General features: G+C 45.7%; 2 protein-coding genes across 5 annotated transcripts; both read left to right on the top strand.

Annotated features, from left to right (window-relative positions):
- The first annotated feature begins 69,409 nt into the window (after window positions 1–69,409).
- CYP8B1 (cytochrome P450 family 8 subfamily B member 1) lies at window positions 69,410–84,132 on the top strand. The gene is made up of 2 exons (XM_077490640.1): window positions 69,410–69,483; window positions 82,194–84,132. Exon 2 carries the CDS (start codon window positions 82,202–82,204, stop codon window positions 83,732–83,734), a length of 1,533 nt encoding a protein of 510 aa, XP_077346766.1. The 5' UTR covers window positions 69,410–69,483; window positions 82,194–82,201; the 3' UTR covers window positions 83,735–84,132.
- A 14,520-nt stretch (window positions 84,133–98,652) lies between these two features.
- On the top strand, window positions 98,653–248,025 carry GJC2 (gap junction protein gamma 2). 4 transcript variants are annotated; one of them, XM_077490637.1, is made up of 3 exons: window positions 98,653–98,854; window positions 134,785–134,896; window positions 245,619–248,025. In XM_077490637.1, exon 3 carries the CDS (start codon window positions 245,639–245,641, stop codon window positions 246,872–246,874), a length of 1,236 nt encoding a protein of 411 aa, XP_077346763.1. In that variant the 5' UTR covers window positions 98,653–98,854; window positions 134,785–134,896; window positions 245,619–245,638; the 3' UTR covers window positions 246,875–248,025. The 4 variants fall into 4 exon arrangements, with proteins under 4 accessions (XP_077346763.1, XP_077346764.1, XP_077346762.1 ...); XM_077490638.1 differs by lacking the exon at window positions 98,653–98,854 and adding an exon at window positions 106,481–106,513; XM_077490636.1 differs by lacking the exons at window positions 98,653–98,854; window positions 134,785–134,896 and adding an exon at window positions 153,472–153,760.
- The last annotated feature ends 40,333 nt before the right edge of the window (window positions 248,026–288,358 follow it).

Genomic DNA, 288,358 nt, shown 5'->3' with positions numbered 1-288,358 from the left:
AGCTGCGGGAGTTGGTCGGCGTGCGGAAAGTGCAACTGCGGAAATTGCAGTCGGTCCTGGGTAAGTTAAATTTTGCCTGCCGGATCATTCCGATGGGGCGGATATTTTGCCGCCGGCTGTCGGGGGCTACGGCGGGTGTCCTGGTTCCAACCCACTTCATTCGGTTGACACGGGATCTTAGGGAGGACTTGCGGATTTGGCAGACTTTTTTGGAAGACTTCAATGGACGGTCGGTGTGGATGAAAGGGCCGGTGAGTAATTTTGACGTGGAGTTGGTGACGGATGCGGCGGGGTCCGCGGGCTATGGGGCCTTTTTTCGGGGACAGTGGAGCGCAGAGGCGTGGCCCAGGTCGTGGGTGGAGGCGGGGTATGCGAAGAACCTGGTGCTGCTGGAATTGTTTCCGGTGGTGCTGGCGATGGAGCTTTGGGGGGGGTCGTGCAGGGATCTGAAGATCAGGTTGCACTGTGACAACATGGGAGTGGTGCAGGTGATCAATCGGATGTCGGCTTCCTCGCAGCCGGTGATCCGGCTGCTGCGCCACCTGGTGCTGCGATGTTTGCAGGCTAACATATTTTTGTATGCCGTTCATGTGCCTGGGGTGGACAATAACGTGGCTGATGCCTTATCTCGATTCCAGTGGGAGAGGTTTCGGGCGTTGGCTCCGGAGGCGGCGAGAGATGGGATCCCCTGCCCGGGGTGGCTCTGGGAGGTTGCGTTGGACTCGCCACGGACTGGATCAGGAGGTCGGTGAGCAAGGCGACCTGGGCGGCGTACTGTAAAGTATGGAAGGAATGGTTGGATTTTACACGGCTAGCGGACGCTGAGCTGGGTGGGAGTGGTGAGCAGGGGCTTTTGGTGTTGTGCTTTGTGGCTAGGGTGATGGAACGCGCGGGGTCGGTGTCCTTGATTGAGCGCAAGCTTGCGGCACTGGCGTTTTGGTTTAAGTTGCGTGGGGAAGTTGATCACACGAAGGATTTTTGGGTCAAGCAGGCGGTTAAGGGGTACAAGAAGGGCAATCCGCGGAGGGATATGCGGAGGCCGGTGACCTTCCAGGTTCTACAGGTTGTCTGCGGGCGCTTGGGGGAACAGTGCACTTCGGGTTACGAGGTGCGGTTGTTCCGAGCGGCTTTTTCGTTGGCCTTCTTTGGGGCTTTTCGGGTTGGGGAGTTGGTCAGTCCTGCTAAGACTGTTGGGGGGGGTTTGTTGGGTCAGGATGTGACCTTGGGGGCTGATAGGGTGCGTTTGCGGCTGCGTAGGTCCAAGACAGATCAGACTGGGATTGGGGTGGATGTATGGTTGTTTGAGTTACCGGGGTCGGGGTTATGCCCAGTGAGGGTGGTTTCGGAGTTCCTGGGGGTTCGGCCGCAAGGGGCGGGCCCGTTGCTGGTGCATCAAGACGGCACCTTTTTGTCCCGTTTTCAATTTGTGGCGGTGTTTCGGAGGTGTCTGCGGGCTGGGGGTTTGGATTGCACTCAGTTCGCCTCCCACTCCTTCCGCATCGGGGCAGCCACTGAGGCGGCCAGGTGCGGGTTGGACGAGGCGGTGGTCAAGCGGATTGGGCGCTGGGAATCTCGGCGTTTTCGGTCGTACGTGCGACCACATCTGACGTAAGGGGTGTTCAGGGTTTGGGTTCATGTTTTGGAGCAGGCGGGGGGGGGTGGATGTTTTGGTGGGGTCGTGGTTGGGATTGGTATAGTTGCTCTAGTGTTTTTGTTTTTCCTTTCAGATGGAGGTCGCGAACGCCTCGTCTGGATATTGGGGCACTCCTATGTTTTTTGGGGTGCCAGGAGAGCAGATGTCAGGCCGGAGGGACGGCAGCTGGGGATTTCCCGGGGGGAGGCGAGTGTACGTTGGTTGGGGATTCCTGGGCTTAAGTGGAACAGGGTGGTGCCGGAATTTCTTCGGTACGCCAGGCTTGATAGGCCCCCGGATGTGTTGGTGCTGCATGTGGGGGGTAACGATTTGGGGGCCCGGTCTACCAGGGACATTGTGTCAGATGTAAAACGGGATTTTCTCATGCTTCGGAGAGATTTTCCGAGCATGGTGGTGATCTGGTCGGACATCGTTGCACGGACCGCGTGGCGTATGGCTCGCTCTGTGGTTCGAATTAATAAGGCTAGAATTAAGGTTAATAAGGCCCTGGGGAGGTTTGTGTCCCGGAATGGGGGGTTGGTGATACGGCACACGGAGTTGGAGGTAAATGTGGGTATGTACCTCAGGGGGGATGGTGTGCATCTCACGGCGGTGGGTACTGACCTGTGGACTCTGGGGGTGCAGGAGGGGATTGAGCGGGCTCTTCGGGTGTGGAGGGGCCCTTAAGGCTAAGGGGTCATCCTTGCGGGCTGTGGCGGTGTCTTTGGTCTTTGACGGGGTAAAACAAATTAGGTGATGGAACGGTGTGGGGGGCTCATAGGTCGTATGTGCCCCTTTTGGTGTATCCCAGCGGAAGGGTAGGCTGGGATACGGGTTTGGTTACACTGCGGGAAGGTGGGGTTGTCTCCGGGCTGTTAAACGACCGGAGGCCTTGTATGGTACAAATTTGGTCCCGCAGTGGGTTTTTGGTTTTGGAAAATAGTAACGTTAAATGGAACCGAGGTACCGTCAAAGACCAAACGACTGGGAGTTGTAATTGCTGTTGCAATATGTATATAAGTATGTTTCTATTATAACATTAAAGTTATTTATTTTATTTTGGTTAAAGTTCTGGTTAAATAAAAGGCTGCTATGGCCAATTTATACTCCAAAACTCCGGTGTGGTCTATTTATTGGGAATGGGAAAAGGTAAAATGGTATTGATACAGTTATGGGTAAGAAAACTTACGGAAGGGGTAATTACCGAATGCATAGGTCAAGGGAAGCCCGGAAACGCAGGCTAGACGTAGGTGCAGGGCTGGCATGACAAATGCTAGGTAGCCCCTTATAGGGTTAAACTGCAGAGTAGAAAGAGGGAGGGGTGGAGCGGCAGGAGAGAGAGAGGAGAGGGCGGAGCGCCATATAAGGAGGGGGAGGAGCTGAAACAGGAAGCGTGGGTCACAAGTGTGGAAGTTGCCCACCCACCCGCCCCTTTATTTTGAGTTATTGTACTGTTGTTTTCCGATTGCTGTCGGGTTTCTCATTTTTCTTGCAGGTTCGGTGGTGGAGGTCGTCATAGCAGTGGAAGGCGGTGTCTTTGGTCTTTGACGGGGTAAAACAAATTAGGTGATGGAACGGTGTGGGGGGCTCATAGGTCGTATGTGCCCCTTTTGGTGTATCCCAGCGGAAGGGTAGGCTGGGATACGGGTTTGGTTACACTGCGGGAAGGTGGGGTTGTCTCCGGGCTGTTAAACGACCGGAGGCCTTGTATGGTACAAATTTGGTCCCGCAGTGGGTTTTTGGTTTTGGAAAATAGTAACGTTAAATGGAACCGAGGTACCGTCAAAGACCAAACGACTGGGAGTTGTAATTGCTGTTGCAATATGTATATAAGTATGTTTCTATTATAACATTAAAGTTATTTATTTTATTTTGGTTAAAGTTCTGGTTAAATAAAAGGCTGCTATGGCCAATTTATACTCCAAAACTCCGGTGTGGTCTATTTATTGGGAATGGGAAAAGGTAAAATGGTATTGATACAGTTATGGGTAAGAAAACTTACGGAAGGGGTAATTACCGAATGCATAGGTCAGGACTATTTCTTCAGTTTCCGGCACATGCCCATTCAGCCTCCTCTCACATGTTCTTCTGCCTTGGCTCAAATCCCAGCCAGCCGCCTGCCTGCTTATCTCCTTCAGCGGATCCGGAGGACTCACCTAGTGGTCTGCCTATGTAAACAAGGCAGTTCGACATTCTGTCAGTGTGGAAGACATTGATCCTGTGTTCCTGCAAAGCAGCTACAGGGATCTTTGTCTTCCCTTAGTAAAAGCACCTCCCCCACAGTGAGAAAACACTTGTTAGACACACATTTAACCCATTGATTTCCAGCCAGTGTCATTAGTACAGTGACAGTACATATTTTTAGCACTGATCATGGTATTAAAGCGGGAGTCCGCCGTTTTTTTTTTTTAAAAGCCAGCAGCTACAAATACTGCAGCTGCTGACTTTTAAAATAATGACACTTACCCGCCCAGCGCGATGTCGGCACCCAAAGCCGATCTCTCAATCGTCTCTCGGGTGCTGCCGCCGCCATCTTGGGTATGGGATTCAGGAAGTGGAGCCTTTCGGCTTCATTTCCCGGTTCCCTACTGCGCATGCGCGAGTCGCGCTGCGCAATAAGGATGGTCCCCGCTGTCTCTGGGATCCGTGTGTTTCCCAGCAGACAGCGGGGGACCTTCGGAAAGGGGCGTAGATTCTGCGGAAAGGGGCGTAGCTTCTGCAGATATCTATGCCGGAAGTGGGTGCAGATACCTGTACTGTACAGGTACCTGCACCCCCCTCCCCCCTGAAAGGTGCCACTTGTGGCGCCGGAGGGGGGGAGGGTTCTAATGAGCTAGAAGCTCCACTTTAGGGTGGACCTCCGCTTTATTGTCACTGGTTTCCGCAAAGTGTCAAAAGTGTCACTTAGTGTCTGATTTGTCCACCGCAATATCGCAGTCTATGAGTCGCTGACTGCTGCCATTACTAGTAAAAAAAAAAAAAAATGTCCCCAGATTTCATTTTAAAAATCTGGTCACCTTATTGTACACTCACATCAGTCCCTACTCCCTACCCTCAAGGAGCTTACAACCTATGGTCCCTAACTCACATTCATATACTAGGGCTAATTTTGACAGAATGCAATTAACCTACCAGCATGTCTTTAGAGTGTTGCACAATTCTTTTTTTGTCACTTTTATTGCTACATGTAATGTAAACATCCCTTGTGACAATAATAGTCAGTGACAGGTACTCTTTATGGAAGTATCGGGGGGCTATAGTGGTGGTGTTCTGTGGCCTTTGTTTCCTTTGCTGTCTCCTCTAGTGGTTGGCGTTTTTTTTGTATGGCATGGGAGCTGCGATTTGCTAAGGGAGATTTTTGTCTCCTGCTGTCCCCTCCCCCTCGTCCTATGGACTTTGTGGGGGGGGGGGGGGGGGGCACCAGCATATCGGCGCCATGCTCCTGCACCCATTGGGGGGCTTCTGTGGATGCGCTGTCACCCAGTGGTAGTGCAGTTTGTCATCTTGGATGGACAGGAGTCCATTGTGCATGCGCACTCCCATTGGCAGCTGACACCCTGGTGTTGGCTTACCAATCCATCCTGGCATGGCGTTGGGGGTGGATAAGTCAGGGGTTTGACATGGCTGAGATCACTTCCTTCACCCGCCAATACTATGCACATCACAGATTTCCATTGCTGTTCAGCTGTTTGTATATCAAGGTAAATATGCTCTCCCCACCCTAGCACTCACCTGGTGCTTCATCTGCATTCCCTGCACTTTTTGTTTCATTTAAACACTGCTTTGCACGCAACCTTTTTACTCTTTTCTTACTATAGGGGTTGATTTCCCAAACAAACACATTTTTTTCAGGATTCACTTCCTTATTCATGTTCTCTATGTCTGCTCCATTATTGGATCAGGTTAGTTCACATATGTTTCTCTACAAAGAATTGTATAACTTGTTTACTCTGCTTATTTACTAAGGTTTGACATATACACTAATGCCGCGTACACACGATCGGAATTCCGGCCAGAAAAAGACAGATGAGAGTTTTTCATCGGAAAATGCGACCGTGTGTATACTCCATCGGAATTTAGCTGTCCGAATTTCCACCAGCCAAAAATTGATAGCAAGTCCTCAATTTTCCCGATGGAAAAACTTTCTATCGGTAATTCCGATCATGTGTATGCAATTCCAACACGCCAAAAATCCGCATGCTCAGATTCATCTACGAGACGGAAGCTATTGGCTACTGGCTATTGAACTTCCTTTTTCTAGTCCCGTCGTACGCGTTGTACGTCACCGTGTTCTAAACGATCGGAATTTGGTGTGACCGTGTGTAGGCAAGACAGCTTGAGCCGAATTCCATCGGAATTCCATTGGGAAAACCATCAGAGCTTTTTCCGACCAGAATTCCGATCGTGTGTACACAGCATATGAGTATACATGCTCTTATACAAACATTTTTTACTACATTATATGACTTGTTGTTCATCTTACTAAATTTGGCAAACCATTGAGGCATATACATCTATGTTTACAGCTGATATCTATCAAGTTACATACTGAGACAATTAGGACCATTCATCTTCACCCATGCCATGTCTGCCACCTGGCATCCCCCTTGGGGGCACCTGTGCTTGTTTTCTCCCCCTCAGCTCCCGTGCCATACGCTGGCTGCTGCCGTCCATTTGGGGGTTCAGCGATGGAAACTCTGGTTTCGTTCATTGATATACTTGTAGTTACGGTACTCCGGAAGAGTACGCGCTATGTTGTAAATTTAGTTTTTTTCCTAAGACTATAGTTGAGTCTTGGGGTTAATTGCACAAAATTGTGGTTTTGGCATCAGTTTGGCTGGGCTGTACTATGTTCTGCCTGGTCATAGGTGTAGGTAGCACCTTTGACAGGCATTAGAATGCAGTCTGGTTGGACGCATTGGGTACCAATCTCTCTCTTGGAGCCAATCAGTGGGTGCGTTGTCTCGTTGTGTATTCCGGGAGAGGGTACTTAAAGTGCTGAAGTCACTTGGTTCTGGGTTCCGGTCCAGAAGTATGTTCTGACTCCATGGTCCTGGTCCTCCTGACCAGCCCCCAGGGGCCCTCATGGCCTGGGGTGCAGATCCATCCGTTTCCGAGTCTCGGAACTGGCTTGTCCGAGGGACAGTAACTGGAAGGAGGATTCTAAAGTGGTCCGGTGCTGTCTCGGGTTTTGGAGAGGCCCAGCAACTCGTCATGCAACCAGGGGAGGACTCTTCGGAAGAGGGTCAGGCATGAGGCTGGCTGCTCGGTAAGAGCCTCGAAGCTGAGCTGTATGAATACTAATTGAATCCGCATTTCTTACGGTATCGCCGGACCAGCTGCAAGATACTGGTACTGTAAGAAAGTTCCTAATTTCATCCTTTGGTTACAACTAAGTTCCTGTGAGAGACTTTCTGTGTTCATCTAAAGTTTTACAACCAAGTCTGTGGAAGAGACTTTGCTAAATTTGAGTTATTAGTCGGCTGATAAATCCATAAACCAGGATTTATCCGACAGTTGAAATATTCAGTTGCGAGTGGCTATTCCATGGATTACCTAGAGAGAGACATTTATCAAGTGTCAGCAGCTTCCAAAGTGCCTGAGCTTCCATACCCATACCCTCTACTCCCAACTGAGAGACTGTGTTTCTGTTCAACGTTTTATGCAAATAAAAATTCCTAAAGGAATTCAAGTATCGGTCTCTGCAGTTATTGGGCCATCAAACTCGGGGAAACCCCTAGACAAGAACGACAAGCTACAAGGTGGAGAAGGTAAACGGCAAGCCCAAGAAAACCAGCCGCTCTTTCGGGGGTCAGTGCTACACACTTCATCCGCATCCACCCCTGATGAGCGAGCAATGATCTCGCGAAACGCGCGTCGGGTTTTCTGATGCGTGCATTGCTATATACTGCATTGTATAATGTTTGTATCAACTTGATTTATTCTTTTTACTATGTGCAAATCCATTGGCTGAGCTAGTATGCTATATTATCCATGTATGTACAATTATTTTAATAAACATTTATACTACTATTACTTGTGTTACTCAGTGGCTAACTGTGACCACCTCATTTAAAGTCCCAGGGCAACTCTTCTTTTTTTGTATATGTATATAGGGATGGAGGTGTGTCACTGGTGACTGCAGACCTTTCATTTTGTCACAATTCTTTTTTTTGTCACTTTTATTGCTGTCACAAGGAATGTAAACATCCCTTGTGACAATAATAGTCAGCGACAGGTACTGGAAGTATGGGGGGGCTATAAGACCCCAAACCCCACCTCTGCACTTGAAAGGATATTTTTTTAAACTGGTGCCTTTAAGATGCCAGTAATCCGGAAGTGATGTCATGATGTCGCTTCCGGGTTACTAGATCAGAGCTGATGCTTCGTTCGGGTCTTCGGCCAGCCGGCGGACATGCTGGATGGTGGCTCGGGTCTCCCGGTGGAACGGGAGAGCCCGAGCGAGCGATGTAAGGTAGCGGGAGGGGGACGGGGACGCCCCCTCCCGCTACTTGTAATAACAGCTGATCAGCTGCTGAGCCATATCAGTTATTACTAGAAGGCCGACCGTCTGCTCTAAGGGACGGTACCGGGGGGATGCCTACAGCTGCATGCATCAACCCGGTACAACCACTTGAAGCAATATCGGTAAGTTTTGTGACCTATACCAATGCTTCAAAAAAGCGAATATCGGCCGCACCGATAATCGGTCGACCCCTAGCTCCTACTACGTGTATACTGCCATAGATTGGTTCCCGGAAAAGAGAAATTATGTTATTTGATACAATTTTCCATTTTTTTTCAATTTGGATAGAGTAATGCCGCGTACACACGATCAGAATTTTGGTTAGAAAAAGCTCTGATGGTTTTCCCGAAGGAATTACGAAGGGATTTCGCTCAAGCTGTCTTGCATACACGCAGTCACACCAAATTCCGACCGTCAAGAACGGGGTGGCGTACAGCACGTACGACGGGACTAGAAAAGGGTAGTTTAATAGCCAGTAGCCAATAGCTTCCATCTCCTAGACCTAGTTGAATCTGAGCATGCGTGAGTTTTTGTGCATCGGAATTGCATACACACGATCGGAATTTCCGATAGAAAGTTTTTCTGTCGGAAAAATTGAGAACATCAAATTTTTGCTGGCGGGAATTCAGCCAGCTAAATTCCGATGGAGCATACACACGGTCGCATTTTCTGATGAAAAGCTCTCATCTGTCTTTTGCTAGCCAAAATTCCGATCGTGTGTACGCGGCAAGGGTCTGTCCTCACAGTATGGTCACCTGCCAATATGACAACCAACCACAAGCACAAGCAGCCTGAGCTCACCTCTTCGTTGACATTGGGCCTTTTGGGCTCTTTGGCAGCATTAGCAACTTTGTGTGTTTGGGTGCCATTAATTTTCAATGGCACCAAAATGCGTTTATGTTTTTTGCCATGAATGTCAAACCGCAACGTGTGAAGCTTGTCACCCAAAACAAGCAGGAGCTCCATTTGGGCAGCATGATGATCACGGCAAAACCGTGCCGTGTTTAGGTGTCATTGAAAATGAATGCCGTCCGAAGGCGTGCAGTGTGTTTTCCCGTTATTGCAGTGCAATTTGGGATCGCGGGCAAAGATCGATGCTATTCTGCCCGAGATCCCAAAACACCAGATGTGAGCGCGGCCTCGATAAGACACAGAAGTTGAAGCTAAAACTATTTTATTTCCGCTAATTGCAGTACAGAAGATGTTTTTCCGGTGTTTTGAAGTGTAAGATGACAATGTCTTTCCTAAGCCCTGTCTCTGTATATTAACAGTGACAGAGGGAAGATGGAAGAAATTGGAAGAGTCTAAGGCAGAGCTCTTAGACTGGTGGACCTCCAGCTGTTGTAAAACTACAAGTCCCATAAGCCATTGCAAGGTTGACCTTTACAAGCATGATTCCCATAGGCAGAGGCATGATGGGACTGTGGTTTTGCAACAGCTTGAGGGCCACCAGTTTTAGACCCATGATCTAAGGGTATAGCTAAAGCTGAACTAACTAGCACTAAACCGGAAAAGGGTGGGGGGATAACGGAGAACGATACCAATTCACATAAGTAAACATATTGTAATGGCTCAAAATCACCACTTCCCGTAAATGGTAAACAGGACAAATAGAGAGGGTGAATCTCCCTTAGGCTGGATTCACACCTATGGCAGTTTTAGTGCTTTTTGCATTTTGCAGATTTGCACTACAGAACATGTTCCATAGGAAACCATGGTAGATGGACTGTAGTGCAAATCTGCAAAATGCAAAAAGCACTAAAAATGCCATATGTGTGAATCCAGCCTAAGGCTCGATTCACATCTATGCATGTTGCTTTTGAGCGTTTTTGCGGTGCTTGTCGCGTTTTTGGACATGCGTTTTTGCTGCGATTTTTGCCGCGCTTTGCTTTTTTTTTTTTACACTGTGAAAAAAATGAAAAAAAAATCGCGGTAAAACGCAGTACTTGCGTTTTTGATGCAGGTCCATTGACTTCTATTACTTGCAAAATGCTGCATTTTGCATGAAAAAAGTCCCCGACCCTTTCCAAAAACGCAGAGGCACAAAAATACATTGATGTGAACATGTTCCATAGGAACCCATGTTAAAAAATTTCCCTGCATTTCTACATAATGCATCAAAAAACGCGTTCGTGTGAATCAAGCCTTAGGGGGAAACAAACCGCAATAAAAAACTGGCAGGTGTTCTAATCCCTCTCCACTGTATCCAAAACTTGAAAAAAAGAAAAGAATAAACAATCCCATTAGTTATACCTTTACCCACGTTAAGCTTTTTGTAGACATTTGTTGCACCTATAAAGTCAATTTAATGGTCAATAAATAAGATATGATAGATAAGAAATTTTTTTATAAATAAATGTAGCGCCCTGCTCCTAATGGGCAGACGCTATTATTTTTTCAAATTTAGTTGTCCGAAGCTGCAGTTGGGCTCAGGCTAATTTTTCCTAAAAGTTCTGGTTTCTGTACCAGTCCAGTTGGGTTGCACTGGTTCCCATTTGACCGTAGGTGTCGCTGTCACCGCCGGTAGGTGTGGAAATGCAGCAGGCTGGATGTATTGAATACTACCTCTTGCTCGGAAATAGCTCAGTGGGAGTGGCTTCCCTGCTGTGCGTTCTGCGAGAGGGTATTTTAAGGTACCAACGCCATTTTTGGTGGTTCTATTTCCAGGGTCCGCTATCCGGACCTCATGGCCCTCCTAGCCTGGGGTCCGTGACGCCTGGTCCTGTGTCTTGGGGCCAGCTGGCCCGAGGCTCTGCAACTGAGAGGGTAGGCCCAGAAAAGTATTGGGGCCTACTGATCCCGGGGTGGTCCTGTGCTGTCTCGTCTGCGGGGAGAAGCCAAGAAAACGGGAGGATTCAGGGGAGGACTTTTCTAGTAGAGGACCGAGCGCAAGGCTGGTGTCTCTGGAGGAGCCTGGAAACTCAGTTTGAGGACGCAACCCGGATCAACACCCATACAGTATCGGGGGGTCGGCTGAAAGAAACTGGTTCTGTATGGTAGTTCTTCTAAACTCTCAAGATTTCTTAGTTTAATTGGCAAGTCTGTGGCAGAGACTTTGTTGAGCATCTCATCGGCTGCTAGGTCAAGTGAGAGGGGCCTGTCCGATGGTTGCTGGATCCAGTCTGTGGAGCCGTTTGTCCTCTGGATCTGACCAATACCTCTACCCGCAATTACCAGGTGCCTGAACTACCCCTTTATCCTCTGACCCTCTATTGAAGGACTTTTATGCTTATCCTGAATAAATGTAAAAAAAAAGGACTAAGTGTCGGATTAAACATCATTTGGGCTACTTTCCAATGGGACCCCTGTGACGAAGAAGCGAGCGGGTGAGGTAACGGTAAGCCCAAATAAAACAAGCAGCTCCTTCGGGGGTTTCTGCTACATAAGTTGTCTTCGGCACTGATGGGCACCAATGAGGTGGAAATGATGGGCACTGATAGGCGGCACTGATAGGTGGCACTGATGGGCACTCATAGGCGGCACTGGGCACTTATGGGTGGCACTGATAGGTGGCACTGATGGGTGGTACTGATGACACTGGTGGCACTGATGACACTGATGGGTGGCATTGCTGGGCATCAGGTTATATAATGGTGGGCACTGATTGGCACAGATTGGGCATCATTTGCACATGTGGAGGGCCATAGGGTACATACCTGGCAATCCATATGTTGTCCCCTTCCCTGGTGATCCTGGCGGCTCTCCTGGTGGTCTAGTGTGGGCATCCGAGGGGAGGCTGCGCTGATAAATAATCGGTGCAGACCCCCCCCCCCCCCCCCCATCAGGAGAGCCACCGATCGACGCATGTGAGGAAAAGCTGATCAACGGCTTTTCCTGTTGACATTGTGATCATCCGTGATTGGACATGGCTGATCACGTGGTAAAGAGCCTCCGCCGGAGGCTCTTTACCAAGATCGGTGGAGCGGTGTGTAACCTCCAGGGACACGCAGCGGCTGTTATCCTGAAGGACGCCATATGACGCCCAGTCAGGATAACTGAACCACCGCCCAGCCTTCATTTTTGCTATAGGCTGGGCTGGAAGTGGTTAAAGGCGATACATGGTAGACACCGCCCCCCTCCTCCCCCCTCCATGTTGTCACAGGAAGATCTCAACCCTTAATAGGTTGCCTACCCCTGGTTTAGACCCTTCATATTTCACAGAAGCCCCATAACAGGGCTCCTAAAAAAATTGTAAAAAAGATTAACCACTTCCCGACCGGCGCACAACGATGTACGTCGGCAGAATGGCACGGGCAGGCAAACTGGCGTACAGGTACGTCCATTTGAAATTGCTGCCCTGCCATCGCGTGCGCGCCGGTCGGGACCCTCGTGAGTGCAGTCGCGTGTCCCATGGACTCGATCGCCACGGGATACCCGCAATCGTCTCACGGGGAGGCTAAACGGGGAGATGCCGATGTAAACAGCTTCTCCCCATTCTGCCTAGCAACAAGTGGCACTGAACTCTGCTCCCTGTGATTGGAGCAGAGATCAGCGTTCACTAACACACAGCCCAGCCTCCCACAGTTGGTACCACGCCCCTAGGACACACTTAACCCCTACACTGCCACCCTCTAGTTAACCCCTTCACTGCCAGTGTCATTTACACAGGAATCAGTGCGTTTGTAAAGCACTGATTGCTGTATAAATGACAATGGTCCCAAAAATGTGTCAAAAATGTCTGATGTGTCCGCCATAATGTCGCAGTCACAATAAAAATCGCTGATCGCTGCCATTACTAGTAAAAAAAAAAAAAATAATAAAAATGCCATTAAACTATCCCCTATTTTGTAAACGCTATAAATTTTGCGCAAACCAATCAATAATCGCTTATTGCGATTTATTTATTTATTTTTTACCAAAAATATGTAGAAGAATACGTATTGGTCTAAACTGAGGAAAAAAAAAGTTTTTTTTATATATTTTTGGGGGATATTTATTATAGCAAAAAGTTAAAAAATAATGTGTTTATAGCGCAAAAAATAAAAACCGCAGGGGTGATCAAATACCACCAAAAGAAATCTCTATTTGTGGGAAAAAAACGACGTCAATTTGGTTTGGGAGCAACGCTGCACGACCGCGCAATTGTCAGTTAAAGCGACGCAGTGCCGAATCGCAAAAAGTGCTCTGGTCTTAAGCCAGCAAAATGGTCCGGTCTGAAAGTGGTTAATAACAAATAATAATGTAAAAAAAAAAAAATATATATACATATATATATATTATAATAAAAATAAAAACAACTACTGACACTGCCTTACTGACACCAATCTTGATACACATGCATGTGTGTTTGTGCTCTGGGGTGCACACCCTAATGCAATAGGTGGCGCATACCAATGATCCAGGGTCTCTGCTTTCAGAAAAGATATTTTTGGGTGGGGTTACAGTATCATCTAGCAAAAAATTCAGATTTTTTCATGTGTGTGTGTGGCACAGCCCCCTTGGGGACTGCTTGGATTTACCTGCTCATCTGCATCACCATGACCCTGTGAACCTTCCAACCCACCTGACACTCTGGGTTCAGACATCATTGCAACACCTTTAAGTAATAAGACAACACTCAATGCGTTTATATTCTATTAACGTTTACTCTAATACTTCAGTTAAGGTCTGGTTGTACAAAGAGGTAATGGTTCAACTAAGTTTGGTATAACGGCACACACTCACCTGAATGACTGCTTAAAGAGGAGTTCCCCTTAAAAAAAATAAAAAATTTAAAGTCAGCAGCTACAAATACTGCAGCTGCTGACTTTTAATAATCGGACACTTACCTTTAATCTTCTTTTTTTTTTTTTTGTGGAACACCACTTTAAGAAATGTCAGTTGAGACAGACGGCAACAACAGAATATTATATACACCTACCGTATGTACACTAGAATACCCCTTGGACATAACCTGAAAGGATAAACAAGTTAAGCAGCATGTTTAACCGTTAATCCTAATGATAGATGACAGCTTTACCTTTTTATTTCGTTTATCTTTTGCTACAATTTTATTTATTTATTTTTTTACAAATTTTCTAGATGCCCCATTGGGGAGATATCAGGAGTCTAAACGGACCTCTGATGTTCCACCTTTGTGGCAGAAAGTAGACTGAGCACACAGTCCTCAATCTCCATCTCTGCAGCCTCAGCTGCACTGAATGAATGTACAAGAATAGCACTTGACATTTGTATTGTCTGACACTTCCACCCCTCCTTTCCTCCAAACCCATACCCCCAATTAAACCAGACCAGACTGTGTTTGGAGTAAATGGCCAAAGGCCTTGATTTATTAACCAAAATATATAAATAAAAAATATAAACTTTTATAAATAACTTTTAATAATAATAACTTGTAAACTTTCCCTTTAACACTGGAACATGGGTCATTAGCATATCAAAGACCCTACTGGTCACTGCACCATCTATTTTACCTCTTGACCTCCAGACGGCATCCCCTGTCTCGGAGGCTAAACCCAAACCAATGCAGTGACCTACCCCTTTTCTCCTCCGGTTACCCCCTTGTAACCAGGAAGTACATCAACAACCATCCCCATCCCCATGGATGGGTACAACCTAATTACCACCGGCACCACTTACCCTTCTAAACTGACCCCCCAAACAACCAGCCACAGCTCGAAAGGTGGTAAAGCCTTACCCTTTCGAGCACCGCCACACGCACAGTCCCCTCTGGATCCCCTCCTGCAGGCCTAACGCCCACAAGTCCGTACCCACCTCATTTAAATGAACCCCGTCACTTCTCAAGTATCGCCAGGTCTCAAACTCCAATTCCCGATGCCTAATTGCCAATCCCCCATTCCTACCAAAAAACCTGCTCACCTCCTTGTTGACCTTGACCCGGGCCCTGTCCACCTTCTTGTCTGACTGCGCCCACCTCCATGACATCCTGCCCACCATATCCGACCATATCAAGACCATGCCCGGGTAGGCAGCCTTCAACCGAAGGCTGTCGCACTTAATATCACGTATGAGGTCCCTCATGGACCTGACCCCCATGTCATTGCCCCCCACATGTAGGATCAATACATCAGGCGGCCGGTCCAGGCGAGCAAACCTATGGACCTCACCCAGCACCCTATTCCATCGCATGCCAGGGACCCCTATCCATCGAACCTGGGCTTCATGTCTGGGAATCCCAAGCTGTCTCCCGTTAGGACGAACATAAGCTCTCTTCGAACCCCAGAACACATATGAATGGCCCAGAATCCAGACCAAAGCCACTTCCGAACCTGTAAATAAAAACCAGTAAATACATAAAAACCAACAACAGATGTCCTATACCAATGCATGTCCCCCCTCCCCCCCCCCCCACTCAGGCCTAACCCAACAAATGAGGCCGAACGTACAGTTTAAACCTCCCCGATTCCCACCGTCCAATTCTCTTCACCGCCTCCGCACTTAGCCCGGCCCTAGACGCTTCAGTAGCCGCCCCTATTCGAAAAGAGTGCGACGAAAAATGGCCCCGGTCAAACCCTGCTGCCGTGACGCACTTCTGCAAAATGGCATTGAACTGAAACTTAGACAAAAAGGAACCATCCTCATGTATAAAAAAGGGGCCCGCCACCCGTGGCCGTACTCCCAGGAAAGCCGCCACCGCCCCCACCGGACATATGTCCCTCTCCGCAATGGGGGCCACTTCCACCAATACCCCACTCCCCCCCTGATCCGTCTTAGACTTGCGCAAACCAAATTCTAACCCCATCCTGACCCCATTCCACATCGCACACCTCCAACCCCCCGACCCGATACTTGGCCGGGCAGAACAGCTCCCCAATCCGGAAAGCCCCAAAAAACATCAAAGAAAAAGCCACCCTAAAGAGGCACTGTTCGTAAGAGGACCCGCACACCGTCTCCACCGCCGTGCACAGACCCCGGAGCATCTGAAAGGAAACCGGACGCCGCCCATCCCTCTGTCTAGGCGCCCTCCGATACCCTTTCACCGCTTGTCGCAGCCAAAACTCCTTGGTAAAATCCGGACTCCCTTCCCATTTAAACAAGAAGGCCAACCCAGCCAGCTTCCTGTCTATGGAGGCCGCCGAAACCCCCCTGTCCATCTCCCTGCAAAGAAAGTAAAATACAGCCTGAGCCATGCCCGCCTCACCCGGGGCCATGCCGATCGCCGCAAGACATTCCGACCACTCCTGCCAGACCTTTGAATATGCCCTCCATGTTGCCTTACACACCGACATCTCAATCAACCGCGCTGCAACTCCACCGCTATGTTCCACATCCAAGCCGGACATGCGACCCCGTGACGCTCTGCCTCCGGTGCCAGCCCCCGAAACCTGTCCCACTGAAAACGAGACAGAGCGTCAGCCAAATTGTTCTCCACCCCCGGCAGATGCACAGCATAGATAAACGCATTAACCTGCAAACAACGCAACACCAAGTGGCGTACTAGCCTGACCACCGGCCCAGAGGCCGCCGTCAGCCGATTAACCACGTGCACCACCCCCAAGTTGTCGCAATTAAAGCGTACCTTCAAATTCCTAAAAGACTCCCCCCAAATCTCCAAGGCCACCACAATGGGAAACAGTTCCAGCAACACCAGGTTCTTCAGGAGCCCGACATCGGCCCACTCCGCAGGCCACGGTGCTGCGCACCACTGGCCCTTAAAGTAAGCGCCGAAACCCGACGACCCAGCCGCGTCAGTGAACAACTCCAGATCCCAATTGCTAATGGGACCCGACATCCACAGTGCGCGCCCGTTGAAGGAGGCCAAAAAGGCCTGCCACACCACAAGATCGTCCTTGTGCTCCTGTTTTAGAGTCACGAAATGAGTCGGTGACCGGACCCCCACCGTGGCCGAGGCCAACCGGCGGCTAAAAACACGCCCCATCGGAATAATCCGACACGCGAAGTTGAGCTTGCCCAATAAAGATTGCAACTGCCGCAATTGCAGCTTGCGAACCCCAATTGTCGCCCGCACTTCCTCCTGCAAAGACTCCAATTTGTCCTGGGGCAACCTGCATTCCATCTTTTCGGAGTCGATCACGATCCCTAAAAACGTAATGCAGACTGTGGGCCCTTCCGTCTTCCCCGGCGCTAGCGGGACCCCAAAGCGGCCTGCCAAGTGCTGTAACGTCCCCAAGAGGACGGCGCAAACATTCGAGCCGGCCGGGCCTACACACAAGAAATCATCTAAATAGTGAATGACCGAGTTGATGCCCGACACGTCCCGCACGACCCACTCTAAGAAAGAACTGAACTGTTCGAACAAGGCACATGAAATGGAGCAACCCATGGGCAGGCAACGGTCGACGTAGACCCCCCCCTTCCAACAGCACCCGAGAAGCCAAAAGCTATCAGGATGCACTGGCAAGAGCCGGAAAGCCGATTCGACATCCGACTTAGCCATTAAGGCCCCCCGTCCATACCTCCTCACCCAGGACACCGCCGCGTCGAAGGATGTGTACGTCACCGCACAATCCTCCGGCGATATGGCGTCGTTAACAGAGCCCCCTTTAGGAAAGGACAGGTGATGAATCAAACGAAACTTGTTGGGCTCCTTCTTGGGGACTACCCCCAGCGGCGATACCACTAAATGGGGGAGGGGCGAATCCGTAAATGGGCCGGCCATGCGGCCCAATGCCACTTCTTTGTTCAACTTGTCCGTCACCACCTCCGGGTGTTGCATTGCGGACTTCAAATTGTTGGCCACGGGAGGAGGGGCAGCCAACGAACTGGGGATCCTAAAACCAACCGTAAAACCCTCCTCCAGCACCCGCGCCCCCTCCCGGTCCGGATATCTATTGAGGAAAGGCCGCATCCTTTCCACCCGTACCGGGGTCGTCCCTCTTCGGGACAGCATCTCCCGCGCGCCCCTTTCCTTTTTTAAAACATCTGGTGAGGGGGTGGCCTCGTTGAACTGCCAGCAATAACCCCAGCGCTTCTCGGTCGGCTGTCCGGGGGTAGTTGAACCTCCGACCCCGTGCTGAAAAAACTGGTTGGGAGCCCTCGCAGCCGTCATCAACTTCATCCACAGGCTGATGTCCTTATGGTCCCAGCGAAGCGAGGGTCTAACCGCCATCCGTTGCCGAAACTGTTCGTCATACCTGAGCCACGCTACCCCACCGTACGTCCTATGCGCCTCACTGATGGCCTCCAGGTACACGAACAACGCTGAGCAATGTTCCGGTGCCTTCTCCCCTACAACGCTCGCCAGAATGGCAAACGCCTGGAGCCAATTTGAAAAAGTACGCGGAATCAACCTATACCTCCGCTTCTCCTCGTCCTCCTTCTTCCGCTCCTCCGGCTTCAACCGGTCCAGGTTGAACTTTTCCAGCGGAAGCAGGGTAAAGATCTCGATGTACTCACCCTTCCAAATCTTCTCCTTCACCTCCTGCTTCAAGTGCGCCCCCAAGGGTCCCTCGAAGCAAACGTACACCTCACTCTTAGCCGTGTCCGCCAGCCTGACCAAGTCTGCGCTCCGTTCCCCCGACTTCGTCGAAACCCCGTCAGCTGCGGGGGCCGCCAAGCCCGCCGGCGCTGCCCCCCCAGCTGCTGGGACCCCCAGGGCCACCGCCGGAGCGGATTCCACGCCAGGCGGGACCGCTCCGGCGGTCGCCGAGGCGGCCGCCGGCGCCCACGCCTGGGCCGGCCCGCCCGCCAAGCCCCCCTCAAATTTCTGAACCAGCTCCTTCAGGCCCGCCAACAACCCCCCTAGGCCCTCCTGCCTCCCACCCGCTGCCGGCTCCGCAGGTTTGGACGCGCCCGCCAATCCCGCAGACCCACCGCCGGCCGCCGGCGCACCCCGTCCGCTACCCTGCCCCAACAAGTCAAGCAACAGTGTAGATATGGAAAAAGAAGTGTCACACTCACCGGGCTGCCCAGGACTGGGCCTTGCAGCCGCCGCACAGGGACCCATCGCCGACTCCGCGTCACGGACATCTCCGCCATCAGACTCCGACAGCTCACCTTCCGATCGGTCGCTGGCCACGGCCGTCACCGGTCCGGAAGAAGGACGCCCAGACGGGCCCGCTCCGCCATCCGGGGTTCTGCGATGAACATCTCTGGGGGCCCGGCCCACCCGACCGCCCGCTCCTCCCACATTGCTCGGTGAAGGGCTCCTGCACCTCACAGCTCGCCGGCTCCTCGTCCCCCGCCCCTCGGCCAGGCTGCGTCCATTGTCCCGGCTGCCACCGGAAACCCCGCCATCTCCCCTGGGACTGGGGGCCGCCACGCCGGGCCGTGCCCCCACCCGCCGTCCAGCCGACCGCTGCGGACCGACCTCTCCATCCTCCCCGGCCTGGCCCATGCATCTACGCCGAGCAGGGGGCGCTGAATCCAGGGGCGATCCCCCTTGCCTCCCAGCCACGCTCCCCAGTCCCCTCCTCCTGGCCCTGCTCCTGGCCGAGTACCTGCTACTCCCTTCCCCCGATGGGGTGGAGGTCGGTGGCCCAGTCCTCCGCTGTGGATCCCGCTCGATGTCGCCCTTGCTCGCTGCAGGCGTGGGCGCCCCCCGCGGGGGCCCCACGCGGCCCGCTCCAGGACTGTACCGCTCGGGCGGCCTGGAACGCCGCGCCCGAGGTGTCACCGGCGTCCCCCCGTCCGTCGCCGCCTCCCGTTCTGCCGCCAAGGCCGCCACTTGCCCCTGTAGCCATGCGGCGCCCTCCTGTGCGATCACGGCCCTGAGCTGAGCCATCAAGTCCGCGGACGCCATCTTGGATAGTCGGAGGAGCGGCGAGGGTACGTCCAATCTCTTCCTCCTCCGCTCTACGAGTGACCTGGCTTCCGCTCAGCTTCCCGCTGAACGTGTTGGCTCCGCCCCCCCTTTGGCCCCGCCTCCCGGCTTCTTAAAGCGGCCCGTGCAATACACATTAAAGCGGCGACAGTGCATGCAAACAATTGTCATGCTGTCCCTCCGCTTAGCAGCCTTCGGCTGCTGCTCCGTGGCCTCTCTGTACAGAGCTTCCCATTCATTCACAAACTGAAGCATAGTAAACACAGTTGCTACACAGGAGGCCCAATCACAGCAGGAGATGGATAGGAGGGTCTGCAGGAGGAAAATGGGGGGGGGGGGGGTTTGTTTCCTTTATATGCCGCCCCTCCTATCCAGGTGTACCTGGCCTCCTGAAGCATGAAGCTGGGTCTCAAATGCGGCCCCCTGTACGTACGCCCCTGGTCGGACTCTTCAGCATTTGACACTTCTGGGAAGGTCCACATGCTTTGGCTCCATCCTTTTATCCCCTATGTCACTCAGGACTCAACAGGAATGTTGGAGGGTGGAACCGCAGAGCATGGCGAGGCAGCCAACACTCCTGGAAGTGTAATTTGCTCAAGAGCTTAAAAGAAGCTTCAGAGCCAGAATTAAGAAAAAGTAATAGACTAGACAGACTACCACCAGGGAGGTGAGTATAACCCTCTTTTATTGTAGGGACTTTTCTCATCTGGAATTCTTTTCACCTGATAGGTAAGTTTCTTTGGCGTTTTTAGACTCTGAGTGGAATCTGGAGCGCCTGGAGGAGGCCTACACAAACGAGGGGTGAACACTCTCTGCAGATAGTGGCCAGGTGAGACTCTGGATGTAGGTGGAACTCTGGACATGGACCTGAAAGGCAAAGAAAAGCAAACCACCTAGTCACCTCCTGGACGGGGCAGCACTTTGTAAAGCAGAAAGTTCTATTTCAGCCATCTAGTTTCCATCACCCCGGTACCCCTTCTACACATCTTCCACTGCTCCTGGTAGTGTAGAAAGAATAAGACCCTATCTAAGTGACTACAGATGATCAAGTAACAGGAAATTTGCTACACTAACAGTGTTGGACCTCTCAATATTCACTATTGGTCACAACCAGTAGAAATAGGCGGTGCTGGGACAAGATAATACAGTTTCCAGGGCAAAGAGGCCAAATCACCCCCCCCCCCCCCATTATGTGTATCAGGGAAGTAACCTGGATCAGTTCCGTCAGCTGCGCCGTGTCCCTGCACCCATGCGCGGTGGAACGGCGCTTTGGCGTACACATATTCCCAATAGAGTGGCGCTTCAGCGCACGCGCGTTCACGGCTCCGCTGAGCGGCGCGAATGCGTGCGCACATGCGCACGCATAGCGTGAATACTCTGACCGGCCTATAAAAGGAGATCTAGTACCCAGACAAGTTGCTAGTTCATTTCAGCTCTCCTGTGAGCCTTGCATCCTGTTCCTGTGTAATGTCTACCTGTTGTGATCCGGATTGTTTCAAGACCACGCTGTCTCTCTCCTGTGCCTGACCTCTGGCTTGTTTTACAGACTTCCTGCTCTCTCCTGTGTGTTGACCCTCAGCCTGTACTCGGATTGTCTCCTGTCTCCTGGGATTGACCCTCAGCCTGCCCCTGGATTGCTTTCTGTCTTCAGCGCTTCGGACTCTTGCTTGTTCCCGGACTTCTTGCCTGTGTTTGACCCCCGGCCTGCCTTTGGACTTTTGCTTATGTCTTTATGGACTTGTTTACTGCTGGCTTCCTGGACCTGCCCTGGGCTACTACTTACCTGTCCTGCACAGCTATCTCCTTGACCTTCACACAAGTCGGGTGTCCTACTGGTAGCTTGTGCCTCTTGTGCCATCTTCAGGGATGGTGTGCGCTGAGTCACAACAGCGACTGCTCTCTGCACCTTGGCCTCGGTGAGTACTCCTTTTGCTGATAGTGTGCAAGCTTATGAGGAGGATGGAGAGAGAGAGCACATCCTGCACCTCCTCCTGGCTCTCCCCTCCTCAACGCTTCCAGCGATGGGCTGATAGAAGTACTGGTGCAACTGTCACTACTCCCGTCAGCCTTATAGTAGAAAGAACTTATGGTACCCCCAACCCTACAATACACATTGTGCCCAGGGCAGCCTTCCCTTCTGCCCACCCCTTGTCCTGGCTCTGGAAACGGGCTCTAACGTGTATCCTGTTTGTAGGTGGGGTGCAGCGCAGTGCGGCAAAATATAACACTCAGTCCCAGTGCAATTAAAGAACTTGTATTGAAATAATGCAAACAAAGTTCACAAGCAACCCAGTGAGAAGGCAACCCAGCCAGGAATACTCACAGTTCCAACGATTTGTAGAGGGAAAGGAATGCAGCCAAACTGTGTGTCTGTAGAGATGGGAAGAATGTGGCCTGCCCGCCTTGTGCTCAACAGGTAGATGTCCAGAGAAGTGGCAAGGACTAAGCTTTCCCTCCTTAATCAGGAACTTTTCTGTGGTGCTAGTTCTGTCCCTATCAGATGGGGTATCTATCCCTACTCTTTCAACTCACAAATGCGTGCCAAACCTGGGAGCCAGGGGCTTAAATAGGTTTTGCCTGATCCAAGATGGCTGCCAGAGTCAAATAAGGTGGCAGCATCCAATTGGATGCTTCCCAGGAGATCATAGAGTAACTATATTCCTCTTCCTCTCCAACTCTGGTGCCGCTGCAGAAGAGTGCCACCTGCAGTAGAGAAGGTAGACTACACCTGCCTATATGTTTATACCAGCTCAGGTGATTATAGGGCCAGAATCTCTTCCCCCTTTGTATTACTTTTCTAATAATGAAGCACTATGAACCTCCTTAGAACCTACATTAAGCAGTGAAGTCTCAAAGATCGAAGATTCTTAACCTTATATCTCGTTGATAAAACATAAGCGGGATCCCCATTTGATCTAACTTGTGGGTGACTGAACTCATGCTCTAGATCAGTGGTCTCCAAACTGTGGCCCTTTGCTTGCCATTATCCGGCCCTTGAGGGACAATTCCTCCCACTGATACAAGACACTACTCTGACAACTGACAACAATGGGGCACTATTCCCTTCCAATGATACCAACGAGGGGGCACTATTCCCTTCCAATGATACCAACGGGGGGGGCACTATTCCCTTCCAATGATACCAACGGGGGGGGGCACTATTCTCCCTGCTAATACCATATGTGGGGATGTTTACTCCAACTGAGGACAATTTCCACTCCCGCTGATCACAGTCCGGCCCCCCTAAAGTCTGAAGTCCAATAAACCGGCCCTTTGTTTAAAAAGTTTGGAGACCCCTGCTCTAGACCTCTAGCAAAATGAACAGGGGTGTTTTGAATGACCTCAGAGACCTGGACCACTTTATACAAGTCAGAACTAATTATGGAATGGGTTGTCTCACCCTAGCCATAAGTCTGGGTAAAGTAAGTGAATAATCTTCGCTTCACCTAACCTTAAGTTGGTGGTGAACTGTTCTAATCGGCAACAGGTTTTGACATGTGCAAGCCAATGGCTCATCTCTAAAAATTAGAACAGAAGAGTAGACCATAGTGTGTAATGACCAGCCTAAGGTAGATCCCACCACCAGCCTCATCTAATGGACAATGTGCACCCCTTCCTTGCCTAAGCAGGAACTTTGAAGGATTTGTTACGGTTTTGATGGTCTTCGAGAAATTGGAATATTGGCTTCTCTCTTTAATTGAAGATTCTCTTTTAGCCCGGTTATATTAACCTACATAAAAAAATAAAAAAAAACACTTTTCCCGATAAGCCTCATCTATACAGTGTATTTAAGTTTAGTGTAGAACAGAGGTAGAATGGTAGAGGTTGGCTTTTAGAAGGCTATATTCTCTATTTCCAGCTATAAGTAGGTTTTGGTCACTTCAAATTGCTCAGATCCATATAGAACAGAGAAAATGGGATAACTACCTATAGCCATATCTAAATCAAGATCAAGGTTCAGCGGTATTGATTCAGATTCAAGGACGCAGCCTTGTAATCTCTATTCTAGGGTAGTTAAAGATTAACGCCATGCTTGATGTCCCTACCGGCTAAAAACACAGGTAACTGCAGAGCAAATTATATGTATTTGTATTGGTAGCCAGCAGCTTTCAGATGTCCTTCTCTTGGACCTGAATCTGGCAATAATTACATGTAAAACCTGGCAGACTGGTTGTACCCAAGTTGATTGATTGAACTTGGTACATTCAGCCTGCCCAGACATGGTTTGAATCTTGGCCAGTCCCTGCTGGACAGGCCGAGATTTGAACCATCTATGGCTGGCTCAATTTTTCCATCACTGTCCCTCCAAGTTCTGATGTACACATTTGTGTAGAGGTACCCCCGTAGGGGCTACTAAGTGATGTGGCCCACCTGTCACCCCTGCCCAGCCCCGCATTCATTTCCCAGTCACTTTTGAGACAATGAACAGTCCATGTGATTGTTTTGTATTTTTACTGAGGGATTTGAACTTGGATAGGGATAGGAATATATGGGATGCCCAGTTGAACAAGCAATTGGCTGATTGTACGTCAATCAGTTGGGACAACTATACACACTTAGCTACTCCAGTCTCCTCCGGCATATCTCTTGCTTGCAGACTGTTGCTCTCTCTCCCTCCTACACAACACTTAAAGTGGTTGTAAACCCTTACAAACCACTTTGACCTACAGGTACGCCTAGATTAAGGCTTACCTGTAGGTCCAAAAATATCTCCTAAACCTACACAGTTTAGGAGATATTTGCCAAAAGACAGGCACCGCTGTCTACGGCGCATGTGCCGTAGACAGCGGCGCGCAGGCGCACTGAGCACGGCGCTGTTAACGGCGATATGCTGCGAGTGGCGGCTCCCGTACGGGAGTGACGTCATCGCGGCTCCGTCGAATGACAGCGCCGGAGCAGCGAGACCCACCAAGAAGATGGACGCTCCGTACGCAAGGGGACAGCGGTGACTTCACTGGCTCCTGTGTCAGGTAAGTGACACATAATGGACTACTATGCGATGCATAGTAGTCCATTATGCTTTACCTTTGCAGGGAATCAAAGAGGAAGTAAACCCATCAGGGTTTACTTCCTCTTTAACTACAGGCCCAGCTAGCACATGTAGAGCACTACTCCCTTGGGAGCTGCTGGGTGTGTTCATACCTTTCTATTAACTTCCTCTGCTGTTCCAACCCTGCACAAATTCCATAAACAGCAGACAGTCCATGATAACTTTAGAAAACTTTTATTACTTGCTTGAAGAATGTTACAGCAGTTAGAGAATATGAGTTGCCTCAACACCCTGGTTCCTATTTCTGTCCCCATGTCCTTTCCTGTAGTGAACTGACCAATGCCCCTCTGAAAGACATTGTGGTATGTGTATGTTATGCTGCGTACACACGATCAAACAACAGGGTGGAAAAGTCCGGCAAACTCAAGTCCGCTGGACAATCCCCCCGTGTGTAGCCTCCGGCGGACTTTTTTTTACCCGAAAGTACGGCGGACTTAGAAAGTAGTTTTGCACTCCAATCTTCCCGCTGGACTTGCATTTCGGCGGACAATCCAGCCGTTGGTATGCCAGTCCGCCGTACTTTTGAAATGAGCGGACTTTTCCCGCGCATAGAAAAGTCCGCTCATTTTGAGCGCGTCTTCAGGTAGGCGGGGCCAGTGAAGGAGGTGTCGCTGGCCCTGTCACCTGGTATGGACATAAAGGGGAACCCCAACGCCGAAAAAATCGGCGTGGGGGTCCCCCCAGGTCCACATCAGACCCTTGTCCAAGCACGCTACCCGGCCGGCCAGGAAAGGGGGGACGAGCGAGCGCCCCCCCTCCTGAGCCGTACCAGGCCGCGTGCCCTCAACATGGGGGTGCGTTGGGGAAGGGGGGCCACGAGGCCCCCACCCCAGAGCACCTTGTCCCCATGTTGATGAGGACAAGGGCCTCTTCCCGACAACCCTGGCCGTTGGTTGTCGGGGTCTGCGGGCAGGGGGGGTTATCGGAATCCGGGAGCCCCCTTTAATAAGGGGGCCCCCGGATACCGGCCCCCACCCTATGTGAATGAGTATGGGGTACAATGTACCCCTACCCATTCACCTGTGGAAAAAAGTAAAAATAAAACACAACACACAAGGGTTAAAATAGTTTATTGCACAGCTCCGGGGGTCTTCCGTCTTCGGGGTCTTCTCGCCGGACTCCTCCGCTATCTTCTTCTAGCTCTTTTGCTAGCGGAGGAGCCCGGCTTTCTTCCTCGCCGCCGCCCTCTTCTTCCGACTTCGGGGGTCTTGTTGCCGGGCCACCACGCCTTCTTCTAGCTCTTTTACAGGCGGTGGCCCGGTCTTCTGTCGCCGCCTTCTGTTCTTCTGTTCTTCTCTTCTGATGTTGCCTCGTCGCATCCTCCGCTCACAATGGTACGGACCCGACGCACGCCGACTTATATAGGGACATCACCAGATGATGTCCCCGCCCATTATGGTGTCACAGTCCCAGAGGATGCTGGGACTGTGACATCATGATAGGCGGGGACATCATCCGGTGATGTCCCTATATAAGTCGCCGCACATCGCGTCCGTACGGCTCAGGAGGGGGAGCCGTTCGCTCGTCCCCCCCTTTCCTGGCCGGCCGGGTAGCGTGCTCAGACAAGGGTCTGATGTGGACCTGGGGGGGACCCCCACGCCGTTTTTTTTCAGCGTTGGGGTTCCCCTTTAAGTCCATACCAGGTGGCGGGGCCAGCAACGTCTCCTTCGCGGGCCCCGCCGACCTGGAGACGTGCTCAAAATGAGCGGACTTTCCTCCGCGTGTGTGGGCAAGTAGCCCGTTCGGAAAGTCCGGCGGGAAGTCTGCCGGACTAAGTCCGCCGGATAGTCGGCTACGTGTGTACGCGGCAATAAAAGCCCCAGGCTTCACCTGCCTATCTTGACTCCTGCAATCCTCCCGGCATCAGTTCAGGAAAGTGTCCTTGACGGATAAGCACCGCTGGGTTGCACTCCCTTTGCTCTCTCCCATCGACAGTCCATGATTGCCACAGAAGGTCGATTCCAGTTTACTCCGTCCTCTTTTCAGTTACTTCTTCCTCCGCATGGTCAGGTACATCCCAAGCTGGGATGCCCGGTCCACCTCTCTGGATTACATTATGGCTGCTAGGACCATCCAGCACTGAGGTCTCTGAACTCTCAGGCCTTCCAGCCCACTCCTGCTATCAAGCGCTGGGGTCTCTGAACCCCCAGGCCTTCAAGCCTGCTCCATGTTCGCTACATCTTTCCTCCTTCTCTGATTCCGACTCCTCCCATGAACTCTCTGGAAGCATGTGACCCCCAGCTTATATGCAAGTCCTGCCCCTGCCAATGCAATTTAATGATTGGTCCAGGGCGCTCCATACAAGCTGCCTGAACCCCAGTCCTAAGACCGCCTCCCTTCCAGAACATTTCCAATGGAAGGTAAAGGGGAATCTTTCTGGGTCAGAGTGTAAGTTGCCACACCCCCCTCTACTCTGTCTCTCTCCTCTCCCAAAACAAACAACCAGGCCTAAAAGTGTAAGGCCCTGGTTAAATTTACCTAACACTTACCTTATCTAAACCTATTTAGCACCCACCTAAGTGTGGTGGGCGTTACACATCGTTAGGCCCAACTCTGACTCAGTCAGGCCTCACCAACTGCCTTTTGCAGGCAGGGACCGTGGGTCCTTTTTTTTGTAGCAAAAATAGAATAGGAAGTCTTTAGTGCTAGCTGTCCTAAGGTAGACTACTGCTCCCAGTCCTCTTCAGGCCCTGCCATCCCTCCTGGGTGCAGCTGCCCAACTTCACTGCCCGTGACATCGCAATCCTCACTGGCTCCACATCCAGCTCTGACTGTTTCCTCTCAGTCCTCTCTGGCATGCCTCTCCCAGTCCTCCTGACTTACCATGTCACGCACCAGCCCTCCTGGCTGCAAACCGGTGGTTCCCTCCTGAAGACTTGCCCAGCAGTACTAGCTCCTGCTGTCCTCTCCGAGTCCTCTCTGTTCCTCCTGTTTAGATCCTGCATGAGTTCTTCAAGGGATCCGTCCTGCACCCGAGTCCCAGGCCCATGGTCAACCCCCCCCCCCCCAGACTGAGGAGCTCCTTCAAAGGCCCCAACAGTCTAGTACTCCATTGTCAGTTCTTCCACCCAACAACTCCTCCCCAGCTGGGATGACTCTAGGTATTTCAAAGAGGGCTGCCCCCTGCCAATCCTAGTAACTAGTAATCCTAGTTGGGGATTGGTCTGGGCTCCACCTCTCTTCCCCGCCTCTCTTCTAGAATCCTCTAGTAAGAAAAGGGAGGTGTCAGTGGAGTGATGCTGTCTGTGCTGCTACTCTGAGCCACTCCCCGCCCACACAGATCAAAACAAAGAGGCCTAGATTTAAGCTAAGACTGCCTAAATTTACCTGCACTCACCAAAAATCTCACCTCTAGCGCCTACCTAAGTAGAAGGTGCTACATTTGTATAGGTTTGGCTACAAGATTGTGGTTTGATGATCTGAAGTATGCACAACAATTGCATATCTCCCAACTGTCCCCGATTTTGAGGGACTGTCCCCGATTTGGACCATTGTCCCTCTTTCCTCCTCATTTGTCCCTCATTTTAGTCTGGTCTATATAGTTATAAATAAAATGCGCTTTCATCTGATTTCTAAATTGCTACATTTGTAAATGTCAATAGCCAATATAAAGGATTAATAGTGGTAAAAAAAACTAAAACTGGAGGGTTTAAAATAATAATAACCGTCGTTATACGTTGGTACTTTGAAGAGGGACATCGTTGTTATGGCAGCAGCTAGCTACCACAACCCCGGTATCCTCTTCTTCAGTTAGCGGTCTGGTTTAAGATGAAAGTGGTCTCTGCGGCGGATTCGCTGCAAGATCACTATTACCGGCGGCGAGAGAGGGCCCCCCTCCCACCGTGTTGCGGTGCCCTCCTCCACTTACCGGAGCCTTCGGGAACGGCGGCGGCGATCGGATCCTTCTCATGACCTGACATGGAGACAAGTGAGGGGAAGATGGCCCCCACCCGTCTCCATACCATTGCAGGGCGGAAGCGACGTCAAAACGTCACTTCCACCCATGGCTCTTTAGGCTGGGTTCACACTGCTGCGACTAGGAGACCCGGATGTGATTCGCACCGCACTGCAGTGCAAATCACATGCGATCTCTGTGCGATGCGAGTTCAGCCATACAGATAGTATGGCTGAATTCGCATCGCACCCGCTCCAAACTCGCACAGGACCCTTTTTTTGGTCCGCAGCAGAATCGGATCGCATGGGTGTTCACACCATGCGATCCGATTCCTGTCTGAGTTTGCAGATCGCACTGCGATATGCGAACTGATCTGGGGGTGTCATTAAGGTTTCACTGACACTCCCAGCAGTCCACATAGGGCAGTGTGAACTGCCGGCGGGAGGCATGCGATGCGGGAAACCGCCGGGGATTCGCGGCGTTTCCGCATCGCTTCAGTGTGAACCCAGCCTAAAGGGCCATTTTTTTTTTTTTTTATTACAACATTTTTTTTTTTATTATTATTGCATTTTAATGTACATATGAGATGTAAGGTCTTTTTGACCCCCACATCTCATATTTAAGAGGACCTGTCATGCTTTTTTTTATTACAAGGGGATGTTTACATTCCTTGTAATAGGAATAAAAGTGACACAAGTGGCACAAGACCTCCTCTGTAACTTAAAACATGCAACCTGTAGAATTTTTCAAAATGTCGCCTAGAGATTTTTAAGGGTAAAAGTTTGTCGCCATTCCACGAGCAGGCGCAATTTTGAAGCGCGACATGTTGGGTATCAATTTACTCAGCGGAACATTATCTTTCACAATATAAAAAAAAAAAAAATCTGGCCTTACTGTTATCTTATTTTTTAATTAAAAAAAGTGCATTTTTTCCAAAAACGTGCGCTTGTAAGAACGCTGTGCAAATACTGTGTGACAGAAAGTATTGCCGCCATTTTATTCTCTAGGGTGTTAGGAAAATGTATAACGTCTGGGGGTTCTAAGTAATTTTCTAGCAAAAAAAAAATGTTTTTAACTTGTAAACAACACATCTCAGAACGAGGCTCGGTTCTTAACCACTACAATACAGGGCACTTTCACCCCCTTCCTTCCCAGCCCAATTTTCAGCTTTCATCGCTCTAGCGCTTTCAGTGACAATTGCGCGGTCATGCTACACTGTACCCAAATGAAATTGTTATCATTTTGTTCGCACAAATAGAGCTTTATTTTGGTGTTATTTATTCACGACTCCGTTTTTTATTTTTTGCGATATAAGCGCAAAAAAAGCGGAAATTTGGAAAAAAAACAATATTTTCTTTTTTCTATTTGAAAAGAAATCCAATAAAATCAAATTTTGTCATAAATTTAAGCCAAAATGTATTCCGCTACATGTTTTTGGTAAAAAAAATTCCGTTAACTGTATAATAATTGGTTTGTGTGATCACGGACATATGTACGCAAATGATCATGTACATATGTGTGCAGGTGATCACGTACATATGTGTGCAGATAATCATTGGGACATGTGATTTTAGTGGGACATATGTGGGGGACATGTTTTTATTATTAGGGACATGTGTTTTTATTATTTGGGGACATGTATATTTTGGGGACATGTGTGGTTTGGGGACATATGTGGGGACTGTGTTTGTACTGTGTGGTGTGTTGTGTGTTGACACTAGACTGATGATCAGTGAGTAAAAAGCTGTAAAAAGCAGCCCATACTCACTGATCATCAGCCGGCTGCAGCGTTCTGCTCTCCTCTCCTCAGCGATGACTTCCGTGTGAGGAGAGGAGAGCCGATTGCCTAGCAACCGGCTGTTTGTTTACATCACATGACGGCCGTGATTGGACACGGCCGTCATGTGATCAGGAGGGCCAATCACAGAGCCCTCCTGCCGATCTCAGATGTGCCGTGTCCGGGTGACACGAGCACATCGGGATCGCGCTGCTGCGCGGGCACGCGCGCGCGCGATCCCGCTACTTCTGAATGACGTTCAGGAACGTCCTATCAGGAGTAGACGGCTCCCACCCGGCCGTATATATGCATTGGCCGGGTGGGAAGTGGTTAACCACTACAATACAGGGCACTTTCGCCCCCTTCCTTCCCAGCCCAATTTTCAACTTTCATCGCTCTCACAATTTCAACGACAATTTCAAGGTCATGCTACGCTGTACCCAAATCAAATTTTTATCATTTTGTTTTCACAAATAGAGCTTTATTTTGGTGGTATTTATTCACAACTCCGTTTTTTATTTTTTGCAATATAAGCAAAAAAATTGCGGAAATATTTTAAAAGAAATCCAATAAAATCGAATTTTGTCAAAATGTATTCTGCTACATGTTTTTTGTTAAAAAAAATTCCGTTAAGTGTCTAATAATTGGTTTGTGTGATCACGGACATATGTACGCAAATGATGATGTACAGATGTGTGCAGGTGATCACGGACATATGTGTGCAGATAATCATTGGGACATGTGATTTTAGTGGGACACATGTTTTTATTTTTTGGGGACATGTGTGTTTACACTAGACTGGTAATCAGTGAGTAAAAAGCTGTAAAAAAAACAGCTCATACTCACTGATCACCAGCCGAATGCAGCGATCCGCTCTCCTCTCCTCAGTGGCGATTTCCGTGTGAGGAGAGGAGAGCCGATTACCTAGCAACCGGCTATTTGTTTACATCACATGGCGGCTGTGATTGGGCATCATGTGATCAGGAGGGGAGAACATACAAATTTATGTATGAAGTATACCCTGTGGCTTGGGGAAAAAACGCAATTGTTAACCTAGTTCAGTTTCAGATGACTGCGATTCCTGAAGCTGGTAGGCCGGGGGCGGGGCAGGACTTACCATTGGGCTTGACTGGGCTCAAGCCCATAGGCCCCACCAAATAGGGGGCCCCGCCGAGATATATAGCCAAGTGTACTTGGCTCGGCTTTGCTCACAGTCACGCCCAGTCCCGCCCTATGATGGACATAACACAGGGACATGGGCGTGACCGTGAGCTAAGCCGAGTACACTCAGCTACTCTCTGCTCCGCTCGGGACTGCAACAGGACCTGAGAGCCGCCGAGAGGACTCGAGAGACACCAAGATACACAGGACTGTATCTCGGCAGCGCCATTTTTAAACTTCAAGACTGCAATGACAAGGCTACAAATGAAAAGGGTGCAAATGACACTGGGGCAAGGCTGCAAATGACAAGGCTACACTGACAAGGCTGCAAATGACACTGGACAAGGCTGCAGATGGACACTGATAAGGCTGCATTGATGGGCATTTAAATGTAAATTTTTTTCCTTAAAATCCCCTCCTAAACTTCGGGGGCGTGTTATATGCCGGTGCGTGTTATACGCCGATAAATCCAATAATGTATAAAAGGTAGGGCCCGAAAGTGACTCAAGCCCAGGGGCCCCCACCACCCTAAGTCCTGCCCTGGCCGGGGGTCATCTCAAGTCTGTGGAAAGTCTTGAATGAAAGTTTTTTTTTTTTTTTTTAATCAACCAGCTTCCTTTTGTTGACCATAGATGGCTACTGCTTAGGGTTGCCACCTTTTCTTCAAGTCAAATCCGAACACTTAAGCGGCGCACAGCAATCTTTTTTCATAGTATAAACTTTACATATATTTTTCAATTAAATAAAATTTCTAATCAAATGAAGTTAATCACAAGAATCCCCCTTTACATCAGAGTCCACAGAGTTCCTATTTTATATCTGAACTCAGGCAGTTCCCTTACACTGTAAAGGGGGGCTCTGCAGACTCTGATGTAAGGGAGAACTCTGGGGACTCTAACATAAGGGATGCTCTGGGAAACCTGATTTAAGGGGGGGGGGGGGGGCAGTGAGAACTGTGGCCTCTGGTGTAAAGGGGAACTCTGATGTAAGGGGTGCATTGAGAACCCTGATTTACCTCAGTTTACTCACTCAGAGGCAGGAGAGAGAAGGGTGGAAGACTTCAGTCATGGACAGGGATGGATGGTGAGCTCACTCACCCCTTGGCAGTCAGCACCTCTAATACAGATGTAGCTGAGGCTGCTGGACTTCAAATTTCTGGCCCCCATTTTCCTTTTCTGAGGCACAGCGCCAGGGATTGAAGTGTGGGCAGACAAGAGGGGTAGGGGTGGGAGGCAGAAGAGCAGATCAAGCCCTCTCTCCTTTCCTGTCTATATCAGGGGGGGGGGGGGGGGTAATTGGTAATGCTGGCTTTGGGCAATGTGAAAGAGAGTGTAACAGACACTCGGCTTACACAACTGCAGCCAGCAACTCTGCTGTGAAACCATAGCCTGGTCTGAATAATGTGTCCGGGTTGCAGGTGGTCTGAAACCCGAACGCATGATTCCAAACCCAAACTGTACGGGTGAATCTCGGACAGGTGGCAACCCTACTACTGCTGCCATTCATAGTACACCTTTTATTATTTTCAGTGAGCTCAAGGTGCTCCTTGATTGGTCAAAATAGAGAGATAGGGCAGTGACATTCCAATTTCCACCACGTTCGATCAGAGGATGCCGTATTTGTTTAAAAAAAATACAAGGCATTCTATGAATATGAATTGACAAAGTGGAGACATCACTGCATTTTTTCCCAATGTAAGTATGCAATACAGATCAGTCTTGGGGTTCAGCTTTAAACACCTCTTATTGGTGTTACTGTTGCCCTATCATCTCAAACCAGTCTTCCCATTCTCCTCTGACCTCTGACATCAACAAGGAATTTTCCTCCACACAACCGGTTGTTGGTGAAAATCCCAGAAATATTCAGACCAGCCCGTCTGGCGCCAACAACCACGCCACGTTCAAAGTCACTTAAACCCCCTTTCTACCCCATTCTGATGCTCGGTTTGAATTGAACAAGTTGTCTTCACCACATCTAGATGCCTAAATGCATTGAGTTGCTGCCATGTGATTGGCTGATTAGCAATTTGTGTTACCAAGCAATTGAACAGGTGTACCTAATAAAGTGGCCAGTAAGCAGAGGTGATCCAGCACGTGATCCAGCGCAGAGGTGCCACCCCGTAGCAGTAAAATTGCTATAGGGCAGATCTTAAGTGATTAACCAGTCTCACACTACACAAACAAACCAGTTCAGAGTGCCCCCTTGAATGAGTGACTTGTATAGCGCTACCTATGTGAACTGAATCGCCTCAGGGTGCTTTCTTGCCACCAGAGTCCATCTGCGGTGTTGTGGTCCTTTACCCCGCAAGGTCCTGACACGCTTACAAAGACATACAAGATTGACATACACATACACACATATTAAGGCCAATTTTTTTTTAGACAAGGTCTAATTAACCTACCAGCATGTTTTTGGAGTGTGGGAGGAAACCGGAGTACCCGGAGGAAACCCACGCAGGCACGGGGAGAACATGCAAACTCCAGGCAGATAGTGTCGTGGTCGGAATTTGAACCAGCGACCCTATTGCTGCTAGGTGAAAGTGTTAACCACTACACCACTGTGCTGCCCCTTAGTATATTTTGGGAAGCGGTCCCACCTCTATGGTGCTCTGGGGGAGGAATCGAAGTGTAGAGGGAAGATTAAAGGGGTTGTAAACTCTTGGCGTTTTTCACCTTAATGCATTCCATGCATTAAGGTGAAATTTTTTTTTTTAATGCAGCAGCGCCTCCACCCCGCCCGCCCCCCCTATACATACCTGAGCCCCAAAATGTATGCGGCAGGAACAAGCACACCAGCTCCGGCCGGTGTCTCATTTCCTGATTGGATAGATTGATAACAGTGCAGCCATTGGCTTCCACTCCTGTCAATGAAATCCAACGACATGAGTGCCAGTGGGGCGGGGCCAAGTCCGGCATTCATGTCTACGGATGCAAATGCTGGACTTGGAAGCACGTCCGCATGGTAACGCCCCTTGGGAGAGCGCTTACCCTAGGGGGTTATCTGATGTGGGGAGGAGCCACGAGGGCCACTGGCAGTGGCAGCTGGTGCTCAAATTTTTTTTTGGGGGGCACAAACAAATGAAAAAAATTCTGAAAAAACCCCAACACAGCCACTGTGCCCATCAATTGCTGTCACTGTGCCATCAAACGCAGCCACTGTGCCCCATAAAATGCAGCCACTGTGCCCCATAAAATGCAGCCACTGTGCTCATCATACGCAGATACTGTGCCCCATCAATTGCCGCCACTGTGCCCCATCAATTGCCGCCACTGTGCCCCTCAATTGCTGCCACTGTGCCATCAAACGCAGCCACTGTGCCATCAAACGCAGCCACTATGCCCATCAATTGCAGCCACTGTGCCCCATCAATTGCCGCCACTATGCCCATTAATTGCTTCCACTGTGCCCCAAACGCAGCCACTGTGCCATATCAAAAGCTGCCAGTGTGCCCCCCCCCCCCCCCCCCCACGACACTTACCTGTCTCAGTGGGACAGCTCCTCGATGTCTTCTCCCGTCCTCTATTATGATTGGATGCGTGGTGTCCAACCACAGTGCCTGTCATTTCAGCCAATCAGGTGAGTGAGTAACAGATCCGAGCACCGAGGCAGTTTAGTGTTAGGAAAGCGAAGAAGAGGATGTTTGGAGCCACTCTGTGCAAACCGAGCTGCACAGTGGAGATAACTATGATATGTTTGTTATTTTAAGCTTTAAGCTTAAAGTGGTGTTGCCACCAAAAAAAAAAAATAATTGCTTAAAATTCATTAAAAAAGAATAAATAAATAGTAAATTGGAAAAAAAGATTTTTTATTTACCTCTAACACGCCTGTTGCTAGGGGGTCCCTCGTAGTCTGCCTCCTTCATTGCCCGGGCTGGTGACATCACTTCCCCTTTGCGCCGAACAGTCATCTGGGACCTGTCACATGTCCCAGATGACTGTGCGGCGTATCACGCCACGCGCGGCACCGCTCGCACATGCGCAGTGGATGCCCGGCTGTGAAGCCACAGCCGGGTGCCCACAGTAACAATGCCGGCACCGCGAGCGGAGCGGGGAACGAGGGGGGGCTTCGTTCTCCAGCATCGCTGGACCCTGGGACAGGTAAGTGTCTGATTATTAAAAGTCAGCAGCTGCAGTATTTGTAGCTGCTGACTTTTAAATTTTTTATTTTAGGGGGTACCCCACTTTAACTAAAAAACGTGTCCTTGTGCTCTGTGCTGAAATGTCTGCTACAGAACGTCAAACATTGCATATGCCGTTCTGCGCCAAAGATTCTGCTACTATACAGTGCATCCGGAAAGTATTCACAGCACTTCACTTTTTCCACATTTTGTTATGTTACAGCCTTATTCCAAAACGGATTAAATGAATTATTTTCCCCAAAATTCTACAAATAATACCCCATAATGACAACGTGAAAGAAGTTTGGGGGAAGAAAAATTCCGCTGCAGATGAGTGATAGATTCCAGGTGAGCTGGGGGGACGGACTCCTCCCGCGGGTACAAGCCTCGGCTCGCCAGCCGTGCAACAGATACCAGGAAGAAATGGATGGCTGCACACCAAAGTGACTGGAAAGTCCCTTTATTGTAGTTTCAATAAAACATGAAGTAACATCACAGGATGGTAGCAATGGCAGGTACAGGTAGACGCGTTTCACACAGTAACACTGAGCTTATTCATTGAATGCACTTCGGATGCACTGTATCAATGTGATATGTCATGGAAAGGTTTACAGGAAAGGGCAGAAAATGCATTCATGTGGCCATTTATAAAACATTATGTGGAGGTGCCCCATCTACACAGATTCATTTCTCAGTCGCCACCATCCCTAATTGTGTAGGCACACTCACACCCAAAAATTGGGGTAAATACTGTATGTTTTTTTTTCTTTTTTTTTTATGCATTAACCAATTTTACCCCATCAGAAACCATGAAATCAGACCGAGACAGAAGTACAGTTAAATCACACTTGTTTAGCCACTTACAGACCGGACCATTTTGCTGGTCAAAGACCAGACCACTTTTTGCGATTCGGCACTGCTTCGCTTTAACTGACAATTGCGCGGTTGTGCGAAGTGGCTCCCAAACAAAATTGACGTCCCTTTTTTTCCCACAAATAGAGCTTTCTTTTGGTGGTATTTGATCACCCCTGCGGTTTTTATTTTTTGCGCTATAAACAAAAATAGAGCGACAATTTTGAAAAAAACTCATTATTTTTTACTTTTTGTTATAATAAATATCCCCCAAAAATATATAAAAAAACATTTTTTTCCCTCAGTTTAGGCCGATACGTATTCTTCTACATATTTTTGATAAAAAAAATCGCAATAAGGGATTATTGATTGGTTTGCGCAAAAGTTATAGCGTTTACAAAATAGGGATAGTTTTATAGCATTTTTATTAATAATTTTTTATTATTTTTTTTTTACTAGTAATGGCGGCGATCAGCGATTTTTATTGTGACTGCGACATTGTGGCGGACACATCGGACATTTTTGACACATTTTTTGGACCATTGTCATTTATACATTAATCACTGCTATATAAATGCAGTGATTCCTGTGTAAATGACACTGGCAGTGAAGGGGTTAACCAGGGGGTGGCAGTGTAGGGGTTAAGTGTTCCTAGGGGTGTGTTACTAACTGTGGGGGGGTTGGGCTTTCATTTAGTGAACACTGATCTCTGCTCCAATCACATGGAGCAGAGATCAGCGTCACTAGTTGCTAGGCAGAATGGAGAAATGCTGTTTACACGGCATTTCCTCCATTCAGCCGTCCCGTGAGATGATCGCAGGTATGCCCCCGGCGATCGAGTTCGCATGTCCTGCGACCGGACTCACGGGGGTCCCGACCAGCGCGGGAGCGCGCCGCCGCCGGCGCGCTCCCGATGGCAGGGCGGCATTCAAGATTGGACGTACCTGTACGCCAATATGCCTGCCCGTGTCTACAAACTATGGGATATAGACTGGAATTTTTCATTTTTTTACTAGTAATAATCAGTGATTTTTAGCAGGACTGCGACTTTGAGGTAGACAAATCGGACACCTGACACTTTTTTGACACCAATACAGTGATCAGTGCTAAAAATATGCACGATCACTGTACTAATGACACTGGCAAGGAAGGGGTTAACACCAGGGGCGATCAAGGGGTTAAGTTTGTCCCTTTGGGTTGCTTGCTAACTGTGTGGGGGATTGTTTGACTGAGCAGAGAAAGAGATCCGTGTCCCTGCTTAGCAGCAACACAAGATCTCTCTATTTCCCTCTAACAGAGCAGGGATCTGCCTTGTTTACATAGACAGATCGCCGTTCTGCCTCTTTCGGGAATGATCGCTGGTGGCCGGCGGACATCGGATCCGCCGGACCCGCTGATTGGCTCCCCCTCTGGCCAATCAGCGTGCGATCGCGCCTCTGGTGGAGTGGGGCGCAAGCCCCCCCGAGCTGCTGCATGGAAAAATGCCATTTCTTGCAGCCAGGCCGCCTTGCCACAGTAAATGTGGCAAGGCGGTGTGGAACCGGTTAAAGTGAAAGATCGCTGTGCAAATACAGTGTCACATAAAAAATTGCAACGCCCATCATTTTATTCTCTAGGGCCTCTGCTAAAAAAAAATTAATAATAATAATAATAATACACACATTTTTGTAAATCTTTTCTTCTATCTTTTCATGTGACAACACTGAAGAAATGACACTTGTCTACAATGTAAAGTAGTGAGTGTACAGCTTGTATAACAGTGTACATTTGCCGTCCCCTCAAAATAACTCAACACACAGCCATTAATGTCTAAACCGCTGGCAACAAAAGTGAGTACACCCCTAAGTGAAAATGTCCAAATTGGGCCCAAAGTGTCAATATTTTGTGTGGCCACCATTATTTTCCAGCACTGCCTTAACCCTCTTGGGCATGGAGGTCACCAGAGCTTCACAGGTTGCCACTGGAGTCCTCTTCCCCCTCCTCCATGATGACATCACAGAGCTGGTGGATGTTGGAGACCTTGCGCTCCTCCACCTTCCGTTTGAGGATGCCCCACAGATACTCAATAGGGTTTAGGTCTGGAGACATGCTTAGCCAGTCCATCACCTTTACCCTCAGCTTCTTTAGCAAGGCAGTGGTCTTCTTGGAGGTGTGTTTGGGGTAGTTATGTTGGAATACTGCCCTGCGGCCCAGTCTCTGAAGGGGGGGGATCATGCTCTGCTTCAGTATGTCACAGTACATGTTGGCATTCATGGTTCCCTCAATGATCAAAGTTGAATGAGCCTCGGGAGCGTGTGGGGATTTGTGACCTAATATCATATTAAGTGCGCATGCGCTATGTAGAGCTAATGGTCAGCTGTTGATTTTCAACTATTTTTGGAGAATCCTATGTGATCCGTTTCACTGCGTAGTGTGCAGGTGCTGCGCTTGCGCAGTAAAGGGCGGACACTATCCGATGGGGGGCTATTTTTGATAGAACACCGCCACACCGCCACAAGCGCTTGACACCATTGGCACCATCTGAACCAAATAAGTTTATCTTGGTCTCATCAGACCACAGAACATGGTTTCAGTAATCCATGTCCTTAGTCTGCTTGTCTTCAGCAAACTGTTTGCAGGCTTTCCCTTTAACCTCTGCAGCAATGCTGGCAGCACTCATACGTCTATTTCCCAAAGACAACCTCTGGATATGACGCTGAGCAGGCGCACCCAACTTCTTTGGTCGAGCATGGCGAGGCCTGTTCTGAGCGGGACCTGTCCTGTTAAACCGCTGTATGGTCTTGGCCACCGTGCTGCAGCTCAGTTTCGGGGTCTTGGCAATCTTCTTATAGCCTGGGCCATCTTTATTTAGAGCCAAACTTATTTTTTTCAGAACCTCAGAGAGTTCTTTGTCGTTGAACTTCCAGTGACCAGTATGAGAGAGTGAGAGCGATAACACCAAATTTAACACACCTGCTCCCCATTCACACCTGAGACCTTGTAACACTAACGAGTCACATGACACCGGGGAGGGAAAATGGCTAATTGGGCCCAATTTGGACATTTCCACTTAGGGGTGTACTCACTTTTGTTGCCGTTTTTTTTAGACATTAATGGCTGTGTGTTGAGTTATTTTGAGGGGACAGAAAATTGACACTGTTATAGAAGCTGTACACTCACTACTTTACATTGTAGCAAAGTGTAATTTCTTCTTGAGATACTGTGTAAATATATATATATATAAATAACTTTTCAAAGTAGAGGAAAGCCGCACCCAGTCTTCAGTTAGTGCAATGCGATTAGGTCATCCCACTGACCAAAATATAAGAAAAAGTCCAGAGGATCGCTGCACTTAAAACTTCTTTATTGAACCAAAGTTCAAACAAACATTACATGATGTATAAGTTCATTAACCACTTTCAGACCGGACCAATTTGCTGGTCAAAGACCAGACCACTTTTTGCGATTCGGCACTGCGTCGCTTTAACTGACAATTGCGCGGTCGTGCGACGTGGCTCCCAAACAAAATTAACGTCCTTTTTTTTCCCACAAATAGAGCTTTCTTTTGGTGGTATTTGATCACCCCTGCGGTTTTTATTTTTTGCGCTATAAACAAAAATAGAGTGATAATTTTGAAAAAAACACATTATTTTTTACTTTTTGTAATAATAAATATCCCCCAAAAATATATAAAAAAACATTTTTTTCCCTCAGTTTAGGCCGATACGTATTCTTCTACATATTTTTGGTAAAAAAAATCGCAATAAGCGATTATTGATTGGTTTGTGCAAAAGTTATAGCGTTTACAAAATAGGGATAGTTTTATAGCATTTTTATTAATAATTTTTTATTATTTTTTTTTTTACTAGTAATGGCGGCGATCTGCGATTTTTATTGTGACTGCGACATTGTGGGGGACCCATCGGACATTTTTGACACATTTTTGGGACCATTGTCATTTATACAGTAATCACTGCTATATAAATGCAGTGATTCCTGTGTAAATGACACTGGCAGTGAAAGGGTTAACCAGTGGGTGGCAGTGTAGGGGTTAAGTGTTCCTAGGGGTGTGTTACTAACTGTGGGGGGGTTGGGCTTTCATTTAGTGTACACTGATCTCTGCTCCAATCACATGGAGCAGAGATCAGCATCACTAGTTGCTAGGCAGAATGGAAAAATGTTGTTTATACAGCATTTCCTCCATTCGTCCGCTCCGTGAGACGATCGCGGGAATGCCCGCGGCGATCGAGTCCGCGGGTCCCGCGACCGGACTCACGGGGGTCCCGACCAGCGCGGGAGCGCGCCGCCGGCGGCGCGCTCCCGATGGCACGGCGGCAACGAATATTGGACGTACATGTACGCCAATATGCCTGCCCGTGCCATTCTGTCGACGTACATCGTCGTGCGCTGGTCGGGAAGTGGTTAAGTTTCAGGCTCACAAGCTTACGCCCTTCTTCAGACATTCCTTCTGGCTTCCTGATGTTTTGGCTTGTCTGACTATCCGTTCCTGAACTCTGGCTGTTGATATTTTGACTATGTTTATTCTGTTTACCTTTTTTTTTTATTATCATTAAACAAGTGTGATTTAAGACTCCTTTCACACTGAGGGCGTATTGCAGGCTCTATAACGTTAGAAATAGCGCCTGCAATCCACCCTCAAACTGCTGCTCCATTGTCTCCAGTGTGAAAGCCCTGCGGTGCGCTGGCAGGAAGTCAGGAAAAGTCCTGCCAGCAGCTTCTTTGGAGCGGTGAAGGAGCGGTGTGTTTACCTCTCCTGCCCATTGAAATCAATGGGGCAGCGCAGCTATACCGCCGGCAAAACCCGGCTATTGCGGCACATTGCGGGTGGTTTTAACCCTTTCTCGGCCGCTAGCGCCGCAAATCCGACGGTAAAACGCTTCTAATATTAGCGGCGTTTTACTGCCGACGCTCCTAGCGGCTCAGTGTGAAAGCCGTCTAACTGTACTTCTATCTCGCTCTGATTTCATGGTTTCTGACACAACCAGACTCCAGAACCGTCGGAGGCATTAGAGGACAATGTGGTATATAATATCTCTTCTATACCATTAACAGAGACTGAAGTACAGGTATTAAATAGAGGTTTGGGCCTTTGCCCTAAAGAAAAAAAATGAACGAATTTGTGTTGAGACAGGATTTATATATCGCTTTTATAGCCAAACTTAGATGGAAAGCTTATTTTTCTTTGACACAAGGTTTACCAGATCTAAGCCCTTGTACACACGGTCGGACATTCTGACAACCAAATCCGTTGGATTTTGTCCGACGGATTTTGTCTGACGGATTTTGTCCGAAACTGTTGCATACACACGGTCGGACAAAGTTGTCGGACAACCCGATCATTCAGAACGTGATGACGATAAACATCACTAGTACCCTAAAAAACAACTCCCGGTACAGCCATCAACTGGAGATCTACCGTGGTGTATCCACCCCCACTACAGGATACTTTCAAGGCTCGTTATACTTCTAATGGAGGTACGCGCTCTGTGAGCATTCATCTTTTGCGAAAATTTATATTTAGAAGAATCTGGTATCACTTTTCAGAAGAGCAACTTTACTTTCACCTGTTTGGACACTTTGCTTGTGTTTTACCTTATTGGAGTATATTATTGTATTCACTGGAATTCTAGATTTTATCACCTTAGGAATTTGCGCAGATCACTTCCCCCTTTGTTATATTTTGTGCAGTGTGTTCACTTTAGATCTAGTAGCATTTTCACACCATTAAGGGCCCATTCACACCTGAGCATAGCGTTTTCAGGCAGAAAATTGCTCAATTTTACCGCAACTATATACACACACATAGGGATGAGCCGAACACCCCCCTGTTCGGTTCGCACCAGAACCTGCGAACAGACCTAAACTTCGTGTGAACTTTAGAACCCTATTAAAGTCTATGGGACTCCAACGTTCACAATCTAAAGTGCTAATTTTAAAGGCTAATATGCAAGTTACTGTCCTAAAAAAAGTGTTTGGGGACCCGGGTCCTGCCCCAGGGGACATGGATCAATGCAAAAAGAAGTTTTAAAAACGGCCGTTTTTTCAGGAGCAGTGATTTTAATAATGATTAAAGTGAAACAATAAAAGTGTAATATTCCTTTAAATTTCGTAGCTGGGGGGTATCTATAGTATGCCTGTGAAGGGGCGCATGTTTCCCGTGCTTAGAACTGTCCCTGCACAAAGTGTCATTTGTGCAGGAAAAAAAGTATTTTAAAATCACTTGCGGCTAAATTGTCGGCTCCCGTAATACAGAGAACACTCAATGAGTGTTCTCTGTATTAGCCGACAATTCATTCATTCATTGATATAAAAAAAAAAAAAAAAAAAGCGTGGGGGTTCCCCTAAATTCAATTACCAGGCCCTTCAGGTCTGACATGGATATTAAGGGGAACCCCTGTCAAATTTAAAAAAAAAAATTGACGTGGGGGTCCCCCTAAATATCCATACCAGACCCTTCAGGTCTGATATGGATATTAAGGGGAACCCCGCATCAAATTTAAAAAAAAATTGACGTGGGGGGTCCCCCTAAAAATCCATACCAGACCCTTTATCCGAGCACGCAACCTGGCAGGCCGCAGGAAAAGCGGGGGGGGGGGGGCGAGAGAACGGCCCCCCCTCCCTCCTGAACCGTACCAGGCCACATACCCTCAACATTGGGAGGATGCTTTGGGGGTCTGTGACCCCTCAAAGTACCTTGTCCCCATGTTGATGAGGACAAGGGCCTCATCCTCACAACCCTGGCCGGTGGTTGTGAGGGTCTGCGGGCAGGGGGCTTATCAGAATCTGGAAGCCCCCTTTAACAAGGGGACCCCCAGATCCCGGCCCCCCCCTGTTTGAAATGGTAAGGGGGTACAAAAGTACCCCTACCATTTCACAAAGAAAGTGTAAAAATGGTTAAATAAGACAAACACACTTTTGAAAAATTCCTTTATTAAAAATAAAAAAAAATAAAAAAAAGATTCCAGCGGTGCTAATCCACTCTTGCTATCCAGCGATGGATCTCCGGGGTCCAGCGATGTATGATCATATCCAGCGATGGGGGATCTCTCAGTCCAGCGCTGTCCATACATCCGTCTTCTGTCTCCACTCCGGAGACACTGCAGAGATCCCAGCGCTGACGTTTCTTATATTAGGAGGGCGGGGCCACCCGTCACCTGACCCCGCCCCTCTGAGGCTGGAGTGGGAAGCCAGGGGTTCCCCAGTGACGTGTGGGTGACCCCGCCCCCTCTGATGTAACGCAGGTTTCCGTTACATCAGAGGGGGCGGGGTCACCCATACGTCACTGGGGAACCCCTGGCTCCCTTCACCAGCGTCAGAGGGGGCGGGGTCAGGGACGGGTGGCCCCGCCCTCCTAATATAAGAAACGGCAGTGCTGGGATCTCTGCAGTGTCTCCGGAGTGGAGACAGAAGACGGATGTATGGACAGCGCTGGACTGAGAGATCCCCCGTCGCTGGATATGATCATCCATCGCTGGACCCCAGAGATTCGTCGCTGGATAGCAAGAGTGGATTAGCACCGCTGGAATCTTTTTTTTTTTTTTTTTTTAATAAAGGAATTTTTCAAAAGTGTGTTTGTCTTATTTAACCATTTTTACACTTTCTTTGTGAAATGGTAGGGGTACTTTTGTACCCCCTTACCATTTCAAACAGGGGGGGGCCGGGATCTGGGGGTCCCCTTGTTAAAGGGGGCTTCCAGATTCTGATAAGCCCCCCGCCAGCAGACCCTCACAACCACCGGCCAGGGTTGTGAGGATGAGGCCCTTGTCCTCATCAACATGGGGACAAGGTGCTTTGAGGGGGTCACAGACCCCCAAAGCATCCTCCCAATGTTGAGGGTATGTGGCCTGGTACGGTTCAGGAGGGAGGGGGGGCGCTCTCTCGTCCCCCCTCTTTTCCTGCGGCCTGCCAGGTTGCGTGCTCGGATAAAGGGTCTGGTATGGATTTTTAGGGGGGACCCCCACGTCAATTTTTTTTTAAATTTGATGCGGGGTTCCCCTTAATATCCATATCAGACCTGAAGGGTCTGGTATGGATATTTAGGGGGACCCCCACGTCAATTTTTTTTTAAATTTGACACGGGGTTCCCCTTAATATCCATGTCAGACCTGAAGGGCCTGGTAATTGAATTTAGGGGAACCCCCACGCTTTTTTTTATTTTATTTTTTATCAATGAATGAATGAATTGTCGGCTAATACAGAGAACACTCATTGAGTGTTCTCTGTATTACGGGGACCCGACAATTTAGCCGCAAGTGATTTTAAAATACTTTTTTTCCTGCACAAATGACACTTTCTGTAGGGACAGTTCTAAGCACCAGAAACATGCGCCCCTTCACAGGCATACTATAGATACCCCCCAGCTACGAAATTTAAAGGAATATTTACTACTATTTAATACTTTTATTGTTTCACTTTAATCATTATTAAAATCACTGCTCCTGAAAAAACGGCCGTTTTTAAAACTTTTTTTTGCATTGATCCATGTCCCCTGGGGCAGGACCCGGGTCCCCAAACACTTTTTAGGACAGTAACTTGCATATTACCCTTTAAAATGAGCACTTTAGATTTCTCCCATAGACTTGTATAGGGTGTTCCGGCTTTTCGAATTTGCTGCGAACAGCCCAAATTGTTCACTGTTCGCTGAACAGGCGAACAGGCAATGTTCGAGTAGAACATGAGTTCGACTCGAACTCGAAGCTCATCCCTACACACACGTGGGGAACGTATTCAGACCCCCTTAAATTTTTCACTCTTTGTTATATTGCAGCCATTTGCTAAAATCATTTTTAAGTTTATTTTTTTCTCATTAATGTACTCACAGCACCCCATATGGACAGAAAAACACAGAATTGACAATTTTGCAAATTTATTAAAAAAGAAAAACTGAAATGTGGCGCACTACTCCCTTGGGTGCTGCTAGTATAGTTCATTACAGTACAGCTGGTTTAACCCCCGCTTCTTCCACCCCTGCTGTATTAATCACACAGTTCAACATTTGAAACAATATCTTTTATTCCCGATGCTGCAGTCCATGTTGTGTGTTTAGTGCAGGAAAAGTATAAGTTGCTTCTTGAATATGCTGCACGACTAGATAGAACCTTTTCCCATAACGAACTGGCCAATGCCCCTCTGAAAGACATTTGGTACTGATGAAATGCTGGAAGCCCCAGGCCTCACCTGCCTCTCTCGCCTCCCATTTCTTCCCAGGCCAGCTCAGTAAAGTCCAGGCGACCCCGGTCTACTCAGATCGGTTAGCAGCTACTTCCCGCTTCTTGAATGGTGAACTTTCCAGCTTTGGAGTCTCTGAACCTCCAGGCTTTCCGGCAGAGTTCCGTTGCTTTCCAGCGCTGGAGTCTATGCACTCCCAGGCCTTCCAGCCCTGCTCCTGTGGGTCGCATCTTGCAGTCTTTCTGGATCTTCTCTAGTCCCATCTCCCCCAGGGAACATGTGACCCCAGTGTATATGTGTAGCGGGTGACATTTGGGATCAAATGTCACACGCATTGTAAATTTAGTTTTTTGCCTCAGAACCTTACAGTACTGAGGATTAATTGTGTAGGTTGGCCTTAACACCAGTCTGGCCAGGCCATGATTGATGTTCTGCCTGGTCATGTGAGCGGTGAGGTGCACATGACAGGCTAGAACCAGGTCTGGTTGGATGTTTTGGTATCAGCCTTCTCGGAGCCATTCAGTGGGAGTGCCGGTGCCCACTGAGGAGTCTGGGAAGGGGTACTTAAATAGGTGTGGGTCACGTGTTCGGGGTTCCGGAGTTGTTCGAGAGACCCGTGTGGTCTGTTCTGGTTCCAGGACTGGGGTAGCTCCGTGAGGGGTCCCGGTCACGGGGTGTTCGACATCCTGCAACATGTTCCTGTCAGTGGCCCCTGACAGACCCGACTGGTCTGGGGTAGGGATCCGTCTGTTCCCGAGTCTCGGAACCGGCTGGTCCGAGGTGCAGTAACTGAGGGAGGATTCAGAGTGTCCGGGTGCGCTCTCGGCTTGGAGGGGCACCGCAGGTCGTGGAAGTGACCGGGGGAGGACTCTTCAGAGGAGGGCCGGCAAGTGGCATCCTGAGAAGTGCCTGGTTACTGAGTTGGGAAGGATATTGACGAGTCCATGCTTTTCCAGTACCTCAAAGGAAGCGGGAAACGTTCCAGGTACAGTTGGAAAAAGGTTCCTTTTCATCTTCAGTTGCTTGTTCAAGTTTGAGTCAACGTGCTGACTGCCATGATCTCTGGCTAGAGGTCTGTTCAGCCTTGAAGCACCCAGCTGCCAGTGGCTACTCTCTGGGTGGAAATAGAGACTTTGTTAAACCTGCAGTTCAAGGTGCCTGAGTTCTTCATCCATGCCCTCTGCTCCCAAAGAGACTGTGTTGTGAAACTTCTACTGCAAAATAAAACCTTTTGAAAGGACTTTATCTGTGTCAGTGTACAAGTCGTTGGGTATCAACCCTGGGAACCCCTAGATGAGGAGGAGCAGGCCAGGAGAAGGTAACCGGCAAGCCCATTAAATCAAGGCCGCGCAGCAAAGGTTGTGGCCGCTACATATGTATGAACCCGCCCCTGTCCAAATCAATGATTGGGCGAGGGCCACACACACTGCCTGTCCCTCAGTCACTGCACCCGCCTTCCTTCCGGAACATTACTCGAGAGAAGCAAGGGAGGGTTTTCCAGGGTGATGAACAGGTGGTCACACCCTCCTCTAATCTACAACTCCAGGCCTAAACAAAAAGAATAGTAAGGCACTGGTAATTTCTCCTATTGTTACCCACTAGCACCCACCTAAAGGTGGTGGGCGCTACATAAATATCACATGGTCCAAAGTATTCAGACCCTTTGCTGTGACACTCATATATTTAACTCAGGTGCTGTCCATTACTTTTGATCATCCTTGAGATGGTTCTGCACCTTTATTTGAGTCCAGTTGCGTTTGATTATACTGATTGGACTTGATTAGGAAAGCCACACCCCTCTATATCAAAACCTTACAGCTCACAGTGCATGTCAGAGCAAATGAGAATCATGACGTCAAAAGGAACTTCCTGAAGAGCTCAGAGGCAGAATTGTGGCAAGACACAGATCTGACCAAGGTTACAAACAAATTTCTGCTGCACTTAGGGTTCCTAAGAGCACAGTGGCCTCCATAATCCTTAAATGGAAGACATTTGGGATGACCAGAACCCTTCCTAGAGCTGGCCGTCTGGCCAAACTGAGCTATCGGGGGAGAAGAGCCGTGGTGAGAGAGGTAAAGAAGAACCCAAAGATCACTGTGGCTGAGCTCCAGAGATGCGGTCGGGAGATGGGAGAAAGTTGTAGAAAGTCAACCATCACTGCAGCCCTCCACCAGTCGGGGCTTTATGGCAGAGTGGCCCAATGGAAGCCTCTCCTCAGTGCAAGACTGTCATGGTTATGCAATAGAGTTCATCTGCTTACCTGTTTCCATGTGTTCATTTCTAGAGACCAGCCGACCCTCACCTGCCTGCTTTTATATCCATCCTCTGGCATGGCTCCACCCTAGCTCCTATCGGAGAACTCTATATTAACCTGTGCACTGCAGGCCAGCCCTGCTGATCAACCTTTGTGTGTTAGCTTCCTGTTACCTGCCGTGTGCTCTGCTGTTATTCCGTTACCGACTTTGGCGTGTCCTTGACTATCCCTGTTTGCCTGTGATCCTGACCTTTGGGCGTGACCCCGACTATTCTTGTCTGCTTGTGGCCCCGACCTTGGCTTTGTCCCTCACCATCCCTATCCTCCTGTTGCCTACTGTGGGTGGGAGCTGGGGGACCCTGGGGGTCGCGACCTGGAGCCAGTTGCAGCCAAGTCCATCCTCACCACTCGAGGCTCTGGTGAACACCTGCTGGCTCTTAGACTCCACGCCCCAGGGAATCTTACGCTCTATCCCCGGTGGGATCCATCTTGGTGTTCTGGCGGCCCTGCCTTCCTATCACCTTGACCTCTGTCAGCAGCAGTCAGCCGTAGGGTCCACAACCTTGCGGTGCACTCCTAATCCCTACGGTGTGCATCTGTCACCTGGCCTCAAGGTGACCTGACAAAGACACATGAAAGCCTGCAGGGAGTTTGCTAAAAAAAACACCTGAAGGACGCCAAGATGGTGAGAAATAAGATTCTCTAGTCTGATGAGACCAAGATAGAACCTTAGTTCTAAGTGGTTTGTGTGGAGAAAACCAGGCACTGCTCATCACCTGTCCAATACAGTCCCAACAGTGAAGCATGGTGGTGGCAGCATCATTCTGTGGGGGAGGGGGGTGTTTTTCAGCTGCAGGGACAGGACGACTGGTTGCAATCGAGGGAAAGATGAATGCGGCCAAGTACAGGGATATCCTGGGCGAAAACCTTCTCCAGAGTGCTCATGACCTCAGACTTGGCCGAAGGTTTACCTTCCAACAAGACAATGACTCTAAGCACACAGCTAAAATAACGAAGGAGTGGCTTCATAACAACTCCGTGACTGTTCTTGAATGACCCAGCCATAGCCCTGACTTAAACCCAATTGGGCATCTCTGGAGAGACCTAAAAATGGCCGTCCACCAACGTTTACCATCCAACCTGACAGAGCTGGAAGAATGGCAGAGGATCCCCAAATCCAGGTGTGAAAAACTTGTTGCATCTTTCCCAAAAAGACTCATGGCTGTATTGGATCAAAAGGCGGCTTATACTAAATACTGAGCAAAGGGTCTGAAGACTGAGGACCATGTGATATTTCAGTTTTTCTTTTTTAATAAATCTTCAAAAATGTCAACAATTCTGTGTTTTTCTTTTTTCTGGGGTGCTGTGTGTACATTAATGAGGAAAAAATGAACTTTAATAATTTTAGAAAATAGTTGCAATATAACAAAGAGTGAAAAATTTAAGGGGGTCTGAATACTTTCTGTCCCAACTGTATATATACAGTATTTTTTTTTTGTGGGTGAACTGGATGGACTTGTGTCTTTTTTCAACCTGACTAACTATGTAACTATATATGGCACCTCATGGCAAAGAGATCTGAAAAAAAGAATTGTTGTTCTACATAAAGATGGCCTAGGCTATAAGAAGATTGCCAAGACCCTGAAACTGAGCTGCAGCACGGTGGCCAAGACCATACAGCGGTATAACAGGACAGGTTCCACTCAGAACAGGCCTCGCCATGGTCCACCAAAGAAGCTGAATGCACGTGCTCAGCGTCATATCCAGAGGTTGTCTTTGGGAAATAGACGTATGAGTGCTGCCAGCATTGCTGCAAAGGTTGAAGGGGTGGGGGGTCAGCCTGTCAGTGCTCAGACCATACGCCGCACACTGCATCAAATTGGTCTGCATGGCTGTCATCCCAGAAGAAAGCCTCTTCTAAAGATGATGCACAGGAAAGCCTGCAAACGGTTTGCTGAAGACAAGCAGACTAAGGACATGGATTACTGGAACCATGTCCTGTGGTCTGATGAGACCAAGATAAACTTATTTGGTTCAGATGGTGACAAATATGTGTGGCAGCAACCAGGTGAGGAGTACAAAGACAAGTGTGTCTTGCCTACAGTCAAGCATGGTGGTGGGAGTGTCATGGTCTGGGGCTGCATGAGTGCTGCCGGTGTTCTGGCAGATAGTGTCCTGCCATCATATAGCGTCCGCCCTGTACTGCGCATGCGCAGTACGGAGCAGAAGAAGCTTCGGAAAATTTCCGAAGATGAACGGTGCCTGCGCAGTGAGTGGAGGTGGTAGCCCCACCATCCAAGCGGACATAGGATTGTGAATATTAGAGGGCCCCTCGTGGGCGAGCTTCACTCGCCACGCTTCGGGCTCGGCCTCGCTGCGCTCTGCTCTTTTATATTCCTACTCTATGTCCACCCGGATGGTGGGGATAGAACCCGGACTCACGGCGCAGGCGCCGTTCATCCTCGGCAATTTTCGGAATCTGTGTTGCTGTGTACTGCGCATGCGCAGTACACAGCGGACACTATCGGATGGGGGGCCTTATATGATAGGACACCGGCACTGGGAAGCTACAGATCATTGAGGGAACCATGAATGCCAACATGTACTGTGACATACTGAAGCAGAGCATGATCCCCTCCCTTTGAAGACTGGACCGCAGGGCAGTATTCCAACATGATAACCACCCCAAACACACCTCCAAGACAACCACTGCCTTGCTAAAGAAGCTGAGGGTAAAGGTGATGGACTGGCCAAGCATGTCTCCAGACCTAAACCCTATTGAGAATCTGTGGGGCATCCTCAAACAGAAGGTGGAGGAGCGCAAGATCTCTAACATCCCCCAGCTCTGTGATGTCATCATGGAGGAGGGGAAGAGGACTCCAGTGGCAACCTGTGAAGCTCTGGTGACCTCCATGCCCAAGAGAGTTAAGGCAGTGCTGGAAAATAATGGTGGCCACACAAAATATTGACACTTTGGGCCCAATTTGGACACTTAGGGGTGTACTCACTTTTGTTGCCAGCGGTTTAGACATTAGTGAAGTGTCATTTCTTCAGTGTTGTCACATGAAAAGATAGAAGAAAATATTTACAAAACATGTGAGGGGTGTACTCACTAAGTACTTTTCTAGCAAAAGAAAAAATAAAAGTAGTTTTTACATGTAGGAGCGAAGTGTCAGAATTGAGCGCTTGTGGTGCAAAAACTAAAAATAAAAATGCAGCTTGCTGTACTTTTTGTTATCACTGCTCTGTAACGGTGTTGCACTCGGCCCATAGGATAACCTGAACTTTGAACAGCCTATGCAGAGGGAATACATTCAAAAACGCATTCCCACTGCCTCTGCTGTGAACGGGCCCTTAGGCTCGGGACGCGGGACGTGTGTCGCCCCAAAAGCAGTTTTGGAAGTTCCACTTGCGATTCAGAACACCCAGGTGTTTGCCCTTATGCAGTTTGCTGTTGAACATTTTTGCAGTGCTTTTTTTGTTTTTTTTACTGTGATTCTATTTATTTTTGGACAAATTAGTTGCTGGGCCGATTAACCACTTAACAACTTAAGCCCCGGATCATTTTGCTGGCCAAAGACCAGACCACTTTTTTACGATTCGGCACTGCGTCGCTTTAACTGACAATTGCGCGGTCGTACGACATGGCTCCCAAACAAAATTGACGTCCTTTTTTTTCCCCACAAATAGAGCTTTCTTTTGGTGGTATTTGATCACCTCTGCGTTTTTTCTTTTTTTGCGCTATAAACCAAAAAAGAGTAACATTTTTGAAAAAAAAAACGCATTATTTTTTTACTTTTTGCTATAATAAATATCCCCCAAAAATGTATAAAACATTTTTTTTCCTCAGTTTAGGCCGATACATATTATCTACATATTTTTGGGTAAAAAGTTGCAATATGCGATTGGTTTGCGCAAAAGTTATAGCGTTTACAAAATAGGGGATAGTTTTATGGAATTTTTATTAATAATTTTTTTTTTAGTAATGGCGGCGATCTGCGATTTTTATTGTGACTGTGGCATTATGGCGGACACATCGGACGCTTTTGACACATTTTTGGGACCCTTGTCATTTATACAACAATCAGTGCTATACAAATGCACTGATTCCAAATGACACTGGCAGTGAAGGGGTTAACCACTAGGGGGCAGTGTAGGGGTTAAGTGTGTTCTGGGGCGTGTTGCTAACTGTGGGGGGTGTGGCTGTGTTTTACACATCACTGATCTCTGCTCCAATCACAGGGAGCAGAGCTAAAAATTGTCCCCAATACTAGTAAAATAAATAAAGTCCCTTATACGGCATACACACAACCGGTTTTCCGGTCGCAATAAACTCCAAAGGTTTTTCCAATGGAATTCCACTGAAGAAATCCGATCGTCTAGAACGCGGTGACGTACAACACTTACGACGGGACTAGAAAAGGGAAGTTCAATAGCTGCCAGTGTAGTGTCATATTTTGCTCCCTATCATAGAATGCTCCGGTAGTGACATTGCGGACAGAAATTTCGCACTGCGTACGCACGATGCGTTCCAAACACTTGCGCCATGCGTTCCAAAGGATTTGCGACAATGCAGACCAGTGAAACCGTCACATAATGTCACGGAAGTGAGAAGAGGTAATCCCCTCCCCGAGCCACAGTTACCCGCTCTCTCTCCGTCTAAAGTTAATGTCACGATTACCTCCCCTCACTTCCGTGACATTATCTGACAGTTTCACTGAACGGCATTGCCGCAAATCCTCTGGAACGCATTGCGCAAGTGTTTGGAACGCATCGCGCATGCGCAGTGCGAAATTTCTGGCCGCAGCATCACTTCCAGAGCATTCTACGACGGGGAGCAAAATGTGACACTTCACCGACTCGCACTTGCTTCAGAGCATGCGTAGTTTTTGCAACGGCATACAGACGAGCGGTTTTCCCCGATAGGAATTGGTTCCGTCGGAAAGATTTAGAACATGTTCTATTTCTAGGTCCGTCAGAATTTTCAACGTAAAAAGTCCGGTGAGGCCCACACACGATCGGAATATACGATGAAAAGCTCCCGTCTGACTTTTTCTTTTGGAAATTCCGTGTGTACGTGGCATAAATCTATCCCATAGTTTTTAGACGCAATAACTTTTGCGCAAACCATTCAATATACACTACCGTTCAAAAGTTTGGGGTCACATTGAAATGTCCTTATTTTTGAAGGAAAAGCACTGTACTTTTCAATGAAGCTAACTTTAAACTAGTCCTAACTTTAAACAAATATACTCTATACATTGCTAATGTGGTAAATGACTATTCTAACTGCAAATGTCTAGTTTTTGGTGCAATATCTACATAGGTGTTGTGGCAGCAAGCAGGTAAGTCACCTGGTTGTATCCAGGATGGGAAATATGTGTGCCCTAGATTCAGGCTTTATGCAGACCTTTACAATTAGAGGGGAAGAGTTAATGAGCCCAGCTGAAGTAAGTGGGCTCCTTAAGACCTCTACAAAAAACCCCAGCATGCTTAGGGAGATGCTCCATCCTGGAACCAGTTTTTGTGTTGTATAGACTGGGGAGTCTGAGATCTGTTCTGTGCGGTGAGTTAACGCCTGTGTGGCAAACCTCTACGACAGGGACAGGGACTGGGGCAGCACAAGGCTGCTCTCAGTTGTTAGACAGGGAAATCTAAGTGTGTAGTTAGAGGTCAAGCTGACCAGGATTTATTTTCATGTTTTATTTTGTTTGGCTGTTATATGTATCACTGCATGTAGCAGAAATAAACCGCATCTTTTGTTTTTTTTGCACCTATAACGCTGTCTGCTGTGCCTGATTTTGTGTTGTGAACCCATCCAGGGGGTCACACACACCCGCTGCCGAGCTAACCCCTCACAGTGTATAGAGGCCCATTTCCAGCAACTATCACTCCAGTGTTCTAATGGTACAATGTGTTTGCTCATTGGCTCAGAAGGCTAATTGATGATTAGCAAACCCTTGTGCAATCATGTTCACACATCTAAAAACAGTCTAGCTCCTTCCAGAAGCTACAAAACTGACCTTCCTGTGAGCAGATTGAGTTTCTGGAGCATCACATTTGTGGGGTCAATTAAACGCTCAAAATGGCCAGAAAAAGAGAACTTTCATCTGAAACTCGACAGTCTATTCTTGTTCTTAGAAATGAAGGCTATTCCATGCGAGAAATTGCAAAGAAATTGAAGATTTCCTACAACGGTGTGTACTACTCCCTTCAGAGGACAGCACAAACAGGCTCTAACCAGAGTAGAAAAAGAAGTGGGAGGCCGCGCTGCACAACTAAGCAAGAAGATAAGCACATTAGAGTCTCTAGTTTGAGAAACAGACGCCTCACAGGTCCCCAACTGGCATCTTCATTAAATAAATGAACAAGGAAGGCTATCACTCCATTTTGCAAGGCCATGCCATACCCAGTGGACAGCGCTTGATTGGAGCCAATTTCATCCTACAACAGGACAATGACCCTAAACACACCTCCAAATTGTGCAAGAACTATTTACAGCAGAAGCAGGCAGCTGGTATTCTATCGGTAATGGAGTGGCCAGCACAGTCACCAGATCTGAACCCCATTGAGCTGTTGTGGGAGCAGCTTGACCGTATGGTACGCCAGAAGTGCCCATCCAACCAATCCAACTTGTGGGAGCTGCTTCCTAGAAGCGTGGGGTGCAATTTCTCCAGCTTACCTCAATAAATTAACAGCTAGAATGCCAAAGGTGTGCAATGCTGTAATTGCTGCAAAAGGAGGATTCTTTGACGAAAGCAAAGTTTGATGTAAAAACAATGTTATTTCAAATACAAATCATTATTTCTAACCTTGTCAATTAGTGATGGCCGAACGGTTCGCCCGGCGGTCGTTTCGCGGCGAATTTCCGACTTTCGCCGTCCGCGGGTTCGAACGCCTTTTTCCGTCGTTCGCCCCGGCGGACTTACGTGTTTAATGTATACAAGAACTTTAACCTTTCGTGACACGTTTATCATGTGTTACAGGACAACCAATTGAGACATGACAGCTCATGGACACTTGGACATTCCCCCTAACCTATAAATACACCCGATCCGGTGGCCATTTTACATTCTTTCTTCTGTCACTGTAGGGAAAGGATCCTGTGTGGAGTAGGGACAGAGAAAACGCTAGCTATTTGGTACACAAAAGTTCTTTTCAGGACTGGTATAGGTGTTAGGTCAGCAGCCTGAGTTTCTTTTGTCAGTTTAGATAAAGGGACAGAGCGCTGTATGCTGCTATTTTAGGGACAGCTCAGCCAGATTAGTCTTTCTTCATCATCATCATCATCATCATCATTAGCTGTTACTATCAGGTCCACAAAAGAGCTGTTCCAGCTAATCGTTCCAGCCTACTCTTTTTTGCCAATTTGTATAGGGACAGGCAGGAAGCAGTGTGTCAGGCAGTGAGGATAATTTTAAAGACTTGCTGTTACTATTAGTTCCACAAAGGTTCTTTTCAGGACTGGTATCAGTGGTACGGTAATAGGCTTGTACACGTATAATATTCTTTCTTCCAAATATAGAAAGAATATTATACTTGACTGCTGCCCTTCTGCTGCAGTCTGCTAATCATTCACAACTCACTTGTTCCACAAAAGTTCTTATAAGGACTGGTAACTTGGTCTGTCTAGGGTGCTACGGTACATAGGCTTGGGTGCGGTACAGTCTGCTGTTCTGTAAGGACCGCTATCGGTCCACAATAGATAGGGTTGCCGTGCACTACTGCTGACCGCTGCCCTATACTGCAGCAGTCCTTCAGCGGTATAGGGACTGACGCACAGTCTGCTAAACACTAATACACAACCTGCTTGGTCCACAAAAGTTCTTATAAGGACTGGTAACTTGGTATAGGGTGCTACGGTACATAGGCCTGAGTGCGTTACAGTCTGCTGTTCTGTAAGGACCGCTATCGGTCCACAATACATAGGGTTGACGTGCACTACTGCTGACCGCTGCCCTATACTGCAGCAGTCCTTCAGCGGTATAGGGACTGACGCACAGTCTGCTAAACACTAACACACAACCTGCTTGGTCCACAAAAGTTCTTATAAGGACTGGTAACTTGGTATAGGGTGCTACGGTACATAGGCCTGAGTGCGTTACAGTCTGCTGTTCTGTAAGGACCGCTATCGGTCCACAATACATAGGGTTGCCGTGCACTACTGCTGACCGCTGCCCTATACTGCAGCAGTCCTTCATTGGTATAGGGACTGACGTACAGTCTGCTAATCACTAACACACAACCTGCTTGGTCCACAAAAGTTCTTATAAGGACTGGTAACTTGGTATAGGGTGCTACGGTACATAGGCCTGAGTGCGTTACAGTCTGCTGTTCTGTAAGGACCGCTATCGGTCCACAATACATAGGGTTGCCGTGCACTACTGCTGACCGCTGCCCTATACTGCAGCAGTCCTTCAGCGGTATAGGGACTGACGCACAGTCTGCTAAACACTAACACACAACCTGCTTGGTCCACAAAAGTTCTTATAAGGACTGGTAACTTGGTATAGGGTGCTACGGTACATAGGCCTGAGTGCAGTACAGTCTGCTGTTCTGTAAGGACCGCTATCGGTCCACAATACATAGGGTTGCCGTGCACTACTGCTGACCGCTGCCCTATACTGCAGCAGTCCTTCATTGGTATAGGGACTGACGTACAGTCTGCTAATCACTAACACACAACCTGCTTGGTCCACAAAAGTTCTTATAAGGACTGGTAACTTGGTATAGGGTGCTACGGTACATAGGCCTGAGTGCGTTACAGTCTGCTGTTCTGTAAGGACCGCTATCGGTCCACAATACATAGGGTTGCCGTGCACTACTGCTGACCGCTGCCCTATACTGCAGCAGTCCTTCATTGGTATAGGGACTGACGTACAGTCTGCTAATCACTAACACACAACCTGCTTGGTCCACAAAAGTTCTTATAAGGACTGGTAACTTGGTATAGGGTGCTACGGTACATAGGCCTGAGTGCGTTACAGTCTGCTGTTCTGTAAGGACCGCTATCGGTCCACAATACATAGGGTTGCCGTGCACTACTGCTGACCGCTGCCCTATACTGCAGCAGTCCTTCAGCGGTATAGGGACTGACGCACAGTCTGCTAAACACTAACACACAACCTGCTTGGTCCACAAAAGTTCTTATAAGGACTGGTAACTTGGTATAGGGTGCTACGGTACATAGGCCTGAGTGCAGTACAGTCTGCTGTTCTGTAAGGACCGCTATCGGTCCACAATACATAGGGTTGCCGTGCACTACTGCTGACCGCTGCCCTATACTGCAGCAGTCCTTCATTGGTATAGGGACTGACGTACAGTCTGCTAATCACTAACACACAACCTGCTTGGTCCACAAAAGTTCTTATAAGGACTGGTAACTTGGTATAGGGTGCTACGGTACATAGGCCTGAGTGCGTTACAGTCTGCTGTTCTGTAAGGACCGCTATCGGTCCACAATACATAGGGTTGCCGTGCACTACTGCTGACCGCTGCCCTATACTGCAGCAGTCCTTCAGCGGTATAGGGACTGACGCACAGTCTGCTAAACACTAACACACAACCTGCTTGGTCCACAAAAGTTCTTATAAGGACTGGTAACTTGGTATAGGGTGCTACGGTACATAGGCCTGAGTGCAGTACAGTCTGCTGTTCTGTAAGGACCGCTATCGGTCCACAATACATAGGGTTGCCGTGCACTACTGCTGACCGCTGCCCTATACTGCAGCAGTCCTTCATTGGTATAGGGACTGACGTACAGTCTGCTAATCACTAACACACAACCTGCTTGGTCCACAAAAGTTCTTATAAGGACTGGTAACTTGGTATAGGGTGCTACGGTACATAGGCCTGAGTGCGTTACAGTCTGCTGTTCTGTAAGGACCGCTATCGGTCCACAATACATAGGGTTGCCGTGCACTACTGCTGACCGCTGCCCTATACTGCAGCAGTCCTTCATTGGTATAGGGACTGACGTACAGTCTGCTAATCACTAACACACAACCTGCTTGGTCCACAAAAGTTCTTATAAGGACTGGTAACTTGGTATAGGGTGCTACGGTACATAGGCCTGAGTGCGTTACAGTCTGCTGTTCTGTAAGGACCGCTATCGGTCCACAATACATAGGGTTGCCGTGCACTACTGCTGACCGCTGCCCTATACTGCAGCAGTCCTTCAGCGGTATAGGGACTGACGCACAGTCTGCTAAACACTAACACACAACCTGCTTGGTCCACAAAAGTTCTTATAAGGACTGGTAACTTGGTATAGGGTGCTACGGTACATAGGCCTGAGTGCAGTACAGTCTGCTGTTCTGTAAGGACCGCTATCGGTCCACAATACATAGGGTTGCCGTGCACTACTGCTGACCGCTGCCCTATACTGCAGCAGTCCTTCATTGGTATAGGGACTGACGTACAGTCTGCTAATCACTAACACACAACCTGCTTGGTCCACAAAAGTTCTTATAAGGACTGGTAACTTGGTATAGGGTGCTACGGTACATAGGCCTGAGTGCGTTACAGTCTGCTGTTCTGTAAGGACCGCTATCGGTCCACAATACATAGGGTTGCCGTGCACTACTGCTGACCGCTGCCCTATACTGCAGCAGTCCTTCATTGGTATAGGGACTGACGTACAGTCTGCTAATCACTAACACACAACCTGCTTGGTCCACAAAAGTTCTTATAAGGACTGGTAACTTGGTATAGGGTGCTACGGTACATAGGCCTGAGTGCGTTACAGTCTGCTGTTCTGTAAGGACCGCTATCGGTCCACAATACATAGGGTTGCCGTGCACTACTGCTGACCGCTGCCCTATACTGCAGCAGTCCTTCAGCGGTATAGGGACTGACGCACAGTCTGCTAAACACTAACACACAACCTGCTTGGTCCACAAAAGTTCTTATAAGGACTGGTAACTTGGTATAGGGTGCTACGGTACATAGGCCTGAGTGCAGTACAGTCTGCTGTTCTGTAAGGACCGCTATCGGTCCACAATACATAGGGTTGCCGTGCACTACTGCTGACCGCTGCCCTATACTGCAGCAGTCCTTCATTGGTATAGGGACTGACGTACAGTCTGCTAATCACTAACACACAACCTGCTTGGTCCACAAAAGTTCTTATAAGGACTGGTAACTTGGTATAGGGTGCTACGGTACATAGGCCTGAGTGCGTTACAGTCTGCTGTTCTGTAAGGACCGCTATCGGTCCACAATACATAGGGTTGCCGTGCACTACTGCTGACCGCTGCCCTATACTGCAGCAGTCCTTCAGCGGTATAGGGACTGACGCACAGTCTGCTAAACACTAACACACAACCTGCTTGGTCCACAAAAGTTCTTATAAGGACTGGTAACTTGGTATAGGGTGCTACGGTACATAGGCCTGAGTGCAGTACAGTCTGCTGTTCTGTAAGGAGCGCTATCGGTCCACAATACATAGGGTTGCCGTGCACTACTGCTGACCGCTGCCCTATACTGCAGCAGTCCTTCATTGGTATAGGGACTGACGTACAGTCTGCTAATCACTAACACACAACCTGCTTGGTCCACAAAAGTTCTTATAAGGACTGGTAACTTGGTATAGGGTGCTACGGTACATAGGCCTGAGTGCGTTACAGTCTGCTGTTCTGTAAGGACCGCTATCGGTCCACAATACATAGGGTTGCCGTGCACTACTGCTGACCGCTGCCCTATACTGCAGCAGTCCTTCATTGGTATAGGGACTGACGTACAGTCTGCTAATCACTAACACACAACCTGCTTGGTCCACAAAAGTTCTTATAAGGACTGGTAACTTGGTATAGGGTGCTACGGTACATAGGCCTGAGTGCGTTACAGTCTGCTGTTCTGTAAGGACCGCTATCGGTCCACAATACATAGGGTTGCCGTGCACTACTGCTGACCGCTGCCCTATACTGCAGCAGTCCTTCAGCGGTATAGGGACTGACGCACAGTCTGCTAAACACTAACACACAACCTGCTTGGTCCACAAAAGTTCTTATAAGGACTGGTAACTTGGTATAGGGTGCTACGGTACATAGGCCTGAGTGCAGTACAGTCTGCTGTTCTGTAAGGACCGCTATCGGTCCACAATACATAGGGTTGCCGTGCACTACTGCTGACCGCTGCCCTATACTGCAGCAGTCCTTCATTGGTATAGGGACTGACGTACAGTCTGCTAATCACTAACACACAACCTGCTTGGTCCACAAAAGTTCTTATAAGGACTGGTAACTTGGTATAGGGTGCTACGGTACATAGGCCTGAGTGCGTTACAGTCTGCTGTTCTGTAAGGACCGCTATCGGTCCACAATACATAGGGTTGCCGTGCACTACTGCTGACCGCTGCCCTATACTGCAGCAGTCCTTCAGCGGTATAGGGACTGACGCACAGTCTGCTAAACACTAACACACAACCTGCTTGGTCCACAAAAGTTCTTATAAGGACTGGTAACTTGGTATAGGGTGCTACGGTACATAGGCCTGAGTGCAGTACAGTCTGCTGTTCTGTAAGGACCGCTATCGGTCCACAATACATAGGGTTGCCGTGCACTACTGCTGACCGCTGCCCTATACTGCAGCAGTCCTTCATTGGTATAGGGACTGACGTACAGTCTGCTAATCACTAACACACAACCTGCTTGGTCCACAAAAGTTCTTATAAGGACTGGTAACTTGGTATAGGGTGCTACGGTACATAGGCCTGAGTGCGTTACAGTCTGCTGTTCTGTAAGGACCGCTATCGGTCCACAATACATAGGGTTGCCGTGCACTACTGCTGACCGCTGCCCTATACTGCAGCAGTCCTTCAGCGGTATAGGGACTGACGCACAGTCTGCTAAACACTAACACACAACCTGCTTGGTCCACAAAAGTTCTTATAAGGACTGGTAACTTGGTATAGGGTGCTACGGTACATAGGCCTGAGTGCAGTACAGTCTGCTGTTCTGTAAGGACCGCTATCGGTCCACAATACATAGGGTTGCCGTGCACTACTGCTGACCGCTGCCCTATACTGCAGCAGTCCTTCATTGGTATAGGGACTGACGTACAGTCTGCTAATCACTAACACACAACCTGCTTGGTCCACAAAAGTTCTTATAAGGACTGGTAACTTGGTATAGGGTGCTACGGTACATAGGCCTGAGTGCGTTACAGTCTGCTGTTCTGTAAGGACCGCTATCGGTCCACAATACATAGGGTTGCCGTGCACTACTGCTGACCGCTGCCCTATACTGCAGCAGTCCTTCAGCGGTATAGGGACTGACGCACAGTCTGCTAAACACTAACACACAACCTGCTTGGTCCACAAAAGTTCTTATAAGGACTGGTAACTTGGTATAGGGTGCTACGGTACATAGGCCTGAGTGCAGTACAGTCTGCTGTTCTGTAAGGACCGCTATCGGTCCACAATACATAGGGTTGCCGTGCACTACTGCTGACCGCTGCCCTATACTGCAGCAGTCCTTCATTGGTATAGGGACTGACGTACAGTCTGCTAATCACTAACACACAACCTGCTTGGTCCACAAAAGTTCTTATAAGGACTGGTAACTTGGTATAGGGTGCTACGGTACATAGGCCTGAGTGCGTTACAGTCTGCTGTTCTGTAAGGACCGCTATCGGTCCACAATACATAGGGTTGCCGTGCACTACTGCTGACCGCTGCCCTATACTGCAGCAGTCCTTCAGCGGTATAGGGACTGACGCACAGTCTGCTAAACACTAACACACAACCTGCTTGGTCCACAAAAGTTCTTATAAGGACTGGTAACTTGGTATAGGGTGCTACGGTACATAGGCCTGAGTGCAGTACAGTCTGCTGTTCTGTAAGGACCGCTATCGGTCCACAATACATAGGGTTGCCGTGCACTACTGCTGACCGCTGCCCTATACTGCAGCAGTCCTTCATTGGTATAGGGACTGACGTACAGTCTGCTAATCACTAACACACAACCTGCTTGGTCCACAAAAGTTCTTATAAGGACTGGTAACTTGGTATAGGGTGCTACGGTACATAGGCCTGAGTGCGTTACAGTCTGCTGTTCTGTAAGGACCGCTATCGGTCCACAATACATAGGGTTGCCGTGCACTACTGCTGACCGCTGCCCTATACTGCAGCAGTCCTTCAGCGGTATAGGGACTGACGCACAGTCTGCTAAACACTAACACACAACCTGCTTGGTCCACAAAAGTTCTTATAAGGACTGGTAACTTGGTATAGGGTGCTACGGTACATAGGCCTGAGTGCAGTACAGTCTGCTGTTCTGTAAGGACCGCTATCGGTCCACAATACATAGGGTTGCCGTGCACTACTGCTGACCGCTGCCCTATACTGCAGCAGTCCTTCATTGGTATAGGGACTGACGTACAGTCTGCTAATCACTAACACACAACCTGCTTGGTCCACAAAAGTTCTTATAAGGACTGGTAACTTGGTATAGGGTGCTACGGTACATAGGCCTGAGTGCGTTACAGTCTGCTGTTCTGTAAGGACCGCTATCGGTCCACAATACATAGGGTTGCCGTGCACTACTGCTGACCGCTGCCCTATACTGCAGCAGTCCTTCATTGGTATAGGGACTGACGTACAGTCTGCTAATCACTAACACACAACCTGCTTGGTCCACAAAAGTTCTTATAAGGACTGGTAACTTGGTATAGGGTGCTACGGTACATAGGCCTGAGTGCGTTACAGTCTGCTGTTCTGTAAGGACCGCTATCGGTCCACAATACATAGGGTTGCCGTGCACTACTGCTGACCGCTGCCCTATACTGCAGCAGTCCTTCATTGGTATAGGGACTGACGCACAGTCTGCTAAACACTAACACACAACCTGCTTGGTCCACAAAAGTTCTTATAAGGACTGGTAACTTGGTATAGGGTGCTACGGTACATAGGCCTGAGTGCAGTACAGTCTGCTGTTCTGTAAGGACCGCTATCGGTCCACAATACATAGGGTTGCCGTGCACTACTGCTGACCGCTGCCCTATACTGCAGCAGTCCTTCATTGGTATAGGGACTGACGTACAGTCTGCTAATCACTAACACACAACCTGCTTGGTCCACAAAAGTTCTTATAAGGACTGGTAACTTGGTATAGGGTGCTACGGTACATAGGCCTGAGTGCGTTACAGTCTGCTGTTCTGTAAGGACCGCTATCGGTCCACAATACATAGGGTTGCCGTGCACTACTGCTGACCGCTGCCCTATACTGCAGCAGTCCTTCATTGGTATAGGGACTGACGTACAGTCTGCTAATCACTAACACACAACCTGCTTGGTCCACAAAAGTTTTTATAAGGACTGGTAACTTGGTATAGGGTGCTACGGTACATAGGCCTGAGTGCAGTACAGTCTGCTGTTCTGTAAGGACCGCTATCGGTCCACAATACATAGGGTTGACGTGCACTACTGCTGACCGCTGCCCTATACTGCAGCAGTCCTTCAGCGGTATAGGGACTAAGAGTTTTGTCACAGGGTGATTTAAAAAATGACAGGCAGAGGAAGAGGCAGGCCCTTCCGCAGGGGTGGTAGGGGTAGGGCAGGAGCAACAGCCTTGAGCCAAAGTGGGAAGTTGCAGAAGGTGCGTTCAATTACTTTAAAGGACGCACCAGACTTGGTTGAGTGGCTCACTCAGCCTTATTCTTCTGCACCCTCCTCATCCTCTCGATCTGCACCCTCTTCTTCACTCTCTGCTATGTGCACCCCCAAAGACACTACCACCAACAACACGACCACCACCACCACCACCACATACCTTCCGCTTGAGTCACTGGAATTATTTTCCGATCCATATCAAGAGGACATTTCTGATGCGCAGCCACTCTTGGTATTGGATCAGGAAGAGGAGGCAGCAACAAGCGCTACTCAGCAGTCTGACGCCAGTACCCAGATCAGCCCAAGGAGGAGGTTGGTCCCCGGTGTTGCTGCCTACTCTACTTATAGCGGTGGGGAAGGTGACGTTGATGATGACGTGTCTAGTGATGTCACGTGGGTGCCCACAAGAGAGGAAGAGGAGGGGAGTTCAGAGGGAGATATGGACCAGCAGATAGGGAGGAGAAGCAGCAATGACTTACATTGCACAGCAGGGACAAAGCAGACTGCAAATGTATCAGGAGCGAGTCATCGACCATGTACGGTCACATCTGGCGCTCCCAGGACACCGGCACATGGCTCCGCAGTGTGGGCTTTTTTTAACGTGTCCGCTGCTGACAATAGCGTTGCCATCTGCAATCTTTGCAGTCAACGCGTTAGTCGCGGTAAGCCCAATACTCACCTAGGGACGACCGCCTTAAGAAGGCACATGAGCAGCCATCACCGAGCCCAGTGGGAGCAACGGAACACACAAAGCCACACTGCAGGCTCTCACCGTCCAGCCTCGTCTTCTACTTCTCCTTCTCCTCTCTCCTCACAATTGTCCTCCACTCCACCTTCCATCACGCCAAGCTCACATTTTTCTGCAAAAAGGCAGGCTTCCGTGGGCCTAATGTTTGAGCGTAAAAAAATGATGACGCCGGATAACCCTCTTGCCCAACGGTTGGCGGCTGGCTTGTCAGAACTCATAGCCCGCCAACTACTGCCATATAAACTGGTGGACTCGGAGGCCTTTCGCAAATTTGTGGCCATTGGAACACCACAATGGAAGGTCCCAGGAAGGAAGTATTTCTCAGAGAAGGGCATCCCAGAGCTATATGGCCATGTTCAGCGGCAAGTGAATGTATCTCTGGCACACAGTGTCGGTGCCAAGATACATCTGACCACAGACACGTGGTCTAGCAAACACGGGCAGGGAAGGTATATCAGTTTTACTGCCCACTGGGTGAACCTTCTGACGGCCGTCAAGCATGTAACCCGTGGCACCCGTGTAGATTTGGTTTTACCGCCACGGATTGCATGCAGGCCTGACTCTTCTTCTCCTCCTCCTACTCCATCCTCCTCCCTCTCCTCCTCAGCTGCCTCCTCCTTTTCCGCTGCTAGCGTCTCTTCCACTGCACCGCCCAAGCTCCCCAGAACCTATTCCACATGCCAGGTGAGACGTTGCCATGCCGTGCTGCGTCTGTTGTGCCTGGAAGCAAAGAGCCACACTGGCCCGGCACTCCTTTCAGCTTTGCGTTCACAGGCAGATGAGTGGCTAACACCGCTCAATTTGACAGTTGGTAAAGTGGTGTGTGACAACGGTGCCAATCTGCTTAGCGCATTGAAACAGGGCAAAATCACGCACGTGCCGTGCATGGCACACGTCTTAAACTTGGTCGTGCAGCGATTCCTTGTCAAATACCCTGGGGTCCAGGACATCTTGCGGCAGGCAAGGAAAATCTCGGCCCATTTCAGAAGATCTTACACGGCCATGGCTCGCCTTGCTGACATTCAGCGGCGACACCATCTGCCGGTCAGACGTCTTATTTGCGATTGCCCGACGCGATGGAACTCAACCTTCTATATGCTTGATAGGCTGCTCCAGCAGAAACGTGCAGTTAACGTCTACCTGTATGAACTCTGCGAAAGAAACGGTTCTGGGGAGCTGGGTTTTTTTTCACCGCGCCAGTGGCTGCTCATGCGCGACACATGCAGACTTCTGCGGCCATTTGAGGAGATCACCAAACTGGTCAGTCGCAGCCATGGCGCCATCAGTGACATGGTACCTTATGCCTTCTTTCTGGAGCGTGCATTGCGTCGTGTCATTGATCAGGCTGTGGAGGAGCAGGAGCGGGAAGATGAGGAAGTCGCAATGCTGGATGAATTCCCAGGGGGGGCTACTCTATCTGAGACAAGTCAACAACAGGAGTCTGATGAGGAGTCAGAGGAGGATGGTGCCGGGGCGGATGAGCAGGAGCAAGAAGAGCATGCTTTAAACCTTTCTGGGATCCCTGTTGTGCGAGGATGGGGAGAGGAGAATGAAGAGGACGACATTATCCTGGATGATGAGCAGGAGCCAGGCCACCACACCGCTTCCACTTTAGTGCAAATGGGGGCCTTCATGCTCCAGTGTTTTAATAGGGACCCCCGTATAAAAAGCATGAGGGTCAAGGACCAGTACTGGGTGGCAACGTACTTAGACCCCCGGTACAAACACAAAATGGCGGAAATGTTACCGCCGTCGCAGAGGGCTGTCAGAATGCAGCACTTCCAGGCCTTGCTTCGAGAAATGCTGCATTCTGCTTTTGCGTGCGCTGGCAGAGGAGCAATTCCCACTCCCAGAGAAGGATTTGCGGGTACCAATCCAACAGCGCCTGCAAGAAGAGGCCGGTTTGAAGATGTGTTGGTGACTTCGGATATGAGGTCATTCTTTCAGCCGACCCATCGACAGGTGTCATCCGGATCCAGCATCAGGGAACGCCTAGACCGTCAGGTGTCCGACTACATTGGGTTAACGGCCGATGTGGACGCTCTGAGGAGTGATGAACCCCTAGACTACTGGGTGGGCAGGCTTGACCTCTGGCCAGAGCTTGCCCAATTTGCAATCGAACTGTTGGCTTGCCCCTCATCCAGTGTCCTGTCCGAAAGGACGTTCAGCGCAGCAGGGGGGATTGTGACCGATAAGCGTACTCGCCTAGCTCACCACAGTGTTAACTACCTCACATTTCTAAAAATGAATGAGGCATGGATCTCGGAGGAATTCAACACATGTGATCAGTAGACCATGTATATGTCTATAAACAATTTTTGGAATCAAGCACACAGACCTTCTTAATTCATTTGGCTCACTTCCCTGACCCAAAAAAGCACACCGTACTATATGCCCCTACCCTCCTCTTTGAAGAGGTTGAGCGGTGTCATATTTCTACTGGGGCTGCTTATTATGAGGGGTTCCCACCATCCCTGTGCTGTGCTGACTTCCTCCTGGGTGTTCTTATTATGAGGGGCTCCCACCATCCCTGTGCTGTGCTGACTTCCTCCTGGGGGTTCTTATTATGAGGGGATCACACCATCCCTGTGCTGTGCTGACTTCCTCCTGGGGGTTCTTATTATGAGGGGATCACACCATCCCTGTGCTGTGCTGACTTCCTCCTGGGGCTGCTTACGGTGCTGCTGTCAGCGCTGTATGTCACGGAGCTGCTGTCAGCGCTGTATGTCACGGAGCTGCTGTCAGCGCTGTATGTCACGGAGCTGCTGTCAGCGCTGTATGTCACGGAGCTGCTGTCAGCGCTGTATGTCACGGAGCTGCTGTCAGCGCTGTATGTCACGGAGCTGCTGTCAGCGCTGTATGTCACGGAGCTGCTGTCAGCGCTGTATGTCACGGTGCTGCTGTCAGCGCTGTATGTCACGGAGCTGCTGTCAGCGCTGTATGTCACGGAGCTGCTGTCAGTGCTGTATGTCACGGAGCTGCTGTCAGCGCTGTATGTCACGGAGCTGCTGTCAGCGCTGTATGTCACGGAGCTGCTGTCAGCGCTGTATGTCACGGTGCTGCTGTCAGCGCTGTATGTCACGGAGCTGCTGTCAGCGCTGTATGTCACGGAGCTGCTGTCAGCGCTGTATGTCACGGAGCTGCTGTCAGCGCTGTATGTCACGGAGCTGCTGTCAGCGCTGTATGTCACGGAGCTGCTGTCAGCGCTGTATGTCACGGAGCTGCTGTCAGCGCTGTATGTCACGGAGCTGCTGTCAGCGCTGTATGTCACGGTGCTGCTGTCAGCGCTGTATGTCACGGAGCTGCTGTCAGCGCTGTATGTCACGGAGCTGCTGTCAGTGCTGTATGTCACGGAGCTGCTGTCAGCGCTGTATGTCACGGAGCTGCTGTCAGCGCTGTATGTCACGGAGCTGCTGTCAGCGCTGTATGTCACGGTGCTGCTGTCAGCGCTGTATGTCACGGAGCTGCTGTCAGCGCTGTATGTCACGGAGCTGCTGTCAGTGCTGTATGTCACGGAGCTGCTGTCAGCGCTGTATGTCACGGAGCTGCTGTCAGCGCTGTATGTCACGGAGCTGCTGTCAGCGCTGTATGTCACGGTGCTGCTGTCAGCGCTGTATGTCACGGAGCTGCTGTCAGCGCTGTATGTCACGGAGCTGCTGTCAGCGCTGTATGTCACGGTGCTGCTGTCAGCGCTGTATGTCACGGAGCTGCTGTCAGCGCTGTATGTCACGGAGCTGCTGTCAGCGCTGTATGTCACGGAGCTGCTGTCAGCGCTGTATGTCACGGAGCTGCTGTCAGCGCTGTATGTCACGGAGCTGCTGTCAGCGCTGTATGTCACGGAGCTGCTGTCAGCGCTGTATGTCACGGAGCTGCTGTCAGCGCTGTATGTCACGGTGCTGCTGTCAGCGCTGTATGTCACGGAGCTGCTGTCAGCGCTGTATGTCACGGAGCTGCTGTCAGTGCTGTATGTCACGGAGCTGCTGTCAGCGCTGTATGTCACGGAGCTGCTGTCAGCGCTGTATGTCACGGAGCTGCTGTCAGCGCTGTATGTCACGGAGCTGCTGTCAGCGCTGTATGTCACGGAGCTGCTGTCAGCGCTGTATGTCACGGAGCTGCTGTCAGCGCTGTATGTCACGGTGCTGATGTCAGTGCTCTGTATTACGGTGCTGCTGTCAGTGCTCTGTATCTCCTGCACCCTCTTGTTTGCCTACCCTGGTCCCTGACCTTCCCTCTCCTCCATTGCCTTCATTAGCTCCATAGTCCTGAATTGTCAGAACAATTTCCCAAATAAAAAAAAAATGCTTGTAGTTATCGATCCCAAATTCACCTCATACATGTATTATGCTATTGTCCAGGTGGTGGGACTACGTGCTACCCCCTAATAATTACCACGTGGCCGCAAATTCGACCTAAAGGTTTGCGAAATTCGCCTCCCATTGAAGTCAATGGAGCCCGCGGCGAACGGTCGTTTTCGCGAACGTTTGTGCCCGTTCGCGTTTCGCGTTCGCGAAACGTCCCGTCGGAAGTTCGTCCATCACTATTGTCAATGTCTTGACTCTATTTTCTATTCATTTCACAACGTATGGTGGTGAATAAGTGTGACTTTTCATGGAAAACACAAAATTGTTTGGGTGACCCCAAACTTTTGAACGGTGGTGTATATGCGCTTATTGGGATTTTTGTTTTACAGAAAATATGTAGCAGAATACATATTGGCCTAAATTAATGAAGAAATTTAAATTTTTTTTTTTATTACATTTTTTTTTTTTATTACATTTTTTTTTGACATACGTCGCTCCTTCCATGTGCTGCAAAGACTGGTTGTAGCTGGGGGCAGGGGGCATTTGCACTGTTGGAATGTTTTGCATTCCTGTCCGGAGTGGATAAGGAAGGGGTTAAGCAGTCTGCAGCTGAGATAAGACTGGGAGGGGGGCGGGGCTTGTGCAGAATAACAAGAAGCTGTCATTGTGTCAGGCTCAGAGTAGCTGGGACTTCGCTGGCAGCCGCAGGTAACCCTCCAATCCCCTCTGCTTGCTTGCTCTTGTTCTTGTTCTTGTGAGTGTAGGAGCTGCAGCTCCACCATCGATTCATTGCAGGTGGTTCGTTTGCGTCTTTGCAAAAACAGATATTGGGCTCGTCCAGTCAATTTATAACAATCGCCTCCTGTACTTTGTGGCGCAGTTCGCGCGTCCACGCCATCGCAATGCAGGATTACAGCTCGCTAGGCGCGCATGAAAACGAACGACTATTATAATCTACGATGTGCTTCCCATCAGCGCGTTGGGTCAGCGTTTTCTCAAGGCACCCCCCCCCCCCCCCCCTCCCCGGCAGGTCATGTTTTCAGGCTTTACCATTATTTTGCACAGGTGATTTGATCAGGTTTTTCACCGCCGTTAGCAATTACCACCGCTGTTTCATCATTTTACAAGGGAAATCCTGAAGGGTTGGTTCACACTGGGGCGACTTGTCAGGCGACTTGGCCGGCTGATTAGTAGCGTCCCGTACTGTACTATGGAACCATTCTTGGAAAAAGGTTCCTAGGGAGTGCTGTGTGTGTGTGTGTGTGTGTGTGTGTGTGTGTGTGTGTGTGTGTGTGTGTGTGTGTGTGACGCTCGCTCAACTGGAGGAAGACAGAGATTCATGTTTTCTGCTTAGCAGAAACACAAGATCTCCATCCATGCTCTCTGACAGAACGGTGATCTGCCCTGTTTACATAGGCAGGCTGCTGTTCTGCCTCTCCTGTCAACAATCAGCAGCTCCCCGGTGGACCCGCTGATGGGGCTCCGGCTGAGCCCAATCGCGCGCGCCCCCAGACCCAGAGGAACCCACAGCGCACAGGTACAGGGGGTCCCATTAGGGACTTTCCTCCTGTTTTTGTAATCTGGAAATGTTCGTAAGTCGGCTGCACACGCGCAGAACCTCAATCACTGATATTTCCATGTGCCACCGAATGCCGTTCTGTGCATGCGTGGCAAATTACGGACATTTCTGACATTTTCTGAGGCTCCATCTGGCCGCGCATGCGCAAAACAGCAGATGGTCCACGCAGAACGGCAGAGGATCCCCGCAGCGCCCTGTTCGTAAGTCGGGGACCCTCTGTACATTGTTTCGTGCGGCCGGACTGCCCTGCCACAGTGAGGGGGCGGGTCCTGGTTAAAAATCATTCTGCACCAAATCGCATGGTACCACCCTGTATTGACTTGTCTGGTGACTGTACTGTCTGCCCTCGTGTTGTGCAAACTGCTGGCGCCATATAAATCCTGAATAATAATAATAATACTGCAGTGGTGGCCACATTTGCTAGTTGAGTTTTTGGGGTGCCATTAACAATGAATATATTGAGGGCGCTGTGTTCCTGTGCGGTGAACGGACGTGGAGATGCATTTTTCTCGCACCGTGTTCTGCATAGCTGCCAACCTGTCCCTGATTTGGGGAAAAAAGTCCTTCCTTTGCTCCTTTATTTTGGTCTGACCTATATAGTTGTATATAAAATTCACTTTAAGGGCCGATTCACACCATAGAAACATATATAATGTCTGGGGGTTCTAATTTTCTGGGGGGGGGGATTGTTACATGTGAACAAAAAGTGGCAGAAAAAGCAGTGTTTACACGTCTCCGTTGCAATGGTTTGTGTCTGCGGCAAATGCTATCGCTCCTGGCTTCCTGCCTGGTTTAGACGTAAAGGGGAGAGGTTTACTAAAGCTGGTGCGCACAGAATCTGGTAGTAACCAATCGGCTTATACAATTAAGCTTTGAGAATAAAACCTGGAAGCTGATTGGTTGCTATGCAGAGCTGCACCAGATTTTGTGTGCATCAGTTTTAGTAAATCCCCCCCCCCCCAAAAAGTCTAAATAACAATTGTGATGCAATTCCACACACTTTTTCCACATATTGATTGGATGTAAAATTCATATATATATATATATATATATATATATATATATATATATATATATATATATATATATATATATATATATTGTGAGGGGTTTGCTCGGTAGCGGGTGTGTGTGACCCCCTGGATGGGTTCACAACACAGAGTCAGGCACAGCAGACAGCGGTGTAGGTTCAAAAAACAAAAGATCCGGTTTATTTATGCTCCATGCAGTGATACATATAACAGCCAAACAAAATAAAACAAGAAAATAAATCCTGGTCAGCTTGACCTCTAACTACACACGTAGACTCCCTGTCTAACAACTGGGTGCAGCCTTGTGCTGCCCCAGTCCCTGTCTCTATTGTAGGGGTTTGCCACACAGGCGTTAACTCACCGCACAGAACAGATCTCAGACTCCCCAGTCTATACACAAAACTGGTTCCAGGATGGAGCATCTCCCTATGCATGCTGGGGTTTTTTGTAGAGGTCTTAATGAGCCCACTTACTTCAGCTGGGCTCATTAACTCTTCCCCTCTAATTGTAAAATTCTGCATAAAGCCTGAATCTAGGACACACATATTTCCCATCCTGGATACAACCAGGTGATTTTACCTGCGTGCTGCCACAATATATATATATATATATATATTATATATACATGCAAAGCTCTTTTTTTTTTTTTCTCACAGAAAAGGTAGTGGAACGCACCACGCCCCTTTAGAGAACAGAGATGCAAAATTTGGGGGGGGCTATAAAAGTAATTGTATGGAATTAAACAAAAAGCAATGCAGTAAAATGTGCAAAAAAATTGGGCTACTTGCCAAAAGTAAGCTCAGACATTTCCAGATGTGCAGCAAAGAGACATTCCCAGTGCAAAAGAGACTGTCCAGCCCGGCCCAGCAAAGAGACTACCCAGCAAACAGTGCTCAAGGAAAGAGACTGCTCAGATTAGTCCAGCAAAGAGACTGCCCAGGAAAGAGAGTGCCCAACCCATTTAAAAGACCACACAGAACAACCCCATTGAGCATGATTTTTTTTTTTTTTTTTTTTTTAACACAACTGGGGCTAGTGAGGAGGAGTAGGAAGACCGCCTGACAGGCTACTTACCGCCACTATCCACATCCGACACACAGCACCAAACCGATCACAGCAGAGCCACGGAGTACAGATCACTCCGCCTTCCGCTCTCACGCACTCCGTTGGATCCCTCAGGGCAGTGACAGCACAGAACTACACAACATTTTATCTGTGTTCCCTCCGCGGGAGGCAGGGCGCAGGCTATACAGATTAGCAATTTTACGGACAGAATGCCTGACATAGGTGGCGGAACGCAATTCCGCTGCGTTCCGCCAGAAAAAAAAACTATATATAATTATTTTAACCAAAATCACGTTTTGCACACCTGTGGCAATGCACATAATTGGACATCAATGCAAATAAAATAAATAGGATACAATGTAACACAAATGTTTTCCGAGGAAGAGTATTCTTGTGTGAGCCATTCAGACCTTGGCACACTGGTGGGTTGTGATAATCTGCGGTGGCTGGTGTGTGGTTTTTTTTATTTTTTGCTTTTGTTATTTGAGGGGTGGGGGGGGGGGCAGTGTAGTTGTGACATCCCCAGTTCCCCGCTGTCAATCAGGGGTCAGCTGGTCATCCAGCCCCCGCACTTACCCCATCCAGGCGGCGGATGGGCAAAGGCTTGCGGCTTCCATCAGGTCTTCCTCCTAGGCATCCAATCCAATCGCCTGTACTTTCAGCTACTCAAGTGACGGCTCTCAGACCTGCTTCCTGATTGGCCAGGAGGAGGATCAGTGTTTCAATGGCGAATATGAATTCTCTAGTGTAACATATCTGGGTGGGCTCACTGCACCCCGAGCGCCCACCCAATTTCGAAGGCCTATTAGAGACCCTGGCTCTAATCATGTGTTTCAACCCCCCCCCCCAATTGAAACCATGCATTCAGCGTCCTGCATGGGGCCGGATGCATGGATGGGGGTGGTGGATGTCCTTAATGGACGGGCCACCCCTGGTGATGTCCACTTTGCAATGGAAATTTTGTCCTAGCGCATATTAAAGGTAATGCAATTTCATCAATTTCACCTTGCAAAGTATACCCAATCACACACGAGGCAAAAAAAAAAAAAAAATTTACTTCTTCCCTTTTTTTTTTTTTTTTTCTTTAAATTATATTATTTATTTTATTTGAGAAGGAGTGGAATTGAGAGATGAAGGGCATTCTGTGACCAGATATAGGGGTATTGATATTATCATATGATATCTGGTCACAGAATGCCCTTCATCTCTCAATTCCACCCCTTCTCAAATAAAAAAAAAATGGCATAAAAAAAAAACACTGGTGCATTTTCAATAGTAGCTACCCTTCAGTTCCAGGATTTTACCCCCCCGCTGGCACCTTATCAGGGTAAGAGTATCTATGATAGAGTGGTAAAATCTGACCAATATTCTACCCCCCCCCCCCCTCGTATTACTTTTTGGGGTCCTAAGAATAAGGGATCTGTTCCCTGCCTTTCTTGCATACAATGTACTATTATCATGAAAAGCAAATGTTTTTCATCCCCCCGAAAGGCTTATTATGATATATCCATTAAAGATTATTACACCTGCCAATCTACCTGTGTCATTTATTTTATATTATCAAATATCCGTGTGGTCTCTATGTGGGGGAGACCACACAGAAAATAAAGGACCGTATACTGAGACATAAGTATTCTGTTAGGGGCAAGTTGGAAAATTTGCCACTAGCAAGACACTTTACGGAAAAAGGTCATACAATCTCCCAGCTTAGATTTATGGTGGTACGGGGTACCAAGAAACAGACAGGGTGGCAATAGAGAATTGGCGTTGAAAAAGAGGGAAGTTAATTGGATACACCGACTGGATACCCTTCAACCAAAAGGGTTAAACTCAGATTTTGATTTGTATTTATTTCTTTAATGGTTTTCTTTTGAGAGTATATTTATTATTGTTTATTTTGTATTTTATTTTTTGTGTCTATCTATCGCACAATTATTCCACTACCGTGTTTGTCTGTGCATATCTGGACACACACTCTATTTTTTTTTTTTTTTTTTTTTTAAGTTTTCATTTCCTATAGGATTCCCGATCGATTGATAAAATCTGTGGTGTGTGGGATTATTGTTACACCTGTAGATTTTTTTTTTTTTTTTTTGTTCCGGGGTCATTTCATGTCATATTATGTATTTCACTATAAGGTTTTTGTTAACTGTGATCCAGTGATTAATTAATTGATTCCAGACAGGCTGGTTGGTTGATGGAGTGCACATGAGCTCTCTATATATAAACTGTATCATGGATGTGATCATTCATAGGCATGAAGTTTTGAAGAAGGGCGTGATCTGTGTTTTTTTTTTTTTTTTTTTTTAAGCAATCCCTCTCATGTTCTTTATATTATAAGCCATTGGGAAGGCTTGATTATATATATATATATATATATATATATATATATATATATATATATATATATATATATATATATATATGTATATATATATTTATTATTATTATTTTTTTACCAGTGGTTTGCTATGGATATGTAAGGGTTAATTTGATTTGATTAAACCTGTTTGGTATCCTGTGTGTGATTTCAAAAAAAAATATATATATATAAATATATATATAAAAAAAAAAATATATATATATATATATATATATATATATATATATATATATATATATATATAATTTATTATGGAAATCAGCTAGGAGCTGAGCAAAGACAGATCTCCCTTTCTACATAATGAAGGTCGATAATTAAAGGACAAGGATGGCTCAAGATTAAAAAGGAGAAAATAATGATACTCTCTTCTGCTGTGTCCCCCTTTATTAGGGTGACCAGGGGAGGTTAAAATGAAATTCAAGGAGGTTAGATCAATACATTTTCTGCCAGCCGAGGTCCGATGCTCATGTTGGACTCTCCTAGTCTATATTAGGATTTAGGATAATCGAGTCAATTTTTATCAAAAAACAGGTGATGTACAATTTCTGTTGCATTTCAATAACCTTTTTATTCTCAATTTTCAGAGTTCCCTTTTTATATGCCCCCACTAATGTGTCCCCTTATGGGGTGTACCCCTATCAGGGTTCCCCTATTTTACATCTGGTGTACCACCTCTATCACAGTGCTCCTTTACATTGCATGCTCTCTATCACAGTATCCCTTTACATTAGGGGCCCCCTTGCATCACAGTGCACCCTTGCTTTGGCTGCTCTCCCATCAGAGCGCCCCTTTACACCAGGTGCTCTCACACTTTGGGTGCTCCCATAAGTGCCAGCTCCGATCAATGTGGACCATCGCTTTGGGTGCCTACCATGCCGGTGCCACCTACCATGACATTGCCCCCTTACCTTAGCTGCTCTGGCATCAGGTGCTTGCTCACAATGGGTGTCCTCCCTTGCATCGGGTGCCCCCTTACTTTGGGGGCCTCCCATCACAGTGCCCCCTTACATTGGCTGCTCTCCCATCATAGTGCCCCTTTACATCAGGTGCTTGCTCACAATGGGTGTCCTCCCTTGCATCAGGTGCACCCTTACATTGGGTGCCCCCTCCGATCAATGCAGCCCTTTACATCGGTTGTTCCCCCCCTTGCATCGGGTGCCTCCCATGCCAGTGTCCCCTACCATGACATTGCCACCTTACATTGGCTGCTCTTGCATCAAAATGCCCTCTTACATGGGGTGACCCTTTACATCATGTGCCTGCTCACATTGGGTGCCCCCAATCAGAGTGCCCTCCCTTGCATCAAGTGCCCCCCTTATAATGTCCAGCAGGCAGAGGGCAGGTGCAGGCTGCAGGTCTGAGCCGAGGAAGTTCCACTTTGGTCCTTCTGTGGTGCTGGAGGTGGGGCCAAACACCTGATATCAGGAAAGGAAAAAATCTGCTAAAAATGCATTAGAACTTTATTAAATGCTAGAGAAAAATATCCAACGCGTTTCAGCCGTTAGCCCTTAAACATGATATTGTTGGTTGTTCGTTTTGCCAGCGGTTATAACCAACGATCACTGCAGAGGAAGGGGGGACCTGTATTTGGGACTGGATGGCCTGCATGCCGGATTGAACTGTCGCTCAGTTCAGGCCATGTCCTCGGATTTAGTGATGCCTAAGCTAGAGGAGTTTTTGTTTTATAAAAATGTATTAGAGTTGCACCGGTAACTTCTTCCCTTTTTTTATATATTTTTTTTTTTAATAGTACGAGTATCAATACTTTTCAGTGTGATTTGCGGCAATACCAAAAATATTGGCGCAAATTGCACTGCAAAAAATCTCATGCGGTTTTTTTTTGTTCGTTTGTTTTGTTTTTTCCCCCACTGCTCTTGTGTGAATATAGAAAGAAAGGGAAAAGCGCCATCTAGTGGGCATTTTAATAAATGTTAGAACTCACAGTACATATCTGGCCATGTGCAAAATAATCTATAAAGGTGTCCCATTCTGCCAATAATGGTAAATCGCAGCCGCTGGAGGAGAAGTTTCTGGGAGCCAATGGGTATAGTGCAGAAGTGATGTCAACTTGGGGGTGGAGCGCCTCCTACATCTCCCAATAATTTTTAATTTTCTTTCCCCAATTAGCTGCCTTTGCATCAAAATGCCACATGGGGTGACCCTTTACATCAGGTGCCTGCTCATATTGGGTGCCCCATCACAGTACTCCCCCCCCCCCCCCTCACATTACAGTGCTCTCTTACGTTGACTGGTGCCCCTTCTGATCATTGCAGCCTCTTGCATCAGGTGCCTCCATACGTTGGGTGTGCCCCCTACCATGACATTGCCCCCTTACATTGGCTTCAGAATGCCCCCCTTACATGAGGTGACCCTTCACATCAAGTGCCTGCTCACATTGGATGCCCCCCCCCCCCATCACAGAGCCCCCTTCCATCTTCCCTCCCTTGCATCGGGGTGCCCCCTTATAATGCCCAACAGGCAGAGGGCAGGCTGCAGGTCCAGACTGAAGAAGTTCCACTTTTGGTCCTCCTCTTCTGCTGGGGGCGGGGCCACGCGCACGCTATCAGGAAAGCAAAAAGGCGAGTGCCACAAAAATCAACTAAAAATGCACTAGACCTTTATTAAATACTGGTGAAAAATGGCCAACACATTTCAGCCTTTAGGCCTTAATCATGATATCGATGGTGGTTTGTTCGCCAGCGGAGTTTTTTTTTTTTTTTTCTTGCGCGTGATTGGGTATTTTTTTGCAAAGTGAAGCTTCACCTCATCTACTATGCTCTGGAGCAACTGCACTTGCAGAATACACAGTCTATTTGTCTTTAGTAAATCAACACCTAAGAGCTCTCTTTGACAGCTTGGTCACTCTGCTGGGAGCATGCAGTGAGCACGCTCTCAGCATAGAAATTGCCCCCTGTGGGCGCATGTGTGGCACATTTGTAAAGCTTTAAAAAAAACAAAAAAACAAAACAATGCAACTTTGTATTCAATAATACGTTATTACATATTTTATTTATTTTTTATGTGTTAGCACCTACATTTTGTCATGGTATCGGCCTCCTGCAATCCCTATACAGCAGAGCTCAAAGGGGGAGCTGGGCAAGCAGCACAAAGAGCCAATCACGTGTGTCTCAATGCAAGAAGCATGCTGATAGGAGAGAGAGCAGAGTAGCAGAGAGATGGGCATAATAGACTGCTGCATGGGCGTAGCATAAGGGGTTGCAGGGGCCACAATCGCAACCCTGCCCCTAGCTCCAGGGGGCCCCTGCAGCCTGCCTGTCATATTATATTATCATATCCTCCACAAAGTCTAGCTCCAATCTGCCCTAGGGCCCCACAGCCATGCTCCAGTACTGGGCTTCTACTTTGCCTTCCACAGTTCATACCCCTCTGTTCTCATTGGCTGGGGAGAAGCTGTGAGCTGGTAACCGAGCTCAGCGATTTAAAGCGGAGGTCCACCCTAAAGTGGACCTTACGCTCATTGGAATCCTCCCCCCCCCTCCGGCGCCACAATTGGCACCTTTCAGGGGGGAGGGGGGTGCAGGTACCTGTACAGTACAGGTATCTGCACCCACTTCCTGCATAGCTATCTGCGGAAAGGGGCGTAGATAACGCCCCTTTCCGAAAGTCCCCCGCTGCCTGCTGGGAAACACACAGATCCCAGAGGCAGCGGGTCCATCCTTATTGCGCAGGGCGACTCGCGAATGCGCAGTAGGGAACCGGGAAATGAAGCCGAAAGGCTCCACTTTCTGATTCCCATACCCAAGATGGCGGCGGCAGCACCCGAGAGACGATCGAGAGATCGGCTTCGGGTGCCGACATCGCGGGCGCGCTGGGCGAGTAAGTGTCCTTATTTTAAAAGTCAGCAGCTGCAGTATTTGTAGCTGCTGGCTTTAAAAAAAAAAAAACAAAAAAAAAAAAAAAAACGGCGGACTCCCGCTTTAAGAGGAGGAGAGTGCCATTCTGTAGCCAGGATGAGACCGATGTTACTGGTGAGGTAAGACACCACTCAGTGTCTTCTAGTCACCAGTTGGGATTCTCTGTACCCCCCCCCACCCAGAGATGTCTGCTGACCCCACTTTTCGGGAACTGGGGGAAAGACGCGCACCTCCAGGAGGTGACCTCCCCCCCCCCCCCCCAACACCAGCCAACACCGACAAAGAAACCTTCAGAAATTGCTAAAACAAATCCCTTAACATCTCCTGAGGGGCCCCTAGGGGTGAAATCACATTCCTTTACAACACAGCCAGTCAGCCATGATCTGCACAGGGTGTATTTGCCTACTGCAACTACACTGCCATTCTGAGGAGCTCTAGGGGTCTCTGTCCTCTGATTCTCCAGCGGTGATCCCTGTCCTCCTGATGTAAAGAGGAACTCTGGGCACTAAAAACTCTAAGACCCCTTTCACACCACACCACCCATAGCGTGGGTGGTAAAACGCCGCTATTTCTAGCGGCGTTTTACCGCCGGATTTGCGGTGCATTTTGGCCGCTAGCGGGGCGCTTTTACCCCCCCCGCTAGTGGCCAAGAAAGGGTTAAAACCGCCGGCAATACGCCGCAATAGTGGCGTTTTGCCGGTGGTATTACAGCGCTGCCCCATTGATTTCAATGGGGAGCAGCGGTGGAGGAGCGGTAAACGCACCGCTCCAAAGAAGCTGCTGGCAGGACTTTTCCCTGACGTCCTGCCAGCGCACCGCTGTAGTGTGAAAGCCCTCGGGCTTTCACACTACAAACAATGGTGCAGCTTTTTTAGGGCGGATTGCAGGCGCTATTTCTAATGCTATAGCGCCTGCAAAACGTCCTGGTATGAAAGGGGACTTAGCCCTTGTACACACGGTCGGAGATTCTGACAACCAAATCCGTCGGATTTTGTCTGACGGATTTTGTCCGAAACTGTTGCATACACACGGTCGGATAAAGTTGTCGGAAAATCCGACGTGATTACATTATTTCGTTACGACGGGACTATGTTCAGGCTAGTAGCCAATAGCTTTGGTGTAGGAATTTGATCTGAGCATGCGTGACACTTTGTCCAATTGGAATTCTCTACACATGATCGGAGTATGTCCGATCAGAGCATTTTGTCGGAAAATTTTACTGGCAAGTTGGAAAAGTTGGTCCGTTGGAGTATCAGTAAACAGTCCAATGCAAACCACACACAGTCGGAATATCCGACAAAACAGTCCGATCGGAACACATTCCGTCGGAATCTCCGACCGTGTGTACAAGGGCTAAAGCCACTTTGAGTATCTTGGCGTGTGGTGGATGTATCTGCACACACGGTGGAAGTGGTAGGTGGTAGTGTGGGGGCCCCATGTCAACTTTTGCATCGGTGCCCACAAGCTTCAAGCTACGCCCCTGGACTGCTGCTAATCCTTTTTTACTGTCCAGTCACAGGGTGGGGAGGAGACCTATAAGCATACAGTACCTGTCCGCGAGAATGTGTTTCCAGCACAATTCCCATCAAGCTGGTTCTCGGCGACAGGGTACTGTACATATCGCACTGGCTGCAATAGGGGAAAAACACATTTTGCCTATCGCAGGGAGAGCATGAGGGAATTCCCCTCCAAGAGCATACCAGGGCCTTAAGTCTGGTATGGATTTAAAGGGGAACCCCTTATGCCGAAAAAGCCGCGTGGGGGATTCCCCCCTCCCCCCCCCCTAAAATCCATACCAGACCCTTATCCGAACACGCAGCCCAGCCGGTCAGGAAAGGGGGATGGGGAAGAGCGAGCGCCCCCTCCTGAACCGTACTAGGCCGCATGCTCTCAACATGGGGGGGGGGGTACTTCGGGGAAGGGGGGTGCCCTGCGACCCCCCCCCCCACAGTACCTTGTCCCCATGTTGGTGAGGACAAGGGCCTCTTCCCGACAACCCTGGCCGTTTGGTTGTCGGGGTCTGCGGGAGGAGGGCTTATCGAAATGAGGGGGCCCCTGGATCCTGGCCCCCCACCCTATGTGAATGAGTATGGGGTATATCGTACCCCTACCCATTCACCTGGGGGGGAAAAGTGTCAATAAAAAACAAAAACAAAAAAAAAACACACTAGACAGGTTTTTAAAGTAATTTTATTAGGCAGCTCTGGGGGTCTTCTTCTGACTTCTCTGGCGTCTTCTCCCACTCTCTGGTTCTTCTGCCGGGCTCCTCCGCTATCTTCTGCTCTTTTGCTAGCGGTGGCCCGGTCTTCTCCGTCGTCTTGATCCCTCTTCTCTTCTTTTTCCGATGTTGACACAATGCTCTCTCCCGCTGTAATGCCGTGTGCGAGGTGCACAACGACTTATATAGGCATGGGGCGTGGTCATCGGGTGATGTCACACCTTATGACGTCACAGTCCCATTGTGTCCCGGGACTGCGACGTCATAAGGGGCGGGGTCACCGGGTGACATCACCCGGTGACCATGCCCCTTGCCTATATAAGTCTTTGTGCACCTCGCACACAGCATTACAGCAGGAGAGAGCGTTGTGTCAACATCGGAAGAAGAGAAGAGGGATGAAGACGACTCTTCTCTAGCAAAAGAGCAGAAGAACCGGAGAGCGGGTGCAGAACCGGAGACCTGGAGAAGAGGCCGGAGAGAGTGGGGAAGTCAGAAGAGACTCCCGGAGCTGCCTAATTACTTTAAAAACCTGCCTCGTGTGTTTTACACTTTTTATTTTTATTTTTTTTATTTTTTCTCCTTCAGGTGAATGGGTAGGGGTACGATGTACCCCATACTCATTCACATAGGGTGGGGGGCCAGGATCCAGGGGCCCCTCATTAAAGGGGGCTCCTGGATTTCGATAAGCCGTCCTCCCACAGACCCCGACAACCAATGGCCAGGGTTGTCGGGAAGAGGCCCTTGTCCTCATCAACATGCGGAAAAAGTGCTTTAGGGTGGGGGGGCCGCAGGGCGCCCCCCTTCCCCAAAGAACCCACCCCCCCATGTTGAGGGCATGTGGCCTGGTATGGTTGGGGGGGGCGCTCGCTCGTCCCCACCCCCTTCCTGACCGGCTGGGCTGTGTGCTCGGGAAACACCTTCTGAAAGATAAAAATGTGCATTTTATATACCACTATATAGATCGAACCAGTAAGGGGGATAAATGAGGAGGTTAAAGGGACTCTGTTCCGAATCAGGGACAGTTGGGAGCTATGCTAGAAGTAAAGGTAAAATTACAGTGGAGAATACAGTAGGGCTGTGATGTGTAAATCTCAGGACTGGATAGACGGAAATACTAATTCTTTGGCAGGTAGAACCGCTCTCATATATGTATTGCATCCATGTTCTTGGAGTTCAGCTTTAACATATCGCTTTTATTTGCAAACCTCCATACAATGTCCTATTTCTAATTGGAAGAATATATAATATATTGTGTTCTCTTTTTCAGCCTCCAAGATGGCTCTGTTCCTCCCAATCCTCCTGGCTTTACTAGCCTCTGTCCTTGGAGGCCTCTACATGTTGGGAGCGTTCCGGAAGAGAAAACCCAATGAGCCGCCATTAGACAAAGGATCCATCCCATGGTTGGGATACGCTCTTGAGTTCCGTAACAACACAGCTACCTTCTTACAGAGGATGCAGAAGAAACATGGAGACATCTTCACAGTTCAGATTGCCGGCTATTACTTCACATTTGTGACCGATCCACTCTCTTTTGGTCCCATCATTAAGGAAGCCAAAAAGCTTGACTTTGAGCAGTTTGCCGCAGAGTTGGTGGCCAGGGTGTTTGGCTACCATCCCATAGCCAATGACCACAAGATGCTGGAGAAAGCCAGCACAAAGCACCTAATGGGCGATGGCCTTGTGCTCATGACTCAAGCTATGATGGACAACCTACAAAACTTGATGCTTCATAATGTTGGTGCCGGAAATGGTGAAAAAAAGTGGCATCAAGACGGGCTTTTCAATTACAGTTACAACATCGTCTTCCGAGCTGGCTACCTGGCTTTATTTGGAAATGAGCCACCTAAAAGTAAGAGCGATGTAGAAATGGCCAAGAAACTTGACCGTGACCTCTCCAATGAACTGTTTTATGAGTTCAGAAAGTACGACCAGCTGTTCCCGCGCCTGGCTTATGCTGTCCTGACACCGAAAGGCAAGATGGAAGCCGAACGGCTGAAGAGGCTGTTCTGGAACATGCTTTCCATCAAAAAGACCCTACAGAAGGAAAATATCAGCGGGTGGGTCACTGATCAGTTCCAGTTTAGGGCTGAGAATGGGATGCCAGAAAATATGCAAGACCGGTTCATGTTTCTTCTTCTTTGGGCCTCTCAGGGTAACACCGGACCTGCGTCTTTCTGGCTCCTCCTCTTCCTCTTGAAAAACCCGGAAGCTATGCAGGCTGTAAGTGAAGAAGTTCAAAACGTTCTGAAAGAAACCGGGCAACAAGTCAAAGCAGGTGGACTGCTCATCAACCTCACCAGAGACATGCTGCTGAAGACACCCATTCTGGACAGCGCCGTGGAAGAAAGCTTGCGTATTACAGCTGCCCCTGTGTTAGTAAGAGCTGTCAAAGAGAACCTGAACCTCAAGATGTCCAATGGAAGAGAGTATGCCATCCGTAAAGGAGACCGCGTAGGCGTGTTTCCGTACACCGCGGTGCAAATGGATCCAGAGGTCCATCCCGAACCTGAGAAGTTCAAGTACAACCGCTTCCTCAATGAGGATGGTAGCAAAAAGACTGAATTCTACAAAAACGGGAAACGGGTGAAATATTACACCATGCCGTGGGGCGCCGGCACCACAATCTGCCCCGGGCGTTTTTTCGCCATCAATGAACTCAAACAATTTGTGTTTTTGATGCTGTTGTATTTTGAGTTTGAGCTTGTGAATCCTAAGGAGGAGATTCCACCCGTTGATGTGAGTCGTTGGGGTTTTGGAACGATGCAACCCACCAAAGATGTCCAATTCCGGTACAGGTTGCGCTATTAGACCAAGAAGACAACATCTTCCACAAGAATAATTTTAACTTTTTTGTACAAAAAGTATAGGAACTTATTTTATCATTTTGGGGAAGTGAATGACAAAGGGACTATTTTTGACCGATGTGTACTATTCATATTCATTCAGGTCCAGAGGAAGTGGAAATTCTTTAACATTATAGGAAGTGAACAAAGGCCACTCTAAAATCTCAAACATCCCCAAAAAGTGCAAAATAAAAAGACATCAAAGTATTGTAAGCATACGATAGATTGTATAACTGAATTTTTTTTTTGTAAAAAAAAAATAAAAATAAAAAAATTCTTTGAGTTAAAAAGTATTTTGATCCACAAAAGCTAAAAAAAAAATTATATATACATTGTGTGAAATAAAATACAAATTATTACACATTTTGCATACTGTATTTATTATTAGTTAATGGGAAGGTAAGTGGGGTGGATTGCCACATCCCATATATTTGTAGAACAAAAATAGGAAGATGATTGGGACTTTTAGCGTGCTATTACATCACAATGACTCTGAGTATGATAAAAAATATTCATTTATTTTAAACATCATTAAAAAATATATTAATATTAAAGAGCAAAAAAAAGTACATAGGTTTACAGCTTAAAATGTCGACTCCTGTTGGGCATGATTGGTGAAATCCAACATGTTTCGCCCAGTTGGGCTTCCTAAGGGGATGTATTTGTCCACTATAGGTCATGCCATTCTAACAAATAAACATATGACACAAATATACATGCATGTTTAACAAAAAAATGTTGCGTTCAGTATATTTCATTCACATGCTTAAACCCAAATCCCCCCCCCCCCCCATTGCTCGATATACTACTTAAAGAAAATGTGTCTTGAGGAAGCCCAACTAGGCGAAAAATTCACCAATCATGCCCAACAGGAAATGTATGAGTCGACATTTTAAGCTGTACTTTTTTGCTATTTGCTATTTATTTTTTATATATATATATATTTATCATACTTAGGGTCGTTGTGATAGCACCTTTTAAAAGTCCCAGTTATCTTCCTGTTTTTGTACTTCATCTTTCTTAAAAGTGATTCTAAAGAGGAAAGGGGGGGGGGGGAAGTTATACTTGCCTGCTCTGTGTAATGTTTCCTCCTCCTATCTGCCTCTTTTTGGGTCCCCTGCTGGCGGTCCTGGCTCCTCCGCAGGCACTCAAGCAGGCTTGCTCCTAAGCCGAACTCTGTGTGGCCATTCACACATGGAGTTTGGCGCCGTCCCCACTTTCTCATCGTTGACTGTAGTTGACGACAGCAGGAGCCAATGGCTTCTGCTGCTGTGTGAGCCAAGGAGGAAGAGAGCATCTGCTCTCACACACATTGCTGGATCAAGAAGGTGTTTTTTTTGTTTGTTTTTTCCCTTTTAATGCATAGATGGCATTAAGGTAAATAACATTAAATAGGTTGTAAATCCTCCTGGGTTTTTCGCATTCTATGCATTGAGGTGAAAAACCTATTGTAGTGCACCAGCCCCCCCAGCGTTTTACTCATCTGAGCCCATTCCTTCCCACAGCGGAGACGCGCACACCCTCTCTGGCTGGTGTCTCAGCTCTTGATTGCTGTTGACTGCTGTCAATCAAATACAATGACCTGGGGGCGTGGCGGAGTCCTACTGTCTGTGTCTATGGGCACAGCAGCAGGACACAGGAGCGTGCCTACACAGGTGACCTGAAGGATACGAGGAGGAGCCAGGAGCGCTGAGGAGGGACCCCCAGAAGAGGATTGGGGCCACTCTGTGCAAAACCAAATGCACAGTGTAGGTAAGTATGACATGATTGTTATTTTAAAATTAGAGGAAAAAAAGAGAACCTTTAGAACCACTTTAGGTTGACTGGCGTTATGACCTACTACCTGTACTCGCTTGTTTCACAAATGCCAACATCTTTGGCTACAGTTTATTGGCCATTGCTGATGTTGAGATTGACACCCCTGGCAGATAACGCAGGCTCCCCCAAGGAGAAAGTCTAAGTGACAACTTGGTCTTCACTAGGGATGAGCTTTATGTTCGGGTCGAACATGAGTTCGACTTGAACATTGGTTGTTTGAGCGTTCGTCAAAATACGAATATTATGGGGCTTTCATGCCAAATTCGAGTGGCATGTCACGCCCCATAATGCACTACGACATCACAGTGCATTGCTGTCTGATTGGCCAAGCATGCACTATGACCCTCATGCTTTGGTCACTCACAGCGCCGTCAGCAAAGAGAGCTATAATTGGCCAAAGTCAGGGTGCCTTTGGCCAGTTATGGCTCAGGGGGTTAAGTCCACGCCCCACACTATATAAGGCCACCTGCACATTGGCACTGTGTAGTGTGTTGCTGGCGATGACCGAGACAGAGTGTCATTTCATGTAGATTGAGCAGGCAGGCGATTCGGTTAGCTGCAGGGTATTTAATAAATATATATATATATATATGTGTATCCAGTTTAGCTAGATCTCATTGCAGTCTGTTCCTGGTGTACTCTTTCTAATATACTGTACTTCAGACAGGCAGGTGATTCAGTTATCTACAGTGTATTTAATATATATATACCGTATATACTCGAGTATAAGCCGAGATTTTCAGCCTCTTTTTTGAGGCTGAAAGTGCCCCCCTCGGCTTATACTCGAGTCATCGCCGTCTGCCTGCCCGATCAGCGTATCGAGCAGACAGACGGCGGCCATTCTACTATTCAAAAGCCGCGCCTCCCTGTCTGTGATAGGCGGAACACTCAATTTCCCAGCAGCCAGTGTTCCGCCTATCACGGACATCCGCTCATTCTCATACTACGGACGAGGATGAGAGGATGTCCGTGATAGGCGGAACACTGACTGCTGGGAAATTTGAGTGTTCCGCCTATCGCAGACAGGGAGGCGCGGCTTTTGAACAGAGGAATGGCCGCCGTCTGTCAGACGAGGAGAGCATGGCACACAGAGGCTGCAGATTGGCACAGGTAGGCAGGGATGGACGGGACACAGGGACGGACGGGACACAGGAATGGACACAGGGATGGACGGGACACAGGGATGTCTCACCCTCGGCTTATACACGAGTCAATAAGTTTCCCAGTTTTTTTGTGGTAAATTGGGGGTCTCGGCTTATATTCAGGTCGACCTATACTCGAGTATATACGGTATACACAATCAGTCTTGTGTGTGTATATATATATATATATAGCAACTGTATCCAATTTAGCTGGATCTCACTGCAGTCCGTTCCTGGTGTGCTCTTTCTAATATACTTCAGGCAGGCATGTGATTCTGCTAGCTGCAGTGCATTTAATATAGATATACACACATCCACTGTATCCAGTGTAGCTAGATCTGAGTGCAGGCTGTTCCTGGTGTACTTTTTCTAATATACCGGCAGGCAAGTGATTCAGTGATCTTCAGTGCATAAAACATATATACAGTCTCCTACATACATATATCCACTGCATTCTAGTCTAGCCAAGCCTATATCTGACTGCAGGCCATTCCTGTTGTACGTTTTCAAATACACTTGCAGACAGGTAGGTGCTTCAGTGATCTGCAGTGCATTATATATATATATATATATATATATATATATATATGTCTCCTACATGTATATCTATATATATCCACTGCATTCTAGTCTAGCCAAGCCTATATCTGACTGCAGGCCATTCCTGGTGTACCTTTTCTAGTAAACTTCAGGCAGTGTTTTGTTAATAAGATTTTACAGCATGTCTGGAAGGCCATAAAAGGCGAGGCAGACACTCGCAGGCCACTAAATAAGGGCAAGCAGGCACTGTGTCTGCAGCCAACGGTGCTGGTCGTGGACACGGTGCATCCTCAGCATGTGGCCATGGGGCACGCTTGTCCTTTTTTTCCCAGCAGCTGGTGGTGTTGATCCACAACATGCAGAAGAGTTGGTAGAGTGGATAATTAAGCCATCCTCATCCTCCTCATCCTCTGTCACCCAGGCTCAGAATAGTTTGCCTGCCAATGCAGCTACCAAAGAGGCCTATTCCATCGGCTCAATGTCATCAGTCTCTCCTTCCCTAGCCCCACCATCATGCATGAAGGAGTCTCCCAAACTGTTCGACCACAGTGTTGGGTACATGCTGCAGTGTTTTGAAGGCTCCAATGATGGTACCCAGGTTGAGGAAGGCAGTAACGTGAGCCCAGAGAGAGGGGGTGCCCAAGAAGGACAAGAAATTGGCAGTCATGTTCCCCCAGCACCAGCATACTGCCAGGTTTGCTCCAGTAATGAGGAGGGAGGGGATGATGAGGTCACTGACTCTACGTGGGTGCCTGATAGAAGCTCATCTCCAACGAGGCAGGATACCCTGTAGGGGCCATCTTAAGGGCAGCCACCTGACTGCATCACACTGCAGAGCTCTGCATGTGCATGGCGCTGCTGACTCCCTGCGTATTTTGAGAAGTTCTTTGGTGTGGGCCTTTTTTGATACATGTGCAGCAAATCGCACCATTGCTGTTTGCAACATACGTCTGAAGCGTATCAATCATGGCCAAACAGCAGCTGCTTGGGCACCACATGCTTGACCAGACATATGTCAACCTCCCATGTAGTCCGTTGGCAACAGTACTTAAAAGACCCATACCAAAGAACAAGGCGGACCTCTCCTTGCTCCTCATCAGCTGGGATCTCCAACCCCATTATACCTTCAGTCCTCTCATAAACCTTCACTGAGAGGAATGAAGGTGTAGAATTAGGTATGCCAAGTACTTGCAAGCAATCTGCTATCGATACAACAAAATCCGATTGTAGCAGGCAAATTTCCCTACCCCAGTTGCTAAACGGTCGAAAAAAATGTGGTCCCAACCATCCACATGCTCAGCGGCTGAATGCTAGTTTGGCTAAATTGCTAGCACTCCAACTGATGCCTTTTCAGCTGGTAGACCCTGTCCCCTTTCGTGAATTTGTGCGGTACCTCAGTGGCAGGTTCCCAAATGCCATTTCTTTTCATTGAAGGCCATTCCGGCTCTACCGGCACGTGGAAGGCAATGTCTTGGCCTCGTTGGACAGGGCGGTCAGTGGTAAGGTACATATTACCGCTGACTCATGGTCCAGCAGGCATGGACAGGGATGTTGCCTTTCTTTCATGGCACACTGGGTAACTCTGCTGGCAGCTGGGAAGGATGCAAGACAGGGTGCAGTATTGTTGGGGCTTGTTTCTCCACCACACCTCCAAAATGCTAGTAGTGGTGATTCTCCCACAACTCTCTCCTCTTCTTCTTCCTCTATAGCCTCTTCCTCTGCAGGTTTCTCCTCTGAACCAGCAGTGCTCCGTAGGCATTCAAGGGGCTACGCAAGTGTGACGGACTGGGGTTTATATGGTCACAAAACAGACACCCCAAAGCAAAGTACATATTCATTTTTTTTTTTTATATTTCTAAACATCTCCCTTCTATTCTATTAATAACCAGTAGATGGCAGAGAAGGTACACAAACAGAGTCTATATAAGGCCACACACCATGTGACTGGAAATTAAACTACTTCCAGCCATAAAGTCAGTGGTCATATCTCATGCTGTTTGTGTGATTCTTTGCAGGTATGTACTCTAAATTGTTCCTAATCTGTATTAACCTGTGATAGAAAGTTTCCTAAACATCTTGAGCAGATGCAGAAAAAGTCTCAGCAGATTTTATGCTATAGTTTTGCTGTAATTAGAAGTTTAGAACAGCATGTGTCAGAAACAAGTGAAAAGTGCATAAGAACATGAAAATACTGCATTAGTCAGAACAAATGTCTATGATAAACACTAAACCTTTCTAAATAGGTATATTTAAACCTGATTTATTGGAAATTGCATAGATTTATAGAAGCACATGTTTTCTGTTATTTAATATAGAAAAAAACCTATTGTATGTAAAGCTTATGTATTGCATCATACAGACATGCAATGTGCACCATCTAGTGGTTAAAAAAGAGTACTACCATGAAAATATTTGTATTAAAGCAATGCATTGCTAGTATGATTATTGCACACTTAAAGTGTACCAGAGAGATAAAGATAATTATCTATAACACCGAATAACAGGGATATATATGTTATTAAATTTAGTAATGTTCATTGTTATAACTACGTTTTAAAATACTTTAGTTAAAATCTGTATTATATATATATTGTTAATGTTTATAAACATGTGACTATAAAAATGTAAAAGATGTATTGTTATGTAAAAATTAAACTACTTCCAGCCATAAAGTCAGTGGTCATATCTCATGCTGTTTGTGTAATTCTTTGCAGTCCACGCCAAGCTGATCACCTTATCTCATCGCGTCTACAATCATCGGCTCTCTTAATTCACATTTTGAGGCCGGTAACACAAGCACTCCGGCAAATAGATGCTATGCGGTGCTTGAGTTGGTCTGCTTAGGGGACAGGAGCCACACCGGGGCAGAGATTCTGTCAGCTCTGCAGGGGCAGACTCAGGGGTGGTTAATGCCACGCCAGCTTCAGCCAGGAATGGTGGTTTGCAACAATAGCACCAACCTCCTCTCTGCCCTCCAACAGGGACACTTGACCCATGTTCCCTGTTTGGCTCATGTCCTTAATTTGGTGGTGCAGCAGTTCTTGTGCAGGTACTCAGGCTTACAGGATCTCCTGAGGCAGACCAGGAAAGTCTGTGGGCATTTCCGCTGGCCATATAATGCCAGTGCTCGGCTGGCTGATCTTCAAAAGCAATGCAACCTTCCCAAGAACCGCCTCATTTGTGGCATGCCCACCAGGTGGAACTCAACGTTGGAAATGCTGCAGTGGCTGCACATGCAGCAAAGGGCCATCAATGAGTACATGTGTGAGTATGGCACCAGGACAGGGTCAAGGGAGCTTGGCTTTTTTCGCCACGCCAGTGGCTACTGATCAAGGATGTATGCACTGTCCTGTCACCATTTGAGGAGGCCACAAGGATGGTGAGCAGTGACAGTGCATGTATCAATGATATTGTCCCTCTTGTCTTCCTGTTGGAGCACACGCTTAGTGGAATAATGGACAGGGCACTTGAAGCAGAACAGAGGGGAAGAGGAGGACTTCCTTACCTCTGAATGCACCCTTTATCCAGACAGTATTCCAGCGCACCTGCCGAACACACAGGAAGAGGAGGATGACGATGTGGATTGTGTCAGCATGGAGTTGGAGCCTGGCACTGAGCATCAGCAGCAGTCTTCAAGCGATCATTTTCAGTCCCCAGAAACCCATGGACTTGTACGTGGCTGGGAGGAAGTGGCTGTGGATCATGTCATCCTTAGTGACCCAGATGACTCCGGATCGAATGCCTCAGCAAGCCTTCACTGCATGGCCTTCCTGATCCTGCAAAGCCTGCAAAAGGACCCTCGGATTTGTGGTATTAAGGAGAGGGATCATTACTGTCTGGCAACCCTTCTTTATCCACGTTACAAGGGTAAGGTTGCAGAACTTATCCAGCCTTCGCAGAGGGAGCAGAGCATGAAAAATCTTCGGGAGGCCTTGCAGAAAGGTTTGTGCAATGCGTTGCCAGAGCCTGGGAGTTTACAATTTCCTGGTCCTCCTGGGCAACGTGTTGCTGAGGCTCACGTTCAGGTCAGTCACAGTGGAGAAGGTGGCGATCTGGCTGATGCATTCAGACAATTCTTTAGTCCGCAGCCCCAAGGTCAGATGGGTTCCAGCAACCATTGCTAGTGTCTGATTTACATGGTACAGGAATACCTAGGGCAGTGATGGCGAACCTTGGCACCCCAGATGTTTTGGAACTACATTTCCCATGATGCTCATGCACTCTCCAGTGTAGTGGTGCATCATGGGAAATGTAGTTCCAAAACATCTGGGGTGCCAAGGTTCGCCATCACTGACCTAGGGGCAAGATCAGACTTGGAGACCTTTCCAACCAAAAATTCACTGGGTTACTGGGTCTTGAGGATGGATTAATAGCCAGAGCTTGCACAATATGCAATTGAGCTACTGGCCTGTTCTGCATACAGCGTTCTTTCTGAACACACATTCAGTGCTGCTGGAGGCTTTGTAACCGATCACAGAGTGCGCCTGTCCACAGGCTCAGTTGATCGGCTCACCTTCATAAAAATGAATCAGTCTTGGATCACCAGCTACCAAGCACCTGATGCTGATGTAACAAACACATTTTTATATGAATGTGAGATCCCTTGAAGACTGCCTATGCTGAGTGACTATCCTGTTCCTCCTCAATGTTTATGATGATAGCTTTTAAGAAAATTTTTGTTTCAAGGTACTACCACCAATGCCTAAGGCCCAATTTTTCTGCCCCTTATAATTACAATTTTTGCTGTAATATTTCACAGCAGGGCTTGTTCCTGCGCTCAAATAGAGTATCTGTGAGGGGTTGCAGTGTTGTGGCACCACCACCAGTGACTAAGACCCAGTTTTTCTGCCCCTGTTTAACAGGGGCATGTTATTACAATTCATAATATAATATTTCAGAGCAAGGCCCATTCCAGTGCCCACCAAGAGTAACTGTGAGGGCTTACGGTGTTCTGGTACCACCAACACCTAAGGCCCAATTTTCTGCAGAGTATATAGGGTAGGCCGTATAGTATATACAGGTGGTACCCTACTTTCAAACATCCAACTTACAAACGACTCCTACTTACAAATGGAGGGAGACAACAGGAAGTGAGAGGGAATCTACCCCTAGGAAGGGAAATTCTCTCCTGTAAGAGTTAATATTGGGAAAAGGTGTCTCCACTGATGCTTTACCACCAATCCTTGTTTCCAAACCTTGTTTCCCTAATAACCCCAAATTTTCAAAATCCAATTGTCATTGGGACAGAAAGTGAGGTGAAATCTTCTGAACAGGGGCACAGACAGCAAAACCAATATTGCAGGCTGTTCCAAATTACAAACAGATTCAACAAACCTACAGTCCCTATCTTGTTTGTAACCCGGGGACTGCCTGTATACTGTTGTTTGGAGTATATAGGGCCTGGGGGCCCCATGCCTTTTATTTTTTTAGTAACATCCATACAAGACCCAAAGGGCCTGGTAATGGGCTGGGGGGGGGGGGGGGTCCCATGCCGTTTTTCTCAATAATTTTCATCCATATTGCCGGGACCAGACATTACATTACAACCGCAAGCAGTTTTAAATGACTTTTATTCCTTTAGAAATGTAATTTTGTGCAGGGACTGTTCTAAACACTGGAAACATGCGCCACTTTACAGGCATACTATAGACACCCCCCAGGTACGATATTTAAAAGAATATTTCACTTTTATTTTTATTTTACTCATGTAAGCACTGATTCCAGTGCGAAACACGTCAGTATTTGCACCCTTTTCCTTTGCTGTGGACCATTTCATGTGATGTGACCTACGATTTTCAATAAAATACAGGATTTTAAGTCTTTTTCCGGTGTGCGGCCATCCAGAGTTTTGTCCTGCCTATTGTGTATGTATCAGCCAGCACCTGGGGCTCACTGATAGGAGGAAGAGCATTTGCCCTGGAGGGCTATCTTGGAGCGGTGGTTTCCCTTTCTTTATCTACCGGTATTGAAGTGGTTGGAGGTTGTGCAGTTAGAATGAACGTCGGGGACATTTAAAGCGGAGTTCCACCCAAAAGTGGAACATCCACTCATTCGTCTCCTCTCCCCCTCCAGGTGCCACAATTGGCATCTTTCGTGGCGGAGGGGGGACAGGATAACTGTCTTTGACAGGTATCCTGTTCCCACTTCTGGGAGTCCGGGCCGTGGCCCGTGACATCACCGCAGGTTTTCCTCCCTCTCCCTCCTTCTTCCCCTGTCGCCGGGCCAGGGGCCTCGTGCATGCGCAGTAGGGTTCCCGGCCGTGAAGCCGTAAGGCTACACGGCCGGGTACCCTTACCCGCAATGGAGGTGGCAGCACCCGACAGCTGATGGAAACATCAGCCGCGGTGCCGACATCGCTAGACTTCAGGACAGGTAAGTGTCCTATTGTTAAAAGCCAGCAGCTGCAGTATGTGTAGCTGCTGGCTTTTATTTATTTTGTTTGGCTTTGGGGCAGAACACCGCTTTAAGAAAATAAGATCTGGAGACACGTTGTAATAAAAAATAACCACAAGATGGCGCAAAAAGCTTTGTGTAATCATAAGCAATCATGAAGCCTTGTATGTGAAAATGATGTTTCCTAGCCGCTGTATACACCAACCAGCAAGATGGACATCAGAAGGCCAACGTGTGATAACAGTAGAAAGAGACCGACACCAACAATGTGCTCTGTCTCCAGACTATTCAACACCTCCACTCTACAGGCCGAGCTTTCCAAGGTGTTTGTGAAGATTTTGGAATTTCAGCACGAGTCCGAGATCACAGAGGAAACGCATGAGGATACAGATGATGACACAAATGAGGATATAGATGAGGATATACAGTGCATCCGGAAAGTATTCACTTTTTCCACATTGTGTTATGTTGCAGCCATATTCCAAAATTGATTAAATTCATTATTTTCCTCCAAATTCTACAAACAATCCCCCATAATGACAACGTGGAAGAAGTTTGTTTGAAATCTTTGTGTAGCAAGGTCTCCGGCCTTTTCCAGCCTAATGAGGACCTCCAAAAGCCAAAGATAGCTGACATCCTTCAATATGTGGTGGGTTGTGAGGCATAGTGGGTGCAAAGATGGTGAAAGTCATTGGGCACCAGACAGGGCCGTCTTTAATATTGAATGGGCCCTGGGCAAAAATTTGCTTAGGGCCCCCCTCCCCCCATGCAATTTCGCTCTCCACCTTCTCTGAGACATACAATAAATAGCAGCTAGACTTAAAATCAGTTTACTGTATCAGATCAGGCAGCGATTGCGATTGGTTGCCAGAGGTTACAGCATATCATTACTGCTTACTGACTGGTTGCTAGAGGTTACAGCACTCCTTAACGCTCACTGATTAGTTGCTAGAGGTTACAGCACATGATTTCGGCTTGTTGATTGGCTGCTAGAGATTACTGTACAGTAATACTGCTCACTGGTTGCTGTAGGTTACAGCACATCATCTCCTCACTGCAGGGGGCATGATATACATATCAATGCTGCCTTATTTACATATCAATGCCGTTGGCCTCAGCTATTTACACATGCATGTCACTGCTATTTACATATGAATGCTGGTTATTTACATGTAAACACAGGGTCTGCAGGTGAGTCGTCTGTACACAACAACAGGACTAAAACCTCAAGGGACAAGGGAATGTAAACTGGGATAGTTGGCAAGTATGAGGCAGCTGCTTTGGGCCCCACAACAATGACAGGGCCCAGGGCAGCTGCCCCTTTTGCCCTGCCTTAAAGACGGCCCTGGCGCCAGACACTTCTTGGATGTAAAAGAGGATTTCTTTCTTTTAACAGTCCTTTTTGTATTAGGGTTAGGGCCAGGACACCCTTTAAGTAGTTGTAGATTCAATTGGCAGACTCCGAGACTTCAATAGGAGGACAGCCGTGCAGGGAAAGGCCCCAGCAAAGGGCCACATCTACATGTGTAGGATTGCTGTCTTCTATGGTAACAGTCCTTTAACAGTTCCTAACTCAAACGTATCAGTTCCTTCAGCTCTACTACAATCGCTCCTTGTAGTTCTTCAACATTGAGCTCCAAGTCTCTCACTAGACCCTCTGATTCACTGACTCTGAATCCCTTGAGCTCCCCCAAGGTTGGCGGTGATATCTCCCTTAAGCGTCACCCACACTTCCCTGCTGGGTCCCTATCTTGGCACTCCAGATACTTCTCAAGCTTCACCCCTGCCAACCGACGAGGTCCCTGGCTTGACACACAAAGGCTGCTCTGCAAGCTTCACCTCCGCTGGTTGGGTCCCTGGCTTGAACACCACCTGAAGTTTACTGATTCTCCACCGTGCCCATTCGGTGAGAATGCTGCTCCGGTACTTGCTTCAGTTTCTCACCATGGTCCCTGGTAAAGGCGGTTGGTCCCTTAGTGGCGACAGCTTCCCTTCTACGTCTGACCACGGCAAGGTTCTCCAGCCAGCAGAACCAGCACTGCAAGCCACAATCCCAACCCTGCGCTGCCCTCTTACTTCTGGATAGGCCCTCACACAGCCTGGAAGCTAGATGCCCCCGGGATAGGCCCAATCTCCGGCCTAGCAGCCTGGGGCAAACGACACATGTCCACCCAGACAGTTGTCCGGGTGGCAAAGAACACAGATCGCCTGACTCCGCCCGAATATATAGGCTCCGCCAGCAGGCCAAGGGTTTAAAAAAAAAACCCTGCCCATTGGCTGAGATACCCATAACCTGACCTTAAGTTGCCCGTCTCATATCCAGTACCACCAAGTACCCCGCCACCTAGTGGTAGAAGAGAAAAGTGCAGCAAGGCCAAACGTAGGGAGAAATCAATAGATCCCTATCAATCGACCAAGATAACTACTCTTGGCAAGTACATTTGTGAGGAGCTCCCTGACTAAACCCCAGGGTGCTACATCTGCAAATTTATTCAAAATTCAAAAATCCCATGTACATAAGTACATAAGCCTTTGCCATGACACTCAAAATCGAGCTCAGGTGCCTCCTGTTTCATCCTTGAGATGTTTCTACAACTTGATTGGAGTCCACCTGTGGTAAAACTTTTTGGCCTAAAGGCAAAACACTATGTGTGGCAAAAAAATAACACTGCACATCACCTTAAACACACCGTCCCCACTGTGAAACATGGTGGCGGCATCATCATGGTATGGGGATGATTTTCTTCAGCAAGGGACAGGGAAGCTCGTCAGAGTTGATGGGAAGATGGATGGAGCCAAATACAGGGAAATCTTAGAAGAAAACCTGTTGTAAAAATAAAAAATAAAAGGTAAAATAAATAAGAAAAAAAAAACGTTTTAAACACGCCCCGTCCCGACGAGCGCGCGCGCAGAAGCGAATGCATTACGTGAGCAGCACCCACCTATGAAAACAACGTTCAAACCACACATGTGAGGTATCGCCGTGATCGGTAGAGTGAGAGCAATAATTCTAGCCCCAGACCTCCTCTGTAACTCAAAACATGCAACCTTAAACATCGCCTATGAAGATTTTTAAGGGTAAAAGTTTATCGCCAATCGACGAGCGGGCGCAGTTTTGAATAAGCGTATATTGATTGGTCAGCGCCTAGGGGCGATTCAGTTAGCATTGTGCGCTATACAAGTATTTCATTCATTCATTCATTCAAAAATGATAGCATCTACAAAACAGGAGATAGATTTATGGCACTTTTATTATTTTAATTTTTTTTATTACTAGTAATGGCGGTGATCTGCAATTTTTATCGGGACTGTGACATTGCGGCGGACAGATAAGATACTTTTGACACATTTTTGGGACTATTGGCATTAATACAGCGATCAGTGCTATAAAAATGCACTGATTACTGTATAAATGTGACTGGCAGGGAAGGGGTTAACACTAGCGGGCGATCGAGGGGTTAACTGTGTTCCCTAGGTGTGTTCTAACTGTAGGGGGAGGGGACTGACGAGGAGGTGAGAGAGATCGGTGTTCGTACTTAGTATGAACACACAATCTGCCTCCTCTCCCCTGTGAGAACTGGGATCTGTGTGTTTACACACGCAGATCCCAGTTCTCGCTCTGTCACGAGCGATCGCGGGTGCCGGCAGTCATTGTGCCCGCCGGGCATCCTCTGGCAACAAGCTATGCGCGCACACACACCCTAGTGGTCAATAGGCGAAGCGACGCAAGATAACATTGTTTCGCCCAGGGGAGCTAACCTGCGGCAGTACAACTGCGGCGGCTGGTTCGGAAAGGGGAAAAAAAAAATTACAATTAAATTGCAGGCAATACAAAAATGTGAAAAAAAAATTGGCGCGGGGCCCTTATGCCAGCGTGCAGACCGGCAGGTCAGAAAAGGGGGGACAAACGAGCGAGCACCCCCTCCTCCTGAATCATACCAGGCCACATACCCTCAACATGGGGGGTGGGTGCTTTTTGGTGGAGGACTTTGTCCCCCCCACCCCAAAGCACTTTGTCCCCCTGAAGACGGAGACAAGGGCCTCTTCCCAATAAACCTGGGCTGTGGTTGTGGTTGTGGGGGGGGGGGGGGGGGTCTGCAGGCAGGGGGCTTATCGGAATCTGGAAGCCCCCTTTAACAAAAAAAAAAAATGTTCGACCTGCAACAAAGTCTAACCGCCATCTGACAGTTCTTGTATAGGTAAGGGGCAGAGCCACCTGGCGACGTCTCCCGGTGGCACTGCCCCCTTGTGACGTACCGAACCCAGCACCAACCGATCGGTGATGTCACAAGGGGGGGCGGTGCCACCAGGTGACATTACCATATGGCCCTGCCCCTTACCTATATAAAAACTGTAAAATGGAGGAGCAGGCAAGATGGCAGTTAGCCTTCGTCGTGGGCAGAGCATTTTTATTTTTTATTTTTTTGGTTTCAACGGCATCATGATTGCATTGTGGGGCGAACGTCCCACCGAGCTCCCCGAACGGGCGAACAGGCGATGAGTTTTTGCTCAGCCCGAACCAATCGCCCAACCCTATACAGCAATAAAAACTTGAGTGTAACCCTTCCCCACTTTATCCAAAACAAAAAACAAAAATGAATTATAAAAACTAAACAAAGAAAAAAATAAAAAAAAATAAAAAGGTTTTGCCTTGACATACATACATGTGTTGTCACCTGTTACAGGAAGTAAAAAATGGATCTACTGGCAGGATCAACAGATAATAAAATATGTTAAGTGAAACAAAAGCAAACAAAAAATAGTTTTTTTTTTTTACTGCCAATGATGGACTGTATCATATAGGTCATTCTTTTATTTATTTTGCCTGTAGTTATGGAGCGCTCGCCGTCCTCGTCTGGTGACGCTACAAAAGGAACGCAGCTGCAGAACAATCCGCCGGGGGCTCTTGCGTGCGATGTCTTCCATCCCAGCCCCAGGAGCGAGCTGTCATCCTGCTCAGTGTATTCCGTGTCCATGTTTATCTGCAGCTCCGTCCCAGCGCCCCGCCGCCGCCGCCCCGGACTTCACTGCCCGGACCAGCCGCCGACTCCTGCTCGCTCCGCAGTACCTGCCGCCGCCCGCCCTCTGCCAGCACAACCCGATGCCAGGCTCATTATTAATCTCTACAGCTGCCTCCTGGCCAGAGGGAAACTTACTCCGAGAATTTACAACTCAGGATCTCAGAGCCGAAGGTATGTCAGCTATTCCATGCATGGAAAATTCTGTGTTCTTCCTATGGGCTGGAGTTGGGCTTTGCGAGAGCGAAGCTAAAAGTCATCGCAGATTTTACATAGTTAGGTTGAAAAAAAAAATGAACAAATAAAATAAAATGAAAAAAAAAAAAAAAACACAAGTCCATCTAGTTCAACTAATAGAAAAAAAAAGATGTGTGTCTGATATAAAACATCGATCTGTTTTTTTTTTATTACTTGCATTCGGTTGTTTAGAAGCCCAGAGAGATTTCCATAAGCCTTGTGCAATCTGTAGACGGTTGCCGGATCGGGTATAACGATCATATGATTGTGTATGAGGCTCATCCTGAGGCCACCGCAGACCTTCCCAGCCCAAGGAGATTGTTAGGGATCAGCAGAGTCTTTTCAGACAGATTGATGTTTACATTTTTCATATTTACATTTTTTTTTTAATTTATGTATATATAAAACAAATGTAGCAAAATATTTTTAAAAAGGGTTGAGTGGAGTCGTTTTTGGACAAAAAGAGTCGTTTCAGAGAAATTGATGTCTGAATTTTTGTATTTATTTATAAAAACTTTGCAAAATATTACAGAAATTGGCAATTTTGCCTTTTAAGCTGTGAAATTAGTTTGAAAAAAAAAAAAAAAACTACTTTTTTTTTTTTAATCTACTGTTTTCTTTTTTTTTTTTTCTTTTTTGGTGGATAGTTGTATTTAGGCTGGAGAATTCCATAAGCCTTGTCCAATGGGTTCTCAACCTGCGGCCCTTCAGCTGTTGCAGAACTACAAGTCCCATCATGCATCTGCCTTTGGGAGCCATGCTTGTTTAACCGACAGCCTTGCAATGCATCATGGGACTTGTAGTTCTGCAACAGCTGGAGGGCCACAGGTTGAGCACCCATTCTGTAGATGGTTGCCGGTGTTCTGCCATATAGTGTCCTGGCATCGGATACTGTCCGCCCTGTACTGCGCATGCGCAGCACGGAGCAGAGGAAGCTTCGGAAAATCTCCGAAGATGAACGGCGCCTGTGCCATGAGTCGAGGTGGTAGCCCCACCATCCAAGTGGACATAGGGCTGGCGATATTAGAGGGCCCCCCGCGGGCTCGCTTTTCTCGCCACGCTTCGCTCGCCACGCTTCGCTCGCCACGCTTCGCTCGCCACGCTTCGGGCTCGGCCTCGCTGCACTCGGCTCTTTTATATTCCAACTCTATGTCCACTTGGATGGTGGGGATAGAACCTGGACTCACGGCGCAGGCGCCGCTCATCTTTGGCTATTTTCGGAATCTGTGTGTGCTGTGTACTGCGCATGCGCAGTACACAGCGGACACTATCCGATGGGGGACCATATATGATAGGACAAACGGATTGGGTATAACGATCATATGATTGTGTATGAGCGTCCTGAGTCCACCGCAGACCTTCCCAGCCCAAGGAGATTATTAGGGATGACCAGAGTCGTTTCAGACTGATTGATGTTTGCATTTTTCATATTTACATTTTTTTTTTTTTTATTAATTCATAAAAATTTAGCAAAATATTTTTAAAAAGGGATGCGTGGAATAGTTCTTGGATAAAAAAAGTCATTTTGGAGAGATTGATGTTTGCATTTTTTTTTATTTATTTATAAAAGTTTTGCAAAATATTACAGAAATTGGCAATTTTGCCTTTTGAGTTGTAAAATTAGTTTGAAAAAAAAAACTCAACTACTTTTTTTTTTTTAATCTAGTGTTTTATTTTTTATTTTTTTATTTTTTGGAGGATAGTTGTATACTGTATTTAGGCTGGAGAATTCCATAAGCCTTGTCCAATGGGTGCTCAACCTGCGGCCCTCCAGCTGTTGCAGAACTACAAGTCCCATCATGCATCTGCCTTTGGGAGCCATGCTTGTTTAACCGACAGCCTTGCAATGCATCATGGGACTTGTAGTCCTGCAAAAGCTGGAGGGTCGCAGGTTGAGCACCCATTCTGTAGATGTTTGCCGGATTGGGTATAACGATCATATGATTGTGTATGAGCGTCCTGAGGCCACCGCAGACCTTCCCAGCCCAAGGAGATTATTCGGGATGAGCAGAGTCGTTTCAGACAGATTGATGTCTGCATTTTTCATATTTACATTTTTTTTAATTTTATTTATAAACATTTTGCAAAATATTACAGAAATTGGCAATTTTGCCTTTTTGAGCTGTGAAATTAGTTTGAAAAAAACATCTACTTTTTTTTTTTTAATCTAGTGTTTTATTTTATTTATTTTTTATTTTGTGGAGGATAGTTGTATACTGTATTTTGGCTGGAGAATTCCATAAACCTTGTCCAGTCCATTCTGTGGACGGTTGCCGGATTGGGTATAACGATCATATGATTGTGTATGAGGCGCATCCTGAGGCCACCGCAGACCTTCCCAGCCCAAGGAGATTATTAGGGATGAGAAGAGTCGTTTCAGACTGATTGATGTTTGCATTTTTCATATTTACATTTTTTTTTAAATTTATTCATAAAAATGTAGCAAAATATTTTTAAAAAGGGATGCGTGGAATAGTTCTTGGACAAAAAGAGTCATTTTGGAGAGATTGATGTTTGCATTTTCTTTTATTTATTTATAAACATTTTGCAAAATATTACAGAAATTGGCAATTTTGCCTTTTGTGCTGTGAAATTAGTTTGAAAATAAAAACATCTAAATTTTTTTTAAATCTGGTGTTTTATTTTTTCTCATTTTTATTTTGTGGAGGGTAGTCCACCTTACCAACCGCTCAGTGTCTGCCAACCCTCTCCTCCAATCCCTACACTGGCTCCCAATCACCCAGCGAATTAAATTCAAAATACTAACCACCACATACAAAGCCATTCACAACTCTGCCCCGAGCTACATCACCAATCTTGTCTCCAAATATCACCCAAACCGTCCCCTCCATTCTTCTCAAGACCTCCTACTCTCAAGCTCTCTCGTCTCCTCCTCCCACGCTCGTCTCCAGGATTTCTCCAGAACCTCTCCAATCCTCTGGAACTCGCTACCTCCACCGGTCCGGCTATCCCCTACTCTTGCTACCTTCAGACGATCCCTGAAAACTCATCTATTCAGGGAAGCCTATCACGTCTCAAACTAATCTCCTACCACTTCCATCAACTCATTCCCAACAATTATAACCTTCTGTACCACCTGCCCCACCCTTTTAGATTGTAAGCTCTTCTGAGCAGGGTCCTCTTAATCCTCTTGTATTTAATTGTATTGTAACTGTATTGTCTCCCTTTTATATTGTAAAGCGCTGCGTAAATTGCTGGCGCTATATAAATCCTGAATAATAATAATAATAATAATAGTTGTATACTGTATTTAGGCATGTCTGCGTGTGACATGCAGAGCCGGTGTTCTGGCATATTCAGTCCGGCCATCATATAGCGTCCGCCCCGTACTGCGCACAGAAGAAGCTGAACGGCGCCTGTGCTGTGAGTGGAGGTGGTAGCCCCACCATCCAAGCGGACATAGGGTTGTGAAAATTAGACGGCCCCTCGCGGGCAAGCTTCGCTCGCCACGCTTCGGGCTCGGCCTCGCTGCGCTCGGCTCTTTTTTTATTCCTACTCTATGTCCACTTGGATGGTGGGGCTAGAACCTGGACTCAGTGCGCAGGCGCCGTTCATCCTTGGCTATTTTCGGAATCTGCGTTGCTGTGTACTGCGCATGCGCAGTACACAGCGGACACTATCTGATGGGGGACCTTATATGATAAGACACCGGTCGCGGGTTCCGACATGCCGGGCAGGCCGCTGATGTTTCGCATATGCTGGGTGGCGGTGGGAGGAGTGGAATGAGTCTCCTCATTCCCTGCCTACCAAGCCAATCCATGGCAACCCAGACTGCCGGTGAACAGGAAGTCCATGTTCGCACCCGCGCCCCGCAGCCGATCCCCTCATGAGTCACGCCGGGATATGTGATTTCGGCTCTGTGAATTCAAGGAACATTCCGAGCCGTGTAGAGGAGGCCGGGATTACAGGGATCAGGATGATTCTGTTCTGAGTCACCCCAGAGGTGAAAGTATGTGACTCCTCCAATAATAGATCCTTCTACTACACAGGTCACTTCCACTTTACAGGATAGATAGATAGATAGATAGATAGATAGATAGATAGATAGATAGATAGATAGATAGATAGATAGATAGATAGATAGATAGATAGATATGAAATGGATGGATAGATAGATAGATAGATAGATAGATAGATAGATAGATAGATAGATAGATAGATACATAGAATAAGAAAGTAGATAGATAGATAGATAGATATGAAATAGATAGATAGATAGATAGATAGATAGATAGATATGAGATACATAGAATAAGAAAGTAGATAGATAGATAGATAGATAGATAGATAGATAGATAGATAGATAGATAGATAGATAGATAGATAGATAGATATGAAATAGATGGATGGATAGATAGATAGATAGATAGATAGATAGATAGATAGATAGATAGATAGATAGATAGATAGATAGATAGATACATAGAATAAGAAAGTAGATAGATAGATAGATAGATAGATAGATAGATAGATATGAGATAGATATGAAATAGATGGATGGATAGATAGATAGATAGATAGATAGATAGATAGATAGATAGATAGATAGATAGATAGATAGATATAAAATAGATAGATAGATAGATAGATAGATAGATAGATAGATAGATAGATAGATATAAAATAGATAGATAGATAGATAGATAGATAGATAGATAGATAGATAGATAGATAGATAGATAGATATGAGATAGATATGAAATAGATATGAAATAGATGGATAGATAGATAGATAGATAGATAGATAGATAGATAGATAGATAGATAGATCAATAGATAGATATGAGATACATAGAATAAGAAAGTAGATAGATAGATATGAAATAGATAGATAGATAGATAGATAGATAGATAGATAGATAGATAGATAGATAGATAGATAGATATGAGATAGATATGAAATAGATGGATGGATAGATAGATAGATAGATAGATAGATAGATAGATAGATAGATAGATAGATAGATAGATAGATAGATATGAGATACATAGAATATGAAATAGATAGATAGATAGATAGATAGATAGATAGATAGATAGATAGATAGATAGATAGATAGATAGATATAAAATAGATAGATAGATAGATATGAAATAGATAGATAGATAGATAGATAGATAGATAGATAGATAGATTGATAGATAGATAGATAGATAGATATGAAATAGATAGATAGATAGAATAAGAAAGTAGACAGATATGGAGGTCAGGGATCTGTGCAGGAAGCTCAAGTTCCTCTGCACCAAACTGGTCAAACCGTGACTGTGCCCCTGTGTACAAAGCCAGCTCCATAAACACGACCTCAACCCTACTGAACACCTTTGAGATGAATTGGAACAAGCCAGGCCTTCTCAACCAACATTTTCATGAAGACACGGCTTCACCAGTTGGGTGCGGAGGAACTCAATTGGCCTGCACAGAGCCCTGAACCCTTCCTTACTGAACACCTTTGGGATGAATTGGATTGCGACCAAGGTCTTCTCATCCAACATCGGTACCCGGCCACACAAATGGGCACAAATTCCCACCGAAATCCTCCAAAATCTGGTGGAAAGTCTTCCAGTAAAAGTTGTGACAGCTAGAGAGGGAGGCCAACTCCATAATAAGCCCATTGCACAGGCATATTAGCTGCCATCATGAATCTGGCTGGGAGCTGCGTCCATTCCCATGTCTGCCATTTAGCTCAAAGGAATTCTCCAACATAGAAGCTCAAAAATGGAGCCTGTACATCACCAAAAACAGTATACTGACTGTCTCTGAGCCCCTCTGTACTTTGAGTGTCCCAGGTGGTTTATCTTCTGTGTCCCGTGGGGCATGTACCTTTCTATGGCCTTCTCCAGCGGATGGGTAAAGGGATCCTTTGGACCCAGTGCTGGGACAAGGTCTGTTAGCACCCAAGGTGAAAAAGCCAAGGTGCACCCCTCCCCCATGAGCTGTGAACCCCTTCAGCAGCATAGATTTCAGGTCCTGCCCTTTTTGTGCCCCTATTCCTGCTCAAGCGCCCAAGGCCACTTGCACTGTGCCCAAATGACGCAGGTCATAAGGCCCCACTAGGGTTGCCGCCCGTCCGGGATTCACCCGGACAGTTCGGGTTTTGAATCATGTGTCCGGGTTTCATACCACCTGAAACCCGGACACAATATTCAGAATAGACTGTGGCTCCCCAAGTAAGTACCACAACTGCAGAGTGCATAGTTGTACACATGGGCCCATACGCGGACAGGAGAGGAGGGCTTGATCTGCTCCTCCTCCTCCTCCCACCCTACCCCTCTGTCTGCCCCCGTACACTCCAATCCCCAGCGTTCTGTGCCTCAGGAAAGGGATGCGTGGGCTGCAATTTTGAAGCTCAGCAACCGGCAGATACATCGAGGATGAAATGTGTTGATGCCTGAGCCTCCATCCTTGGGAGAGTGAGCTCACCATCAAATGTCTTGGTCTGAAGTCTCCCCCCTCCCTCCCTTCTCTCTCCTGCCTCCAAGCGAGTGAGTACACTAAGGTGGAGGACTCAGATGTATGGGGGGCCCTGTGGACTCTGATGAAAGAGGGGCTTTGGGAACCTTAATTTAGGTGGGTGCTGGGAACTCTGATGTAAGTGGGAAGTTTGGTGAGCAGAAACCCCCTTGCATCGGAGTTCCCCTTTACACCAGAGTCCACAGCGTACCCCCTTAACAATAAAAATTTGCCATGTGCGGCTAAAGTGTTCGGGTTTGGCTTCCTTAGGTCCCACACAATGAAGGCCACCAAAGGTTTCAGCATTCAATTAGGCAGCTGGTTCCTCTGAGACACCAATGGAGTCCACGAGGGGGCATATCCCTTAACAGACTCCACTCCATCTGTATAATGGCACAGTGCCACCTACTGGATGGAGGGGAGATCTGCACCCGTCTACGTACTTACCTCTTGGCCTGTCCCTGACTGGACACCTTTACTTATTATTAATCCTGCACATGGATAAGATATAAAGAACAGTCTTTGTCCTGCACTGGGTCCCCATGTCCCCCGAAAAAATGTATTAATGAAACGCAAAATGGGAAATGTCCTTATAAAGACCCCCATAAAAGATGAAATCTGCACACCCCAAGCGATTCATAATTGCGGTTAGTGATTCTGTCTTGTTGCACCGAGGTCCTGGGTTCAGCTACTGTCAAGGTGGTGCCTGCATGGAGTTATTATATCATGTCTCCTCCTGTATATAGATCATTTAATTCCCTTCCAACCCATAGGGGGCGACCTTACATGACCTTAGGGGGGGGTGTGTGTGTGTGTTGGTATGCTTACAGTGAGGACATTAAAGCGTAAGCTCCCGTGGGGTCCAGACTGCTGTGAATACTTCTACGCCCGCAATCAGAGCTGATGCTGATGCAATATAAGTTAATGGGGTCATCCGGGTCTTCCGGCAGCCCAATGCGATCCGTGTTTGTCCTGCTGGCGTCCTGCCGCTTCGCATCTATGAACAGGATGACAGGGGAGGGTGTGCTGGGTGGCTGGTGGCCAGGACTGGCCCCCCGTTTTTATACCCTCTCTAGGATGCTGACGGTTCACACATCCCGGGGACTTCTGTCTGACATAGTACAGTAAGTACCACTTCTCATCCCTCTCCTCGGGGGGGGGGGGGCAGATTATGATGAGCCGCAGGGGAGATTTATTCCTTAGTAATATTGCAACTTTCTAGAATTAGAATGGGTGGGGTCATGTGACCAGCGTGGGCAGTTGGATGGTACTTTTTTTTTTTTAATTTATAATGAAAAATCACTGCGTCTTTTTCCGCTGTGGAGCTGGAGAGATGTCCCGTGGAGGCTGAAATGCCAGTTGCCTGGCTGCCATGCTGATGCTTTGTCTTCTGTACTTTTCTCAGGCTTTCACTTGCTGCATGCTTGTACCAGATTCATTATAGGATACATATTGTGCACTCGCCCCCGTCTCTGAGAATCTTACAATCGAAGCTCCTAAAAAAGAAGCACCTTAGACGGCTCATCCACGCTATCCAAAACGTGGACACAATGGGCCCACGTTACATTGACTGTGAGATACCAGACTTTTCTTACAAATTTGTTGATGTAGCAAAAGCAGATACTGTACAGTGGTACATAAAAACAGCGTATTAAAGGTTTCTTTCTTTTTTTTTTTTTTTTCTCATCCTTTCGGTTTTTTACCTATTTTTCTTTTTTTTTTTTTTTTCTCGTCCCTTCATTTTTTTCCTATTTTTTTTTCTTTTTTTGTTTTCTCCTATTTCTCGTCCTTTCAGTTTTTTCCTATTTTTCTTGGTTTTTTTTTGTTTGTTTTTTTTTTTTTATCGTCCTTTCAGTTTCTTTCCTTTTTTTTTGTTCTCTTCTTTTTCTCGTCCTTTCAGTTTTTCCTATTTTTCTTGCTTTTTTTCTTTTTTTTTCTTTTTTCTTTTGTCTTTTCTCGTCCTTTCAGTTTCTTTCCTCTTTTTTTTTTTGTTTCTTCTTTTTCTCATCCTTTTAGTTTTTTTCATCTTTTTCTTCTTCTTTTTTCAAATTTTTTATCTCGTTTTTTTCTTTTCGGCCCTCCATCCCTTATCCCTCATTAAATCCCTTCTTCTACAGTTCAGACCCCCCTACAGTGCCGACCCCCCCTACAATACAGACCCCCCCACAGTGCAGACCCCTCTACAATACAGACCCCCCTACAATACAGACCCCCCTACAGTACACACCCCCCCCCCCTACAGTGCAGACCCTTATCCCTCCTTAAATCCCTTCTTCTTAAAAAAAAAATACTTTTGGGAGTGGCTCTTCAATTGTATGACCCCCCGCTACAATACAGACCCCCCTAGAGTACAGACCCCCCCTACAATACAGACCCCCCCTACAATACAGACCCCCCCTACAATACAGACCCCCCTACAGTGCAGACCCCCCTACAATACAGATCCCCCTACAATACAGACCCCCCTATAGTTCAGACCCCCCTACAGTTCAGATCCCCCTAAAATACAGACCCCTCTACAATACAGACCACCCGTACAGTTTAGACCCCCTGCTACAATACAGACCCCCCTACAGTGCAGACCCCCCCCCTACAGTTCAGACCCCCCTACAATACAGACCCCCCCACAGTGCAGACCCCCCTAAAATACAGACACCCCTACAATACAGACCCCCCTACAGTACAGAACTCCGTAGTGCTGACCCCCCTACAGTACACACCCCCCTTCAGTGCACACCCCCCCTACAATACAGACCCCCTACAGTGCAGACCCCCTCTACAATGCAGACCCCCCCTACAGTGCAGACCTCCCTCTACAATACAGACCCCCTGTACAGTACAGACCCCCCCTACAATACAGATCCTTATACAGTGCAGACTTACCCTACAGTTCAGACCCCCCCTACAATACAGACCCTCCCCTACAATACAGACCCCCCTACAGTGCAGACCCACCCCTCCAGTACAGACCCCCTGCTGTGCCTGTGTCGAAGTAAAGAACACTGCCAACTGGTGCCCCCCCCCCCCCCCCCCTTGGCCGGCGCCTGTCTCGCCGACCGCTTGTTACGCCCCTGCCATTTTGTCACACAGACAAATGCAATTCGCGTTTGGGATATCATTCCAAAATAACGTCACCACAAACAGATTTGCTTAACCACGTGAAGACCGGACATCTTCTGACATTCTTTGTTTACATGTAACAATTTGTATTTTTTCCTAGAAAATCACTTACAACCCCCAAATATTATTGGGGTTTTTTTTTTTTGCTAAACAAACGAAAAAAAGACAGAAAATTTGGGAACCCCCCCCCCCCAGTTTTTCTTAGTTTCTGTTATACAATTTAGAAGACAGGTAATTTTTTCCCCCGGGTTCACAGACATCGCATTGCTGTGCAGATCACATGTCATGTCTGTGTGACAGTTTGTGTGGCTGAAATCGCATCGCATTCGCACCAAACTGGTGCAGGACCCTTTTTTCGGTCTGCACTGGAATCAGATCTCAGGGGTGTGATCCGATTCCTGTCTGATTGCACAGTTCATAACCTGCAAACCGATTTGGGGGGGGGGTCGTTAACTTAAATTGACACCCGAAGTGATTCGCAGATGTCGGCGTGAACAGCCTGCGAATCACAGGCGATGCGAGAATACAGTAGACATGTGCACTGACAAAAAATTTGTTTGTTTTCGTTTCATTATTTTTTTTGCTTTTTTTGGAAATTCGAAAATTCGGAATTCAGAAATCTGAATTTTCAAATTTCCGAATTTGGGAAAATTTTCACACTTCCGAATTTTCGAATTTCCGAATTTTAGAATTTCCAAATTTTGAATTTTCGAATTCGGGATTTCCGAATTTTTGTATTCGGGATTTCCGAATTTTCGTATTCTGAATTTCCAGATTTTCGAATTCCGAATTTACGAATTTTGAAATTCGAATTTTCGGATTTTCTGAATTCGAAAATTCGGAATTTCAGAAATTCGAAAATCCAAAAATCAGTAAAATTTTAAATAATAACTAACTAATAATAACTATTAAATTATAGGCATTGGAATTTCCTTTAAAATTTGGCTGTTTGTCAACGTAACGAATTTCCGAAATTTAGAATTTCCGAATTTTCAAAATTTCAAAATTTCGGAGATTTCAAATTTCGGAAATTAGAAAATTCGGAAATGAGAAAAATTCAGAAATTAGCAAATTTATCAAAATTTGTTAACTAAACAAATTGTACATGTCTAGAATACAGGAATCGCGCTGGTTTCTGCGTTGCACCAGTGTGAGCCTAGCCTTACTGATGTGCAATAGATACCGTGCCTATTGGATGGAGGGGGAGCCAATCAAGCTGGTCCGCCGGCCACCCCGTGATCGCTTTCCCCAGAGAGGCAGATCGCCGTTCTGACAGGGGAGGACATAGAGATCTTCTGTTCTTGCTAAGCAGAAACACAGATCTCTGTGTTCCCCCAGTCAGTGTTATTCACAGACACGGGAATGAAGAACACCGAGCCTGGAGAGATATCCTCTGTACTGATATTAGCTGAAGGAAAATTGTGCTGGATTAAATTTCTGTCTTATTGAAGTCTTATTGAGTAAAGCTGCCTGTGGATGGTGTCCAGTCAGCAGGTGACTACACTTTCCGGATAGACCGGGTCCAAGGAGGTATGGTAGTGCATAAAGTGGCATAAATATGCAAGCAGAAAGCAGGTGTTACTTTTTTGGGGCAATATGTATCATTAATAAAATAGTGGAGGAGACGCTGTGTAACGGTATCCATCTTTGCTTGAGTAGTAACCCCCAGCTCTGCTGATCCCCTGCTCAGTAGTAACCCCCAGCTCTGCTAATTCCTCACTCAGTAGTAACCCCCAGCTATGCTGATCCCCTACTTAGTAGTAACCCCCAGTTGTGCTGATAACCCGCTCAGTAGTAACCCCCTGCACAGTAGTAACCCCCCAGCTCTGCTGATCCCCTGCTCAGTAGTAACCGCCAGCTCTGCTGATCCCCTGCTCAGTAGTAACTGCCAGCTCTGCTGATTCTGTGCTCAGTAGAAACCCCAAGCTCTGCTGATCCCCTGCTCAGTAGTAACCCCCAGCTCTTCTGATCCCCCACTAAGTAGTAACCCCCAGCTCTGCTTATCCCTCACTAAGTAGTAACCCCCAGCTCTTCTGATCTCCCGCTCAGTAGTAACCCCCAGCTCTGCTGATCCCCTGCTCAGTAGTAACCCTCAGCTATGCTGATCCCCTGCTCAGTAGTAACCCCCAGCTCTGCTGATCCCCTGCTCAGTAGTAACCCCCAGATCTGCTAATTTCCCACTCAGTAGTAACCCCCAGCTCTGCTGATCCCCTGCTCAGTACTAACCCCCAGTTCTGCTGATTTCCCACTCAATAGTAACCCCCCGCTCTGCTGATTCCCCACTCAGTAGTAACCCCCAGCTCTTCTGATCCCCCACTAAGTAGTAACCCCTGACTCTGTTGATCCCCCACTCAGTAGTAACCACCAGCTCTGCTGATCCCCCACTCAGTAGTAACCCCCATCTCTGCTGATCCCCTGCTCAGTAGTAACCCCCAGCTCTGCTAATTCCCCACTAAGTAGTAACCTCCAGCTCTGCTAATTTCCCACTCAGTAGTAAACCTCAGCTCTGCTGATCCCCTGCTCAGTAGTAACCTCTGGCTCTTCTGTTCCCCGGCTCAGTAGTTGCCCTCAGCTCTGCTGATCCCCCACTAAGCAGTAACCCCCAGCTCTGCTTAGTAGTAACCCTCAGCTCTGCTGATCCCCTGCTCAGTAATAACCCCCAGCTCTGCTGATTCCCCACTCAGTAGTAATCTCCAACTCTTCTGATTCCCTGCTCAGTAGTAACCTTCAGCTCTGCTGATCCTTTTGTTTGTTAATCCCTCTCTCTCTCTGGTCCCCACTCACCTCCCGCAATATTGCTCCCATGCTGAAATCCACCTGTGAATGAATGAATGAATGAAATACTTGTATAGCGCACAATGCGAACTGAATCGCCTCTAGGCGATGTACATCTGCTAGTTTCTCCTGCTCTGGTCCCCCAGCTCTGCTGATCCTCTGTGACCTGGAAAATGTATGTGTGCTGCTCAGGCTCAATAGGGAGGGGATATATAGGTAATGTATCCGCAACAGCTGCTAGAGTGCTGACGGGATGGAGTACATCCTCGCTCCTGCAAGAGTTCAAGGATGGAAGAGAAAACCCTGGAAGTCTCACATCTACATTGTCCTACAGAGCTGATTAGAGTGGCAACCTCAGCCTGGACTCTGGCCAGGCCACGTACCCAACGCGTTTCACTCTGCCCCCGGAGCTTAGTCATGGGGATCTGCTGATCCTCTGCTGCTCAGTCCTCTCTCTGGTCCCCGCTCACCTTCTGCTATAGCATTTCCATGTTGCACACAACATGTGCCGTCCGCTAGTTGCTCCGCTCTGGTCCGGACCCCGCTCACATTCCTGCTGCTCCACGCTGCACACCAGATGTGACGTCTGCACCAGGCACTCCCAGAATATATACACATGAACCCCAAGTGACTGCTGATGACGTCTGCCCGGTTCATCTGTTGGTTTCCCAGTGCATCCTGGGATATCTCATACCTGCAATACCTCCAAAAACAAAGCTTAGCTAACGCTGAATAGAATCATCTCAAATGCTGCAGGTGCTGTAAGTGAGCATTGTCATAGACTTCTATGGAGCGTTGTCATAGACTTCTATGGAGCGTTGTCATAGACTTCTATGGAGCGTTGTCATAGACTTCTATGGAGCATTGTCATAGACTTCTATTGAGAGCTCTCATAGACTTCTATGGAGCGTTGTCATAGACTTCTATGGAGCGTTGTCATAGACTTTTATGGAGCGTTGTCATAGACTTCTATGGAGCGTTGCCATAGACCTCTATGGAGCGTTGTCATAAACTTCTATGGAGCGTTGTCATAAACTTCTATGAAGCATTATCATAGACTTCTATGGAGAGTTGTCATAGACTTCTATGGAGCGTTGTCATAGACTTCTATGGAGTGTTGTCATAGACTTCTATGGAGCGTTGTCATAGACTTCTATGGAGCGTTGTCATAGACTTCTATGGAGCATTGTCATAGACTTCTATTGAGAGTTCTCATAGACTTCTATGGAGCGTTGTCATAAACTTCTATGAAGCATTGTCATATAGACTTCTATGGAGAGTTGTCATAGACTTCTATGGAGCGTTGTCATAGACTTTTATGGAGCGTTGTCATAGACTTCTATGGAGCGTTGTCATAGACTTCTATGGAGCGTTGTCATAGACCTCTATGGAGCGTTGTCATAAACTTCTATGGAGCGTTGTCATAAACTTCTATGGAGCATTGTCATAGACTTCTATGGAGAGTTGTCATAGACTTCTATGGAGCGTTGTCATAAACTTCTATGGAGCATTGTCATAGACTTCTATGGAGCGTTGTCATAGACTTCTATGGAGCGTTGTCATAGACTTCTATGGAGAGTTCTCATAGACTTCTATGGAGGGTTGTCATAGACTTCTATGGAGAGTTCTCTTAGCCCTTGTACACACGGTCGGAGATTCCGACGGAATGTGTCCTATCGGACCGTTTTGTCACATAATCCGACTGTGTGTGGTATGCATCGGACTGATTCCGTCGGAATATCCATCGGACCCAATTTTCAAACTTGTTGGAAATATTTTCCGACAAACTGGTTCGATCGGACATACTCCGATCATGTGTAGAGAATTCCGATCGGACAAAGTGCCACGCATGCTCAGATCAAATTCCTACACCAAAGCTATTGGCTACTAGCCTGAACGTAGTCCCGTCGTAACGAAATTACGTCATCACATTCTGAACGATCGGATTTTCCGACAACTTGGTCAACGGTCCAACGGATTTTTGGTTGGCAGAATGTCCGACCATGTGTACAAGGGCTTAGACTTATATCGAGAGTTGTCATAGACTTCTATGGAGCGTTGTCATAGACTTCTCTGGAGCGTTGTCATAGACTTCTATGGAGCATTGTCATAGACCTCTATGGAGCATTGTCATAAACTTCTATGGAGCATTGTCATAGACTTCTATGGAGCGTTGTCATAGACTTCTCTGGAGCGTTGTCATAGACTTCTATGGAGCATTGTCATAGACCTCTATGGAGCGTTGTCATAAACTTCTATGGAGCATTGTCATAGACTTCTCTGGAGCATTGTCATAGACTTCTCTGGAGCGTTGTCATAGACTTCTCTGGAGCGTTGTCATAGACTTCTATGGAGCATTGTCATAGACTTCTATGGAGCGTTGTCATAGACTTCTATGGAGCGTTGTCATAGACTTCTATGGAGCATTGTCATAGACTTCTATGGAGCATTGTCATAGACCTCTATGGAGCGTTGTCATAAACTTCTATGGAGCATTGTCATAGACTTCTATGGAGCGTTGTCATAGACTTCTCTGGAGCGTTGTCATAGACTTCTATGGAGCATTGTCATAGACCTCTATGGAGCGTTGTCATAAACTTCTATGGAGCATTGTCATAGACTTCTCTGGAGCATTGTCATAAACTTCTATGGAGCATTGTCATAGACTTCTATGGAGCGTTGTCATAGACTTCTATGGAGCGTTGTCATAGACTTCTATGGAGCGTTGTCATAGACTTCTATGGAGCATTGTCATAGACTTCTATGGAGCGTTGTCATAGACTTCTATGGAGAGTTCTCTTAGACTTCTATGGAGAGTTGTCATAGACTTTTATGGAGCGTTGTCATAGACTTCTATGGAGCGTTGTCATAGACTTCTATGGAGCGTTGCCATAGACTTCTATGGAGCATTGTCATAGACTTCTATGGAGCGTTGTCATAGACTTCTATGGAGCGTTGTCATAGACTTCTATGGAGCGTTGTCATAGACTTCTATGGAGAGTTCTCTTAGACCTCTATGGAGCGTTGTCATAGACTTCTATGGAGCGTTGTCATAGACTTCTATGGAGCGTTGTCATAGACTTCTATGGAGAGTTCTCTTAGACCTCTATGGAGCGTTGTCATAGACTTCTATGGAGCGTTGTCATAGACTTCTATGGAGCGTTGTCATAGACTTCTATGGAGAGTTCTCTTAGACCTCTATGGAGCGTTGTCATAGACTTCTATGGAGCGTTGTCATAGACTTCTATGGAGCGTTGTCATAGACTTCTATGGAGAGTTCTCTTAGACCTCTATGGAGCGTTGTCATAGACTTCTATGGAGAGTTCTCTTAGACCTCTATGGAGCGTTGTCATAGACTTTTATGGAGCGTTGTCATAGACTTCTATGGAGCGTTGTCATAGACTTCTATGGAGAGTTCTCTTAGACCTCTATGGAGCGTTGTCATAGACTTCTATGGAGCGTTGTCATAGACTTTTATGGAGCGTTGTCATAGACTTCTATGGAGAGTTCTCATAGACTTCTATGGAGCGTTGTCATAGACTTCTATGGAGAGTTCTCTTAGACCTCTATGGAGCGTTGTCATAGACTTCTATGGAGCGTTGTCATAGACTTCTATGGAGAGTTCTCTTAGACCTCTATGGAGCGTTGTCATAGACTTCTATGGAGAGTTCTCTTAGACCTCTATGGAGCGTTGTCATAGACTTTTATGGAGCGTTGTCATAGACTTTTATGGAGCGTTGTCATAGACTTTTATGGAGCGTTGTCATAGACTTCTATGGAGAGTTCTCATAGACTTCTATGGATGCTTTGGAGACGGTTTAAGCGACACACGGGGGATCATTTGTGAAGCAAAATGTGTGACCAGGACTGCAAGATCCGCATTTTATTCTGTGACAGGAGCTTTGACTGGCATTCAGAGCACTTTAACCTCTTTCGCTCTGGAAGATTTACCCCCCTTCCTGACGAGGCCATTTTTTTGCAATACTGTACCCAAATAAAATTGATGTCCTTTTTTCCCCCACCAATAGAGCTTTCTTTTGGTGGTATTTTATGCGTTTTTTTTTTTTGCGCTATAAACAAAAAAGCGACAATTTTGAAAACAAAAAACACAATATTTTTTACGTTCTGCTATAAAACACATCCATTAAAAAAAAGTAAAAAAATAAATAAATCTAATTTCTTCATCAATTTAGGCCAATATGTACTCTGCTATATATTTTTGGTAAAAAAAAATAAAAAATTCCAATAAGTGTATATTTATTGTTTTGCACACAATTAACCACTTAACAACCGCCCTATAGCCAAATGACGGCTACAGGGCGGTTTCTTATCTCTGGGAGGCCGTCATATGACGTCCTCCCAGAATTCCGCTCTCGCGCGCCCCCTGGGGCGCTCACTCGAGAGCACCCGTGACCGCCGAGTCCACAGGACCCGGCGCATCACGGATCACGGTAAACGGCCGCTCATAGCGCCCGTTTACCACGTGATCGCTCCGTCAAATGATGGAGTGATCACTTGTAAACAAACCGGCGTCATGTTATGACGCCGGTTCCTCCCTCCCCCTCTCTGTACCGATCGGAACAGCGGAGGGGGAAGAGATCAGTGTCAGCAGCGATGTGGGCTGCATCTGCAGTGCCCACATCGCTGCTCACCGAAAAATTAACCCCTCAATTCCCTGCAAATACTCTGCATTACTCTGCAATACCCTGCCATTACTCTGTATTACTCTGCAATACCCTGCAATACCCTGCAATACTCTGCAATACCCCCCAATACTCTGCAATACCCTGCAACACTCTGCAATACCCTGCAACACTCTGCAATACCCTGCAACACTCTGCAATACCCTGCAATACCCTGCAACACTCTGCAATGGCCTGCAACACTCTGCAATAGCCTGCAACACTCTGCAATACTCTGCAATACCCTGAAATACCCTGCAACACTCTGCAATACCCTGCAACACCCTGCAATACCCTGCAATACTCTGCAATACCCTGCAACACTCTGCAATACCCTGCAATACTCTGCAATACCCTGCAATACTCTGCAATACCCTGCAACACTCTGCAATACCCTGCAACACTCTGCAACACCCGCCAACACTCTGCAATGCTCTGCAACACCCGCCAATACCCTGCAACACTCTGCAATGCTCTGCAACACTCTGCAATGCTCTGCAACACCCACCAATATACCCTGCAACACTCTGCAATGCTCTGCAACACCCGCCAATACCCTGCAACACTCTGCAATGCTCTGCAACACCCACCAATACCCTGCAACACTCTGCAATGCTCTGCAACACCCGCCAATACCGTGCAACACTGCAATGCTCTGCAACACCCTCCAATATCCTGCAATGCTCTGCAACACAATACTCTGCAACACCATACTCTGAGATACCCAGCCATACCCAGCCATAGTCGGTGATACCCTGCAATACCCAGCCATAGACACCCCCCCCCCTCCCGCTGCCCTCCGGTGCTTCTACCGACTCGCCAATACGATCAAATCCAGAATCTTTTTTTTCCAGGCTTCCCAGCTTAGAGGGAGATCTGGGGTCTTATTGACCCCATATCTCACTGTAAAGAGGACCTGTCATGCCATATTCCTATTACAAGGGATGTTTACATTCCTTGTAATAGGAATAAAAGTGATCAAAAAATGTATTTTTGGGGAAAAAAATGTCAAACTAAAATAAATAAAGTAAAATGAACAATAAAATTATTATTATTTTTTTTAAAGCGCCCCTGTCCCCATGTGCTTGCATGCAGATGCGAACGCATACGTAAGTCCCGCCCACATATGAAAACGGTGCTCAAACCACACATGTGAGGTATCGCTGCGAACGTTAGAGCGAGAGCAATAATTCTAGCCCTAGACCTCCTCTGTAACTCAAAACATATAACCAGTAAAAAAAAATTAAATTGTCGCCTATGGGGATTTTTAAATAGCGACGTTTGGCGCCATTCCACGAGCCTGTGCAATTTTGAAGAGTGACATGTTAGGTATCGATTTACTCGGCGTAACTTCATCTTTCACATTATGCAAAAATTGGGCTAACTTTACTGTGTTTTTTTGTTTTTTTTAAGCACAAAACATTTTTTTTTCCAAAAAAAAGCATTCGAAAAATTGCTGCGCAAATACCATGCGAGATAAAAAGTTGCAACGACCACCATTGTATTCTCCAGGGTGTTTGCTAAAAAAACATATATAATGTTTTGGGATTCTATGTAATTTTCTAGCAAATAAATGATGATTTTTACATGTAGGAGAGAAATGTCAGAATTGTCCTGGGTGCTCCAGAACACCTGATGGCGCTCCCTGCATGTTGGGCCTCTGTATGTGGCCACGCTGTGTAAAAGTCTCACACATGTGGTATCGCTGTACTCGGGAGTAATAGCAGAATGTGTTTTGGGGTGTAATTTGTGGTATGCATATGCTGTGTGTGAGAAATAACCTGATAATATGACAATTTTGTGAAAAAAAAAAAAAAAGTAAAATAAATCTTGATTTTGCAAAGAATTGTGGGAAAAAATGACAACTTCAAAAAACTCATCATGCCTCTTACTAAATACCTTGAAATGTCTTCTTTCCAAAAAGGGGTAATTTGGGGGGTATTTGTACTTTTCTGGCATGTTAGGGTCTCAAGAATTGAAATAGGCCGTCAGTACTTCAGGTGTGATCAATTTTCAGATATTGGCACCATAGCTTGTGGACTCTATAACTTTCACAAAGACCAAATAATATCCACCAATTTGTACTTATTTTTACCAAAGATATGTAGTAGTATAAATTTTGGACAACATTTATGAAGAAAAAATTACTAATCTGCTAAATTTTATAACAGAAACGAAGAAAAAACAGAAAATTGTTCCATACTTACCGTAATTTTCTTTTCCTGGTGCCTATCCATGGCAGCATACCTGTGACAAGCTCCGCCTTGGCTCCTCCCTCAGGACTAGTGAATATTATAAAAGAAAAGGTTAGTACAGCCCCCGCATTCTCGTTAATATAGAATACCGAGGGTGGGATTGTATGCTGCCATGGATAGGCACCAGGAAAAGAAAATTACGGTAAGTATGGAACAATTTTCTGTTTTCCTGGTGCCTCCATGGCAGCATACCTGTGACAAATAACTAGCTGAGACGGGTGGGATAATGCTTAGAGGTTTATTAAAGAATTTATTATTTAGAAGAGGCTAAGGCCGAAGTGATTGCCTGTCTGCCAAACTCCACTGAGGAGAGAGCTCCTGGGTCCACCCTGTAATGTTTCAGGAATGTGTGTTGGGATGACCAGGTTGCTGCCCGACAAATAGTTTCGATCGACACATTCGCTCTTGCCGCCCAAGAGGCAGAGACCGCTCTTGTGGAGTGCGCCCTGACCGCTGAAGGGGTCTCTAGTCCCTTTGTCCTGTACACCTTGTGGATGAGTTTGACGATCCATGAAGCGATCGTTCTGGCTGATGCCTCCTTTCCTTTACGTTTTCCCCAGGGAATTATGAACAGTCTGATGGAAGCCCGGAATGGAGCTGTGGCTTGGAGATAGCATTTCAGAGTGGAGGCGATGTCTAATTCATGAAGAGTGACAGAGTCCTGTTCAGAAAATGTTGGGAGTGCCCAGGGTTCTGACATGCTCAAGGATGAAGCGACCTTGGGAATGAACCCTCGTATTGTTCTAAGTTCCACTCTATCTGGGTAAAAAATAATATGATCCTGATCTGCTCCCAAAGCTTGGAGCTCTGACACCCGCCTGCCGGAGGTTATGGCTATCAGAAAGGCTAATTTTAAAGTTAGGTTCCAGAGTGATATTGAGTCCGAAGGGGCAAAGGGTGGATTGGCTAAGGACTCCAGGATGACCGTAAGGTCCCAAGTGGGAAAAGATTGTTTAGACGGTGGTCTGATCTTCCTGACGGCCTTAAAAAATTGGATTAACAATGGGTCCTCCGCCCATCTTCTACTGGTTGCTGCTGAGATCGCTGACACCTGTACCTTCAAAGTACTCAATGCAAGACCCAGGTCCAGGCCTGCCTGCAGGAACTCAAGAATTTGAGATGACGAAGGGGAACCTGGATCACAGTTTCTATCAAGCATGAAGGTCTTGAAGTTGTTCCATACTTTATCATATATGTTGTTTGTGGATGGTTTTCTTGCCTTGAGCAGGGTTGCGATCACCTTGTCGGAGCACCCTAGGGATTGGAACCTTTCCCTTTCAGTTGCCAGATGTGAAGGTCCAGCCTGCGGGGATCTGGGTGGGTGTGACATCCTTGCGACAGGAGGAGGGGTACTATTGGAACTTTGACTGGAGGACTGGTGCTCAGATCCATTGCCGTAGGGAACCAAGGCCTTCTTGGCCAGTATGGCAGAACCGCTATCACCGTCGATGTCTCCCTCACGAGTCTTGACAGGAACCTCGGTATGAGGGGCCGTGGGGGAAAAGCGTAGGCCCGATCGCATGCCCACGGGGCTGATAGGGCATCTGTTGCCTCCGCCTGGGGGTGCGGAAATCTCGAGATAAACCTTGGAAGTTTGGTGTTGGATGCTGTCGCAAAGAGATCTAGCTCGAGGGGCCCCCACTGGATCATTATCCAGTTGAAGATTTCCGGGTGTAAGGACCACTCGTTGGTGTCTGCGAACCTGCGGGAAAGGCTGTCTGCCCTTGAGTTGAGATGGCCGGGCAGATAGACTGCCCTCAGGTCCTTCAGATTCCTTTCGGCCCAGAGGAATATGGGCTCCACCTCGTTCAGGAGGGATCTGCTGCGCGTTCCTCCTTGACGGTGCACATAAGATACCGCGGCCCTGTTGTCCATCCTGAGGAGAACTGGTTTGCCCGAAATCTCGAACTCCAGGGCTAGCAGTGCAAGATAGGCCGCTCTGAGCTCCAGGACATTGGACACCACGCCTGCTGCATTGAAGGACCATCTCCCTTGTACTGAGGTCTTGTTGGAATGTGCTCCCCAACCAGCTGCGCTGGCATCGGTAGTAATTATGATCCAGTCGACATGCCCTAGCGGGCGAGACTTCAGAAGCGACTGTCTCTTCATCCACCAATGTAGACTCCTGAGCATCCGGGTTGTCAGGTGTATGGGTTGGGATAGATATCGTTTGTTCCACATTCTTAAGAACTCCAGCTGAAAATGTCTCAAATGCCAGTGGGCCCAGGGGACCATAGGGATGCATGATGACATCCGACCTATCAGGCTCAAACAATTTGAGGCTGTCAGGTGGGATCTCGAGCTCACCTTCTTCATCTGTTGGATAATGGAAGATACCTTCTGAGGTGGGAGAGACACTGATCCTTTCATTGTATTGAACAGGGCTCCCAGATAGACCATCTCTTGGGTCGGAGAGAGAAGACTTTTCTCGTAGTTTATCTTCCAACCGAAATCCACTAGTGTTGTTAACAGGATATCCCTGTGTTCTAATAACTGGGTTGGGTTCTTCGCCAGGAGTAGAAGGTCGTCCAGATAGTGATACACCCGGAGCCCCAATTCTCTCAGAGGTGCTATGATGGCAATCAGGGTTTTTGTAAAGACTCAGGGTGACGTGCAGAGGCCAAACGGAAGGCTCCGAAATTGGAGATGTACTTGCCCCACCGCAAATCTCAGGTATTTCTGGAACGTAGGGAGTATAGGTATGTGTAAGTAGGCGTCTTGCAGGTCTATTGACAACATCCAATCCCCTGGTTGGACTACGCGAATGATCGTCTGAAGAGACTCCATCTTGAACTTTTCCAGAAAAATGTAGCGATTTAGCCTCTTTAGGTCTATCACAGGTCTCCACCCTCCGTTTCTTTTGGGGACTAGAAACAGGGTGGAATAGAAACCTGAAAATCTCTCGGATGGAGGCACTGGAACTACTGCCCGTTGTTCCTGTAGGGAAAGAAGAAATCGCTTCAGAGCTTCCGCCTTTTGAGGAGATCTTGACACCCTTGTCGGAGAAAAATAGTCCTTGGGGGGTTGGTTTAGGAAGGACCAGGAATGACCGTGTTTGACTGTTGCAACTACCCAGGGATCCCTGCATTTTTGTTCCCAAATCTTTGAGAACTGTTTCAACCTGGCCCCCACAGGGATCACTTGGGCTGGCCTGGCGTCAAAAAGATTTTGATGGCTCCTGTGGGGTAGGTACCGGCCTCTGCCTCCTGGACTTGAGAAACGTAGACTGTGTGCTCTTCCAGTTGTGCCTGAAGCCTTTCCCTTGTCTTGATTGTCGGTAGTCCCTATTTTTGGAATATTGGAACCTTGGTGCAGAGGATCTGAAACGTCTAGATCGCCTGTCTTGAGGAAGTAGGCCTGACTTTCCGCCGGTGACCCGAGAGATGGCTTTGTCGAGTTTTTCCCCGAACAAGGCTTTACCGTCAAAAGGTATCTTGCACCAATTTTGCTTCGAGGCAACGTCCGCTGCCCATGGTTTTAGCCACAGTGCCCTTTTGGCCATTACTGTGTGAAGCATTGCCCTTGCGGAGCAACGAATGGAATCGATGGCGGCTTCTCCAATGAAGTCGGCTGAGAGCTTCAGCTCATCCAATGCCCTTATTATCTCTTCTTTAGGGATATCCTGTTGGATTGCCGACTCTATATTATCTGTCCAGACGCGTAGTGCGTTGGACACTGATGTCAGAGCTATTGCAGGTTTACAGGCATATCCTGCCATCTGATAGGCCTTCTTAAGGTCAAGGTCCATCCTTCTATCCAGAGGGTCCTTGAAGGAGGTTGAATCATCTAGGGGTAAAGTGACGTTCTTGGCCAGCCTTACCACTGCGGCATCTACCACCGGCGGGCCGTCCAGCATTTTGGAATCTGCCTCGGAGAGAGGGTATAATTTTCCCAATCGATTGGTGGAAAGTCTTTTGTCTGTCCTCCCCCATTCTTCCTCGATCACCTCCCTGATTTCCTCCATAAGAGGGAAGAAGGAGATCTGGCGCTTAAGGAAGGGGAAGTATGATTTGGACTTCCTGACCTCCACGTTGGAATCCTCCCAACCGATTGCTTGTTTAACGGCCTGCACATAGGGCTGGACCATGGCAAAGGCAAAGCCAGAGGCATCTGTGTCATCTGAGGAATCCTCTGAAATGGCCATTTCGTCCTTATGCTTAGAGGAGGAGGGAGGGAACAGACGACCACTTCCACTGGTGGATGGACCAGGAATGGAGGCCTCAGCCATCAGCTCCTGAGGAGGAGATGCCGGTTGTTGTGTCGGCCTTATAGCGACCAATTCCGTAAGGGAGTCTTTTACTGCCTTTTTAAGGAGATCTGCCACCTGTAGGCTCTCAGACTCTCTGTCTGCTGCATAGTCTCTAAGGCAATCTCGACAAATTAGTTTGTCCGGAAGTGGGGAGCCTCCGCAGGCCTGACATCTGGTAGGTCTAGGTCTCGGGGAGCGCGAATGACGGCGCCTCTTAGCTGAAGCTTTCCTGCCGCTTCTGTAATGCCCATGTCTGGGTGACCTGTCTCTGCTGTGACAGGAATCATCATCGTCATCTCCATATCGCCTTGAGGTCTTCTTAGACGTCTTCTGGCGTACAGGACTGAAATACAAAAGTATCGTCCTTAGTGCACTCTTTTTTTTTTTTTTTTTTTTTTAAACTTACCTGGGCGTAGGTCCTTACCTTGGAAGTAGAGTAGGATCTTGAGCGGGCGGCGAAAGGCTCATGTTTAGGCGGCTTAGCAGAGGTAACGGCTAGGAAAGAGTCAGAGGAAAAGGCGTCAACCCGTCGTGCGCTGATTCACGGAAAAGAAGGGAATTTGCCTACAAAAGTGACGATTCCCACCCCCCGTTACTGTGTGTTGTGTTTTGTGTTTTTTTTTTTTTTTTTTTTTTTTAAATCCATTTTTTATATATATATTTTTTTTTTTTTTTGGAGGCTCCGATTTAAATAATTTAATATATTAATAAATTAATTCTTTTTAAGTGAAAAAGAGACATTCCATCAGAGCTATACCAATATATTCGGATGATCACATGTACAAAAACAAATGCATTTAAAACATGCCTTACCTTAACAGGGGTGGGAATAGCCTGGAACTCTAAAGTGTAATTCTCTTGTTGACCACAGGCATTTCACTTGTGCTGCTGGGGAAATAAATAGGAGGAGGGGAAGTGATGTCGTGCTAAAGCTCCTCCTCTGACACTCTGAGGGCAAAAAGAACCATTTGCCCTCAAAACAGATGGCCGCCGAAGCTTCCGACGCTACCGCACACGCACCGAACGTCAAAACTGACCGTCGAAACATACAACCCGCTGGCGCATGCGCAGACGACGGCGGGAACGCTAGACTATTATAAAATGACACAGACTCGCCGCGCGCGGCCCCTAGTGAGTCTGGGAGTGACAAACAGGAAGGACAGATGAGACTGGAGGGAAAAAACAAACCTCAGGGACAGAGCAAAGCTGCTACCTCTGCTGCCATAGACTGGAGCCTGAATGCCCATACTGCAGGTAAAGCTCTTACTTAAGAGACAAACTGCTTGTCCCAAAAGATCCTACAGAAGGGACTTCCAACCTTATAAGCGCATTTAGCTGCCCAAGAGAAGGAACTGCGTCCGGGAGAGGCTTGAACCCGGACGGACGCTGCCGAATGCAGAAGGTAAGGACGCCGACCAGGATTCACTGCCATGAGGTATGAGGAAAAAAAGGAGAATGCGGGGGCTGTACTAACCTTTTCTTTTATAATATTCACTAGTCCTGAGGGAGGAGCCAAGGCGGAGCTTGTCACAGGTATGCTGCCATGGAGGCACCAGGAAATTCATTTTTTTACAGAAATTTCTGTATTTTTTCTTTTATAGCACAAAAAATAAAAAACCCAGCAGTGATTAAATACCACCAAAAGAAAGCTCCATTTGTGTGAAAAAAAGGACAAAAATTTCATATAGGTCCAGTGTTGCATGACTGAGTAATTGTCATTCAAAATGTGAGGGCACCGAAAGCTGAAAATTGGTCTGGTTATTAAGGGTGTTTAAGTGCCCAGTGGTCAAGTGGTTAAAAATACTATGGGATATATTTAGTCATTTTTATTTATTTAGTTTTTTTTTACTAGTAATGACTTATAGCAGGACTACGATATTGTGGCGGACATATGGACACTAACTGACACTTTTTGTGGACCAGTGGCACTAATACAGTGATCAGTGCTAAAAAAATGCACTGTCACTGTACTAATCACACTGGCAGGGAAGGGGTTAGCATTATGGGCGATCAAAGGGTTAAATGTGTCCCTAGGGAGTGCTTGCTAACTGTGTGGGGGAGGTGCTCTGACTGTGGGAAGGCAGAGATCCGTGTTCCTGCTTAGCAGAAACACAGGATCTCCATCTTCCCCTCTGACAGAATATCAATCTGCCTTGTTTACATAGATAGACCACCGTTCTGCATCTCTCCAGAAGGATAACGGGTGGCTGACGGACATCGCGTCCACACGGACCCGCTGATTGGCTCCCCCTCTGTCCAATCAGCTTGGGTCTCCAGTGGCGCGCACACAGCCCCCTAGAGGCTATTGCACGAAATTATGTACAGGTAAGTGATTTTGCGCAATAGAGCCCCTTTGCCACAGTATAAGTACGTAACGCCGGCGGGAAGGGGTTAAAAAAGCATTTCTGAAGTGTATTTTCCCTGCTTGTAACATCCACCCATGTCTCCAGGCTTTATTTAGCTGAGAAATCACTTTGAAATACATGCCCCCCCAGCTGCTGCCATCTTGAGTAAGGGCAGATGATTCATGTAGTAGATGTGCACTGCTGAAAAATGTGTTCGTTTTTGTTTCATTCATTTTAAATTTTTTTTGTTTTTTGAGTCATTCGTTATGATTGCATTTTGTAAATTCAAAAATTTGTAAATTTGAAAATTTGTACAATAAAAAATTTGTAAATTCGTAAATTTGTCAATTTGAAAATTTTAAATTTGTAAATTCAAAAATTCATAAATTCTAAAATTTGTAAATTCAAAAATTCGAAAATTTGTCCAATTTTAAATTCAAAAATGTGTCCAATTTTAAATTCAAAAATTTGTACATTTTTAAACTCAAAAATTTGTAAATGCGAAAATGTGTAAATTCAAACATTTGTAAATTTTTAAATAAAAAAATGTGTAAATTCGAAAATTTGTACATTTGTAAATGCAAAAATTCGTAAATTCAAACATTTGTAAATATTTAAATAAAAAAATTTGTAAATTCGAAAATTCAAACATTTGTAAATTCAAACATTTGTAAATTCAAACATTTGTAAATTCAAAAATTTGTAAATTTGAAAATTTGTACATTAAAAAATTCGTAAATTTGTAAATTCGAAAATTAGTCAATTCAAAAATTATAAAATTTGTAAATTCGAAAATTTGTAAATTTGAAAATTTGTAAATTTGAAAATTTATAAATTTTTTAATTAAAAAATTTGTACATTTTTAAATAAAAAAATTTGTAAATTTGTAAATTCAGAAATTTGTAAATGCGACAATTTGTACATTTTTCAATAAAAAATGAGTAAATTCGAAAATTTGTAAATTTGAAAATTCGAAAGAATACCTAACTAACTAACTAATAATTACTAACTATTAAATTATAGGTATTGGAATTTCCTTTCAAATTTGGCTGTTAATGAATGTAACGAATACAAACTTATATGAAGCTACAAATGATCCGAAATAATGAATGCCGCATCTTAACAAATGGAACGGAACTAATTAATAATAATAATAATTAATAATAATTAATAATAATAATAATAAAAAGTTTTTATTATTATTATTGTTATGTTCCATTCCTTTAGATACGGCATTCGTTATTTCAGATAATTAGTAAATTTGGATAAATTCATATTTGTTACATTCACTAACAGCCAAATTTGAAATTTTTCAATTAAAATACCGTATTTATTAGGGGAAAATCGCGGGTGCGTGTTATACGCCGATACTCCACGATTTTTGAGCCTCTGGGCGGCTTTTGGCCGTTCTCGGCTGCTTTCGGCGGCTTTCTGCCGCCTTTGGCCCTTCTTGGCGAGAATGGCCAAGAGCGGCCGAAAGCTGAGGAGAAGGGCCGAAGGCGGCCGTAAGTCGCCGAGAAGGGCCGAGGGGGGGGGGCCAAGAACTACTGGGCGCCGCCGTGATACACAGGACATCTCGGCGGCACCATTTTTAAAAATAAATCCTGAAAATAACACTGACAAGGGGACAATGATGGACAAGGCTGCATTACAAGGCTGCAAATGACACTGACAAGGCTTCAGATGGACACTGATAAGGCTGCATTGATGGGCATTTAAATGTAAGTTTTTTTTCCTTAAACTTCCCTCCTAAAAGTTTTTTTCCTTAAAATTTCCTTAAAATTCCTGCCGATAAATACGGTACTTATAATTGAATTGTTAGTAATAATTAAGTAATTATTATTATCAGATTTTTTAATTTTTTTTTTTTTTTTTTTTGGATTTTTGAATTCTAAATTTCCAGAAAAATTAGTTGATTGTGTTTTTCACTAAATTCATTATAAAAACGAATTTGTAACTAAAATAGTTGCACGTATCTATCATGTACCATTTACTTCCTGGAGTCCATCTTCCCCTAGCTCAGGCCTGCAGGCAGGAAGGGTGTGCTTATCTGAGAAAGCCCCTCCTCCCATGGAGACTCCTGGGATTTATGACATCATTGTGGCCTAGGCTAGAAACCAGGAAGTAACTGTAGAAATGATAAAAAAAAAAAAAAAAAAAAACAAGTAAATATCATCTATCTTCCTATTTATTTAGTAATGTTAGCGGCATAAGGTTTAAATATTGTTCGTGTTGATTGAGAGAGTGAAGTTCCTCAAAAAGTAAAGCTGTCATTGGCTGACAGTCAACTTGTAAAGTAACTTAAATTGGCCGGCATTTTTTTGGAAGATTGTCCGTCAGCAGCGGGAGGTTTGGCAGTGCCGGCGGTCAGACGTGACTCAGAGCCGGTGACTCGGAGCCTACAGACCGAATTCCTATATATTCCTAATGAATCATATAGTGGGCGAGAAATTACACGGCGGCCCTCCGCCTCTAATAACAGCGCCAAGGCCACAAATCTGCACCCCGCCTGCCAGCACAGCCATGAGCTCCACTTACCAACATCTGGCAGTCGTTACTGGGCCAGGTTTCCGCTCGCTAATGGTCGCAAGAGCGGTCAGCGGGCACTGACTTCGTGCCGGTCACAACCGGTCCAGCTGTGGATGGAACAGGACGAGGCGTCATGGACAATCTGTTTGATCACTATGGAGAAAAATGTATCCATACATCTATTATTACACCCTAGTAGATATTTGAAAAAAAAAAAAAAAAAAACCTAATAAAAACATAAAATAAAATTGAAAAAATGTCAAACGTAAATAAAATAAATAATATAATAAAAAAACTAAAATAAAATAAAAAAATAATACAAATACAATGAAAAACACTACAAATAAGATAAAATAATAAAAAAAAAACTTCAAACAAAATAAATAATACTAAAATAAAAAAAAATAAAAAATAGTAAACTAAAATAAATAATAAAATGAGAAAAAAAATACTAAAATAAAATAAATAATAAAATAAAATAATACTAAAATAAAAAAAATAAAAAAATAGTAAACTAAAATAAATAATAAAATGAGAAAAAAAATTTGTAAACTAAAATAAATAATAAAATGAGAAAAAAAAATACTAAAATAAAATAAATAATAAAACAAAATAATACTAAAATAAAAAATAGTAAACTAAAATGAATAATAAAATGAAAAAAAATAGTAAACTAAAATAAATAATACAATTAAAAAAGAAAAAATACTACAAATAAAATAAATAATAAAATAAAATAATACTAAAATAAGATAAATAAGATAAATAATAAAATAAAAATAAATACTAAACTAAAATAAAATAAATAAAATGAAAAAATACTACAAATAAAATAAATAATAAAATAAAAAAAATCTAAAAAAAAAATAAGAAAGTAATAAAAGTCAATAAAATAAAATCAATAATTAGAAAAGACTAAAAGTAAATAAAATAAGTAATAAAACAAAAAATACTAAAAGAAAATGAAATAAATAATAAAATAAAAAATACTAAAATAAAGTAAACGCAGTCACATGACACCGGGGAGGGAAAATGGCTTATTGGGCCCAATTTGGACATTTTCACTTAGGGGGTGTACTCACTTTTGTTGCCAGCGGTTTAGACATTAATGGCTGTGTGTTGAGTTATTTTGAGGGGACAGAAAATTTACACTGTTATACAAGCTGTACACTCACTACTTTACATTGTAGACAAGTGTCATTTCTTCAGTGTTGTCACATGAAAAGATAGAAGAAAAGATTTACAAAAATGTGAGGGGTGTACTCACTTTTGTGAAATACTGTGTATATATATATATATATATATATACACCCACATTATATTGTAATGGCTGTGACACCTGCCTTTAGACGCACATGAGCTTTAATGGCATCCCAGTCTTAGTCCATAGGGTTCAATATTGAGTTGGCTCCGCCCTTTGCAGCTATAACAGCTTCAACTCTTCTGGGAAGAGTCCACAAGGTTTAGGAGGGTGTCTGTGTCTATGGCCCCAGTTCACAGCAGTGCAGTCAACAAAAGTAGAACGTGTTGCATTTTTTCCTGTATGGAATCCGTCTGGAATGTGGCAAAATGCATAAAAAAATGTAAACGCACAGGAAAAAAAAAAAAGTAAAGAGTAAAATTGGAATGCATCCAAAACGCATAAAATGCATAAAAAAATTGTGCATGCAGAAATACATTGCGGGACGCAGAATTTGTGGTGTAAACCAGCCTTGGAGGTACGAATGCCCCAGGAGCGGAGTGCCCCTTTAAGGCTGAATATTTAAACCTCTCCACTCACATGTGGGAATAATAAACATCCAATCACGGAAAACGTTTTCCTTGTCGCGGTTCTTCATGAAATGTTATGTAACAATTTATAAATATCCGTCTTCCTCCCTCCGCCCCCCCATATCGCCGCGGCCTTCATCTTATCTTCATATCGCTTCCCAGAATCCTCTTCTTCTTCCCGCACAACGCTCTGCTCTCCCTTTATGGAAAGTAAAAGCTTTTCCCACTGCCCCCCCCCCCCACCCCCCAGACCCGTCCTATCGGTCACAGAGGCTGTAGCGGTGCTCATTAACCTCTAACCCCCGGGGAGATTTTCAGCCGCGATACCAAATATTTTCTCAGGCTCACAAAAGGAGTTTTCCATAATCAGATAATTCGTTCCATCGAATTTATTGTTCCGTTCTTCTATTTATTTATATTTTTGTTTGTTTGTTTATGTGTTTTTGTTCTTCTTATGATTCTTTGGAATTTATACTTTACCATCCCCCGACTCTCCATGTCCTTTAAAGGGAAATTTTTTAGTCTTTATAAAGATTGTTAAATATAAATGTGAGCGCGATTGGTGCAATGCCGTCCATCTAACACAAGGGGGCAGGCTTTAAAGTGGAAGTTCACCTTTTTCAGCCCCCCCCCCCCCCCGGTCCCCACTGAACTTACCTCCATGGGTGATCAACCAGGCGGGACAGGACCAATCAGGGCTTCAGGGACGGATCAGAGCAATTTTTATTGGTCACATACGAGCATTATGTGTTAGCAAACCCCACCCCCCCCCCCAAAAAAAATTGAGCACCAATCTGCGTGCCTTCCTCCTAAGCGTAAATTCCCCCTCCTCCCGATAAAAATCCAACCCCCCCCTCCCTGGTGAAATCCCCGCTCCCAGAATAAATATTTGCCCCTCATCCCCCAAATCCTCCCAGCACAAATGCCCCATCCCAAAAAATAAAAATAAAATCACCCCTTCTAGCACAAATCCTCTACCCAGCAAATTTCCCCTCTGAGTACACATCTCCCCCTCCACTCCAACCCCCCCCCCCCCCAGCACAAATTATCCCCCCCAATCCCCCCCTTCTAGAACACATGCTCCACCCCCCACTCCAACCCCCCTCCAGCTCCAATTCCCAACCCCCCAATCCCCCTTCCTAGAACACATCCTCTACCCCTCAAATTGCCCCTCTGAGTATACATCCTCTCCCCCCCCCCACTTCAACCCCCCAGCACAAATTCTCCCCCCAATCCCCCCTTCTAGAACACATCCTCCACCCTCCACTACAAATCTCCCCCCTTCCAGCTCCAATTCCCACCCCCCATCCTCCCTCCTAACATAAGACCTCGACCCCTCAAATGTCCCCTCTGAGTACACATTCTCCCCCAATCCCCCCTTCTAGCACAAATTCCCCTACCCCCAAATTTCCCCTCTAAGTACACATCGCCCCTTCCTAGAACAAAACCTCTTCCTCTCAAATTTCCCCTCTGAGTACACATCCCCCCCCCCACTCCAAATTCCCCCAGCACAAATTCTCCCCCCAATCTCCCCTCCTTGCACAAATCTTCTACCCCTCAAATTTCCCCTCTGATTATACAGTACATACCCCCCCCCCTCAAATTTCCTCTCCTAAGTAAACATCCCCCTCCTAGCACAAATCCTCTTCCTCTCAAATGTCCTCTCAGAGTACACATCCCCCCCCCATCCCAAATGCATCCAGCACAAATTCTCCCCCCCCCATCTCCCTTCCTGGCAAAAATCTTCTACCCCTCAAATTTACCACCTGAGTACACACCCTTCCCTCCATGTCCACTCCTAATCCCCCCAACACAAATTCTGCCCCCAATCCCCCCTTCTAGCACAAATTCCCCCACCCCCAAATTTCCCCTCTAAGTATACACCCCCCTTCCTAGCACAAATCCTCTTCCTCTCAAATTTCCCCTCTGAGTACACATTCTCCCCCCCTCCCCACTCCAAATGCCCCCAGCACAAATTCTCCCCCCAATCTCCCCTCCTTGCACAAATCTTCTACCCCTCAAATTTCCCCTCTGATTTTACAGTACATATCCCCCCCTCAAATTTCCCCTCTAAGTACACATCCCCCTCCTAGCACAAATCCTCTTCCTCTCAAATGTCCTCTCCGAGTACACATTTCCCCCCCCCCACACCCAAATCCATCCAGCACAAATCCCCCCCCCCCCTATCTCCCCTCCTGGAAAAAATCTTCTACCCCTCAAATTTCCCTCCTGAGTACACATCCTTCCCCCCACGTCCACTCCTAATCCCCCCAACACAAATTCTGCCCCCAATCCCCCCTTCTAGCACAAATTTCCCCACCCCCAAATTTCCCCTCTAAGTACACATCCCCCTTCCTAGCACAAATCCTCTTCCTCTCAAATTTCCCCTCTGAGTACACATTCCCCCCCCCCCCCCCCACTCCAAATGCCCCCAGCACAAATTCTCCCTCCAATCTCCTCTCCTTGCACAAATCTTCTACCCCTCCAATTCCCCCTCTGATTATACAGTACATATCCCCCCCCCCTCAAATTTCCTCTCTAAGTACACATCCCCCTCCTAGCACAAATTCTCCCCCCTCATCTTCCCTCCTGGCACAAATCTTCTACCCCTCAAATTTCCCCTCTGATTTTACAGTACATATCCCCCTCAAATTTCCCCTCTAAGTACACATCCCCCTCCTAGCACAAATCCTCTTCCTCTCAAATGTCCTCTCCGAGTACACATTCATCCCCCCCATCCAAATCCCTCCAGCACAAATTCCTTCCCCCCCATCTCCCATCCTGGCAAAAATCTTCTACCCCTCAAATTTCCTCCCTGAGTACACACCCTTCCCCCCACGTCCACTCCTAATCCCCCCAAAACAAATTCTGCCCCCAATCTCCCCTTTTAGCACAAATTCCCCCACCCGCAAATTTCCCCTCTAAGTACACATCCCCCCTTCCTAGCACAAATCCTCTTCCTCTCAAATTTCTCCTCTGAGTACACATTCTCCCCCCCTCCCCACTCCAAATGCCCCCAGCACAAATTCTCCCCCCAATCTCCCCTCCTTGCACAAATCTTCTACCCCTTCAAATTTCCCCTCTGATTATACAGTACATATCCCCCTCAAATTTCCTCTCTAAGTACACATCCCCCTCCTAGCACAAATTCTCCCCCCTCATCTTCCCTCCTGGCACAAATCTTCTACCCCTCAAATTTCCCCTCTGATTTTACAGTACATATCCCCCCCTCAAATGTCCTCTCCGAATACACATCCCCCCATCCAAATGCCCCCAGCACAAATTCCCCCCCCCCCCCATCTCCCCTCTTGGCAAAAATCTTCTACCCCTCAAATTTCCCCCCTGAGTACACACCCTTCCCCCCACGTCCACTCTAATCCCCCCAACACAAATTCTGCCCCCAATCCCCCCTTCTAGCACAAATTCCCCCACCCTCAAATTTCCTCTCTGAGTACACATCCTCCATCCCCCACTCCAAATTTCCCTCCCCTCCAGCTCCAATTCCCCCCCCCATCCTCCCTCCTAGCACAAGTCCTCTACCTCTCAAATTTCCCTCTGAGTACACATTCTCTGCCCCACTCCAACCCCCCCAGCACAAATTCTCCCCCAACCCCCCTTCTAGAACACATCCTCCATCCCCCACTCCAAATCTCCCCCCTCCAGCTCCAATTCCCACACCCCCAATCCTCCCTCCTTGCACAAGTCCTCTACCTCTCAAATTTCCCCTCTGAGTACACATTCTCCCCCCTCACTCCAACCCCCCCAGCACAAATTCTCCCCCCAATCCCCCCTTCTAGAACACATCCTCCACCCCCCCACTCCAAACCCCCCCTCCAGCTCCAATTCCCACCCCCCCCCCCATCCTCCCTCCTAACACAAGACCTCTACCCCTCAAATTTCCCCTCTAAGTACACATCCCCCCGTCCTAGCACAAATCCTCTTGCTCCCAAATTTCCCCTCTGAGTACACATTCTCTCCCCCCCACTCCAAATCCCCCAGCACAAACTCTCCCCCCAATCTCCCCTCCTTGCACATATCTTCTACCCCTCAAATTTCCCCTCTGAGTATACAGTACATACCCCCCCCCCTCAAATTTCCCCTCTAAGTACACATCCCCCTCCTAGCACAAATCCTCTTCCTCCCAAATTTCCTCTCCGAGTACACATTCTCCTCCCCCACTCCAAATGCCCCCAGCACAAATCCCCCCCCCCCCATCTCCCCTCTTGGCAAAAATCTTCTACCCCTCAAATTTCCCCCCTGAGTACACACCCTTCCCCCCACGTCCACTCCTAATCCCCCAACACAAATTCTGCCCCCAATCCCCCCTTCTAGCACAAATTCCCCCACCCTCAAATTTTCCCTCTAAGTACATGATATCCCCCTTCCTAGCACAAATCCTCTTCCTCTCAAATTTCCCCTCTGAATACACATATCCTCCCCCACCACAAATTCTCCCCCCAGTCTCCCCTCCTAGCACAAATCTTCTACCTCTCAAATTTCCCCTCCAGTTACACATTTTCTCCCCATCCCCCCCTCCAAATCCCCCCAGCACAAATTTCCCCCAATCCCTCCTCCTAGCACAAATCCTCTACCCCTTAAATTTCCCCTCTGAGTACACAGCAGCCGCCACTGGTTGGAATTCATGGAGGCTTGGCGAGTGCTTGTGACATTCGTCCAGCGAATTCCTAAAATAAATCCATATGGGGGGGAGATTTACTAAAACTGGTGCACACATAATTTGGTGCAGTTGTGAAGAGTAAGCACACTAAAACCTAGAAGCTGATTGGTTAGCTGCACCAGATTCTGTGGGCACCATTTTTAACTAATCTCCCCCCTATGTGTCTGACTTTACAGAATGGGCTTCCTAAAATTACTAATTGGGCTTCTCTCTAGGCAGGGATGCTAATTGCATTATCTGCTATAAAATAATGTTTTTTTTTTGTTTGTTTTTTCAAAATTGTCGCTTTTTTTTGTTACAGTGCAAAAAATAAAAACCCGCAGAGGTGATCAAATACCACCAAACGAAAGCTCTATTTGTGAGAAAAAAAGGACGTACATTTTATTAGATTAAATGAATGCAGTGCCGTATCGCAAAATATTGGCCTGGTAATGGGGGGGGGGGGGGGGGGGGGGGGGGATCTTCCTGAGCTGAAATGGTTAATAAATAAAATGAATAAAATAAGAAACTTTAAGAATTTAAGAATTTAGTGTCAAGGGTTTTAATATAGATTCATGAAAAGAAATCATTCATTCAAAAATTTCCCTTTGGGATTAATAAAGTTTTCTGATTTTGTGTATTGATATTTAACCCCTGAGCGTTTATTGATCCTAATCAATGATATTTGATAGTTGATCAGTGCTATTGATTGTCCACAGCCGGGGGTCCCGACATTATCCGGCATTCCTCAGGGGAGATCATCAGAGAGGAGCACACAGGAGGGTTCTGGATGGTCAGCGCCACACTGATTTTTAGGATTTTTCTTTTTCAAAGTTAGTCCTGGAACACAGCATCACTTGACTCTGGTCCTTTGTGGTTCATCCCCCTGACACAATCATCCATTCCCCCGGTACAATGGGTCATTGAGGGTCCTGACATGACGTTCCTTGCACTAAGAGGACGGTGGCCCCCGGGTGACAATAATCAATTGTCTTCTCTTGTTGTGTCCCCAGATCTGGTCACCTCCAGTCCGACACACGTCCGTTCCTGGCAGGGGATGCTGTGAGAAGCCAGAGGGGTCCACAAATATCGCCTTTATTTTATTTTTTTCTTCTGAGCGAAAAGGTAACAATTTATCATTATTATTTTTAAATTGTATAATTATTATTTTTAATATTATAATTATTATTGTTGTTTGTGTTACTAGAAAATCAGAGCCGTACCGGGGGCAGGAATGATTGTGTGTGTGTGGGGGGAGGGGGAAGGGTTAGGGTGATTCAGCATTTTTGTGCAGCAATGTAGAGGTAGGTGGGCAGTCAGCAGTAAATGGTTTCAAACATGTTTAGGACAGAGATCTATATTCAAAAAAGTAAAAAAAAAAAAAAAAGTAAAAATTAAATATATATACAGGCATACCCCACTTTTAAGTACACAATGGGGCTTATTTTACTAAAGCTGAAAAGTGGAAAATCAGGCTCACCTCTCTTATTGAAACCAATGAGCTTCTAACCCCAGCTTGTCCAATTAAGCTTTGGTAATAAAACCTGGAAGCTCATTGGTTTCTATGCAGAAGGGAGCCTGATTTTGCACTTTCCAGCTTTAGTAAATAAACCCCATTGTGTACTTAAAAGTGGGGCATGGCTGTATATATATATATATATATATATATATATACATACACATACCGTGTGTATATTTGTGTATATACATAATTCTAGACTGTAAGCTCTAACAAGCAGGATCCTCTGATCCCTCCTGTATTGATTTGTATTGTTACTGTTTGCCCTCATATTGTAAAGCGCTTCACAAACTGTTGGTGCAATATAAACCCTGTATAATAATAATATTATAATATAATGTGTGTGTGTATATATATATATATATATATATATATATATGAAAAAATGTAAATAAAATAATAATAATAATAAATGTTAATAATCATGTATATATATATATATATATATATATAATTATTTATTATTATTATTATTATCATTAATACATTTTCATATATATATATATATATATATATATATATATATATATATATACACAAAGTATATATATATAAATAGAAGAAAATGTAAATAAAATAATAATAAATGATAAATGTTAATAATTATATATATATATATATATATATATATATATATATATATATATATATATATACACACACACACACACACACACACAAAGTATATATATATATATATATATATAAATGGAAGAAAAATGTAAATAAAATAATAATAAATGATAAATGTTAATAATTATATAATAATGAATTAATTTTCATATATATATATATATATATATATATATATATATATATATATATATATATATATATATATTTATTTATTTTCTTAATTATTATTAATAATGTATGTTAATGCTGTGAAAAATCAGATTTTTCATTTCTTTTTTTGCATACTTGTCACACTTAAATGACTCAGATCATCAAACAAAATGTATTATTACACAAAGATAATCTGAGTAAATACAAAATGCAGTTATTAAATGCTGGTGTCATTTATTAAGGCAAAAAAGCTGTCCAAACCTGCCTGGCTTTATGCAAAAAAAGTAATTGCCCCCTAAACCTAATAACTGGTTGTGCCACCCTTGGCGGCAACAACTGCAATGAAGCGTTTGCGATAACTGGCAATGAGTCTTTCACATGGCTGTGGAGCAATTTTGGCCCACTCTTCTTTGCAGAATTGTTTTAATTCAACCACATTGGGGGGGGGGGGTTTCCAGCATGAACGGCCTGTGTAAGGTCATGATAGAACATCTCAATTGGATTTAAGTCCGGGCTTTGACTAGGACACTCCAAAACCTAAATTTTGCTTTGTTTGAACCATTTGGAGGTGGACTTGCGGTTGTGTTTCAGATCATTGTCCTCTTGCAAGTGCACTTGAGCTTTGAGGTCACAAACTGATGGCCGGATGTTCTCCTTCAGGATTTTCTGGTAGAGCTCAGAATTCATGGTTCCATCAATTATGGTAGGTCATCCAGGTCCTGAAGCTGTAAAGCATCTCCAGACCATCACACTACCACCACCATGTCTGACTGTTGGTTTGATGTTCTTGTTATGAAATGCTGTATTCGTTTTATGCCAGATGTAACGGGGCGCACACCTTCCAAAAAGTTACATTTTTGTCTCACAGAATATTTGCCTAAAAGTCTTGGGGATAATCGAGATGTTTTTTGGTAAATGTGAGATGAGCCTTTTTGTTCTTTTTTGGCCAGCAGTGACTTTGGCCTCAGAAATCTCCCATGGACGCCATTTTTGCCCAGTCTCTTTCTTATTGTTGGATCATGAACACCGATCTTACCCGAGGCAAGTGAGGCCGGAAGTTCTTTAGATGTTGTTCTGGGTTCTTTTATGACCTCCTGGATGAGTCGTCGTCATGCTCTTGGAGTAATTTTTGGAGGCCGGCCACTCCCTGGGAAGGTTCACCACTCTTCCAAGTTATCTCCATTTGTGGATAATGGTGGTTCACTGGAGGTCCGAAGCCTTAGAAGCTTTGAAACCCTTCCTAGACCGATACATGTACATAACTTTGTTTCTAATCTGTTCTTGAATTTTTTAGATTGAGACATGATGTGTGTTTTTTTTTTTGTGATCTGTTAGCGTGCTTCACTTTGCCAGACAGCTTCTATTTATGTGATTTCTTGATTCAACAGGTCTGGCAGTAATCAGGCCTGGGTGCGGCAAGTGAAATTTAACTCAGCTTTCCAGAAAATTGTGGTTAATCACAGTTCATTCATGCTTGAGCATGGGAGGGGCAATTACTTTTTTCACATAGGGCCAGGCAGGTTTGAACAGCTTTTTTCCCTTAATAAATGAAAACAATTATATAAAAACTGCATCTTGGATTCACTCGGGTTATCTTTGTGTAAAATTAAAATTGCTTTGGTGATCTGAATCATTTAAGTGTGAGAAATATGCATAAAAAATAAAAATAAAAAAATCAGGAAGGGGGCAAATACTTTTTCACACAACTGTATACAGGCATACCCCACTTTTAAGTACACAATGGGGGTTTATTTACTAAAGCTGGAAAGTGCAAAATCAGGCTCCCTTCTACATAGAATCCAATGAGCTTCTAACCCCAGCTTGTTCAATTAAGCTTTGGTAATAAAACCTGGAAGTTCATTGGATTCTATGTAGAAGTGAACCTGATTTTGCACTTTACAGCTTTAGTAAATAAACCCCATTGTGTACTTATAAGTGGGGTATGCCTGTATGCACTATATTACCAAAAGTACTGGGACGCCTGCCTTTACACGCACATGAACTTTAATGCCAGTCTTAGTCTGTAGGGTTCAATATTGAGTTGGCCCACCTTTTCCAGCTATAACAGCTTCAACTCTTCTGGGAAGGCCGTCCACAAGGTTTAGGAGTGTGTCTATGGGAGTGTTTGACCATTCTTCCAGAAGCGCATTTGTGAGGTCAGGCACTGATGTTGGATGAGAAGGCCTGGCTCACAGTCTCTGCTTTAATTCGTCCCAAAGGTGTTCTATTGGGTTGAGGTCAGGACTCTGTGCAAGCCAGTCAAGTTCCTCCATCCCAAACTCGCTCATCCAAATTCTAACTCTAACGCTAACATTTAACGCTAGCCCTTAACCCTAACCCTAACACTTTGGACATATAAAGGTTCCTGCACTACTCTGATGTGTCTTTCATGTGACTTATGTGCCAGAGAGTGTAAAGTAACATCAAAGACGCATCAAAGTAGCACTCCATGAGAATAGAACTTTCATACTTTCTGTGACTGACCCAATGAGGACGGGGGCTTTTGGAGGGAGCTGCAGGGTGGCCTCTTGCCTACTGACCATAGGCCCTGGCTTTTTAGGGGGTGCTGTTCTTTGGAAGGTGTGTGATCCTGGGTACCTCTGGAATAGTATTAATAAAATATCAATTAAAAAAATGTAAACAATCAAATTTTTTCATTAACCCCCCTGACGGTCTTCCCGAGTCTGGCTCGGGGTGGAATTTTTATACCAAAAGTGTTAACCCCGAGCCAGACTCGGGACTGCATCGCTGGATCCAGGAGGAGGTTTACTTACCTTCTCCCTTGGATCCAGCGTTGTCTCCCCGCTGTACGAGCAAGCCGTGTCTCGCTCGATCTATCACATCGCCGATCTCCGTTCTCCGTGGTAATCATTAGGGTTAGGTTTAGGGTTAGAGTAATCATTAGAGTTAAAGTTAGCCCTTGTACACACGGTCAGACATTCCGACAACAAAATCCGTAGGATTTTGTCTGACGGATCTTGTCCGAAACTTGTGTTGCATACACACGGTCAGACAAAGTTGTCAGAAAATCCGATCGTTCAGAATGTGATGACGTTATTTTGTTACGACGGGACTACGTTCAGGCTAGTAGCCAATAGCTTTGGTCTAGGAATTTGATCTGAGCATGCGTGGCACTTTGTCCGATCGGAATTCTCTACACATGATCAGACAAGGTCCGATCGGATCATGTTGTCGGAAAGTTTTATAGCCAAGCTCTCAAACTTTGTCCGTCGGATATTCCGATGGAAACAGTCCGATGGAGCCCACACACTGTCGGATTATCCGACAACACGATCCGATCGGACATTTTCCATCGGAATGTCCGACCGTGTGTACAAGGGCTTAGAGTTAGGGTTAGCAGTAAATATTAGGGTTAGACTTAGGTTAGACTTAGGTTTAGGTCTAAGGTTGGGATTGGAGTTACGGTTAGGTTTAGAGTAAGGGTTAGCGGTAATCATTAGGGCTAGTTTTAGAGTTAGGGTTGCCATTGTTAATTGAGTTAATTGAGTTGCCTATTTTTTCTGTCCATTGGCTAATCCTCTTGAAGGTTCCTGCATGATGGGATTAGTCTTGTATTAACTTTGCCTCATTATGGAACCATTGTGTGATGCTTTGGGAAAAATATTTGGTTTTATTGTTTCATGTGGGTGACTGGCCTACTTTTGAAGTGTATAAAAAAAATGGTATTTCTGTACAATAAACAGTCGTTCCTTTTGGTTTTACCTCAACATCTTGTCTGTGTACGATGCTTGGGGCAACAGGGCTGGTATTAGCTCTCAGTCTGCTGGAAGGGGTTTGAAGGGCAGGAAGCACTTTTTTGGCAGAAGCACCCAAGCGAGGTGCCAAGCGACTTTTCTATTAGTCAAACCCCCTCCCCCCCCCCCCCCCCCCCCCTGCAAAACTCATAAATAATGCAACACTTGTATTTTTTGCTATAGGTCCATTAAAGTCTATTACATGCAAAACTAAATCTGCCACCCTTTCCAAAAAAATTATCCAGCTCAAAATGCTCAAATGTGAACCTTGATCCATAGGAAATCCATAGTGCGTTTATACACAACAGAAAACGCACCAAAAAATGCATAGGCATGAACCAAGGTTAAAGTCCTGGGTTTTTTATTTTTATTTTTTATTTCTCCCGGTTTCACTTGGGAATGAATATTTATAGCATTTGAGGATGTGGTGCTACACCCCGGTTATTAATGCAAAAAAAAAGGTTTGCTATAACATTTCAAAGCTAAAGGAAAGTCAAACAAATGTCCTGCTTTACCTACTGGGCATTGTGCACATATTCAGTGACGGTTTGGGGGCCTGTTATGTTATAAAGAATTTGTGCTGAAATATTTTGCTCACCATACCAAAAAAAAAACAACTTGGAAATCTTGTCTTGGAAGTCTTGGGAATTTAAGGCAAAGGGTGGTCAGAAAAAGGTCTACGTGCCCTTTGCCAACCCAGCTGTCTTTACTGCCTTCCCTTTCCTCTGTGCTGAAGTCCTTTGAACCGTAACATTTTCACACACCTTGCTCATTCCTTTGTGCCTTCCAGAGGTGTGTGAACAAAGAGATGGGGACATATCGGAAGGCCGTTGGGTTCCTGTTATTGCGCACTATATTTAGGTTCTCCGCTTTGTTTAGGTTATGTAGCTCCTGGGAATGAGGGCAATGAGGATAATGAATAGCTCCTGCAGATGTTACAGAAGCAGAGCCCTGGTAACCGGCAGACAATACTTCTGTCTGTAGCAGCTCTGCGCGTCTACATTTTATTACACAATATCTGCTGAGCATGATGTAGGACGTTCGCCTAGTATGCACCATTGTAGTCCTCTGGATGTCTGGGATTGCATTGTCAATGGTGCCCAACTGAACCCAATCAGGTTTTTCCCGGATCTCCTAGTTAGTGCCTGGCTAGCGAAAGGTCCATTCCTTTTTATTGAAGAAAATAAACTTTCAGTTATTGGTTGTGGAGACTCTTCACCATTCTGGAAACTCCTGCAGTAGAACATAAATTAGGAGGTGAAGGAAGAAGAACATACAAATGACAGAGACTGAAGGCACCCTGGGCCTCAAAGATGAAATGTGAGAGATGGCCACCAGGTCTCAGTGGTGGAAAGGCAGAGGTGTCTTTTAGGATTCAGTGGTGAAATGGCAGAGGTAGCCTCTAATCTACAATAGTGAACCTGCAGAGGTGGCTTCTGGGTCTCAGTGTTGAAATGGCAGAGGTGGCTTCCAGGTCTCAGTGGTGAAACGGCAGAGGTGGCTTCCAGGTCTCAATGGTAAAGTAGTAGAGGTGGCTTTCAGGTCTTAATGGTGAAATGGTAGCGGTGGCCTCCAGCTTACAATAGTGAATTTGCAGAGGTGGTTTCCAGAACTCAGCGGTGAAATGGCAGAGCTGGCCTCCAAGTCTCACTGGTGAAATGGCAGCAATGGTCTCCAGTCCTTGACAGGGGTGGCCTCCAGATCTCAATTGTGAAATGACAGAGGTGGCTTCTAGGTCTCAATGGTAAAACGGCAGAGGTGGCCTCCAGATTTCACTGGTGAAATAACAGCAATGGTCTCCAGTCCTCAATGGAAATGACAGATGTCAGGTCCCAAGGATGAAATGGCAGCGTTGGTCCCCAAGGCCTCAATAGCAAATGAATGAATGAATGAATGAAATACTTATATAGCGCACAATGCGAACTGAATCGCCTCTAGGCGCTGTGGCGAGCTTTGATCATCTGCTAAAAGAGGAAGGTCTTGAGTTTTTTCCTAAAAGCCAGGTGATTTTCTTCCAGGCGGATGTTTATTGGTAGAGCATTCCATAGCCGAGGCCCTTGGACAGCGAATCTCCGATCCCCCTTGGATTTATACCGGGCTTTGGGCACGAGGAGGAGGTTTTTGTTGGCTGATCGAAGACTGCGGTTTGGTGTGTAATGATTTATTTTCTCCATTAGGTATTGCGGAGCTTCTCTATGCACGCATTTGTGGGTGAGGCAAAGGGTCTTGAACGTGATCCGATTTTTTACGGTTAGCCAATGTAAGCTCCTCAGTGAAGGAGAAATGGATTCCCAGGGTTTTTTTCCTGTTATCAGCCTTGCCGCCGTGTTTTGGATCAGTTGTAATCGCGCAAGTTGATATTGGGGTAATCCTATGTAAAGCGAGTTTGCGTAGTCCAGTCGTGAATTAATGATTGTTCCAACTACCACTGCTTTGTCATTCTTTGGGATAAAAGGGATGAGTCTGCGAAGCATGCGCAGCAGATGGTGAGATCGACTGACTACTGCTCCTATTTGCGCATCCATTGACATTTGTGCGTCTAAAATAACCCCGAGACTCTTCGCTTTGGTCTTTGGGGAGATAGTCTGCCCAAAGACGGTTGGTGGAGACCAGGAGGTTTTGGTTGCGGGCTTATGATTTGGGTGTAAGAGGGTGAAATGGGCAGAGGTAGGCTCCAGGCTTCCAACCGTGAAATGACAGATCCTCACAGGGTCATTTCTATATGCCTGCCACATACACAAACCAGAAGAGGTAAAAGCCAGATCTTTAATTGTAAAGCAATACGATAACACAGCATGAGTTCCACCACAGATCCTTAAAATGACACTAAAGTAAATTATATATTTATTTTTTTAAATAACAAACATATCATACTTACCTCCACTGTGCAGCTAGTTTTGCACACAGTGGCCCCCGAACCTCGTCTTCTGGGGTCCCTGGACAGGCTCTCTGGGCTCCTCCTCGCTTCAGATAACCCCCTGGGTGAAGCGCTCTCTCCCGGGGAGGTTACATTGCGGGCACGCTCCCGAGTCCAGCATTCGGTGTCCATAGACGCCGAATGCATGACTCGGCCCTGCCCCCCGGCAGCCGCGTCATTGGATTTGATTGACAGAAGTGGAAGCCAATGGCTGCGCTGCTATCAATCTGTCCAATCAACACCCGAGAACCCCAGGCACAGAGTCGGCACATCACCGTGGGACAAGTTCGAGGGGTCAGGTAAGAAAAACTTAATGCATAGGATGCATTAAGGTGGAAAAACACGAACCTTTACAACCCCTTTAACCAGTTCCCTGACCGGCGCACGCCGATGTATGGGCAGGCTTATTGGCGTACAAATCCATTTTTATATGCCGCCCTGCCATCGCGTGTGTGCCGCCGGTCGGGACCCCCATGAGTCCGGTCGCGGGTCCCGCGGACTCGATCGCCGCGGGCATACCCGCGATCGTCTCACGGGGCGGCTGAACGGGGAGATGCCGTTGTAAACAGCTTCTCCCCGTTCTGCCTAGCAACAAGTGATGCTGATCTCTGCTCCATGTGATTGGAGCAGAGATCATATTTCACTAAAACAAAGCCCAGCCCCCACACAGTTAGTAACACGCCCCTAGGAATACTTAACCCCTACACTGCCACCCACTGGTTAACCCCTTCACTGCCAGTGTCATTTACACAGGAATCAGTGCATTTGTATAGCAGTGATTGCTGTATAAATGACAATGATCCCAAAAATGTGTTAAAAATGTCCGATGTGTCCGCCATAATGCCGCAGTCACAATAAAAATTGCTGATCGCCGCCATTACTAGTAAAAAAAAATTATTAATAAAAATGCCAGAAAACGATCCCCTATTTTGTAAACGCTATAACTTTTGGGCAAACCAATCAGTAATCGCTTATTGCGATTTTTTTTTTAACCAAAAATATGTAGAAGAATACGTATCGGCCTAAACTGAGGGGAAAATATGTTTTTTTATATATTTTTGGGGGATATTTATTATAACAAAAAGTAAAAAATAATGTGTTTTTTTTCAAAATTGTCGCTCTATTTTTTGTTTATAGTGCAAAAAATAAAAACCGCAGGGGTGATCAAATACCACCAAAAGAAAGCTCTATTTGTGGGAAAAAAAAGGACGTCAATTTTCTTTGAAAGCCACGTTGCACGACCGCGCAATTGTCAGTTAAAGCGACGCAGTGCCGAATCGCAAAAAGTGGTCTGGTCTTAAGCCAGCAAAAGGGACCGGGGCTGAAAGTGGTTAATGTAGAAGTCCAGCCTAACACTAAAATCCCTGCATGTACAGACATCCACAATCTAACACTCACCTATCTAGCCCTGTAAAGAAAATATCAGTATACATACCTTTTTTAAAGCCACTCCAGTCCGATCTCCAGCGGCAAAAGCTCTGTAGAGGACACAGCCGACAATGGCTGTGAAATGAATGGGGAGTGACGTCACTTATAGACTTACTATGGGGCTTCCGTTGTCGGCTGCCTCCTCTGCATCCACCTCCACAGCGAAGCCGCAGCTGACAGCTCAGCATGGGATCGGGTCGGATCGGTTTAAAAAAAGGTATGTATACTGATTTCTTCTTTGCAGGGATAGATAGGTTAGTGTTAGAGCCAGTGGTGGCTGGAACTCACCACAGGAATGGTGAGAACCCCTCATAATGGGCACCAGGGGTGGACTGACAACTCATGGGGCCCCCGGGCAATAGGAGATTATGGGGCCCCCAGGCAATCAGAGATCATGGGGCCACACAGTATACACAAACACACACACACACACAGTATACAATCACACAGTATACACAGACATGTTTTTATTGGCTGAGAAGGTACTGGAGAGGTGGGGCAGCTATAATCTCAGGATTTTTAGACCAAAAGGATGTCGGTAAGGGACATTTCAGAGACAGATGTAAAAAAAAAACACACATTTTTACATACTGTCCCTGGTTTTACTGAGGCTGGCAACCCTAATGGGGTCCCCTAGTGGCATGGGGCCCTCGGGCAGTGCCAGAGTGGCCCAATGGTCAGTCCGCCCCTGATGGGCACAGCAGGCGTACAGACCTGGGAACTCAGCACAGGGATGGTGGGAACTCCTCATAATGGGCACAGTAGGTGTACAGACCCGGGAACTCTGCACATGGATGGTGAGAACCCCTCATAATGGGCACAGAGGGTGTACAGACTCAGGAACTCAGCACAGGGATGGTGGGAACCCCTAATAATGGGCACAGCGGGTGTACAGACCCGGGAACTCAGCCCAGGGATGGTGGGAACCCCTCATAATGGGCACAGAGGGTGTACAGACCCAGGAACTCAGCACAGGGATGGTGGGAACCCCTAATAATGGGCACAGCGGGTGTACAGACCTGGAAACTCAGCACAGAGATGGTGAGAACCCCTCATAATGGGCACAGTGGGTGTACAGACCCAGGAACTCAGCCCAGGGATGGTGGGAACCCCTAATAATCGACACAGCGGGTGCACAGACCTGGGAATTCAGCCCAGGGATGGTGGGAACCCCTAATAATGGACACAGCGGGTGTACAGACCTGGGAACTCAGCACAGGGATGGTGAGAACCCCTCATAATGGGCACAATAGGTGTACAGACCTGGGAACTCAGCACAGGGATGGTGGGAACCCCTAATAATGGACACAGCGGGTGTACAGACCTGGGAACTCAGCACAGGGATAGTGAGAACCCCTCATAATGGACACAGCAGGTGTACAGACCTGGGAACTCAGCACAGGGATGGAGGGAACCTCTCATAATGGGCACAGTAGGTGTACAGACCTGGGAACTCAGCACAGGGATGGTGGGAACCCCTCATAATGGACACAGCAGGTGTACAGACCCGGGAACTCAGCACAGGGATGGTGGGAACCCCTCATAATGGGCACAGTAGGTGTACAGACCTGGGAACTCAGCACAGGGATGGTGGTAACCCCTAATAATGGGCACAGTGGGTGTACAGACCCAGGAAACTGTACAGGTAGCCTGAGAACCCCTCATAATGGGCACATAAGGTGTACAGACCTGGGAACTCAGCACAAGGATGGAGGAAACCCCTCATAATGGGCACAGCACCGACCCGGGAACTCAGCACAGGGATGGTGGGAAGCGGGGAATATTGTGTCACTTCCGGTTTTCCCGGCATGTAAACAAATCATTTTTGACTTTCAAAAAGCATCTGATCAAACAGATCTCAGTGTGATTAGATGCTTTTAAGGGCAGAGGAGAGATCTGGTATTTAATAGACTCCAGATGTCTCGTAATGAGTACCTGTCACCGCTTATTGCTATCACAAGGGATGTTTATATTGTGGCAGCTAGGGATGAGCCGAACACCCCCCGGTTCGGTTCGCACCAGAACTTGCGAACGACCCCCGCGTTCGGTACGAACGTTAGAACCCCATTGAAGTCTATGGGATTCGAACGTTCGAATTGGAAAGTGCTAATTTTAACGGCTAATATGCAAGATAGTGTCCTAAAAAGGCTTTGGGGACCTGCCTCCTGCCTCAGGGGACATGGGTCACTGCAAAAAAAAGTTTTAAAAACTACAGTTTTGGCGGGAGCACTAATTTTAATGACGATTAAAGTGAAAAAAAAAAGTGAAATATTCCTTTAAATATGGTGCCTGGGGGGTGTCTGTAGTATGCCTGTGAAGTGCCACGTGTTTCCCGTGTTTAGAACAGTCCCTGCACAAAATGACATTAAACGGAAATAACACCATTTAAAACTGCTTGCGGTTTTAATGTTATATCTGGTTCCTGCAATATGGTTGAAAATCATTGAGAAAAATGGCATGGGTAGCCCTCCCTGCCCATTACCAGCCTATTTGGGTCTTGTACGCATATTAAGGGGAACCCCGTACCCATATTAAAAAAAGGAAATGCGTGTGGCCCCCAGGCCCTATATACTCAGAACAGCAGTATACAGGCGGTGCAAACAAGACTGGGACTGTGTAGGTTTGTTGTGTTAAGTTGAATCTGTTTGTCATTTTCAACCGGTACATTTTTAAAGTGTAGCTCCAGTCAAAAAAACTATCTTTAAGCTTTTTGGAAAACATAGGGAAGGGTTATCACCCCTGTATAATTTGTTTTGTCGTCCATCTTTTTTCATCTCACTTGCTGCTGTCTCCTTGCGTTTGCAAGTAGGAGATGTTTGTAAGTTGGATGTTTGAAAGTAGGGGCCTGCCCTATATTATAGCGGTATGTACTGGGTACAGAGCACGCAGACAGCACGCACTCCTAACACTACTGACTGCAAGCTCTATTATTAACCACTTGTTAGCCCAATGTTTGCATAAAGTGAAAGATGAAGTTATGCTGAGTAAATAGATATCAAACATGTCACTCTTCAAAATTGCACATGCCCGTGGAATGGCGCCAAACGTCGCTACTTAAAAAATCCCCATAGGCGACGCTTTAATTTTTTTTTTACTGGTTACATGTTTTGAGTTGCAGAGGAGGTCTAGGACTAGAATTATTGCTCTCGTTCTAACATTCTCGGCGATACCTCACATGTGTGGCACATGCGAGCACATGGGGACATGGGCGCTTTAATTTTTATTTTATTTTTTTATTGTTCATTTTACTTTATTTATGTTAGTTTGACATTTTTTTCCCCAAAAATATATTTTTGATCACTTTTATTCCTATTACAAGAAATGTAAACATCCCTTGTAATAGGAATATGGGGTGACAGGTCCTCTTTACAGTGAAATCTGGGGGGTCAATATGACCCCACATCTCACCTCTAGGCTGGGAAGCCTGAAATAAAAAATAAAAAAAAGATTCTGGCTTTGATCGTACTGGCGAGTTGGTAGAAGCACCGGAGGGCGGTGAGGGGTGGGGGGCGTCTATGGCTGGGTATTTCAGGGTATCACCGAGTATGGCTGGGTATCTCTGAGTATGGCTGGGTATGGCAATTTATGGCAGGGTATTACAGAGTATTGGCGGGGTATTGGCGGGGTACTACAGAGTAATAGCAGGGTACTGCAGAGTATTGGGGGGTACTACAGAGTAATGGCAGGGTACTGCAGAGTATTGGGGGTACTGCAGAGTAATGGCGGGTATTGCAGAGTAATGGCGGGTACTGCAGAGTATTGGGGGGTACTGCAGAGTAATGGGGGTTACTGCAGAGTAATGGGGGGTACTGCAGAGTAATGGCAGGGTACTGCACTGCAGAGTAATGGCAGGGTACTGCACTGCAGAGTAATGCAGAGTATTTGCAGGGAATTGAGGGGTTAATTTTCGGTGAGCAGCGATGTGGGCACTGCAGATGCAGCCCACATCGCTGCTGACACCGATCTCTTCCCCCTCCGCTGTTCCGATCGGTACAGAGAGGGGAGGGAGGAACAGGCGTCATAACATGACGCCGGTTTGTTTCCAAGTGATCACTCCGTCATTTGACGGAGCAATCACGTGGTAAACGGCCGCTATGAGCGGCCGTTTACCGTGATCCGTGATGCGACCCGGCGGTCACGGATGCTCTCGAGTGCGCACACCTCGGGGCACGCGAGAGCAGAATTCTGGGAGGCCGTTAATTAACGGCCTCTCAGAGTTAAACAACCCCCCTGAAGCCGTTAATCGGCAATGGGCAGTTGTTAAGTGGTTAAAGCTAGATCACTAGCTATATAGGTGAGGTGAATATAGTGGTGTATACTGCAGTCAGGGCACAGACAACAACCACTACACAGCAGCAAGATAGGAAATCAGCCAAAAACGATTGGTGTGTACTGTGTTGAAGGTACACAGAACACCCACTGCTTCAGATGCTAAGTAACACACTACACGAGGCCGCCTCAAAGGTGGCCTTATATAGTGCACTACACAGCCTGAGCTATGATTGGCCACAGGCAGGATGCCTGTGGCCAATCATGGCTCTCCTCGCTGCCGGCGCTGCGATTGGCCAAGCATGCGGGGTCACAGTGCATGCTTGGCCAATCATGGGGCAGCAATGCACTGCGCCACCGCAGTGCATTGTGGTCCGCGCGCGCGTCACTCGAATTTTGACACGAACGGCCCAAACGTTCGGAATTCGCCGAACGGCCGAACAGCCAATGTTCGAGTCGAACATACGTTCGACTCGAACATGAAGCTCATCCCTAGTGGCAGCAATAAAAGGGATCAACATTTTTTTAAAAGAGAGAGTGTAAAATAAAAAAATTCAAGTAAAATAAATAATAATAAAAAAAAGTAACTGCTTCATGTGCACGCTTTAGCCAAAAGACGGCTGCAACGTGGGCTTCCACTTCTGGGAGGGCATCTATCGATCAGTGAAAAAAAAAAACACAGATTTTTACATGTCAGAATAGTTCTGGTTTTCAAGCAGAAACTAACCAGAAAAAAAAACCTCTGTTTCAATAAATAGCTGAATGACGTTTGTTGAAACGTGGCTGCTTTTCCTGTGCCAACTCATGCCCATCATTTTATTCTATAGGGCCTCTGCTTATAAAAATATATACTGTTTGGGGGTTCTAAATAAATTTCTACCAAAAAATAATGATTGTTCCATGTCAGAATAGTCCTGGTCTTCAAGAAGAAACTCACCAAAAAAATAAATAAATAAGAAATCCTACATTTAAAAAAAAACAACCGAATAACGTTTGTTGAAACGTGGCAGCTCTTCCTGTGCCAACTCATGCCCATCATTTTATTCTCTAGGGCCTCTGCTTAAAAAAAATATATTGCATATTTATATGTGATTATATATATTTATATCATTTCACGTGTGGGAGTATTTGTAATTGAGGTAGATAGTGTGATTTGTATTGTTCACATGTGTATAGCGCTGCGTGGCATCAGTTATTTTTTCATTTAAAAAGAAACAATTGGGATGCACTTATTTGATAAAAAAAAATATATACTGTTTGGGGGTTCTAAGTCATTTTTGTACCAAAAAAATACTGATTGTTCCATGTCAGAATAATCATGGTCTTCAAGAAGAAACTCACCAAAAATAAAAATAAATCCTACATTTAAAAAACAACAACCGAATAAGGTTTGTTGAAACGTGGCAGCTCTTCCTGTGCCAACTCATGCCCATCATTTTATTCTCTAGGGCCTCTGCTTAAAAAAAATATATTGCATATTTATATGTGATTATATATATATATCATTTCACGTGTGGGAGTATTTGTAATTGAGGTAGATAGTGTGATTTTTATTGTTCACATGTGTATAGCGTTACGTGGCATCAGTTATTTTTTCATTTAACCACTTAATAACCGGCCTATAGCCGAATGACGGCTACAGGGCGGTTTCTTAACTCTGGGAGGCCGTCATATGACGTCCTCCCAGAATTCCGCTCTCGCGCGCCCCCTGGGGCGCGCACTCGAGAGCATCCGTGACCGCCGGGTCCACAGGACCCAGCTCATCACGGATCACGGTAAACGGCCGTTTACCACGTGATCGCTCCGTCAAATGACGGAGTGATCACTTGTAAACAAACCGGCGTCATGTTATGACGCCGGTTCCTCCCTCCCCCTCTCTGTACCGATCGGAACAGCGGAGGGGGAAGAGATCGGTGTCAGCAGCGATGTGGGCTGCATCTGCAGTGCCCACATCGCTGCTCACCGAAAATTAACCCCTCAATTCCCTGCAAATACTCTGCAATACCCTGCCATTACTCTGCATTACTCTGCAATACCCTGCAATACTCTGCATTACTGTGCAATACTCTGCAATACTCTGCATTACTCTGCAATACCCTGCAATACTCTGCAATACTCTGCAATACCCTGCATTACTCTGCAATACCCTGCAATACCCTGCATTACTCTGCAATACCCTGCAATACTCTGCAATACCCTGCAATACCCTGCATTACTCTGCAATACTCTGCAATACTCTGCATTACTCTGCATTACCCTGCAATACCCTGCATTACTCTGCAATACTCTGCAATACTCTGCATTACTCTGCATTACTCTGCAATACTCTGCAATACTCTGCAATACCCTGCAACGCTCTGCAACACCCGCCAATACCCTGCAACACTCTGCAATGCTCTGCAACACCCACCAATACCCTGCAATGCTCTGCAACACCCGCCAATACCGTGCAACACTCTGCAATGCTCTGCAACGCAATACTCTGCAACGCCATACTCTGAGATACCCAGCCATAGTCGGTGATACCCTGCAATACCCAGCCATAGACACCGCCCCCTTCCCGCCGCCCTCCGGTGCTTCTACCGACTCGCCAATACGATCAAATCCAGAATCTTTTTTTTTTTCAGGCTTCCCAGCTTATAGGTGAGATGCGGGGTCTTATTGACCCCATATCTCACTGTAAAGAGGACCTGTCATGCCATATTCCTATTACAAGGGATGTTTACATTCCTTGTAATAGGAATAAAAGTGATCAAAAAATTTATTTTTGGGGAAAAAAATGTCAAACTAAAATAAATAAAGTAAAATGAACAATAAAATATATATATATTTTTTTAAAGCGCCCCTGTCCCCATGTGCTCGCATGCAGAAGCGAACGCATACGAAAGTCCCGCCCACATATGAAAACGGTGTTCAAACCACACATGTGAGGTATCGCTGCGAACGTTGGAGCGAGAGCAATAATTCTAGCCCTAGACCTCCTCTGTAACTCAAAACATATAACCAGTAAAAAAAAAAAATTTAATCGTCGCCTATGGGGATTTTTAAGTAGCGACGTTTGGCGCCATTCCACGAGCCTGTGCAATTTTGAAGAGTGACATGTTGGGTATCGATTTACTCGGTGTAACTTCATCTTTCACATTATGCAAAAATTGGGCTAACTTTACTGTGTTTTTTTTTTTTTAAGCACAAAACTGTTTTTGTTCCAAAAAAAAGCATTCGAAAAATTGCTGCGCAAATACCGTGCGAGATAAAAAGTTGCAACGACCACCATTGTATTCTCCAGGGTGTTTGCTAAAAAAACATATATAATGTTTTGGGATTCTATGTAATTTTCTAGCAAATAAATGATGATTTTTACATGTAGGAGAGAAATGTCAGAATTGTCCTGGGTGCTCCAGAACGCCTGATGGCGCTCCCTGCATGTTGGTCCTCTGTATGTGGCCACGCTGTGTAAAGGTCTCACACATGTGGTATCGCCGTACTTGCGAGTAATAGCAGAATGTGTTTTGGGGTGTAATTTGTGGTATGCATATGCTGTGTGAGAAATAAACTGATAATATGACAATTTTGTGAAAAAAAAAAAAAAGTAAAAAAAATCTTGATTTTGCAAAGAATTGTGGGAAAAAATTACAACTTCAAAAAACTCATCATGCCTCTTACTAAATACCTTGGAATGTCTTCTTTCCAAAAAGGGGTCATTTGGGGGGTATTTGTACTTTTCTGGCATGTTAGGGTCTCAAGAATTGAAATAGGCCGTCAGTACTTCAGGTGTGATCAATTTTCAGATATTGGCACCATAGCTTGTGGACTCTATAACTTTCACAAAGACCAAATAATATCCACCAATTTGTACTTATTTTTACCAAAGATATGTAGTGGTATAAATTTTGGCCAAAATTTATGAAGAAAAAATTACTAATCTGCTAAATTTTATAACAGAAACGAAGAAAAATTCATTTTTTTACAGAATTTTCTGTATTTTTTCTTTTATAGCACAAAAAATAAAAAACCCAGCGGTGATTAAATACCACCAAAAGAAAGCTCCATTTGTGTGAAAAAAAGGACAAAAATTTCATATAGGTCCAGTGTTGCATGACTGAGTAATTGTCATTCAAAATGTGAGAGCACCGAAAGCTGAAAATTGGTCTGGTTATTAAGGGTGTTTAAGTGCCCAGTGGTCAAGTGGTTAAAAAGAAACAATTGGGATGCACTTATTTGATAAAAAAAACTATATACTGTTTGGGGGTTCTAAGTAATTTTTGTACCAAAAAAATACTGATTGTTCCATATCAGAATAATCATGGTCTTGAAGAAGAAACTCACCAAAAAAAAAAAAAAATCCTACATTTAAAAAAAAACAACCGAATAACGTTTGTTGAAACGTGGCAGCTCTTCCTGTGCCAACTCATGCCCATCATTTTATTCTCTAGGGCCTCTGCTTAAAAAAACTATATACTGTTTGGGGGTTCTAAGTAATTTTTGTACCAAAAAAATACTGATTGTTCCATATCAGAATAATCATGGTCTTGAAGAAGAAACTCACCAAAAAAAAAAAAAATCCTACATTTAAAAAAAAACAACCGAATAACGTTTGTTGAAACGTGGCAGCTCTTCCTGTGCCAACTCATGCCCATCATTTTATTCTCTAGGGCCTCTGCTTAAAAAAAATATATACTGTTTGGGGGTTCTAAGTAATTTTTGTACCAAAAAAAATACTGATTGTTCCATGTCAGAATAGTCCTGGTCTTCAAGAAGAAACTCACCAAAAAAAATAAAAATAAATCCTACATTTAAAAAAAAACAACCGAATAAGGTTTGTTGAAACGTGGCAGCTTTTCCTGTGCCACCTCATGCCAAGAAGGTCCCGGGTATGGAGAAATCTGGCTCCGGTTTTACACGCAGCCGTCTCATTTTGCTTTGCTAAACGTTTTAGTTTTTTTTTTTTTTTTTTTCACCCCCCGGCCCCCTCCCTTGTCTAGAAAGCCCTAATGAGTCGCAGCCCAACGCAGAAGAAGGGCTAATCCTCCTTTTGAAGAAGACGGGAGATGGTCAGAAGAAAGTCTGATTCAGCACAGGGGAGGGTTTTCGTGACTCAAACTTCCCATATCCTCGAATCCTTCAAGAGAAACCCAAAAGAAGACCAAACTTCCTTCACACACACACAAAAAAACGTCAGTCCTGGAGGAAACGCGAGAGGAAGATGATTGTTCGGAGAACTTCTGCCGTCCGGACTCGTCAAGGCTGAGCTATTCTTCATGCATCTGGAGGGAAGGCGGGCGGCCCATCGAAGAGCCATGGCTGGATTTTTCTGAGTAGGTACCACCACCTTGACCCTTTTTTTGTTTTGTTCCCCCCCCCCCCGGTAAAATAATCTTTATTTATTTTTTATTTATTTTTTACGATTGGAAATCATTTGTTGGCCTTTCAGCTTCTCCGGGACGGGGTCCTTCTCTTTCTCTGGCTATAAATTCAACTTTTTCTTTGGTGCGTTTAAAAATAGCTCATTCCCGAAGCCCCGAGCCCCGTATTGGCCTCACGTTAGCAGGATCTCTGCGCCAAATGGAGCCGCTTTGATTCTGCCTTTTTTTTTTTTTTTTGATGAGAAACACATTGCGTTGCTCAACCCGGAGATCCTACAGGCGACTAAGCCGGCGTGACGTTTATTAAAAGAGAAGGCGGCGAAGATACCGGAGGAAACGGAGATTTACTAAACCTGCAAAGCACAGAATCTGGAGCAGCTGTGCGCAGTAGCCAATCGGCTTTTAACTTCAGCATCTTCAATTAAGCTTCGACAAAGAAAGCTGGAAGCTGATTGGCCGCCGTGCACAGCTGCACCAGATTTTCCACTCTCCAGTTTTAGTACATCAGCCCCTCTGTAATAATAAATGGAGGGCATGGCATGGCACAGGACAGCACGCTGGGGCTTGTAGTCCGCCCCACAGTCTGAGTCTGCGGTATATCAAAACGCTTTTGTATTCCTTTAAAAAATTGTGAAGCGTTGTCTCCGTTATTGGTTGGATTACATACTCTTTTTTAAAAAAAATTTAAATAGTAGAAATTATTTATGTTTCCTTTTTGCTCCCCCTCCTTTACCTAACGTGGTATTCATGAAAAATAGAATATATTGCATGTAGATGTTGTGGTTGCATTCGTTGTCTTTTTTTTTTTTTAGATCTTTATTTTCACTTAGTGATCCTGCCAGTAAGTCTGTTTTTTTTTTTTGCAACTTCCTCTAACAGGCCAAGCTGTCCAGCAAAAATGGCAGTTGGCATGGTTAAGACCAACCATTTACCACTGACAGGGGTGTTTACAATCAGTGCCGGTGTTCTGGCAAAAAACTGTCCCCCCAATCAGATAGTGCTCAGCGCTTGCTCAGTACGGAGGTCAAGGAGACTCCGAAAGTCTCAGAAGATGAACGGCGCCTGCGCACTTGTAAAATTAGCAGTGACATCATCACGGTGCTGTACACAGCCTGTGCAGAGAGCAGAGCTGTGGGAGGGGCCCATCAAGCTCCACCCACTATAGCTGCCCAGAAAACGACAGGAGGGGGGGGCGGAGACAAGACCAGCCACCCTGCACAAGAAGAGAGAGCAGAGATGTGGGAGGAGCCCAGCAGGTTCCACCCACTACATGCTGCCTGTAGACAACTAGAGGAGAGGGCGGAGACGATATCAGTCATCCTGCACAAGGAGAGAGAGCAGAGCTGTGGGAGGGGCCAAGCAGACTCCACCCACTACAGGCTTCCCGCATAAAACTACAAGAGAGGGCGGAGACAAGATCAGTCCCACTGCACAAGGGGAGGGAGCAGAGCTGTGGGAGAGGCCCAGCAGACTCCACCCACTACAAGCTCTGAGTCCAGGTTCAAGCCCCACCATGCAAGTGCACATGCGGTAGCACTTAGTAGCAGGGCCCCTCGCAGGCTCGCTTCGGGCACAGCCTCACTTCGCTCGCCACACTTCGGGCACGGCCTCGCTTCCCTCGCCACACTTCGGGCACGGCCTCGCTTCGCTCGCCACACTTCGGGCACGGCCTCGCTTCGCTCGCCACACTTCGGGCACGGCCTCGCTTCGCTCGCCACACTTCGGGCACGGCCTCGCTTCGCTCGCCACACTTCGGGCACGGCCTCGCTTCGCTCGCCACACTTCGGGCACGGCCTCGCTTCGCTCGCCACACTTCGGGCACGGCCTCGCTTCGCTCGCCACTCTTCGGGCACGGCCTCGCTTCACTCAGCAATTTTTTATTCTAACTCCTATGTCCACTTGGATGGTGGGGCTTGAACATGGACTCAGTTCGCAGGCGCCGTTCATCTTCGGAGACCTTCGGCGTCTCCTTGACCTCCGTCCTGCGCAAGCGCAGTACAGGGCAGGCACTATCTGACGGGGGACAGTATTCGACAGTACACCGGAAGAAGGTCATCCAGAGCCCAGGGCAAAGTTGCAAAATTATGCCGCACCCCTACAACATTTTATTTTTACTATTATTATACAGGATTTTTATGGTGCCAACAGCTTGCAAAATAAAGGTGGACAGTACAGTTACAATAAAATTCAATACAAGAGGGTTCAGAGGGCCTTGCCCATAAGAGATTACAATCTAAAAGGGATGTAATACTTTGTAGTCACTTTGCCTCTATGAAGCGCTAATTCTGCATTCACAAGTTTCTGTATGAAATTCTGATTAGAAGACTGAGTCTTTGTAATAAATGGGCTCTATAAGATAATGGGCAGTGCCTGTGAGCTCTGTAGTCCTAGGTGTGGACCACTAACCAGCACACTGGCTGGGCACGCTTGTAGTTTCTCAGCAGCAGATACAAAAAAACGAACATTGTGGGAAAATGGAATCAACGCGTTTCGTCATGGGCGAAACGTGTTGACTTACTCTCATTCACCACAGTATTCGTTTTTCTGTGTCCTGTTGCTTTTTTAAAATAATAAGGATAGACTTCATTGGGGGTGGAGCCATCCGAATTTCTGTATATACACTGGGATCAGTGTGACTAGGCTTGAACCCCAGCGGGAGGTGTGTGGGATGACGGCAGCGGGCCATCCTGGAGCGACGTTATCTTGGTCACTGGGAGGGCAGCATCGTCCCTGAGATTGTGGTAGCTGAGTATATTGTTTTATGTTATACGGAGGTACAGTTTGATCAGAGAGGGGGGGGGGTTGCTTGTAATCAGCCTCATGCCAAAAATGCGCCTCCACGCCCTTGTGTAGTGGAAGTGATTCTTGGTTCCTCACCCTAATGGTGACCATTAGACATGTGCGGTCCGTTAAGTCCCGAATAGTTATTAAGAAATTTGGATGAATCAGAGTTTCCGAAATGCAATAGTAATAAATTTAAACGAATCCACAATAATGAAACTTTCAGACTAAATTAGAATTGACATTTTTGTTTTTGATTCAAATTTGAATTTCCGAAGAGAATAAAAATATATATAAGAGAAATAAGGGAATATAATAGAAAATAAAAGAATAGAAAATAATAGAGTAAAACAGACTAGAATACTAAATAAAAGAATAGAAAAATAGAATAGAAAATAAGGGAATAGAATAGAAAATAAAAAATAGAATAGGAAATAAAGGAAATGAATGGAGTAAAACAGAACAAAGTAGAATAGAAAATAAAAGAACAGAATAAAATAGAATAGAAAATAAAGGAATAGAATAAATTTGAATTAGAATAGGAGTAGAAAATAAAAAGAATAGAATAGAATTTTAAAAAAAATAGCATAGAGTAGAAAGAATATAACCATTTCCCAAAATTTTTATAGAATAAATTTGAATAGAATAGAAAATAAAAGAATAGAATGGAATAGAATAAAATGGAAAAAATATAACCATATTCCAGAATTCGGATTTTGAATAGAATAGAAAAGAAAAGAATAAAATAGAAAAGAAAAGAATATAATAGAAAAGACTAAAGAAATTGAATTGGAATTTGAATCCATTTAAACACGATCAAACAAAACAAATTCCAAAAATGTATTAAACAAATTGATGTAAATAACGAATTGAAACCAAACGAAACTGTTTTGTTCGTTCTGCACATGACTGTACAACACTCTTAGATAAACGATCAATTTCCTATGCAATTGATATATTCCGACATAATAATTGATCTATAGTTGGTGACCCATTCGATTGATATGCCACACAGGAAGTGGATTTCGATCGATAATAAGGTACAATCATAATTTACAATCGCAAGGTATCGAGCTACTCTTTGTTTCTGCCACATAATCTCATAATCCAATCAATAGAAATACGATTGTATTCGTGAACAAATGCTGCTGATTGATTCTAAACGATCGATGATAATATTCCACCATTGGCTGATTGACTTTGATTTAAATGATGTCCTAATCAATTAGAAAAGACCTTATGAGTTTTAATATTAGGGCACTTACCTGTCCAGGAGTCCTCTCCTCAGCCAATCTTTTAATCAGCCATCTTGACTAAGGGAGCCTTGTGGCTTCACAGCCGGTTTCCTACTGCGCATGCGTGGAGCACACTGCACTTTGTGAATGGGCCGGCTGTGGGGGGAAGGGGGGGGGCAGCTAAACTTGCAGGGAACTGAGCCGGAAGTTGGAGCGGGTACCTCCCTCCCCCACCCCCAAAAGGTGGAAAATGTGTCAGTGGAGAGGGGGGAGGAGGCAGGCAACCCGAGCTTCCCCTTTTAGGTCCCCTTTACATCAGGGTCCCCAGCAGAGTCCCCTTTACATCAGGGTCCCCATCAGAGTCCTCGTTTACATCAGGGTCCCCATCAGAGTCCCCCTTTACATCAGGGTTCCCATCAGAGTCCCCCTTTACATCAGGGTCCCCATCAGAGTCTCCTTTACAACAGGGTGCCCTTCAGATTCCCCCCTTACTTCAGGGTCCCTATTAGAGTCCCTCTTACATCAGGGTCCCCTTAAGATTCCTCCCTTACTTTAGGGTCCCCATCAGAGTTCCCCTTACACCAGAGTCCCCCATTAGAGTCCTCCTTACATCAGAGTCCCCATCAGAGTTCCCTTTACATCAGGGTCTCCATCAGAGTATCCCTTTACACCAGGGTCCCCATCAGAGTCCTCCTTTACAACAGGGTCCCCATCAGAGTCCTCCTTTACATCAGGGTCCCCATCAGAGTCCCCTTTACATCAGGGTCCCCTTCAGTTTCCCCCTTACTTTTACTTCAGGGTCCCTATTAGAGTCCCCCTTACATCAGGGTCTCCTTCAGATTCCTCCCTTACTTCAAGGTCCCCATCAGAGTCCCCCTTACACCAGGGTCCCCCATTAGAGTCCTCCTTACATCAGGGTCCACATCAGATTCCCCTTACATCAGGGGCCCTATCAGAGTCCCCCTTACATCAGGGTCTCCATTAGAGTCCTCCTTACATAAGGGTCCCCATTACAGTCCCCCTTTACATTAGAGTCCCCTTCAGAGTCTCACCTCATATCAGAGTCCCTATCAAATTCTCTCCTCACATCAGAGTCCCCATCAGAGTGCTCCTTTAAATCAGTGTCCCCATCAGCACCCCCTTACATTGGGTTCCCCATCACATCAGGGTGCCTATCAGAGTCCCCCTTACATTGGGGTCCCTATCAAAGTCCCCTTTAAATCAGGGTCCCCATCAGAGTCCCCCCTCACATCAGGGTTCCGATCAGAGTCCCCAACCTCCTCTGTAAATCTAAAGTAGTAACCTGTAATAGGTTTTAAAGCGTCGCCTATGGAGAGTACAGAGCGCGGGCGCGTGCAGTTTTAAAGCACAAGACGTACATTTATAAGAGAGGAGCCGCGGGGACATCGCAGCGCACGCTGGAAATCGCAGCTCTGACTTGTAGGAAGATTTTTTTTTTTCCTCCCGTTTTTTCCCTTTTATAGTAAAAAGAATAAATACAAAAAATCTGCAAGAAATTGGACTCAGATGAGGCCGAGGGACTCCATAGAGGAGACTGGGGCTTCGCCTCCTCCCATCAGGCAGGATATGCGATTGTGTGATCTGTACAGCCGCTGATCCTAATTATCTGGTGGGAAAGCAGCCACACGCGATCAATACCATCATTAAATCGATCTATCAAAGAAACGAAATTAGATTGAGCCCCCGTTCACACTAACGCGATGCGGAAAACCCACAAGATGCACTGCGTTTCCCCGTGACGCATCGCAGTCCAAAGCAATCGCACGGCGTCCATGCGATCTGCTGCAGGTGTCAAAGTCATCTTAACGACAGCCTGAAACAGATTGCAAAACGCAGTGCGATTGCCACACCCATGCGATTCGATTCAGGTACTGGGGGGGTTTGTCCGGGTTTACACTAGTGCGATGCAGACACCGCATGTGATTCGCACAGGAATCGCACCGCATTCCTGTGCGCATCACATGTCGTGTATGTGCGGTGCGACTTCAGCCATACATTTTGTATGGCTGAAATCACATCGCATCCGCACCAAAATGGTGTTCACACCCATGCGATGCGATTCTGGCAATCGTACTGCATTTTGCGCTCTGTTTCGGGGCGTCATTAAGGTAACATTGACACCCGCAGCAGATCGCATGGGAGCCGTGCGATTGCAATGCGGTGCAAGAAAAAGCACAGGATTCGCTGCGTTTCCCTCATTGCATAAGTGTTAACCGGGGCTCCTGCACCATTTCTTAGCCCAATTCTTTTCTATAATGTGAAAGATGATGTTACGTCGAATAAATAGATACCTAACATGTCACGCTTCAAAATTGCACACGCTTTTAGAATGGCAACAAACGTCGGCACTAAAAATCTCCAAACTCTTTAAAAATGTTTTACAGGTTACCAGTTTTGGGTCTCTCCTGAGGTTACCTGTGGGGGCTGGGGGGGGGGGGGGGGGGGTTCTTTGTATCCTGAACAGTTCCTGTGGCTAAAATCTTTCTTGATCTATCTGAAATTTTCCACTTCTTATTAAATGATTGGACAGTACTGACTGGCATATTCAAGGCTTTGAGTATCTTTTTAAATCCATTTCCATCTTCATAAAGTTTCATTACCTCGTTACGCAGGTATTTTGGCTGTTCTTTTCTACCTCCTCATGGCTCGGTGTCTAGCCTGCTTAGTGCATCCATGTGAGAGCGAACACACTCATTGACTCTTTATACACAGACGCTTATTGTGATTTAAAGCGGGAGTCCGCCGGGAGTGCGCGTTTTTTTTTTTTTTTTTTTTTAAAGCCAGCAGCTACAAATACTGCAGCTGCTGACTTTTAAAATAGTGACACTTACCTGTCCAGCGCGCCCACGATGTCGGCACCCGAAGCCGATCTCTCGATCGTCTCTCGGGTGCTGCCGCCGCCATCTTGGGTATGGGAATCAGGAAGTGGAGCCTTTCGGCTTCATTTCCCGGTTCCCTACTGCGCATGCGCGAGTCGCGCTGCGCAATGAGGATGGACCCCGCTGCCTCTGGGATCTGTGTGTTTCCCAGCAGGCAGCGGGGGACTTTCGGAAAGGGTCGTAATCTGCGCCCCTTTCCGCAGAGAGCGATCCAGGAAGTGGATGCAGATACCTGTACTGTACAGGTACCTGCACCCCCCTCCCCCCTGAAAGGTGCCAATTGTGGCGCCGGAGGGGGGGAGGATTCCAATGAGCGGAAGGTCCACTTTAGGGTGGACCTCCGCTTTAAAAAGCCACAAATGTGGGAAATTTACCTTTTAATGGCCATTTTAACCTGTGAGTGCCACCTTCTGTGTCTGTACCAAGGCCAAACATTCTGGGGTATGCAAACTTTTGAGCTCAAATGTATATAGCTAACCTAAGGGGGGTTATTGGTCTCTTAACAAAAGATTTTACCTTTTTCGATCCGTTGTTGCGTCCCAGTGTTTGCTGATTCCTTGCAGCCTCTTTGCAGCCACTGCCTGTCTGTATGCAGTCCGATAATGGCCGCGTGGCATGTTCCCGACAACGGTGGACCCTGCCTTTGTGATGTGAGTTGTACTCTTGTGACGAGGTGACAACGCAGGAGTACAATTACAATTTACAAATTAAAAATATTGCGAATGATTAATAGGGATCAGTAAATATTATTATATTTTATATCTATATCCATATATCATGTGTATTATTGAATCTCGGTGAGCTTTGTGTATTCCTTCCAGATCTGTGCGGTACTCGTGTGAGACTTCCGGTAAAAAAGACCAGTCACCGCTGCCCTCTCTCCTTGTGCAGGGTGGCTGGTCCTGTCTCCGCCCCCTCCTGTAGTTTTTTTGCAGGCAACCTGTAGTGGGGGCGGAACTTGCTGGGCCCCTCCCACAGCTCTGCCCTCTCCCCTTGTGCAGGGTGGCTGGTCTTGTCTCCGCCCACTCCTGTAGTTGTCTACAGGCAGCTTGTAGTGGGTGGAGTCTGCTGGGCCTTTCCCACAGCTCTGCTCCCTCCCCTTGTGCAGTGGGACTGATCTTGTCTCCGCCCTCTCTTGTAGTTTTATGCGGGAAGCCTGTAGTGGGTGGAGTCTGCTTGGCCCCTCCCACAGCTTTGCTCTCTCTCCTTGTGCAGGATGACTGATGTCGTCTCCGCCCTCTCCTCTAGTTGTCTACAGGCAGCCTGTAGTGGGTGGAACCTGCTGGGCTCCTCCCCCATCTCTGCTCTCTCTTCTTGTGCAGGGTGGCTGGTCTTGTCTCCGCCCCCTCCTGTAGTTTTCTGGGCAGCTATAGTGGGTGGAGCCTGATGGGCCCCTCCCACAGCTCTGCTCTCTGCACAGGCTGTGTACAGCACAGTGATGATGTCACTGCTAATTTTACAAGGTAATATCTGGGTTTTCAAAGGAATTTGGTGCTCATCAAGTGGATTTATATCCTTTGTGGCTACTGAGGATTTTTTTTTTTTTTTAAACCAAAGTTTTTGTGGCTGGAGTTCTGCTTTTAAAAATAATAAATCATATTATCTTTCTGCTGTCAACTATCGGGTACTCCTTTATCCACTCATGTGACTGCGGCGTACACGAGACATGTTAACCGTGCGATGCCCCTGCGGCCGCCGCTTCCCGCAGACTCCCTATTGTAATCCACAAGTGGGCAGATGTCCTGATAACGCTCTGACCACAACACCGCGTCTTCAGGCCATCCATCCCATATAAAAATACCTTCCCTCCCATTGTCAGGATGACAGGATAGACAATAGCGGCACGCCGGTGTTAACAGCTCAGCCGAGGGAGGAGCTTCCTGCTGCCATCAGGGGTGGAAAAAGTCCAAAAAACAAAAAAACTGAACGGCAACCGGTGAGCCGGTAACCACAACAGGAGCCAAACACACTACAGTCACCTTATAGGCATCTCCTCCGCCGGCTGAGATCTGCCGCTTTATTATAGACATTAACCGGTTCAGCTCTCCGACCCTCCAAACTCCTCCACTACACCCCCCTCTACGCCCCCCTACACTACACTCACCACTCTACACCCCACTCACCTCTCTACACCCCTCTACACTACACCCCCCTCTACACCCCACTCACCTCTCTACACCCCTCTACACCGCCTACAACCCCTACACCCCTCTACACTACACCCCCCTCTACGCCACTCTATACCCCCCTACACTACACTCACCACTCTACACCACACTCACCTCTCTACACCTCCCTACACCCCCTACAACCCCTACACTCCTCTACACTACACCCTCCTCTACACCCCACTCACCCCTCTACACTACACCCCCCTCTACTACACTCACCACTCTACACCACACTCACCTCTCTACACCTCCCTACACCCCTTACAACCCCTACACCCCTCTACACTACACCCTCCTCTACACCCCACTCACCCCTCTACACTACACCCCCCTCTACGTCACTCTATACCCCCTACACTACACTCACCACTCTACACCCCTCTACACTACACCCCCCTCTACGCCACTCTATACCCCCCTACACTACACTCACCACTCTACACCCCTCTACACTACACCCCCCTCTACGCCACTCTATACCCCCCTACACTACACTCACCACTCTACACCCCACTCACCTCTCTACACCTCCCTACACCCCCTACAACCCCCTACAACCCCTACACCCCTCTACACTACACCCTCCTCTACACCCCACTCACCCCTCTATACCCCTCTACACTACACTCACCCTTCTACATCACACTAACCCTTCTACACTCCTCTACACTACAGTCACCCTTCTACACCCCTCTACATCACACTAACCGCTCTACACTACACTCACCCCTCTACACCCCACTTACCCCTCTACATCCTTCTACACTCCTACGCCCCTCTACACCCCGCCACACTCACCCCTCTACACCCCTCTGCACTACACTCACCCCTCTATACCCCTCTACACCCCGCCACACTCACCCCTCTCTCTCACCTCTCTACACTACATTCGCCCCTCTACATCACACTCACACTTCTACACTACACTCAGCCAGGCCTTCTAGTCTAACATCAGTGCCTGAACTCACAAATGCTCTTCTGGAAGAACGGTCTGACTTTTCCATAGACACATCTCCTAAACCTTGTGGACAGGCTTCTCAGAAGAGTTGAAGCTGTTATAGCTGAAAAGGGTGGGCCAACCCAATATTGAACCCTACGGGCTAAAGCCTCATACACACGGTACGGTTGCTGGCGGGGGATTGTCTGTTGACAGACTGTTGTCCTAAAATCTTACTGTTAGTACGCTCCTTTTGACAATTGTTGTCCGATTTTTGGCCAACAAATGGATGACAGGCTAGTAAATTTTACAACAGTCAACGATTTGACGTCTGATTTTCAGATGGTCAGTACACAAATCCATCACACAAAAGTCGAAAGTACAAACACGCATGCTCGGAATCAATGCTCACCAAACACAACATTAGCAGAAGGGGCCCAAAGGGTGGCGCTCAAGAGCTGACATTCCATGTAGTACGTCGATACGTTCGTGTTTGTGGCACAGCTATTGTGTACCGTTAGTATGCAAGACAAGATCCTGGCACACGCCCTGAAGATAAAAAACAGGCGCTCGGTTGGCCAACAATCGTACCGTGTGTACGAGGCTTAAGACTGGAATTCCATTAAAGTTTATGTGCGTGTAAAGGCAGGCGTCCCAATACTTTTGGTAAAATAGTGTGTGTATATTTCAATAAAGATATATATACAGTATATTATTATAATTGACATAATGTGATCTGCGTGCAGGGTGTGTGCTTTCCTGCCCTCAGCACTGACCATATGACTTCCTGATCAGGCCAGGCCCCAGAGTCGCCACCATCAGCTGATGATCATCACATGAGCCCGCAGGCCATTTCTGACCTTCAGGACCAATAAAGAGATTATTCTAAGTATAAAGATACACCGCCAAAGTGAATGAAGCTGGCAAGGAGTTGTGCTGTGCCAGGATGGGGGTTAAATGAGCCTTTGTTGCACAATTTTCCAGCAGAAATTAAAATTTCCTGAAATAAATGCTTATTATGAAAAATTATAACGGGTTCCCACCATCCCTGTGCTGAGTTCCTGGGTCTGTACACCTGCTGTGCCCATTATGAGGGGTTCCCACCATCCCTGTGCTGAGTTCCTGGGTCTGTACACCTACTGTGCCCATTATGAGGGGTTCCCACCATCCCTGTGCTGAGTTCCCGGGTCTGTACACCTACTGTGCCCATTATGAGGGGTTCCCACCATCACGGTGCTGAGTTCCCGGGTCTGTACACCTGCTGTGCCCATTATGAGGGGTTCCCACCCTCCCTGTGCCGAGTTCCCGGGTCTGTACACCTACTGTGCCCATTATGAGGGGTTCCCACCATCCCTTTGCTGAGTACCCAGGTCTGTACACCTACTGTGCCCATTATGAGGGGTTCCCACCATCCCTGTGCTGAGTTCCCAGGTCTGTACACCTACTGTGCCCATTATGAGGGGTTCCCACCATCCCTGTGCTGAGTTCCCAGGTCTGTACACCCGCTGTGCCCATTATGAGGAGTTCCCACCATCCCTGTGCCGAGTTCCCGGGTCTGTACACCTGCTGTGCCCATTATGAGGGGTTCCCACCATTTCTTTGCTGAGGTCCCGGGTCTGAACTCCTGCTGTGCCCATTATGAGGGGTTCCCACCATCCCTGTGCTGAGTTCCCAGGTCTGTACACAGCTGATCAGCAGGTCCCGGCTGTAAATGATTGGGTGGGATTTGCTGACAGACCCTCACTGAGTACAATCATAGTGGGTCTCCGCGATGGGCCTGCATGCCACCCAAACCCGGAAACAGGCATAAATGTACCAATACTCTTTGCCTGTATGGACCCTACCCCTGCAGTCCTTAGGTGGTTAAAACACATTTAAAAAACTATTCAAAAATGTCCATAAAAAAAAAAAAAACTGAGAACAGAAACGAGCCTCAAAAACACATCAGCCGCACATGCATAGAGGTGAATCTAGCCTTAGGAAGATTCATCCTCTCTATTTGAGTGCGACTATTTGTCCTGTTTACCGATTTCAGAGAGAAACCAAATCTTGGGTTGCCTCCTGAACAGGAATATAGGGGAAATCTTCCAATGGGGACACTAGTTCTGGTGACTTCCCTTACTTTTGGAGGGATTTTCTCTCACTTCCTGTTTGGCTATGGGACAGTAAGTGAAGATAAATCTCCCCAAAGGGACACAGATGGCAGAAAAAAAAACTAGCAGGGGTTATAAAACCCTTCCTTACTCTATCCAAAATGAAAAAAAAAAGTTTTGCCTATAGTTCTGCTTTAGAGGTCACACCTTTAACCCCTTCAGATTCGCGCTATAGCCGAATGACGTCTACAGCGCGGATTTGCTTTGCGGGGAGTACGTCAATAGACGTCCTACCCTTTGCATGCTTGCCACGCCCCCCTGAAGGGCGCACTCGGCGCGCGCTGTGATCAGCCGAGTCTATGAGACTCGGGTGATCACAGATCGGAGTAAGAGGTCGATCCCGACCCCTTACCACGTGATCAGCTGTCAGCCAATAACTACTGATCACGTGATGTGAACAGAATATCGGTAATCTTTTTTTTTTTTTCTCGCGCTGACAGCGTGAGAAGAAAAAAAAGCCGATCACCGTCTTCTGTTGAAGGGATATCGGTCCCGAAGAGGAAGAGGCGAAGCCGCCTCATATGTGCCCACCAGTACCTCCTGCCAGTGCCACAAATCAGTACCCACCAGTACATCAGTGCCAGCAATCAGTGCCACCTATCAATGCCCACGAGTGGCACCTATCAGTACTCACCAGTGGTGCCAATCAGTGCCACCTAGCAGTGCTGCCTATCAGTGTCATCTACCAGTGCCGATCAGTGCCCATCACTGCCACCCATCAGGGCCAGCTATCAGTGCCACCTATCAATGCTACCTATTAGGGCCCTTCAGTGCCACCTAATAATGCCCTTCAGTGCCACCTCTCAGTGCCCATTAGTTCCGCCTTATCAGTGCCCATCAGTGCAGCCTCATCAGTTTACATCAATGAAGGAGAAAAAAATTACCTGTTTGCAAAATTTATTAACAAAATGGTTTTGTATTTTTTTTTTTTTTAACAAAAAATAAAAAATCCAGAGGTGATTAAATACCACCAAAAGAAAGTTCTATTTGTGGGAAGAAAAATGATAAAAATGTAATTTGGGTACAGTGTTGTATAACCGCGCAATTGTCATTCAAAGTGCATCAGCGCTGAAAATTGGTCTGGGCAGGAGGGGGGTTTAGGGGCCCAGTAAGCAGATGGTTAAAGTGCAACTCCATCCAAAATGAATAAATGGGTTTAAAGTAGGTTCCAGCAGGTACCAAGTAACGACGGCGCGGTGGCCGCCATTTTTTGCGTCTCTGGCGGCTTTAGCTAGAACTGGCAGCCATGAATTCCGCCCTGGTAAGACAAATAAAAGGCAGCGTATGGAAAAGCTGGGAAGAATGTGTGGGGTGTCAGCGCCCGGGCCGGCCCATTGTTCGGTGTGATGGGAGCACAGCGTGTATTTCACACACACATCACTCGCCGATGAGCCTCTTCCTGCCTCAGACAATGGTATTGCTTGTAGCCGTCCATCTCACTTCCTCCCACCCAACACAATCCCTCCAATCATCCGGGATGGCCGTATGAATAAATGTCATGAACTGGACCGCCGCGTCCGTCCGCCGATTGGGATTTCACAAACAGACGGGCGTCACCCAATGGGTGGGGGTGGGGATCGGCGTGGGCCATACCTGATACTTTGACTCTTTTTGTATCCAAATTCTGTAACATAAAATGTACCCTCAGCAAAATCATTTTAACGCTTTAACTGACGTACTGCTGCTTTAAGAAAAGTCCATAGATAGAGACTGCAGACATGATGCAAAAGATGGCCAGAGACTGCAGACATGATACAGGAGATGGTCAGAGGCTGCAGACATGATACAAGAGATGGTCAGAGACTGCATATATGATACATGAGATGGCCAGAGACTGCAGACATGGTACAGGAGATGGTCAGAGACTGCAGACCTGGTACAGGAGATAGTCAGAGACTGCAGACATGATACAGCAGATGGCTAGAGACTGCAGACATGATACAGGAGATGGTCAGAGACTGCAGACATGGTACAAGAGATGGTCAGAGACTGCAGACATGGTACAGGAGATAGTCAGAGACTGCAGACATGATACAGTAGATGACTAGAGACTGCAGACATGATACAGGAGATGGTCAGAGACTGCAGACATGATACAAGAGATGGTCAGATACTGCAGACATGGTACAGGAGATGGTCAGAGACTGCAGACATGGTACAAGAGATGGTCAGATACTGCAGACATGGTACAGGAGATGGTCAGAGACTGCAGACATGATACAAGAGATGGTCAGAGACTGCAGACATGGTACAGGAGATGGTCAGATACTGCAGACATGGTACAGGAGATGGTCAGAGACTGCAGACATGATACAAGAGATGGTCAGAGACTGCAGACATGATACAGGAGATGGTCAGAGACTGCAGACATGATACAGGAGATGGTCAGAGACTGCAGACATGATACAGGAGATGGTCAGAGACTGCCGACATGATACAGGAGATGGTCAGAGACTGCAGACATGATACAGGAGATGGTCAGAGACTGTAGATGTGATACAAGAGTTAGCTGCTGCCAAACTTTTGCTATGTCCAACACAGTACAGGTCAGCAGGGGGCGCACATGTGTAATAATTACCGGCATCATTGCTTGTTTGTGTTTCTGTGCGCGTTGAGGAAGCATGCAATTTGTGTTCCATTTTATTCTGTACACACATGAATGTAAGCTTAGCCTTATACCATATGGATAAAAACTGACCAATGTAAGTCTGTCATTTTTTTTTTCCGGACAGCTTGGCCCGGTGCAGGAAATGGAAAAATAATGGATCTACAGCTCACACAAGCTGTGTCAGTGTTTTGCTGCGGTGCACTTTGCACACAGTCCTGTGCGATGGAATCAGGGAGATTTATCACCCCAACTCTGTACAACAAAGGGCTATTTTCGGCCCCCGGTATTTTCCATCCTTTTTATTGCTGATAGATCTTGGCCGGCACCAACTAGCTGGCACTGCCATGCTTGGAGATGTGTTGCAGGCCGGAAGAATTCTTGTAGTGACGGGAAGAATGCACATTGCAGGGCACCATTAATATCAATATACCCCATTTAAAGGATCACTCCGCCCAAAAATGATATTTCAGGTTTTTGTGGATCTCGGAGGTTAAAAACACCCAATGGTATCCTTTTGTGCTTAGAACCCCGGCTGATCTCTGCATTGTGGTTCCCGGGTCTGTAAAGCGGTCATTGCAGGGAGGCAGTGCCAAACTGCACCCCCCCCCCCCCCCCCAAAGATGTATGAGCATTGTGTGTCAGCAAAAATCCCCCTATTAAAAAGTTGGGCATACTCTTCTCTCATTCCCCCGTCCCCAACACAAATCCCCCTAAATCACCACTCCAATTCCCCCTCCTAGAACAATTCTTACCCCCTGCTGACCCCCAAATTCCCCCAGCACGAATACCCCCCCCAAAAAATCACCCCTACTAGCACAAATTCTCCGCCCCTCAAATTTCCCATCCGAGTAGACAATTTCAAAATCCAAATCCCCCTCCTAGCACAAACCCCACAAATTTACCCTCCTAGAACAATTCTTACCACCTGCTGAATTCCAAATTCTTACCACCAACACTAATCCCCTCCCCCCTCAATCTCCTAGCGGTGACCCCCCCCCCCCCCCTCCACCTCACATGATATCACAGTGCCCAGGGAAGCCTCCCCTCCTGCCCACCCCTTCTCCCGACCCTGCAAGGAGGTGTCATTTGCTTACTTGTTTGGAAAGGGGAGGGGAGTTCTAGGACACACCAACCGCAAGCTCCTCCCTCTTTCACATATACATCAGATATGTGTTTCACTTTAAAGAGGAAGTAAAGGCAGTTGAAAAAAAAAAAAAAAGGAACCTGCAAGGCAAAGGCATAATGAGCTAGTATGCATAGCAGAGACTGAGGAATGGCTTCCTCCTGCCTGCAGCAGACTGATGGCTGCGGACAACAAACGTTTTTTGTTTTATCTGTAGGGTTGTCAACGTATGGGATTCACCCGGACAGTCCAGGCTGTGAATCATTAGGTTAAACATAAATTAAATTGCACTGCCTGCATATAGTCTATGTAAGACATCCCTGCAAATGTAAGAAAACAAGAATCATTTAATGCAGCCAATCACAGAGCCACCCCCGTCTACCAGAAATTGTTCATTGTTCTGTGAAAATACAGCGTTTGACAGCTTGGGGGTAGGTCGCCACATATCATCGGAAAACCATTCCAAGGCCCAACAGCCAGAGAGCGCAAATTGCGTGAATCGCATGCAAATGAGAGCGTGTCACCATGAATTGCTTCATCTAATACTGACACTGCTACCGGTTGCTGTTTCCATGGAAAGTGAGCAAAGCCAACGTCGCTTCTACGGTAAAGGCTTTGCAAGGCGTGCGTCCAAACGCCTGGTATTGGCAACGGCGGCAGATGGCGGCGGTGGTGGTGGGCCACCCTGCTCTGCGAGAATTCATTTTTATAGATTTGATTATAGATTCATAGAATGCTGAAAAGGAATCCATAAATATAAAAGCGAGTATGACAAATACTGTATGTTGGCAATTATGTACAGTGGGAGAGAATAATTATTTGATCCCCTGCAGATTTTTTAAGTTTGCCCCCTTACAAAGAAATAAAAGGGTCCATCATTTTTATCATAGGTGTATTTTATATGATAGAGACAGAATATCAACCAAAAATCCAGGAAAAAAAACACACGATACAAATTGAGTTGCAGTTCAGTGAGTAAAATAAGTATTCGATCCCCAAGCAATACATGACTTAGTACTCGGTGGAGAAACCCTTGTTGGCAGCACAGAGGTCAGACGTTTCTTGTAGGTGGTGACCAGGTTTGCCCACATCTCAGGAGGGATTTTGGTCCTCTCTTCTTTACAGATCTTCTCTAAATCCTTAAGGTTTCTTGGCTGTCTCTTGGCAGATCGAAGTTTCAGCTCCCTCCATACATTTTCTATAGGATTAAGGTCTGGAGACTGGCTAGGCCACTCCATGACTTTAATGTGCTTCTTCTTGAGCCACTTCTTTTTTTGCCTTGGTGGTATGTTTTGGGTCATTGTCATGCTGGAAGTACCATCCATGACCCATCTTCAGTGTTCTGGCTGAGGGAAGAAGGTTCTCATCCAAGATTTTACAATACATGGCCCCGTCCATTGGCCCCTCAAAGTCGTTTTGTACCTTCAGCAGACAAACTGCCCCAAAGCATAATGTTTTCACCTCCGTGTTTGACTGTAGGGATGGTGTTCTTAGGGTCATAGTCAGCATTTTTCTTCCCCCAAACACGGCGAGTTAACTTAATGCCAAAGATCTCAATTGTGGTCAGGGGCCCCCGGGCAATAGAAGATTATGGGGCCCCCGGGCAATAGAAGAGAAAGGGGCCACACAGTATACACACACAGACACACAGTATGCTCTCAATTGTGGTCAAGGGCGGACTGACAACTCATGGGGCCCCTGGGCAATAGGAGATTATGGGGCCCCCGGGCAATAGAAGATTATGGGGCCCCCGGGCAATAGAAGAGTAAAAGGCCACACAGTATACACACACAGACACACAGTATGCTCTCAATTGTGGTCAAGGGCGGACTGACAACTCATGGTGCCCCCGGGCAATAGGTGATTATGGGGCCCCCGGGCAATAGAAGATTATGGGGCCCCCCGGCAATAGAAGAGTAAAGGGGCCACACAGTATACACACACAGACACACAGTATACACACACAGACACACAGTATGCTCTCAATTGTGGTCAGGGGCGGACTGACAACTCATGGGGCCCCTGGGCAATAGGAGATTATGGGGCCCCCGGGCAATAGAAGATTATGGGGCCCCCGGGCAATAGAAGAGTAAAAGGCCACACAGTATACACACACAGACACACAGTATGCTCTCAATTGTGGTCAAGGGCGGACTGACAACTCATGGGGCCCCCGGGCAATAGGAGATTATGGGGCCCCCGGGCAATAGAAGATTATGGGGCCCCCCGGCAATAGAAGAGTAAAGGGGCCACACAGTATACACACACAGACACACAGTATACACACAAAATACACATACACACACTGAAAAGGTACTGGAGAGGCGGGGCAGCTATAATCTTGGGATTTTTTTAAAAACACAGATTTTTACATACTGTCCCTTGTTTTATTGAGGCTGGCAACCCTGATGGGGCCCCCTAGTGGCATGGGGCCCTCGGGCAGTGCCCGAGTGCCCCAATGGTCAGTCCGCCCCTGGTTGTGGTCTCATCTGACTACAGCACTTCATTGGCTTGATTGTACATGTGCCTGTTTGGAAGAAGAAAAATGCTGACTATGACCCTAAGTACACGATCCCTACTGTCTAGCACGGAGGTGGAAACATGATGCTTTGGGGCTGTTACTCTGCTAAAGGTACAGACCAATTTTGCCAGGCCGATGGACGGGGCCATGTTTCGTAAAATCTTGGAGAACATTCTTACTTCAGCCAGAGAACTGAAGATGGGTGGCGGATGGGTCTTTCAGCATGACAATGACCCAAAACATACCGCCAAGCCAACAAAGGAGTGGCTCAAGAAAAAGCACATTAAAGTCTTGGAGTGGCCTAGCCAGTCTCCAGACCTTAATCCTATAGAGTATTTATGGAGCGAGCTGCAACTCCGAGTTGCCAAGAAACCTTAAGGATTTAGAGAAGATCTGTAAAGAAGAGAGGACCAAAATCCCTCCTGAGATGTGGGCAAACCTGGTCTCCATCTACAAGAAACATCTGACCTCTGTGCTGCCAACAAGGGTTTCTCCACCGAGTACTAAGTCATGTTTTGCTTGGGGATCAAATACTTATTTTACTCACTGAACTGCAACTCAATTTATAGCATTTTTTTTTTTTCTGTATTTTTGGTTGATATTCTGTCTCTATGGTTTAAAGTGGGAGTCCGCCGGGACTCCGCGTTTTTTTTTTTTTTTAAAAGCCAGCAGCTACAAATACTGCAGCTGCTGAATTTTAAAATAGTGACACTTACCTGTCCAGCGCGCCCGCGATGTCGGCACCCGAAGCCGATCTCTCGATCGTCTCTCGGGTGCTGCCGCCGCCATCTTGGGTATGGGAATCAGGAAATGGAGCCTTTCGGCTTCATTTCCCGGTTCCCTACTGCGCATGCGCGAGTCGCGCTGTGCAATGAGGACGGTCCTCGCTGCCTCTGGGATCTGTGTGTTTCCCAGCAGGCAGCGGGGCACTTGCGGAAAGGGGCGGGCACTTGCGGAAAGGGGCGTAATCTACGCCCCTTTCCGCAGAGAGCTATCCCGGAAGTGGGTGCAGTTACCTGGATTATCCAGGTAACTGCACCCCCCTCCCCCCTGAAAGGTGCCAATTGTGGCGCCGGAGGGGGGAGGATTCCGATGAGCGGAAGGTCCATTTTAGGGTGGACCTCCGCTTTAAAATACACCTATGATAAAAATTATAGACCCTTTATTTCTTTGTAAGTGGACAAACTTACAAAATCTGCAGGGGATCAAATAATTACTTTCCCCACTGTACATGGAAATGTGTGATTTTCAATATTACAAAAGATTAATAATATAATTCACACCAATAAAAAAAAAAAAAAAAAGAGATTAAAATAAAGAACAAAAAAAAAAGCTTAAGAAAAAACTGTTACATCTAAGGACTCAACCGCCCCCCCCAAAAGATTTGAGACCCCCACCCCCAAATGTAAATACATGCATCTGGGTTGCCTATACATGAAGTCATTGATTGTGTTACACGTTACATATTACTGCACAGGGCCTGTTCACACTTGCTTCGGTATGTAGCATTGGACTTTTTTTTAAAGCACTCTAAATGCCAATCAAAGCTCCAGTCACTAAATAAAATTGTCACATTACAGTCCTGGTTAGTGATGGCCGAACGGTTCGCCCGGCGGTCGTTTCGCGGCGAATTTCCGACTTTCGCCGTCCGCGGGTTCGAACGCCTTTTTCCGTCGTTCGCCCCGGCGGACTTACGTGTTTAATGTATACAAGAACTTTAACCTTTCGTGACACGTTTATCATGTGTTACAGGACAACCAATTGAGACATGACAGCTCATGGACACTTGGACATTCCCCCTAACCTATAAATACACCCGATCCGGTGGCCATTTTACATTCTTTCTTCTGTCACTGTAGGGAAAGGATCCTGTGTGGAGTAGGGACAGAGAAAACGCTAGCTATTTGGTACACAAAAGTTCTTTTCAGGACTGGTATAGGTGTTAGGTCAGCAGCCTGAGTTTCTTTTGTCAGTTTAGATAAAGGGACAGAGCGCTGTATGCTGCTATTTTAGGGACAGCTCAGCCAGATTAGTCTTTCTTCATCATCATCATCATCATCATCATTAGCTGTTACTATCAGGTCCACAAAAGAGCTATTCCAGCTAATCGTTCCAGCCTACTCTTTTTTGCCAATTTGTATAGGGACAGGAAGGAAGCAGTGTGTCAGGCAGTGAGGATAATTTTAAAGACTTGCTGTTACTATTAGTTCCACAAAGGTTCTTTTCAGGACTGGTATCAGTGGTACGGTAATAGGCTTGTACACGTATAATATTCTTTCTTCCAAATATAGAAAGAATATTATACTTGACTGCTGCCCTTCTGCTGCAGTCTGCTAATCATTCACAACTCACTTGTTCCACAAAGCTCTTTATCAGGACTGGTAACTTGGTCTGTCTAGGGTGCTACGGTACATAGGCTTGGGTGCGGTACAGTCTGCTGTTCTGTAAGGACCGCTATCGGTCCACAATACATAGGGTTGCCGTGCACTACTGCTGACCGCTGCCCTATACTGCAGCAGTCCTTCAGCGGTATAGGGACTGACGCACAGTCTGCTAAACACTAATACACAACCTGCTTGGTCCACAAAAGTTCTTATAAGGACTGGTAACTTGGTATAGGGTGCTACGGTACATAGGCCTGAGTGCGTTACAGTCTGCTGTTCTGTAAGGACCGCTATCGGTCCACAATACATAGGGTTGACGTGCACTACTGCTGACCGCTGCCCTATACTGCAGCAGTCCTTCAGCGGTATAGGGACTGACGCACAGTCTGCTAAACACTAACACACAACCTGCTTGGTCCACAAAAGTTTTTATAAGGACTGGTAACTTGGTATAGGGTGCTACGGTACATAGGCCTGAGTGCAGTACAGTCTGCTGTTCTGTAAGGACCGCTATCGGTCCACAATACATAGGGTTGCCGTGCACTACTGCTGACCGCTGCCCTATACTGCAGCAGTCCTTCAGCGGTATAGGGACTGACGCACAGTCTGCTAAACACTAATACACAACCTGCTTGGTCCACAAAAGTTCTTATAAGGACTGGTAACTTGGTATAGGGTGCTACGGTACATAGGCCTGAGTGCGTTACAGTCTGCTGTTCTGTAAGGACCGCTATCGGTCCACAATACATAGGGTTGACGTGCACTACTGCTGACCGCTGCCCTATACTGCAGCAGTCCTTCAGCGGTATAGGGACTGACGCACAGTCTGCTAAACACTAATACACAACCTGCTTGGTCCACAAAAGTTCTTATAAGGACTGGTAACTTGGTATAGGGTGCTACGGTACATAGGCCTGAGTGCGTTACAGTCTGCTGTTCTGTAAGGACCGCTATCGGTCCACAATACATAGGGTTGACGTGCACTACTGCTGACCGCTGCCCTATACTGCAGCAGTCCTTCAGCGGTATAGGGACTGACGCACAGTCTGCTAAACACTAATACACAACCTGCTTGGTCCACAAAAGTTCTTATAAGGACTGGTAACTTGGTATAGGGTGCTACGGTACATAGGCCTGAGTGCGTTACAGTCTGCTGTTCTGTAAGGACCGCTATCGGTCCACAATACATAGGGTTGACGTGCACTACTGCTGACCGCTGCCCTATACTGCAGCAGTCCTTCAGCGGTATAGGGACTGACGCACAGTCTGCTAAACACTAATACACAACCTGCTTGGTCCACAAAAGTTCTTATAAGGACTGGTAACTTGGTATAGGGTGCTACGGTACATAGGCCTGAGTGCGTTACAGTCTGCTGTTCTGTAAGGACCGCTATCGGTCCACAATACATAGGGTTGACGTGCACTACTGCTGACCGCTGCCCTATACTGCAGCAGTCCTTCAGCGGTATAGGGACTGACGCACAGTCTGCTAAACACTAATACACAACCTGCTTGGTCCACAAAAGTTCTTATAAGGACTGGTAACTTGGTATAGGGTGCTACGGTACATAGGCCTGAGTGCGTTACAGTCTGCTGTTCTGTAAGGACCGCTATCGGTCCACAATACATAGGGTTGACGTGCACTACTGCTGACCGCTGCCCTATACTGCAGCAGTCCTTCAGCGGTATAGGGACTGACGCACAGTCTGCTAAACACTAATACACAACCTGCTTGGTCCACAAAAGTTCTTATAAGGACTGGTAACTTGGTATAGGGTGCTACGGTACATAGGCCTGAGTGCGTTACAGTCTGCTGTTCTGTAAGGACCGCTATCGGTCCACAATACATAGGGTTGACGTGCACTACTGCTGACCGCTGCCCTATACTGCAGCAGTCCTTCAGCGGTATAGGGACTGACGCACAGTCTGCTAAACACTAACACACAACCTGCTTGGTCCACAAAAGTTTTTATAAGGACTGGTAACTTGGTATAGGGTGCTACGGTACATAGGCCTGAGTGCAGTACAGTCTGCTGTTCTGTAAGGACCGCTATCGGTCCACAATACATAGGGTTGCCGTGCACTACTGCTGACCGCTGCCCTATACTGCAGCAGTCCTTCAGCGGTATAGGGACTGACGCACAGTCTGCTAAACACTAATACACAACCTGCTTGGTCCACAAAAGTTCTTATAAGGACTGGTAACTTGGTATAGGGTGCTACGGTACATAGGCCTGAGTGCGTTACAGTCTGCTGTTCTGTAAGGACCGCTATCGGTCCACAATACATAGGGTTGACGTGCACTACTGCTGACCGCTGCCCTATACTGCAGCAGTCCTTCAGCGGTATAGGGACTGACGCACAGTCTGCTAAACACTAATACACAACCTGCTTGGTCCACAAAAGTTCTTATAAGGACTGGTAACTTGGTATAGGGTGCTACGGTACATAGGCCTGAGTGCGTTACAGTCTGCTGTTCTGTAAGGACCGCTATCGGTCCACAATACATAGGGTTGACGTGCACTACTGCTGACCGCTGCCCTATACTGCAGCAGTCCTTCAGCGGTATAGGGACTGACGCACAGTCTGCTAAACACTAATACACAACCTGCTTGGTCCACAAAAGTTCTTATAAGGACTGGTAACTTGGTATAGGGTGCTACGGTACATAGGCCTGAGTGCGTTACAGTCTGCTGTTCTGTAAGGACCGCTATCGGTCCACAATACATAGGGTTGACGTGCACTACTGCTGACCGCTGCCCTATACTGCAGCAGTCCTTCAGCGGTATAGGGACTGACGCACAGTCTGCTAAACACTAATACACAACCTGCTTGGTCCACAAAAGTTCTTATAAGGACTGGTAACTTGGTATAGGGTGCTACGGTACATAGGCCTGAGTGCGTTACAGTCTGCTGTTCTGTAAGGACCGCTATCGGTCCACAATACATAGGGTTGACGTGCACTACTGCTGACCGCTGCCCTATACTGCAGCAGTCCTTCAGCGGTATAGGGACTGACGCACAGTCTGCTAAACACTAATACACAACCTGCTTGGTCCACAAAAGTTCTTATAAGGACTGGTAACTTGGTATAGGGTGCTACGGTACATAGGCCTGAGTGCGTTACAGTCTGCTGTTCTGTAAGGACCGCTATCGGTCCACAATACATAGGGTTGACGTGCACTACTGCTGACCGCTGCCCTATACTGCAGCAGTCCTTCAGCGGTATAGGGACTGACGTACAGTCTGCTAATCACTAACACACAACCTGCTTGTTCCACAAAAGTTCTTATAAGGACTGGTAACTTGGTATAGGGTGCTACGGTACATAGGCTTGAGTGCGGTACAGTCTGCTGTTCTGTAAGGACCGCTATCGGTCCACAATAGATAGGGTTGACGTGCACCACTGCTGACCGCTGCCCTATACTGCAGCAGTCCTTCAGCGGTATAGGGACTGACGTACAGTCTGCTAAACACTAATACACAACCTGCTTGGTCCACAAAAGTTCTTATAAGGACTGGTAACTTGGTATAGGGTGCTACGGTACATAGGCTTGAGTGCGGTACAGTCTGCTGTTCTGTAAGGACCGCTATCGGTCCACAATAGATAGGGTTGACGTGCACCACTGCTGACCGCTGCCCTATACTGCAGCAGTCCTTCAGCGGTATAGGGACTGACGTACAGTCTGCTAAACACTAATACACAACCTGCTTGGTCCACAAAAGTTCTTATAAGGACTGGTAACTTGGTATAGGGTGCTACGGTACATAGGCTTGAGTGCGATACAGTCTGCTGTTCTGTAAGGACCGCTATCGGTCCACAATAGATAGGGTTGACGTGCACCACTGCTGACCGCTGCCCTATACTGCAGCAGTCCTTCAGCGGTATAGGGACTGACGTACAGTCTGCTAAACACTAATACACAACCTGCTTGGTCCACAAAAGTTCTTATAAGGACTGGTAACTTGGTATAGGGTGCTACGGTACATAGGCTTGAGTGCGGTACAGTCTGCTGTTCTGTAAGGACCGCTATCGGTCCACAATAGATAGGGTTGACGTGCACCACTGCTGACCGCTGCCCTATACTGCAGCAGTCCTTCAGCGGTATAGGGACTGACGTACAGTCTGCTAAACACTAATACACAACCTGCTTGGTCCACAAAAGTTCTTATAAGGACTGGTAACTTGGTATAGGGTGCTACGGTACATAGGCTTGAGTGCGGTACAGTCTGCTGTTCTGTAAGGACCGCTATAGGTCCACAATAGATAGGGTTGACGTGCACCACTGCTGACCGCTCACCTATACTGCAGCAGTCCTTCAGCGGTATAGGGACTAAGAGTTTTGTCACAGGGTCATTTAAAAAATGACATGCAGAGGAAGAGGCAGGCCCTTCCGCAGGGGTGGTAGGGGTAGGGCAGGAGCAACAGGCTTGAGCCAAAGTGGGAAGTTGCAGAAGGTGCGTTCAATTACTTTAAAGGATGCACCAGACTTGGTTGAGTGGCTCGCTCAGCCTTACTCTTCTGCACCCTCCTCATCCTCTCGATCTGCACCCTCTTCTTCACTCTCTGCTATGTGCACCCCCAAAGACACTACCACCAACAACACGACCACCACCACCACCACCACATACCTTCCGCTTGAGTCACTGGAATTATTTTCCGATCCATATCAAGAGGACATTTCTGATGCGCAGCCACTCTTGGTATTGGATCAGGAAGAGGAGGTAGCAACAAGCGCTACTCAGCAGTCTGACGCCAGTACCCAGATCAGCCCAAGGAGGAGGTTGGTCCCCGGTGTTGCTGCCTACTCTACTTATAGCGGTGGGGAAGGTGACGTTGATGATGACGTGTCTAGTGATGTCACGTGGGTGCCCACAAGAGAGGAAGAGGAGGGGAGTTCAGAGGGAGATATGGACCAGCAGATAGGGAGGAGAAGCAGCAATGACTTACATTGCACAGCAGGGACAAAGCAGACTGCAAATGTATCAGGAGCGAGTCATCGACCATGTACGGTCACATCTGGCGCTCCCAGGACACCGGCACATGGCTCCGCAGTGTGGGCTTTTTTTAACGTGTCCGCTGCTGACAATAGCGTTGCCATCTGCAATCTTTGCAGTCAACGCGTTAGTCGCGGTAAGCCCAATACTCACCTAGGGACGACCGCCTTAAGAAGGCACATGAGCAGCCATCACCGAGCCCAGTGGGAGCAACGGAACACACAAAGCCACACTGCAGGCTCTCACCGTCCAGCCTCGTCTTCTACTTCTCCTTCTCCTCTCTCCTCACAATTGTCCTCCACTCCACCTTCCATCACGCCAAGCTCACATTTTTCTGCAAAAAGGCAGGCTTCCGTGGGCCTAATGTTTGAGCGTAAAAAAATGATGACGCCGGATAACCCTCTTGCCCAACGGTTGGCGGCTGGCTTGTCAGAACTCATAGCCCGCCAACTACTGCCATATAAACTGGTGGACTCGGAGGCCTTTCGCAAATTTGTGGCCATTGGAACACCACAATGGAAGGTCCCAGGAAGGAAGTATTTCTCAGAGAAGGGCATCCCAGAGCTATATGGCCATGTTCAGCGGCAAGTGAATGTATCTCTGGCACACAGTGTCGGTGCCAAGATACATCTGACCACAGACACGTGGTCTAGCAAACACGGGCAGGGAAGGTATATCAGTTTTACTGCCCACTGGGTGAACCTTCTGACGGCCGTCAAGCATGTAACCCGTGGCACCCGTGTAGATTTGGTTTTACCGCCACGGATTGCATGCAGGCCTGACTCTTCTTCTCCTCCTCCTACTCCATCCTCCTCCCTCTCCTCCTCAGCTGCCTCCTCCTTTTCCGCTGCTAGCGTCTCTTCCACTGCACCGCCCAAGCTCCCCAGAACCTATTCCACATGCCAGGTGAGACGTTGCCATGCCGTGCTGCGTCTGTTGTGCCTGGAAGCAAAGAGCCACACTGGCCCGGCACTCCTTTCAGCTTTGCGTTCACAGGCAGATGAGTGGCTAACACCGCTCAATTTGACAGTTGGTAAAGTGGTGTGTGACAACGGTGCCAATCTGCTTAGCGCATTGAAACAGGGCAAAATCACGCACGTGCCGTGCATGGCACACGTCTTAAACTTGGTCGTGCAGCGATTCCTTGTCAAATACCCTGGGGTCCAGGACATCTTGCGGCAGGCAAGGAAAATCTCGGCCCATTTCAGAAGATCTTACACGGCCATGGCTCGCCTTGCTGACATTCAGCGGCGACACCATCTGCCGGTCAGACGTCTTATTTGCGATTGCCCGACGCGATGGAACTCAACCTTCTATATGCTTGATAGGCTGCTCCAGCAGAAACGTGCAGTTAACGTCTACCTGTATGAACTCTGCGAAAGAAACGGTTCTGGGGAGCTGGGTTTTTTTTCACCGCGCCAGTGGCTGCTCATGCGCGACACATGCAGACTTCTGCGGCCATTTGAGGAGATCACCAAACTGGTCAGTCGCAGCCATGGCGCCATCAGTGACATGGTACCTTATGCCTTCTTTCTGGAGCGTGCATTGCGTCGTGTCATTGATCAGGCTGTGGAGGAGCAGGAGCGGGAAGATGAGGAAGTCGCAATGCTGGATGAATTCCCAGGGGGGGCTACTCTATCTGAGACAAGTCAACAACAGGAGTCTGATGAGGAGTCAGAGGAGGATGGTGCCGGGGCGGATGAGCAGGAGCAAGAAGAGCATGCTTTAAACCTTTCTGGGATCCCTGTTGTGCGAGGATGGGGAGAGGAGAATGAAGAGGACGACATTATCCTGGATGATGAGCAGGAGCCAGGCCACCACACCGCTTCCACTTTAGTGCAAATGGGGGCCTTCATGCTCCAGTGTTTTAATAGGGACCCCCGTATAAAAAGCATGAGGGTCAAGGACCAGTACTGGGTGGCAACGTACTTAGACCCCCGGTACAAACACAAAATGGCGGAAATGTTACCGCCGTCGCAGAGGGCTGTCAGAATGCAGCACTTCCAGGCCTTGCTTCGAGAAATGCTGCATTCTGCTTTTGCGTGCGCTGGCAGAGGAGCAATTCCCACTCCCAGAGAAGGATTTGCGGGTACCAATCCAACAGCGCCTGCAAGAAGAGGCCGGTTTGAAGATGTGTTGGTGACTTCGGATATGAGGTCATTCTTTCAGCCGACCCATCGACAGGTGTCATCCGGATCCAGCATCAGGGAACGCCTAGACCGTCAGGTGTCCGACTACATTGGGTTAACGGCCGATGTGGACGCTCTGAGGAGTGATGAACCCCTAGACTACTGGGTGGGCAGGCTTGACCTCTGGCCAGAGCTTGCCCAATTTGCAATCGAACTGTTGGCTTGCCCCTCATCCAGTGTCCTGTCCGAAAGGACGTTCAGCGCAGCAGGGGGGATTGTGACCGATAAGCGTACTCGCCTAGCTCACCACAGTGTTAACTACCTCACATTTCTAAAAATGAATGAGGCATGGATCTCGGAGGAATTCAACACATGTGATCAGTAGACCATGTATATGTCTATAAACAATTTTTGGAATCAAGCACACAGACCTTCTTAATTCATTTGGCTCACTTCCCTGACCCAAAAAAGCACACCGTACTATATGCCCCTACCCTCCTCTTTGAAGAGGTTGAGCGGTGTCATATTTCTACTGGGGCTGCTTATTATGAGGGGTTCCCACCATCCCTGTGCTGTGCTGACTTCCTCCTGGGTGTTCTTATTATGAGGGGCTCCCACCATCCCTGTGCTGTGCTGACTTCCTCCTGGGGGTTCTTATTATGAGGGGATCACACCATCCCTGTGCTGTGCTGACTTCCTCCTGGGGCTGCTTACGGTGCTGCTGTCAGCGCTGTATGTCACGGAGCTGCTGTCAGCGCTGTATGTCACGGAGCTGCTGTCAGCGCTGTATGTCACGGAGCTGCTGTCAGCGCTGTATGTCACGGAGCTGCTGTCAGCGCTGTATGTCACGGAGCTGCTGTCAGCGCTGTATGTCACGGAGCTGCTGTCAGCGCTGTATGTCACGGTGCTGCTGTCAGCGCTGTATGTCACGGAGCTGCTGTCAGCGCTGTATGTCACGGAGCTGCTGTCAGTGCTGTATGTCACGGAGCTGCTGTCAGCGCTGTATGTCACGGAGCTGCTGTCAGCGCTGTATGTCACGGAGCTGCTGTCAGCGCTGTATGTCACGGTGCTGCTGTCAGCGCTGTATGTCACGGAGCTGCTGTCAGCGCTGTATGTCACGGAGCTGCTGTCAGCGCTGTATGTCACGGAGCTGCTGTCAGCGCTGTATGTCACGGAGCTGCTGTCAGCGCTGTATGTCACGGAGCTGCTGTCAGCGCTGTATGTCACGGTGCTGATGTCAGTGCTCTGTATTACGGTGCTGCTGTCAGTGCTCTGTATCTCCTGCACCCTCTTGTTTGCCTACCCTGGTCCCTGACCTTCCCTCTCCTCCATTGCCTTCATTAGCTCCATAGTCCTGAATTGTCAGAACAATTTCCCAAATAAAAAAAAATGCTTGTAGTTATCGATCCCAAATTCACCTCATACATGTATTATGCTATTGTCCAGGTGGTGGGACTACGTGCTACCCCCTAATAATTACCCCGTGGCCGCAAATTCGACCTAAAGGTTTGCGAAATTCGCCTCCCATTGAAGTCAATGGAGCCCGCGGCGAACGGTCGTTTTCGCGAACGTTTGTGTCCGTTCGCGTTTCGCGTTCGCGAAACGTCCCGTCGGAAGTTCGTCCATCACTAGTCCTGGTCACACATTTCGTTTTCTTTGCTTCAAACATTATCCCCCATGTCGCTTTCTTGGGGCTCCAAAGCGTCCCCAAAGCCTCCATAGAAGTCTATGACAACACTCGCTAGAGCTAGGGGCTACTACGGAGTGGGAGATCAGCAGAGCTGGAGGATACTACTGAGAGGGGGATAAGCAGGGCTGCGGGTTACTACTAAGAGGGGGATCAGCAGTGCTGGAGGTTACTACTGGGTGGGGGATCAGCAAAGCTGGTGGTTACTACTAAGAGGGGGATCAGCAGAGCTGGAGGATACTACTGAGAGGGGGATAAGCAGGGCTGCGGGTTACTACTAAGAGGGGGATCAGCTGTGCTGGAGGTTACTACTGGGTGGGGGATCAGCAAAGCTGGGGGTTACTACTAAGAGGGGGATCAGCAGAGCTGGGGGTTACTATTGGGTGGGGGATCAGCAAAGCTGGGGGTTACTACTAAGAGGGGGATCAGCAGTGCTGGAGGTTACTACTGGGTGGAGGATCAGCAAACCTGGGGATTACTACTAAGAGGGGGATCAGCAGAGCTGGGGGTTACTACTGAATAGGGGATCAGCAGAACTGGAGGTTACTAGTGAGTGTGGGATCAGCAAAGATGGGGGTTGCCACTGAGCAGGGGATTTAACAAATCTTCAGGCTTAAAAAAAAAATTTTTTAAGCGCACGTGCAAGAAAGGCAAAAGCGGCCCTGGCAACGAAAGAGTTAAAGGTGTGAATGTGTCCTGAATGTCTCATCCTGCCCTGGAATGGACCCCGTCTTCTGGGACCGTCCAGCATATGGTGAGATCACAGCACACATGGCTCCATTGAAGTTATTTCTCCTCCGAGGATAATGATCGGCTCCTTTGCCCTTTAGGTTTAAAAAAAGCCTCAAAATCATCTCTATGGGAAATGTGACATTTGTGATACTTATTGCTACACATGAAATTCCAACAAACCGATCTGGAAATAGAATTCCTAATCTCGGGGGGAGGGGGACAAGGACGGGTTTATTTTTAGAAACCAACTTAATCCAGTTTTCCATCAGTTTTCCTATTCATGAGAATGAACCCGTTATCCGATCGACTGTCCCCAGATGTCAGGAGAGTCCCGGCGGATGAGTGACGGTGGAATGTTATTGGCAGAAGTGGGAGCTCCGGTGCCTCGTCGTCCTTAGAGCATTATTTATACCTTCTAGATGGGACTACCGATGGGATAACTTCATCCATGTAGAATAGAATAGAATGAAATAAAATAAATCTAATAAATGTTTTACTTTTTATAATTTAGCAGTAATAATAATAATCATATTATTATTGCATTGTTATTATTATCAATAATATATACATATAAAATAATATAATAATAACATAATATAATAATATAAAATATATAATATAAAACAACATAAATAATAATAATTATCATCATAATAATTCTAATAATAATAATCATATTATTATTATTATGATTACTATGATGGTTATTATTATTATTTATGTTATTTTATATTAATTGTTATTAATGTTATTATTTATGTTGTTTTATATTATATATTTTATATTATTTTATATGTATAATATAAAACAACATAAATAATAACATTAATATTATTTATGTTGTTTTATATTATACATATAAAATAATATAAAATATATAATATAAAACAACATAAATAATAACATTAATAACAATTAATATAAAATAACATAAATAATAACAATAATAATAATTATCATCATAATAATAATAATCATATTATTATTATTATTATGATTATGATGATTATTATTATTATTTATGTTATTTTATATTAATTGTTATTAATGTTATTATTTACATTATTTTATATTATACATATAATATAAAATATATAATATAAAACAACATAAATAATAACATTAATAACAATTAATATAAAATAACAAATAATAACATTAATAAATAATAATAATTATCATCATAATAATCATAATAATAATAATAATCATGTTATTATTATTATGATTATGATGATGATTATTATTATTATTTATGATATTTTATATTAATGTTATTATTTATGTTGTTTTATATTATACATATAAAATTAATGTTATTATTTATGTTGTTTTATATTATACATATAAAATAATATAAAATATATAATATAAAACAACATAACTAATAACATTAATAACAATTAATATAAAATAACAATAATAATAATTATCATCATAATAATCATAATAATAATAATCATATTATTATTATTATTATGATTACTATGATGGTTATTATTATTATTTATGTTATTTTATATTAATTGTTATTAATGCTATTATTTATGTTGTCTTATATTATACATATAAAATAATATAAAATATATAATATAAAACAACATAAATAATAACATGAATAACAATTAATATAAAATAACATAAATAATAACAATAATAATAATAATTATCATCATAATAATCATAATAATCATATTATTATTATTATTATTATTATGATTATTATTATTATTTATGTTATTTTATATTAATTGTTATTAATGTTATTATTTATGTTGTTTTATATTATACATATAAAATAATATAAAATATATAATATAAAACAACATAAATAATAACATTAATAACAATTAATATAAAATAACATAAATAATAACAATAATAATAATTATCATCATAATAATCATAATAATCATATTATTATTATTATGATTATGATGATGATTATTATTATTAGTTATGTTATTTTATATTAATTGTTATTAATGTTATTATTTATGTTGTTTTATATTATACATATAAAATAATATAATAATATAAAATATATAATATAAAACAACACAAATAATAACATTAATATAAAATATCATAAATAATATCAATAATAATAATCATCATAATAATCATAATAATAATAATCATATTATTATTATTATGATTATTATTATGTTTATTATTATTATTTATGTTATTTTATATTAATTGTTATCAATGTTATTATGTATGTTGTTTTAATAATAATAATAATAATAATATGATTATTATTATTATGATTATTATTGTTATTTTTTATGTTATTTTATATTATACATATAAAATAATATAAAATATATAATATAAAACAACATAAATAATAAAATTAATAACAATTAATATAAAATACCAAATAATTAACAATAATAATAATTATCATCATAATAATCATAATAATAATAATAATCATATTATTATTATTATGATTATTATGATGATTATTATTTATGTTATTTTATATTAATTGTTATTAATGTTATTATTTATGTTGTTTATATTATACATATAAAATAATATAATGAATATAAAATATAATGTATAATAACATAAATAATATGAAAAATGTTATTATTATTATTATTATTATTTTTTTAACTTGTGTTATTATTAATATACAATTTTATACTATTCCGATTATTGATAATAACAATATATAAAATAATATAATATAAATGTTATAAAATATAATACTAACAGTACAATTAATATTACATATTATTTAAATTATTATACAAATATTTTCCCCATAATGGCACCCCATCGCCTTGTCATGGATCCGGTAAATATGAGTCCATGTGGGGGCAGGTACTGGCACGCCGGTGGCTGATACCTGAACCGAGCGTCTATTCATATTGTACATATTTCATTCTCAGCGCTCGCATAATAACATTCCTCTTGTCGGCCGGAATGTGAGCCCGGAGGCGCCATACACAGCCGGTACAACGGAGATCTGGAAATGAGACGCAAGGAGAGCGGTGTATGAACAATTCCATAATCGGATAATATACGGACATGGAGGACATTTATTCAGTGGCCACCTCTGACTCCAATCACACCTCTGTAGGCGTTGCGCGGCATCGCGTTTAGGGCAGCCCATCCATTTCAAGCGCAAGCACCTTTTTTTTTTTGGAAATCATGTTGTACCAAAGTGCATGGTAAAACTCATGTTGGCAAGGCGCACCACCACGAGCTGCAAAAGGGTAATGCAGTTTTTTTGGGGGGCTCTTTGGGAATGCAGCTGATTTTTCTTGTGTTCCTGCATCTCACCAATATGAACCGAGCCAAACTGCCATCCCTGTGGCCTGCCGGTGGTTGACGCATTCTGTGACCCCTCATTTGTGGGCGTACTGTTGTTCCATAAAGTGTAATGTGAGCGCACCTTTGTTCTATAAAGTTACATAGTAGGTGAGGTTGAAAAAAGATACATCAAGTCCAACCCATGTGTGTGATTATATGTCAGTATTACATTGTATATCGCTGTATGTTGCGGTTGTTCAGGTGCTTATCTAATAAGTTTTTTAAACTATCGATGCCTCCCGCTGAGACCACCGCCTGTGGAAGGGAATTCCACATCCTTGCCACTCTTACAGTAAAGAACCCTCTACGTAGTTTAAGGTTAAACCTCTTTTCTTCTAATTTTAATGAGTGGCCACGTGTCTTATTAACCACTTTCAGACCGGACCAATTTGCTGGTCAAAGACCAGACCACTTTTTGCGATTCGGCACTGCGTCGCTTTAACTGACAATTGCGCGGTCGTGCGACGTGCCTCCCAAACAAAATTAACGCCCTTTTTTTCCCACAAATAGAGCTTTCTTTTGGTGGTATTTGATCACCCCTGCGGTTTTTATTTTTTGCGCTATAAACAAAAATAGAGCGATCATTTTGAAAAAAACGCATTATTTTTTACTTTTTGTAATAATAAATATCCCCCAAAAATATATAAAAAAACATTTTTTTCCCTCAGTTTAGGCCGATACGTATTCTTCTACATATTTTTGGTAAAAAAAATTGCAATAAGCGATTATTGATTGGTTTGCGCAAAAGTTATAGCGTTTACAAAATAGGGATAGTTTTATAGCATTTTTATTAATAATTTTTTATTATTTTTTTTTTTTTACTAGTAATGGCGGCGATCAGCAATTTTTATTGTGACTGCGACATTGTGGGGGACCCATCGGACATTTTTGACACATTTTTGGGACCATTGTCATTTATACAGTAATCACTGCTATATAAATGCAGTGATTCCTGTGTAAATGACACTGGCAGTGAAAGGGTTAACCAGTGGGTGGCAGTGTAGGGGTTAAGTGTTCCTAGGGGTGTGTTACTAACTGTGGGGGGGTTGGGCTGTCATTTAGTGTACACTGATCTCTGCTCCAATCACATGGAGCAGAGATCAGCGTCACTAGTTGCTAGGCAGAATGGGAAAATGTTGTTTATACAGCATTTCCTCCATTCGGCCGCTCCGTGAGACGATCGCGGGGATGCCCGCGGCGATCGAGTCCGCGGGTCCCGCGACCGGACTCACGGGGGTCCCGACCAGCGCGGGAGCGCGCCGCCGGCGGCGCGCTCCCGATGGCACGGCGGCAACGAATATTGGACGTACATGTACGCCAATATGCCTGCCCGTGCCATTCTGTCGACGTACATCGTCGTGCGCTGGTCGGGAAGTGGTTAAACTCCCTTCCCTGAAAACTTTTTCTCCCTATTGTGGGGTCTCCAGTACGGTATTTATAAATTGAAATCATATCCCCTCTCAAGCGTCTCTTCTCCAGAGAGAATAAGTTCAGTGCTCGCAACCTTTCCTCATAACTAATATCCTCCAGACCCTTTATCAGCTTTGTTGCCCTTCTTTGTAGTCGCTCCATTTCCAGTATATCCTTCCTGAGGACTGGTGCCCGGAACTGGACAGTATACTCCAGGTGCGGCCGGACCAGAGTCTTGTAGAGGGGAGAATTATTGTTTTATCTCTGCAGTGGATCCCCTTTTTAATGCCAATATTATGTTTGCTTTGTTGGCAGCAGCTTGGCATTGCCTGGCACTGCTGAGCCCATCATCTACTAGGACCCCCAGGTCCTTCTCCATCCTAGATCCCCCCAGAGGTTCTCCCCCCAGTGTATAGATTGCATATTTTTGCGACACAAATGCATTATTTTACATTTTTCTACATTGAACCTCATTTGCCATGTAGTTGCCCCTCCCCCCATTCATTTGTTCAGATCTTCTTGCAAGGTTTCCACATCCTGCGGAGAAGTTATTGCCCTGCTTAGCTTAGTATAATCCGCAAATACAGAGATTGAACTGTTTACCCCATCCTCCAGGTCGTTTATGAATAAATTAAATAGGATTGGTCCCAGCACAGAACCCTGGGGGACCCCACTACCCACCCCCGACCATTCCGAGTACTCCCCATTTATCACCACCCTCTGAACTCGCCCTTGTAGTCAGTTTTCAATCCATGTACTCACCCTATGGGTGCAACCTCAATGCCATTGCAGGCAGCATCGGCATTATGGTTGTCCCCAAAGGGCTGGTTGTATCTAAGACTAGGTGTGGTGTCCAGAGCAGCCCCCCCCTCCACCATCAGAAGTCAAGAGTCCCCCACCCACTCTTACATCACAGTGCAACCCCCCCCCCCCTACATCTTGTGCTGTTGCTGGGAAGAAGCTGGGGGTGGAGCTAGGAAGCAGAAAGTGCTGGGTCTGGAGGAGGATCAGCGGAGGGCTGGAGTCAGCTGCCAGAGTCCGCTGAATGCTGAAACCAGGGGAGGTGGAGATGAGGGGGCGCTGCGGCTGCACAGAGATACGCAGGATCTGTAGGAGGAGTTCTGTCCTCCTCTCTGTTGCCAACTGCCTGAGATGGGGAGTGAAGGGGGGGGGGGGGGTCTGCAGAAAAGAGCTTCACAGAGAAGCACAGGATCTGTAGGAGAAGTTCTGTCCTTCTGACAACTGCTGAGATGAGGGGGGGGGGGCAGTCAGACGCGAGCCTCCCCAAGAATGCACTGGGAGGTGCAGGATCTGTAGGAGAAGTTCTGTCCTTCTGACAACTGCTGAGATGGGGGGGGGGGGGGGGGCGGTCGTCAGACGTGAGCCTTCCCAAGAATGCACTGGAAGGTGCAGGATTTGTAGGAGGGGTTCTGTCCTCCTCGCTTCTGACAATTGCTAAGATGGGGCGGGGGGGGGGGGGGGGGGGCAGAGGAGACTAAGGAAATGCTTTCTCCTGCCTGCAGCAGACTGATTACATCATCTTTGCCTAGTCAAAGCCACCGGACTGGAGATCATGGATGACTTTTAATGGTAAATTGTGGACATTTTTGGATACATGATACTTGCACTGTAAATTGTGACACACTTTAGCGGTTTTATTCCACTGAGTTCAGTGCAATGTTTCATGACATACCTGCTATGCGGTGTCACAGGTCATCTTTAGCACTGAGACTGAATGAAAAGTTCCTGGCACTGCACAGCCCGGAGTACAGGGGGATGGTGACCATGATGTCAGATGGATTGTCAGCTTCCTGTCCAACCATTCTTCATTAGACAGGAAGGAGTGTCATGAAAACATGTTGCTGGAAAATGGTTATTCAGCTAATTTGCTTCCAGGGAAACCCGAGCAGCTGGGAAAGGGTTAAACCAGCAATGGCGCTATGTCCAAAATGACATAAGGCGATATTCATTCATATGAGCGGAGTTGGTGTACATTGCCCTGAAGACCCGCCTCCGTATCTAGAGCTGCCATATATACACTATATTACCAAAAGTATTGGGACGCCTGCCTTTACAGGCACATGAACTTTAATAGCATCCCAGTCTAGGGTTCAATATTGAGTTGGCCCACCCTTTGCAGCTATAACAGCTTCATCTCTTCTGGGAAGGCCGTCCACAAGGTTTAGGAGTGTGTCTATGGGAATGATTGACCATTCTTCCAGAAGCACATTTGTGAGGTCAGGCACTGATGTTTGATGAGAAGGCCTGGCTCGCAGTCTCCACTCTAATTCATCGCAAAGGTGTTCTATCAAGTTGAGGTCAGGACTCTGTGCAGGCCAGTCAAGTTCCTCCACCCCAAACACGCTCATCCATGTCTTTATGGACCTTGCTTTGTGCACTGGTCCAAATCATTTGGTGGAGGGGGGATTATGGTGGGGGGTTGTTTTTCAGGGGTTGGGCTTGGCCCGTTAGTTCCAGTGAAGGGAACTCTTAAGGTATCAGTATACCAAGACATTTTGGACAATTTCATGATCCCAACTTTGTGGGAACAGTTTGGGATGGCCCCTTCCTGTTCCAACATGACTGCTCACCAGTGCACAAAGCAAGGTCCATAAAGACACAGATGAGCAAGTTTGGGGTGGAGGAACTTGACTGGCCTGCACAGAGTCCTGACCCCAAACCGATAGAACACGTTTGGGATGAATTGGAGCAATGGTCCAACATTCCCATAGACACATGGTCAAACATTCATGGTCAAACATTCCCATAGACAGACTCCTAATCCTTGTGGACAGCCTTCCCAGAAGAGTTGAAGCTGTTATACAGTGGCGTCGCTAGGGGGTGGCTTTTGGGGCTAAAGCCCCTAATCTAGGGTCCATAGCCCCGAGTCTCTGCAGGGGTCCCCAAGGGGAGGCTCTCTGGGGACCCGGATGTAAGTGGGGGGCTCTCTGGGGACCCTGATGCAAGGGGGAGGCTCTCTGGGGACCCTGATGCAAGGGAGAGGCTCTCTGGGGGCCCTAATGTAAGTGGGGGGCTCTCTGGGGACCCTGATGCAAGGGGGAGGCTCTCTGGGGACCCTTATGCAAGGGGGAGGCTCTCTGGGGGCCCTAATGTAAGTGGGGGGCTCTCTGGGGACCCTGATGCAAGGGGGAGGCTCTCTGGGGGCCCTAATGTAAGTGGGGGGCTCTCTGGGGACCTGGATGCAAGGGGGAGGCTCTCTGGGGACCCTGATTTAAGGGGGAGGCTCTCTGGGGGCCCTAATGTAAGTGGGGGGCTCTCTGATGCAAGGGAGAGGCTCTCTGGGGACCCTGAAGCAAGGGGGAGGCACTCTGGGGACCATGATGTAAGGGGGGGCTCTCTGGGGACCCTGATATAAAGGGGGGGCTCTCTGGGGGTATATACACACACATACATGTATATTACTGTATATCCACTTCCCACCCGGCCAATGAATATATACGGCCGGGTGGGAGCCGCCTGCTCCTGATAGGACGTTCAGGAACGTCATTCAGGAGCAGCGGGATCGCGCGCGCGCCCGCGCAGCGGCGCGATCCCGATGTGCTCGTGTCACCCGGACACGGCACATCTCAGATCGGCAGGAGGGCTCTGTGATTGGCCCTCCTGATCACATGACGGCCGTGTCCAATCACGGCCGTCATGTGATGTAAACAAACAGCCGGTTGCTAGGCAATCGGCTCTCCTCTCCTCACACGGAAGTCACCGCTGAGAAGAGGAGAGCAGAACGCTGCAGCCGGCTGATGATCAGTGAGTATGGGCTGCTTTTCACAGCTTTTTACTCACTGATCATCAGTGTAGTGTAAACACACAACACACCACACAGTGAAAACACAGTCCCCACATATGTCCCCAAAACACACATGTCCCCAAAACATACATGTCCCCAAATAATAAAAACACATGTCCCTAATAATAAAAACATGTCCCCCACATATGTCCCACTAAAATCACTTGTCCCAATGATTATCTGCACACATATGTACGTGATCACCTGCACACATATGTACATGATCATTTGCGTACATATGTCCGTGATCACACAAACCAATTATTATACACTTAACGGAATTTTTTTTACCAAAAACATGTAGCAGAATACATTTTGGCTTAAATTTATGACAAAATTTGATTTTATTGGATTTCTTTTCAAATAGAAAAAAGAAAATATTGTTTTTTTCCCAAATTTCCGCTTTTTTTGCGCTTATATCGCAAAAAAAAAAAACGGAGTCGTGAATAAATAACACCAAAATAAAGCTCTATTTGTGCGAACAAAATGATAACAATTTCATTTGGGTACAGTGTAGCATGACCGCGCAATTGTCACTGAAAGCGCTAGAGCGCTGAAAGCTGAAAATTGGGCTGGGAAGGAAGGGGGTGAAAGTGCCCTGTATTGAAGTGGATATACATGTGTATGCCCACCCAAGCATATAACTTTCTTTACTACGCTGCTATGGGCTCTAGCCCCAGACATTTTTTTAGACCTAGCAACGCCCCTGTGTGTATATATATATATATATATATATATATATATATATATATATAAAACACACGCTATGAGTGAGTCATACTTGTTCCTCCAAGAACAAAATTGGACTTCCAAATCATGCAGGCTCCATACTTACTGCTTCCATATCATCAGTCAGATAAATATGTCAATCCGCACCACAGAACACTCCTTAAATAATTTAAAGGGTGCAGCAGCTATCAATACTGTGTATAATTAACACTGGGAAGATAGGCAAAATATCAAAGGACAGCGCTATCACCCAAAATAAACAAACAAAGAAGAACTCATCAAAAAGTCAAACAATTCATTGATAAACTAATATCAGATGATTCATAAATAACATATAAAAGTGTAGTCGGAAGACGAAACGTGTAGGTTGGAGCTTGTCTGGACATTATGTCAGCACGCACGCTGAGGTCCATGCTTGCACCCAGGTCACTGTAGCTGAAGCCAACCCGGTTTTAAAGAGAAATTGCTTGTATTCCAGTATCGGTGTTGACACACGTCTAATGTATGTTTATTACTATGTTTTTTATTTTAACAAATTAGAAGATTTTATTGAATGGAGATCTATTTTTTCTTCCTGTTTGGCTTAGATGAGCCGGTACTAGTGTTCCCATTGGGAGAGTAAAAGGTTCCTGTAGGGATTGAAGTGGATTAAAAGTGTGTTTCTGTTACTCGGATTGAGATTTCAAAGTGCTTTTATACTGGGGTTTGTGCTTCCAGTATTAAACCTCTGGTGAGTTATTGGATTGTCATCTAACTAGTACATCACTGGATGGGAAGCCTTTAATAGAATCCCTGGTAATCCCGCCATGAAGATCCTTGTTCAGGTGCTTCCTGTTATAGGGTGACCACGGTCTGCTCCGTCTTCCTTTCCTCAGTGGTCACCCTGTACTAAGGTATTTCCTTCTATAGCAGCCATTCTCAACCAGGGTTCCTCCAGAGGTTGCTAGGGGTTCCTTGAGCTGTGGCTAGTGAACCACCTTTTTGATGGTGCCTACAGAGTTCAAGGTTCAGCATCACTTAGCAAAGCCAGCAACATGACACCAAAATATATTTTTAGCTGTCTTTAAGGGTGGCATTCTGAGGACCATTTTAAGGGGAACATTCTTCCTATTGACCGCCAGTATAAGGGGCATTTATTTATTGACCCCTGATGAATTGGTTTTAGCAAGGGTTCCTCGAGACCTGAAAATTATTTTTGGTGTTCCTCGAGGGTTAAAAGGTTGAGAAAGCCTGTTCTATAGAGTGACAACCCTCTGTCTCTGTCTCCTACTTGTTCTCAACACACATTACACAGGCATTGCCCACTGTTGTCACCATCAGGAAGCCCCCCCCCCCCCCCCCGAGAAATGCCAAGCAGTATATGCTGGAGTACATGTAGGCAGGATATGGCTACAAAGAGGTACTGAGATTGGACAAAGGATAAAAGCAAAACAATTATTTTACGTTAAAAAAAAATAGTGATTGCTCATGACAGGAAACAACTTTTTATTCACTTAGGCTTTACATCCATTTTACTTTTTATCATTATATATTAATAATTTTGAACATCTAGTAAAGCATTTGTGTTTATGGGGGTTTGGTGTTGAGCTCTGGTCTCCTAGCTTTTTGGAACTTGAGATTATCTTGGAAATATGAGACCATTGGAAGGTCTCTGGATGTGTTTTGAGAGGTCAGAGACAGGTTCACTTTTGCCGTGTACACACGATCGAATTGTCTGGCGTACCTAGTCCGACATACAATCCGACGGATAATCCGGCGGACTTTCTACCGAACGGACTTGGACACACACGGACACACAGAAAGTCCGACGTTCGCTTGCGCGATGACGTACAGCGCGTATGACGGGACTAGAAAAAGGAAGTTCAATAGCCAGTAGCCAATAGCTTCCTTTTTCGTACTTGCTTCTGAGCATGCGTCATTCTTAGTCCGCCGGACTAGCATACTGATGAACGTATTGTCCGCTGAAAACCCAAGTCCGATGGGAAGATTGGAGTGCAAAAATACTTTCTTAGTCCGCCGGACTTCACGCTGGAAAAGTCAGCTGAAGCCCCCACATGATCGAATTGTCCACTGAAATGCGTTTCAGCGGACTAAGTACGCCGGACAATCTGATCGTGTGTACGCGGCATATGTCAGGTTGTGCTGCCTGTGTTGGGAAAGGGGCTTCTGGTTTTGGGAGGAAAGTGAACAAGAAGACCCCTCCTTACTGTAATTGACAACCCATTAATCACGTTCCTCCACCCTGGACCCCAGACAGGAAGGCCTGAGCTCTGAGACTGGGATGAGAGAGAGCAGGATGTGAGATAATAAAGAACAGTAGCTACATCCCCCACCATTATCTAATAAACAGGAGTGCAGTCAGGTCATAGGTCACATCCCCAGACTCCTGTCCATCAATGCACCAAAGTGCTCTCCGCGTAGGAACATGAAAATGGAAAGTGAGGTTGAGGTTTAGTCCACACAGCCCAAAAAAGGGAGTGCTCAGGATACTTCCTCAGGCCCACCAAACACCGGGAGCCGGAAACGGCGTACAGAACTGAATGGCTTAGGAAGTGCAAACAGTGAACAAGGCGTTCGCTCTGCGCGTTGACAATTTTAAAATGAATTTAGCCTATTGGACGCAGACCACACCTGGTAGAAGAAAGAGTTCTGGTGGTGGGGAAGTGGTGGCCGACTGCAAGTCCGAAAATACAGGGGCTGGCAACTCTTCAGATGGAGTTCAATGGGCCAAGGCTAGGCATTAACTTGGGACAGTGAGAAGATATGACCACTAAAAGGTCTTCCTGGTACATCAATTTGAAGAAAACGGGGCTTTAAGGTAGTAAAGCCAAACACAGCAAATCTGTTAAATGCATTCATTTGTATGTCAAAAATTTCAAATTTCATTAAATTGATGTCATCATCACTCAATGGTTCAATCTAATACTTCTTAGCCTTGACCCAACAGCCTTTCAACACAGTACTACATTTAAAGAGACCACATTACTGGATAGGTTGGATCCCAACTATCCCATGGGTAAGGTAACATCAACCAAAAGCTGATACAATCATTTGGTCTCTTTAAATCTGATTGCATTGGGGTGATGGGTAAAGGCTAGGCGGTTACAAATATTTCAAACTAATTCATATCGACATTACTTTATTCTCACTTTATTACTTTATTCTTAATCAATATTTCTGTCTGATGCGGGAGTCCCCAAACTTTATAAGTGAAGGGCCAGTTTACTTTCCTTCAGGCTTTAGGGGGGATGGACTGTGGCCAGTGGGAGTAATAAATGCCCCAGCATCAGTGTTCCATCATTGGTTTTATTAGGAGGAATAGTGTCCCATTGATGGTGTCAGTAGGGGAAATGGTGCCCCATCATTGGTGTCAGTTGGTAGAATAGTGCCCCAAGGGCCAGATAAAGCCATGCAAAGAGCAAAGAGCCACATCAGCCCCCCTGGGCCACAGTTTGGAGACCACTGGTCTAATGTTACATCTCCTAGACTTGACCCATCACCCCATCAATTTTTGTTTGAGTTCTTGAATGAAACTACCCAAACCATGGGATAGGTGGGATCCAAACTATCCATGAGCTGATACAATAATTTGGTCTCTAAATGTGATATTGTATTGATGGGATGGTGGGTCATGTCTAGGAGGCTGCACATATTCCAAACAAATTCATATCGACTATACTTCATCCTTACTCAATATTTGAGTCTATCACAACACCTCCTAGATTTGGCTCATCAATTATTGGTTCAGTGCTTGATTGATATTACCCAAACCATAGGATAAGGAGGATCCAAACTATCCAAGAGATGATACAGTAATATGGTCTCTGTAATTTGATATTGTATTCATAGGATGGTGGGTCAAGTAGGAGATTACACATATTCCAAACAAATTGATAAGGACATTACTTTATCCTCACTCCATACTTCAATCTAACATAACACCTCCTACAATGGGCCCACCACCCTATCAATACATTATCACATGAATTATTATTTTATTACCTCATGGATCCTACCTATCCTAATAATAATATCATATAATATCAATCAAGAACTAAAACAATAATTGATAGGATAGTGGGTCAAGTCTAGGAGGTGTTATGTTAGACTGAAACATTGATTTGATGATAAAGTGCTATCAATATCAATTTGACTGGGATTTGTGTAACCTCCTAGCCTTGACCCATCATCCTCGTAATACAATATCACATTTGGAGACCAAAATGATTGTATCTGCTCTTGAATACGTTGGATCCTATGGTTTGAATAATATCAATCAGGAGCTGATACAATAATATGGTCTTTTAAAATGTAATATTGCATGGATAGGACAGGGGGGCAAGTCTATAAGGTGCTATGTTAGACATGAATTAAGTCATGATGAAGTAATGTCAATATAAATTTGATTGAATATTTGTAACCTCCTAACCTTGACCCACAATCCTTTTAATATAATATCTAGTGATGGACGAACTTCCGACGGGACGTTTCGCGAACGCGAAACGCGAACGGACACAAACGTTCGCGAAAACGACCGTTCGCCGCGGGCTCCATTGACTTCAATGGGAGGCGAATTTCGCAAACCTTTAGGTCGAATTTGCGGCCACGGGGTAATTATTAGGGGGTAGCACGTAGTCCCACCACCTGGACAATAGCATAATACATGTATGAGGTGAATTTGGGATCGATAACTACAAGCATTTTTTTTTTATTTGGGAAATTGTTCTGACAATTCAGGACTATGGAGCTAATGAAGGCAATGGAGGAGAGGGAAGGTCAGGGACCAGGGTAGGCAAACAAGAGGGTGCAGGAGATACAGAGCACTGACAGCAGCACCGTAATACAGAGCACTGACATCAGCACCGTGACATACAGCGCTGACAGCAGCTCCGTGACATACAGCGCTGACAGCAGCTCCGTGACATACAGCGCTGACAGCAGCTCCGTGACATACAGCGCTGACAGCAGCACCGTGACATACAGCGCTGACAGCAGCTCCGTGACATACAGCGCTGACAGCAGCTCCGTGACATACAGCGCTGACAGCAGCACCGTGACATACAGCGCTGACAGCAGCTCCGTGACATACAGCGCTGACAGCAGCTCCGTGACATACAGCGCTGACAGCAGCTCCGTGACATACAGCACTGACAGCAGCTCCGTGACATACAGCGCTGACAGCAGCTCCGTGACATACAGCGCTGACAGCAGCTCCGTGACATACAGCGCTGACAGCAGCTCCGTGACATACAGCGCTGACAGCAGCTCCGTGACATACAGCGCTGACAGCAGCACCGTAAGCAGCCCCAGGAGGAAGTCAGCACAGCACAGGGATGGTGTGATCCCCTCATAATAAGAACCCCCAGGAGGAAGTCAGCACAGCACAGGGATGGTGGGAGCCCCTCATAATAAGAACCCCCAGGAGGAAGTCAGCACAGCACAGGGATGGTGGGAACCCCTCATAATAAGCAGCCCCAGTAGAAATATGACACCGCTCAACCTCTTCAAAGAGGAGGGTAGGGGCATATAGTACGGTGTGCTTTTTTGGGTCAGGGAAGTGAGCCAAATGAATTAAGAAGGTCTGTGTGCTTGATTCCAAAAATTGTTTATAGACATATACATGGTCTACTGATCACATGTGTTGAATTCCTCCGAGATCCATGCCTCATTCATTTTTAGAAATGTGAGGTAGTTAACACTGTCGTGAGCTAGGCGAGTACGCTTATCGGTCACAATCCCCCCTGCTGCGCTGAACGTCCTTTCGGACAGGACACTGGATGAGGGGCAAGCCAACAGTTCGATTGCAAATTGGGCAAGCTCTGGCCAGAGGTCAAGCCTGCCCACCCAGTAGTCTAGGGGTTCATCACTCCTCAGAGCGTCCACATCGGCCGTTAACCCAATGTAGTCGGACACCTGACGGTCTAGGCGTTCCCTGATGCTGGATCCGGATGACACCTGTCGATGGGTCGGCTGAAAGAATGACCTCATATCCGAAGTCACCAACACATCTTCAAACCGGCCTCTTCTTGCAGGCGCTGTTGGATTGGTACCCGCAAATCCTTCTCTGGGAGTGGGAATTGCTCCTCTGCCAGCGCACGCAAAAGCAGAATGCAGCATTTCTCGAAGCAAGGCCTGGAAGTGCTGCATTCTGACAGCCCTCTGCGACGGCGGTAACATTTCCGCCATTTTGTGTTTGTACCGGGGATCTAAGTACGTTGCCACCCAGTACTGGTCCTTGACCCTCATGCTTTTTATACGGGGGTCCCTATTAAAACACTGGAGCATGAAGGCCCCCATTTGCACTCAAGCGGAAGGTATGTGGTGGTGGTGGTGTTGTTGGTGGTAGTGTCTTTGGGGGTGCACATAGCAGAGAGTGAAGAAGAGGGTGCAGATCGAGAGGATGAGGAGGGTGCAGAAGAATAAGGCTGAGTGAGCCACTCAACCAAGTCTGGTGCGTCCTTTAAAGTAATTGAACGCACCTTCTGCAACTTCCCACTTTGGCTCAAGGCTGTTGCTCCTGCCCTACCCCTACCACCCCTGCGGAAGGGCCTGCCTCTTCCTCTGCCTGTCATTTTTTAAATCACCCTGTGACAAAACTCTTAGTCCCTATACCGCTGAAGGACTGCTGCAGTATAGGGCAGCGGTCAGCAGTAGTGCACGTCAACCCTATGTATTGTGGACCGATAGCGGTCCTTACAGAACAGCAGACTGTACTGCACTCAGGCCTATGTACCGTAGCACCCTATACCAAGTTACCAGTCCTTATAAAAACTTTTGTGGACCAAGCAGGTTGTGTGTTAGTGTTTAGCAGACTGTGCGTCAGTCCCTATACCGCTGAAGGACTGCTGCAGTATAGGGCAGCGGTCAGCAGTAGTGCACGGCAACCCTATGTATTGTGGACCGATAGCGGTCCTTACAGAACAGCAGACTGTACTGCACTCAGGCCTATGTACCGTAGCACCCTATACCAAGTTACCAGTCCTTATAAAAACTTTTGTGGACCAAGCAGGTTGTGTGTTAGTGTTTAGCAGACTGTGCGTCAGTCCCTATACCGCTGAAGGACTGCTGCAGTATAGGGCAGCGGTCAGCAGTAGTGCACGTCAACCCTATGTATTGTGGACCGATAGCAGTCCTTACAGAACAGCAGACTGTACTGCACTCAGGCCTATGTACCGTAGCACCCTATACCAAGTTACCAGTCCTTATAAAAACTTTTGTGGACCAAGCAGGTTGTGTGTTAGTGTTTAGCAGACTGTGCGTCAGTCCCTATACCGCTGAAGGACTGCTGCAGTATAGGGCAGCGGTCAGCAGTAGTGCACGGCAACCCTATGTATTGTGGACCGATAGCGGTCCTTACAGAACAGCAGACTGTACTGCACTCAGGCCTATGTACCGTAGCACCCTATACCAAGTTACCAGTCCTTATAAAAACTTTTGTGGACCAAGCAGGTTGTGTGTTAGTGTTTAGCAGACTGTGCGTCAGTCCCTATACCGCTGAAGGACTGCTGCAGTATAGGGCAGCGGTCAGCAGTAGTGCACGGCAACCCTATGTATTGTGGACCGATAGCGGTCCTTACAGAACAGCAGACTGTACTGCACTCAGGCCTATGTACCGTAGCACCCTATACCAAGTTACCAGTCCTTATAAAAACTTTTGTGGACCAAGCAGGTTGTGTGTTAGTGTTTAGCAGACTGTGCGTCAGTCCCTATACCGCTGAAGGACTGCTGCAGTATAGGGCAGCGGTCAGCAGTAGTGCACGTCAACCCTATGTATTGTGGACCGATAGCAGTCCTTACAGAACAGCAGACTGTACTGCACTCAGGCCTATGTACCGTAGCACCCTATACCAAGTTACCAGTCCTTATAAAAACTTTTGTGGACCAAGCAGGTTGTGTGTTAGTGTTTAGCAGACTGTGCGTCAGTCCCTATACCGCTGAAGGACTGCTGCAGTATAGGGCAGCGGTCAGCAGTAGTGCACGTCAACCCTATGTATTGTGGACCGATAGCAGTCCTTACAGAACAGCAGACTGTACTGCACTCAGGCCTATGTACCGTAGCACCCTATACCAAGTTACCAGTCCTTATAAAAACTTTTGTGGACCAAGCAGGTTGTGTGTTAGTGTTTAGCAGACTGTGCGTCAGTCCCTATACCGCTGAAGGACTGCTGCAGTATAGGGCAGCGGTCAGCAGTAGTGCACGGCAACCCTATGTATTGTGGACCGATAGCGGTCCTTACAGAACAGCAGACTGTACTGCACTCAGGCCTATGTACCGTAGCACCCTATACCAAGTTACCAGTCCTTATAAAAACTTTTGTGGACCAAGCAGGTTGTGTGTTAGTGTTTAGCAGACTGTGCGTCAGTCCCTATACCGCTGAAGGACTGCTGCAGTATAGGGCAGCGGTCAGCAGTAGTGCACGTCAACCCTATGTATTGTGGACCGATAGCGGTCCTTACAGAACAGCAGACTGTAACGCACTCAGGCCTATGTACCGTAGCACCCTATACCAAGTTACCAGTCCTTATAAGAACTTTTGTGGACCAAGCAGGTTGTGTATTAGTGTTTAGCAGACTGTGCGTCAGTCCCTATACCGCTGAAGGACTGCTGCAGTATAGGGCAGCGGTCAGCAGTAGTGCACGGCAACCCTATGTATTGTGGACCGATAGCAGTCCTTACAGAACAGCAGACTGTACTGCACTCAGGCCTATGTACCGTAGCACCCTATACCAAGTTACCAGTCCTTATAAAAACTTTTGTGGACCAAGCAGGTTGTGTGTTAGTGTTTAGCAGACTGTGCGTCAGTCCCTATACCGCTGAAGGACTGCTGCAGTATAGGGCAGCGGTCAGCAGTAGTGCACGGCAACCCTATGTATTGTGGACCGATAGCGGTCCTTACAGAACAGCAGACTGTACTGCACTCAGGCCTATGTACCGTAGCACCCTATACCAAGTTACCAGTCCTTATAAAAACTTTTGTGGACCAAGCAGGTTGTGTGTTAGTGTTTAGCAGACTGTGCGTCAGTCCCTATACCGCTGAAGGACTGCTGCAGTATAGGGCAGCGGTCAGCAGTAGTGCACGTCAACCCTATGTATTGTGGACCGATAGCAGTCCTTACAGAACAGCAGACTGTACTGCACTCAGGCCTATGTACCGTAGCACCCTATACCAAGTTACCAGTCCTTATAAAAACTTTTGTGGACCAAGCAGGTTGTGTGTTAGTGTTTAGCAGACTGTGCGTCAGTCCCTATACCGCTGAAGGACTGCTGCAGTATAGGGCAGCGGTCAGCAGTAGTGCACGTCAACCCTATGTATTGTGGACCGATAGCGGTCCTTACAGAACAGCAGACTGTAACGCACTCAGGCCTATGTACCGTAGCACCCTATACCAAGTTACCAGTCCTTATAAGAACTTTTGTGGACCAAGCAGGTTGTGTATTAGTGTTTAGCAGACTGTGCGTCAGTCCCTATACCGCTGAAGGACTGCTGCAGTATAGGGCAGCGGTCAGCAGTAGTGCACGTCAACCCTATGTATTGTGGACCGATAGCGGTCCTTACAGAACAGCAGACTGTAACGCACTCAGGCCTATGTACCGTAGCACCCTATACCAAGTTACCAGTCCTTATAAGAACTTTTGTGGACCAAGCAGGTTGTGTATTAGTGTTTAGCAGACTGTGCGTCAGTCCCTATACCGCTGAAGGACTGCTGCAGTATAGGGCAGCGGTCAGCAGTAGTGCACGGCAACCCTATGTATTGTGGACCGATAGCAGTCCTTACAGAACAGCAGACTGTACTGCACTCAGGCCTATGTACCGTAGCACCCTATACCAAGTTACCAGTCCTTATAAAAACTTTTGTGGACCAAGCAGGTTGTGTGTTAGTGTTTAGCAGACTGTGCGTCAGTCCCTATACCGCTGAAGGACTGCTGCAGTATAGGGCAGCGGTCAGCAGTAGTGCACGTCAACCCTATGTATTGTGGACCGATAGCGGTCCTTACAGAACAGCAGACTGTAACGCACTCAGGCCTATGTACCGTAGCACCCTATACCAAGTTACCAGTCCTTATAAGAACTTTTGTGGACCAAGCAGGTTGTGTATTAGTGTTTAGCAGACTGTGCGTCAGTCCCTATACCGCTGAAGGACTGCTGCAGTATAGGGCAGCGGTCAGCAGTAGTGCACGGCAACCCTATGTATTGTGGACCGATAGCGGTCCTTACAGAACAGCAGACTGTACCGCACCCAAGCCTATGTACCGTAGCACCCTAGACAGACCAAGTTACCAGTCCTGATAAAGAGCTTTGTGGAACAAGTGAGTTGTGAATGATTAGCAGACTGCAGCAGAAGGGCAGCAGTCAAGTATAATATTCTTTCTATATTTGGAAGAAAGAATATTATACGTGTACAAGCCTATTACCGTACCACTGATACCAGTCCTGAAAAGAACCTTTGTGGAACTAATAGTAACAGCAAGTCTTTAAAATTATCCTCACTGCCTGACACACTGCTTCCTGCCTGTCCCTATACAAATTGGCAAAAAAGAGTAGGCTGGAACGATTAGCTGGAATAGCTCTTTTGTGGACCTGATAGTAACAGCTAATGATGATGATGATGATGATGATGAAGAAAGACTAATCTGGCTGAGCTGTCCCTAAAATAGCAGCATACAGCGCTCTGTCCCTTTATCTAAACTGACAAAAGAAACTCAGGCTGCTGACCTAACACCTATACCAGTCCTGAAAAGAACTTTTGTGTACCAAATAGCTAGCGTTTTCTCTGTCCCTACTCCACACAGGATCCTTTCCCTACAGTGACAGAAGAAAGAATGTAAAATGGCCACCGGATCGGGTGTATTTATAGGTTAGGGGGAATGTCCAAGTGTCCATGAGCTGTCATGTCTCAATTGGTTGTCCTGTAACACATGATAAACGTGTCACGAAAGGTTAAAGTTCTTGTATACATTAAACACGTAAGTCCGCCGGGGCGAACGACGGAAAAAGGCGTTCGAACCCGCGGACGGCGAAAGTCGGAAATTCGCCGCGAAACGACCGCCGGGCGAAACGTTCGTCCATCACTAATAATATCACACCTAAAGAGAACATATTATTGCATCAGCTAGGTTGGATCCTAACTGTCCCATGGTTTGGGCAATATCAATCAAAACTGATTCAATAATATGATCTCTTTACATGTGATAATGTATAGGATTGGGGGTCAAGTCTGGGAAGTTTTATGTTGGATTGAAACTTTGAGTGATAATAAAGTAATGTCAATATCAATTGGATTGGAATATTTGTAACCTTTTAGCCTTGACCCACCATCCTTTCAATACAACACCACATCGAAAGTGACCATATTATTGTATCAGCTCTTGGTTTGGTTGGATTCTACCTATCCAATGATCTGGATAATACTGGTCTTTAAATGTGATATCACATTGATAAGATGGTGGGTCAAGGTTTGAGGTATAATGTTAGACTGAAACAGGAGCTGATACAATAAAATTATCTCCTTGAATGTTATATTGTATTAATAGGCTGGTGGGTCAAGTCTTGGAGGTATTACGTTAGACTGAAACATTGAATCACAGTGAAGTAATGTTAATATTAATTTGATTGAATATTTGTAACCTCCTAACCTTGATACCAAGAGCCTTTTAATACAATATCACACATTTTAAAGCGAACATTTTATTGCATCAGCTCTTGGATACATTGGATCCTACCTGTCCTATAGTTTGGGTAATATCAATAAAAACTGATACAATATTATGATCTCTTTAAATGTGATAATATATTGATAGGATTGTGGGTCATGTCTAGGAGGTTTTATGTTGGATTGAAACTTTGAGTGATAATAAAGTAATGTCAATATCAATTGGATTGGAATATTTGTAACCTTCTAGCCTTGACCCACCATCCTTTCAATACAACACCACATCGAAAGTGACCATATTATTGTATCAGCTCTTGGATTGGTTGGATTCTACCTATCCAATGATCTGGATAATACCGATCTTTAAATGGGATATCACATTGATAAGATGGTGGGTCAAGGTTTGAGGTATAATGTTGGACTGAAACAAGAGCTGATACAATAATATGATCTCTTTGAATGTTATATTGTATTAATAGGCTGGTGGGTCAAGTCTTGGAGGTATTACGTTAGACTGAAACATTGAATCACGGTGAAGTAATGTTAAAGCGGAGGTCCACCCTAAAGTGGACCTTCCGCTCATTGGAATCCTCCCCCCCTCCGGCGCCACAATTAGCACCTTTCAGGGGGGTGCAGGTACCTGTACAGTACAGGTATCTGCACCCACTTCCGGGATAGCTCTCTGCGGAAAGGGGCGTAGATTTACGCCCCTTTCCGAAAGTCCCCCGCTGCCTGCTGGGAAACACACAGATCCCAGAGGCAGCGGGTCCATCCTTATTGCGCAGCGCGACTCGCGCATGCGCAATAGGGAACCGGGAAATGAAGCCGAAAGGCTCCACTTCCTGATTCCCACACCCAAGATGGCGGCGGCAGCACCCGAGAGACGATCGAGAGATCGGCTTTGGGTGCCGACATCGCAGGTGCGCTGGGCGGGTAAGTGTCACTATTTTAAAAGTCAGCAGCTGCAGTATTTGTAGCTGCTGGCTTTTAAAAAAAAAAAACGGCGGACTCCCGCTTTAATTTTAATTTGATTGAATATTTGGAACCTCCTAACCTTGACCCACCAGCCATTTAAACATTTTTTTAAAGCACCCCTGTCCCTACGTGCTCATGCAGCAAAGAAAATACATACGTAAGTCACGCCCGCAAATGTAAACGGTGTTCAAACCACACATGTGAGGTATCACCGCAATCGGCAGAGTGAGAACAATTCTAGTAAAGGACCTTCTCTGTAACTCTAACATGGTAACCCTTACATTTTTTTAAAGCGTTGCCTATGGAGATTTTAAGGGTACCATAGTTTGTCGCCATTCCACGAGCGTGTGCGCAATTTCAAAGTATGACATTTTAAGTCTCTATTTACTCCGCGTAACATCATCTTTCACACTATACAAAAAAAATTGGCTAACTTTGCTTTTTTCGTTTTTTTAAATTCGTGAAAGTGTATTTTTTTCCCAAAAAAATTGCGTCTGAAAGACTGCTGCGCAAATACCGCGTGGCATAAAATATTGCAACGGTATATAATGTTTGGGGGTTCTAAGTAATTTTCTAGCAAAAAACACAGATTTTAACTTGTAAGCAACAAATGTCAGGAATAGGCTTAGGCATGAAAGGGTAAAATGCAGACTTGATGTCCTTTTTATTTCTCGTAATAATAAAAATTCCTCGAGGAAAATCCTTCTAACAGATGCGTTGGGTTGGACTTATTTTTAGTACCGTAGAAGTTCCTTGTCCTTCGGATTGATGAATGGCACACTAGAACTATTTTATTGATTATAATCCATCAACCACTTCTTAAAAGCTTGAAGTTAAAAGGTCTTTCTCATAAACAAAATAAATCTTTCCATAAACACGCATGATCAATTTGGGTGCGTTTACTTGTTTATGCGTTGAATAAACACCCAGATGTCGTAGTTATTGAAGGGGAAACAACAAACTGGCTGGGAAAATCCATCCCAAGCTAACCCATTAACCCCTCCTAAATCAGCCAGGAATGATGTAAGTTAAAGGCCAACTCCAAGGCCACCCCCCACCCACGTCTTTTTTTTATTATTTGCATACATACCTTTTTCCCCTGGTGTCTTGGTCACATGATATCCCAGGGTTCCCTTCCTCTGTGGTGGATGGTCTGCTATGCCGTGAGTTCTATTCTTCCCAGCAGGAGGGCCGTCTTTAATATTGATTGGACCCTGTGCAAAAAAATGTTTTGGGCCCCCCCTCCATGCAGTTTCGCTCTCCGCCTGCTTTGAGGCATACAATAAAAAGCAGCTAGACTCAAAATCCGTTTACTGAATCGGATCATACAGTGATTGCGATTGGTTGCCAGAGGTTACAGTGTATCATTACCACTCACTGACTGGTTGCTAGAGGTTACAGCACATCATTTCTGCTTGTTGATTGGTTGGTAGAGATTACTGTACATCAATACTGCTCACTGATTTTGAAAAAGAGTTTGGGAGTTTCTTCTGTATTTGTAGTGCATAGAGCAGCCCATTGAAATGAATGGGCTGCCCTACACATGACCTACATCTTTATCCACCCTGTCAGTACACCTTTGCCTCCTTAAACCCCTGCTAACCTCTGCTCACCTCTGCACCCCAAACCTCCCCCACTCCCCCTCCCCTTTAACTCTACCTGCCTCCTCTGCTCATCTTTGCACCCACCTGACTTACCTCTATACATCCCCCTCCTTGCTCACCAGTGCACCCCAAGCTGTAATTCCTTCACTGCCTACCTCTGCACACCCAACACTACCCTCCCCCCACTAATTTGCTTACCTTTGCAGAACAGGCTGATGATAGGCTTAATGACCACAGTTGTAGGCAGGACTTTCAAGCATGACCCTTTACCTCCCCAGTGGGCAGCATTCAGTATAGGTGTTGGTGGATATGACCTCCGGGGGGGGGGGGAGGGATGATATACATATGAATACTGATACTAATACCCAGATCCTCAGAGAGTTCTTTGCCATCAGGTGCCATTTTGAACTTCCAGTGACCAGTATGAGAGAGTGAGAGCGATAACACCAAATTTAACACACCTGCTCCCCATTCACACCTGAGACCTTGTAACACGAATGAGTCACATGACACCGGGGAGGGAAAATGGCTAATTGGGCCCAATTTGGACATTTTCACTTAGGGGTGCACTCACTTTTGTTGCCAGTGGTTTAAATATTAATGGCTGTGTGTTGAGTTATTTTGAGGGGACACCAAATTTACACTGTTATACAAGCTGTACACTCACTACTTTACATTGTAGACAAGTGTTATTTCTTCAGTGTTGTCACATGAAGAAAATAATTACAAAAATGTGAGGGGTGTACTCACTTTTGTGAGATACTGTATATCAGGGATATGCAATTAGCTGTGGCTGTCAGAGTCTTGCTATGCCTCATGGGATTTGTAGTTCTGCAACAGCTGGAGGTCCGCTAATTGCATATCCCTGCTGTATATGCTCTGAAGTATTGTGCACTTATATGATGTATTGATGGTGTACTTGTCCTGACAAATTCCTATGATTATGCATACAAGGCAGACTGTCATTCTGTGAGTACAGAAGACATGGATCCTGAGTTTCTGTGGAGCAGAAACACAGATCCATGTCTTCCAGTAGCAAAAAGCACCTCCCCCACTGCAGTGCAACACTTGCTATGCATTTTTCTAACCCTTTTGCCCCTGATGTTAACCCCTTCCTTTTCAGTGTCATTAATACAGTGACAGTGCATATTTTTAGCACTGATTACTGTATTAGTGTCTAGACATGTGCAGAACGAAAAAATTAGTTTTGTTTCGTTTCGATTTCCAAAAATTTGTTTAGTTAAATTTGTTTCATTTGTTTCATTCGTTTTCGGAATTTGTTTCGTTTATTCGTTTTCGAATCGATTCAAAACGTTTTCAAATCAATTTAGAAAAGTTTTCGAATTCAAAAAGTTTTCGAATTCAAAAAGTTTTCGAATTCAAAAAGTTTTTCAATTCCAATCGTTTTCCAATTTCCAAAAAGATTAAAATAGAATAGAAACTAAAGGAATAGAATAGAAATAAAAAAAAAAGAAAAAATTATATTCTACAGTATTTCTTTATTTTCTATTCTATTTTATTAAATTTGTTTCATTCGTTTCATTCATTTTCAGAATTTGTTTTGTTTATTCGTTTTCGAATCAATTCAAAAAGTTTTCGAATTTCGAAAAGTTTTCCAATTCGAAAAATTTTCCAATTCAAAAAGTTTTCAAATTCGAATAGTTTTCCAATTTCCAAGAAAGGTTAAAATAGAATAGAAAATAAAGGAATAGAATATAAAAAAAAAAATTCTATTCTATTTCCTTATTTTCTATTCTGTTTTATTCTGTTTGGAAATTGGAAAAGTATTCGATTTGGAAAACTTTTTGAATTTAAATTTGAAAACTATTCAAAATCGAAAATTATTTGAATTATGTCCGATTTTTTTTTTTTTTCGTAATTTGATTTGTTTAAATTCTGTACTCTTCTAATTTGTCCGAATTTTAATTCGGAACGCAATGAACTGCACATGTCTATTAGTGTCACTGGTCCCCATAAAAAGTGTCAGTTACTTGTCCGATTTGTCCGCCTCAATATCGCAGTCCTGCTAAAAATCGCTGATCGATGCCATTACTAGTACAAAAATAAATATATATAATATAAATTAAAATAAAATAAAAATCTAAAAATATCCCATAGTTTGTAGGCGCTATAACTTTTGTGCAAACCAATCAATACACACTTATTGGGATTTTTTTTTTTTTACCAAAAATATGTAGCAGAATACATATTGGCCTAAACTGATAAAGAAATTTGATTTAAAAAAAAATCTAAATTATTGGATGTGTTTTTAGAGCAGAAATTAAAAAAAAAAATATATATATTTTTTTCTACAATAGTTGGTCATTCTTTGTTTTTAGCACAAAAAATAAAAAACGCAATCCAAAAAAAGCGCTTTTTGTGGGGAAAAAAAAGAACATACATTTTATTTGGGTACAGCGTCGAACGACCGCGCAATTATCAGTTAAAGTAACGCAGCGCCGTATCGCCAAATAAATGGCCTGGTCATGAAGGGGGGTAAATCTTCCGGAAGTGCATATTGATATACTAGTGTGTGTATACTCATCTGTTCCTGACCTTGTGCTGCATCCCAACATCATGATTCTTCTCACTCTCCCGATAATGGAGAAATAAAAGATAGCAGGCGCGGCACAGTCAGCGCCGGATCTCTGTGCATGATGTCATCATTCCTCGCTGCTGACACGTCCTTCCTAATAATTGGATTTTTCCTGTAGGAAGGCAGACAGTGATTCAGCTTCTAGTCACTTCCTGGAATAGTTTTTTTTTTTTTTTTTTTTTGGAGAATATATTTTGGGATCAAGAAATGATAAACCAAAAAACTATCCAATTAAATAAAAAATATAAAATGTTTTTTTTTTTTTTTTTTTTTTTTTTTAATGGCATCACATCATTCATCACAGAAACTGTATGCACCAAATATACAGAAATATATCATTTACATTTTTTTTGCAACAAAGTAAAACTGTTGAAAAATTGTGTCTTTTTTCAACATTTTTTTTGTTTGCCGTCTGTGTCTCATTGGTGAGATTTCCCTTCACTTCCTGCCCCATGACCAAAACAGGAAGTGAGGTTTTCCCTCACTTCCTGTTTTGGCTATGGGACAGGGACAGGAAGTGAAGTGGTTGTCACCAGAACCATACCTCCCAATATTTTGAGATGGGAATGAGGGACACCTACTAGCAAATGTATGTAGGCATAGGCTACACCCCTGTCACACCCCCTTAAAGGAGAATTAACCCCAAAAAAAGGTTAATTCAATCCAGAAGTGTTTTTTTTTTACCACTTCTATTACTTTATATTTTAAAATTTATAAATGCAGCAATTTAGAAATTGGATGAAAGGTTTAGCACTGAGAAACACTTTTTGAAAGATAAAAAGTGCAATTTATATACAACTATAGAGATCAGACCAAAATGAGGGACAAATGAGGGGGAAAGAGGGACATTGCTCCAAATCAGGGACAGTCTCTCGAAATCAGGGACAGTTGGGAGCTATGCCAGAACTAGTGCCCCCATTGGAAGATTTCCCCTCTATTCCTGTCCTGGGGACAACCCAACATTTTGGGATTTTCTTCCAAAGAGTTTTTTTTGCCACCTGTGTCTCATTGGTGAGATTTCTCTTCACTTCCTGTCCCATAACCAAACCCCTCACTTCCTGTTTTGGCTATGGGACAGGAACAGGAAGTGAAGTGGTTGTCACCAGAATTAATGACCCCCATTGGAAGATTTCTCCTCTATTCCTGTCCTGGGGACAACCCAACATTTTGGGATTTTCTTTCAAAGAGTTTTTTTTGCCATCTGTGTCTCATTGGTGAGATTTCCCTTCACTTCCTGTCCCAAACCAAAACAGGAAGTGAGGGTTTCTATCACTTCCTGTTTTGGCTATGGGACAGGGACAGGAAGTGAAGTGGTTGTCACCAGAACTAGTGCCCCATTGGAAGATTTCCCCTCGATTCCTTTCCTGGGGACAACCCAACATTTTGGGATTTTCTTTCAACTAGTTTTTTTTTTTTTTTTGCCATCTGTGTCTCATTGGTTAGATTTCCCTTCACCTCCTGTCCCATAATCAAAAACCTCACTTTCTGTTTTGGCTATGGGACATGGACAGGAAGTGAAGTGGTTGTCACCAGAACTAGTGCCCCCATTCCTTTTTTTTTTTTTTTTTGCCATCTGTGTCTCATTGGTGAGATTTCCCTTCACTTCCTGTCCCATGACCAAAACAGGAAGTAAGAGGACAGGGACAGGAAGTGAAGTGGTTGTAACCAGAACTAGTGCCCCCATTGGAAGATTTCCCCTCTATTCCTGTCCTGGGGACAACCCAACATTTTGGGATTTTCTTTCAACTAGTATTTTTTGCCATCTGTGTCTCATTGGTGAGATTTCCCTTCACTTCCTGTCCCATAACAAAAACAGGAAGTGAGGGTTGAAGTGGTTGTAACCAGAACTAGTGCCCCCATTGGAAGATTTGGCCTCTATTCCTGTCCTGGGGACAACCCAACATTTCAGGATTTTCTTTCAATTCGTTTTTTTTTTGCCATCTGTGTCTCATTGATGAGATTTCCCTTCACTTCCTGTCCCATAAGCAAAACAGGAAGTGAGGGTTTCCCTCACTTCCTGTCCCATAAGCAAAACAGGAAGTGAGGGTTTCCCTCACTTCCTGTTCCATAACCAAAACAGGAATTGAGGGTTTCCCTCACTTCCTGTTTTGGCTATGGGACAGGGACTGGAAGTAAAGTAGTTTTCACCAGAACTAGTGCCCCCCATTGGAAGATTTCCCCTCTATTCCTGTCCTGGGGACAACCCAACATTTTGGGTTTTCCTTTCACTCTCGGTGATAACGGTAAACAGGAGCGGGTGGCTCTCCCTAATGGGGACACGGACAGCAATAAAGACCTAAAAAAAAATAAAAAATAAAAAAAAAGGTTTTGTCTTTAGTTATATTTTAAATCAATGGATTTAAATGTCTTTAATCTCTTATTTCACCCCAAAAATCTTCTGGGGCCGGAGAGAACCCCCGTTGCTAAGCAACCATTAGGAAGTGTCCATGAAATACAGGCAGTGAGATGGGCACCCGATGAAGGACCCCTCCACTCTGCAGTGAGGAGGAGGGAAGACCCCGTGACTACGGAGCTCAGTGAATATTTTGGGCTTTTAGATTTATTTGTTGTTGATAAATAGTGAAATGGTTGGGTAGAAGTGTGGGGGGCGGTGTTTGTGGTGGTATGGGGGGTATTATTACCACCATTATATTCTGGATTACATATTAAATGACCATGCTGTACCTCCGTTGCTAGGCAACCATGTAATGCTGGTTGGGTCTGTTGGATGGATTCCTTTAGGCCCCCCATTCACACTTCAGTGACGCCCCCCCCCCCCCACGTCCCGTTTTCAGCGCTTTTCATTTAAATGGGCCGCCCCTGCCCTCCAAAAAACGCTACGGCGACGCTGGAAACGGCTTAGCTCCAGCCTCCCGGATGTAAACACGGAAGCGACGTCACTTCCTGTTTACTCGGCTACCAATTGCGCCGGATTTTAAAAAATATACAGTATTCAGAATCGCAGTTTTCGGCAATCCAAATACTTTGAAGTGCAAAGGAGGGATTGGAGGTCTTTTAGACCCCCCCCCCCCGATCCCTCCATAAAGAGGACCTGTCACCACCTATTACTGTCACAAGGGATATTTACATTGTTTGTGACAGCAATAAAAGCGATCAAATTTATTTTTTTTAAAAACACAATTTAACCACTTCCCGCCCGCCCTATAGCCGAATGACGGCTATAGAGCGGACGCTCTTGTCCGGGAGGCCGTCCCTGGACGTCCTCGTGTTTACTTCCACAATGCGCGCTGCCGTGGGCGTGCATCGGGGAAGTTTTTTGTTTGCCGTGTCCCCCGGAGACAGGCAAACATAGATCGCTGTAAACGGCCAATCACAGCGACCGTTTGCAGCGCAATCGGCCTATCCAATGAGAGATGATCTCATATGTATATATATGAGATCATCTCTCAGCGCCGCTCTCCCTCCTCACACAGACAGCGTGTGAGAGGGGAGAGATGAACGGCTGCAGCGGCCGTAAGTGAAAAAAATAAATACATTTAAAAAAGTGCCATCCGCCCCAGTGCCATCCTCCCCCAGTGCCATCCGCCCCAGTGCCATCCTCCCCAGTGCTACCTGCCCCCAGTGCCACCTGTTAGTTCTATCTGTCCCCAGTGCCACCTGTCCCCAGTGCCATTTGTCCCCAGTGCCATCTGTCATCAGTGCCACGTATAAGTGCCATCTGTCATCAGTGCCACGTGTCATCAGTGCCACATAGTGCCATCTGTCATCAGTGCCACATATTAGTGCTATCTCTCATCAGTGCCACGTATCAGTGCCATTTGTCATCAGTGCCACCTGTCAGTGTCACGTGCCATCTGTTTTCAGTGTCACGTGTCATCAATGCCACTTATCAGTGCCATCTGTCATCAGTGTCACGCGTCATCGGTGCCACGTATTAGTGCCATCTGTCATCGGTGCCACGTATTAGTGCCACGTATTAGTGCCATCTGTCATCAGTGCCACGTATAAGTGCCATCTGTCATCAGTGCCACATATTAGTGCCATCTGTCATCAGTGCCACGTGTCATCAGTGCCACGTATAAGTGTCATCAGTGCCACGTATCAGTGCCATCTGTCATCAGTGTCACGTGTCATTGTCCTGGTGCTCCAGGGCCTTCAAAAGTGTAATAGGTAGTCAACAAGTTAGATGTGTAATTTATGCTCCTAGAACACCTGATGGCGCTCCCTGCATGTTGGGCCTCTCTATGTGGCCAGGCTGTGAAAAAGTCCCACACATGTGGTATTGTAATACTCAGGAGGAGTAGCAGAATTTTTTTGGGGGTGTCATTTGTGGTATACACATGCCATGTGAGAGAAATAACCTATTACAATGACAATTTTGTGGAAAAAAATAAAAAATCTTAATTTTGGAAAGAATTGTGGGAAAAAAATGACAACATCAAAAAGCTCACTATGCCTCTTACTAAATACCTTGGAATGTCTACTTTCCAAAAAGGGGTCATTTGGGGGGTATTTGTACTTTCCTGGCTTGTTCGGGTCACAAGAAGCGAGATCGTCCACCAGTACATCAGATGTGATCAATTTTGTGCGATTCGCACCACAGCTTGTAGACTCTATAACTTTCACAAAGACCAAATAATATCCACTAATTTGAGTTATTTTTACCAAAGATATGTAGCAGTATAAATTGTGGCCAAAATTTATGAAGAAAAATTAATAATTTGCATAATTTTGTCACAGAAACAAAGAAATATGTGTTTTTTTTCTAAATTTTCGGTCTTTTTTTGTTTATAGCGCAAAAAATAAAAACCGAAAGGGGGTGATCAAATACCACCAAAGGAAAGCTCTATTTGTGGGGAAAAAAGGACGTAAATTTTGTTTGGAAACCACGTCGCATGACTGCGCAATTGTCAGTTAAAGCGACGCAGTGCCGAATCGCAAAAAGTGCTCTGGTCTTTGGCCAGCAAAATGGTCCGGGGCTGAAGTGGTTAAATGTCCTAGTTACAGGCACTGAATTGTCAATAGGAGGAAAGGACTTGCTATACCACTTTTCATATATTTTGAATAGTATTGTTTTTTTTTTGTTTTGTTTTTTATGGCTTGATGGACATTTTCAGAAGTTGTTGCACATTTTAACCACTTCAATACAGGGCACTTTCGCCCCCTTCCTTCCCAGCCCAATTTTCAGCTTTCAGCGCTCTAGCGCTTTCAGTGACAATTGCGCGGTCATGCTACACTGTACCCAAATGAAATTTTTATCATTTTGTTCGCACAAATAGAGCTTTATTTTGGTGTTATTTATTCACGACTCCGTTTTTTATTTTTTGCGATATAAGCGCAAAAAAGCGGAAATTTGGAAAAAAAAAACAATATTTTCTTTTTTCTACTTCAATAAAAATCCAATAAAATCAAATTGTCATAAATTTAAGCCAAAATGTATTCTGCTACATGTTTTTGGTAAAAAAAAAATCCGTTAAGTGTATAATAATTGGTTTGTGTGATCACGGACATATGTACGCAAATGATCATGTACATACAGTGGTGTGAAAAAGTGTTTGCCCCCTTCCTCATTTCCTGTTCCTTTACATGTTTGTCACACTTAAGTGTTTCGGAACATCAAACCAATTTAAACAATAGTCAAGGACAACACAAGTAAACACAAAATGCAATTTGTAAATGAAGGTGTTTATTATTAAAGGTGAAAAAAAATCCAAACCATCATGGCCCTGTGTGAAAAAGTGATTGCCCCCTAAACCTAATAACTGGTTGGGCCACCCTTAGCAGCAACAACTGCAACCAAGCGTTTGCGATAACGTGCAATGAGGCTTTTACAGCGTCCTGGAGGAATTTTGGCCCACTCATCTTTGCAGAATTGTCCTAATTCAGTTACATTAGAGGGTTTTCGAGCATGAACGGCCTTTTTAAGGTCATACCACAACATCTCAATAGGATTCAGGTCAGGACTTTGGCTAGGCCACTCCAAAGTCTTCATTTTGTTTTTCTTCAGCCATTCGGTGGTGGACTTGCTGGTGTGTTTAGGATCATTGTCCTGCTGCAGAACCCAAGTTCGTTTCAGCTTGAGTACACGAACAGATGGTCGGACATTCTCCTTCAGGATCTCTTGGTAGACAGCAGAATTCATAGTTCCTTTTATCACGGCAAGTCTTCCAGGTCCTGAAGCAGCAAAACAGCCCCAGACCATCACACTACCACCACCATATTTTACTGTTGGTATAATGTTCTTTTTATGAAATGCAGTGTTCCTTCTACGCCAGATATACTTGGACACACACCTTCCAAAGAGTTCCACTTTTGTCTCATCGGTCCACAGAATGTTGTCCCAAAAGTCTTGGGGATCATCAAGATGTGTTGTGGAGAAATTGAGACGAGCTTTGATGTTCTTTTTGCTCAGCAGTGGTTTTCTCCTTGGAACTCTGCCATGCAGGCCATTTTTGCCCAGTCTTTTCCTGATGGTGGAGGCATGAACGCTGACCTTAACTGAGGCAAGTGAGGCCTGCAGTTCCTTGGACGTTGTTGTGGGGTCTTTTGTGACCTCTTGGATGAGTCGTCGCTGCGCTCTTGGGGTAATTTTGGGCGGCCGGCCACTCCTGGGAAGGTTTACCACTGTTCCATGTCTTCGCCATTTGTGGATAATGGCTCTCACTGTGGTTCGCTGGATTCCCAAAGCTTTGGAAATGGCTTTATAACCCTTTCCAGACTGATAGATCTCAATTACTTTCTTTCTCAATTGTTCCTGAATTTCTTTGGGTCTCGGCATGATGTGTAGCTTTTAAGGATCTTCTGGTGGACCTTACTGTGTCAAGCAGCTCCTATTTAAGTGATGCCTTGATTGTGAACAGGTGTGGCAATAATCAGGCCTGGGTGTGGCTAGAGAAATTGAACTCAGGTGTGGACAACCACAGTTATAGTATGTTTTAACAAGGGGGGCAATCACTTTTTCACACAGGGCCATGATGGTTTGGATTTTTTTTCACCTTTAATAATAAACACCTTCATTTACAAATTGCATTTTGTGTTTACTTGTGTTGTCCTTGACTATTGTTTAAATTGGTTTGATGTTCCGAAACACTTAAGTGTGACAAACATGCAAAGGAACAGGAAATGAGGAAGGGGGCAAACACTTTTTCACACCACTGTATGTGTGCAGGTGATCACGTACATATGTGTGCAGATAATCATTGGGACATGTGATTTTAGTGGGACATATGTGGGGGACATGTTTTTATTATTAGGGACATGTGTTTTTATTATTTGGGGACATGTATGTTTTGGGGACATGTGTGGGGACATTGTGTTTATACTGTGTGATGTGTTTACTGTGTGGTGTGTTTACTGTGTACACTAGACTGGTGATCAGTGAGTAAAAAGCTGTAAAAAGCAGCTCATACTCACTGATCAGCAGCCGGCTGCAGCGATCTGCTCTCCTCTCCTCAGCGATGACTTCTGTGTGAGGAGAGGAGGAGCCCATTGCCTAGCAACCGGCTGTTTGTTTACATCACATGACGGCCGTGATTGGACACGGCCGTCATGTGATCAGGAGGGCCAATCACAGAGCCCTCCTGCCGATCTGAGATGCGCCGTGTCCGGGTGACACGGGCGCATCGGGATCGCGCCGCTGCGCGGGCGCGCGCGATCCCGCTACTCCTGAATGACGTTCCTGAACGTCATATCAGGAGTAGGCGGCTCCCACCCGGCCGTATATGTGCATTGGCCGGGTGGGAAGTGGTTAATTACAATTTGTGTTTAAACATGAGAGTATTTGACCATTGCACTATATGAGTTATCATATTTGTGAATATTTTTTATTCATATGAAGCGCTGTTAATGCTTTGTTTTTTAATTGAGTATATTTTTTTTTTATAGCCTTAAAGTATTATTAAACCCAAAAGCAAAAATGTATTATATTGCAGATTACCAATTCTTAGATGTAATGGCTGCATTCGTTTTCTTTCTTAGGCTTTCTTTCACCTATTTTCTTCTGGTGATTCAGCCAGAAAGCCTGTTGTTTTTAAAAGAACAAACTCTCCAGCAGTATCAGTTTACAGGGATGAGACAATTCATTTACCACTGTCGGGGATGCTTACAATGATCACCTTTTGTATATTTATGTAAAATCTTTATTCCAAAAGAAAAAAAAAAATAATGTTTGCTGTAACTGATTATAAAATAAGAACTGAAGTTTGGGTTCAGTTTGTTAGTATATCTACATCTGCTAGTACATCTAGCATCCCCCACAGACTAACAATTCTGCTGTGCCCCCTGTACTCCTTCATCCAGAGTGGGGGGGGGGGGGGTGCTCTAATAAAGGAAGTGTGTTACTGGCCAGATCACCAGGTAAAAACAGAGGGGGGAAAAAAGTCTTAAAAAAGAAAACTAATGCAGCAACCACTAATGATTGGTAAGCTGCAATATATGATATTTTTGGTTTTGGGTTTAATACCACTTCGTTGGGTCCCGTCTGGGCCCCTCCCACAGCGCTGCTCCCTCTCCTGTATTTTTCTGCAGGCAGTCTGTAGTGGGTGGGGCCTGCTGGGCCCCTCCCACAACTCTGTTCCCTCTCCTTGTGCAGGGGGACTGGTCTTGTCTCCACCCCCTCCTGTATTTTTGTGCAGGCAGTCTGTAGCGGGTGGGGTCTGTTGGGCCCCTCCCACTGCTCTCTGCACAGGCTAAGTACAGCACAGTGATGATGTCACTGCTACTTTTCTATGGTAATATCTGGGTTTGCAAAATCATTTGGTGCTGACAAATTGAATTTCTATCCTTAGTGGCTATTGAGGAATATATTTAAATGAAAGTTCTTGTGTCGGGAGTTTAGCTTTAAAATTTAAAGTACCGCATTTGCTCACTAGATGGTGCTCATAGAGATCCCACAGGCATCTAGCACCATTTAGTGGCCATGTGAGGTATTTTCCCATTTAAATCAATGAAAAACATTTGAGGAGCAGAGGAACTAACCGAATAACATTCACTTTCACAGCTCCCTCCCACAGCTCTGCTCCCTCTCCTTGTGCAGGGGGACCGGTCTTGCCTCCGCCCCTCCTGTATTTTTCTGCAGGCAGTCTGTAGTGGGTGGGGCCTGCTGGGCCCCTCCCACAGCTCTGCTCCCTCTCCTTGTGCAGGGGGACCGGTCATGCCTCCGCCCCTCCTGTATTTTTCTGCAGGCAGTCTGTAGTGGGTGGGGCCTGCTGGGCCCCTCCCACAGCTCTGCTCCCTCTCCTTGTGCAGGGGGACCGGTCTTGCCTCCGCCCCTCCTGTATTTTTCTGCAGGCAGTCTTAGTGGGTGGGGCCTGCTGGGCCCCTCCCACAGCTCTGCTCCCTCTCCTTGTGCAGGGGGAGCAGTCTTGTCTCCGCCCCTCCTGTAGTTTTCTGCAGGCAGTCTGTAGTGGGTGGGGCCTGCTGGGCCCCTCCCACAGCTCTGCTCCCTCTCCTTGTGCATGGGGACCGTTTCTTGCCTCCTCCCCCTCCTGTAGTTTTCTGCAGGCAGTCTGTAGCGGGTGTGTTTTCTGCTCCTGTTTTCTGCTCCTCAAAAAACATTTGAGGAGCAGAGGAACTAACCGAATAACATTCACATTCACTGGGTGAATACACCCCATAGTGTGAACGGGTCCTGATCTATTCACCGCTGGGGACACGGCAATAAAACCTGGCACAGGTCCTCCCTCATTCTGAAACTCTCTGATTGGAGTGCCACTTTTTGGGGTGACTTCAGCATATATCATGATTTCATATAATACAAACATTTCAGAGAAGAATAAAATGCTTTGTAATATTTCAGAATGGTTTATGTTAATATTTACTTTTAAAAAACAAAAATCCTTAGCAGCTAAAAAATAGCTTTCATTCTCCTGCCAGTACAAAATTTGGGATGCCAAGTCCTGTTTGTGTCCAGAAAGCGCTTTGTGCCATTATAAGTCGCTCGTTCATAGAAAACATTCGCTGGTTTTGGATTTGGTGCTCCTTTTAGACATATTGCGGCAGAAGAGGCGGCGCGGTGAAACCCCTCCAGACGCAGCTGGCAGGTCCGGACTAGTGCACCTTCTGATCTCCTCCCGGTGATAGATCACAGCTGACAGGTTCTCCGGGCTGGTCGGGGGAAAACCACATAGTTAGAAAATTTGGTTTAATGATTCACTCAGAATTTTCTTTCTGCTTACTGAATCAGTATAGTCTGCAGAATCCTTATTCCTTGAATGTGAGACCACAGAAATCCCAATACTACCTACTTGCTCCTTACATTGGTGATCAGTGGGAAGAATGTTCCTTACATTGGTGATCAGTGAGAAGAATGCTCCTTACATTGGTGATCAGTGGGAAGAATGTTCCTTACATTGGTGATCAGTGGGAAGAATGTTCCTTACATTGGTGACCAGTGAGAAGAATGGTCCTTACATTGGTGGTCAGTAGGAAGAATGTTCCTTACATTGGTGATCAGTGGGAAGAATGTTCCTTACATTGGTGGTCAGTGGGAAGAATGTTCCTTACATTGGTGATCAGTGGGAAGAATGTTCCTTACATTGGTGGTCAGTAGGAAGAATGTTCCTTACATTGGTGATCAGTGGGAAGAATGTTCCTTACATTGGTGACCAGTGAGAAGAATGGTCCTTACATTGGTGGTCAGTAGGAAGAATGTTCCTTACATTGGTGGTCAGTGGGAAGAATGTTCCTTACATTGGTGGTCAGTGAGAAGAATGTCCCTTACATTGGTGATCAGTGAGAAGAATGTTCCTTACATTGGTGGTCAGTGGGAAGAATGTTCCTTACATTGGTGGTCAGTGGGAAGAATGTTCCTTACATTGGTGGTCAGTGAGAAGAATGTTCCTTACATTGGTGACCAGTGAGAAGAATGGTCTTTATATTTGTGACCAGTGAGAAGAATGGTCCTTACATTGGTGACCAGTGAGAAGAATGGTCCTTACATTGGTGGTCAGTAGGAAGAATGTTCCTTACATTGGTGATCAGTGGGAAGAATGTTCCTTACATTGGTGGTCAGTGAGAAGAATGTCCCTTACATTGGTGATCAGTGGGAAGAATGTTCCTTACATTGGTGGTCAGTGAGAAGAATGTCCCTTACATTGGTGATCAGTGGGAAGAATGTCCCTTACATTGGTGGTCAGTGGGAAGAATGTTCCTTACATTGGTGGTCAGTGAGAAGAATGTCCCTTACATTGGTGATCAGTGGGAAGAATGTTCCTTACATTGGTGGTCAGTAGGAAGAATGTTCCTTACATTGGTGATCAGTGGGAAGAATGTTCCTTACATTGGTGACCAGTGAGAAGAATGGTCCTTACATTGGTGGTCAGTAGGAAGAATGCTCCTTACATTGGTGATCAGTGGGAAGAATGTTTCTTACATTGGTGGTCAGTGGGAAGAATGTTCCTTACATTGGTGGTCAGTGGGAAGAATGTTTCTTACATTGGTGGTCAGTGAGAAGAATGTCCCTTACATTGGTGATCAGTGGGAAGAATGTTCCTTACATTGGTGGTCAGTAGGAAGAATGTTCCTTACATTGGTGATCAGTGGGAAGAATGTTCCTTACATTGGTGGTCAGTGGGAAGAATGTTCCTTACATTGGTGGTCAGTGGGAAGAATGTTCCTTACATTGGTGATCAGTGAGAAGAATGTTCCTTACATTGGTGGTCAGTGGGAAGAATGTTCCTTACATTGGTGGTCAGTGGGAAGAATGTTCCTTACATTGGTGGTCAGTGAGAAGAATGTTCCTTACATTGGTGACCAGTGAGAAGAATGGTCTTTATATTTGTGACCAGTGAGAAGAATGGTCCTTACATTGGTGGTCAGTAGGAAGAATGTTCCTTACATTGGTGATCAGTGGGAAGAATGTTCCTTACATTGGTGGTCAGTGGGAAGAATGTTCCTTACATTGGTGGTCAGTAGGAAGAATGTTCCTTACATTGGTGATCAGTGGGAAGAATGTTCCTTACATTGGTGGTCAGTGGGAAGAATGTTCCTTACATTGGTGGTCAGTGAGAAGAATGTTCCTTACATTGGTGGTCAGTGGGAAGAATGTTCCTTACATTGGTGATCAGTGGGAAGAATGTTCCTTACATTGGTGGTCAGTAGGAAGAATGTTCCTTACATTGGTGATCAGTGGGAAGAATGCTCCTTACATTGGTGATCAGTGGGAAGAATGTTCCTTACATTGGTGATCAGTGAGAAGAATGTTCCTTACATTGGTGGTCAGTGGGAAGAATGTTCCTTACATTGGTGATCAGTGAGAAGAATGTTCCTTACATTGGTGATCAGTGAGAAGAATGTTCCTTACATTGGTGATCAGTGAGAAGAATGTTCCTTACATTGGTGGTCAGTGAGAAGAATGTCCCTTACATTGGTGGTCAGTAGGAAGAATGTTCCTTACATTGGTGATCAGTGAGAAGAATGTTCCTTACATTGGTGATCAGTGAGAAGAATGTCCCTTACATTGGTGATCAGTGAGAAGAATGTTTCTTACATTGGTGATCAGTGAGAAGAATGTTCCTTACATTGGTGATCAGTGAGAAGAATGTTCCTTACATTGGTGGTCAGTGGGAAGAATGTTCCTTACATTGGTGGTCAGTGAGAAGAATGTTCCTTACATTGGTGGTCAGTGAGAAGAATGTTCCTTACATTGGTGATCAGTGAGAAGAATGTTCCTTACATTGGTGATCAGTGAGAAGAATGTTCCTTACATTGGTGGTCAGTGGGAAGAATGTTCCTTACATTGGTGATCAGTGGGAAGAATGCTCCTTACATTGGTGATCAGTGGGAAGAATGTCCCTTACATTGGTGACCAGTGAGAAGAATGGTCCTTACATTGGTGGTCAGTGGGAAGAATGTTCCTTACATTGGTGATCAGTGAGAAGAATGTCCCTTACATTGGTGATCAGTGAGAAGAATGTTCCTTACACTGGTGACCAGTGAGAAGAATGGTCCTTACATTGGTGGTCAGTGGGAAGAATGTTCCTTACATTGGTGGTCAGTGGGAAGAATGTTCCTTACATTGGTGATCAGTGAGAAGAATGTCCCTTACATTGGTGATCAGTGAGAAGAATGTTCCTTACACTGGTGACCAGTGAGAAGAATGGTCCTTACATTGGTGGTCAGTGAGAAGAATGTTCCTTACATTGGTGGTCAGTGGGAAGAATGTTCCTTACATTGGTGATCAGTGAGAAGAATGTTCCTTACATTGGTGGTCAGTGAGAAGAATGTCCCTTACATTGGTGATCAGTGGGAAGAATGTCCCTTACATTGGTGATCAGTGGGAAGAATGTTCCTTACATTGGTGGTCAGTGAGAAGAATGTCCCTTACATTGGTGGTCAGTGAGAAGAATGTTCCTTACATTGGTGATCAGTGAGAAGAATGTTCCTTACATTGGTGATCAGTGGGAAGAATGTCCCTTACATTGGTGATCAGTGAGAAGAATGTTCCTTACATTGGTGATCAGTGAGAAGAATGTTCCTTACATTGGTGATCAGTGAGAAGAATGTCCCTTACATTGGTGATCAGTGAGAAGAATGTTCCTTACACTGGTGACCAGTGAGAAGAATGTCCCTTACATTGGTGATCAGTGAGAAGAATGTTCCTTACACTGGTGACCAGTGAGAAGAATGGTCCTTACATTGGTGGTCAGTGGGAAGAATGTCCCTTACATTGGTGGTCAGTGAGAAGAATGTTCCTTACATTGGTGGTCAGTGGGAAGAATGTTCCTTACATTGGTGATCAGTGAGAAGAATGTTCCTTACATTGGTGGTCAGTGAGAAGAATGTCCCTTACATTGGTGATCAGTGAGAAGAATGTTCCTTACATTGGTGGTCAGTGGGAAGAATGTTCCTTACATTGGTGATCAGTGAGAAGAATGTTCCTTACATTGGTGATCAGTGAGAAGAATGTTCCTTACATTGGTGACCAGTGGGAAGAATGCTCCTTACATTGGTGATCAGTGAGAAGAATGTTCCTTACACTGGTGATCAGTGAGAAGAATGTTCCTTACATTGGTGATCAGTGGGAAGAATGTCCCTTACATTGGTGGTCAGTGAGAAGAATGTTCCTTACATTGGTGGTCAGTGGGAAGAATGTTCCTTACATTGGTGGTCAGTGAGAAGAATGTTCCTTACATTGGTGATCAGTGAGAAGAATGTTCCTTACATTGGTGGTCAGTGAGAAGAATGTTCCTTACATTGGTGATCAGTGAGAAGAATGTTCCTTACATTGGTGATCAGTGAGAAGAATGGTCCTTACATTGGTGATCAGTGGGAAGAATGTTCCTTACATTGGTGATCAGTGGGAAGAATGTTCCTTACATTGGTGATCAGTGGGAAGAATGTTCCTTACATTGGTGATCAGTGGGAAGAATGTTCCTTACATTGGTGATCAGTGGGAAGAATGTTCCTTACATTGGTGGTCAGTGAGAAGAATGTCCCTTACATTGGTGATCAGTGAGAAGAATGTTCCTTACATTGGTGATCAGTGAGAAGAATGTCCCTTACATTGGTGATCAGTGAGAAGAATGTCCCTTACATTGGTGATCAGTGGGAAGAATGTTCCTTACATTGGTGATCAGTGGGAAGAATGTCCCTTACATTGGTGATCAGTGAGAAGAATTCTCCTTACATTGGTGATCAGTGGGAAGAATGTTCCTTACATTGGTGATCAGTGAGAAGAATGTTCCTTACATTGGTGATCAGTGAGAAGAATGTTCCTTACATTGGTGATCAGTGGGAAGAATGTTCCTTACATTGGTGATCAGTGAGAAGAATTCTCCTTACATTGGTGATCAGTGAGAAGAATGTTCCTTACATTGGTGATCAGTGAGAAGAATGTTCCTTACATTGGTGATCAGTGAGAAGAATGTTCCTTACATTGGTGATCAGTGAGAAGAATGTTCCTTACATTGGTGATCAGTGAGAAGAATGTTCCTTACATTGGTGATCAGTGAGAAGAATGTCCCTTACATTGGTGATCAGTGAGAAGAATGTCCCTTACATTGGTGATCAGTGGGAAGAATGTTCCTTACATTGGTGATCAGTGGGAAGAATGTTCCTTACATTGGTGATCAGTGAGAAGAATTCTCCTTACATTGGTGATCAGTGGGAAGAATGTTCCTTACATTGGTGATCAGTGAGAAGAATGTTCCTTACATTGGTGATCAGTGGGAAGAATGTTCCTTACATTGGTGATCAGTGAGAAGAATTCTCCTTACATTGGTGATCAGTGAGAAGAATGTTCCTTACATTGGTGATCAGTGAGAAGAATGTTCCTTACATTGGTGATCAGTGAGAAGAATGTTCCTTACATTGGTGATCAGTGAGAAGAATGTTCCTTACATTGGTGATCAGTGGGAAGAATGTTCCTTACATTGGTGATCAGTGGGAAGAATGCTCCTTACATTGGTGATCAGTGAGAAGAATGTTCCTTACATTGGTGATCAGTGGGAAGAATGTTCCTTACATTGGTGATCAGTGAGAAGAATGTCCCTTACATTGGTGATCAGTGAGAAGAATGTTCCTTACATTGGTGATCAGTGGGAAGAATGTTCCTTACATTGGTGATCAGTGAGAAGAATGTTCCTTACATTGGTGATCAGTGGGAAGAATGTTCCTTACATTGGTGATCAGTGAGAAGAATTCTCCTTACATTGGTGATCAGTGGGAAGAATGTTCCTTACATTGGTGATCAGTGAGAAGAATGTTCCTTACATTAGTGATCAGTGAGAAGAATGTTCCTTACATTGGTGGTCAGTGGGAAGAATGTTCCTTACATTGGTGATCAGTGAGAAGAATTCTCCTTACATTGGTGATCAGTGGGAAGAATGTTCCTTACATTGGTGATCAGTGAGAAGAATGTTCCTTACATTGGTGATCAGTGGGAAGAATGTTCCTTACATTGGTGATCAGTGAGAAGAATGTTCCTTACATTGGTGATCAGTGAGAAGAATGTTCCTTACATTGGTGATCAGTGAGAAGAATGTTCCTTACATTGGTGATCAGTGGGAAGAATGTTCCTTACATTGGTGATCAGTGAGAAGAATGTTCCTTACATTGGTGATCAGTGAGAAGAATGTTCCTTACATTGGTGATCAGTGAGAAGAATGTCCCTTACATTGGTGATCAGTGAGAAGAATGTTCCTTACATTGGTGATCAGTGAGAAGAATGTTCCTTACATTGGTGATCAGTGGGAAGAATGTTCCTTACATTGGTGATCAGTGGGAAGAATGTCCCTTACATTGGTGATCAGTGAGAAGAATGCTCCTTACATTGGTGGTCAGTGAGAAGAATGTTCCTTACATTGGTGATCAGTGAGAAGAATGTTCCTTACATTGGTGATCAGTGGGAAGAATGTTCCTTACATTGGTGATCAGTGAGAAGAATGTTCCTTACATTGGTGATCAGTGAGAAGAATGTTCCTTACATTGGTGATCAGTGAGAAGAATGTCCCTTACATTGGTGATCAGTGAGAAGAATGTTCCTTACATTGGTGATCAGTGAGAAGAATGTTCCTTACATTGGTGGTCAGTGGGAAGAATGCTCCTTACATTGGTGATCAGTGAGAAGAATGTTCCTTACATTGGTGGTCAGTGGGAAGAATGCTCCTTACATTGGTGATCAGTGAGAAGAATGTTCCTTACATTGGTGGTCAGTGGGAAGAATGTTCCTTATATTGATTATCAGTGCAGATAGCTGAAAGATTATTGGTTTCAGTGGATTGCAGATGTGGGAGGCAAAAACTCCTCATTGTTACGGAACCTCTAGCAACCTTTGGAGGAACCCTTGATGGGAAAGGCCGTCCTAAACTTTACGCAAAAACCCTTCATCTCGGGGTTAGACTCTGACACTTCCCAGGTTATTGGCCTCAGGAAACTTTGTTCTCATTTCCCAGCCAACTGAACGTTTCGTGCACTGCAGACATGTACTCTATAAAACTCTACATGTACGAAATTACAGATTCTTATTTTTATTTCTTCAGTCCAAAATTAATTTTAGCAAAGTGTGGTATGGAAACTCTTCCCCAATTCACAGCCACCGAGGTTTTGTCAGGTCACCGTAAACTATCTATGTGTAGATCACACCTCGTAACCAACCCAACGTTTTATGTTGTGTCCAATCTCTGCCAGCCACGGCCATATCCCATTACTTAGTTTTAAGTCATTGTTGAAACGGTCTGAACTGGAGAACATTCCATTTTTTTTACATTATATTTGTCCTAAACACACAAAAATGGGTTTGATACGGAGGGGGTTGTAAATTTCTTCTTGAGAAATAAATAACAGAAAATTTTTGATCTTTTGGTCCATCTGCCTCCCATTTTTTTATGAGCTCTCCTTTCCATGTTTTTGGAGCCCTTCATATCTTTGTTGGAGATTCCCTTTCCATTTTTGAAGCCCCCACTTCCATTTTTTAATAATTTTTAATGCGAGAATGCAGTTAATGAAAATTGCCACAACACTTGGACGGTATAATAATATATAATAACATTTACCGCGTACAGTTTGTCAGTATAGTTTGAGAACCAGGTAACAAAGGACATTAAGAAACAAAAAGATGGCGGTCGGTCTAACAGATGATGGAAAGAAGGGAAACCTTAGCTGTTAGAGCGGAATATATATATATATATATTGTAAATATATTGTAAAAAATGTACTATCAGTTTTCTTTTTTTCTTTTTTTTTTTTTGAGCTCTCCTTTCTCTCTTTTTGGAGCTTCCTTTTCCATTTTTGGAGCTCCCCATTCTTTCTTTTTGAAACTTCCCTTTTTGGAGCGCCCCCCCCCCCCTTCCATTTTTTGGTCCTCTCCTTTCTTTTTGGAGCCCATCTTTCCATTTTTGGAGCTCTCGTTTTTATTTTTTCAACACTCCTTTCCATTTTTTGGGCCCCTCTTTCTTTTTGGAGCCCATCTTTCCATTTTTGAAGCTCTCGTTTTTAATTATTTTTTAACACTCCATTCTGTTTTTTGGAGCTTTCCTTTCTGTCTTTTTTGGAGCTCTCCTTTCCATGTTTTTTTTTTGGAGCTCTCCATTGCATCTCTTAGGGAGCTCTCCTTTCCATCATTTTTAGTATTATTATTATACAGGATTTATATAGCGCCAGCAGCTTGCCAAGCACTTGGCACAAGAGCAGACAGTACAGTTACAATATAATTTATTACAGGAGGAATTGGTACTAATGGCTAACATGAAAGGAGTCCAAGGAAAGTGTTTTACTCTAGTTTAGGACAGAGTAAGTCTTTATGTATCAGTGGGCCAATGTGACCACCAGGTCTTCCTCAGCCCCTCCCAGTAATTTGTCCACCAGATCCGTGATGTGCCGAACCCAAGTGCCTGGTAAACAACATGAAGTTTGGTGCTTCAGGTCTTTGTTACAGATTGGCCTCTCTGTCCTCTGTCACCCATCTACTCTTTCCTAGTGCCTGCACTTTCAAATTTTGGAGCTCTCCTTTCTGTTTTTGTTAGCTTTCTTTTAGATTTTTGGAGCTCCTCTTTTCATTTTTGGGGGACTCTCCTTCCTTTGGAGCTCTCCATTCTAACTTTTATGGAGCTCTCCATGCAATCTTTATTGGAGCTCTCCTTTCTCTTTTTTGAGCTTTATTTTCAATTTTTATTTTCTGTTTGTTTTTTTAGCTCTCTTTTCCATCGTTCTTGGAGCTCTCCTTTCCATCTTTCTTTGGAGCTCTACTTTCCATCTTTTTTAACTGTATTTCCAATTTTCTTTTCTTTTTTTTTTTTTGTTTAAGCTCTCCTTACCATCATTCATGGAGTTCTCCTTTCCATCTTTTTTAACTGTATTTACTATTTTTTTTGGATCTCTCATTTCCTTCTTTTTGTAGCTCTTCTCTCCATTTTTTGGAGACCTTCTTTCCATCTTTTTGTAGCTCTACCTGACATCTTTTTGAACTGTATTTTCTGTTTGTTTTTTTAGCTCTCTTTTCCATCTATCTTGGATCTCTCCTTTTCATCTTTCTTGGAGCTATTCTTTCCATCTTTTTTTGGAACTCTACTTTCCATCGTTTTCAACTATATTTTAAATGTTTTTTTTTTTTGTAAGCTCTCCTTACCATCTTTCATGGAGCTCTCCTTTCCATCTTTTTGGAGTTCTCTTTTCCATCTTTTTGGAGCTCTGCTTTCTATCTTTTTTGAACTGTATTTACTATTTTTTTTGGATCTCTCCTTTCCTATTTTTTAGATCTTTCCTTTCCATTTTTTGAAGCTCTTCTTTCCATCGTTTTGGGGCTCTCCTTTCCATCTTTTTTAGAGCTTTCCTTTTCATCTTTCTTGGAGCTATTCTTTCCATCTTTTTTTGAAGCTCTCCTTACCATCTTTCATGGAGCTCTCCTTTGCATCTTTTGGAACTAGCTTTTCAATTTTTTTAATTTTTCTTTTTTTTCTTTCATGGAGCTCTCCTTTTCATCTTTCTTGGAGCTCTCCTTTCTATCTTTTTGACCTGTATTTACAATTTTTTTGAATCTCTCCTTTCCTTCTTTTTGGAGCTCTCCCTTCCATTTTTTTGAGCTCTCCTTTCCATCTTTTTTGGACCCCTCCCTTCAATTTTTGGAGCTCTTCTTTCCATCATTTTCAAGCTCTCCTTTCCATCTTTTTTAGTGTTCCCCTTTCCATGTTTTTTTGGAGCTCTCCCTTCCATCTTTTTTAGTGTTCCCCTTTCGATCGTTTTTGAGCTCTCCTTTCCATCTTTTTTAGTGTTCCCCTTTCCATCGTTTTTTTGGAGCTTTCCTTTCCATGTTTTTTAGTGTTCCCCTTTCCATCGTTTTGGAGCTCTCCTTTCCATCTTTTTTGGACCCCTCCCTTCAATTTTTGGAGCTCCCCTTTCCATCTTTTTTTGGAGCTCCCCTTTCCATCTTTTTTTGGAGCTTTCCTTTCCATCTTTTTTTGGACCTCTCCTTTCCATCTTTTTGGAGCCCCCCTTTCCACCTTTTTTTGGAGCCCCCCTTTCCACCTTTTTTTGGAGCCCCCCTTTCCACCTTTTTTTGGAGCTCCCTTTCCATTTTTTTGGAGCTCTCCTTTCCATCTTTTTGGAGCTCCCCTTTCCATCGTTTTGGAGATTTCCTTTCTAGAGTTCTGAGGCCGCAGAATCCTCCCAGACACGTTAGACACGTGTAGCGTGTTCTTTTAGCGTGTCGGTTTGCTTCCCATTAGCTGTTCTCCCTCAGTCATCTCTCTGCTGACTTGTTTACTCTCCAGGGAGAGGAAAAAAAAAGTAGAAAAAAAAAAAAGAGAGAGAGAGAGAGAAGAGGATTCCAGACATTGCTGTGATCATCGCAGTCAGCGGAGTGCTGCACACGGTGGACAGTTTTCCCCAAACCCACCCGGTGATCCTCCAGATTATAAAGGGAATTCTGCAAAGACAACAGGAAACAAGAAATAGGATGGATTTTCACCAGGCAGCCAAGGAATGATTGTTTCTTCTTCTATAGGAACAGAAGAATGTAAACTTGCCAAGAGTGCGGACGGAGCGCCTATACATCACACTGACGGCATGTTTAACTGCTCATAACGCGCTTCGCCTCATCCTTACTTTGTGTGTTTTTCACAATTCCAGTTTTATTTATATATATATATATATATATTTTGCATTTTCTATACCTTGAGCAACCGGATCTTGGCCTCTGCCTTGGGATTTCGCATTTTGCACCCGGGTCTCTTGCATAAAGCGCCTTGTAAAGTGAGTATAATATCCGACTTTTCCTCCACTTTTCCAGGAACTTAGGAAACGAATACTTCCAAGAATTTTTTTTTTTTTTTTTTTACTACTTTACATAGCAGAACGGGAAGGCTTGTGTGACCGTCAGAAAATCTCGCAGACACGTTGATGGGTTTTACGTATTTTTTTTTTTTCAACATTAAAAATGAGTAGAATGAATCCTTCTTGGGGAGATCAAAGCGGCCGGGTAATTCTGATTTGTTTTTTGAGCCGTGAAGGTTTTTTTTTCTTATGAGCGTTCATGAAATTCAGCCTTTGGGGATGAAAAGAATACATAAACAGAATGTTCCGTTTTATTGCCAGAGGAGACGTTTCGTAACGTGCTTTTGTAAAAGGTAAAAGCGCGGAATTGTTTCAATGTGCGCAAATTGCATCATTAGCAGAAGCTCGCTGCGCAAAGTTGTCTAAAAATTGCCTATGCGCAAAAATGTCCGAAGCTGGCTACACATTATACAATTTTCCCGTTCAATTTCCTTAATGCCCCGTAACACACGAGCGGATTTTCCGTCGGAAAAAAAACTTGGATGGTTTTTCCGACGGAATTCCGCTCAAGCTCGGCTTGCATACACACGGGTCAAGCAAAAGTTCTCGGAAACTATCAACCAGCAAGAACGCGGTGACGTACAACACTACGACGAGCCGAGAAACTGAAGTTCAATGCTTCCCAGCATGCGTCGAATTGTTTCCGAGTATGCGTAGGAATTTTGCGCGTGGTAATTTGTACAGGCGATCGGAATTTCCGATCGAAAAATTGAGAACCTGCTCTCAATTTTGCTGGCTGTAATTCCGCCAGCAAAAGTCAGATGGAGCGTACACACGGAATTTCTGACCAAAAGCTCACATCGGACTTTTGCTGGCGGAATTTCCGATCGTGTGTACGGGGCATTAGAGTTCACTTCAACTGTGTATTCCAAGGCCGGCCGGATTGCATACAATTTGAACGTTTTTGGGGGTGACCTCATATTATTATATTGTTTTGGTAAATCTAAAGGAAAATTGTACAATGCGTAGCCAGCTTTATACCGAGATGTGTCTCAGCTGTTAGTAAACCGCTAATATTGCTCAAATGCACAATATTCAGAGGTTTCAAGTTTTGAGGCGTCTCAAAGACTAAAGGTTTTTTGTAAATGTAAATTTTTACTTCATTTTGAGTTGCGATTTTTTTTTTGAATTTTTTTTTCATTTCTCTAATTTAACCGCTTCAATACCGAGTACTTTTACCCCCTTCCTGCCCATGCCAATTTTCAACTTTCAGCGCCGTCACACTTTAACACACCTCAGCCCCTGGAAGGTTTTATTGGATATGTTTTATAACAGAAAGTAACTATATATATATATATATATATATATATATATATATATATATATATATATATACATATATATAAAAATATATAAAAATAAATAAATAATTATATATATAAAATATATAAAAATAAATAAATAAAAATTATATATATATATATATATATATATATATATATATATATATATATATATATATATATAAAAATAAATAAAAATTATATATATATATATATATATATATATATATATATATATAAATAAAAATTATATATATATATATATATATATATATATATATATATATATTATATATATCATTTTTATTTTTATTTATTTTTTTTGTTTATAGCACAAAAAACAAACAAACTCAGAGGTGATCAAATACCACCAAAAGAAAACTCTATGACCCCTTTATCGACCAGGCCATTTTTATTTATTTTTTTTTCAATACGGCGCTGCATGACTTTAACTGACAATTGCACAGTCATGCGACGTTGTACCCAAATAAAAAAATTGATGTCCTTTTTTTTCCCCACAAAAAGAGCTTTCTTTTGATGGTATTTGATTGCATTTTAAATTTGTTGTGCTAGAAACAAAGAATGACCAACAGTTGTGAAAATAAAAAAATAAAAACTATATTTTTTACTTTTTGCTCTAAAAACACATTCAATAAAAAAAAAAAAATGTAAAAAAAAAGAAAAATCAAATTTCTTTAGCTGTACTGGAATAAAATAGATGTAATTTTTTTGACACAACACTGGTGGTATTTAATCACCTGTGCGTTTTTTATTTGTTGTGCTATAAACAAAAAAAGAGCAACAATTTTGAAAAAAAAAACCCACAATATTTTGTACTGTTTGCTATAATATATTTTTAAAAAAAGCGAAATTTTTTTTCTCAGTTTAGACCGATATGTAGTCTTCTACATATTTTTAGTTAAAAAAAATAAAATAAAAATTGCAATAAGCTTATATTGATTGGTTTGCGCAAAAGTTAAAGCATCTACAAAATAGGGGATAAATTTATAGTAGTTTTATAATTATTATTTTTTTACTAGTAATGACGGTGACCTGCGACTTTTATCGGGGCTGCAACATTATGGCGGACACATTGGACACTTTTGACACATTTTTGGGACCATTGTCATTTATACAGAGATCAATGCTATAAAAATGCACTGATTACTGTAAAAATGTCACTGGCAGGGAAGGGGTTAACACTATGGGGGCAATCAAGGGGTTAACTGTGTTCCCTGTTTATGCTTCTGACTGTAGGGGGAGGAGACTGACTAGGGGAGGAAAGAGATCGTGGTTCCTAGCTATTAGGAACTCACGATCTGTCACTCCTCTCACAACAGAACAGTGATTTGTATGTTTACACACACACGTGCCTGTTCTGCCTCTCATGCTCGTGATCGCTCGCGGCCAGTGGTCATCGCGACAGAGCATTGGCACCCCCACAGTGCCCCTAGCAGCGCAAACCTGCTATCCTGTTCCTGCGAGCCGACATACTGCTACGACGGTTCGCGGGATCCTGCTGGGATCCTAGGACTGCAAGTGATACAGGGTTCCCGTGAAGAGGCCTTGCAGCTTACGCATGTGTTTCCAAATATGTGCTAACTAAACCCAGTGGAGGCTGGTGCTCCAGGGGGGGGGCAAACCTGACCACGGACCACACCCCCACTTCACCTTGTCGCTCCAGCCCTCCAGCCTGCACTGCACACCATACCCACAACCCTTCCTCCCCCCTTTCCGGCTCACTTACCCTGTGCTGCCCCCAGACCAGGGGTCTCAAACTGGCGGCCCTCCTGCTGCTGGGAAACTAAAAGTCCCATGAGGCATTGCAAGGCTGACAGTTACAAGCATGACTCAAACAGGCAGAGGCATGATGGGACTTGTAGTTTTGCAACAGATGGAGGGCCGCCAGTTTGAGACCTCTGCCCCAGACTGACAAGTCGGAGGGGGCCCGCCAGAGGCGGCTTATCCCCCTCCGTCTCCTCCGTGTCCCCCCCTCATCTTTCACTGGCGGCTGGTGCGTCGGCCGGGCTCCTCCTGCGTCTCCTCCTCGTCTCCTCCCTCCCCCTCCTAGGCCAATAGGATCGCTTCTCCTTTCGGCCGATCTGGAAATGGGCTTCCTGATTTGCCGGGAGAAGAATCAGTGTGACAATAGCGAATATTCAGTGCTGTGCGCCTCGAGCCCACCCTTTTCTGAAGCCTATTAGAGCCTCTGGCTCCAATCAGGTGCTTCAAAAAACAAACAAAAAAAACCCTGATTGGAATTCAATGCGTCTGGCTCCCTGCATGTAGATTAGGGGGCTGGACACATTGGATAGAGGGGGGCCACTTTACCTTATGCTGTTGGACAGGTTAATTCAGTTGGTAAGCAGACTGGTTGGTGAGTTGAGCTGGAATTTTTTTTCTGGTTTTGTCTTTCATACGTTGGCCCTTCCATGTTCTCTTTGCTGTGAAGACCAGTTATAGGTGGGGGGCAGGGGCCATCTCTTTGTTACTAGCATGAATTGGCCCCCAGGGTCTCTTGGCCCCTATGTCTCTTACAATGCTTGTTAAGATATGTAAATACTTTAATGTCCACAGCCAGAGCAAGGATGCACTTTAAAGCAGGGGTCTCCAACCCCCGGGCCGCGGCCCGCTACCGGGCCGTAGCCCGTTTGCAGCCGGGCCGCAAGGTGTCCACTGAGATGCGGCAGCGGCGGCGGCGGTGAGCAGAGCGATCACCGCACTTCCGCCCACACAGCCCTGCCGCTACACTGCTGGGGTGAAGCAGACGAGCAGAGAGATGACATCATCTCCCACCGCCTGCCCACTTCACCGCTGTTGCGCCCACACAGCCCGGCCAGTATACTGCTGGGGTGAAGCAGGGGAGCAGAGAGATTACATCATCTCTCACAGCCCGCCCCGCATCACCTCTGTGCACTGCACTTAGTGACAATTTGCATTTAAGATGCTTCATCTAGTGGCATGTGTCTGTGGCAATCTGAATCTGGTGGCATGTGGCAAGTGACTGTGGCAATCTGCATCTGGTGGCATGTGTCTGTGGCAATCTGCATCTGGTGGCATGTGTCTGTGGCAATCTGCATCTGGTGGCATGTGTCTGTGGCAATCCGCATCTGGTGGCATGTGGCAAGTGACTGTGGCAATCTGCATCTGGTGGCATGTGTCTGTGGCAATCTGCATCTGGTGGCATGTGTCTGTGGCAATCCGCATCTGGTGGCATGTGGCAAGTGACTGTGGCAATCTGCATCTGGTGGCATGTGTCTGTGGCAATCCGCATCTGGTGGCATGTGTCTGTGGCAATCCGCATCTGGTGGCATGTGGCAAGTGACTGTGGCAATCTGCATCTGGTGGCATGTGTCTGTGGCAATCCGCATCTGGTGGCATGTGTCTGTGGCAATCCGCATCTGGTGGCATGTGGCAAGTGACTGTGGCAATCTGCATCTGGTGGCATGTGTCTGTGGCAATCTGCATCTGGTGGCATGTGTCTGTGGCAATCTGCATCTGGTGGCATGTGTCTGTGGCAATCCGCATCTGGTGGCATGTGGCAAGTGACTTTGGCAATCTGCATCTGGTGGCATGTGTCTGTGGCAATCTGCATCTGGTGGCATGTGTCTGTGGCAATCCGCATCTGGTGGCATGTGGCAAGTGACTGTGGCAATCCGCATCTGGTGGCATGTGGCAAGTGACTGGCAATCTGCATCTGGTGGCATGTGTCTGTGGCAATCTGCATCTGGTAGCATGTGTCTGTGGCAATCTGCATCTGGTGGCATGTGTCTGTGGCAATCCGCATCTGGTGGCATGTGGCATGTGTCTGTGGCAATCTGCATCTGGTGGCATGTGTCTGTGGCAATCTGCATCTGGTGGCATGTGTCTGTGGCAATCTGCATCTGGTGGCATGTGTCTGTGGTAATCTGCATCTGGTGGCATGTATCTGTGGCAATCCGCATCTGGTGGCATGTGGCAAGTGACTGTGGCAATCTGCATCTGGTGGCTGTGGCAAGTGACTGTGGCAACCTGCACCTGGTGGCATGTGTCTGTGGCAATCTGCACCTGGTGGCATGTGGCAATCTGCATCTGGTGGCATGTGTCTGTGGCAATGCGCATCTGGTGGCATGTGGCAATCTGCATCTGGTGTCGTGACTGTGGCAATCTGTATCTGGTGACATGTGGCAATCTGCATCTGGTGGCAAGTAACTGTGGCAATCTGCATCTGGTGGCAAGTGACTGTGGCAATCTGCATCTGGTGGCAAGTGACTGTGGCAATCTGCATCTGGTGGCATGTGGCAAGTGACTGTGGCAATCTGCATCTGGTGGCATGTGGCAAGTGACTGTGGCAATCTGCATCTGGTGGCATGTGGCAAGTGACTGTGGCAATCTGCATCTGGTGGCATGTGGCAAGTGACTGTGGCAATCTGCATCTGGTGGCATGTGGCAAGTGACTGTGGCAATCTGCATCTGGTGACGTGGCAATCTGGTGGCATTGAACTGTGGCAATCTGCATCTGGTGACATGTGACTGTGGCATGTGGCAGTCTGCATCTGGTGGCAGACGATGTGGCATGTGGAAATCTGGTGATAGGCAACGTGGCAAGCTGGTAGCAAGTGACAAGCTGCATCTAGTGACAGATTCTGCATTATGGTGAGTTGAACTATTTCATTTTATATTACAATATAATAATAAAAATGATGCACTTCAATCATCCTGACACAACATTAACCATGGTGTTGTGATAAAGTGCTAACACCAGCCATTTCCTGACAAATTGGCCGCGAAAAGCCGCATCGTCCCCCATGCGCCCACCCCCCGGGCCTTGCCACAATTTTCATCCACAATGCCGGTCCCCGGTGCCAAAAAAATTGGGGACCACTGCTTTAAAGCACATCTATCATGAGATAAGTGCAAGGGCTGCTGGTGCTCACCTCCTTTTGGAAATGCTAGCAGCCTGGCTTTCGTACCTTCTGAGATCACTGACCCTGAATCATCCATGCTCTACACGTGCGCCATGTCTTGATGCTTGTACAGGCTTTTGAAGAATCTGCTGCGCCCAATGGGAAATGTTGTCTGAGTACATGACGGGCACATGTATATATTCTGACGCTAAGTTTGCATTTTCACAAATCTGGCCCTTAGGTGAAATGGTAAATAGCAAAGCACTTGTAAGCTTGAGAAATATCCAATTATAGCTCTTCCTACATCTGTGAATATAATAATAGAGACATTTTCCGTATGCATCTAAACATTCGGTTCAGGAGAAATCTTGGAATAGCTTCTTGTGATTAAGACGTTAAACCTTTTGGTGACTACAGGTCATTAATATTAACACCCGGATTCCTGGGACAAAATTTAGCATGCATCTGTTGCCTTGGCAATAACTCCATGACTTAACGCATACCGTATTTATCGGCGTATAACACGCACCCCAAGTTTAGGAGGTAATTTTAAGGAAAAATACTTTTAGGAGGGAAGTTTAAGGAAAAAAAACTTCCCATCAATACAGCCTTATCAGTGTCATATGCAGCCTTGTCTGTGTCATTTGCAGCCTTGTCTGTGTCATTTGCAGCCTTGTCTGTGTCATTTGCAGCCTTGTCTGTGTCATCTGCAGCCTTGTCTGTGTCATCTGCAGCCTTGTCTGTGTCATCTGCAGCCTTGTCTGTGTCATTTGCAGCCTTGTCTGTGTCATATGCAGCCTTGTCTGTGTCATATGCAGCCTTGTCTGTGTCATATGCAGCCTTGTCTGTGTCATATGCAGCCTTGTCTGTGTCATCTGCAGCCTTGTCTGTGTCATTTGCAGCCTTGTCTGTGTCATTTGCAGCCTTGTCTGTGTCATCTGCAGCCTTGTCTGTGTCATATGCAGGCTTGTCTGTGTCATTTGCAGCCTTGTCTGTGTCATTTGCAGCCTTGTCTGTGTCATCTGCAGCCTTGTCTGTGTCATATGCAGCCTTGTCTGTGTCATTTGCAGCCTTGTCTGTGTCATTTGCAGCCTTGTCTATGTCATTTGCAGCCTTGTCAGTGTCCATCTGCAGCCTTGCCATTTAAAAATGGCGCCACCAAGATACAGAGCCGGATGTCCTGTGTATCTCGGCGGCTCTCGGCTGTTCTCGGCGGCTTTTGGCCACTCTCGGCGGCTTTCGGCAGCTCAGGCGGGACTGCGAGAGAGGTCGAAAGCTGCCGAGGACGGCCAAGAGGCTCACAATCGGCGGGGGATTGGCGTATAACACGCTCCCACGATTTCCCCCTGATTTTAAGGTGAAAAAAGCTTGTGTTATATGCCAATAAATACGGTACTTAAAAAATATTATCAACCTTCTTTTTTATTATGCAAATGCACAAAAGAGTAAAGAAAATAATTAATTTAACTTTTTTTTTTTTCTATTATTGTTTTTTTTTTTTAACTCGGATAATTGTATCTGACATTTGCAGTGTTAGATGACACTGTAGTCTGAAGTTGCAAGTGATAATGTGCAGACTTAAAGGGGTTTGTTTACTAAAGCTGGAGAGTGCTAAATCGGGCTCACTTCTGCATAGAAACCAATCTAGCTTCTAACCTCAACTTGTTCAGATAAAGGAGAAGTACGGAAAAAAGCTTGTTGCCTCTACTTTTCCTGTCGATCATAGAAGCACAGTTCGTTTTGCACTCCTGTGACCCGTTTTTAGCAGACAGCGGGGGCTGAAGCCCGTTTTCTGCTGACATCAGAGAAGTCGGTCTGGCAACCACGTCATCACGACCACAGAGTCGGGATCCGTCAGATCCCTGGACAGACACCCGGCTCAGCCTCTCGGCGAGCCGCTAAGAGGCTTAGCTGGCTGCTGCACCCCCCCCCCCCCCCCCCTCCACAGCTCAGTTCTCCACTGAGCGAAGAGGGGGCAGAGCAGAGAGCGGTGACTAACAGTCTACAGCTCTCTGCTTAGGGTGCTGTGAGAAGCGAGCGATCAGCGTTGTTCGATCGCTCGTTTCTCTGTGTAGAGGCGCCAGGAGACAGATGCAGCATCCACCTAGGTAAGTATAAATCTGCAAAAAAGCCATATCCCATACTTCTCTTTTAAGCTTTGGCAATGGAAGCATGGCAGCTGATTGGTTTCTATGCAGAAGTTATGCTGGTTTAGTAAGTAAACCCCAAAGTGATACTAAAACATACAATGTTTAATTGCCATGATCCCTTCTATTTATGTATAAACTTAATGCCAATGTATTTAATTTAACCACTTGACCTCCAGAAGATTTATCCCCCTTCATGACCAGGCCATTTTTTTTTTCGCTATGACACTGCGTTACTTTAACTGACAATTACATGGTCATGTGATGCTGTACACAAATAACATTTATATCTTTTTTTCCCCACAAATAAAGATTTCTGTTGGTGGTAGTTGATCACCTCTGCAGTTTTTATTTTTTGAACGATGAATAAAAAAAAGACCAACAATTGTTTTTTTAAAAAAAACAATATTTTTTACTTTCTGCTATAAAACACATCCAATAATTAAAAAAAGAAAATCTAATGTCTTCATAAATTTAGGCCAATATATAACAAAATCCCAATAAGCCAATTTTGATTGGTTTATGCAGAAGTTATAGCGTCTACCAACTATGGAATATTTTTTTTTATTTTTTTACTAGTAATGGTGGCGATCAGCAACTTATAGTGGGACTGCGATATTGCAGCTGACACTGACACTTTTTGGGGACCAGTGACCCTAATACAATGATCAGTGCTAAAAAAAAGCACTGTCACTGTAATACTGACACTGGCTGGGAAGGGGTTTACATCAGGGGCGATCAAAGGGTTAACTGTGTTCCCAACCAGTACTTTACCACAATTTGGGAGGTGCTTTTATTAGGGGAAGGCATGGATCCTAGTCCCTGCTTTTCAGAGACACAGGATCCATACCTTCCCTCCTGTCAGAACGGAGATCTGCCTTGTTTACATAAGCAGACGCCGTTCTGCAGGATAATCGGTGGGTGCTGGCGGACATCGAGTCCATGGTACCCGCCGCTGGGCTCCCGTTGTGCATGATCACAGCGAGAGCAAACCGACGGCAGTGTGTTTGTACGCCCCCTACCTGGAAGAGCCGGATCACGTATATATAGGTGATCTGTCATAGAGGGGACACCCTGTAGCAGTAAAACTGCTAAAGGGCAGGCCTTAAGTGGTTAATATAAAAAAATCATCTGAGAACCTTATTTTACCATTGCTGATTAGCAGTCGCATGATGTTTCCCAGGTCTTTGGTGTCCTCATACTGGTGGTGGCACGTATGCACATGCAGCAGGGTTTGAAAGAAGGGTGTGCAGAAAACGGGCAGGGGGAGGCGTTCATTCAGCAGTATAGTTCTGTAATGGACTGCAGGTGGGGAGGGTTTAAACAAAAACTCCAATTTGAAAGACTTAGCATTAGATACAGACATAACCTCAGAATACAGTGGCTTAAATAAGTCCTTGCGGTGGATCTTCTGCCGGTTTTGTTGGGGCCCTTTTTGGACCGATGCACAGAGAAATTAGGGTATGTCAACAAACTGGGAGTTGCAGCAATGTATCTAAAAGGTTGATCTTAGTCAAGGAGGGGACTCTTTGGGTACGGGTGATTAGTTAGAAGGAGGCAGACCCATTTGCAGCATATCTTGGCTGCATTGGGCCTGGTCTAGAACAGCATGAGGCGTTATAAGGGGGTCCTGCTCACTAAAGCCCCCACTTATATCAGATTTTCCAGCATCTCCCCTTAAATCATGGTTCCCAAAGCTCCTCTTGCATCAGAGTCCGCAGAGCACCCCTTATATCTGAGTCCCCCTTACTCTAGTGTACTCACTCACTTGGAGGCAGGAGAGAGAAGGGAAGGAGGGGGGAGACCTCACTTGAGAATAGAGGCTTAGGCTCCACAGTGTATCTGCCGGCTGCTGGGCTTCAAATCTCCCACCCAAACATCCCTTTTCTGAGGCACAGCATGCCGAGGATTGGAGTATTGGGGGGCAGACACAGAGGGGTAGGGGTAAGAGGAGCAGATCATTTTCTGATATGATTATATGTACCATATGAGCACTGTATCAATAAACACGTTTTGATAAAAAAAAAAAAAAAAACAGGATTTGCCGGTTATCGGCAGTCTTCTTTACTATAAATGATAAATGTTAATTTGTTTTGAAAGCCTGTTTCATGAGACTAATCCTTTTTTTAAAAAAACATATTTTTGTTTTAATATTAAATAAGAACCTTCAAACATATATCAAATACATTTGGAAAATAAGTTTTACGAACTTAAAAAAAAAATTGTGTAAGTTACAAGAAAAAATTAAGTGAATATCACTTAAAACTGTGGTTCCAGACAAGTGGTGTAGTGGTTTAGTGGTTATCACTTTTGCCTTGCCGCAAAGGGGTGGCTGGTTAAAATCCTGACCACTACATTGTCTGCATGGAGTTTGCATGCTCTCCCTGTGCTTCCATGGGTTCCTCTGGGTACTCAGGTTTCCTCCCACACTTAAAAGACATGCTGGTAGAGTAATTGGCTCCTGTCTAAACTGGCCCTAGTATGTGTATGTATGAATGTGGGTTGGGATCTTAGATTGTAAGCTCCTTGAGTGCAGGGACTGATGTGAATGTATATGTAAAGTGCTGTGTAAATTGACAGTGCTACTGTATATATGTACCTGAAAAAAAAATCAATACGTTAATTAACTTAGGTATTCCTAACTTAAACTTATGGTCTATAAACTGAAAAATTGAGTAGGCTTTACTTGAACCTATGGTCTATAAACTGAAAAAAATTGAGTAGGCTTTACTTGAACCTATGGCCTATAAACTGAAAAAATTAAATAAGCTTTACTTGAACCTATGGTCTATAAATTGCAAAAAAATGAGTAGGCTTTACTTGAACATATGGTCTAGAAACTGAAAAAATTGAGTAGGCTTTACTTGAACCTATGGTCTAGAAACTGAAAAAAATTAAATAGGCTTTACTTGAACCTATGGTCTATAAATTGCAAAAAATTGAGTAGGCTTTACTTGAACCTATGGTCTAGAAACTGGAAAAATTGAGTTGGCTTTACAGTCTCTAAACTGGGAAAATTGACTTGGCCTTACTTAAAACTATAGTTCCAGACAAGTTAAGGTATATTTTCCTAACTTGAAACACTATGGTCTATAAACAGAAAAAAATTGGAGCTGGGTTTATTTAAAACCACAAAGTTGAAAACATGAAAAATCTAATGAGTCAGATAAGAATAAGTTCAGTTGACAGCACCGGTGCTTAAAAAGCTGATGTAATAGTTGCCTCAATTTTTTTGAGTAAACCCAGCACAATATTTTTTACAGTTTACATGACTTAGGCATGTTCTTCTACAGAGCCTGGGAGGCCATTGAGTGACTCATCACACAGCTAGCCAGTTTGGGTGCATGAAGAAGTCCCTCAACCATAAAGACGGTGCACTTGGCATTCTTTTTGTCATGCCCCATGTGCCTCTCCATTGGTGTGTCATGGCATTTCTATGTACTTGTTCCAGAGTTTCATTATCTACATCTGGTGAACGGCCTCCAGACCCCAGGAAGATCCATCATCGTTAGAGCAGCTATCCATCACACATTATATTCTCCCAGACGGGCCTCATTATTGAAAGAGTAGGAAACATTTCGTGTAAGAAGGAACTGCAGGTCAAAAAGTGACATCTAATAATGTGGCAGGGTGTGTGCAAGAAGTGATTTTTCCAGGCAGAGCCGAGCCAGGAGCAAGACTAATGGTTTGGCATGAGGAGCATGCTTAAAGGGAAAGCAGATAGTATATTTAGTGATGCAAGTTTTAAAGTAGATGTAAATCCTAACTGAATGGCGCCTAATTTGTAAAGCATGACATATCCTAAACAATTGGCATTTTGTAAATAAAATAGTGTTTTCACTTTTGTTGCCTCTCAGCACTACTTATCCTACTTATCCTCTGGATCCTCTTTGCAGCCAATTACTGCCCACTTGCACTTCAGGGATGGTTGCTTGGCATTTCTCAGGGTGGGTTTCCTGTTAATGACAACTCTAGAATAGTGGTGGTCAACTTTTCTGATTTGGGGGGTCTCAAGTGTGCCGCCCCCCCCATCATCATCACCAAAGGTGGCGCACCTAAAATTCTGTAAATATTCAGTGTCAGAGACAGCAAACACAAACAGAATATAGTCAGAGACTATAAGAATGATACAAGAGATGGTCAGAGACTGCAGACATGATACTAGAGATGGTCAGAGACTGCAGACATGATGCAAGAGATGGTCAGAGACTGTAGCTATAATACAGGAGATGGTCAGAGACTGTAGATATAATACAGGAGATGGCCAGAGACTGCAGGCACGATACAGGAGATGGACAGAGACTGAGGACCTGATACAAGAGATAGTTAGAGACTGCAGACACGGTACAAGAGATGATCAGAGACTGCAGGGACAATGCAAAGATGGTCAGAGACTGTAGGCAAAATACAGGAGATGGCCAGATACTACAGACATGGTACAAGAGATGCTCAGAGACTGCAGACATGATACAAAAGATGGTCAGAGACTGCAGACATGATACAGGAGATGGTCAGAGACTGCAGACATGATACAGGAGATGGTCAGAGACTGCAGAAATGATACAGGAGATGGTCAGAGACTGTATCCAAAGTCTACCCCAGGTTACCCCAGCCTGTTGGAGTGAAGCCAGAAACATTGCTACTTCTGGTGGATATACACTATTATAAGCACAGATGAAAAAAAAAAGTTGAAGGTATTTTCAGTTCCCCTGGAGAATGCCTTGCGCAGAATATCTAAGGACACATTCCTCACAGCGAGATTAATTTGGAATATTCCCAACCTAAATAACGGGGGGTCGTTGAATAACTGTACTCTCTCCAGTGTAAACAAGCAGGGGATATCCTCTCACATCAAAGTTCAGCCTTCTATTTTATGTTATATCAGTGATGAGTTTGCTGTAACGGGTGTTGATTTCCCAGGGCTATTGTGAAGTTTTTTTTTTTTTCTACAGCTGAGAATAGGTTGCCAAAACTTTTATAGCTCTTTGGAAAACCGAAGAAAATACATGAATAGGCGTTAAAATGTCACAACCACAGAAGGTTAGATAAACAGTATCACCCCCTCTCCAGGAAAATGGGTGGTTGGTTATGGGTCAATGTCAAAAAACATTAATCCATGTTAAAAAGGTTTAATGAATTTACAGAGAGTTTTTGTCTGCGTAATAAGAACAAAGTCTGGTCTTTATTTTATTCTTTTATGTTTACCAGTAGACCACTTAGGCCTGTTGAGAAAGCCAGTATATAACATGGAAACATATTCTATGGCGGATCTGTTTGAGATGTTAAATTTAAAGCTGAACCCCAGGCATATGGAAGACACAGATTTAGGCAGCTCTGTATCATTAATGCCTAACTTAACCCTCCCCACCTAAGGGCCCAAATTAACCTTCCCTCCTACCGCACCTTAGTCTCTTCCCCTTCCACCCTTCCACCTGAGGGCCCAAATCAGAGCTCTCGCCTACCACCCTTCAGTCTTTCCATCTCAGCTCACTGCTCCTACCTACAGCCCCTTAGCCCTTCCCCATGTCCCCACTTCCCCATCCACCCTGAGGGCTCAACTCAATGCTCCTATCTACCGCCCCTCAGTCCTTCCCCACTTTCCCTTCCACCCTGAGGGCCCAACTCAGTGTTCCACCTACCACCCTGAGGTCTTTCCCCTACCCTTAAGGGCCTGACTCAATGCTCCTATCTACTACCCCTCAGTCCTTCCCCATCTACCCTAAGGGCCCAACACAGTGCTCCCCCCTATCAGTCTTCAGTCTTTCCCACATCTCCGCCTGACTCAATGCTCCTACCTATCGCACCTCAGTCCATCCTCCTCCACCCTGAGGGCCCAATTCATTGCTCGCCTCTACCACCCTACAGTCTTATCCCCTCTCCCTTGAGAGACCAACTAAATGCTCCTACCTAATACCCCTCAGTCCTTCCCCCTACACCCTGAGAACCTACTCCCGAGGGCCCAGATCAGTGCCACCCCCCATTCCTCAGGCCTTCTTCCTCCCCCTTAGGACCCAAGTCAACGATCCCACCTACTGCCCCTCAGTCCTTCCTCCTCTTTCCTGAGGGCCTATATATATATATATATATATATATATATATATATATATATATAAAAACAGGCTGATTGCACCTAAGTACCCAAGTTATTCAATCAACTTGGGTACAACCAGCCTGTTGGCCGGCTTTAGTTTGCCTGAAGTTCAGCTTTAAACTATCATAATGGACTTTCTGGGATAGATGAATGAAGACTAATAGCCGGGTCTAATGCAATTTAATTAATTTTTGTTTTTTTTCATTTTCTTTTTAGGTTATAAATGAATAGCCCTTATGCCCAACATGAGCTGGAGTTTTTTAACCCGTCTTCTAGAAGAAATTCACAATCACTCCACCTTCGTGGGGAAGGTCTGGCTCACAGTCTTAATCATCTTCCGAATAGTCTTAACCGCCGTCGGCGGAGAGTCGATTTACTCCGATGAACAAAGTAAATTTACGTGTAACACAAAGCAGCCGGGCTGCGACAACGTCTGTTATGACTCCTTTGCGCCGCTGTCACACGTGCGGTTCTGGGTCTTCCAGATCATCATGATATCAACTCCAGCAGTGATGTACCTCGGCTACGCCATCCACAAGATCGCCCGGGCTGCCGAGAATGACAGACGGAAACATATACAAAAAAACAAGAAAAAGTCTTATTCGAGATGGCGGACTGGTGAAAACGTTGAAGATCCTGAGGATGATGAGGAGGAGCCCATGATCTATGAGCCTCCAATAGAACCAGAAAAAGTGGAAAGCAAAGACAAAGAAAACAAGAAACATGATGGCCGATCACGAATTAAAGAAGAGGGACTGATGAAAATATATGTCTTTCAGCTTTTGTCAAGGGCCGTATTCGAAGTTGGCTTTTTGATAGGTCAATATTACTTATATGGCTTCCAAGTACTGCCTAACTTCCAGTGCAATACACAACCATGTCCACACACGGTAGACTGTTTTGTGTCTAGACCAACAGAGAAGACAGTATTTTTGCTGATTATGTATGTTGTGAGCTGCCTGTGCTTGTTGCTCAATATCTGTGAGATGTTTCATCTTGGAATTGGGACCCTGAGGGATGTATTTCGCAACAAGAGGACCAATACTGCCAGGCAGCCACCCTACAATTATTCATACCCAGAAAACATCACTTGCCCTCCAGAATACAATATGGTGGTGAAGTCAAACAAGTCCACCAAAGTCCCCAATGGCGTCATGGCTCATGAACAAAACTTGGCCAACGTTGCCCAAGAACAGAATTGCACAAGCCCCGATGACAACATTCCATCAGACCTCACCGCCTTACATAAACATTTGAGGGTTGCCCAAGAACAGTTAGATATTGCATTCCAGACCTATAACTCTCAGGTCAACGGCCAGACATCAAGGACCAGTAGTCCTGCTTCTGGTGGGACGGTGGTGGAGCAAAATCGGGTAAACACTGCACATGAAAAGCAAGGAGCGAAGCCCAAGGCTAGCTCAGACAAAGGCAGCACCAGCAGCAAAGATGGAAAAACTTCCGTATGGATCTAATCTGAAATCTAACAGGAATTTGTTTTTTTAAATCCACTGGAATTCCGAGTTTTTGTTAACATGCCAGTAATGGTTCCTCAGTTCAGGACCGAAGCACAATTTAAAATAATATACTAAATATCAATTTTATACTTTTTTTCTCTACTTTTTTTTTTTTCTAACCAAATACCAAGTATATGGCTTTATACATTCATATCTACTTACATGTTTCTATCTGGAGAAACGGAGTCATACTCGATACTTTCAGGATTTACCACCATGAAGGGCTACAAACAATCTCTTTGAGGGCCTCTCCCTTAATTTCTACTCTATAGGACAATTAATTCCTGAATAACTCCTTGGCGGGACCCCTGGTTCTGTAGACTGAAAAGTCAGCTGGAATATTTGCTTTGCACAAAATAACTAATGGGATACAGACTGGGAAATGAGAATTTGTTCTGTAACTGAAACGTATTTTTTTTTTTCGTTTTAATTTGTAAGATATTGTTTTTATATAAAAAAAAAAGAATGTGGCTCAAACCGTGTCTTAGTACTTGTTGCTTTTGTGAACTATTGTTATTTGGAATGGGAAACGTGAAAGGGAGAGAGAGGTCTTTGGTCAAATAATATATAAAAATTTCCTTAACTTTCTATACAACAAGAAGTAAGTGGAAATCTCTTCAAAGAGTGGGGAAATTTCCTCTTATGCCCCGTACACACGGTCGGACATTCCGACTAAAAAATCCGTCTGATTTTTTACAAAGGATTTTGGCCCAAACTTGTCTTGCATACACACGGTCGCCCAAAGTTGACAGAAAATCCGATCGTTCATAACGAGGTGACGTAGAACACGTACACGGGACTATAAAGAGGACAGTAGCCAATAGCTTTCATCTCGTAATTTATTCTGAGCATGTGTGGCACTTTGTCCATCGGAATTGTCTACTCATGATCCGACTGAAAAAGTCAGATGGAGCCCACACACGATCGGATTTTCTGACAATAAAATCCGAGTGCACATTTTCCGTCGGAAAGCCTGACCGTGTATACAGGGCATTAGACTGTTGTTACAGATCAAATTTACTCCCGGTGACAATGGCCACCAGAATAAGTAGAGAGGGCGAATCTCCTGAATAGGTACACCACCAGCAATAAAAACCCTTACAGTTTTTTTTGTTTGTATTCTTTATTTTTGGTATCCAGCATTTACATACATTACAAATGTGACGACAAACTAGAACCGTCGGGGCCCTGGCGCAAGAAACCATGAAGGACTCCCATGACCCGAGCCCAGGACCATTCCCACTGATCCTTCACAGAGTTCCCCCTTACATCAAAGTCCACAGATTTCCCCCTTACATCAGAGTCCACAGAGTTCCCTCTTATACACCTCTCAACATTTTGAGATGGGAATGAGGGACAAATGTATGTAGGCATAGGACATAGGACACACCCGCTGCCACACCCCCTTAAAGTAAAATTAACGGGAAAAAAGGTATTTTTTTACCACTACTATTCCTTTATATTGGCTTCTAAAATTTACAAAATGCAGCAATTTATAATTTGGATGAAAGGTTTAGCGCTGGGAAACACTTTTTCAAAGATAAAAAGTGCATTTTATATACAACTATATAGATCAGACCAAAATGAGGGACAAATGAGGTGGGGAAGTAGGACAGAGGGACATTGCTCCAAATCAGGGACAGTCCCTTGAAACCAGGGACCGTTGGAAGCTATGCTTACAGAAGGTTAAACAGTGTCTCCAGGGAAATGGGCTGTTGGTCCTTATTTTTGGTTCAACAGCATAAACATTGATCGTTAATTCACGCTAAAAAGGTTAAGTGAATTTTCAGAGAGATATTTTGTCTGTGTAATAGGAAGAAAGTCTGGTCTTTATTTTAACCTTTTTATGTTTTAACAGTAGATCACATATGCCTGTTGAGAAGGCCAGTATATCCTATGGAAAAATATTCTATGGTGGATCAGTTTTGAGATGTTAACTTTAAAGCTGAACTCCAGGCATACCGTATATACTCGAGTATAGGTCGATCCGAATATAAGCCGAGGCCCCTAATTTACCACAAAAAAAATGGGAAAATGTATTGACTCGTGTATAAGCCGAGGGTGAGACATGCCTGTCCATCCCTGTGTGTCCGTCCATCCCTCTGTGTCCGTCCATCCCTGTGTGTCCGTCCATCCCTGTGTGTGCAGCCTTGTGTGTCCAGCCTACCTGTGTCCCGAGCCTGCGTCCCGAGCCTGTGTGCTTCTGCCATGCCAGGATCGCCGCTCTTCTCGTCTGACAGACGGCGTCGGCGCCTCGGCGGCCATTCCACTGTTCAAAAGCCGCGCCTCCGTCTGTGATAGGCGGAACACTCAATTTCCCAGCAGTCTGTGTTCCGCCTATCACGGACATCCTCTCATCCTTGTCCGTAGTATGAGGATGAGCGGATGTCCGTGATAGGCGGACCACTGACTGCTGGGAAATTGAGTGTTCCGCCTATCACAGACAGGGAGGCGCGGCTTTTGAATAGTTGAATGGCCGCCGTCTGTCTGCTCGACACGCTGATCGGGTAGACAGACGGCGGTGACTCGAGTATAAGCCGAGGGGGGCACTTTCAGCCTCAAAAAAGAGGCTGAAAATCTCGGCTTATACTCGAGTATATACGGTATACAGTACCTTGAAAAAGTATTCATACCCCTTGAAATGTTCCACATTTTTTCATGTTAGCCCTTGTACACACGGTCGGATATTCCGATGGACAATGTCCGATAGGACCGTGTTGTCGGATAATCCGACTGTGTGTGGGCTGCATCGGACTGTTTCCGTCGGAGTATCTGACGGACCAAGTTTTCCAGCTGGGCTATAAAATTTTCCGACAACATGATCCGATCGGACTTTGTCTGATTGTGTGTAGAGAATTCCGATCGGACAAAGTGCCACACATGCTCAGATCAAATTCCTAGGCGAAAGCTATTGGCTACTAGCCTGAACGTAGTCCCGTTGTAACGAAATTACGTCATCACGTTCTGAACTATCAGATTTTCCGACCACTTTGTCCGACCGTGTGTATGCAACAGTTTCGGACAAAATCCGTGGGACAAAATCCAACGGATTTGGTTGTCAGAATGTCCGACTGTGTGTACAAGGGCTTACAACCAAAAATGTAAATGTATTTTATTGGGATTTTATGTGATAGACCAACACAAAGTGGCACATAATTGTGAAGTGGAAGGAAATTGATAAATGGTTTTCACATTTTTTTAAAATAAATATGTGAAAAGTGTGGGGGGTACATTTGTATGTCAATACTTTGTCGAACCGCCTTTCACTGCAATTACAGCTGCAAGTCATTTTGGCGATGTCTCTAACATGACAAAATGTGGAAAATGTCAAGGGGTATAAATATTGACAGCTCTGCATCATTAATGTCTGACTTACCCTCCCCACCTAAGGGTCCACATTAACCCTCCCTCCTACCAGCCCTTATTCCCTTCCCCCTGTGGGCACAAATCAGCACTCTCCCTTACTACCCTTCAGTCTTTCCACCTCCCCTTGAGGGCCCAAATCAATGCTCCTACCTACCACCCCTTAGTTCTTCCCCCTACAAACTGAAGGCCCAACTCAGTGCTCCCCCCACCACCTAACAGTCTTTTCCGCTCCTCTTTGAGGGACCACCTCAATGCTTCTATCTACCGCCCCTCAGTCTTTCCCCCTACACCCTGAAGACCCAACTCAGCGTTCCCTCCCCCCCCCCCCCACCACCGTTCAGTCTTTCACCTCCTCCTTGAGGGCCCGACTCAAAGTTCCTACCTTCCTCCTACACTCCAGAACATCGAGGTAAAGGGGTTCACTGATTTAAGAGGGGAGTGAGGACACTGGTATAAGGGTATTAATGTACCATGAGCTGTAGATATAGTAATGATAATTAGGGTTTCCCTGAGACCAGAAAGTTTTTTTTACAAAAGTGAACTTTATTTGAACAAAGAAAAACATACAGGTCAGCTCAAGGCATACATTCCGTCAATAAAATATCCATGTACATACATCAAACAGGACACTTATCACTAGATAATGGATATACCTCAGAACTGTGCATAGAATTATTCAATCTTCTACACCAAAGTGAGCGGCGTTTGGTAGGGGGAAAGGGGGGAGAAAAAGGATGCGCCAGGTCCCGGAGGCGTAGGGGGGGCAGTAGTGGGAAAAAGGAAATGCGGGGGGGGGGCCAGGAAAGCAGGGGAGGGCAAGGTTGAGCCGCGGGCCCATCCAATGAAAAAGAGGGGGAGAGAAGGAAAAGGGGGGGGGAGAGAGAGGATCGGGAAAGGGCCATCCGGGAAACAGGTAACAGTCACCAAACGCACGTCCCATGCTCCCTGCCGCCAACGACAGAGAGCCCCACGAGTCTATCCAAGAGGACCAGACCTTGTCAAATTTGTGCGGACAATTTCTATTGATATATGTAATTTTGTACAGCGGCAAAACAGCATTCAAGGTATTTCTCCAGGCGGTGACGGTGGGCGGGAGCTCAGACCTCCATTTCAATAACACTTCCCTTCTAGCGTAATAAGTGGCAAAAGCCACAAATAGTCTTCCATACTTCCCCACAGTCTGGTCATCCACCACATTCAAAAGCATAAGTTCTGGTTTCAACTGTAGAGAGCCCTCAACAGCCTGATTAATATCAGTCAAAATCTGAACCCAATATGTTTGTAGCCCCGGGCAGGACCACACCATATGCATAAATGTGGCCTCCTCACTACCGCATCTAGCACACGTGGGGGATCTATCTCTATATATAACCGCCAATCTCTGCGGCGTATAATAAGCCCGATGTAAAAACTTTAACTGAATAAAACGGTCTCTAGCCGATATCAAGGTTGATACATAGGAAGAGACACAAGATTCCCAATCATCTTCCCTCAGGGACGGAATGTCCCTCTTCCATTTAGTGTAAAGCCGGGGCAGACTAGGCTTCCTAGAGGCAGTCAGGTGAAAATAGATTGTGGATAGGGGGGCCAGTAGAAGTTTAGCAGTCAACAACGCCTCCACCGGATCTTTCCCAAGAGTCACCCCGTCCGGGAACTGGTGCTGAAAGGCATGCCTCAGCTGCAGAAACCGGAAAAACATCCAGTTCGGTAGATCAAATTTAGCCTCGAGTTCGGGGAACGTACCCAACCTACCCCCTATCACTACATGCTTTAAAGTGACTATCCCCCTCTTAGCCCACACCTGCGGGTCTGGGATACTCCGAAAATGAGACAGATTCGGATTACCCCACAGGGGCATGTGGGGGGAGACTACACCAGGAATCCGATGGACCATCCCCACCCGGCTCCACACCCGAACCGTCACACGCATCAGGGAGGTAATGTTAGGTTGCGCTCCGACTCCTCGATAAGGTAAGTTGCTTAGAGCTGCGTAAGACCCCAGAATCGCAGCCTCCAGAGTCACCGATGGGTTGTCCCTCGGCTGCGAAAACCACCACCGGGCAGTAACTAACACCGCTGCCCAGTAGTAGCGCTGGAAGTCAGGAAGGGCGAGCCAGCCCTGCCCAACTGCCAGCTGCAGGGTGGACAGTTCAAAACGCGGCACCTTGCCCAGCCACACAAAGGAGGTAATTATAGATCTTATCTTGTTAAAATAAGCCACCGGGATCTCGATCGGGCTGTTTCTAAAGAGGTAGAGAAACTTCGGCAGGTTCACCCAGGGAGCACCCCATCATCTCGCACCCGCAACAGGACCTCTCTAAAGACAGGTAGAACGTCGTCCGCGTAATATTTAAAAAACTCCACAGGGAACCCGTCCGGGCCTGGCGTCTTCCCCCCCTGTAACGATTTAACAGCCCTTTGGACTTCTGACAGTGTCAGGGGACTATCCAGAGTTTCCCTTGCCGTGTCAGTAAGACACGGCAGGTCCACTTGTGCCAGGTAGAGACGCAGTTTCTCCCCCGTATACCGAACCCTAGAGCTATAAAGCTCTTGATAGTAAGAGGCGAATCTAGCATTAATCAGAGACGGATCGGTTAGAATTTCCCCATTAGACGCCTGAATGCGCGAGATCGTTACCGGAGAAGAATGCTCCTGAGACAGCCAGGCCAGCAGCCTACCATTGCGCTCACCCTGCTCAAAAATTCTCTGGTGGAGCAAGCGGATTTTTGTAGCGGAGGCCCGTAAAAGTTCAACATCTCTCAGAGCTTCCCTGAAACAGGAGTAAGTCTGAGGCATTCGGTCCCTAACATAGCTAGACTCCAAGAGGTGAACCCTGTCCTCAGCTTCTTGAAGGCCCCTCCTGATTTCTCTACGTACCCCACCAATGCGCGCCTGCAAATGCCCGCGCATACACACTTTGAAGGCATCCCACGTATCCGGAATGGGTACCTCCCTCGCGTGCTCCAGAAATCAGCAATATCTGCCCTACCCGGTACAGTTATCCGTGGGTCAGCAAGCCAGAATCTGGAGAGGCGCCAAAGACTCTCCGAGGGGGGACAGGACAATTCCAGCATCAGGGAGACCGGGGCATGGTCCGGGACCCCCCTGGGTAAGATGGAAACATCCCGCACCTTAGATAGGACAGGACCCCCCGAGTACACCAGGTCTATCCTGGAAAAAGTCTTGTATGTTGCTGAGTGACAGGTGTAAGCCCTCAGCTGGGGGTGTCGCCAACGCCAGACGTCAGTGAGGTTAAACACTTCGGCCCACGCCCCCAGCGCCGAAGAGGCGCCCGAGGCCTGCGACATTCTGTCCATTGCGGGGTCCGGGACCATGTTAAAGTCCCCCATCAGCAGGATATTGTCCGTGCCATATTGCGTGAGTTTCGTCACAATCTGGTACAACAATGACACCGAGACCGGTGGAGGCAGGTATAACCCCACCAACACTACCTCCAGCGACATAATACTAGCATGGACAATGACAAACCTCCCCATTGGGTCTACCTCCAGGGCCAAGAGTTGAAAAGAAAGAGATTTACGGATAAGAATACTCACTCCCCTCGCTAGATTCGAATAGGTCGAATGATAGGAGTGCCCTACCCAATTTCTGCGCAAGCTCAGAACTCTGCTGCCTATTAGGTGAGTCTCTTGCAGAATACAGACGCGGGGAGAGTGCTTCTGCAAAAACTGGAACACCAGTGACCTCTTAATCTTAGAGTTCAGCCCCCTGGTGTTCCAGGATATAATTTTACAGGAAGACATTAAGCACTACATACCACTCCACAGGATCAGGTCGAGCTCCCGCCACACCGCCATTTCGTAGCCGCACCAGTACAGTTTCAATGGAAGACAGAAGACAGTAAGGACAGTTAACAAGCTGACTCATACAAACATCAACATGTTGGAATAAAACAATAACCCCAACACCAATCCCGTGCGTTTTCAAACTTAAGCTCCTGGACCCCTCTAGCCTCCCGTAGCACCACATCTCTGTCTTTATAATGCAGGAGTTTAAAAATAAAGGTGCGAGGGGGAGCGCCCGGTGGGCCTCTAGTAGCCGGCATACGGTGGGCTCTTTCTACTGTGAAGAAGGGGGAGAAATGGGCCCTCGGTAGCAGTTCCTTAAGCAGCCTTTCTATAAAGGAGACAGGATCATTACCTTCAGAGCCCTCCGGAAGGTCAACGATGCGCAGATTGTTGCGCCGATTCCGGTTCTCGGCGTCCTCTGCACGGGACTCCAGGGCCTTGACTCTGAGTTTCAGGGTGTGGATGTCACCGGCATGTTCCCGCACCGCATCCTCCGTCGCGGACACCCGCTGCTCCACCTCCGCAACCCTGCCACGAAAAGAGTCCAGGTCGCGGCGAATAAAGTCTACGTTGGTCTGCAGGTGGTCCATTTTATCCATCAGTGCCGCCTGACCCATGGCTATGGTCTGCAGAGCCGCAGCTATGTCCGCCGCGGCCGCGGGAGGAGAGTCCGCGGCCTCCGTCTGAGACGCCATGTGGCTCGAGGATGCGGCCGGGGCCCTGTCTCGTCTGGTGGTAGGTTGTGAAGACCTCCTTGAGCGACCGCCGGGCATGACCCGGGAGTCCCCGCTGCTGTCGGGATGCACTCAGCCACTCAGGGCCACTCCAATGCCGCCAAACAAGGAGGATAAACGGCCGGACTCCGGGAGCTCTGTTACTGAGCGTCCTCTCCCAGCACCATCTTGGACACGCCCTCCGAGACCAGAAAGTTAATGCAAGAGTTCCTTATGTTTAAAAGGTTGAGGAAGGCAGAGCTGGATGCTCCACCAAACCTAGAATACATGTAGAAATGTTTAGGGGTGGGTAGTCAAGGTGAAGATGATGTCCATAATTGCAGACTAGAATGTTTGGATTTTAGGAAATCCTTAAAATATAAGTGTAATGTCCTGAAAGCATTGTCAGCAATGAGGGGGCACATATAGGTACACTTCCATCAGCCTTGATAGTGTTAGGTAGACTATATGAACTATTTTATAAGAATTACACCAGGCATACAGGACAAGAGAAGTAGTACTGCGCAGAGTCCATACATACAGAATAAGAACAGATACCGAGAATTACACCCGACATACAGGACAAGAGAAGTGGTACTGTGCAGAGTCCATATATACAGAATAAGAACAGATACTGAGAATTACACCCGACATACAGGACAAGAGAAGTAGTACTGCGCAGAGTCCATATATACAGAATAAGAACAGATACTGAGAATTACACCCGACATACAGGACAAGTGAAGTGGTACTGTGCAGAGTCCATATATACAGAATAAGAACAGATACTGAGAATTACACCCGACATACAGGACAAGAGAAGTAGTACTGCGCAGAGTCCATAGATACAGAATAAGAACAGATACTGAGAATTACACCCGACATACAGGACAAGTGAAGTGGTACTATGCAGAGTCCATAGATACAGAATAAGAACAGATACTGAGAATTACACCCGACATACAGGACAAGTGAAGTGGTACTATGCAGAGTCCATAGATACAGAATAAGAACAGATACTGAGAATTACACCCGACATACAGGACAAGAGAAGTGGTACTATGCAGAGTCCATACATACAGAATAAGAACAAATACTGAGAATTACACCGACATACAGGACAAGAGAAGTGGTACTATGCAGAGTCCATACATACAGAATAAGAACAGATACTGAGAATTACACCCGACATACAGGACAAGAGAAGTGGTACTATGCAGAGTCCATAGATACAGAATAAGAACAGATACTGAGAATTACACCCCATATACAGGACAAGTGAAGTGGTACTATGCAGACTCCATACATACAGAATAAGAACAGATACTGAGAATTACACCCAGTATACAGGACAAGAGAAGTGGTACTGTGCAGAGTCCATAGATACAGAATAAGAATAGATACCGAGAATTACACCCAGTATACAGGACAAGAGAAGTGGTACTGTGCAGAGTCCATAGATACAGAATAAGAACAGATACTGAGAATTACACCCAGTATACAGGACAAGAGAAGAAGTACTGTGCAGAGTCCATACATACAGAATAAGAACAGATACCGAGAATTACACCCGACATACAGGACAAGAGAAGTGGTACTGTGCAGAATCCATGGTGCTAGATGCAATACAATTTTTTGGAAGTTTGCACCCCTTTAAGACATACAGGGCTGAGGTAGAAGAGGCATCTACCTTGGGTGCTAAAAAAAAGCAAAGGAAGAGGCGCCTCTGGGTGTAGAGATAACATACACTTTAATTAAAAAAACGCATTTAATACAGGCAACTCACATTTTGGATGTGGTCTATGAGCATTCAGTCCCTTTAAAAGCTGAGCATGGATGTGGTCATCTAGTAGTCCGTCAAGCTGAGGCACTGTAGCTTGATGAAGCTTGATGAAGGAGCGCGGCTGTCAAACAACCTCAGCCTGTACGCTCACGAAACCGGTCGCACCCACCTCATGATGTCATCTCTCTCCGCGTCTGTGCCACTTCCTGGCCACTAGCGGCTACAGTGCCTCAGCTTGACGGACTACTAGATGACCACATCCATGCTCAGCTTTTAAAGTGACTGAATGCTCATAGACCACATCCAAAATGTGAGTTGCCTGTGTAGCGGGGTCTCTTTAAGGACTATAAAACTACTGTTCCCAGAACCCCGCTGGTTCCCAGGATGCTTTGAGTTATGCCCCAGAGACTTATGGGGGAGGAAATATAAGGAGGGGGAGAGGCCTAGTTCGCTCTCTTTGGACACCCCCCTCTCTCCTAGCAAGAGGAGGTCTGTGCTGAACTGCTGAAAGCACAAGGCCTGAAACCTGGGCCTTGTGCTCTTTTCCAAAGAGCTCTCTGCCAGCTTAGTTGCACCTGAGAGACATTTTCTCATCTTTGCTGCAGTACACCAGAAGGATTGAAGACTGGGAGGTCGGTGGATTCCTGTTCCTAGACGAAAAGGCAGAGAAACCGGACTTGGACTTGTCCGGGTGGTGAGAGCTGTTTAAAGACAGATGCTTTATCTTTATTATTCGTTTGGATTACAAAGTTGTTCTTCAAGTGCACCACCGAAAGATTGCTAGCAAATATTGTTTTACTGGACTTCCATCTAGATCAGTCAGGCCTGACTGCATAGGTAGATAGTGTTGGGTGTTAGTTTACCCATGTGGGGAAGTAGCTGAAAAAGGGCAGCGTTAGAGTTGCATAGCAATACTTTATTATGCTGATTACTCTGTTTATCTTTATGACTGGTTACTGCAGGGACCTGCTTATGTGTTGCAATCCAAATGTTTGATTCATGTTATTCCTTTCATAAAAACAAGAAGTAAAGTCAGTTATATACTTTCAAGGATTGTCTATGAGCTTGAGTTATCCACCCACGCACACACACATATTTAGAGTATAAGCGATTTAATGTGTATTGCTAGATACTAACTGTGCCAAAGTGCGTAGTGCAGATTGCCGGGGGGTTGGCGGAGCTGTGCTCAGGACCCAAACCAAACTTGCGGCCCTCTTAAGTGAGGGTATCGCTATACCTGTATTAAATGCGTTTTTTTAATTAAAGTGTATGTTATCTCTACACCCAGAGGCGCCTCTTCCTTTGCTTTTTTTCAGACTTTGGAACATGGTTTCTATCCTTCACTGATGGCAGCCCTGGATATGGAGCTCCTGGTTTTAAATGCTTTCCTTTGTTCTACTGGACAGTAGCTTTTATATTTATAACCATACAGATCTTTACATAATATGGACTCTCATTCATTTAATTGGATTTTTGGTTTCAATTGGTGAGAGACTGGTGGACATTGGGAAAATCTTTGACCCTGTTTTTGCGCATTTACTTGTGTATTATACCTTGGGTGCTACACTGTGCAGGTGTGAGCTGATACCCCAGTCCTGCAGATTACACTGGGAGATCACGGCTTTCCCTGTGTAACTGGTGGGATCTGCTTTATCATAAGTGTGACAGCCGCCCCGCTCTGTACTCCGAGCTCCGTGCGTTCCTGATAGACCAGATCACAGCACCCGGCTGTCCCCCAGACTGACAATGCTGCTGCCGGCTGTGCCTCCTGTGTGCTCCTTCATGCACAGTGGAGGGGAGCTTTAATACAAGAGGTGTGTAACTTGTCAGATAAATAAAGAAGAAAAGAAAAAGAAAAATGAAAACGAATGCAGCCACCACATCTAATGATTGGTAATCTGCAATATATCACATTTCTGGTTTTGGGTTGAATACCGCCGTAATGTGGATCTCCCTCAGATAAACACAGCGGGATTGTTTTGGCGTGCTGTATACAGGAGCGGAGGATGGTATACGTTCTGACTCATCCACACGTCTTACATCGTTCCCTTTTTTATTTATACAAAGTGGAATTCCAGTCAATAAGAAAAAAAAATATCCGCGTTCGGCAGTGTCTTCCCTAGCAGAGTGTTCCTTTTCATGCTGCGTGTGCGCTCTGTGCCTGGTACTGCTCAGTGGGACGCTCCATGCAGGTTCAGTTTGGGGCTTCTTTGTGATTTATACACTTATTTTTTTGCATTTTAATCCCTGTAATACTTTTCCAGCCTTATATGGAACTTTTTTGTTTAAAAGTTGAAATCAATATTTTTTGCTACAAAATTACTTAGAACATCCCGAACATTATATATATATATATACACACAGTTGTGCTCATAAGTTTACACACCCTGGCAGAATTTATGATTTCTTGGCCATTTTTCAGAGAATATGAATGATAACACAAAGACTTTTCTCTCACTCATGGTTAGTGTTTGGCTGAAGCTATTTATTATCAATCAACTGTGTTTACTCTTTTTAAATCATAATCACAACAGAAACTACCCAAATGACCCTGATCAAAAGTTTACATACCCCGGTGATTTTGGCCTGATAACATACATACAAGTTGACACAAAGGGGTTTGAATGGCTATTAAAAGAAAACCATCCTCACCTGTGATCTGTTTGCCTGTGAACTAGTATGTGTGTATAAAAGGTCAATGAGCTTCCGGACTCCTGACAGACCCTTGCATCTTTCATCCAGTGCTGCACTGACGTTTCTGGATTCTGAGTCATGGGGAAAGCAAAAGAATTGTCAAAGGATCTGCGGGAAAATGTAGTTGAGCTGTATAAAACAGGAAAGGGATATAAAAAGATATACAAGGAATTGACAATGTCAATCAGCAGTGTTCAAATTCTAATCAAGAAGTGGAAAATAAGGGGGTTCTGTTGAAACCAAACCACGGTCAGGTAGACCAACTAAAATTTCAGCCACAACTGCCAGGAAAATTGTTCGGGATGCAAAGAAAAGCCCACATATAACTTCAGGTGAAATACAGGACTCTCTGAAAACGTGTGGTGTGGCTGTTTCAAGATAGCCAATAAGGAGGCACTTGAAGAAAAATGGGCTGCATGGTCGGGTTGCCAGAAGAAAGCCATTACTATGCAAATGCCACAAAGTATCCCACTTATAATACACCAAACAGCACAGAGACGAGCCTCAAACCTTCTGGCACAAAGTAATTTGGAGTGATGAGACCAAAATTGAGCTTTTTTGGCCACAACCATAAACACTACATTTGGAAAGGAGTCAACCATGCCTATGATGAAAGGTCAACCATCCCTACTGTGAAACACGGAGGTGGTTCGCTGATGTTTTGGGGATGTGTGAGCTACAAAGGCACAGGAAATGTGGTCAAAATTGATGGCAAGATGAATGCAGAATGTTACCAAAAAATACTGGAGGAACATTTGCATTCATCAGCCAGGAAGCTGCGCATGGGAAGTACTTGGACATCCCAACATGACAATGATCCAAAACACAAGGCCAAGTCCACCTGTCATTGGCTACAGCAGAATAAAGTGAAGGTTCTGGAGTGGCCATCTCAGTCTCCTGACCTCAATATCATTGAGCCCCTCTGGGGGGATCTCAAACGTGGAGTTCATGCAACACACCCCGAGAATTTACAGGAACTGGAGGCTTTTTGCCTAGAAAAATGGGCAGCTTTACCATCTGAGAAGATAAAGAGCCTCATCCACAAATACCACAAAAGACTTCAAGCTGTCATTGATGTTAAATGGGGCAATACATGGTAATAAGAACTGGGGTATGTAAACTTTTGATCAGGGTCATTTGGGTAGTTTCTGTTGCCATTATATTTTAAAAAGAGTAAACACAGTTGATTGATAATAAATGGCTTCAGCCAAACACTAACCATGAGTGAAAGAAACTTTTTTGTGTAATCGTTCATATTCTCTGAAAAATGGCCAAGAAATCATAAATTCTGACAGGGTATGTAAACTTATGAGCACAACTGTATATATTTTTAGCAGAGACCCCATAGAATAAAATGGTGATATTTGCAATATTTTATGTCGCCCGGTATTTGCGCAGCGGTCTTTCCAACCCAATTTTTGGGGGAAAAAATACACTTTAGTGAATGTTAATACGAAAAAACACCATAGATAACTATATTTTTTTGGTAAAATATAAATGATGATGTTACGTTGAGGAAATAGATACCAAACACGTTACACTTTAAAATTGCGCACGCTCATGGAATGGCGTAAAACTACGATACTCAAAAATCTCCATAGACGACACTTTTAAAAATTTAAAAGAGTTACAGAGAAGGTCTAGCGCTGGAGTTATTGCTCTCACTCCAACGTTCACTGCGATATCTCACCTGTGGTTTGAACGCCGTTTACATATGCGGCGCAACTTACATATGCATTCGCTTCTCTGCGTGAGCACGAAGGGATGGGGGAGCTTTACATTTTATTTTATTTTATTTTACTTTTTTTCTTTTTTTTTTACACTGTCCATTTTTTTAATCATTTTTATTCTTATTACAAAGAATGTAAACATCTCCTGTAATAGAAATAAGGCATGACAGGTCCTCTTTATGGAGAGATCTGGGGTCTTTAAGGTGGTTGTAAACCCTTACAAACCACTTTGACCTACAGGTAAGCCTAGATTAAGGCTTACCTGTAGGTCCAAGAAATATCTCCTAAACCTATACGGTTTAGGAGATATTTACCTGAAGACAGCCACTGGGTAAGCGCACTGGGTAATCCGCAGATCGAGGCGATATGCCGCGAGTGTCGGCTCCCGTGCGCATGCGCGGGAGTGAGGTCATAGCTGCTCCGGCAAAGCACAGTGCCGGAGCAGCGAGACCCACCAAGAAGATGGACGCTCGGAACTACAGGGGACAGCGGTGACTTCGCTGGCTCCTGTGTCAGGTAAGTGACACATAATGGACTACTATGCGATGCATACTAGTCCATTATGCTTTACCTTTGCAGGGAATCAAAGAGGAAGTAAACCCATCAGGGTTTACTTCCTCTTTAAGATCTCAGATCTCTCATTTACCTTTAAAAACAAAAGATTGGTGAGGTCCGGAAGAGACCCGATGCCGACAGTAGCTCAGTAGTAGGGATGAGCCGAACACCCTCCGGTTCGGTTCGCATCAGAACTTTCGAACAGACTGCAAATTCGTACTTTAGAACCCCATTGAAGTCTATGGGACTCAAACGTTTGAAATAAAAAGTGCTAATTTTAATGGCTAATATGCAAGATACTGTCCTAAAAAGGGTTTGGGGACCTGGCTCCTGCCCCAGGGGACATGGGTCAATGCCTAAAATGTTTTTAAAAATGTCAGTTTTGGCAGGAGCACTGATTTTAATGACGATTAAAGTGAAAAAAAAGTGAAATATTCCTTTAAATATCGTGCCTGGGGGGTGTCTATAGTATGCCTGTGAAGTGCCACGTGTTTCCTATGTTTAGAACAGTCCCTGCACAAAATTACATTTAACGGAAAAAAAGTCATTTAAAACTGCTTGCGTTTTTAATGTAATATCTGGTTCCGGCAATATGAATGAAAATCATTGAGAAAAATGGCATGGGTAGCCCTCCCTGCCCATTACCAGCCCCTTTGGGTCTTGTACGGATATTAAGGGGAACCCCGTACCCATATTAAAAAAAGGAAAGACGTGGGGCCCCCAGGCCCTATATACTCAGAACAGCAGTATACAGGCGGTGCAAACAAGACAGGGACTGTGTAGGTTTGTTGTGTTAAGTAGAATCTGTTTGTAATTTTGAACTGGTACATTTTTAAAATGTAGCTCCAGTCAAAAAAAATCTATTTTTAAGGTTTTTGGAAAATATAGGGAAGGGTTATCACCCCTGTATAATTTGTTTTGCCGTCCGTCTTTTTTCATCTCACTTCCTGTTGTCTCCTTCCGTTTGCAAGTAGGAGATGTTTGTAAGTTGGATGTTTGAAAGTAGGGCCCTGCCCTATATGCTCTGCAGAAATGGCGGAACAAGGTGTTGGTGTTGCCACAACATTGTAAGCCCTCAAAAGTGACTCTTGGTGGGCGCTGGAGCGCCCTGCTGTGAACGATGATATCAAGAATTGTAATTACATGCCATTGTTGAACAGTGGTAGAAAAATTGACCTTTGGTGGTTGTGGTGCTGGTGCCACAACACTATAAGTCCTCACAGTTACTCTCGGTGGGCACAGGAACGGGCCCTGCTGTGAAATATTATATCAAGAATTGTAATTACATGCCCCTGTTAAACAGGGGCTGAAAAACTGGGCCTTAGGCACTGGTGCTGGTGCCATGACACTGCAACCTCTCCCATATACTCTAGTTGTAGTGCAGGAATGAGCCCGGCTGCAAAGCATTGCATCAAAAATTGTAATTAAACGCCCCTGTTAAACCGGGGCTGAAAAATTGGGCTGGTGGCATTGGTGCTGGTGCCACGACACTGCAACCTCTCCCATATACTCTAGTTGTGGTGCAGGAATGAGCCCTGCTGCAAAGCATTGTATCAAAAATTGTAATTAAACGCCCCTGTTAAACAGGGGCTGAAAAATTGGGCTGGTGGCACTGGTGCTGGTGCAACGACACTGCAACCTCTCCCATATACTTTAGTTGTGGTGCAGGAATGAGCCCTGCTGCAAAGCATTGCATCAAAAATTTTACTTAAACGCCCCTGTTAAACAGAGGCTGAAAAATTGGGCTGGTGGCATCACCCAGAACCAAAAATGTTCTTCCAACATATCAGCGGAGGAGGAAGAGGATAGACAATCAACATAACAGGACAGTCACTCAGCATCAGCATAGGCAGTCTTGAAGGGATGTGATATTTCAAAAAAAAATATTTGGTTACATCAGCTTCAGGTGCTTGGTAGCTGTGGGTGATCCAAGACTGATTCATCTTTATGAAGGTCAGTCGATCAACCGAGTCAGTGGACAGGCGCACCCTGTGATCGGTAACAAAGCCACCAGCAGCACTGAAGGTGCTTTCTGAAAGAACGCTGGATGCAGGACAGGCCAGTAGCTCAATTGCATACTGTGCAAGCTCTGGCCAGTGATCCATCCTCAAGACCCAGTAAGCCAGAGGATTTTCGGTGGGAAAGGTGTCCAAGTCTGACCTTGCCCCTAGGTATTCCTGCACCATGTAAATCAGACGCTGGCGATGGTTGCTGGAACCGATCATACCTTGGGGCTGCGGACTAAAAAATTGTCTGAACGCATCGGTCAGACGACCAACTTCTCCACCGCTCCTTCTGACCAATGCCTCAGCAACACGTTGTCCAGGACCAGGAGTTTGTAACCTCACAGTCTCTGGGAACGCGTTGCACAGACCTTTCTGCAAGGCCTCCGGGAGATGTCTCATCCTCTGCTCCCTCTGTGATGGCAAGATAAGGTCGGCAACCTTACCCTTGTACCGTGGATCAAGGAGAGTGGCCAGCCAGTAATGGTCCCTCTCCTTGATCCGAAGAATACGAGGATCCTTCCGCAGGCTTTGCAGGATCAGGGAGGCCATGCAGCGTAGGTTAGCTGAGGCATTCGGTCCGGAGTCCTCTAGGTCATTAAGGACAACGTAATCCGCAGCTACCTCCTCCCAGCCACATACAAGTCCACGGGTTTCTTGGGACTGTAAATCATCCCTACTAGACTGCTGTTGCTGCTGATGCTGAGTGCCAGCCTCCATCTCCATGCTGACACAATCAACCTCTTCCTCCACCTCCTCCTCCTCCTCGTCCTCTTCCTGTGTGATGGGTGGGACAGCAGGAACACTGTCTGGATAAAGGGGGCCTTGAGAGGCAAGGAAGTCCTCCTCTTCCTGCCTCTGTTCTGCCTCAAGTGCCCTGTCCATTATACCACGCAGCATATTCTCCAACAGGTGGACAAGAGATGCAGTGTCACTGATGCATGCACTGTCACTGCTCACCATCCTTGTGGCCTCCTCAAATGGTGACAGGACAGTGCATGCATCCCTGATCATCCCCCACTGACGTGGTGAGAAAAACCTGAGCTCCCCTGACCCTGTCCTGGTGCCGTAGTCGCACAGGTACTCATTGATGGCCCTCTGCTGCGTGTGCAGCCGCTGCAGCATGGCCAATGTTGAGTTCCACCTGGTGGGCATGTCACATATAAGGCGGTTCTTGGGCAGGTTCATCTCCTTTTGGAGCTCAGCCAGCCGAGCACAGGCATTAAATGTTCGGCGGAAATGCACACAGACTTTCCTGGCCTTCTTCAGGATATCCTGTAAGCCTGGGTACCTGCCCAAGAACCGCTGCACCACCAGGTTAAGGACACACAGGGCACATGGGTCAGTTGTCCCTGTCGGAGGGCGGAGAGGAGGTTGGTGCCATTGTCGCAAACCACCATTCCTGGCTTAAGCTGGCGTGGCGTCAACCACCATTTTGTCATGCCTTCCAGACATGACAAAATATCTGCCCCAGTGTGGCTCCTGTCCCCCAAACAAACTAGCGCAAGCACGGCATGGCATCGTTTTGCCTGCGTACTTGCGTAGACCCTTGAACGCCTACGGAGCACCGCTGGTTCTGAGGACAGAGCACTGGAAGAGGTCATGGAGGAAGAAGAAGAGGAGGGGGTGGAGGAGAGAGGTGTGTCACAACCAGTAGTAGCATTTTGGAGGCGTGGTGGCGGAACAACCTCCAACACTACTGCACCTTGTCCTGCATCCTTCCCAGCTGCCAGAAGAGTGACCCAATGGGCTGTGAAAGACAGTTAACGTCCCTGTCCATGCCTGCTGGACCATGAGTCAGCGGTAATATGCACCTTACCGCTGACCGCCCTGTCCAGCGAGGCAAGGACATTGCCTTCCACATGCCGGTAGAGAGCCGGTATCGCCTTCCGTGAGAAAAAGTGGCGTTTGGGGACCTGCCACTGAGGAACCGCACATTGTACAAACTCACGGAAGGGGGCCAAGTCTACCAACTGAAAAGGTAGCAGTTGAAGTGCTAGCAATTTAGCCAAGCTAGCATTCAACCGCTGGGCATGTGGATGGCTGGGAGTGAACTTCTTTCGACGGTCCAGCAACTGGGGCAGGGAAATTTGCCTGCTATAATCGGACGTGGGTGTACTGCTAGCAGAGTGCCCGGAAGCACTTGGCTGTGACACACCTAATTCTACACCTTCATTCCTCTCAGAGCAGGTTTCAGAGAGGACTGAAGGTCTAGTGGGGTTGGAGATCCCAGCTGATGAGGAGCAAGGAGAGGTCCGCTTTGTTCTTTGGTGTGGGTCTTTGAGGTACGCTTGCCAACGAGCTGCATGGCAGGTCAACATATGTCTGGTCAAGCATGTGGTGCCCAAGCGGCTGATGTTTTGGCCACGCGAGATACGCTTGAGACATATGTTGCAAATAGCAGCGGTGCGATCTGATGCACTCGTCTCAAAAAAGGCCTACACGAAAGAACTTTTAGAATAACGCGCAGAGGCAGCGTCCTGCACAGGCGGAGCTCTGCGGTGTGCTTCAGTCGGTGTGCTGCCCCTAAGCTGGCCCCCGGAGGGCATCCTGCCTCGTTGGACATGTGCCTCCTCCTCTCTCCTACCAGGCACCCACGTGGAGTCAGTGCCCTCATCATCCCCTCCCTCTTCATCGCTGGAGAAAACCTGGCAGTATGCTGCAGCTTGTGGAACATGACTGCCAGATTGCTGTCCTTCTTGAGCATCCCCTCTCTTTGTGCTCACGCTATTGCCTTCCTCTAGCTGAGTATCATCATCAGAGCCTACAAAACACTGGGCATCCTCCTGGAGCATGTACCCAACACTGTGCTCAAAGAGTTCAGGGGACTCCTCAGGAGGACGTGGTGGGTCTAGGGAAGGAGTCACTGATGATGACATTGAGACGAGGGAAGACGATGCATTGGCAGCTGCTTTGCTAGTACCCTGAGCCTGAGTTAGAGAGGATGAGGAGGATGAAGAGGGCTTGGTCATCCATTCTACCAAGTCTTCGGCATGATGCGGCTCAACACGTCCAGCTGCCGAAAAGAAGGACAAGCGTGTCCCATGGCCACGTGCTGATGATGACGATGCACTGCATCCACGACCAGCACTGTTGTCTCTAGGCACAGAGCCTGCTTACCCTCTTTTATCGGCTCGCGCCTGTCTTCCTCTCCTTGTTGGCCTTCCAGACATGGTAATGGCCTGAAGGGAGATGGCAAAACCAGCAATTGGGTAGTGTATATTGTGCTGGAGGCACACAACACCAACTAACTCCTGCAGATGACAGATGGCTCAATTAGAGAAGAGCTATATAGGTGGATAATGGTGTATACTGTGGTCAAGGGAACACAGACAACACCCACAATCTCCTACAGCTGACTGCAACCTCTATTACAGAAGAGCAATATAGCTAGCTACTGTATATAGGTGGATATAATGGTGTATAGTGCGGTCAGGGCACGCAGACAACACCCACAATCTCCTACAACTGACTGCAAGCTCTATTACAGAAGAGCAATATAGCTAGCTATATAGGTGGATAATGGTGTATACTGCGCTCAGGGCATGCAGACAACACCCACAAACTCCTGCAGATTGCTAAAAGCTCAATTACAGAAGAGCAAGAACTCTAAATCGGCCGATAACGAATGGTGTATACTGTGTTGAAGGTACACAGAGAACACCCACTAACTCCTACAGATGCCAATACACTACACAAGGCCGCCGCACTGGCGGCCTTATATAGTGTGGGACGTGTACTACACAGCTTGAGCTATGATTGGCCACAGGCATCCTGCCTGTGGCCAATCATGGCTCTCCTCGCTGCCGGCGCTGTGATTGGCCAAGCATGCACTGTGACCCCGCATGCTTGGCCAATCATGAGCCAGCAATGCACTGCGATGGCGCAGTGCATTGTGGGCCGTCAGCACCACACGAATTTGGCGCGAACGGCCCATAACGTTCGGTATTCGCCGAACGGACGAACAGCCGATGTTCGAGTCGAACGTATGTTCGACTCGAACACGAAGCTCATCCCTACTCAGTAGTAAAGTTTTTTTTTTTTTTGTTAAACAAAAGTAAACTTTTTTTTTTTTTATCTTTTGCTTTAACAAAAAAAAAAATACTATGGCTCGAGAACCAAAAGTGACGTCATGAGCCGAACAAAGTTTTTTTTTTACCCTTTTTCCGACAAACCGATCGGGATCTGGGAAACTTAAGGGTTTTAGGGTGGGGGAGTCATAAAGTGGAGATGCACTTAGAGTTAGGGTTAAAGTTCATAAGTTAAAGGTCAGTTGGAGTTAGAGTAAGAACTTAAGGTTATGGTTAGGGGTTTCCCTTGAAGAACAAGGTTAGGACTCAGGGATTGGAATAAGGACCTGCTCCAAAGATCAAAGGTCAGAAGGCATGTCACCAGAGGTCAAGGGTCAAGAGGTGTGGCTAAACCACCCCCATCAACGCGTTCCGCCTACCCCAACTAAGTCGGGGGAAAGCTCTTAGAGGAGAGGGGCTGATAGAGAGGAGGGTCGCTGACAGAGGAGGGGGACTGACAGAGAGGTAGGGAGGCTGACAGAGGAGGGGGGCTAACAGGGGGGGGCTGACAGAGAGGTGGGGAGGCTGACAGAGGAGGGGGTGGCTGACAGAGGAGGGTGGCTGACAGAGGAGGGGGTGGCTGACAGAGGAGGGGGTGGCTGACAGAGGAGTGGGGTGGCTGACAGAGGAGGGGGGAGGCTGATAGAGGAGGGGGGCTGAAAGAGAGGCGGGGTGGCTGAAAGAGGAGGGGGATGGCTGACAGAGGAGGGGGGCTGACAGAGGAGGGGGGCTGACAGAGAGGAGGGGGGCTGACAGAGAAGAGGGGGAAGGTAACAGAGGAGGGGGGTGGCTGACAGAGAGGCGGGGCAACTGATAGAGGAGGGGGGTGGCTGACAGAGGAGGGGGGCTGACAGAGAGGATGGGGGCTGACAGAGGACGGGGTGGCTGACAGAGGAGGGGGGCTGACAGAGAGGCGAGGCGGCTGATAGTGGAGGGGGGTGGCTGACAGAGAGGAGGGGGGCTGATAGAGGAGGGGGTGGCTGACAGAGGGAAGGGGGGCTGACAGAGGAGAAGGGGGACTGACAGAGAGGAGGGGGGCTGACAGAGGGAGGGCTGACAGAGAGAAGGGGTAGCTGACAGTGGAGAGGGGGGACTGACAGAGAGGCGGGGACTGACAGAGAGGAAGAGGGGTTGATAGAGGAGGGGGGCTGACAGAGGAGGGGGCTGACAGAGAGGAGGAGGGGCTGATAGAGGAGGGGGGCTGACAGAGAGGAGGAGGGGGGTTGACAGGCAGGAAGGGGGCTGACAGAGAGGAGGAGGGGGGCTGACAGAGGAGGGGGCTGACAGAGAGGATGAGGGGCTGATAGAGGAGGGGGGCTGACAGAGAGGAGGAGGGGGGCTGACAGAGAGGAGGAGGGTCTGATAGAGGAGGGGGCTGACAGAGAGGATGAGGGGCTGATAGAGGAGGGGGGCTGACAGAGAGGAGGAGGGGGGCTGACAGAGAAGAGGAGGGCTGACAGAGGAGGGGGGTGGCTGACAGAGGAGGGGGGTGGCTGACAGAGGAGGGGGGCTGACGGAAAGGCGGGGCAGCTGACAGAGGAGGGGGTGGCTGACAGAGAGGCGGGGCAACTGATAGAGGAGGGGGGTGGCTGGCAGAGGAGGGGGGCTGACAGAGAGGATGGGGGCTGACAGAGGAGGGGGTGGCTGACAGAGGAGGGGGGCTGACAGAGAGGCGAGGCGGCTGATAGTGGAGGGGGGTGGCTGACAGAGAGGAGGGGGGCTGATAGAGGAGGGGGTGGCTGACAGAGGGAAGGGGGGCTGACAGAGGAGAGGGGGGACTGACAGAGAGGAGGGGGGCTGACAGAGGGGGGCTGACAGAGAGAAGGGGTAGCTGACAGTGGAGAGGGGGGACTGACAGAGAGGCGGGGACTGACAGAGAGGAAGAGGGGTTGATAGAGGAGGGGGGCTGACAGAGGAGGGGGCTGACAGAGAGGAGGAGGGGCTGATAGAGGAGGGGGGCTGACAGAGAGGAGGAGGGGGGTTGACAGGCAGGAAGGGGGCTGACAGAGAGGAGGAGGGGGGCTGACAGAGGAGGGGGCTGACAGAGAGGATGAGGGGCTGATAGAGGAGGGGGGCTGACAGAGAGGAGGAGGGGGGCTGACAGAGAGGAGGAGGGTCTGATAGAGGAGGGGGACTGACAGAGAGGAGGAGGGGCTGATAGAGGAGGGGGGCTAACAGAGAGGAGGAGGGGGGCTGACAGAGAGGAGAGGGTGGCTGACAGGAAGGGGGCTGACAGAGCAGATGAGACCGACCACAGCGTGAGGCAGGACTCCAGAAGCAAGCAGCAGGTGCAATTATCCACAGTCCTGTCCAGCCCCGCCTCCACATGTGACCAGCTCCACCAGGCCAATCACAGACCCTCATGTCTGCCGCCCCGCACATGACACGTTCTGTTCGGGCCGATCACACAGGGCACCTTCTGGGCTCAGAGCGCACCGATGTCCCAGCACTGTATGACAGTGATAGCGGGCACGGGATGTGCGGCGCCTCTCAAGATCCGCTGCCACAGGATGGTGGTATGTGTGCCCGGGTTTCCGGCGAGTGGGAACCTGGGCACAAATGTCAAAACCCGGACTGTCTGGGTCAAAACTGGAAAGGTGGCAACCCTACCGTACGCCCCCTACGTATGGTCCGCCACTGCCTAAACCTTGTGGACGGCCTTCCCAGAAGAGTTGAAGCTGTTATAGCTGCAAAGGGCGGAGCCAACTCAATATTGAACCCTATGGATACCAATAATACAATTAAGAGTTGGTGACAGCCAATCACAGTTGTCACATGATCTTCGCCTTTGCCTTCTGGTGTCAGCAATGGGGTTCAATATTGCCGCTGTACACTGTGATATGTCAGTTACGCAGGCACGCACAGCAACCAACAGGTCCACTTTAGCCTCTTGTAAGCAAACAAGAGAGGGCGCCACCATCTAAGTGTAAGCTGTTAACCACTTAGATGGTGGCGCCCTCTCTCTCATTTACTTACATATGTAAATTTGTTTTATTCAAGACCTGGTCCAGGGGAGCATCAAGCATCCCCTACACCTACAGTGACTGTTTAAAACTCCTGCACTTTCTCCTCTAGCCTTATCTTTTTATGGGGACCCGCAGCACCATTTCTACTTTAGCCTCTTGCCACCCGCACATCGCATATGTGTGACAGCAAAGATGGCTGCTTTTAATGCCCACACATCGCACATATACACTCACCGGGCACTTTATTAGGTGCACCTGTTCAATTGCTCGGTAACACAAATTGCTAATCAGCCAATCACATGGCAGCAACTCAATGTATTTAGGCATCTAGACGTGGTGAAGATGACTTGCTGAGGTTCAAACCAAGCATCAGAATGGGGAAGAAAAGGGGATTTAAGTGACTCTGAACGTGGCATGGTTGTTGGTGCCAGACGGGCCGGTCTGAGTATTTCTAGGATTTTCACGCACAACCATCTCTCTGGGTTTACAGAGAATGGTGGGAAAAAAGAGAAAATATCCAGTGAGCGGCAGTTGTGTGGAGGAAAATTCCTTGTTGAGGTGAGAGGAGACAGATTCTAGATGATAGAAACGCAACAGTAACTCCAATAACCACTCCTTACATCCCAAGGTGTGCAGAATACCATCTCTGAACGCACAACACATCCAACCTGGAAGCAGATGGGCTACAGCAGCAGAAGACCACACCGGTTTCCACTCCTGTCAGCTAAGAACAGGAAACTGAGGCTGCAATTGGCACAGGATCACCAAAACTGGACAATAGAAGACTGGAGAAACGTTGCCTGGTCTGATGAGTCTGGATTTCATCTCCGACATTCAGATGGTGGGGTCAGAATTGGGCCCATGGATCCATCCTGCCTTGTATCACCGGTTCAGGCTGGTGGTGTAACGGTGGGGGGGGGGGGGGGGAGATTTTCTTGGCACACTTTGGGCCCCTTAGTACTAATTGAGCATGGTTTACACACCACGACCTACCTGAGTATTGTTGCTGACAATGTCCATCCCTTTATGACTACAGTGTCCCCGTCTTCTGATGGCTCCTTCCAGCAGGATAATGCACCATGTCACAAAGCTCCAATCATCTCACCACTGGACAATGAGGTCCCTGTCCTCCAATGGCCTCCACACTCACCAGATCTCATCCAATAGAGCACCTTTGGGGTGTGGTGGAACGGGAGATCGGCATCGTGGATGTGCAGCCGACAAATCTGCAGCAACTGTGAGATGTTATCATGTCACTATGAAGCAAAATCTCTGAGGAACGTTTCCAACACCTTGTTGTATCTATGCCACTAAGAATGCAGGCAAAAAGATGTCCAACCCGGTACTAGCAAGGTGGACCTAATAAAAGTGTCCGGTAAATGTATGCCCATGGGCAGCAGAGTGTTTTGTGCTGAGAGTGCGCTCACAGCGCAGAGATCCAGCTGTCAAAGACAGATCTCAGTCTCTGTTAACTGCTTCAGCCCCGGAAGATTTTACCCCCCATCCTGACCAGAGCACTTTTTTTGCGATTCGGCACTGCGTCGCTTTAAACTGACAATTGCGCGGTTGTGTGACGTTGCACACAAACAAAATTGGCGTCCTTTTTTTTCCCCACAAATAGAGCTTTCTTTTGGTGGTATTTGATCACCCCTGCGGTTTTTATTTTTTGCGCTATAAACAAAAAAAAGCGACAATTTTGAAAAAAATGCATTGTTTTTTTATTTTTTGCTATAATAAATATCCCCCAAAAATATATAAAAAAAAAAAATTTTTCCTCAGTTTATGCCGATACGTATTCTTCTACATATTTTTGGTAAAAAAAAATCGCAATAAACGTATATTGATTGGGTTGTGCAAAAGTTATAGCGTCTACAAAATAGGGGATAGTTTTATGGCATTTTTATTATTATTTTATTATTGTTTTTGCTAGTAATGGCGGCGATATGTGATTTTTATTGTGACTGCGGCATTATGGCGGACACATCGGACATTTTTGACACATTTTTGGGACCATTGTCATTTATACAGCGATCAGTGCCATAAAAATGCACTGATTACTGTAAAACTGTCACTGGCAGGGAAGGGGTTAACACTAGGGGGCGATCAAGGGGTTAATTGTGTTCCCTCTCTGTGTTCTAACTGAAAGGGGGGGAGGGGACTGTGCAGGGGAGATGACAGATCGCTGTTCATACCCTGTATAAACAGACGATCAGCCTCGTCTCCCCTCAGGCTATGTTTCCCACGATTGCGTCCCCAAAGTCGCGCGATTTTGCCGCGACTTGAAGCAATGCCTGTGCATTCTTCTTGAGGTCTATGGACCTCATCAACATGGAACCAAAGTAGTGCAGGGACTACTTTGAAGTCGCTGCGTCCTCAAGTCGCACAGATATGAACGGTGCTCATTGGAAATCATGGGGGTAGGACTCGTTGTGCGACTTTTCAGTCCCGAATCGCATTAAAAGTCGCACTAGTGGAAACCTAGCCTTAGCGAAACGGAAACTGTGTTTACACACACACACAACTCAGTTCTCGGTGTTTAACCAGCGATCAGAGGAGCCCGTCGGTGACCGTGACCGCCGGGCACTCGCATCGGCTCTGGGGGCAAGCAATGGGCACGTGAGCGTGGCTCCTTGGGCGCACGCTCACCCCTAGTGGCCACAGGATGAAGCGACCTAACATAACATCGTAAGGGGGTGGGGACGGGGCGAGCACCAGCACCCAACCGTACCAGGTCACATGCCCTCAATATAGGGGGGTGGGTGCTTTGGGGAAAGGGAGGCGCCCTGCACCTCCCCACCCCCAAAGCACCTTGTCCCCATGTTGTCATTCTGCCGCAGTTAAACTGCGGCGGCTGGTCGGCAAGTGGTTAATGATCGGTAGCCAGCGGGACCGGCTCTGGATCACGTGACCACTCTGACAGCCAATGACAGTGATCGGCTGATTTACCCCATGATCCTGTTAAAGAGACTCTGGCTGGGAAGGGTCCCTTTAAGGTCTTTCATACTTCTTTTTGCAAAAGAAAATATTATTTTTTTGATGCCTGACCTGGCAGAGCTCACCGACCATAACCGGCTACGTTTTTTGTTTAATTTGTCTGCTGTCTCCCGGCTTTATAAATGTCTCTCGTGTCTCCAGCATAAGAACAATAATTGTGGAAGATTAGAAGCAATTTCAGAACACTTTCGACTTCTCGCTTACTTAAGAACGTTTTCTGCCTTGTAAAACAAACAAGCGATGGGAATAAAGGAGAAGGACCATTAACGAGCTGGCGGTGATGCCACTTTTAAACATCCCTGGGGGGGGGGGGGGCGCGGTGACAAAGGATTATTGAGGGAAGGGCACCATCATTTCGTTGCCGATATCAGTTCTGTTTTATCTTTTGCCTTAAAAGGGCTTTTTCCATCGTGTAGGTCTGGTTTTCCCATAGTAACAAATATGCTTCATGGGAAGCAAAATCACATTGTTAAAGAGAAGATCAAAACAATCTGGAATTAAATCATATATTTTACCCGCTTTTGTTGTTTAGTCACCAATGGGAAAAATCAGATGCTTTGACATCTTATTTTTCCATTGTTTTAAACATCAGATCTACTAGGCCAGTGATGACAAACCTTGGCACTCCAGATGTTTTGGAACTACATTTCCCATGATGCTCAACTACACTGCAGATGTGCATGAGCATCATGGGAAATGTAGTTCCAAAACATCTGGGGTGCCAAGGTTCGCCATCACTGTACTATGCTCATGGCATGTGGCCAACGGATTGTGGATATCTGACCATCACGTCATCTATGAACTTGGTGGTCATCCCATTCCAAAGCCATGGCCAATATTATGGAGTTGGCCTCCCTCCATATTACATCCTCCACTCTTAGCCCTTTGTACACACGGTCGGAGATTCCGACAACCAAATCCGTCGGATTTTCTCCGTCGGATCTTGTCCGAAACTGTTGCATACACATGGTAACTTAGCTGACTAAGCTGTCGAAAAATCCGATCTTTCAGAACGTGATGACGTAATTTCGTTACGATGGGACTACATTCAGGCTAGTAGCCAATAGCTTTGATGTAGGAATTTGATCTGAGCATGCGTGGCACTTTGTCCGATCAAAATTCTCTACACATGATCGGAGTATGTCCGAGCGAACCAGTTGGTCGGAAAATGTTTCCAACATGTTGGAAAATTGGGTCCGACGGATATTCCGACGGAAACATTCCGATGCATACCACACACAGTCGCATTATCCGACAAACCGGTCCGATAGGACACATTCAGACGGAATCTCCGACCGTGTGTACAAGGGCTATGAACTTGGTGGTCATCCCATTCCAAAGCCATGGCCAATATTATGGAGTCGGCCTCCCTCCATATTATATCCTCCACTCTAAGCCCTTGTACACACGGTCGGACATTCCGACAACAACCACCGAAACTGGTGTTGCATACACACGGTCAGACAAAGTTGACGGAAAATCCTATCCTTTCGGAAGCCAATAGCTTTGGTCTAGAAATTAGATCTGAGCATGCGTGGCACTTTGTCCGATCGGAATTCTCTACAATCTTGTTGTCGGGAAATTTTTATATCCAGCTCTCAAACTTTGTTGGTCGGACATTCCGACGGAAAAAGTCAGATGAAGCCCACACACGGTCGGATTATCCGACAACACAGTCCGATCGGACATTTTTTTCGACCGCGTGTACAAGGGCTTATAGGAAGGTTTTGTACAAGGTTTTGGTACGTATTTGTGATAATTTGTGCCCACTGAGCCAAAAGAGTATTTGTGAGGTCAGGTACTGATGCTGGGTGAGAGGGTGTTGAGTAAGGTTGAGGTCTGGTAATCATGATAGATGGGAAGATGTTCAGTAGGGTTGAAGTCAGGTACTGGTGTTGGATGGGAAGACCTATCTTACAATTGGCATTCCAAACCATCTCAAAGGTGTTCAGTAGAGTTGAGGTCATGGCTCTGTGTGGGACACTCAGGTTCCACCACACCAAACAAATCAAACCACGTCTATAGAGCTGGCTTTGTACACAGGGGCTCAGTCATATGCCACGTACACATGATAGGAAATTCGGCCAGCAAAAGACCGATGAGAGCTTTTGGTCGGAAAATGCGACTGTGTGTGGACTTTTGCTGGCCGAATTCCCACCAGCAAAAGATTGAGAGCAGGTTCTGAATTTTTCAGTCGGAAAAAGTTTTGATTGGAAATTCCGATCGTCTGTACCAATTCCGATGCGCAAAATTCCTACGCATGCTCGGAAACAATTTGACGCATGCTCAGAAGCATTGAACTTAATTTTCTCGGCTCGTCGTAGTGTTGTACGTCACCGCGTTCTTCACTGTCGAAAGTTCAGCGAACTTTTGTGTGACCGTGTGTTCTGCAAGCCAAGCTTGAGCGGAATTCCGTCGGAAGAACCATCCAAGATTTTTCCGACGGAAAATCTGCTCATGTGCACGTGGCAATACTGGAACAGAAAATTGGCTTCCCAAAACTGTAGCCCGCATGAGCTTGGTGGACATCCCATTCCAAAACCATGGCCGTTAAAATAGAGTTGGCCTCCCTTTTCTTCTATGATATCCTCCACTCTTCTGAGAAGGATTTCTAAAAGTTATTGGAGTGTGTCTGTGAGAATTTGTGCCCATTCAGCCAAAAGGTCATTTGTGAGGTCAGGTACTGATGTTGAATAAGAAGAAGGTCAGTAGGTCTGAGGTCATGTACTGATGTTGGATAAGAAGGAAGGTCAGTAGGGTTGAAGTCAGGTACTGAAGTTGAAAAGAAAACGGTCAGTAAGGTTCATGTTGGAAAAGAAGATGGTCAGTAGGGCTGAGGTCAGGTACTGATGTTGGATGAAAAGATGGTCAGTAGGGCTGAAATCAGGTCATGATGTTGAATGAGAAGAAGGTCAGTAGGGTGGAGGTCAGGTACTGATGTTGGATGAGAAGATGGTTAGTAGGCTTGAGGTCAGTTAATGATGTTGGATAAGAAGACTGTCAGTAGGGTTGAGGTCAGATACTGATGTTGGATAAGAAGATTAGTAGGGTTAAGGACAGGTACTGATGTTGGATAAGAAGAAGGTTACTATGGTTGAGGTCAGATACTGATGTTGGATAAGAAGATCAATTGGGATGAGGTCAGGTACTGATGTTGAACAAGAAGAAGGTCAGTTAGATAAGAAAAAGGTCAGTTTTCTCCATTTTATGAACAGAAGAATGTCAAGTTGGGTTCAGTTTTAAAAAAAAAATTAATTTGTTCCTGTAGAATAATGAACCTAACAGTTTCTTTCTGGTATCAAACTGAAATGTTTCCAGCTCAGCAGTACAATAAGATCCATCTAAGGTGGCAAATATATTTTTCCTCTTTAACGGGTAAGTCTAGTTCTCAATTCGTTCCAAAAAAGTACAATCATGTAGCCTGAACATGTCTTCCCATAATTGGTATCCGATCCTAGTCTCTCTTCTGTGCTGCCCCCCTAATCCATGCGCCCGTCCCCTAATCTACACGCAGTGCACTGGACGCATGGATTTCAAGGGTTTTCTTTTTCTTTTTTTAAGCTTGATTAGAGCCCGAGGCTGTAATTGGATTTAAAAAAGTGTGGGCTTGGGGGGCAGAGCACTGCGCACTGAGTCCACCCAGTTGTGAGACAATAGTGAATTAATATTCGCTATTATCTTTCTGATTCTCCTCCCGGCCAATCAGGAAGAGGATCCTGAGACTCCGATTGGCCGAGAGTCCTAGAGCAGACCGGGGACAACGAGGATGGCTACAAGCAGAGCAACTGGGGAGCTACAGTTCATTGAGGGAACCATGAATGCCAACATGTACTGTGACATACTGAAGCAGAGCATGATCCCCTCCCTTCAGAGATTAGGAGGGGACACACCCCAAACACACCTCCAAGATGACCACTGCCTTGCTAAAGAAGCTGAGGGGTAAAGGTGATGGACTGGCCAAGCATGTCTCCAGACCTAAACCCTATTGAGCATCTGTGGGACATCCTCAAATGGAAGGTGGAGGAGCGCAAGGTCTCTAACATACACCGGCTCTGTGATGTCATCATGGAGGAGGGGAAGAGGACTCCAGTGGTGACCTGTGAAGCTCTGATGACCTCCATGCCCAAGCGGGTGAAGGCAGTGCTGGAAAATAATGGTGGCCACACAAAATATTGGCACTTTGGGCCCAATTTGGACATTTTCACTTAGGGGTGTACTCACTTTTGTTGCCAGCGGTTTAGACATTAATAGCTGTGTGTTGAGTTATTTTGAGGGGACAGAAAATTGACACTGTTATACAAGCTGTACACTCACTACTTTACATTGTAGACAAGTGGCATTTCTTCAGTGTTGTCACATGAAAAGGTAGAAGAAAATATTTACAAAAATGTGAGGGGTGTACTTACTTCTGTGAAATATTGTATATACAGTAGTTTGTGGACTCCTACAGACTTAATAATATACACTAATTTGGGTTATTTTCACCAAAGAAATGTAGCAGAATACAATCTGGTCTAAATTTATGAAGAAAGATTATTTGCAAAATTTTATAAAGGCCCGTACACACAATCAGACTTTTTGACAACAAACATGCAAATTAGCTGTTTTGGAGCAACATCCGGCAGTGTGTACACTCCATCCGACAAACTTTTTTGGTTTTCATTGGACTTTTGTTGGCTGTGCGAACGGACAAACTTTGTGGCAAAAAAGTCTGATGGAGCAAAGTCCGATCGTGTGTACAGAAAACCATCGGACTTTTGTACAAAGTACAAACAGGCATGCTCACAACCAATGCAAAAGATCAGACAACAATACAGAATTTGACCAAAGGTGGCGGTAAAGAGCAGAAAAAAAACCACGTGATTTGGTGAAAGTTGGCTGAAAAAGTCCTGCCGTGTGTATGCAATACAAGTTCACAGCCGACGCCCTTTGTACAAAAATCCACGGGAACGTTTGTACAAAGTCCTATCGTGTGTATGAGGCTATAGGAGGAGCACTACATTAGGAACTAAAGGCCCATACACACGATCAGACTTTTTGACAACAAACATGCAAATTGGCTGTTTTGGAGCAACATCCGACCGTGTGTACGCTCCATCGGACAAACTTTTTTGGTTTTCATCTGACTTTTGTTGGCTGTGCGTACGGACAAACTTTCTGGCAACAAAAGTCAGATGGAGCAAAGTCCAATCGTGTGTACAGAAAACCATCGGACTTTTGTACAAAGTACAAACAGGCATGCTCACAACCAATGCAAAAGATCAGACAACAATACAGAAGTTGACCAAAGGGTGGCGGTAAAGAGCAGAAAAAATGGATTTTTGTACAAAGGGCGTCGGCCGTGAACTTGTATTGCATACACACAGCAGGACTTTTTCAGCCAACTTTCACCAAATCACGTGGTTTTTCTGCTCTTTACTGCCACCTTTGGTCAACTTCTGTATTGTTGTCTGATCTTTTGCATTGGTTCTGAGCATGCGTGTTTGTACCTTGTAAAAAAGTCCTATGGTTTTCTGTACACACGATCGGACTTTGCTCCATCGGACTTTTGTTGCCAGAAAGTTTGTCCGTTCGCACAGCCAACAAAAGTCAGATGAAAACCAAAAAAGTTTGTCCGATGGAGCGTACACACGGTTGGATGTTGCTCCAAAACAGCTAATTTGCATGTTTGTTGTCAAAAAGTCTGATCGTGTGTATGGGCCTTAATCGTGTCTACAGAAAACCATCGGACTTTTGTACAAAGTACAAACAGGCATGCTCAGAACCAATGCAAAAGATCAGACAACAATACAGAAGTTGACCAAAGGGTGGCGGTAAAGAGCAGAAAAAAACACGTGATTTGGTGAAAGTTGGCTGAAAAAGTCCTGCTGTGTGTATGCAATACAAGTTCACGGCCGACGCCCCTTTGTACAAAAATCCACGGGAAAGTTTGTACAAAGTCCGATCGTGTGTATGAGGCTTAAAGCATTTCGAAATTCTTCAAAAAACCATCGAGGAACAATGTTTGGAAGATATGCTTCTCATGGGAGTTCTGTAGAAAGTAAAACTTTGGTTGCAGTTCCTTCACGCTCTCGATGTTGAAACCAGATAAAACGTGTTGGGTTTGGCCCAGCTAAAAATCATCAAAGCGCGTGACCTCTACCGTTACCGATCGGCAGGAAGCGGCCATGGAAATGTCAACACAGATTAACACCATCAAAAAAAAAAAAAGTGAGAGGATGTGTGTACACACCGAGTCAGGAAATAATTGTCCGGCGGCATTTCCCATCATTTGATACGCAAGCCCCTCCATAAACGAATTAATGAGCTCCGGGGGCCGACACCTCTCCGATCGGACTTTCGATTAAGAGGCCTCATTAGCTTTATAACGCATTCCTCATCCGGCAGGAATGTAACATGTCATCGGAAAGTGAAAAATTTCAGGATGTTGCCAAAGAAATGGAACTGGTGAGAAATACCTTCATTAAAAAAAAAATATCTATATCTATATATTTAGTTAATTTCTCGGGAGTGGAGGAAGCCAAACAAAATATCGAATTAAATTCAATGGGGCAGCTTTTCCTTTAATCACCCCGACCACGTTCGAAAACGACGGAAGATAAGAACGTGGAATTCGGATAAGATGCGATGTTTCCTATACGCTGCCAATGGGAGGGACGGGCTTGTTACAGATCGGAAAACATTGGAATTTTATGTAGAATGTTTCCAACATTTCCTTTCCTGAAGACAGCATTTTACTAGCTACTGTGTAATGAATATTTTGGCCCCCTCCAGCTGCCATGTGAAAATAAAAACCTACGGCCGCGGCACCGTTACCACTGCTAAGGCGCCTTTCACACGGACGGCTGTTCTGCCGCAGTTTAGCGTGTTTATTTTTATTTTTTTCTGTGAAATTCAAGACTCCAGGCACAGCGATCAGCTGCATTTGTACCTGCGTTTACGTGCGTTTCTGTGCAGTTGCGTTCAGCTGCAGTTATCTAATATAGTCGTTCCCATAGCAAACCTTTTTTTACATTTTTTTTTTTTGGTCCCTTGAATCCCTTCCCACGCTGCTATCCGCAGTTGACACAAAAGACTGCGATTACCTGCGGTTATGTGCATATAGCTGCGCTACATCGCACCTGGACGCATTCGATTCTATTTTTTCTATTCGCATCGAACCGCATGTAACGAAATCGCAGCTAAACGCTGTGTGTGAATGGGGCCATAGGAAAGCATTGTGTGTTTTTAGCTGCGGTAGAAAACTAGAAAACTAGAAAATCCGCAGCTAAAAGCACCATTCTATCCGTCCGTGTGAAAGGGGCCTAAATGTGACAGCTTTCTGCTCAGGGCTCTTGGTTGTTAGGGAGCTGGCGTCCTAGCAACCATTGACTCGTCCCTGCCAGCCCCCTTCAGCTGTTAGACAGGGATTCCTGGTAGACATGGGCTGTTCGTTTTGCTCTGAATTCGAAATTTGGACAAATTTTATTTGTTATTCAGAAATTCGTATGTATCTGAATTTGCGAATGACAATAGTAATAGTACAATAGTAATGAATTTACAGGAATCCAAAAATAACAAAACCTAATTTCAGACGGAATTCTAATTAAAATTTCCGAAGAGAATAAAATAGAATAGAAAATAGAATAGAAAATAAAGGACTCCAAAAATAATGAAACAAAATTTGAGATGAAATTCAAATTTGACTTTCCAAAGAGAATAAAATAGAATAGAAAATAGAATGGAAAATAAAGGACTCCAAAAATAACGAAAAACAAAATTTCGGATCAAATTCAAATTCCAATTTCCGAAGAGAATAAAATAGAATAGAAAATAAAGGACTCCAAAAATAACGGAACAAAATTTGAGACGAAATTCAAATTTGGATTTCCAAAGAGAATAAAATAGGATAGAAAATAGAATAGAAAATAAAGGACTCCAAAAATAACGAAAAAAACTAAATTTCGGATGAAATGGAAATTCGAATTTCCGAAGAGAATAAAATAGAATAGAAAATAAAGGACTCCAAAAATAACGAAACAAAATTTGAGACGAAATTCAAATTTGGATTTCCAAAGAGAATAAAATAGGATAGAAAATAGAATAGAAAATAAAGGACTCCAAAAATAACGAAAAAAACTAAATTTCGGATGAAATTGAAATTCGAATTTCCGAAGAGAATAAAATAGAATAGAAAATAAAGGACTCCAAAAATAACGAAACAAAATTTGAGACTAAATTCAAATTCAGATTCCCGAAGAGAATAAAATAGAATAGAAAATAGAATAGAGAATAAAGGACTCCAAAAATAACGAAAAAAACAACATTTCGGATGAAATTCAAATTCGAATTTTTGAAGAGAATAAAATAGAATAGAAAATAAAGGACTCCAAAAATAACGAAACAAAATTTGAGACAAAATTTGAATTCGGATTCCCGAAGAGAATAAAATAGAATAGAAAATAGAATAGAAAATAAAGGACTCCAAAAATAACGAAACAACATTTGAGACGAAATTAGAATTCGGATTCCCGAAGAGAATAAAATAGGATAGAAAATAGAATAGAAAATAAAGGACTCCAAAAATAATGAAAAACAAAATTTCGGATCAAATTCGAATTTCCAAAGAGAATAAAATAGAATAGAAAATAAAGGACTAGGATAGGAAAGAATAGAATAGAAAAAAATTTAATAGAGAAAAAAAGAATAGAATTAGGTAAAACAGGACAGAATACAAAATAAAAGAATAGAAAAAAAATTAAATAGATAATAAAGGGATAGAATAGAATAAAAAAAGCAACTGAATAGAATAAAATAGAATATAGCCATATTCTGAAATTCTAATTTCGTATAGAATACATTTGAATTCAAATAGAACAGAATAGAATTGAAAATAGAACAGAAAATTAAGGACTCCAAAAATAACGAAAAACTAAATTTCGGATGAAATTCAAATTCGAATTTCCGAAGAGAATAAAATAGAATAGAAAATAAAGGACTCCAAAAATAACGAAAACAAAATTTGAGATGAAATTCAAATTTGACTTTCCGAAGAGAATAAAATTGAAAATAGAATGGAAAATAAAGGACTCCAAAAATAACGAAAAACAAAATTTCGGATGAAAGTCAAATTTGAATTTCCGAAGAGAATAAAATAGAATAGAAAATAAAGGACTCCAAAAATAACGAAACAAAATTTGAGACTAAATTCAAATTCAGATTCCCGAAGAGAATAAAATAGGATAGAAAATAGAATAGAAAATAAAGGACTCCAAAAATAACGAAAAAAACAACATTTCGGATGAAATTCAAATTCAAATTTTTGAAGAGAATAAAATAGAATAGAAAATAAAGGACTCCAAAAATAACGAAACAAAATTTGAGACGAAATTCAAATTCGGATTTCCAAAGAGAATAAAATAGAATAGAAAATAGAATAGAAAATAAAGGACTCCAAAAATAACGAAAAAAACAACATTTTGGATGAAATTCAAATTCGAATTTCCGAAGAGAATAAAATAGAATAGAAAATAAAGGACTCCAAAAATAACGAAACAACATTTGAGACGAAATTTGAATTCGGATTCCTGAAGAGAATAAAATAGAATAGAAAATAAAGGACTCCAAAAATAACGAAACAACATTTGAGACGAAATTCGAATTCGGATTCCCGATGAGAATAAAATAGGATAGAAAATAGAATAGAAAATACAGGACTCCAAAAATAACGAAAAACAAAATTTCGGATCAAATTCAAATTCGAATTTCCAAAGAGAATAAAATAGAATAGAAAATAAAGGACTAGGATAGGAAAGAATAGAATAGAAAAAAAATGTATAGAGAAAAAAAGAAAAGAATTAGGTAAAACAGGACAGAATACTAAATAAAAGAATAGAAAAAAAATTAAATAGATAATAAAGGGATAGAATAGAATAAAAAAACAACTGAATAGAATAAAATAGAATATAGCCATATTCTGAAATTCTAATTTCGTATAGAATACATTTGAATTCAAATAGAACAGAATAGAATCGAAAATAAAGAAAAGAATAGAATAGAAAAGAACAGAATCAAAAACAATAAAATAGAATGAAATATAATATAACCTTCTTCCGAAATTTTAATTTCAAATAAAATGAATTCAAATAGAATAGAAAAGATTAGAATAGAATGGAAAAGAATAGGATAGAATTTAAAAAAGAATAGGATAGAATTAAAAAAAAAAAATAGAATAGAAAGAATATAACCATTTTCCAAAATTTGAATAGCATAAATTCGAATTTGAATAGAATAGAAAAGAATAGATTAGTCTAGAATAGAAAATAAAAAAATAGAATAGAAAAAAGCAATATCCAATAAGCAATAAGCAAAAATCCAAAATTCTAATTTAAAATAGAATAAATTTGAATTTCAATAGAAAAGAATAAAATAGGAAAAAATGAATAAGAATAGTATTATAAAAACAATGGAATAGAAAGAATATAACCATATTTCGAAACTCAAATTTCCAATAGAATAAATTTGAATTTGAATAGAAAATAAGATAATAGAATAGAAAATAATAGAAAAAATAATAGAATAGATTAGAAAGAATATAACAATATAACCATTTTTTAGGATTTGAATTTTGAATAGAATAAATTTGAAAAGAATGGAAAATAATACAATATAATAAAAAGAAAAGAATAGAATAGAGTAGAAAATAATAGCAAAAACAACAGAATAGAATGGAATAGAAAAAATATAACCATCTTCCACAATTTCGAATAGAATAAATTTGAATGGAATTCGAATCGATTAAAATGTTTGAGTTCAAATCGACCAAATTTGGAATATTCAAATCCAAATAAATGAAACAAATTCTAAAATTAAACAAATCTAACTAAAAATTTTTGGTAAATAACAAATAAAAACAAAATAAAACAAATTTTTTCATTCTGCGCTGTCAAATAAATAGCAACGTGAAACAGCAGGACGGCTGGAGATAGGGGGGTAGCCTGAAGACCCTGCTGTTCTACAACTCAGATTGTTTATGTGCTTCTCAGCCACCTTCTGGGCACACCTACTCAGGGATTTGTTGCAGCACAATAAATATTCATGCTGCCCATTTGCCTTGCTCCACTCCTATGCTCCAGAACTTTCTAGAAGGCAGGGGAGAGCAATCAAACCTGCAGCCCGTGAGATCCAGAACGGCTATAAGGAATCAACAACTTCTCCAATGATTATAGAGAAGAAAGATAACAAAATTTAGCTAACGTCCTAGCAACTTATCTAGGAGGGTGCTACATAAGAGGGTCCCCAGACCCTGCCCCCCAGGAGGGGGTCCCCGGATCTTGCCCCCCCAATGCGAATGTGTACAGGATAAATAGTCAATATTGAAATAAACACACACACAGATTCAGTGCCGGGACAAGGTCATCTAGAGCCCAGCCCCAGGGCAAACACGCCAAATTACCCTCCCTTTCAAGATGTATGAGTATTGTGTGTTAGCAAAGAAAACCCCTCCCAAAAAAAAATCATGCACTAAACTGCATGGTTACCCCCTAAGCATAAATTCCCCCTCCTCCCAGTACAAATCTGCCCCCTGCTGAAATCCTCCCTCCCAGCACAAATATTTGTCCCCCATCCCCCCAACTTAAATTCTCTCTCTCCGTGTATGCCCCAATCACAACTCCCCCCAAAAATAATTTCCCCCTCCTAGCCCAAATCGTTTACCCCTCAAATTTCCCCCTCCCAGGACAAATTCTCTTCCTCAATCCCCTGTCCTAGCACAAATCCCCCCCCCCCCCCAAAGAACATATTCCCTTTTATCACAAATACCCCCCAATCCAGTGGCAGCTGGTGGTTATTTTTTGACTCAACTGACCCCCCTGGTCAGTCGGGTCACCAGCACCAGACCCCCACCCCCCTCCCCCGTGGGTCAGTCAGGTCAATCACACTTCCCCAAGCCTCCTCCCCCAGTCGGCTCCACATTTACCCCATCTGTGGCTCAGGAAGCGCTTCCCTCTGGGTTGAAAGGTGGCGGCTTCTCCTGCCTCTCCTCCTCCTTGGCCAAAAGGATTGCTTCTCCTTTTGGCCAATCAGGAAATGGTCTTAAGACCCACTTCCTGATTGGCCGGGAGGAGAATCAGTGTGACAATAGCGAATATTCATTCACTATTATCACACAACTGGGTGGGCTTGGGGCGCAGTGCTCTGCGCCTCAAGCCCACCCTTTTTTGGAGCCAATGAGAGCCTCAGGCTCTAATCATGTGCTTCAAAAAAATAGAACCCCCTATTGAAACCCATGTGTCCGGCGCCCTGCAAGGGGGGGCAGACACATGGATAGGGGGGCCACTACCCCAATCATCCCTACAAGCACAAACCACCACCCCCCCAACATAAAAAAAATTCCCCTCCTAGCACAAATTCCCTCCCACCTCTACCATATTACCTCCTTTTCTAGCTCAAACTAACCAAATCCCCCCTCCCAACACAAATCCCTCCAAATCATCGCTCCCCTAAATTCTTGCCCCCTGCCACTCACTAAATTCACCCTTTCAACACAAATCCCCCCCAATCTCCTCATGGTGCCCCCTCACCTCACATGATACCACAGTGCCCAGAAAAGCCATCCCTCCTGCCCACCCCTTGTCCCAGCACTGCCGGCACTCACTGACCCGTTGGAAAAAAAATGTTTTTTAAAAATATTATCAGTACAAGTGACATGGTAGCTGCGGAAATCTTAAGCCTGGTACACACGATCGGATTTTCCGACGGGAAATGTGTGATGTCAGGCTGTTGCCAGAAAATCCAACCATTTGTACGCTCCATCGGACAACTGTTGTCGAATTTTTCGCGGACAAATGTTGGATGGCAGGTTTTAAAATTGTCAAATGTCTGTTGTCGGATTTTCCGAGCATGAGTACACAAGTCCGTCGGACAAAAGTCCAAAGTACAAACAGGCATGCTCGGAAGCAAGGACGAGGCGGAAGCGGTCGGTCTTGTAAACTAGCGTTCGTAATGGAGAATTAACATTCGTGATGCGGCAAATTATTAAATCTCCAAATGCAGCGCACAATTCTCTTCTTCACAAATTGGATAATAATGAAGCTGCTTTGCTGGTGATACTGATGGAGTTATTGCAAACTAATTTTTAAAGGCTTTTTTTTTTCTAGTGAAATCAAGAATAATATTATTATGCTTTTTTTATTTTATTTGGGCAAGTTACCACAACACCATTATGCCGGAGTTTTTAAGATCAAAGATACAACTATGTTGGTGTCTCTTGTCAATTTTACATTGTGTTTTTTTTTTTTATGTAACTGCCACTCCCAAACTGTCATTTGAAGTAAAACACACAGCCAAGTATTATTCTCCACAATTTTCTTTATTGTGCATTAAAAAAAGAAAACAAATAAAATTAGACATGCTATCTGCCAATAGAACTTAACCAAAAATTGCATTCTATGCATCCAAAAATATAGAAAATATACCAAATCAAATCATTATTATTCAACCAAAAAATAAAACAAAAGCCTCATGCATGTGTCCTGCTTCTTAATTTAGGTCACCAATGTCAAGAGTTGGTGAAAGCAGGGGGTCCGTCATCTGGAGATAATTCCGAAAATCATCCGGATTATTCTCCTGGAGCTCCCGCAGCAAAGGCATGTGACATAATGGGTCACAATTATTAAATCAACCGATTTTCAGTCCAAGAAATCCTCCTCCTCCTGTTCCTGGACTGGACTTGGGTCAAAACAATAACTCCAAGGCCAATAATAAATAACAAGTTATCTCCTCCGATTCCGCAACATGTCTGGTTGACGAACGGGCGTTCAGAAACGAACTGAAAAGCGGAAAATAAAAAGCGCGAAATGAAAAACGTGAAATGGAAAGCGCGAAATAAAAAGCGCAAAATGAAAAACGTGAAATGGAAAGCTCGAAATAAAAAGCGCGAAATGAAAAACGTGAAATGGAAAGCGCGAAATAAAAAGCGCAAAATGAAAAACGTGAAATGGAAAGCGCAAAATAAAAAGCGCAAAATGAAAAACATGAAATGGAAAGCGTGAAATAAAGAGCGCAAAATGAAAAACGTGAAATGGAAAGCGCGAAATAAAAACGCAAAATGAAAAACGTGAAATGGAAAGCGCAAAATAAAAAAGTGCAAAATGAAAAACGTGAAATGGAAACGTGAAATAAAAAGCGCAAAATGAAAAACGTGAAATGGAAAGCTCGAAATAAAAAGCGCGAAATGAAAAACGTGAAATGGAAAGCTCGAAATAAAAAGCGCGAAATGAAAAACGTGAAATGGAAAGCTCGAAATAAAAAGCGCAAAATGAAAAACGTGAAATGGAAAGCGCGAAATAAAAAGCGCAATATGAAAAACGTGAAATGAAAAGCGCAAAATGAAAAACGTGAAATGGAAAGCTCGAAATAGCGCAAAATGAAAAACGTGAAATGGAAAGGTCGAAATAAAAAGCGCAAAATGAAAAACGTGAAATGGAAAGCTCGAAATAAAAAGCGCAAAATGAAAAACGTGAAATGGAAAGGTCGAAATAAAAAGCGCAAAATGAAAAACGTGAAATGGAAAGCGCGAAATAAAAAACGTGAAATGGAAAGCGCGAAAAATAAAAAGCGCAAAATGAAAAAACGTGAAATGGAAAGCGCGAAATAAAAAAAGCACAAAATGAAAAACGTGAAATGGAAAGCGCGAAATAAAAAGCGCAAAATGAAAAACGTGAAATGGAAAGCTCGAAATAAAAAGCGCGAAATGAAAAACGTGAAGTGGAAAGCGCGAA

The sequence above is a fragment of the Lithobates pipiens genome, unplaced genomic scaffold (assembly GCF_037356315.1).
Source record: "Lithobates pipiens isolate NorthernLeopardFrog02 unplaced genomic scaffold, aLitPip1_a1.2 Scaffold_19, whole genome shotgun sequence".
NCBI lineage: Eukaryota > Metazoa > Chordata > Amphibia > Anura > Ranidae > Lithobates > Lithobates pipiens.
This window is presented reverse-complemented; position numbering and strand designations above follow the sequence as displayed.

Coding starts and splice junctions, on each gene's coding strand:
- CYP8B1 (XM_077490640.1), top strand. CDS start 82,202: ATGGCTCTGTTCCTCCCAATCCTCCTGGCTTTACTAGCCTCTGTCCTT.
- GJC2 (XM_077490637.1), top strand. CDS start 245,639: ATGCCCAACATGAGCTGGAGTTTTTTAACCCGTCTTCTAGAAGAAATT.